The following is a 288,358-nucleotide window of genomic DNA, read 5'->3' as shown; positions in this document are numbered from 1 at the left end:
GAGTCTCCGCAAAGGATCATCTGGCCTGACTGATTCTGTTTACATAAATCAAAAAGTTCAGACATAAACCCCATCTGTTGAACATTAGGAGCATAATAAGAAACTATAGTAAGAGGATAGTCTCCAATATGTATATTAGCTATGATATAACGTCCCTCTGGGTCTGTGACCACTTTATCAATCACTAGGGCTAGATTAGCATGAAAACAAATAGCAAGGGGAAAATAACATGAAAAACTGCATATGACCAGTTTAAGGATATGTCAAAACCTATATAACATTTCTTAACCCCTACCCGGGATGGGCACAATATCTGTGCCTCCAACCTCCCAAGACCTACCCGAAAAGGGGTTACACCCACCATTAACCCAAAAAGTGGGAATAGGAGGGAGGGGAGAGCGATACACAACCAGGACTTTCAATAGCCAAAAGGTATAACACCTGAAAATTCTTAGGTCCCAAATAGAAAAAAAAAAAAAAAAAAGGAAAAAATGAGATAGTCCAAGTAAGTGACCTATAAAAATAGGTACATTTTAAAGCAGTCACATTCATCTCCCTAGGCCCCGCAAAGCCATAGTTCTATCAGGCTCTCGAACCCTGGGGCATGGAAAGTGAGGACCTCTGGGAGAAGGATTTTACTTTTTCCCACATCGGCAAAATTTTGCGAGCAGATTCGGATACTCTGGGAATTTCTTTCAGGGAAACATCCGCTAGCCCCAATTTAATAAATAAATCTCTACCCTCTTCTGGGGAGGTAACTGAATGTTGCTTGTTATTATGAGTGAACTGCAGGCGGAACGGAAACAGCCAACGATATGGTATTTTACGCTGCTGCAGAATTTTAGTAATAGGCCCCATATTCCTCCTTTTTTGCAAAGTAGTTGGGGACAAGTCGGCATAGAGCTGGAGAGGATAGGATTGGTAAGATAACTTGCTCTGAGCTCGGGCCGCCACCAAAACCGCCACCTGGGTTTGATGATAGTGAAAGCGGATAATAATATCTCGCGGAGGATCCTCTGGTCGACGAGGCCGGAGGGCCCGGTGGATTCTGTCCATCTCAAACCTAGCCACAGACAAATCAGGGACTAAAGTTTGCAATATATCCAGAGCGGCCGTTTTTATGTCCAGGATACTTTCTGGAAGGCCCCTGATCCGAATATTGTTTCGTCTAGATCTGTTATCAGAGTCCTCAATCTGGTCTTGGACCTCCTTTAATTGAGTTTGGAGTGTAATAATATCCTGTTCATGAGCGTCAAGGACTGTAATACAATCATCCATTTTAGATTCAGTTTCCGCAATCCTTTGGCCCAAATCCGCCACCTGTTTAGACAGATCAACCGAGATTTTATTTGCCATTAAGTCTAATTCCCCCTGCAATAGTATCTTAAATTTGCCCAGTAAAGCTTCCTCTGGAGAAAACTCCTGCTGGGTTTGCGTACTTTGTCCTGGGGGTTGGCTATCAAATATATCCGGTTGAGAGTCCAAGACGCTAGCTTCAGGAGAAGGCATACTACTTTTAGGTGTATTAAGCAGCTCTACTACCGAGCGCTGCTGTTGTGTAACTGTAGTCGGCGATGCAGCAGGATGACTTGCTCGCATCCCACGTGGCTTCCGACTCGCCATAGAGCTGGACAAGAACGCTCACAGCTACTAAAGGGAGAAAACCTCTCCTTTCTCTCCTACCTCTGGGGGCTACTTTCGCGAAGCCAAGGACCCAGACGCCACCGACTTCCACTCCTCGCCCAGGACCCGAGCACATCCGGGATCCGGAGCCGCCTCACGATCTCTGGCAGTGCGGCGTCCGACTGCCGCCCGTCGACCGCTGCTACCTCCGCGCCTCCCCGAACAATCTGTGACCGCCCGTCAATCCAAACGCCGGTAAATATCCAGGTGATCCGCTGCCGATATCTTAAAAGTCCCTGGTTGTGTGCGGAGCAGCCTCAAGGTGCGACCATCTTGGGTTGCACACGCATGCGCCTCCCTAAAAAAACATTAGTCATTTTTCATGTTTCTAACTGAAGTGTATGTTTACACCATTTACAACTGGCTATAAATTAGCTGATTTGTTACAATTTGCTGTTCCACGCTTACTGTTAAATGTCCGATCACCGTACATAGTCTCAGACTGCAGTGGTAACTGAGCTTTATTGTGAACACCTGCTTGTCCACCATCTTATTCTAGAACCAAGGTGATCCTCTATTTGCTGCTAAAATAGCAATTACCCATTTTCACGATGTTGGAACATTGTTGCATGGGCACAACGGAGGGGGACTGACTGGAAGCTCTGATTCAAGTCTGCTACTTGTAGATAGGGTTGTTTCAATCTTTGAGTTTAGGCTAGAGGGATTTATCATGCATTCTATCCAATCCCTGTGCAGCTGTACTGAGGAAGACAAGCAGTATGTGTAGGCAGCAGGATTGGAATAAGGAAGTAGTGCTTTAGTTTGTTATCATTAAAGCTCTTGACTTGTCATTTTCTAATGTTTTGTGTATGTGTGTTATTTACCTACTGCAGTATATCTAAGCCTGGATTTGTGTGTCTGAACCTGACCCAGGTCTCCTTGCGTGCTGCCTATAGAATTCTATATTGGTGTGCTTGCTACGGATTGTCAAAATATTTCTACCTGTTTTGTCAATTAAATCTGCTTCTGAGTGCCTGAGTATGAGTCCCTGTTTAAGTATAGCCCATGCACACTGCCTGTAGGACCTGCACGTTGTTTATTCTCCCCTGTGATCTGAGCTATCAGCATTAGAGCTGGCACTGTATCTATCCAGCGCAGGAATAGAGGCATTACGTTTTTTCCAATGGGGCTGTACTCACACAGGCGCGTGTAGGCACCGAACGCAGGTTGAGACGCAACATGCTGCATTTTTCCTGCGTTCGTCGCCTACATGCGCCTGTGTGAGTACAGCCCCATTGGAAAAAACTTAATGCGTCTATTCCTGCGCTCCCATGCGGATGAACGCAGAAAAATGGAACGCAGGGGAGCGCAGCTACAACCGCTCGTCAGTAAGAGCCCTTAGCCTGTAAACAACCCCACAGAGTGAGTTTCAACATGAAAAGTCATACTTGAGCCTGTTTATGCACCGATAGGCTGATCCTGTGCCTGTCAGCGCACACACATTCAAGGAGATACAGGCAGTGGATTGATCCAAAGTTTTAGTTGACCTTATCTGCCATCAAAGGATATTCTAAGGATGTCAGTATAACTAGGTAACAGCTGGAGAACCACAGGTAATATTCCTCACAAAATGATTGCATTAGTATAAAGAACTGACAGTTTCACTTCTTAGAATGTGCTTGCTAGAGTGCAAATACGCAGTATGATTTTGTATGCATAAGGTTTTTCCCATCAGCCTCCAGATTAGTTTGGGGGCAGGAACATTCTGTATTCGTTTTTCCTCATTATATGAAACACAGTTTGATCCTGAAAGCTCACAGCAGGGGAGGGTGCACCTGTATAGAGATGTACAGCCACTTTAGTAAGCAGCAACTGCAAGTCAGAGCAGCCATGATGGAAAAGGCGGTGGGGTTTCTGTGGTAACAGGATGATTAGAATACCTGGTGTGAACAATCTCAGCAGGAGCTGTCAGGGAATACTCTCATCTTAACAGGATCATGTTGAAATTTTCAGGCATGTGCAGATATTGGGAGTTGCTAATTAGATTAATAGAACCATTCAGCTCCATGCATTGGCATAGCCTCTTTTATTACCAACATGTGGATCCAACTATGTGGAATTGTATATGTTGCTTTCAGTGATCTTAAACTACCCTGCAAATTATATCTCCTGGTGCTAGGTGTTTTGATGCAAAACATGCATATTATAATTGCTTTTGTCAAAGGCCACTATTGTAACAAGATCTTTTTAGGAAATAAGGAAACTGCAAAAAGATGTGTAGAAATGTATTCCTTGTAACATGGAGTATATTCCTGTCACCCCCCCCCTACACACACACACACATTGTATATACCAAATGTTTTGTGGGTCAAATTATATTGATAAAATGATTATGATGTAGGAACTATCCATAAGCAAATGTATTAGGTGAGGGCACATGTCTGTGGGCTATTGCTTGGGAATTCTGCTGCAGTTCACGTTAGATATTAACAAGATAACTTCTGGCAAGTTTTTATATATGTTATATATATATATTATATATGCAAGGTTATCAGATTTATACATGTCCTGGTGTTATATTCATTGTGTTTATTATTAACATGTATTTATATAGCGCCAACATATTGCGTAGCACTGTAAACATCATTAGCTGTTTCTGTATGAGAAACAAGAGATAAGGGGTAAGAGGAAAACTTAGTAGAAGTTGTAATAGCGATGACATAATGCAGCAAACAATAGTATACTGGCAAGAGATGTCAGCACCAGTGAAAGAACAACAAAAGAGAGTACTACCTACAGCCATGGGAAACCAGGGACAGTAGCTGGGGGCTGTTGGCAACATTAAAGGAAATTAATGAGAGCAATGAACAAGATTGAAGGAAAACAGAAAACATATAGTAGGATAAATTGTTCAAACTCTTGGGCCAAAGCATTGAACTAACACACTTCTACTTTTTTTTTTATTAAGACCACAAGTGTTTTTCCTACTGTTTTCCAATACAATTAATCTGCATGTTTCTGTGATCTGACGATGTGTACTCAGGCTCTGCTGAATTCTGAGGTTCTTTATTAGGCACAACAGTAAGCACAAGCAGCAAAATGAAACTAGTGATCAAGGTTAATCAATGCTCCCGAGAACATTCGCTTTTAACTGAAGTAGCAGGCCAATTCAGCAGTCATATTCAACAAATAAGCAGTGCCCTGAGTCAGTTGCCAAATGTCTAATGCATTCATCATTTAAGGGATCCTGTCATCGGAAAACATGTTTTTTTCAAAACGCATCAGTTAATAGTTCTACTCCAGCAGAATTCTGCACTGAAATCAATTTCTCAAAAGAGCAAATAGATTTTTTTATATTCAATTTTGAAATCTGACATGGGGCTACACATTTTGTCAATTTCCCAGCTGCCCCTGGTCATGTGACTTGTGCCTGCACTTTAGGAGAGAAATGCTTTCTGGCAGGCTGCTGTTTTTCCTTCTCAATGTAACTGAATGTGTCTCAGTGGGACATGGGTTTTTACTATTGAGTGTTGTTCTTAGATCTACCAGGCAGCTGTTATCTTGTGTTAGGGAGCTGCTATCTGGTTACCTTCCCATTGTTCTTTTGTTTGGCTGCTGGGGGGGAAGGGAGGGGGGATGATATCACTCTAACTTGCAGTACAGCAGTTAAGAGTGATTGAAGTTTATCAGAGCACAAGTCACATGACTTGGGGCAGCTGAGAAATTGACAATATGTCAATATGCCCCATGTCACATTTTAAAATTGAATATGACAAAAAAAAAATCCGTTTGCTCTTTTGAGAAATGGATTTCAGTGCAGAATTCTGCTGGAGCAGCACTATTAACTGATTCATTTTGAATTTTTTTTTCCCCATGACAGTATCCCTTTAACAGGCTTTGCAGGGGGTCTCTCCCTCTCCTAGCAGTCTCCCCATTCTTTGTTTTGACAGCCACCCTTTTTATTATTATTACAAATCTGTATAGAGCAATTTAATCAATTCAACTAGCCTGCCATATATGTGCCATGTCAATACATTCTTTAGCATGCAGCATTAGTATTGAGTCCAAGAAGTAGAAATCAGTAGTAGCATCTATTATTGATGAAGCATCAACATATTTCAATATAGAAAAATCGCATTTAGACTTCTTCCTCATTGGATTGTTCTGTGTTTTTCATTTCAAAGACATGGCTATATCAATTTCAAAATTAGTATCTCACATTAACATGTGCCAATATAAATAAATGTGTATTTATGGAAGCATTATAAATAGCGGTTTATTATACATGCTTTTGTATGCATTTTTACAATTTGTTCTGCTCCTTATGTTAGTACAGAAACCCTTTCATGTGTTGCTAACTCTTGGGGGCAGATTTACTAAGCTCGAGTGAATAGTTCGAATCAAAAAATATTCGAATTTCGAAGTAATTTTTTGGGTACTTCTACCATCGAATTTGTCAAATTTGATCGATTCGAATGATTCGAACGATTCAAAGTAAAAATCGCTCGACCATTCGATAATCAAAGTACTGTCTCTTCATACTTCGCCAAATTAAAACTACCGAAGTCCAATGTTAGCCTATGGGGACCTTCCCCAGCACAGTTTTTTTTGGTCAAATAAAATTAGATTTCATCGTTTGATCAAGCGATTTTTATTTGATCTAAGCTTTTGCGCTAAAATCCTTCGAATTCGAATTCGAAGGATTTTACTTTGAGGGTCGAATTCGAGGGTTTTTTAACCCTTGAAATTCGACCCTTGATAAATCTGCCCCATAATATACAGGCATTGCCAAGACATATGTATGGCCCTTACCAAAACAAAAGAGTCCACTCAGAGTTAATTAGCATGATTTCATTATAATGCTGACATTGTAATACATGAAACATTGAGAAGGGAGACATTTCTCCAGTAAGTCTGTATAGATAGAAATGAAATAAAATATATGCAAGTAATGCTATCAAAATAAAAATATATTTATTACACAAATGTTTGCTGCATCTTATCTTTAGCAGTAATTATTATATTTGCACATACATTTAAGATTGTTAAAACTGTTTAACATATATTGAAAAGTTACTTTGCAACTTAGATTAAAAAAATGTATGTGTTTAGGTTGCTATACCCTTAAATGAACCAGTAATCTATTGTATTGCCTTTATAGGGTTAGCAAGGACTTTACCACTGTAAGGTTTAATTGATTGGTTTGCTAGCGGGTGGGCATTGAATTTGTTTTCCTTTCTCTGGGTCAACTTGCAGAGAATTTTAGAATAGCTGACCTTAATGGACTTCTACCTTTTTCATTATAATTTTCTATTCATTTGGGTATCTACTGTATTTCATACTCATGCAACAATTTAGCAAATTATTTGTTATATGGACATTCCATCAGCTTTAAAGGCACAGCTAAAGCATTTTGCTATATTCAGACTAAATATTAATATAAATTTGATGAGATCATGTTGGCCCTAGACAGCTGATCCAACTAAGTGCACCTGTCTTCCCTACAATGCTTTTGAGAATTGGATAGTTTAATCAAACAGGTAGGGGATCTGTTATCCTGAAACCCGTTACCCTCCGAATTAAGGCCGTCTCCTATATACTCCATTATAATAAAATAATCCAGATTTTTAAAAATTATTTCCTTTTTCTCTGCATTAATAAAACGGTACCTTGTACTTGATCCAAACCAATATATAATTAATCCTTATTAGAAGTAAACCAGTTTATTGGGTTTATTTAATGTTTACATGATTTTCAAGTAGACTTACTGTAAGGTATGAGGATCCAAATTATGGAAAGATCTGTTAACCATAAAACCCCAGGTCCAGAGCATTCTGGATAACAGGTCCTATACTGTATATGTATTATGAAATTACACCCAGTCTAGCTGTGGATGCTGTATCATTGGAGCAACTCACCAATCTTTATCCCATCTATATCTGTAGGTACTGGTGGGCCCTGGGCAAATAAGTGGGCACTATCTGCCCTATCCCTTGCATCAACGATTTGCGGAAGTACTTCCATTACTTGATTAAACTGGAATTAATATACACAAATGTATCTGTTCTACGCCTGTCTTAACGTGAATAAATGGAACGTTGCAAGTTTCTTTAAGAACTGTTTCAGAATCAGTTATTTAATGTTAGTTAGTTATAACTTATCTATTACTGAACCCACAACCTCCATGGAAGTATAAGTCAGGGGTGGAGCGAAGAGCCACAAAAGCAAAGTTAAAATAAATCATATTTCATTGGATATATCAATTTTGCATTGAGGGTGCACTTATTACTAGGAATGTGACACCTGCAGGCTCCGTGTGGAACAGGGGAGAAAAATATTTTTAAGAAGATTTATTTTCTATTTTTTAAAAAAAACTATGTTAGAACCTTTCCAGCTCATTAAGTTTAGGGGTCTGATAGTTCTGAGGGGTTGCTTCATCTACAGCAGGGGTGTCCAAACTTTTTCTACCAAGGGCCATATGCGGTAAAATACACAAACAGCCGGGCCACTCACTCGAGGTGAAGTACGTAGGTACACTGTGCAGGTCCTCTCCATTTTTAATTGGCCCGCGTAGCGCGGCAACATTTTGGACACGCCCATTTTGTGGCCACACCCCCTGATTACCATGTTCATTTTACAAATTGTAAATAAGTAACACACACATAGACACACATACAAACACACACTTATAGTAACACACACACACACATACCCATACAGTGACACACATACAGACAGATACACACACACAGTAACTCATAAACTCGATCTGTAACTGACACAGTAAGGTCTCCCCTCCCCGGCTGCAGCCTCCCTAAATCCACCCCTCCCCCGAGCCAAGCATGAAGCAGTTACTCACAGATCATCAGATGCACACACAGTTCCAGCACAAACAGCATGTAACAGGCAGACCACCACCTTGATGAACAGCACCGGGATCCAGCCCAGGTTTGGCAGCAGCGTAGAAGGGGAATGGAGCCATGCTTCCACTTGTTTACCGGCGCCCCCCACACTACTCTAAACTCTAGTCACGGGGAAGGCGAAGTTTAGGACTTTTAACAAGCTTCTCAGAGTCTCAGACACTGAAGCACTATAGGTTCCACCCCCAATGATGCCATGGTTAGAAACTTTTTTGAAAAACTTGTCGGCACTTTTAGAGGGGGAGGGATTTTTGCATGCTGCGGGCCAATTAAAAATGGATATCGGGCCGCATTTGGCTCGCAGGCCATAGTTTGATCTACAGGTTATTGTAGATTTCATAACCAATGGTGTCCCCCCCAGGCCCCAGCCCCAAATGTAACATTTTATGCACTGGGGCAACTCAATTAGATTGTAGTCTGTAGCAAGTACTTATAAGTACTGGGGTAATTATAATTAATATAGATTTTTTTTAACAGAGAACTAAAGGTAAAATCAGTGGTGGTAGAATATATAGACTCCCTTCAGTAATTTCTACCCCAGGTTTGACCTCCTCTTTTTCAGAAAATTGCCAGAAGATCTTGCAGCTGCCATTTCTATTCCCAGGCGTTCCCTTCCCTGTGCCTTTAGATGCTGGTTGTATGAGCAGTACATGGATTGTTTAAGAAGCTCTGTGCTGTGCTTGCATCTCCACAGGGTAGTGAAGGGAATGCCTGGGAAAACGAAAGAATATGGAGATGCGGTGCCAAGGTTTTCTTTTAAGAAGATGAGCGTGACTTGGGGTAGGAAGTAAAGGACTAGAAGCACTGGACTTTGCCTACAATTTGACACCCCCTCCCAGTGAGTTTACTCTTTTTCTTCTTTAAGCTCATGTCAAAATGAGCAACCCAACATTCTACAATGAGATCAGTAATAGTGGCTTCATTATTTTCTATACATGAAGTTTTCTGGTACACCTCCATAGAAATCTATAGAACCTAGCTTAACCCCTCACTGACAAGACAGAAATGAATGGGACTGCACCATTTCCAAGAGTCTATATACATTGTTCTTTATTTTATACAGTATGCTTCAAGGAGTGGTTTACCTTCAGAACATAGTCTAAATTTGAATAGCCCCAGTCAGAAGAAACATTTTTGTAATCTATCTTATTTTAAATGGATAATTTTGAAGCTAGAGACCAAGGGGTAAATATACTCGAGGGGGAAGTGGCTTACGCAAGCCTCACTTCGCTAGCGAAAGAGATAGACGATACTTTGCACTATGTCGCCAGGCGACAATTTGCTCTGGCGAATAGACGTTACTCTGCAAATTCAATGAAATGCAGATTTTACTAAACATTACCTCTTTTGCCAGACTTGCCTTCACCAGCACAGACCAGGCAAAGTGCACTGGAGTGCATAGATCTTCCTCAATCTTCTCTTACTTACATCATATTTTTTAGTGGAAAAAGCTTCTAAGTCCAAAAAACGCTGGTGTCTTGTCCTTTTTTCAGAGTGATAACCTACAAAAGTCCTTAAAATTGTTTTGGGTAACCGGGTTCCCCCATACATTTCCTAACATATGGAACTATAAACTATATAAACTATACACTGGGCTCATGTGTAGGTCATTATAACAACTCAATTTTCTTTATTAAGGTTCCCTGGACTTGTGTAGTGTAATGTATTTGCTGCAACATATACATCCATTTAACTTTAAATGTCCCGCTATATGCAAATGAACCCGAGGGCAAGACCTCTAGCGAATTTGCGGTAGGCAGAAAAGAACGCTAGCACATCTTCGCTTTTAATTGCTCGCATTGCCAAAGTAACGCTAGCAAAATGTCGCCAGTGTTCAGTGCCTTTGGTGACTAATCATTATAGCCTATGGGAAAACACGCTGAGGCAGTTCGGGGAGATTGTCGCTCAGAACACTAGGCGATTAGTTGCCAGGCGACAAAATCTCCCCGAATCTCCCCGTGTGAACTAACCCTTAAGGTGGCCATACACAGGCCGATAAAAGCTGCCGACAGACCGACAGTCGGCAGCTTATTGGCCCGTGTATGGGGGCCCCCGATCGAGATCTGGCCGAAAGTCGGCCAGATCTCGATCGGATGGGACTAAAAATCCCGTCGGGTCGCGGCCGCATCTGTTCGTTGATGCGGTCCCGCGATCCGACCGCCCGTTCGCGTTCGCTAGGATCCGATCGTTAGGCCCTAGGGCCCACGATCGGATCAGCCCGATAATGCCCACCTCAAGGTGGGCATATCGGAGGGAGATCCACTCGTTTGGCGACATTGCCAAACAAGCGGATCTCTCCATGTATGGCCACCTTTAGACTGCAATCTCCTCGCAGAGGATTATGCATGTAGCTGTCTGTTTACTGCAGGCAATGAAAGTGGATTGAAGGTGGGTTGTAGTAGAGTTGCACTTGGTGTTTGCCAGTGATATCTGGGTATGATGCTGTGTGTGTGACTAGGTAATGCAACCGTTAGTTTGATTTCTAGTCCCTCCAGCGCTGCAGCATAAGACAGAAGTCTGTTTTAGGGTCATGCTTCATTAAGCACTTGTCACACTCAGAGTAGCTTCACAAGCTGCCCTGGTGTTTTCAGGCCTCTGCAGGCAGCAGCGCTTCCTTATCCCTTTTGACGCAAATGCTTACGTTCGCAGTCTGGCTGTCTTTCCATGGGGGGAAACAGACTCCTCCTTCAGACTGCTCACAGCAAGATCCAAATGCTACACCAAAAAAGATTTAACCTCATACAGACCTCTTTTGCTGGTTCCTGAATAAAATGTCTCATTTATATTCCCAATGAGTTTCAGATATAGTACATTGATCATTATTTTGTTATACATTGCTATTTGTAGACCAACATTGTTTAAAATACTAACTATGTACACATTCATTAACCTTCTCAGTAAAGCTTTGCACTAGATATATTTAGGTGTTTCTGATAAATGCTTCTTCTGTATGTATTCTTTATAAATATTCTAAATATATTTAGTTAGCACAAAAGCTCTATTACAGGCAAATATAGTAAGGAATTAATCTTTTACACATATTATAAAAGTGCAGATAATGTTAGCCACTGCTAAAATATGAGTAAAATGGACCTATTTACAACAGATAATGGGCCTATTTACGGAACCTTTTAGCTTACTCTCACTTGGTATATATATTGATAATGGGTTGAGTGCAGCTAATGGTTTAATATATATTATATATATATGGTCTTGATAAAGGACTTAGGACCAGACCGAAATGTTGGCCGATTTTTTAATGTAAACCAATAAATATGGAATTTTAACTTTTTGTATACAAATCCTGGTGTGCATCTTTTTTCCTCCGCTATTTGTATAATTTGCCAGTAAAGATAGCACCCAGGTATTGATTCAGTTAGATATATTACGGTTTTAAGGACCTCTGGACTGTATATATATATACACACACACACACACACACACACTTTTTGCAAAATTTTCTAGAGTATGTAAATTAGGATTGTCATTCATCCAGGTCATGAAGGGAGAAAAGAAGAAACAGGACAAGTGAAAGGGAATGAGAGATTCATAGAAGATGGAACATAAATTTCGGTGTCCCTTTGCATTGTGTGTTTTTAAACACTGCAAAAGGAAATTATTTAGTCTTTTGTTATAAATTCCTATCTGTCACCAGTGGGTTAAATGAATTATCTTGTAAATGTTTATTCGGTTTGTCCTGATAAAAAGCATGAGCATTGCTAATCAGTTGCTCATAGATATTTTTAGAGTGTGTAACACATCATAACGGGAAACAGATTTAGTCCTATTTGAACATACAGTACAAGAAACAAAATTATTCTTATATCTTGGCGCATGGAATTCCTTCCTCCTGTGTCTTTGACATTTCATAATTTTATCTGTATACATTCATTTTTATTTATTGCAATGCTTTTTCTGCCTGTATTGTTAATATGTAGGGTTGTGTATTCGAGTAGCTTTATAATAAAGATACATGCGTACAATTTGAATAGCACGTACACATATCACTGTATTATAACCTTGTCTAAATAGAAAATTGAATTTTTCCTATGCATTGTAGTTTTAGTTGTCTTCTCAAAATCTACCTATTCGATTTATATAGGCTGTAGTGTGCAGAGACACAAGTGTTCAAGGAAATTGAATGACCTTACTTGGAAATAAAAAATGCATGGCTTCACCTGTTCATAGAAAGAGTTAATGAATTTGGCTTTCCAGTATCTGCTTGCGTTACACTCCAGAGGGTTACACAGGACTGCATTGACGTCAGTCCCTGCACAGTCACAAAGATGAGCCGCGCAGAGCTCCTGATACATTCAGATGGTAATTGAATTAGAGAGCAGCTACCTAATTACACAGAGCAGACACTTCATTGTCAGGAACTATTTCATTACAGATAAGGCCACTGCTGAGACTTTGGTATATCAGGGACCAGATGCTTCAGCTCCAGGCTATGACACACTCATCCCTTACTCACTCTGTAATTGGTCTCCCGAGATTAGGTCACTTGGGCTTCCCACACTCTATTAGTGGTATATCCACATTCATCCTTATATTTGAGGATTTACGTCATCAGTTTATTTGGAAAAGGAATTCAGCATTAATACATTTGTGTGTGGGGGGTACCGATATGTGTCGAATTTAGGAATATTGGTAATGAATATGGGTAGTGTGTGCTGGAAACAGTTTGATTAAAATGTAATACAATAATCACTTTCCCTAAAAATGCTTCCATCATATTATTATTATTGCTCAGTTATAAGGTGCTAAAGGGCCGTTGTGCTGTAGGAGATGCTGACAATGATTTGTAGAAATCAGAAACAGAAAATTGTCTATCTGTGTGAGTGGGAGAGCAACAAATGGGTTACACTAAATGTTCACAGCTAAGAAGTGAAAGTGCCTTTAGCCGCCAGCAGTTTTCATTTGGAACTCACCAGACAAATATACCAAGATGGCAGTACATGATACCTTCAGAGTTTTAGCTACTGCTCATCGTACATCCTACAGTAATATATACTGTTATCTATATTCCAGTTTGGTAAGATTCTTTAATAGGCCACTTAATATTACTTCATTTACTATTATATTATTTGCATAGGCGGAAGGTGGTTTGTTTGGAGAGGTTAACGTTGAAGTTAACCCAGAATTTCTTTTACCCCACCAGAGGTTTGGGCTAATAGAGCCCACACTCTGATTGGGTTAAGCAATAGGTTTTTTTCCAAAATATATTCAGTGGGAGACAGTGGGTACCAGCACATTATACACAGTGGGAGACCCTGAGTACTGGCACATTATACACAGTGGGAGACCCTGAGTACTGGCACATTATATGCAATGGGAAATGAAATGCTTAATTTACATATAAGAGCCTCTGGAAAAATAGTAGATATAACACCGTCCCAATTCCATGAAAACTACAAGGAAAAAAGTAAGAAAAACTAGTAGAAAGCAACAAGAAACGGAGCAAAAAAAAAAAAATGAAAAGGGACCTAAAAAACCTTTAATGCTTATTCAAGCTGGTGGAGAAACTGTTGTATATAGTAGAGTGAAATGAAACTTGCTGCAAACATGCTCAGTTGGATGTTTAAGCTCCTTCATATCAGTCTCCCTTCTGCCATCCCTTCGGTTGTTAAAGTTTTCTCAGCCCTGCCTACTCTTTGCCTGGTTGGTACATTTCACTGTCTGTAAAGTCAACATTGTACAATCAGAGTGCAACTCATCTCTTCAGCATTGGGTTTGGAGGCAGGACCTTAGCTTTCAATCGATTATTAAAGGGATCCTGTCATCGGAAAACATGTTTTTTTCAAAACGCGTCAGTTAATAGTGCTACTCCAGCAGAATTCTGCACTGAAATCCATTTCTCAAAAGAGCAAACAGATTTTTTTATATTCAATTTTGAAATCTGACATGGGGCTAATTTTGTCAATTTCCCAGCTGCCCCTGGTCATGTGACTTGTGCCTGCACTTTATGAGAGAAATGCTTTCTGTCAGGCTGCTGTTTTTCCTTCTCAATGTAACTGAATGTGTCTCAGTGGGACATGGGTTTTTACTATTGAGTGTTGTTTTTAGATCTACCAGGTTATCTGTTATCTGGTTACCTTCCCATTGTTCTTTTGTTTGGCTGCTGGGGGGGAAAAGGGAGGGGGTGATATCACTCCAACTTGCAGTACAGCAGTAAAGAGTGATTGAAGTTTATCAGAGCACAAGTCACATGACCAGGAGCAGCTGGGAAATTGACAATATGTCTAGCCCCATGTTGGATTTCAAAATAGAATATAACAAAATCTGTTTGCTCTGTTGAGAAATGGATTTCAGTGCAGAATTCTGCTGGATCAGCACTATTTACTGATTCATTTTGAAAACATTTTTTTTTCCCATGACGGTATCCCTTTAAAGGAACAGTCAGCAAGGGAGCAGGTCTTATTTTGTTTTATTTCTCCTTATTTTAGGGGTCAGATAGGCCTCCCCTAGCCTTAATGAAAATCCACCTATGATTATTTGGTTAAGTATTCATTCTAGGTCAAATATTCATTCTTTTTCTGACAGTGGTTGGTCAGTGTTCTTTTAGACCTAATTAAAGTATTGTTTAATAAAGCAGTTGCACTAGTAATATTTATTTTAGCAAAGTGGAAATAAGCACTCATACTGAGACAGAGGAAAACTCAATGTGAGTTTAAAAATTTGTGGTGACACTGCTCCCACAACTTCAATAGTTTTACCATATGACAGGCATGGCTGTTTTTTTGGATAAACTTTTGAGTTGCTGAGGCCTATGGGAAATAATATACATATTTCAGGACACTATGGGGCCAATTCACTAAGGGTCGAATATCGAGGGTTAATTAACCCTTGATATTCGACTAGGAATTAAAATCCTTCGACTTCGAATATCGAAGTCGAAGGATTTAGCGCAGATAGTTCGATAGAACGATCGAAGGATAATTCCTTCGATCGAACGATAAAATCCTTCGAATCGAACGATTCAAAGGATTTTAATCCAACGATCGAAGGAATATCCTTCGATCAAAAAAAGTTAGGCAAGTCTATGGGGACCTTCCCCATTGGCTAACATTGACTTCGGTAGCTTTTTAGATGGCGAACTAGGGGGTCGAAGTTTTTTTTAAAGAGACAGTACTTCGACAATCGAATGGACTAATAGTCGAACGATTTTTACTACGAATCCTTCGATTCGTAGTCGAAGGTCGAAGTAGCCCATTCGATGGTCGAAGTAGCCCAAAAAAAACTTCGAAATTCGAAGTTTTTTACCTTCGAATCCTTCACTCGAAGTTAGTGAATCGGCCCCGGGTACTTTAGATTAGTGTAATTATCTTTTATATTTCAATATTTTTTTCTTTCAAAGTCTTAAAGCAAGGGCAAGTATGAGGGCATATTGCTACACAAAGTATTCACATGTTCTGTAGAACTACTGTTTATTGCCCCTAATGTTCTTTTATTTGTATCTTTATTCATTGCAAATCCTGTGTCCTAATTTAAATGAAATTGTTTTAACTCCAAATGTATGTGGCCAATACATTAAAAAAAATCATCAATAGTTTTGCTGTGTCTTTCAGGTCATCAAAGCTCTTCTGTGCATTTTATATCCTGTTTATGTCCAGCTGTCACACCTCCTATAGCAACTACATCATTTTGAAAGCCCACAGGCCCAAACAGGTGAAGATAAGGGATGGAGTATAAACAACAACCATGTATTTTTAAAGAAGAGTGTGAACTGTAGTTCTACTTCAAACAGGAATTCTCCATTGTCATATATTCAGCTTCATTTGCTGCCAGAGTGACCTGGGGAAGAAGTCTCATCGGATACCTCATGGATACTCTACTATGGACCCATAATGTTCTCTGTTTATCTGCCTAAACAGATGTCATACCATGACCCAGCCCAGTCCCAGAGGTTGGCCACTGTAATCCACTGTCCAACTTCTCAGTTACCCTTGATCATTTCTTGCTATGGATCGTGAATAGAGGAAACATGTAATTTGTGACTACTGTATATTACCTACAATTTTAGTCTTACCAACAACATTTATAAGGGATACCTAACAAATGCTTTGTGCGGCACATATTTTCATATGTGCCATTGTTAGCAGCTCATCTATTTATGTATAATGAATGCATTAGTATTCTAAAAGTAACAACAATGCAGCTACGAAAATATTTACTTTTGAAGAATGTAGTGCAATGTTTTGGGACGACACTTATTTTTCTCTTTCTTGAATGCTAAGGAAGGAAAGGACATTCAGGGTATATCTTGAAACAAAACATGGTGCTAAGGTACCAGAAAACAGTGTTTTTTGCATGTGACATGCCTTCCAGCACACAAAACTGTGATATCTGGTTAGAGACTCTATCTGCTTCCCTTGTCCTCAGTTAGTACAGGTATAGAACCCCTTATCCAGAAACCCGTTATCCAGAAAGCTCTTTGGCCTTATTGGCAATAAGGCCATCTCTCTTGGGGGTAAATTTATCAAAGAGTGAAGTTCCGCCACTAGAGTGAAATTCCGCAGCTCTCCATTCATTTCTATGGGATTTTGAAAGGCGTATTTATCAATGAGTGAAAGTGAAATTTCACCCTTTGATAAATACGCCTTTAAAAACCCCATAGAAATGAATGGGAAGTGGCGGAATTTCCCTCTAGTGGCGGAACTTCGCTATTAACTTCACTCTTTGATAAGTTTACCCCATAGTGTCTATTTTCAGCGATTTGCTTTTTCTCTGAAATAATAAAACAGTACCTTGTACTTAATGGTAACTAATCTGCCCAAATCCATATTGGTGGGAAAACAATCCTACGGTATTGGGTTTATTTACTGTTTAAATAATTTTTACTAGATTTCAGATATGGAGATCCAAATTACAGAAAAGATCCCTTATCCGGAAAACACCAAGTCCCAAACATTTTGGATAATAAATCCCATACCTGTAATGAGCAAACACTGTTAACAAGAGAATCAGAATATGACTACCTGCAATTACAGTACATTACCATAATTATTGTGGGTACATCACTGATTGAAAAGCTTTATAATAATGAGACCTCAGGCTTAGCTCTAAAAGCTTTGCGATTCTCACATCCGCACCACTGCTCCAGTGAAGAAGTAGCCACTACATTGCTTTAACTGTATTGAAATTGCCTTTGACTGTTTCTCTTGTCAGCGCAAGTTATGGGGAATTATCTGTCTATGGCAAAGCAGTGACTGGGAAGCAGTGACTGGTGATGTTCTCCAGTATATGAATGGAAAGCTTCATAGTTTAACTGCAAATGAAGTTACCATTTCAGTTCTTTAGCTGTAAGACTATGAGGTACAGTTTTTGGTGCTTAACCCTGATCAGTTATGTTAAATGAAAGACAAGCCATAAAAAGATTATACACTAGTATATAAATCATCTGGGAAAGATATGTTATCTAAGCCCATCTGCTACTCTTTACATGTTTTCTGTTCACCCATTTCCTAATGTTGCTCCTGCTTCATCCTCATTTTCTAGACCAAAGAACAGTCTTTTATTGACATTCTTCTGAACCGAATAATTAGTATATATAATTAGTACAGTATATTCCTGTAAGTCATTTTTGGATATATTTAATCGATTGCAAAGTTTTTCATCTCTGGGATTCTTGTTGGCCCACTTGGCGATGGTTTAATACAATATTACTATGAGAAGACTTGTTTTATTTATACCTATTTAGACAACATGGTGGTGCTCAAACATCCTACAGTAATATCATCATCATCATTTATTTATATAGCGCTGTCAAGATACGCAGTGCTTTACTGCAGTTATAGCAAACAGGGAATAAATGGTGGATAACAAACAAGGATTACAGAATACAATAGGGTTTGAAGGACCTAGAGATTAGAGTTTACAAACTAAAAGGTTAGGGTACAATTGAGACATTAGGATTATATAAACATTTTGTCATTTTTGATACAGTCAGCAATGATTAATTAAGGTACATCAAATAAGCCTCTTTAAACAGGTGGGTCTTTAAGGAGCGCTTGAAAGTTTGGAAAGAAGGAGAAAGTCTGACAGCTTGTGGCAGAGAGTTCCAGAGAAAAGCAGAAGCCCGAGAGAAGTCTTGTAAACGAGAATGGGCAGAAGTGATCAGAGGAGAAGTGAGGTGAAGATCAGAAGCAGAGCGTAGGTTGCGTGAAGGAGAGTATTTGGAGATTAGAGATGAACTATAGGGAGGGGTTTCATTATTAAGGGCCTTGAATGTGAGTGAATTTGATTCTAGAAGAGATTGTAATATATATTGTTATCTATATTCCAGTTTGATAAGATTCTATAATAGGACACTTAATATTATTAAAACTATGTTGGTTAAGTATCCATTCTGGGGGTTTAGTTTTCCTTTAATATTTCTGACACCCATTTCATCAAACTGTACAAGTGTTTTTCTGACAGTACTGTGGTTGGTCAGTGTTCTTTAAGACCCTAATGAATGTATGGTTTAATTAAGCAGTTGAACTAGTAATATTTCTAACAAAGTGGAAATTAGCCATAACAGAAAGTGTTCCGTTTACATTCCAGTTGGATTTCTCCCACGGAGGTGTAATGGAGAAATTGGATGTTTGAAAATGTCATGATTTTATTTTATTATCATTTATGATTTAAAGGGATAGTTATGTATAAATGAAATACCAATACAACAAAATAGATGGGTGTAAATATTTTATCTGCTATATCTAGTAATATATAGGGGTATATTAATTGTAGAAATGGTACGGTAGATGTGGCTTCCATATGAGTGTTAATGTAGGCTGGCAAGCAAGTCCAGCCTTAGTTTCACAAATTTAAGAGACCCATGTCTGTATTTTGCCCAATGCCATTATTAAAATAAAAACATGGCTTTATATTATTATTATTATTATTATTAACATGATGTAGCGCCAACATATTGCGTAGCACTGTAAAGTAAATGTGATTATACAACTAAATCACATGAATTACATAAATAGAACATATGGAGTTACAAACATCACAATCAATACTGGTACAAAAAGGTGAGGAAGGCCCTGTGCAAAGGAGCTTACAATCTAAAGGGAAGGGAGTAATACACAAGGTGTGGGAGTGGGCAAGATCGAATTAAGTGGGTGAGAAATGTGGTACTGTATGTAGTGTTGCATTTGGTAGTTAAGCAGAGTGAGGGTAGTCTTCTCGAAAGAAGTGCGTTTTCAGAGATTTCTTGAAAGCAGAAAGATTGGGAGAATGTCGGACAGACCATGGGAGAGAGTTCCAGAGGAGGGGTGCAGCCCTTGCAAAGTCTTGAATGCGAGCATGTGAGGAGGTAATGAGAGAAGAGTTGAGTAGCAGGTCAGTAGAGGAGCGTAGTAAGCGGTTGGGTGAGTATATAGAGATGAGTTCAGAGATGTAGGGTGGGGCAGAGTTATGAAGTGCTTTGAAAGTCAGTGTCATTAATTTGAATTTGATTCTGAAAGGTAACGGAAGCCAGTGCAGGGATTGACAGAATGGCGGTTGAGGAGCGGTTGCTGAGGTGTATGAGCCTCGCAGCAGTGTTCATTATGGACTGGAGAGGTAGCAGTCTCTGGAGGGGAAGGCCAATTAAAAGAGAGTTACAGTAGTCTAGACGTGATATGATGAGAGAGTGAATAAGAATTTTGGCAGCATCTTGGGTGATAAATGGTCGTATTTTGGATATGTTCCTTAGGTGGAAGTGACATGATTTAATAAGTGACTGGATATGAGGAGTGAATGACAGGGCAGAATCTAGAATAACCCCAAGGCACCGGGCCAGAGGAGAGGGGGTGATAGTGGAATTGTTAACTATGATGGATACTTCCGGGATGTTACTGGTGTTAGTTAGAGGAAAGAGAACCATTTCAGTTTTAGAGAGGTTTAATTTAAGGTAGCGTTGTGACATCCAGGTAGAGATAGCGGACAGGCAGGAGGAGACGCGAGTTAGGAGTTCTGGCTTGAGATCAGGAGATGAGAGATAGATCTGAGTATCGTCAGCATAGAGGTGGTAGTGGAAACCATACGAGTTGATTAATTTGCCGAGGGAGAATAGTAAGGGTCACAGGACAGAGCCTTGAGGAACTCCAACAGAAAGAGGTAGGGGAGTAGGTGCTACTCCGTTGTAGGAGACACTGAAGGAACGATTGTACAGTTTGATATGCTATGATTTCATATCTCATACAGCAGAGCACATTACTTTCTTATTAATGTTGCTTTAAATTTCTTGCAGGATTCGATTTAGTAATTTTGGTTCACTGGACTTTGCATGCGATAGTATTAGTTGTCTTATAGAGACTGAGCAGCAATGAATGTAACTTCTTCCTGTGCAGCAGCAGATAAGTTCTGCTCCCTTCATTAGCAAGGCAGATAACATCGATGAAAGAAAGAAGGGATGTGCTATGAATCAGGTTCCTGACCCGCAGCTCCCATGGTATTTAAGTGACGCCAGCACATTTTTATAATGAGGTGACTCTGTAGTTAGTAGGCATGGTGCTCCAGCACAGCGTTCTCAATGACATTTAACCAAGGATAAACGTTGTCAGTTTAACTGGAAAATGGATGATTGCACATGCCAAATAAAAGTGGTTAGATATTGTTTTCAATAGTGCCCATTGTTTCCACCATGCAGCGTCAACTAGAGATCCAAAGTAATTTCCAATATGGGACTAATTAGCTAACTGGTCTTTTGTTCATACAGTTGTGTTCAGAATAATAGCAGTCTGACTAAATGGTCACTAACCAGATCAATCACTGGTTTTGGTAGAAATTACATATCTACATGGCAAATAATGTACTAGTAGGTGTAGTAGAGTAATAGGAAAAAAACAGACCCAACAGTCATGACATGTATGCTGCTAATTGAATCATTAATTGAGGCTTGTTCAAAATAATAGCAGTGTAGCGTTCAATTAGTGAAGTCATTCATTCTGTGAAATAACAGGTGTCAATTACGGCCCTTATTTAAGGAAGGAAGGCAGCAAATGTGCATTCCGGTTATAGTGCATTTCTCTCTGAAAATCGAAGTAAAATGAGTCGTTCCAGACATTGTTCAGAAGAACAACATATTTGGATTGGAGAAGGGAAAACATATAAAGTGCAGAAAATGGCTGCTCAGCTAAAATGAGCTCAATGACCAAAACCTGAAAGATGTGGAAGAAAATGTCCTTTGAATGGGTAGAAGAATCTCCAAACTGGCAAAGACTCAAAGACAATGATCAGCTCCAGGAAGATCAAAGAAGGTCTAAAGTTACCCGTACTGTTACAATGAGAAGATGCCCATATGACAAGAAGCCCCCGTAAAGTTTCATTGTTGAAAAAAAGATGTGCTGAAGAGGTTACAATTTGCTAAAGAACACATTGACTGGCCTAAAGAGAAATGTGCCACATTTTGTGGACTAATGAAAGCAAGATTGTTTTTTTGGGGTTACTGAGAAGAAGTGAAGCATGGTGGCACAAGCATCATGTTATGGGGATGTTTCTCATACTATGGTGTTGGGCCTATTTATACCAGGGATCATGGATCAGTTTCAATACATCAAAATACTTGAAAAGGTCATGTTGCCTTATGCTGAAGAGGAAATGCCCTTGATATTGGTGTTTCAACAAGACAACAACCCCAAACACACCAGTAAAAGAGAAACATCTTGGTTTCAGGCCAACAAGATTGACGTTATGGAGTGTCCAGCCCAATCCCCAGACCATAATCCAATAGATAACTTGTGGGGTAACAAAAATGTTGTTTCTGAGGCAAAACCAAGAAATGCAGAAGAATTGTGGAATGTAACAGGTGCCAGAAATTGGACGACTTTTTACTAAAAACAACATTTACAGATAACAAACAGAAATTTTTAGGAAAATCTGGAAAAAACATCAGTAAAATGCAGGTAAAGAAATATAATTAGTACTTACCACCACCAAACTCTAACCAAACTGACTAAAAAAAAGTCCTGTAGTATTTTTCTGGTTTAAAAAGAAGCCGGAAAGATTCCAAGTTCAAATACACATCCTTTGTATCTCTTCCTAATAGCATGAAACTATGTATTACTGTCAGCAGTGTAACTGAGCCAAGTCCCCACATGTGTATCCAATTCAGAGTGACTTGGAGAGGAAAGTTAACACAACTAACATTCACATCCATTAGCAGCTGCATATTGTGCTCATTTTGCACTTTTACTAAAGACCATTTGCATTGTGAGAGTTGAATTGGGTTCAATTTGACATTGAATGGAAGCTTAATTGTCTTAGCAGCCTGACCAGGGAAAATTTTCCACATCTGAAGAGTGTTTGCAAACAGGCTCCATGGCTTGTAGATTATAGGGCAGAGGTTACTGTGATCATTTAGTTGGATATATTCCTCAGTCATCTCTCTGCATACAAAACTCCCGTCAGTATCAAGTAAGCATGATTCTGAATAAGAAGTGTTGTGGTTTAAAGGCTATTTATACCAAAACATCAAGGCAACAAATTGTGTTATATGCCACTGGGTCTAAGGCTGTATTTTGTTCCGGTGCTGTCCTAGGCACCGGACTGCTTTGCAAATCAGTTTTGCATGAGCCTGCTAATAAAGCACTGTTATACTCTACTCATCCTCGGCTACCCAAAACATAACAGATTGACGACGAGATGGCTCTTCTACCTCTGCAGCAGCCTGCACCTTTTCTTCCAAACCCTGGTGAGCCTACCATACCTTTTACTGCTTGGATTCGTATGTTTGAAAATTACATTATTGCTGCTGATCAAGGGGAGATTTCTGCTGCTAGAAAGAATGCTTTACTTATTCACTGCCCGGGAGCAGAGGGACAGCGTATATTCTATACATTACCATTACCTGATGATACTTATGAAACTGCTCTTACTGCTATAAAGAACTTTTTCGTGCAAGAGTAAATGTGGTTGCTGAAAGATATAAATTCCGCCAACGTGGACAACTTAATGGCGAATCCACAGAACAATTTGTAGCAGCTTTAAGAGAGCTGGTTGTTACCTGTGACTTTGGGAATCTAACAGATGAAATGCTAAGAGACCAAATGGTGGAAAAAACAAACTCACCTTGCATTAGAGAGAGACTGCTCCTAGAGCAGGATTTAACCCTTGCAAAGGCTATTACAATTGCTAGCCAAATTGAAACAGCAGTGGCAGAGGCTAAAACTCTCAGTCAGGGAACTGCTGGGAATGTGAATTCAGCACTGTGGCCTAATAATAATGCACAGTCACAGGCAAAATACAGTATTAAGGAAAGGGATTCATCTACACTGCTAAACCATACAGCAAATACAAATAGAAAATACTGCTTTCGCTGTGGTTCAACACAACACACTGCAAATCATGTTACATGTCTTGCAAAAGCTAAATGGTGCTGCAAAAGCACAAAAATAGGACATTTTGCTAAGATCTGCCGTAGTTCTGCTAAAGATGTTCACAAAGTCACTACTACAAATGTCACAGTATTAAGTGTGGATAAAGCTGGTACATTTATTCCAGACAAGTTTATATGCAGTGTCAGTGTCAGTACTGCTTCTGCTGACAAGGAACACTTCATTAACCTAATGATTGATACAGGTTCAGTTGTTTCTATACTACTAAAGGATATTTTCTTGAAATACTTTGCAAAAAATCCGCTTGTTGCACCTGCCCTGAAACTGGTCAGTTACTTAAAGTATCCAATCCCTGTGCTTGGTTGCTTGCCAGTGACTGTACAATTTGAATCAAATACTGCAAAATGTGACTTTTATTGTGAAACGTCACCAAGCCAAATGCAAGGTGTATACTGACAGAAAATGTGGTGCCAGAGAAGTGCACTTTCAGCCTGGATCTTTAGTCAGAATTAAGAAACCAGGAATACTGAAACAAGGACAATCTAAATTTACTACACCACTTGAAGTGAGACGCCAGCGAGGACCATACACATATGAACTGTCTGATGGTTGCATATGGAATGCAAGTCATCTTGCTCCTGTTAGGAATGACTTTGGAGAAGCTCCATTTTATGAATGACATTTTCCTACTCCTGATGCCAACTGCAATGGGCCTGAAGAAAGGGAACCTTCATACTTATACTGTGTATACTTCCTGATAGCTTAAAAGTGAAAGTAAAAGTTACTGTTGTGTAATGGCTGCATGAGAGCCTGCTAATAAAGCACTGTTATACTCTGCTCATCCTCTGCTACCCAAAACATAACAACAGGTCCACTAGTGCTTATATGACTGGGACTTAGAGGAACAGTGCTATATTCACTCCCCACACTGGTCCATTACCTCTCACAATATCTGATGTGCCAAGAGTGATAATTAGCAGCAATGATATAGTTCTGGGAGATTTTCTGTGTATCCCAGATCCGTCACACATAACTCAGAGCTGTCTCTCAAGGACCCCACACAACACATACTGCCTCTTTCAGGTTATGTTCTACAGTTAGTTTTTGCTCTTCATGTTTGTGGAATTGTTTTCTTTATTTCATTGTAAAGCTAAAGTTAAAGCCTTCGGCTAAGAATAAGCTGCTCTCAATACATATCTATATATCTACCTTCAACAATGCATATTATCTAGCCCAATTATTTGTAATTCATTCATTAAAGTGCATACATTTTTCAAAAACATTGGCTATTGGTTACAGGTTTGAAACCAAGTATGACAAGTCACCATACTCACATCAAGGAAAACGCACATGGTGGTGCTAATTAATCTTGGTTACTTGCTTACTTACTTTCTGTTTACATTTCTTGGCAAAGCCCCCTCTCTTGGTACCATAATACCTTTATGTTCCAACAGCCTTTAGTAGACTTAAAGACCTTGCTGGGCTACCTATATCTGTGGAATCTTGAATATTGTGATTAGGGGCAAAGACCGCCATATCCTGTTAAGACCATTAACTGCAGGTAAGTTTATTGAATAAAAATAACATACAATCAGTTCATGTTACAGATGCTGTCAATATACAGACATAGCATCATAAGAATAAAGCTGTTTAGCTTGGATACAGTTGTTTTTATGCATCAGGAATAGTAAGCTATGAAGAAAAAGCTTATCATATGCATTATCTCCAAGATTCACATTTTGGCCAGCTCAAGGTCTCAAATAGCTGAGACCTCCTTATAGACTTCACCTTCCTAACATATGAACAACTATCTCTCAACTGATAAACCACATCTCTAGAGATACTTTCAGATTTGGCATGCATTTCACGCACAGTTCACTGCTTTGGCACAACATTTATGCTCCTTGACCTTGAAATACATCCTTCACACACATGACACTCCTAAATTAGTCTCCCAACATACCGAATCATGCTCTCTACAGGACCCAAGAACCTTTGAGACAACTAAAGCCCTATGGACTGGGAGAAACCAACTGAAAATTGCTATAATTACCTAATTTCAACCAACGACAGACTTATACAATACAAGATAATCTACCAACTGTACATTCCTCCAAGTAAGTTGCATGCTATAGGTAGGCAATCTTCCCAGCAACCCTCTACCACATGATGTGGTCCTGTCCCATTATAACCACATACTGGACCAAAGTTTTCAAGGTACTATTTGATAACATCAACTTCCCAGCAGTTGTTTCTCCATTTATACTGTATGTCTTCTGGGAGTCCTAGATGATATTATAATGTCTAAATACTCTAGAAATAGATTCCCCTCACTACTATTCTATACAAGGAATAATATAGCCCCCACCTTACAAGGTTCAGACTTGGAAACAACTGGTTAACAAACCCACCCCTTTAATTAAACTTACTTCTGAAACGAGAGGGACATGGTCCAAATTTGAGAAAATCTGGACCCCCCATGGCATAAAGCGGGCCTAGATTTATATCTCTTTCTAACCCTATCAACTGCTGCTATTTAGTATACCTTAATAGCAGTTATGTAACTATTGAATTACTATTCACTGCTAACGTTACACAATGCTACATTCCTGTAATTGGTCTTGGCTAAATGTATGTTTTGTTAATAAATCAATAAAAACGTTCTTTTTAAAATAAAAAAATCAAGTAGTAGCAATGATTGGATTGGAGATGAACTCCAGAACCTTGGACAAGTGGTTCAAACAGTTCCAAAGCTTATGTAGCAATGTTGTAGACTCTGTGGGTGACATTCTACCCTATACTTGCAATACATGGATGCTGATAATGGTGTATTCAGTGCTCCATTGGCTATCTGGGTTTAACTTTTTAGGTCTTACAGTTGATTAGAGGTTTACAGGGTTTATTACACATTTTGTATTTCTAAATGGCTTTATAGAAGTCAAAAACTAGGTCTTTATGTAAGTGGTTATAATTTTGGTTGTGCTTGATGGGCAGAATGGATGTGCAGAATTAATATTATTAAAGGTGAACTACTGAGCATTAATAGGTTATAGTGCCATCTTTCCTTAAATATATATAAAATACTGTATATATAAAAATATTTTGTTCATCCCTTGACGTGGTTTCAAGGCACACGTTACCTTCTTCTGATAATGGCACATGATAAGATTTTTAGCATTTTGATGTCTCATTGTTTTGTTGCTCTGTGGGGAGGGAATGCTAGGAATCTTTGCCCATTCACAATAAATGGGTGCTACCTGTAATAACTCACCCTGGTAGTCTAGTGGGGGAACGCCTGCCACCCCCTCGGACGCCCGCCGTGCCGAAAATCTTTTATGGCACCGGTTCTCTAGGGCGTGCACCTCTTCTTTAATTATAGGCGCTGGCGTGATGACGCCAGCGCACAATGGTGCAAAATTTAAATGTACTTAAAGGTACATTTTTCATTTCCATGTTGCCCGTTATAGGAGTTTGTTCCTAGTGCTATTTGAGCTTTGTGCTATTCTGTTTGAACCTGTTTGATTCCTGTTGTGACCGCTGCCTGGCTATTTGACGATCCTGACTTATGAATCCTGACCCTTGCCTGAATACCGACTACCCCTTCTGCTAAAATCCTTTCTGATTGATCTCCCGGTTTGACCCTTGCCTGCCTGACTACGCTTATTCTCTGCCTGCCTCGACCCAGCCTGATCTGACTACGATTTTGCCTTACGCCTTGTACCACGACTTACAGTTGTGCCCCTTCGCTACTTTAGAACCTTTCGCCTTGCACCTCTCGTTTTAAAACCTGGCGGCATCTCACTAGGTGAGGGCTCCTCACGAGGCCAAAGGCGGCTGCTACAGGCGGAAGCACAAGCCGGGACCAGGATGCTTGGCATTGGTTCTAAATTCAGGTAGCCAACCGTTACACTGCCATGATGCACCTAATTTGGCCAAGGGGCATTTTTTGCATATGCATGGTCACGTATTTCTCTGATATGTGATATGTACTAGCCACTGGACAGGTGAGATATTAGACCTCTTCATTTATACCCACTGCTGATTGTATTAAAGTTCCTGTTGTGTACCAGGCCTGTGCAGCATGTGTCCTTTTCCAGCAAAGATACTTCCAGCAGGATGTGAGTTACTTGTGAAGACTTTGCTTTGAAAAATTGTTTTTGTTTGACTTGTTTACAGTGAGGGTTACTTCCTGCTGTGTATTTCCAGTGTTTTCATTCTGAGTTAGAGGGCCTTATTCTGTTGGTATATGAACTGCATGAAACAGGCATTTTATCTCAGTTGGCGGCTATATGTCATCAGGATGGATGGAAAGGACAGTAGAGGCAGAGAAAACTCATTGATGTATATATAAAACAAAGTTGCAGTCCTGTAAGACTCATTGGCTCTGGTCGTTATTCTGCATGTTTTTCATAGGATGTTTTTCATGCCATTTATGCCACTGATTTAGGGTTTGGAAGTATTTATTGAGTTATCTGGATCTCTATGTTTTTGATCTGACATGAGAAAATTGTGAAATGGCTATTTGTATTCAGTCCTGATAAATACGGGGGAATGTGGGGAGAGCAGTGACATCTAGGAAGTGCTGAATGGAAAGTGACTGTAATTGTCTGCCCCGCCTCTATGCCTAAGGCAATGAGGAGGGGCAGACAATATTTGATTGACAGCTGAGATTTTTAAAGAGCTTACAACAGCTTTGAATGCTTTAATAAAAAATAGAAGTTGAATTTCATGTTTAATTTGAAAAGGACTTTTATTTTACAGCTTTTTGTGTCTGGGTGACAGGTACGCTTCAAAGGGGAAATTTGAATGAAAATGTAAAAATGAAAATGTGATAAAAACTTTGTCACTGAAATAAGAAACTTTAGAAATTTACTACTTACTTCCCTGCTTCTGACCATTTAAAAAAGCAGAGACCCATGGCACCTTCAAAACTGTAGTAATTCTGAAGGTGTTTTCCAATCTCTTTGGTAACAATAGTAGCCACATGAGCAAATATTCCTCATGAATGAATCTACAAAAACTGCTAAAACCTTAAGTGCCATGTTTACTAACATTGGAGATAATTATCTCTGGAGATATTGCCCATAACAACCAGATCAGATATTTCTCTTCATATACATTCATATAAACTGTATGTACAAACTTTTATTGTAATTTGTAATGTATGTGTGCAGTCTGATTGATACATGAAAGGTCCATGTATAGGAGGCCTCAAAGCAAGTGTTTAATTATATTTAATTGTTTTTGGTTATGTAATGAAAGCTTTTATATAAAAAGCTATCATATGAAAGAGGTTTTCATTTGAAACCTCAGTACAGAAGGACTGCTTTGCTCCTATTATAGTCAATACTATTCCTTCCTGGAAAACAAGTGATGGCATGGCATTGGTAGATGTTAGGAACAGAGACATGACTAATATTCAGGGTCAGAGACATGGCAGATATAAGGGCATTACACAAACTGAAAGAATGATTCATTTGAGTAGAACATTCCATTTTATGTTGTAACGTTATTACATTTAGTGGCCTACCCCTCCTTTCACCACTGCAGGGAACACCCGAGGACATTGCATGAATCTGCTGCAATCTTGCAGAATCTGGGTTATTTGTATCCATGGAAACATCTCCGTGCTGAAGCATGTTCTGTGTGACTGACAGCTGTACTCCCATCATCATATTCGAAGGTCATTCTTGTTATGCAACTGAGTTTTACGTAGTACACACATTCCACACAGGATTAATACGCTGTCACATTCTTCCGTACAACCCAAAAAAATAGGCTAGTAAGTCTATATCTGAAAGAAGAAAATGTATTACATGTAAATTGGTAGTTGGGGCACATTTACTGGCATGGCCAGCAATGGCACTAATAAAAAAATCTCTTTTGTCTAATACATCAACCCCAAATTTATATAACATCTACAAAGGTGATACTTTATTAAAACTTTGTGGTTAAAAATATAGAACAATGCTTAATGTCATATTTAACTAAAGTACATCAAACACAGCAAGTTCCTTTCAAGCAATCTCATTACTTTTATTCACAAGGATTTCAAGGCAATGGTAAGAGGATGATATGAATGCAAAGCTCTCACATGAAAAAAGCAACTGGGTGAAGTTCCTCCCTTCTGCAAATTCCGACACATCAACTTCCAGAGTGAATGGAAGGGAAAGATCTGGATGATGGAGAATAAGAGCAGAAGTAAAACATTCTTTGAGCTTTTCAAAGGTCATTTGTGCATGAAAGGACCAAAAGAACGTATGATTAGCACGTGGTAGTTCCGTTATAGGTAGGATTATTTGAGAAAAATTTATAATAAATTTTCGATAAAAATTCGAAAATCCAATGAAATGCTGAAAAGCCGCTTTGGATATTGGGATTGGCCACTCAAGGATTGTGGAAATCTTTCTTAAGTCCATTTGCATCCCTTGAGGAGAGACGAAGAATCCCAGAAATTCAACGGAACTTTGCTTGAATATACATTTCTCAATCTTAGCATAAAGATGCGAGCAAGAACTTTCTTCTCATGTAGTCTATGTTCTTCAAGGGAATTAGAGAAAATAAGTATGTCATCAAAGTATATTATAACAAATATGTCTAAAAAGTCCCAGAAAACATTGTTCACAAAGTGTTGCAACGTAGCAGGTGCGTTGCAAAGGCTGAAGGGCATGACTAAATAATCGAAGTGACCTGGGTGGATAATTTCCTAGAATTTTCAGGGTTGTTTATGCCTGTACAGAACCAGCGGTCCATCTTCTATGCAGGCGCGTTGGTGCCTTTTTCATCAGGCTGCATTCAAGAGTGACTTCTACTTTGGAGTTGGCAAAACGGGTGTTCTCACACGTCTGTTCTATGGCGCATGCCACAAATTGTCAGGTGTACTGCCTGCACTGCCAGTCAATGTAGAGGCACAAAGGGGACATTTGGTTATCATGGTCATCTGGAAGTGCCTCCAGTATGATTAGGCTTGGTGGTGCATCGGCTAAAGCGTCTGTTGTCCGCCCGTGGCGTCCCGAGATCAAATCCTGGGTGAATGATTTCCTGGACTTCTCACGGTTGTTTATGCCTGTACAGAACCCTCTCTTCTATGTAGGCTCATTGGTGCCTTTTTCTTCAGGCTGCATTCAAGAGTGACTGCTACTTTGGAGCCAGGAAAACCGGCATCTGTTCTATGTTGCATGCCACAAATTGCCTAGGGGCCTGCCGACACTGCCAGTCAATGTAGAGGCACAAAGGGGACATTCAGTTGTTACAGTCATCCGGAAGTGCTGCCTTAGGATTAGGCTTCGTGGCACATTGGATAAATCCCCTATTGTCTGCCTGTGGAGTCCCAAATCTTGAGGGAATGCTTTCCTGGACTTCTCACGGCATGTCAGTGCCTTTTTCTTCAGGTTACATTCAAGAGTGACTGCTACTTTGGAGTTGGCAAAACCGGCACCCCCACACATCTGTTCTATGGCGTATGCAGCAAATCACCTGGAGTTTGAGTTTCGTCGGAAGTCGCCTTTTCTTCGGTCTAAATTAATGAGTAACCGATATTTACGGTTCGGAAAAGCGTCAAAGCTGCCTTTGCCAATCAGCATCTCAAATGTTTTTTTTTCAAGCTATCTACAGAACCGTCTTCATTAAACAATTTACTGCGAGCTGATTCAAGGCATGCCCAAAAAAGGGCATCGGTAGCGCGTTTTCACAGGCAACCCCTATAAGAAAAATGCCAGCCAAATGGAGTTTTTTCGAGACAGCCCTCCGGCAAAGGAAGCTGCCAACTTCCATGTTGTTTTTCAGCAATGTGGCAAATCGCCTGTTTCTGCCCCTAGTTCCAGGCCTGTTTGGTATCTGCCTGTTGAACACAAAGGCATCGTTTATGTTTTCTCAGGATCCATTAATCAGTAACTGGTACTTAAGGTTTGGTAAAGCGCCAAATCTGCATTTTCCTCAGGCTACATTAAACAATAACCAACTGTCGCTTATCAGCTTCTGAGATACTTTTTTTCTTAAGGCTTGGTACAGAACACTGTCCTCATTAGGCAATTTGCCAAGATCAACTGCAGGCTGATGCTAGGCAAATCCCAAAAAGGGTTCTGCATGGGAAAAATGTAGAGGCAGAAGGGGTCATTCGGTTGTTAGGGTCATCCAGAACTGAACTCAAGCAAGATTTGACTCTGTGGCGAGGCGGCTAAAGCGACGGATGTCGGACTGTGACGTCCCGAGTTCAAATCCTGGATGGAAAAGTTCCAGGATTTTTCCGATGGCTAAAGTGCTGGCTGTCCACCCGTGGAGTTCAAATTCTGGGTGGATTATTTCCCAAACCTTTCCAGGTTGTTTATGCCTGAACAGAGCCATTATCTTCAGGCTGCATTCAAGAGTGACTGCTACTTTGGAGTCAGCAAAACTAGCATCCCCACATGTCTGTTCTGTTGCGCAGGAAGCATATTGCCTGGTTTCTTCCCCCAGAGGACCCAGGGTTTGAGCTCCAGTGGGATGCTTTTGGCAAAAGTTGCCTTTTTTCATCACATTAATGAGTGACCGATATTTTCGGTTCGGTAAAGCACCAAAAGCATGTATTTTTTCCATCCATCTACAGAAACCTGTCTACATTAAACAATTGACCAAGGTCAGCTCCGAGCTGATGCAAGGCACATCCCAAAAAGGGCAGCAGGGAGGGATTCTTACAAACAACCCCTGTAAGAAAAAGGGCATCCAAATAGAGTTTTGTCAAGACAGCCCTTCAGCAAAGGAAGCTGCCAACCGCTGTCTTGTTTTTTTTTTTTTTTAGCAAGGCCCCTCCTTCCTTCACAGGCAGGCTACCTTCCCCCCCACCTTAGCAATCCCATCGACTGACCTTGGGTCAGACAGCTTGTCCCCCTAGGTCAGTCAATGTAAAGGCACAAGGGGACATTCGGTTGTTACGGTCATCTGGAACTGAGCACCAGTTGTCTGACTGTGGCGTCCAGAGTTCAAATCCCAGGTGGAAGATTTACTGGAAATTTCCAGGTTGTTTATGACTGTACAGAGCCATTTTCTTCAGGCTGAATTCAAGAGTGACTGCTACTTTGGAGTCGGCAAAACCTGCTCCTTCACAAGTCTGTTCTGTTGCACATGAAGCGAATTGCATGGTTTCTTCCCCCATAGGACCCAGGGTTAAGCCCCCATGGGAACCTTTTTGCGGAAGTTGTCTTTTTTTCATCCCATTAATGAGTAACCAATATTTACGGTTCTGTAAAGCGCCAAAAGCTGCCTTCGCTAATCAGCTTCTCAAATGCTTTATTTTCCAGACATCTACTGAACCCTGTCTTCGTTAAACAATTGACAAAGGTTAGCTGTAAGCTGATGAAAGGCACCAGCAGGATTTGGATCTGTGTCGCAGTGGCTGAAGCGCCTGCTGTCCGCCCTTGGAGTCTTGAGTTCACATCCCAGGTAGTTGATTTTACGGACCTTTCCGAGTTGTTTATGCCTGTACAGAGCCACTTTCTTCAGGCTGCATTAAAGAGTGACTGCTACTTTGGAGTCAGCAAAATCATCAAACCTACGTCTGTTAGGTGGTGCATGCAGCAAATGTCCTGGTTTCTTCTCCCAGAGGGTCCAGGATGTGAGCCCTGTTGGGTACCTTTTGGCGGAAGTTACCTTTTTTCATCACATTAATGAGTAACCAATATGTACGGTTCTGTAAAGCGCCAAAAGCTTCCTTCGCTAATCAGATTCTCCAATGTTTTCTTTTCCAGCTATCTACAGAACCCTTTCTTTGATAAACAATTGACCAAGGTCAACTGCGAGCTGATGCAAGCCTCCGGCAGGATTCAGCTCTCTGGCACGGTGGCTAAAGTGCTGGCTGTCCCTTCATAGAGTCCTGAGTTCAAATCCCTGGTGGATGATTTCCCCGAACCTTTCCAGGTTGATTATGCCTGTACAGAGCCATTTTCTTTAGGCTGCATTCAAAAGTGACTGCTAAAAAAAACAGCCTTCCCATGCATCTGTTCTATGGCGCATGCTGAAAATCGTCTGGTAGACTGCCAGTCAATGTAGAGATGCAAAGGGGACATTCGGTTGTTATGGTCAGCCGGAAGTGCTGTTGGTAGGATTAGGCTCTGTTGCACGTCGGATAAATCGTTTGTTGTCCGCCTGTCTAGTCCCGAATCCTGGTTGGATGATTTCCTGGACTTCTCACGGTTGTTTATGCCTGTACAAAACCCTCTCTTCTATGCAGGTTCATCAGTGCCTTTTTCTTCAGGCTGCATTCAAGAGTGACTGCTACTTTGGATTGTGATCTCAGCCTGGCAATTATAGGCCAGTAAATTTGACATCCGTAGTGGGCAAATTATTTAAAGGCTTATTAAGGGATCACATTCAAAATGTTGTCCTAGTCCAGGGGTGTCCAAACTACGGCCCGCGGGCCAACTGCGGCCCGCAGTGCATTTTTAAATGGCCCGCAGCCAGGGCCAGATTACTGACAAGGCGCCCTGGGCCCGGACCAATGGATGGATGACACGCCATCCTCCACTCCCAGACTGCCACCAATCAGGGCCTGCCTAGCTCAAGGGGCCCGGGCGCCCGGCCCAGGATGGAGAAAAACATCACCTGCCTCCCGCATTTTCCGGTTTCCGGGCCCCTGCGGTGATGTCCGGCGCACTTCTGTGGTAAAGGTGAAGTGAGAAGGCTTGGCGGGGGGGGGATTGTAGGAAATGCTGCCGAACTGTGGCGATACTACGGGACTCCAGTCTCTCTCACTGAAAGGGTTAGAACCTCACTCTGTAGAGCATTGATCATTGCTGTAGCATCAGTGGAATGCTGAGATAAGATGAAGAGCTTGCAGTCCATGCTGGTGTACTGATTTCTGGGCCAATGTACTATTCTATTTAATTTTTCGCCCTCTCCCACCTTCGGAGGAATGCAGAATGCAATTAGACACAGATGCATTATTGAGTGCGCTGATAAACTGCGGCAGCTTGCATTATGTGGTGTCAAAATGCCATCTAAGGGCCGACAGAAACAAGAGAATTTTAATCAAGGGAAGCATCCCTAGAGATATTATTGTGAACAGAGACAGCGCAATCCAGTAAGAAGGCTCAGAACCAGCGCTGAAGCTGGCAGTGCTGTTAACCTTTTCATTCCTGGAGTTGCCTTAGGCACACAAAACTGTGGAAGCTGTAGTACTGTGTTTTAAGTGTGATTTTGGCTTTTTAGGCAATATTGAAATAACTGTATTGTGCCCCAGCCATGTTTGTATCACCTGGGACAGAGACACTTTTAGGGGTCACTTTAGGTTGCAGGAAAAGTCATTGGTAGTGGTGGTGGAATCAGCACAATCAGCACAGCTGTAACTCAGTCTGTACAGAGAGATCCCATTAAACTATGGCAGCATAGGTATTTCCTGTACTAAGCACAATTCAGCAGGAACAGTCCCCTAAGTTTGCTCATAGTCTGTACAGAGAGATCCAATAAATTGTAGTGGCTTCCCATTTCATTTTGCCAGGGATCCAGCATGTCAGGCTGAATGGTCGGCCCCCACACATTTTCACCTCACCAAATCTGGCCCTCGTTGTAAAAAGTTTGGACACCCCTGTCCTAGTCAATGGCATTATAAACAGCAATCCGCATGGCTTTATGAAGGATAGGTCATGTCAGACAAATTTGATTGGTTTTTATGATGAGGTGAGTAAGATGCTGTACAGCGGGGGAGAAGTTTTATTTGGATCTTGCAAAAATGTTTGATACAGCGCCAGTGATTGCTTTCTAACTAAGGTCTGTTAGGCTTATCAAAGTTGTTTGCACATGTTTAGGAGACTGGCTACAGGATCGGGTACAGAGGGTGGTTGTTATGGTACATTCTCTACTTGGAGTAAGGTTCTTAGTGGGGTCCCTCAGGGCTCTGTATTGGGTCCACTTTTATTTAACTTGTTCATTAATGACTTAGGGGAAGGTAATGTAAATAATGTATCAGTGTTTGCAGATGACACAAAACTATCCAGCCCAATAAATTCCATCCAGGATGTGGCATCCTTGCAACATGATCTTGACAAACTGGCAATCTGGGCAGCTAAGTGGCAAATGAGATTCAATGTTGATAAATGTAAAGTCATGCACCTGGGATGTAAAAATATCCAAGCCACTTATACCCTTAATGGTACTGCACTAGGCAAATCCATTATGGAAAAGGACCTTGGAGTCCTTGTAGATGATAAACTTGGCTGTAGCAACAATGCCAGTCAGCAGCTTCAAGAGCAAATAAGGTCTTGGGGCTCATTTATCAACACTGGGCAAATTTGCCCATGGGCAGTTACCAATATCAACCAATCAGTGATTAGCTTTTTAAAGCCAGCTGCAAGTAGGACAATGAATGCAGCAATTGGATTGGTTGCCATGGGTTACTGCCCATGGGCAAATTTGCCCAGTGTTGATAAATTACCTCCGTTGAGCCGTATTAAAAGGGGTATGGAGTCAGGAGAGGAGGGGGTCATTCTTCCACTGTACAGAGTAAGGCCCCATTTAGAATATGTCATAGTGTTTGGGTTTTCCCGTTGCCTTCCTCTGGATCAACTAGCACAGGTTATATATAGACTTGAAGGGTTGAACTTGATGGACATGCCCTTTTACTAACTTAAAATAGGTAGAAACGTTGACGCTGTGTCTGTACTGTTTATTTGTCTAAATTCTAAATAGGCCACTGGGTTTGTCTGTGTTCAGGTCAATGTTAAGTCAAGAAAATATTCCGGATAGAAGTGTTCATAATGACGGCTCTAATTCAGTCCCTTGGTCCAGCGTCGAACTGGGGTGTCTGGGGCCTCCCTTGCGACATGAAGCGGGGCGACAGCGCAGCACGTGTTTTGCAATTACGTTCACTGCCTTATTAGTAACAAAACGGGGAGATAACTACAAACGTCTTCATCCCGCGCTGTACTGAGAAAAAAACAATCCACTTCCTTCCTTTTCTATAGCTCAATAGCCTTGGATTGGTTGTAAAGTTGCCAAAGGGAAACGGGGCGTGTCGATGACCTAATCGATCCCGTCCGTATCGTCACATCCGCTTCAGGGCCGGTGCCATTCTTTCTACTTCAGTTCTAGGCAGGAAGTTGATTGTGTGCTGAGACAACAGGACGACGTTGTACCGGTGTGAAAATGGCAGGAGCTGACGGTGACGATTCGCTTTATCCCATTGCGGTGCTCATCGACGAGCTGAGGAATGAGGACGTGCAGGTGAGGCGAATGTAGCGCTGATGGACTTTGTGTGCAGCCCCCTAGCGCGTCAGTGGTGCAGGGCACACCCAGGGAGGGGGACTCTGCGCATAGCGTGCAGCGCTGATACTGCTTCTTTTACGTTCCTTTGGGTCAGCTCCTGTGTTTTGCTTTGAGTGCTGGGAATAATGGTGCGATGCCGCGGGCTCGTTCAGAATCTGCTGCCGGTCTTTTTGGTTCCCACAGTATAGTGAGCTGGGATTGTGCCAGTCATTGTGCTCTTCATACCCTTCTTCCTCTAATGCCTGCAGTGAAACCACTGACAATTACATACTGTACATGTGGGGTGCCTGACACTATATATTTGTTAGGGAAACACAGGGCCACCATTAGAAATCACGGGGCCCATACAAAAACATTTTCGGGGCCCACCTGGGCCCCGCCCACCCTGGTGCCAAGCCCCGCCCACTCCACATCAGAGTTAAAAGACCACACATCAGCGCTAAAAAAGTACCCCCCCACACACACAAGTTATAAATATTTATTGATGGTCAGGGCCCCCTTATAAGTTAAAAAAAAACTGGCGCCAGGCCCCCCCTAAAAGTTAAAAAAAAAAAAAAAAAAAGCATTGGTGCCAGTAACCTCCTTACAAGTAAAAAAAAAAAATTGGGGCCCAAAAAAAATATTTAAAAAAAAAAAAACATGGGTGCCAGGGCCCCCCTTACAAGTTCAAAAAAAATTGGGGCCCAAAAAATTAAAAAAAAATATAAAATATTGGTGCCAGTGGCCTATAGAATATTAAAATAATACATTGTTGGCCAGGGGATTAAAAAAAAAATAACCACACACACAAATCGGTGTTCAGTAGAATTGAACTCGTGGCTTCAGGACTTCAACTTCGCCTCCTTTCGAGACTTTGGTTCTTTTTGCCACCTCAGGACTTCAGCTGTATGGCACGTCCGCATTTTTGGCTGTTCGGAATAAAAAATGGCCGCAAATCTTCGGCGCTCGGAAGGGGGGCCCGGCTCTTTCACAAGTCTTTTCAAAGGGGGGCACTACCGGGCCCTCATTCATGCCCGGGCCACTTGTCCCCCCTGTCCCCCCCCTGATGACCCTGGGGATACATTGCCCACAACTCATTTTCAGATAGGTAAGAAGTGCAGGACCTTTTCTGGTCATCCTTGTCTGGATTCTTTCAAATACGATTTTGAGCCCCACTCTTACGGTTAGATTTGATTTTTTTCCCATAATATGTGTTCTTTAAGGCCTTAGAGTTAAATGTATTTATTTCCCTGAATTTACTTTTTTATTTGTAATTTGTATGTATTCAAACAAAACACACACATATATATTAATCAAAATTATTCTTATTATTGACACACTGCTAGATGTGATGCTCAGTGATTGTTTGCACCACCAAGTTGCATTGTGATGTTAAAACCTTCTGGGAAATTGTGTAGCCATTGGCCAATTTATCAGAGTCATTGCACTCTATAGGTGGACTTTACAATGCATCTAAAGGACAAAGAAACCTGAATTCACAGGTAGTACAGGTGCCAATATGTTAGACACTCAATTGTATATTCAATCACTAGGTTTTGCTTCCATGAACCCCTTTTAGGGAAAAAAAAGCACATGCCAAGGTAAGTTTCTCTTGCTGTGCCACCGTATGCCTTGCTTTTCCAGTCATGCTTAGTTAGAAATAAGCAGGACATACAAGGGTTTATTTATTCTGCCATTTGTGCCGCTTCTGACCAAGCACCTGTGTGTATTAGACCTAACAAGGGCTGCAGCTTAATTTGTTTATACAGAGCTCATTATTTCCCATTAAGCATATTACCATATCTACAGGGGGATTGGGAGAGCTTGTTCAGGTAAATACATTTTACATTTACTTTTTAATGACAACAAATTAGAAAAATATTGTGCTGATGTTTAGCGAAGGTATATGTAGTATTTTCATTATTTTTATTTCATTTGCATTACTTACAGTATGTCTTCTAGCCGGTAAGCTGCACACAAACCTATGGGTTTCAGGATATATGTGGCCTTACCATTGGGACCTTTTGTAATGTGTGCTCTTATAATAGTGGTGGGTTGATCCAGACAATTAAAACAACAACAAAAAAAAAACGTGTACTTTGGGGTGTTCAGTTCAGCATCACCCTATGCCACGCCATTTGAATAGTCATTTTTCAATTGGCACCTAGGCATTCAAACTGTCCCTGTCCTCATAATAGAGAATATAAATTAAGGATTGATTCTTACCTCCCAACTGTCCTGTTTTTAGAGGGACAGTCGCTCTTTTGCCAGCTCAACCTGCAGTCCCTCATTTGTACTGGAAAGTCCTGCTCTTCTCTGCACTGAAGAGCCAGAAAAAGAAACAAAGTTTCTAACTTAATTGGCTTTTGGCAAAGAGCACAGAACAGCCACAACAGAAGATTGGATACATTTGTAACAATTCAAATGTATCTAGATAAGCAAATACGTAATTGTAACAATATAAGATAACAGGTCCCTTGGGAAAAGTTAGACTCACAGCTAAAAGGTCAATTCACCTTCATTAGCAAAACTGTAATAACTGAAAAAAAACACAGAAATATGTTCAAACTTTTATAACCTGTGAAATTTTGTAAAATAAACACCTTAATTTTAGGGTCTGGCCACAAAATGGGCGTGGTCAAAACATTTCGCCATGCTACGTGCAGCAATTTCAAAATTCTTTTTATTTCCAAAATGTTGGGAGGTATGTTGATTACATGATCTGATTGGGTTTTTGCTCACTGTATTCTGCTGAGTGAAAGAGTGAGATTAATTTATTCTCTCTTCCTCTGAACAATCTTCCTGTAAGTGTCTGAGATCAACACAGAAGGGGGGGCTGGAATAATGGGACTCCTTTATCAACACTGGCAAATTTGCACCTGGGTAAAATTTTCTACCTGCATCTGATATAATAAATCTTTTCACTGATTGTTTGCTATGGATACTGCCTAGGTGCAGATTCTCTCTGTCTTTATAACTGAACCCCATGTTCTCTCTGTGTATCCGGGGGAGACTGCAGTTCCATCTCCCAATACAATTCAGGCAAAACTGTGTATTTGGCTCTATAGTGTGTATCAATGTACAATGGGGAATGAACATTTTTGAGCCCTTTAGAATTTCTTTATTTCTGCATAAATATGACCTAGAACTTGATTATTTTGATACAAGTCCTACAAATAGATAATGGACTGCTGGTCCATGGTCAGGCACATCATGTACAAATGAAGACAATGCCATTGTTACCCTCCCTAGGAATGGTTGACCAACAATGATCACACTAAGAGTTAAAGGAATTAAAGTCATCTCTCTTGCATGGTGAAGTCAGTGTGAAACATTGTAATAGCAGTATCATGGTCTGGGACTGTTTTGCTGCCTCTAATGCAGGGCAGCTTTGCCATTGTCGGTGGAACTGTCATTTCTGAATTGAACTACAAAATTCTTCAGGGACTTCTCAAGCTATCCATCTGTGAACTGAAGCTCAGGTGAAAGTGGTCTTTAAAGCAAGACCACAACCCTAAACATGTTGATCTGCCAAAAATTGTTAAAGCAGCCCACAAATTTGATAGGGGGAAATAATTTCGTGCAAACTTAGTCTTGTAGAAATGTTGTGTGGAGACCTAAAGCATAGGAAGCCCATCAAGATTCCTTAGTTCAAGATGTTGTATGAGGAGCAATTGGCTTAAATGTGTCGAAGCCAGGGTGCAGGACTGATCAACAGTTACCGGGAAATGTTTAGTTGTAGTTATTGCTGCCCAAGAGGGGCACACCAGTTACTGACAGCAGAGGTTCACATATCACAGGGGAAATAAGTATTGAACTGATCCGTGTTTCTCCTCAGTTAATATATTTCTAATGGGGCTATTGACATGAAATTTACAGCAGATGACGGTAACAACCCAAGTAATCCACACGTACAAAGACAAATGAGTCCATAATGGTGTTTACTGCGTTTGTTTAATGGGGTTTTCATTATCCACTCTTAGGAAGTGCACGATGAACAGTTCATGATTTAGGTCATGGTAAATTCAAAAGGTTTCACAAATTTTCAAGTGCTGTAGCACATCACTGTCCAATGAAGGTCTCTGCACGGTGTAACTTTACCTCTTGAGTAGAGTGCACAGTTTTCTTATTTGACAATCTGACTTCTTGAATACAAGCAATAAAACGGGTGTTGTGTGACAAAGCCTCTTGTCAATCTTATTTCAACTTCAATTGTCGACTTCTTCACTAATGTAGAATATCATATTCATGCTTTTGTTTTTTTACTTTTAAATTAGCTACGTCTCAACAGCATCAAGAAGCTGTCCACCATTGCTCTAGCATTGGGAGTTGAAAGAACCAGGACTGAGCTTTTGCCATTCCTTACAGGTAGGTATCATTTTTACTGCATGTAATAGCCATAGTACTGGAGTACTGGTTTGACTACCCCAAATGTCTGGTCCCACCCCATTGATATCAATGTTGTTATTCCATACCACTCCTGACTTCTTGTAACAGTATTATAAACACAGTTGATTTGGAGGTTATGGATACCATGGGGCTGTTAATCAAGGCAAACTACAGGCTGAGCCGCCAGAAGTATTTTCACAGACATTGATTATTATTGAAATGCAAAATAAATACAAATTAATCTTATAATGGCCTGTAAAAGGGGTGGTTCACCTTTACGTTAACTTTTATTATGCCCATTTCTAAGCACTTTTCAATTGGTCTTCATTATTTTTTTTATTTTTTTTAATTATTTGCCTTCTACTTCTTTGAAAACCAATTGCAAATTATGTCAGAATATCACTTTCTACATTGTAATAAAAGTTAAAGGAGAACAAGATGTCAGCCTTTTAGTATATTCCCTCATAGCAGATGTAATTAAACAGATAATTTAATTTTAATCATTTGTAATCCCATATCAAGAAAGGCATAAGTCTCTCTATAACCTTTTCAGTGTTGGCCATGGCAGCCACTATTGGCACCGTATGTTGCTTGGCAACCCAATTCCCCAAACTGTAAATGTAAAGTCTACGGCATTAGCAAATGACAACAATATATTCCATTTATGGTGGTTAAACGGTTCATGCTTCTAGCTCCGGTCACACAAACTGAGATCAGGGTTTCGGTTGTACTCAGAGTTTGAAGGGGCTGATATAAGACAAAAAGTTTTACTGAGGAGTATTGTTTAAAAATTACTTTTGCTTCATGAACCCTGTATTGTCTGGTATTAATGCATTCTTTTAATTCTAGACACCATTTATGATGAAGACGAGGTTCTTTTGGCACTTGCAGAACAACTGGGAAGCTTCACCAGTCTTGTGGGTGGTTCAGAGTTTGTTCACTGTCTTCTGGTACGTACTATGTGTTTCATGCTATTGATCTTTTAATGCTTATTGCTCGATGGTCATCCATGGGTTCTTTCTACATCTGGAAGTACAGGTATGGGACCTGTTATCCAGAATGACCTGGGGTTTTGATAGCAAATCTTGTAATCTGGATCTTCTTTCCTTAAAGGCGAAGGAAAGCTATGGAGGCATTTTATTGCCAATAGATTAGCTGCAATAATGTAAGCTAGAATGCTATATATATTCTGTAGAATGTTTTACCATACCTAAGTAAAAATCACTAGATACGCTGTTTGTTTAGGATAGCAACTGCAGTATTAGCTTGGTGTGACATCACTTCCTGCCTGAGTCTCTCCCTGCTCACTTAAAGCTCTGGGCTCAGATTACAGCAGAGAAGGGGGGCGGGAGAGGAACAAACTGAGCATGCTCTTGCCTTGGGCAATGAGGTTTAAGCTGAAGGCAGGAAGTCTGATACAGAAGCCCATGTGTACACAATAGAAGGAAAGAAATGCAGTGTTTCTTTTGACAGGGGACTCAGAGCAGCATTACTTTGAGGGTTTACTGGTATATTTAAGTGGACCTTTCTAATAAGGCTTACTTAGTTTTAACCTTTCCTTCTCCTTTAAGTCTACTAGAAAATCCTGTAAACATTAAATAAACCTAACCTTGAAAACTAATTTAGGCCCCTTTCACACATTGCATTTTTCTGCTTGTATTTTTTCAGATATTCAGATTTGATCAGATTCTTCCATGTGTGGAGAGTAAATTGCTTAAAGCGACACTTGACACAATCCTATAAAAATCATAGGAACGTGTCAGTATCAAGTAAATGCTGCATCCCTCGGTCTCCCCTGCAAACCTGCATTCATCCGACCCTCTGACACTTCTAAAAGAGTCGATTCAGTCACCCTGTGCTGTGGGCGGCGCGATCCTCCCATAGGTTGATTACGAATGAAAACAGGACTTCAGCGTATGGAAGGATCGCTCCGCCCCCCAGCCCAGCGTCACTAAAGCAACCCAGAAAATCTGTTGGTAGTGTCAGCGGGTCGGCAGTACACAGGTTCGCGGGGCTGGGGGCGAGCTTTGCAGGGAACGATTAAGGGTGCAGCATTTACTTTATACTGACGCGTTCCTATGGTTTTTATAGGAACGTGTCCGTATCGCTTTAAATGCATCCTGCTTGTTCCGGGGAACAATGGTGCAAATTTAGCGAGTACATAGATGAGCCAGTTGCTGTACACATGGGGCACAACCTGACCCAAACTGCTAGGATTTCCTCCCACACTCTATAAAATGCTCAGGCCAGTTATTTGAATGTGATGGGGAATTATCCATTGTGACTTGTGTGAATGATGAGCAAGCTTTGTTAAAGTGCTGCATAAATGTTTTGAATAATAAACAATTATGTTGGTTCAAGCAGCTATCATGCCTGAAAAGATTTTACCATGACATTTTTTTATTGTTGAGTCTCTCGAATGTTATTTAAAGGGCCAGCTTACCGGAAATTAAAGTTGTTTAGATGCTTTACAAAATTTTTTTTGAGTCCTTTATCTATCTGTCACAAAAGCCAAGTACATATATCATGGACACTGAAATGTCACCAAATTGATGTGTTTCATGCATTTTGTCGAACTATAACAAACAAGGGAAAGTTGTGCTCACCACTAGTTTTTAAAATCATTAGGCGGGGGTGCAATGAGGGTGTGACCACAAAATACATATAGACAAATACAAGATTCCTCTGCACTCAACCCATTATCAATATATTTAAGACAGAGACATTTTGTGCATACTGCTACTGAAAAATGCCTTACCCTTTAAACAAAACAGGGATTGTTTGTCCATATATTGCAATATATTTAAGCTGGCCAACTACGTCAGTCATCCCATATCTGGCCAGTCCTATGCTCAATTTTCATTTGATTCATTCCCTTTTATAAAATGTAAAATAAACCATAGAATTCTTAATGAATCAAATGAAAATTGAGCATAGGACTGGCCAGATATGGGATAACTTTGACGTAGTTGGCCAGCTTAAATATATTGCAATATATGGACAAACAATCCCTGTTTTGTTTAAAGGGTAAGGCATTTTTTAGTAGCAGTATGCACAAAATGTCTCTGTCTTAAATATATTGATAATGGGTTGAGTGCAGAGGAATCTTGTATTTGCCTCATGCATTTTGTCGACCTTGTTTGGTTGCAAACTGCCCAAGATTTTTTTTCCCTGCTAGTTCCCATATTGTTGAATGACATTTGCCTGAAATTGTCAGCTCTGGCACTTGTTACTGCAGCATGAGTGTTCTCTAGAGTGCATATACCCACAGTGATACATACATTTTTATAAGTAAATAAAATTTCTGCATTTTTCAATAAGGAGTATAAGAACACCACTTTTGTACCTTATTGTTATTTCTAAAAGGCTGTAACTGCATCTTATAGGCAACATCTACTTGAACATAGGAATCCAAACTTTGAGTAGGATATGGATTCACCTAAACCGTTAAAATCACAGGACTTTACACCATATGGTTTTTAAAAAAGTGAATTTAGTACAACTTTACTTTACAAGACATCTAAATAATGTGGTGTGTTTAAACAATACTGATATATAGTTTTCATGTGTCAAAAGAAATATTTAAATTACTACAATCTTGTACCATTTTAGAATTATTGGAGGGGCTCCTTTGACTCCTTTCAAGCCTGTACACTGTGTGGTTGTTACTGTAGGGGTGCTTTGTGTGTGCAACGCACTTATTGAAGCTTGAACCTGTAATCACTGCTGCAGTCATTTCACAGTAGATGGGTTAAAAATAAATGCTTATAATGTTTAGGATTAGATCCTAGGCTAGTGCCACCAGGACAAGTCTTTTAGTCGCTGTGGCTCACATGGGGTTGTGATTTTCCTTAATGGACATGTAAAACCTAAATTTTCCTACCATGTATATAAGTTGGGCATATCTTCCCCACCCAAACCACATCATTTGTACTGCATATACCCCCTCCATTTTCCAGCGCCATCACATTTTCCTAAAACAAATAGCAGCTTTCATCCGGTGGCCATTTTCCCTCTGGCACATCATTCGTAACATTGACATTTGCAAACAGGACATGCAATGCAGAATGCAGTTTTACACAGGCACAACATACATTTGATACAAAGTTCTTCTGGGGTTGAGCACTGTAATGGTTAAGTTGAGCTCAGGAGAGGTGGTTAGGAGAGAAAAAAAATCGTATCCTACAGCTACAGTTTCTATAGGAACCAGCAATGCTCTGTCTTCATTGGCTGTTAGACTGGAGGGTGTGTTTAGTAATCTGAGCTGAGAAGAACGGAGCATGTGCATTAACCAACAGCAAAAGTACATTCCTCAGTGAGGGGGCAGAGTGGGTTAGAGGAGGAGAAGAAATCATAAGTGATTAAGTGGATTATTTGTCCTTTCTCATTCTCTGTGCAAATGTGTTCTTTGCTCATCTACAGATCAACTTTCATGTAGGTTTATGAATTGATAACACATTGGGGTATAGCAGGATAAGTTCCATCTGCTTTTACTGTATGTGAAATTATCCTGCTATATCCCAATGTGTTATCAATTCATAAACCTACATGAAAGTTGATCTGTAGATGAGCTTTGTCAAAGTTGCATCTGGCTCCCCTCTTCCCTGCCAATCTACTTTGTGCGTCAGCAAGTAAAGCTGCCAAAATCTTAGCTCTCTTCTGAGCCTGTTTTGACTTCTGGAACAACCGCCTCGTAAGTGATGCTGGTACTGAAACAGTAGGCGCAATCTGGGGTGGGGGGGGGGGGCTGCTCTCTTGGCTCCTTTCCCAATCATGTGAGCTCAGTTTGTCAGCCATTAAATATTTCTCTCCACGTCACCAGCCCAGTTAAAGCTAATTTATGTAGGTTGGTAGCAGATGTTGCTGCATAAACTTGAATAAAACAGGCATCCCCGGCAGTGTTGTGAATATTGGTTCTATTGGATTTAAGCTAAACAGTAACCATTGGCGTTTAATGCACTTCCTAGGAAAATGGCTCAAAACTGAGAAATCATGTTTTATTTAAGGTGAATAATTATTCTGCCACCCCCCCCCCCTGCCTACCACAGCAGAAACAATATAGTAGTTCCCATATATGCAAGTAAACTGCAAAAACATAGTGACTCTCCTCTTTTTAAAAGGTTAGCTCACCTTTAACTTTTAGTAGGTTCTAGAATTTTTACTAACTTTCCAGTTGATCTACCTTGTCTGCCTCTTATGGCTTACAGAAGGGGAAGGCTGACCTTAGCAGCCTGTGAAACTATTTCTCTCTGAGGATACAATTTTACTGTTATTACTTATTTTTCTATTCAGACCCTCTCCTATTCATATTCCATTCTTTCATTCAGACCACTACCTGGTTGAATGAGCCGTCAGTTGCATGCCAGCAATCGGCTGCTGGAATTCTAAACTGGAGAGCTGCTGAACGAAAAAATGTAAAGTGCACAAAAAACATTGAAAAAAGACCATTTGCAAATTGCCTACTTAATAGTAAAATTTAATTCCTTTTGTGTCTCTTTCTTAGGGGTCCGTTTACTAAAGTGCGTTAAAAATATTCGCACAATATATAGACAGAATTTTCGCCAAATATGTTATCGCCAGTTTACTAACCTGCGGGAAATATAAATTTGCGAATTTTCTTGCGCAAGAATAATTGTTCGGCAGTTATTGCATTCGCTGAAAATAACGCTACGTACACATTAACGCATGGTTTACTAAACAGCGAAATGTGCTAAAGACAAAATTAACGCCAGAATATTCACAAACTTTTACCGCCACCTGTGTAGTGGCGTAAAAGTGTTTATTTTGCCAGAAAATTCTCAAGGGGCAGGAAATATCCCATAAAACTGTTTTTTTTTACCCATCATTCTTTGCTGACAGGAGAGAGATCTGTAGCTATTGCTGACAGGATGTTTTGGCTTCTGCTTCTATCTGTTGCAACAGCAGCAGTTTCAGCTCAGAGGTGTATTATTGGCAGCGGGCATCACAGTCCAAGGATTCGTCAGCCTCTACGCTTTTTTGGTTTCATTGTGATTGGCTAAATTAAACTGTGCATTTCTATGATGCAAAGAGATTGACTGGTATCATTTCTTGTTCCTATGATTCTATTGGCAGAAGGGTTTATATGATGCAGACATGTTTGATTGGTGTTACTCTGGTGATGTTGTTGGATGGTATAATCATCAGTCAATAAAGTTTGAGTTTTGAAGCTGCATTTCTGGCCATAAATGTCACAGTAAAAATTGCCATAATAACCGCCATAAAACAAGACTATTTTATAGCATAAATATTCGCAAAAACGTAATTTTTCGCCAGAAAATTCGCAACTCACTAAAATTACCGCTAACGTTAGCTGATTCCTTAACGTAGTTACCGCAAGTGATCGCAATGACTTCTGAGCGCATCGCTGTTTAGTAAACTTAGTCGCTGCGAATATTCTGGCGTAAGAATATTATCAGCGATAACATGCGGAAACGTAATGTCAGATTTACCGCACTTTAGTAAACGGACCCCTTAGAGCAGGGATCCCCAACCTTTTAAACCCGTGAGCAGCATCAAGAAGTTAAAGGAGTTGAGGAGCAACACTAGTATGAAAAATGTTCTTGGGGTGCCAAATAAGTGCTGTGATTGGTCATTTGGTAGCCCCATGTGGATTGTAAACCTACATTGAGGTTCTGTTTGGCAGTGCACCTGGTTTTTATACAACCAAAACTTGCCTCCAAGCCTGGAATTCAAAAATAAGCTCCTGCTTTGAGGCCACTGGGAGCAACATCCAAGGGGTTGGAGAGCAACATGTTGCTCACGAGCTACTGGTTGGGGATCACTGCCTTAGAGTGTCACTTCCACTGATACAACAGATTCATAGCAGAAATCCGTTAACATAATCATTATAAATGCCTTTCTGGATTTTTTATTTTTTTTTGTTCTTGCTTCTTACTTGCCTTTGTATTAAAGGAGACATTTTGTGTAAAAAAAAAAAAAAAAAAAAAAAAAAAAAAAGAATAAAAAAAATAAGAATGTACCAGTGCATTATACTCATTTAGATATAGAAGAATTGTGCTTTAAAAAGTAGAGTTTCATGCTGATTTATTGAATATTGCTTCAAATACCCTAATAATCCCTCCCTTCTCTTCCACTTCCTGCTCCCTGAATTCACAGGCTCTGCAGGGAAGCAGAGGACAGAAACCAATCAGCAGCTAGCAGGACCTGATAGAGATCTGAAGCCTGTCTGTGCTTGTGTAGCTGCAGGGCTGTGATCTGGCAGGGACCGTTAGGACACACCCACCCCTCATTTGAAACAGGGGCAGGGACCAGAGAACGTTTATAGGGAGCTCCAATAAAGAAAATATAAATTTTTAGCACCATGTAAAAGCAACACCATATATTACTTAGAATTGCCTACAAAAAAAGTTGTTTTTTTTTTCATTTATCTTAAATGTCTCATTTAAAATAACAGTAACACCAAAAAATTTATGTTTTTAAAATAATAAAAATATAATGTCATGTTGCCTTGTACTTGTACAACTGGTGTGTTTGCTTCAGAAACACTACTATAATTTATATAAACAAGCTGCTGTGTAGCCATTGGGGCAGCCATTCAAAACTGAAAAAGGAAAAAGCACCAATATACACAGCAGATAAAGTCTAGGATTATTCAGAACTTTGTTCTCTACTGTGTATCCTGTGCTTGAATGGCTGCCTCCATTGCTATGCAGCAGCTTGTTTATATAAACTATAGTTGTTTTTCTAAAGTAAACACATCAGTTTTACCAGTGCAGTTTTATTCCTTTAAAACCTTTCAATTGTTGATGTTACTGTTCCTTTAAGAACATCCAGCACATTTGTACGTGTATATGATTTGATTAAGGGAATCTTTCATGAGTGCTTTGGTTGAGAGACGAGCGTCTCCTATCCCTTATTTTATTTCAATTCTTTTTCTGCACAGCCCCCTTTGGAAAGCCTGGCAACTGTTGAAGAGACAGTCGTTCGTGACAAGGCAGTGGACTCCTTGAGGAAGATCTCTAATGAACATTCTCCTGTTGATCTTGAAGCTCACTTTGTACCACTGGTTAAACGTCTGGCCAGTGGGGACTGGTTCACTTCTCGTACATCTGCTTGTGGCCTTTTCAGTGTCTGCTATCCCAGGGTGTCCAGTACAGTCAAAGCAGAAATAAGGCAGTAAGTATCCTGAGTGGATGTTGCTTTTGCAGTGCAGTTCTGAGCGGCAAACTGAAGTATAACCCATGTTGCTTTTGCTTACAACCTCCCCCTGTTTTCCTGTAGACATTTTCGCAATCTGTGTTCAGATGACACTCCTATGGTGCGCCGTGCAGCTGCATCCAAACTGGGAGAGTTTGCCAAAGTCCTTGAGCTTGAGTATGTAAAGAATGACCTCATTCCTCTATTTACCAATCTGGCTTCAGATGAACAGGTAAGAAAGAAGCTTGTTGCATGTAGGTGCCTTAAAGGTGAACTAGAAATGTTCTGCATTATGTTTTGTGCTGCTGTACCAACCCAAGGCAACCACAGCCCTTTAGCATTAAAGATCTGTCTCCAAAGATGCCCCAGTAGCCCCCCATCTTCTTTTCTGCTGATTCACTGCACATGCTCTGTGCTGCTGTCACTTACTGAGCTTAGGGACCCACTCACAATATACAGTACACATAGAATATAAATGTCATAATATAAGGCTGATTAGTAACTAATACAGATAATTACTACATGGCAGCACAGAAACCAGTGCAACTAGCATCAAAATGTAATAATCAGCCCTGTAGCATCGGCTTATATTACAGACCAACCTCATTTTCTGCTTGATAATTTCTGACAAACCCCTAAGCTTAGCTTCTCAACAGCTGCTCCGAGCCCACTGCGCATGTGAGTGTCACAGACTTTCCAGGCTGGTGCAATAAGTTCAGTATATAAAATAAGGCATTTTTAGCCACGTTAATTTTTAGGGCTTAGTTCTCCTTTAAAATAATTGGTTTTAGAATAATGATCTTTTAAAAGATGGAGGTTCATTTTTTAGCTGTACATTATTTGCAGTGTGATTTTTGGTATGGATCAAATGTTGAAATTGCAATTGCCATAGAAATCAAATATAGCTTATCGCTGGCCGCCCACACACTTCACAGATTACTGCACTGGTGGTGAAGTCCTCCTTCCATGACCAGCACAGTCAATTTAGCTATTTAAATACTTCCACACACTATTATAACCAGGGAAGCTTACCCCATTTATTATGACCACTTGTGATGCACAGTTGGTCACAATAAATGGGGTAAGCTCCCCAACTGCATATCATTTTTTTTTTGTGTGTCTACATTAAAAGTAATTAAAGGTGAACTAATAAGAAACTTTCTAAATACAATCAATTAAATATTCTGCATGGTTTCTGAAATAATCAAGTTTATGTTCACTATCCCTCTCTCAGCATCTATTTCTCTCTTCATGCAGCAGTTGGGTGTCAGATGAATGATCCAATATATCTTACTGGGGGCTCCTTTCCTAGCAGATGTATTAGAGCTCATTCAAATAACTGATTTCAGTACAAACAAAATATAACAAAAATAACTGCCTTTTGCCCAAATTCTGCATGTAGAAAGACAGGTTAATAATGATCTCTAATACATCTTTTAGGCAAAAGGAGCCCCTCTATAAGATATATTGGATTTAAAGGTCAATGAATATCTGACACCCAACTCCTGAAGAGAAAGAGATGCTGAGAGAGGAATATGATGCTGAAGATGAACTTAATTATTTCAGAAACAGTACAGAATTTTTAATTGATTGTATTTATAAAGATTCTTGTTTCAGAATTTAAATTTTTGCGAGTTTCCCTTTGAATTGAAAACTTTCGGATGACCACACAGGCAGATGTCTTAAGCCAGTTGCCTATAACATCTCGGTGATAATCTAAATACTCTTTATGTACCTGCATTATAGATCAGGAGAAACACAAGTAGTCTTGGTCATACTTTTACTACTGCAGTATTTGGCAACCGTAAATACTAACTGCTAAAACCATGTTTTGTTTTGAGAGCAATATTTAAGTACATTCTCCGTTTTGTATTGCACAGGACTCTGTGCGTCTCTTGGCAGTAGAAGCATGTGTAAATATTGCTGAGTTACTGCCTGAAGAAGATCTGGAAGCCCATGTGTTGCCAACTTTACGTCAAGCCACAGAAGACAAATCATGGCGTGTCCGCTACATGGTTGCAGACAAGTTTTCAGAGGCAAGGCTGTTTAAATCTTCCTAATTTATGGGTTTTAGTGTTGGCTATTTATTGTACAGGAAAGGTACTGGTGGTATGTTTATTTTCCTCTGTTTGATTTGGCTATCATAGGTTGTCGTGGCACATTTGCTCAGACCTCTTCTTTGCTCAGCACAAGGTCATAGAACTATAGAAGACAATATAAAGTCATAAAAACTCTGCCATAGTTCAGGCAACAAGGACAGCAAATAAGTGTCCACCCCATATGCCCCCCCTCCCAATGAAAGGTTTATTGGTGATTAACTTCAGATATTTAAAGGGGAAGGTAACCTAGTCGGCGCAAACCCCCCACCCCCCCTCCCGTTTGTTGCCCACCCTCCCTCCTCCCCCCTGGCCTACCTGTCCCGCTGGGCAAATGCCCCTAACTTGTTACTTACCCTTCTGCGCAGGTCCAGCCCAGGGAGTTCACAGACGACATCTTCTTCCACGCGATCGTCTTCCTGCTTTGAACGGCGCATGCGCAGTAGGATCATTTCGCTGGTACGATCTACTGCGCGTGACTTTTGGCGCGTGCGCAGTAGATCCGTACCGGCGAAATGATCCTACTGCGCATGCGCCAAAACGCCGTTCAAAGCAGGAAGAAGATCGCGTGGAAGAAGATGTCGTCGGTGAACTCCCTGGACTGGACCTGCGCAGAAGGGTAAGTAACAAGTTAGGGGCATTTGCCCAGAGGGACGGGTAGGCCAGGGGGGAGGAGGGAGGGGGGGCAACACACGGGAGGGGGGAGGGGTTTTGCGCCGACTAGGTTTCCTTCCCCTTTAAAGGGATACCATCATTTTTTTAAATGCATCAGTTAATTTCTCAAAAGAGCAAACAGATTTTTTTACATTTCATTTTGGAATCTAAAAGGGGGCTAGACATATTGTCAGTTTCCCAGCTGCCCCCAGTCATGTGACTTGTGTTCTGATAAACTTCAGTCACTCTTTACTGTTGCAAGTTGGAGTGATATCACCCCCTCCCTTTACCCCCCAGCAGCCTAACAGAACAATGGGAAGGTAACCAGATAGCAGCTCCCCAACACAAGATAACGGCTGCCAGGTAGATCTAAGAACAGCACTCAATAGTAAAAATCCAGGTCCCACTGTGACACATTCAATTACATTGAGTAGGAGAAACAATAGCTTATCTGAAAGCAGTTCCATCCTAATGTGCTGGCTCTTTATGAAAGCACATGACCAGCCAAAATGACCTGAGATGGCTGTCCACACACCAATATTACAACTAAAAAATACACTTGCTGGCTCAGGAAAGCAATTTTATATGGTAGAGTGAATTATATGCAGTGTATACAGTGTAATTTAGAAATAAAAATCATGACAGAATCCCTTTAAGTGAGTGCACATGTAACTTGCCAGTATACCCTGTTCTCTTTTCAGCTCCAGAAAGCTGTGGGTCCAGAGATTACTAAAAATGACCTTGTCCCAGCCTTTCAGAACTTACTTAAAGATTGTGAAGCTGAAGTGCGGGCTGCTGCTGCTCATAAAGTTAAAGGTGAAAGAATATGGATTTACTGCAATGAAATGTTTTTCTTCTGCTTTTTAATTTGACTTTTATATGCATTTTTTATTTTTTATTTTTTTTAAGCAAAATCTGTTATAAATAAAATTATGTGCACCTAAATGTCATTTAGAAGCATTGGATCTTAGGAGGATCAAACTAATTGTAATTGCTGTTTATGTGTTTTGGCTCATCCACTAAAGATAACTAGTTGAAGCATGGCTATGAAATAGCCAAAATTGGAGTTCTACTGTAATCGGTTCTGAATGTCACTGGATAAAACTAAAGTGCTTAATGCTCTTGAACCAAAGTTGAGTTAACCATGGCTGCTCGTTTGATCAGATACAAATTAGCATTGCACTCTCTTTATTAATAAAGATCTGTTCTGTTTTAGAATTCTGTGAAAACTTGCCAGATGATGGAAGAGAGACCATTATAATGAGTCATATTTTACCTTATGTTAAGGTAAGTTTCTTCAAAGCAGTGTATCCTAAATGAAGGTGACTAATTTTTTGCTGCATTTTAGAGGGATTCTATCATTGTTAGACCAGTTTTAGCTCTGCTTATCCACATCATGGTCATTTTTTATAAACTTCTCTGGTTTGGCATTTGAAGCCTTGCATTACACTAAGCTTGCAGAGTATGCTTACAGTGGATCAGTTCTCTCGGTGAAAATCTGCTACCTCCTATAGGATCGTACCCATAGTAATGCTCAGACAGTTCGTACACATAATGGCTATAGATTTATCTCTGACTTTCCTGAGGTAAATTTGACAAGACAAGAAGGTGCCTAATATTGGAGATAAATATCTGAAGATCCGCAATCAGCAATTAGATTTAAACAGACACCTATAAGTTAGAAAACAAAAGCAAATATCTGATTGGTTGCTATGGGCAACATCTCGAGAAATCTCTCCAGATATTTATATCCAATGTTGGCAAACCTCTGTCTGTCTCAGTGTCCTGTTGGGAGCTTTATTCTGACACTCTCTTATTTTAGCTCAGTGCCTCCCATCATAATCCATACAAATTATATGTTTAATAACACTTCGCTCTGTTTTACTAGCATCTTTGTAATGTTTTGTAGGAATTGGTTTCTGACACAAACCAGCATGTGAAATCGGCCTTGGCCTCTGTAATCATGGGATTATCCACAATTTTAGGCAAAGATAATACAATTGAACACCTCCTGCCTCTCTTCCTGGCCCAATTAAAAGATGAGGTAATGTCTCCATTTTTCTGATGTTGATTACCTGATTTGTTAATACTGTTAATTAGCACTTTATTCTGGTGTTGTTTCCCCCAGGATTGTTTCAGTTTTTACATGCCAAAAATATTATTTTATTCTATACTGTTTCTAAATGTTTGTGTGTTGATAATGTGTAGATCACTCTGTAAGATATCTGATTGACTCTTAAGAACTGCAGGCCTGTCTACTAGTCTTAAGGATAAGGGATACTCCAGGTTTGGGATCCGACCCATTTCAATTCCCTTATTATGGCAACTCCTCATAGTATGATTAAGGGGCAGATTTACAAAATTCGAGTGAAGAATTCGAATGTAAAAAACTTCGAATTTCGAAGTATTTTTTGGGTACTTCGACCATCGAATTGGTTAAATTCGTTCGAATTCGAACGATTCGAAGAAAAAAACGTTTGACTATTCGACCATTCGATAATCGAAGTACTGTCTCTTTAAAAAATACTTCGACCACCTACTTCGGTAGATAAAACCTACCGAAGTCAATGTTAGCCTATGGGGAATGTCCCCATAGGCTTGCCTGTGATTTTTTGATCGAAGGATTTTCCTTCGATCGTTGGATTAAAATCATTCGATTCGAAGGATTTAATCGTTCGATCGAACGAAAAATCCTTCGATCGATCGATCGCAGGATTTGCGCAAAATCGTTCGACTTCGATATTCGAAGTCGAACGATTTTAGTTCCCAGTCGAATATCGAGGGTTAATTAACCCTCGATATTCGACTATTGATGAATCGGCCCCTAAGTTTACATTTGCTCTCGTAAGGCTTTCCACATATTTCACCACAAATCAAAACATTTGTTTAATTTGTTTTTCTGTACCAATACGAGTAATGCCCCTGCACAAAAAATTGGCCTACATGATTTATTTATTTTTGGTATGGGGAAAAAAAACCTGGCAATTTCTTTTACTTCATTCACAGCTAAATTTAGATTGATGCATTTTTTATTATAAGACCATTTTGTAGCACCAGCCATTTGTAACTCTCTTTCACAACAGACTTGTTTCAGAGACTCGGATTTCCAAAAAAGTAGGTGGGGATTCAGGCAAACTGTTTGACCCAGAAGGCATACATTTTATTGAAAAATCTGTATAAACTTTCCTGATTTTGTGTTTTTTGTGTCTTAAGATCAATTGCTTGATTGTAACTCCTCTTCATTTATTTATGTTGTATATTATTCAAATAAAAGTCCACAATACTAGACAGTTGCTTCGTGTCGATGGAGAACAAAAAGTTCATTCTTTCAGTGTACATTTTTAAAGTGCTCCTTTTATTTCCATCTTTCTTTTTGTAGTGTCCAGAAGTGCGCCTGAATATTATATCTAATTTGGACTGTGTGAATGAAGTGATCGGCATCCGCCAGCTTTCTCAGTCCCTGCTTCCTGCTATAGTGGAGTTGGCTGAGGATACAAAGTGGAGAGTGCGGCTGGCAATCATTGAGTATATGCCACTACTTGCTGGTCAGCTGGTAAGTGTTCATCTATTGGTTTCACAGATTGGTAGAAAAGGCACAATTTTGATGAACCTTACAATGATCTACAAGTGTTGCATTTTAACAAACTGGAACATTTGTAAACCATTTTTTCAAATCGGTTTCATTATTTTTTTCATGTTCATTATAGTTGGACTTATCTAAAAAGTTGCATAGATTGTATCTATCATTGAAAAAAATCCTTTCAATCATTGGACAATGTATGTCTGTGTTTGTGTGCATGTTGGGGACCAGTTTCAACCCCCCACCTTTTGGGCTTGCAAGGAGCAAGTTCAGGTCAATGCAGTGCTTTTCCAGTGGGAGGGTGATAAGCCCAACTTTGTCCTTGGCCCAACCCCATCTGCGACATCAGCCCCCTCTCATTCCTCCTCCTTCTGACAGCTGTGGCTTATTTATATACTTATGTTCTATAAGTAAAGACAGGGTCGGGTTGTTTTCAGGTTTGAAGCAGGCTAGAATAGGTCAGGGTTGACTTTTTGTTGACTTGCAGATAGGCAAAAGTCCCTGTTTTTGCACTGAAATGCCTCCACCCCTCCCCCAAAAATAAGGCTTTCATACTAGAATTTTTTTTTACATGTATTTATAGTGAAATCTTGTATTACAATTACTAAACATATCTGAATGGAGATGAGTTAATATGCTGCATGAGCAAGGGTTACCTCTGCTGTATTTTATTTTACTACTTGTATTGAAATGGGTAAGCACTTTGAGAATATGGCCAATGACCTGCTTCATACTAAAAATTGATGTTTAGGGATGAGCAAAATAGTTTGCAGAGAAAAGAAAACACCTATAGATTTTAATGGATAGTTGAAAAAAAATGTTGCTCTGTTTGAAAAATTTTGCACGGGTTGAATGTGTCTGAGGACTTTTTTTTTTTGCCATTTCTTAAATTTTGCAGAAACAGGTCAGATTTGCCCATCACTATTGATTAATTTGATTAATTTTGACATTAAGGGGATTTCTATCTACAGGTTTTTCTTTTGTTTTTTTGTAATTCTAAGCAATTTTTACAATTGGTGAAACAGAAGCCACAGACCTTAAAGAAGAACAAAACCCTACAAATGAATATGGCTAAAAATGGCGTATTTTAGATACTGAACTTATTGGACCAGCCTAAAGTTTCAGCTTGTCAATAGCAGCAATGATCCAGGACTTCAAACTTGTCACAGGGGGTCACCATCTTGGAAAGTGTCTGTGACACTCACATGCTCAGTGGGCTCTGAGCAGCTGTTGAGAAGCTAAGCTTAGGGCTCGTCACAAATTATCAAGCTGCCATGTAGTAATTATCTGTATTAATTATTAATCAGCCTTATATTGTGACATTTCTATTCTATGTGTACTGTATATTGTGAGTCAGTCCCTAAGCTCAGTAAGTGACAGCAGCACAGAGCATGTGCAGTGAATCCGCAGAAAAGAAGATGGGGAGCTACTGGGGCATCTTTGGAGACACAGATCTTTACTGCTAAAGGTCTGTGGTTGCCTTGAGCTGGTACAGAAGCCCAAAACACAATGTACAACATTTCTAGCTACTTCCTTAGTTAAGCTTTAGTTTTCCTTTAAGGAGAATTAACTACTTTTGCAACTGAAAGAAACATGCCTTTCTTTTAGTTGCGGTTAAGTATCCAAATAACTAAAGCAGTTTTTTTGTGTATATTGGAAAGAAGCAGTACGTTTTGGGTGATCCCCTTTAATCATCTTGTGCATTGCTTTAATGCACATAGGATAGTCTGGGAATTACCTGTATCTAGTGGATGAATGGATGACAAGCCTAACACCATAGTAAGTACATAGTTGGGAAAAAAATGAAACCCTTCCAAAGCTAGCTCGTTTGCTGGCAAGCCGTTTTGTGACAAAACATCTTATTTTGCTTTTAAGCTAAGGGAAAGTTAATGGATTTTACAAGTGCTCTTTGCCTTTTTTTCTTTTATTTCACAGGGTGTGGAGTTTTTTGATGAAAAGCTGAATTCCTTGTGTATGGCTTGGTTGGTTGATCATGGTAAGACTACTGGCATCCTCTTGTGGTTTATGTCTGGGTTGATTTATCACCTTTCAATGGTTAGGTTAGTCTCTTAAAAAATACTTCTAATGTGTTGTAACTACCAATAATTAAAAGGAATTTCTTTGGGATTTTGTATCAATACAATGAATGGTAGAAATAAAAAAAATCTCAAGTTTTCAAAATTATTAACTGATCGTATTGAAACACACACACACACACATCCCAAAAACACTCTAACAAATGGTCTTGGAATAGTGAAAATCCCAATTTAATTTTTATTCCAAGTTGTAGCACAACAGAATATTTAAAAATACCTGCACAAAACAGTAGACGGTGTGGCAGATTTAGTAACATTTTGTGATTTTGATTTTTATCAACTGCAAATTAGGCTGCTAAACTTGAATATTTTAAAAAAATTGAGTGCTTAAAACTGGAATGTAAAAACGTGGCATCTGAAAGCTCATGAATTCATGTAGAAGTCAATGTGACTTGTATTGGCAAAATACTAAGTTGTTAGTTTGCTACCTTTTTAAGTTCTTTTTTCCAGGATTTATCAGTACAAAGGACTGCTGTTCAGTTTCCCATGTACAAAAACATTGTGCAAGCTCTTGCTTTTGTGCAGTCTCTCCATCAATGGTTGCCGTGCCAATGCAAAGGGGCTTGATTAGTATATAAATGAGTTGTTTAGAGCAGTGCTTTGCTGCAGAACAGTTAACACCTGTGTGACCATGACATTCAGAGCAGTACGCCTGTTTAGTTTTATGGCAAGTATTACAAAGTGTTTCCAAAGCAGTTTTCAATCTGGAGTCTCAGAATTTAAAGGGGTGATTCACCTTCAAGTTAACTTTTAGTATTTTATATAATTGCTAAGCAACAATCATTATTTATTTTTAATTATTTGCCTTTTTTTCTGACTCTTCCCAGATTTCAAATGGGATCACTGACCACATCAAAAAACAACTGCTCTGTAAAACTACAAGTTTTATTGTTTATTGCTACTTTTTATTACTCCTCTTTTTATTCAGGGGCTCTCCTTTTCATATTGCAGTCTTTTATTCAAATCAGTGTATGGTTAATAGGGTCATTTGGACCCTAGCAACCAGATGACTAAAATTGGCAACTGGAGAGCTGCTGAATTAAAAGCTAACTCAAAGCCCGCAAATAATGAAAAATTAAAACCAATTGCAAATTGTCTCAAAATATTAGTCTCTGCAACATACTAAGGGGCAGATGTATGAAGGGTCGAATATCGAGGGTTAATTAACCCTCGATATTCGACTAGGAACTAAAATCGTTCGACTTCGAATATCGAAGTCGAACGATTTAGCACAAATCCTGCGATCAAAGGATTATTCGAACGATTAAATCCTTCGAATCGAACGATTCGAAGGATTTTAATACAACGATCGAAGGAATATCCTTCGATCAAAAAATCTCAGGCAAGCCTATGGGGACCTTCCCCATAGGCTAACATTGACTTCAGTAGCTTTTAGCTGCCGAAGTTGGGGGTCGAAGTTTTTCTTAAAGAGACAGTACTTTGACTATCGAATGGTTGAATAGTTGAACGATTTTTAGTTCGAATCGTTCGATTCGTAGTCGAATTCGAAGGTCGAAGTAGCCCAAAAAACACTTCGAAATTCGAAGTTTTTTTAATTCGAATCCTTCACTCGAGCTTTGTAAATGTGCCCCTAAATGTTAAGTCAAAGGTGAACACCCCCTTTAAAGGAACAGTTACATCAAAAGATGAAAGTGTTTTAAAGGAATAAAAATATAATGCAGTGTTTCCCTGAACTGGTAAAACTGATTCAGAAACACTACTATTGTTTATATAAATAAACTGCAGTGTAGCAATGAGGGCTGCTATTCAAAGGAGAAAAAGGCTGAGGTTACACAGCAGATAAGCTCTGTAGAACTTAATGGTGTTATTTGTTATCCACTATTTAACCTCTACCATATAGCCTTTTTTTACATTTCCGCCATTGCTGCACAGCAGCTTTGTTTTTACGCATTCATCCTCACCTATGTTTAGTTGAAGCCAGAGCTTCATTTTGAGTCGCATCAGTAGATAGCTACAATCTCCACTTCTAGCTTGGCTTTTTTGTCAGCCACCTTTTACATTTTTAATTTTGTTATTCACTACTTAGTCTATGCGATCAGAGAAGCTGCAACCAATAATCTTATGAAGTTGGTAGAAAAGTTTGGAGCTGAATGGGCCCAGAACACCATCGTTCCCAAGGTTCTTGCCATGGCAAATGATCCAAACTACCTGCATCGAATGACCACACTGTTCTGTGTCAATGTAAGTATGTGGTTAATCAATTCAGTTCTGAGCTTTTCTTAAATGTTTTGAGATGTTAATTGTGTAAGAAGCTACCCAGACTTTCAGCATAACCGGTGTACGACCTAGGGTTTAAAGGGGATTTAATGCGAAAATGAAAATGTAATATGAGCTTCATCTCACTGCAATAATACTTTCTAAATACAATCAATTAACAATTCTGTACCGTTTAAGAAATAATCAAGTTGCCCTGCAGTATCTCACAACCTGTCACTCTTCATGCTGTGGTCCGGGTCAGATTTTGATTGACCGGTAAGTCTAATATGTCTTTTAGGGGGGCTCCCTTTCTTAGCAGAATGACTCAAATAACCAAATCCAGCACAAACAAAAGTTAATAAAATAACAGACTCGGGAAAACACTTTGCAAGCAGAGAAACAGGATTTCCATCAGAGCTGGGTTAAGGGTGCAACGCCACCAAAGGATGTATCAGACCTAACTGTCAGTCAAAAACTGACACCACCTACTGCATGAAGACAATAAAGAGAGACAGGTTGCTCAGGGGGGTGAGTGAAGAATAACTTAATGATACAGAATTTTTCATTGATTGTATTTAGAAAGTTTCTTATTTCAGCAAGATGAAGCTTATATTAAATGTTCATTTTCGCAATAGATCCCCTTTAAAGTAGCTCAAGAATTGCCTGCTGCCGTTTACTGACAGCAGTCGTAAGCAATTTTAACTATTTTGGTGAAAATCTCTTATTCTAATGTTATTATTGTTGTATTTTATGTATTTGGTTCTTATTATCATGTCTTGTGTTACTAGGCCCTGTCTGAGGCCTGTGGAAAGGAAATAACCACCAAACTGATGCTCCCAATTGTGCTCAAAATGGCAGCTGACCAGGTAGCAAATGTACGATTCAATGTGGCTAGATCCCTACAGCGAATAGGTCCAGTACTGGATGACACGTAAGTATTGGCACAAGTTTCTGTAAAGATGGCATGCAGTAACAATATCTGTATTCTGTGGACATTCTTTAACTTCTGTATGAGATTCCCAATTCAAAGTTACATTGATGTCCCTGTGGTTCTGACTTACACTCATTTTCACAGTGCAGGAGTTCACTTGGATAATTCAGGGAATTGAAGTTGTTTTACAGGTGCCCCATCTCAAACCATACAAGTCAGAAATCACACACACATCTTGTGTAAATTTAATGTGATTTGCAACCATTCTGTAGGGGCGCTAGATAGGAAAAATAGGGATGACTGCAATTTATATCTAAGAATTTCTTGTGTTTTAGAACATTGCAATCTGATGTCAAACCCATTCTGCTGAAGTTGGGACAGGATGAAGACATGGATGTGAAATACTTTGCGCAGGAAGCAATGACTGGTAAAAATAAAAAAACGTTTTTGCAGAAAGTTCTGAATAACAAGAATGCTGTCTCTCATAAACTCCATGATAATTAAATAATTCACATGTTAAAGGGGAACTCCACAAAAACATAACTTTTTGAAAAATAAACACAATTTCAAGCAACTTTGCAATCAAATCAATTAAAACATATGCAGATTTTTAATGATTTTTAATGGTTTCTGAAAAGTTCCCTAAGCCTATCCCACTTCTCTCCTGCTGATCTCTCTGACTACTTTGCTGAGCTGGCTGACTACTGTTACTTTGTATCAACAGCCATCTGTCCTCAGCCTGCATCCTCCAAATGTCACAATTCCTGGCACATGTGATTTCAATAAGGAACAGAACATCCCAGTGCAATGCATTGTGGGTTATGTAGTTCCTGCATGCTGTCTGTAAGCTGTGGAGAAGTTGTTACAATTTGTAACATCAGTGTTTAGTCCCTCCTTCCCTGCCAGGATTTCAGCATAGAAAATGGCATTTATTCATACTTTTTTTAAGAAAACGATAATGGTGATTCATATATTGGGGGTTTCTGTGTTTTATGGGCCTCTTTATCAAATTTTGGTTTGAAAAAAAATAATTGTATTTTTCTCATTTTTATTGAAGGCAAAATAATTCTATTGGCTTTGTTTAATGATCCAACTTACAGAAAACCCCAGGTCCTTTACCTGCAGTCGTTTGGGTGGACCAGGGAGCATTAACTGTAATGACCTTGGTAATACAAGTAATGTTGCTTATCAGTTAGTCGTGGTGGTCCAATGCTGCACGCACCTTAGCCATTACTGTTCCCTTATTAAAAGGAGACATTTAATCTGTAATGGTTTGCTGTGGGTGGTTGCTGTTGACGGCAAGGAAAAGTAGCCCTTGGTTGTTAGCGCCTGGAACAATTCAGGGTAAGGGCCAGTTGCTGTCATTGTGGTAATCAAATCTCTGAACACAATTATATAACTACAACCCTAACAGTTTTGTGCTTATGAGAATGTAGTTGTTCTCCTTAGCAGTTGACCATTCTGTATGTTTGGCTCATTCTGCAGTTTTACACCAGGGAAAGCCTCTAGCTAACACATGGTCCCTCACTTTCTTGCTTCTGCTGCTGTTTGCAAGGCACTGAGTATAGTAATTAAGTGAAAACAGATCTATTAAATGCCCACCACACTATAGTAGATTTACAAATCACAGATACACTTCCCCTTTAATACTTTTTGGTGAATGCAATGGTGTTTATAAAGTGGGGGTTGCCTGCCGTTTTGCTCTGTTTGCCATTCTAGTAAATGTGAGTTTTATGACCGATCCCTCTCTTGCTTTGCAGTTCTTGCTTTGGCATAAGGAAGATGTAGGAAACCCGGCCCGGCTCTCTGTTCTGTATGAATCTGGAAACAACCTTTAGAGACCTCATGGATACAAATGGCAACTACTGTTGGAAGACCACATTCCCACACATGTGCCTCTTCTGGAACAAAAAAAAAACTTTTTTAAGAATTATTTATGCATTTTCTGTTACCGTTTATTTGCTTATTGATGGTCTTATTTTTACTGGTGGCTCAGTGTATCATCTAAGTGTTCTGGTGATGGGCACAAAACCTGCTAACTTGAACATGAGACGGCAGCAGGCTCCACCTGCTATATTCATAAAAGTTTAAATCCTAACTGTTGAAAAGTGAAGCTAAAATTGTATTGAGTCAAGTAGAGTAGGGTTAGGCCTGATATGTGAGCTCACACGGAATAGCAACTCTCTACTGAATTTCCAGCCCATTTCTTGGCCAGCTTACAGGTAACTGTGCAATATCCCAACTTCAGTTATTCCTTATAGTATGCACGTTTGTCTGGTATAGGAAAGACTAAAAGAATGCAGAGATGCTCCTAAACAGTTCATCTGGCAAATATTCAAAGACTTGCATCTAGTGACCCTTGTTTTGATTTCATTTCTATTTTGGCTTCTAACAAAATGTGAGCCCACTGGAAAGGTCAGTGTTCTTTTTTTTAACCGTAAAAGTTACAGGACGCTGCAACGTGAATGAAATGGCTACTAATCTTTTGTTTTTTTTATTATTTTAATGAAGTGCTTATATGGCAAAATTGGGTGGGATATAGAGCAGACGAGCACGATTTTCAGGTCCGAATTCAGTTTACTGCCCCTTTAGTGGTCAGAGGCATTCCCTCATAGTGTATATTGCTGTTCTGCTTTGCACTCTTATCAGCTGTAGAAATTGTCATGTATGTGCCCAGTAATAAGGAAATAAAGATTAAACTTGTGCATGGGTCTCTTTGTTTTATTACATGTCTTTTTGTAAATGTTACCAGAATGGGAGGGAAAAAATAACTTGCTTTAGGGGGAAAAAAAATGTTGTTTTTTTTTAATTGCTTTAGTGCAAAGGTTAATTAAAGAGCAGCTGCTTGTATTAGTACAAGATGATTTGTTAGGTTAACTTAGCCTTAGTATTTTTTGGGGCAGGGACATGTGAATGGTGTTTAATTTAGGGATGCACCGAATCCAGGATTCGGCCAGGATTCGGCCTTTTTCAGCAGGATTCGGCCGAACCGAATCCGAACCCTAATTTGCATATGCAAATTAGGGGCGGGAGGGAACTCACGTGACTTTTTGTCAGAAAACGAGGAAGTAAAAAATGTTTTCCCCTTCCCACCCCTAATTTGCATATGCAAATTAGGGTTCGGATTCGGTTCGGTATCCAAAATAGTGGATTCGGTGCATCCCTAGTTTAATTTCTGTAAAGCCCTTCAGAATATGTTGGTTGTATATTATATGGAATGCTGCAATGTCATTGGTCAGTTAGATGAGCCCACGACCAACATTACCCCAAAAGTCAGTTTTGCTATCAAACTTTACCGTCTTATTAAGCTAAGCAGTCGGCACACTTGGAAATCTCTAGATAATTTCTTAACCACACAATAAATGGATCTAATTCTAATGAAGCTTTGGGGTTAACAGTCTCTGCTAATACTTTAATTTCCTACAACCGTCGAACCTCTGGCCTGGTATAGGAAGTTCAGTAAATTACAGCATTTCTAGCCATATTATTTTTGGTTCTCCATGAACACACAGGAGTATGAAAGACGGATGTTTTGCAGGTTTTCAGATAGCTTTTAGACTGACAAACTTTGGTGGTAGTGTAAGTAATAAAAAAAAAAACCCTAAATACACTGGGATACACACATTACATGTACATAATGGATTTCTGGGGAACAAGTGTTAGGTGACTTATTGAGAAGTGTTCTGCTCCTGTTATATGTGATTACGATGATGGATAGGTAAGCTTTGAATATCTTTTATAATATTTTTCTTAAGCCTTACTTTTTCAGCCATTTTTTATATTGAGGTTCAGCAGAATAAGAGCAGAAGCTGGTTCACGTTTGTCTGTCTCTGAATATGTATTTCCAGTTGTTTCTTATCTCCTTAGTAATACTACCATTATTTCTGTCTATTAGTATACGTCCCACTTGCCAATCCAGTTGTATACCCATCTGGTTGCATGTCTATCCACTAGCACAGGTATGAGATCCGTTATCCAGAAAACCATTATCAAGAAAGCTCCGAATTAAGGAAAGGCCATCTCTAGACTCCATTATAAGCAAATCATTCTCATTTTTTTAAAATGATTTCCTTTTTCTCTTAAATAATAAAAAAAAAGAATAAATAATAAAACAGTACCTTGTACTTGATCCTAACTAAGAGATAATTAATCATTATTAGAAGCAAAACCAGCTTATTGAGTATATTTAATGTTTAAAATGATAACATTGGGTGTAATTAATGTTTAAATGCTTTTTTTTTAACAACTTAAGGTATGAAGATCCAAATTACAGAAAGATCCCTTATCTGTAAGACTCCAGGTCCCAGTCATTCTATCCAGTAGAGCAGGGCTGTCCACCTGGAGGCCCCCCACACGCTGTGTCTGTTTACCATGTGTAAAATTGAAAAGGTATCACTATAGAGATTAATTTGCCCCTGCATTGTTTTAACCTCAGATTCAGACTGCATTGTTTACACTTCTAACACCTCTATTGTAGCATCCTTAAAGCCCAGTACTGTTCTCACTTTGCACATTGTTCACCTGTCCACACCTTGTACAACATGCTGATGGGGCACCAGCACTGTGTCACTGTATGTAGCACATTTTAGAGTGGCCCTAATTAGTTTCCCTGTTTCCTGCTCTGTTCTGCCTTCCCTATGCTCCCTGTGTGTACTATAATCTGCATTCCCTATGCTCCCTGTGTGTGCCATACTCTGCATTCCCTATGCTCCCTGTGTGTGCCATACTCTGCATTCCCTATGCTCCCTGTGTGTGTCATACTCTGCCTGTGGAACATAAGCCTGGTGTTTGTTCTGATGGGTTGTTGGCATTAGAAAATTAATGTTAGGGGCCCCTAAGTTTAATCATGTGCTGGGGGGTGCTGTGTTATCCATAGTGGAGGAGGAGGCATATGGATTTATGGGTATGTCTTAATATGACAACTTTTTTCACATATGAGTGATATCCCTGCAGTGAGCACCCTGCATTTGGCTTTTTGGTGTGCTACCACCATTAATGTTGACATGGTCTTGTGGTAACCTGGGTGTGGTTTGAAGTGGGTGTGGTTTAAAAACAGGGCGTGGTCAACACTGGCTTCCATTATTGGCCCAGAAAAATTCCAGCCCTCAGTAGCACAGAAGTTGGACATCACTGCAGTAGAATGTCTCTCTAATTATATCCAGCAGAAAGTCTGCCCAGTAATGCATGCTTCTCTTCAATTATTCATTCATTTGTATATATTTCTGCCAATATTCATCCAGCCGACTGTTGTATTGTTCTCTGCAGCAAAACGATTACAAAGGCATGGGACAGGTTCAAATAGAGGCCCAAATACACATAATAAATGTCATGTTTACATTTCTATTGGTTTTTTTACTACCTAAAACATTATGTTTGTGCTGTAAATCTCAATTAAATTAGTGCTGACAGCTATTTTCCTGTTTCTTAATACAATGCCATTGCTGTAAACTGTGCATGATAAATAGATTCAGCTTTGATATTTCCTTGCAGGTCCACCCAGAATTAATACTTGCTTTCCATAGAACAGCTGCTGACCTATGTTCCACAGTATCAAGGAGAAAGCCTGTAATATTTTCTGCAAATACTTTTGGGAGGTTTGTGCGATGCTCACCTTTCCCCTCTCAGCGGTGCGCACGGAAGAGCCAGGGAGGTTACACTGCTAAGAGCAACATTTAGTGGAAAGAAGGAGCCGCCTGATGAATAATATAAGCCTCCTTCTGTGTGCTAAATAGACAGCACAAAAATGTACATTTTCGTTTGAAACCTATTTGTTTATTAATTAAAAAAGAAATCCGTCAGATGCTTTTTTTTCAAAAACAGTGTTTCCAGAGCAACGAAAGACGTCACCCTTGTTATTGCAGGAAAGAGCATCTGTGAGGACATTTAGCTGAGAGTGGAAATTGACAGGCAGGAAAATACAAATAAATTGATTTTTTTTCCTGAAAAAATGTCTCAAGTCTTTTTTTTAATCTCTTCCATATAAATATATACAGTTTATTTTAAGCTTGAATGAAACAGTGCTTTTACGTCAGTTGAAATGGTGCTAATAAGTTTTCCACGACCCACACCCGACCCGGACCCGACCTCCCTCAATCCGCGTCCACCCGTGCCCGACTTCCCCCTTCCTTTTATAAAGCTGCGCCGACCCACCCGCAGGACGTAAATAGGGATGTAGCGAACTGCCGATTTGGTGTTCGCAAACGGCGTTCGCGAACACCGGCAAAAAATGCGAACGTTCGCGAACAGTTTGCGAACTTCGAACACCCGCTAAAATCGCTCGATTCGAACGATCGAAGGATTTTAATCATTCGATCGAACGATTTTCATTCGAATCGAACGATCGAAGCATTCGATCGAATGCTTTTCATTCGATCGAACGAATGGAAATCGTTCGATTTTTAGCGGTCGAAGGAATTCGAATGGTCGAACGATTTGTATTCGAATCGAATGCGAACTCAAAATGCGAACGTCGCGCGACGTTCGCGAACATTCGGCGGACGCGAACGGTCGAAGTTCGCCGGCGAACAGTTCGCTACATCCCTAGACGTAAATGAAAGGGGTGGCGGAGCAGGCGCACGTCTATAAAACCAGAAGCCGGCAGTGTAAGGTCGCCTGCGACCCGCAAATGTGCTAATGTGTGACTTAAGGTGGCCATAGACACACAGATAATATTGTATGAAACTAATTTTTGTACGATATTCAGTGCGTATATGGACTTGGATATCGGTCAGCTTGTTGATCGGGCTGGCTGGAAATTTTTGATTGGGCGCCTTTGGAGGCACCCGAACATCAGCCATTTTTAGTGCTGGATTGTCAAGGTAAAGGCAGAATTCTATTGTTTCTATCTATATATCTTACGATTCAGCTCTACACGTATATTAAAACGAAAGATATTTCTTGGAAGGATCTTTTTCAGGAAAGATCATAATTGTAAAGTCTATGGCCATAGATTTTCAAGCACAAAATACATAAATATTTCAGTGGAGAACATAGTGGGGAAGTGCTTGACCTGTGACTCAGGGATCCCTGGGTTCAGTTCCTATGTCAGACTTTTAAGGCATTGTCATTTCTCACAAACTAAATGCATACCCAGTGAATTCTAAAAGCCAGGGGCTCTGTATGGTTTCATTTTGGGATCCAGCATATGTAGATTTATTTTTCCTTCCCCTTATCTTCAGGTGTAAAGATAATATTTTCTTTCTCCCAGTCACTAACTGGAGTTAAAACTCTGCAGACATAAAGAAAAAAAAAATATTGATCCTCTCTGACTTTTATATTTCACTTTAAAAACCCTGGAACTTGGCATCTTATTGTCTTCTTGTCTTTTATGATTTAGACACTACAATATGGATTCTGTTCAGTTCCAACTGATCTGCAATTTTTAAAGTCAAAGGAACTTTTCTGTTCCTCCCTGTTCTTCTACTTGTCTACTGTCCGTCTAGCGACTCGCTTTATCTAACCCCATTCTAAAGTTGGTTATAATCACCCAACTTTCTCCTAAAAATGACCCAAGAAATATCTAGTAAAAACGTATCTTTGTAATGTGTCCTTAAAGGAAAACTATACCCCCAAAATGAACACTTAAGCAACAGATTATATCATATTAAGTGGCATATTAAAAAATCTTACCAAACTGGAATATATATTTAAGTAAATATTGCCTGTTTACACCTCTTGCCTTGAACCACCATTTCGTGACTCTATCTGTGCTGCCTCAGAGATCACCTGACCAGAAATACTACAACTCTAACTCTAACTGTAACAGTAAGCGTAGGAAGCAAAAGATACAACTCTGTCTGTTAATTGGCTCATGTGACCTAAGAAGTATAGTTTGTTCGTGTGCACAGTGACTTGTACAATCCCAGGGGGCGGCCCTTATTTTTTAAAATGGCAATTTTCTATTTATGATTACCCAATGGCACATACTACCAGAAAAGTATATTATTATGAAAATGTTTTATTTACATGAAGCAGGGTCTTACATATGAGCTGTTTTATGCAATATCTTTTTATAGAGACCTACATTGTTTGGGGGTATAGTTTTCCTTTAAAGGGGTTGTTTAAAATTAAATTAAGCTTTTTTATAATGTAGAGAGTGCTATTCAGAGACAATTTGCAATTGGTTTTCATGTTTTATTACTTGTGGGGTTTGAGTTATTTATCGTTTTATTTAGCAATTTCAGCATTCTGGTTGCCAGGGACTAAATAACTCTAGTAACCATGCACTGATTTGAACAAGAGACTGGAATATGAACAGAAGAGGGCCTGAAAGAGTCAGAAGAAGAAGACAAATAATTCAAAATTATAGAAAAAAATGAAGGCCAATTGACAGATTGCTTAAATTAGCCATTTTATGACATACTAAAAGTTAACTTAAATGTGAACCACCCCTTTAACTTATGGGTCTCCACACTATTTAGGGAAGGTTCCTATGATCTTACAGGAATATTTTATTCTACACAAAACATAAAAGGCAGATTATGTTTAATTGTTCCTCTGTCTCCTATTCATAGGTCACTTTCTGTGCTCAGCCCACTGTTATTCTTCCCTTGTTTAGTAGCCATATATATGTACAGATATTATTGACAGATGTCGTTTCATACCATAGCCTGTTCATGTGTTGAGCAAAGGATTAGGACAGATATTGTACCATGAATATTCCAGAATTCTATCATCCAGAAAGTTCCATATTACGGGAAGCACATCTCCTATAGACTCCATTTTTAATAAATTATTGACATTTTTGAAAGACTACCCCCTTTAATCTGTAATAATATAATAGAGCCTTGTATTTGATCCCAACTAAGATATACTTAATCCTTATTTGAGGCTAAACTAAATATATTATATGAATTATATTTTAATAGGCTTAAGGTATGGAGATCCATTTGACAGAAAGACCCCTTTATCTGGAAAACCCCAAGTCCTGAGCATTCTAGATAACAGGTCCCATACCTGTACAACCATTTCTGTATTTGTATTTGTAGCAGTTACATGATCTTTCCGGAGGACTACATCATAACCAAATATTTGACTGCTTTCTTGACTGCATGAATGGCAAACAGTTTTTTTGTACAATCAGAGCTCCAATATAGTAGACATTATGTTAAGGACAGGTGGAACTATAAACTGAACATAGATCTCAGACATAGATCATTTACTGTCCGCTAGCAATTTCCTGAATAAATCAATGCCATGTCAAATTAAACCTAGCTGATCCTTTTCCCACTTCAACCCCACCAAATAAAAATGTTGACAAAAAGATTTCTTTATAATTATTTCCCTGAGTAATGTTATATTACTATTTATACATACTTCATCATCAGCCCATGACTGGCCCTGAAATGAACTGCTATGCTGCGGCCCCTCTGTGCTTTAGAATGTGCTCATTTTCTCATATTTCTATTTCACTGTACTTAATGTGTGTAAATGCAAAATGATACCTTCTGCTGGCCAATTTCACCTGGTGTCAGCTGTCTGGTGAGCTTATGGATGATGAATACCATCATAAATGAGTTACTGGTGAGTGATGCACCTGCCTGTATATTGAAAGCCTATTATAACAGGTCATGGAAAGGTTTAAGGTGGAGCAATTTTATATTAAAATTATTACGCCATTATTCAGGCAATAAAACTAAGTGGATGTTAAAAATGGCAAAATATGCTTTCAGAACAAAAGAGTAATCAGAGGAACAAAAGATTCAACAGAATTAACACAAAGAGGCACATTTATCATTGGTTGAATTTTGAATTTATGTGAGTTTTTTTTAAACTCCCTTAAATTCAAATGAATTCGAAATTCGACTTGGGGAGATTTTTTTTAAAAAAAATCGGATTTGTAAAAACAAATTAAATTTTCTGAAATTCTCCTTAAAAAACTTGAATGTCAGGAAGGCTACAAACAACTCCAAATTGACCCCTCAACCTCTTCCATTGATTTAAACAGTAATTAGTCAGCTTTTAGGTGGCGAATAGTTGAATTTGAATTCTTAAAGGGCCAGAGTATGATAAATCTCAAAAATCTAATTTTTTTAAAAACTCAAATCAAATTTTGACCATAAAAAAAAAATCAAAAATTTTAATTTTCAATGTGACCCTTAATAAATCTGCCCCATGATGAATTATTATGTATAGTGCTTTTTAACTCAAAATGTGAATAAATAAACAAGCACATGCACCACTAGCCCCTACAAATTAAATATACAATAATATAATACAAATCCATAAATCAGATTCTTGTAATTCTTTTAAACTTTTGAAATCAAATGAATCACAGCTTATAGTCATTTCTACTAACTGGAAGCGGAAGCGATGAACACACAGTTAGTAGAAATTAGTATAAACGTTATGGTTTGTTTATATGGAAGTCAACTTCTATAATGCCATACAGATTCTCCTTGCTGTATGTGATCAGAAAGCAATAATCACTGGCTGCACTTCTGCATTTATAAATTTGAAAGCAGATACAGTATGTACTTGCTGTGGCAGATCCAGAAAGCCCTTCTTTGACTATACTTTTTATCACACAAGGCAGAAAGATTGTTTGGCATTTTGCACAGTATGTGGTTGAAATGACTTTGGCATTTGCTAAAATTTTAAATGTGCCTTCTGGTGGCTTTTGTAGTTTTCAGACTCTAAATGGTGATGAGGTGCTTTTCACGAGGTCAACTGAGCAGCGTTTTTAAAGAAGTTAATGGAAATTATATCGGAAAAATCATCTGAGAGGCCAGGTTGTCTGAGGTATTAGTAAAACCTGCAAGGGCTTTGCCCGAAACATGTTGTGTAACTCTGCTTCCCAATAAAGATTACTGCAGTCAATTTGCTGCCTTGGGTTTGTTCCACAACTAACTGCTTTATTGACACTATGACAGGCATGTTGGTGTTCCACTACAAACAAGATTCTTATGCAATGTTGGCTTTGTCTTTGTACACAGTAATTAAACATGAGGATAAATTAAATCTTCTCCAGTGCAGGATCAAAGAACACGGAGCCATATTAGCTGGGATTCCCATTGGAGGGTAACTTTACATGTTAATGCAGCCGCTGGCTGTGGAAGACTGGGGGAAAGTTTTATTAAGCAATATTGGATAATGGACTGCAGTTCCCAGCATGCTTTATCCATTGACAATATCTTAAAGTATGGAATTTGTAAAGTGCAACTGAGCAGTGTAGCACAGCAGTGCAGGGCTGGAACTATGGGTAGCCATGTGCCTAGTGTGCAAAGCTGGGGGGACGGCCTTCTCTGCCTCATTCCCCTAGTCCGGTCCCCTCTCACCTCTCTGTCCGTTGGATGGGTACTTTTTGCGCATGCGCACACTTCCTTTTCGTGCACCACGCGTGCATGCTTTCTGATAAACATGCATCCTTTTTGACATGCATGCGACTGACCAGGGCACTGCAGCAGTGTATAGATAAACCTTTTCATTATATTGGCAAATCATTTCCTTTACTTGGGTTTAAGAATAATATTCCAACTTTGCTAAGAGATGTATTGGATCTGGATAAAGAAAAGCTTCTTCTTGGGAAGAGTTACCGAATAAATGTAACCTTTCTGATAAGGAGAGAGTTTTATATTTTCAAATTAAAGAACATTTGAGGGTTTATTTTAATGCTAGCTCATTAGCTCTTGTGAGTCATGACTTGACTTATTAATTGATCAATAAGCTTATAAAACTCCCCTTTTGTGATAAAGTTAATTTTATATCTAGTAATTTTCAAAATTTTCTTCAAAAAATGAATGATCCTGTACAGCTTTCTGCTAGTTGCTGGTCAAAGTTCTTGGATTATTCTATTACATCAGTCCAACTTCTTAAGTCTCTGAAGAGTTATAATATTAAATTGGGAGCTGAGAACTGGAGACGGCAACATTTAAAGTTAATCCATAAGGGTTATGGTTCCTATTATAAAAGCATTGATAACCTTAACAATAGCTCTTACTGTCCAAAATGTGAAGCTGAGAATGTGTTTCACTACTTTTGGTCTTGCCCTTTCTTTTCTCCAGTATCGGAGAAATTGGAAAGGTTCATTTCTTTTAGCTTAGAGGAAAATTAAATTATACCCAACCTTTGCTTTATTAGATTTAATAGAGGGTGATATTTTTTTTGACAACCCAACCTTGAAATTAGAGAAGGAGGTATTGAATTTATTACACCTTTTCATGAGTGCCATGAGGAAAATTATATCTCTTTATTGGATACAGAAAGAAATCCCCACCTTAAAGGAAGTTCTTTTTTCTCTAAGTCAGTCATACTTACAAGAAGCTTTTAGATAAAACTTTGAGAAAGAAAAGTCAGTCTATTTTTTTATTGTATATGGTCCCGATATCTGGATTTATTTGATAAACCCAATAAGGAATTGCTGACTAAATTGGGATTCATAAGGTCTATCTAAATAAGGGAATGTATGTCAAAATATTTAATGGAAATTATCTAATTGTTTCCCATTTAATGCTCTAAGTACTCTAATGTTTTTATTTCTTGCATGTATGTATTGTTTCTTTTCTCTAATGTAAATTGTTTATTTTGTTCAGATTTATTTTTATGATTTTTGTTAGATCTTTATGGATCTAGATGTGTTCATGAAGATCATCATTGTTTATCGTATCTTTGTGCTTCTTCATTCAATATTTTGGAATTTTGTCTATGTACTGTTCCATTGCTGACTTGTTTATGAAAAAACAATAAACATGTTGTAAAAACAGACAAATCATTTCAATACAAATGATAGGGGTCTCGTATAATAATGAAAGGTTCGCTGAAGAGCATGCTCTCCAGGAAACCTTTCATTATTATATGATAAACTTTTGTAGAAGGGGATGATGCATTACAGAGGACATCTATTGTTGGACATTGATAGGGGTATTGTCCAAAATCTGTGTTCCTGCTGTATACTGATTTTGCCCAAAAAAAATCCTCTGTTGCAGGTACAAACATACACTAGTCTAAATTCACTTTCAGATACTATACCAGAGTGAAAATCTAGATAACAGAGATTACTAAATGTCAAGGTGGCAGGGATTGAACTGCTATTTCTTGATAGCTCCCTTTAGCATAAGTAATTCAGCATTTCAGCTATGACGTGTCTCCTGATCACAACACGGAAGGTAAGAATTATTACCTGCCAGTAGAGCTGCAGAACAGAGCTTTTATCCCAGCAGGGCAGTGCACAGGAGCACTAGGAAATCTCAAGGTTAATGGCTTTAGTTCTCAACTCCACACAGACACAATGGAAGGATATGAGCCTATGAAAGCCTATGAAAGAGGAGGGAGGAAAGGTGAAGCCTGTGATGAATGTGCTCACACAGCATTTTGAAAAGACTATAGGCTGCAGTACTGAGCAATGCTATTCCATAATACTCTCTCCATATATTGCCTGGTTCCAAATTAACTACTTAGTGACATACAGCAAGTCTGTTGAAGCATTATCCTCACCTTTTTAATCCTGTAAATAAACATACATTTCTCTTTTATCTGGCTGGATTTACACAGCATCTGGGGAAATAAAGTAAATATTTTGGGTTTACAACCACCAAAAAACAAGGTTAAAAAACATAATGTGCTCCTGATGAAAAAATTTTTTTTAAAGGAGAAGGAAAGTCGGTATTTACTCAGGGTGCCAAAAGTTAGGCTCTCCCAAGTGATTGTACTTACTTACCTGACACCCCAGGACGCTGCTCCTATCAGCAGACAACTGCACCGGTCAGGGGTTCTTCCAGCAAGCTCCACGGCGCGGTCGGCTTCCTTCTTCTTTCTTTGCGCTGTTGCACATGCACAGTAGTGCAAAAAGCCAAACGTTATAAATAAATAGGGATGCACCGAATCCACTATTTTGGATTCGGCCGAACCCCCGAATCCTTTGTGAAAGATTCGGCCGAATACCGAACCGAATCCGAACCCTAATTTGCATATGCAAATTAGGGGTGGGAAGGGGATTTTTTTTTACATCCTTGTTTTGGGACAAAAAGTCACGTGATTTCCCTCCCCACCACTAATTTGCATATGTAAATTCGGATTCGGGTCGGTTCGGCCGAATCCGAATCCTGCTGAAAAAGGCCGAATCCTGGCCGAATCCCGAACCGAATCCTGGATTCGGTGCATCCCTATAAATAAATAAAGATGTTGGCAATTTCGTTCTACTGGGCATGTGTCTGCCCCAGGAAATCTGAATAAAGTAGAAGCGGTGCTTGCTGGAAGAACCCCTGGACCAGTGCAGTTTTCTGCTGATAGGAGCACCGGCCTGGGGTTTTAGGTAAGTATATACAATCACCTGAGCGTGCATAACTTTTGGTAAATATGCCTTGCCTTCTCCTAACAAGAGAATACAAATAACTGTAACCTTTACATTTTTGCCTCACTCATTCCAGTGTTGTGCCCAGTAAAATTCACTGACCAAGATTTAAAACAAATTAGGCAGGCTTACTCTGGCCCAAATGAATGGGAACAACAGCATAGTGAACTGCATTCATAAGGCAATCATATGATCTGCAAGGGTGCAGATAGTACTGTAAAAGCGTAGAGCAAAGTATAAACACGTTGCTGTTGTTAAAGGGCATCATAATGGCCTTCCCTTCTAAGAACGTGCAGAGAATACAAGAGACTGAAAAGTTTACTTGGTTCACAGAGACCTAAAAGATTGCTTTGTATAGTATCTGAAAAGGCCAGCCCTGCATTTAAAGTAAACATCTGATATCAGATATTTTTGGACTGAAATATGACAATAGTTCAAAACCTCAATGTGAAGAAATAAGAAATAGGAAGCAATAAAATGTTTTCATAGTGTTGGAAGAAGCACCTAGATGAATGCCAGGGAATGTCAGGACTACCATGTTCAGGTCCAGGAAGAGAAAGTAATGGTGAGAGACACTAACAGTATTACTCTTTCTGTTTATTTGTACAGCAATGGCATTGAATGATGCTTACCTAATCTTATGCCAAATAAACTATCCAGGTGGGAATATGTTGTTAACAGAACAGTAGCAATTACAGCTTTTATTTTAAGGTGTGTTTAATTAGTTGCAAAAATATTTGTTAGAACTAAATAAAGGTATTAAGGTTGCCATAGACATAACAATTACAATCTTTCCTGGAAGAGATCTTTCCAAAAATGATTGTTTGGTTCCATACATGCGTGTAGAATGTGTTCAAAGGCACCCAATCAGAATTTTCCACCTGTGCCGTTCAACAAGCCGGCATATCCAAGCCTTCGGCTGATATCAGTCAGCTTATTTCATAATATACACGTACCGAATATTGTACGAAAATGTGTTTCGTACGATAATATCGGCGCATGTACGGCCACCTTTAAGAGGAGAACAAGCAGCTATTATATAAGGTTCATTGGGTAAAGGCTAGACATTGCAGGACAAGTTTTTTGGTTATGCCCAGGTGATATTAAAGGAATAATATTAAATAGAGCATATATAATTTTGCTGCTTCCACTCAAAAGTCATAAAGACATGATTTTATTTACTCAAAGTCTTATCTTACTAGTAAACCAGGAGAAGCCCATTGTGCATCCTCATGAAATGAGCATAGTGAGAACTTTAAGGTAGAGAATCTGGTAGTGAAAGGATGAATGCCAAAACATACTGCATTGTGGGAAAAAAACATGGGAACTTGCATCCAAAAAGTGCACTTTGTAAAATGCACGGTATTTTAGTTGTTCCTAGGAATGTAAACAAATGTTAATCACTGAATATTGATACCCTCTAGATTCATATTAAGACCTTGGCAACTGTCTTTAGCAATATCTACTTTTCTGTACCCTGGGAGCTTCAGAGTGTTCTTTTTTATTAGGCACTGACATTCTGGCTGAAATCAACTGCTGAATGCTATATTGTAATCTTGTAATCTTGCTTTATAAACTGGAACATTAGAAAAATTATCTTTTTTCCTGGATTAGTTCCGTAGGAAGGAGCACAGTTTGACCTTCAAAGTATGTTCTTAAAAAGCAGAACACCAGTAGTGTATTCAGTGTAATAATTATAGATATGTGGCTGCTAATTTCACTACTCATTTCTACTTGCCTGCGCCTTAAAAATACTTGAGTCACATGAAGAAGACAACCTTCTAATTAGCTACCAAAATCCAGGTAGAATGATTATTAGGGCTCTTACACATGAGCGTTCTGACCTGCGCTCACTCAGGCGCGTGTAGACGCCGAACGCAGGAAAAATGCAGCATGTTGCGTCTGAACCTGCGTTCGGCGCCTACACGCGCCTGAGTGAGTACAGCCCCATTTCAAATAATGACTTACATCTATTCCTGCGCTCCCCTGCGGCTGAACGCCAAAAAACGGAACGCAGGGGAGCGCAGGTCAGAATGCTCATGTGTAAGAGCCCTTATGCAGAGCATAACAGACAGCAGAGAATCTGTTTGGGGCAGGTAAACATAGCATAGTGTTCATCATATATGACGTGTTGCACTTGTAATGAGTCTCAGACCCAAAGAGTATCTAGGGCTTTAAACATTAGCCACTGCATGCAAATGTTGGCAAGCTTTTGCAACCCTTAGCCAGAACAAAATGAAGGCACTATATAAAATTCAGGCATTCAAGTGGTGAAAGTGTAAGGTAGGTCCAATACATGCTACAATTAATGGAACAGATTAATAAAGTTAAATGCATTGTTAGATTCAAATTAGGGAAAATTAAAAAAAAAAACAATTAGTGGTGCAGCAGAAGGCACACTTTACTAGACATGTCTTGGCATAGCAAAGGCCTTGTATTAACAATTATATACTTTTTATTAGGGATGCCCCGAATCCAAGATTCGGTTTGGGATTCGGCCAGGATTCGGCCTTCTTCAGCAGGATTCAGCCGAATCTTTCTGCCCAGCCGAACCAAATCCAAATTTGCATATGCAAATTAGGGATGGGAAGGGAAATCTCGTGACTTTTTGTCACAAAACACGGAAGTAAAAAGTGTTTTCCCCTTCCCACCCCTAATTTAAATATGCAAATCAATATTCGGATTCGGTTCTGTATTCGGCCGAATCTTTAGATTTCAGGGGGTTCGGCTGAATCCAAAATAGTGTATTCGGGGCATCCCTAAATTTTATACTGTAATATAACAAGGTCACAAAAGCAAAACAAAAAAGATCCTGCATTATGGGGTTTTTGTATTTTGTTCGTTGTTTTAAATTATAATTTTAAAAATATTTATAGAAAAAACGAAATTATTACAAACTCATAAAAGACGTGAAAGAGAACAAGTGTATTGCTAGGCAGTTCAATAGAGAAGCATTGTGTCTAGGTTAAAGGAAAACTATACCCCTAAATGAATACTTAAGCAACAGATGGTTTAAATCATTATGCAGATAATAAATAGAAAGAGACCAGGAATGCAGTGCTGTGCTGCAACCAATTGTTTATTCCACACTACACGTTTAGAGCAGACACTTTATAAAGGACAAATCTGCTCAAAACATGTAGTGTGGAATAAAAAAGTGGTTGCAGCACAGCACTGCGTTCCTGGTCTGTTTCCATCTATTTTCTGCATATTGAGTCTTTGTAGTACTTTGGATGAGGTACATGAACAGGCAATAAGGATTGAGAAACATTTTGGGGTTCATATACTCCAGTTGTTGGAGATGTGTTCTTCTAGATACTTTACATCATAAGTGGTATATTAAAGAATCTTAAAAAACTGGAATATATATTGCCCTTTTACTTTTCTCTTGAGTCACCATTTTATGATATTCTCTGTGCTGCCTCATCACCTGACCAGAAATACGGCAGCTCTAAATGTAACCGGAAGAAGTGAGGAAGCAAAAGACAATACTTTGTCCATTAACTGGCTCATGTGACCTAACACAGAGTTGGACTGGGCCAGTGGGGCACTGGGGAAAAAAAACCCAGTCGGCTCCCCCTTATGTGGGCCCCGTCTTCCTATTTGCAGCACTGCAGCTCTACCTACCTCCCTGGCTCTGGTCAAAGCCCCGACTTCCCTCTTTGGCCCTGGTCGTTGACGAGTGAAGGAATAGGTAAGAGTAGGGGGAGAGGGGGTTGTGACTGGTATGGGGGGCGGGAGGGGGGTTGCTGCTGGGGGGGGGGTTGCCAGAGGGTGCTTTGCGGCTGGGGGCGCTGTTTGTTTGTTTTAGTTTGTGTATACCATGAATTGTAGGATCCCAGGGAACGGCCTGTATCTCTTAAAAATGGCAATTTTCTATTTGGGATTACCCAATGGCACATACTAATTAAAAAGTATATTAATATGAAAATGGTTTATTTATATGAAAAAGAGTTTTGCATGAGTTGTTTTGTGTGATATACTTTTATTGAGACCTACACTGTTCAGGGGCATAGTTTTCCTTTAACTATTTAAGTAAGGAGCATTCCTGTGTCAAAGATGAATTTTAAAGCAAAGTTTTTATGTTGTAAACATTTTGGCCTGATCTACCTTTGTGTTACTGGTGCCATGCTAGAGTGGGCAAACACAAACATTGCAGTAGAGATTATACAATTTTTACAGCATTAATGTACTCAGCCCTTGCTGTGGTTCTCCTCTCCTGCCATGGATGCTGTCCTGTTGTTACAGAAGGGAGTTTGACAGTTGTTGCATCTGTCTCTGTGCTGGTAGCAACTCATTTTCTCACAAGGGTTGTGCTTTTCCACTGCTTGCTTATGTGCTCTGGGCACCAGACCTGCCTTTAACCAGCCTGACTTCTATCCAGCTGGAAAAAGCAATAGCAATACGGTCCAGTACTGCTGGACGCGTGGCGCGCAATTCCAATATTTATATTCCAATATTTATAGGCGCATTGACACAGACTTTATGACGTCAGCGTGCAATGGCGCGAAATTCAAACCTATTTAAAGGGACTTTGTCTAATTTCTGGGTGCTATTCTTGCATAACCCTGTTATCTGATTCCTGTTTTGACTCCTGCCTGATTGACTATTCTGACTTCTGTGATCCTGACCCCTGCCTGGTAATCTGACTATTCTACTCTCTGTGCTCTCTGTGACCCGACCCGTGCCTATTTGGGCAACTCTTGATTGATCTCCTGGCTTTGACCCTTGCCTGTCTGACTCGAGAATTCTGCCCCCACCCACCCGTCCTATTTGACAACAATTTAGTCTAATCCTTGAACTGTGACTTTCTGCCCGAAGACTTTGCTTTACAATCGTGCCCAATTGCTCGTCCAGAACCCTCGCTTGGCTCCTCTCTTAATAAGACCTGGCAGAATCCAATTAGCCAAGGGCTCCTCCCGAGGTGAAAGGCGGCTGTTAAAGGCGGAAACAAGAGCCGAGAACAGGGAGCTTAGCATTGGTTCTGGATTTTGGGTGCCGATTCGTGAAAGGTATGAAGGATTCACTGATGTCTAATGATTTTAACCTGATCTATTGGATCAAACCATCATTGCATCATTTAGAAAACTAAAGAGTTCACTTTGGGCTTGAAAAAATATGCATACTGTATATGTTGAGTGAGTCACAAATAACAGATAATATATATTCCATTAGACCTATAGCACCTGGAGAGCTTTAACTCTTTTTAACAGACTGAAAGCATCCAAACATTCCTATCCTTCTTTTCTCTATTTCCCATAAAGATATATGGTATATGGAAAATGTGCTGCCCAAGACAAATCATTGTACAGTAACATTAAATTCTTAAGTAGCGGATTTCCCGTCTCTACAGGATTGCTCATATTAGTGTTGAAGGTTTGTGAACTCTCAAAAGTATTTAGCAATATATTTAGAACAATGAGCAGTATAATTATACTTCTTACTGGAATTACTGAAATAAAAATGGCACTAATTTCAAAACAGTTCTTAATAAAATTGCTATGCGTATTTTTGATGTAATACTGTGTAAATGTCGATGAATATTAATGTAGGGGTCCATAGGGTTATGTTCGCCTATGGTTTGACAATCCCTCATAGTCAGAAATCCCCTGCTGTGGCCAGTTAAGTGCTGTACATAAATTGGATATGGTAGGGGGAGTGACTCCCTTGTCCCAAGTGAAGTGAGAACTGCCAGATTTCAGATTTGGCCAGAAGGTGTGATTGTCACCCAATTTCTTTATAAAGCTGAGCTGCCATGTGTTAAGTCTTTTTTCCTTTCCACCCCAGGAGGGGTTGGATGCAGCTGGAGCAGAGAGAAGCCACAAGGGTGCGAGGCCTTTGGTGGGCTTGGGGATACCGAAACCCCATTAATTGAGTGGGAGCTCGACCCAAGAGTTGTCTGGAGCTTGGAGGTAATGGAGAGAATGTGAAAGGAGCTGCCTTATGATGGATCCCTGAGAAAGATGAGTGTTGGAGATCGGTCTGAAGATTTAAGATTTCTGTGAGATGCTGTGGATGCCTGTACCAGCTCTGTGTGAGTCCTTGGTGAGTGTTTTGCCTGATGGAAGGTATTGGAAGGCTCCAGCATGTGTCCCCTGTGTGAGAACAGGTTTTGTTCAATAGCCTGCTACAAGGGAACTACTGCCTTGTCCAAAGGGAGAGGTACTTTGGGGCAGGAAGCCTACCTGAGGTAAAGGGTTCTTGGGAAGGCACAATGATTGTGTTTGTCCACCAGGAGTGTAGTGTGTGACTGTGTCCTGGGTAGAGACTGTGCCAGGAATTGGAAAGACAACACGGGTACCTCAGGTCAGGGTTGATATTGTTAATACAGTTTGCATTTCTCTACTTTTCTTTATTTGTATACAAAGTTATATTTGTTTGCCGCACTGGTGTGTTTTATTATTTGGTATGTTTTATCATCTGGGGCCACTGTTAGCGCATCGCTGGATCCCACTAGGTGGAGGCACTTTGCATTAAAAATTATCTTTCACATAGCAAAGGGATTTATTGGAAAAATATATTTTTTTAAGAGAGTGTATAAGCAAATGGTTACATTACATTGCAAAATCCAAATTTTATTTCCTAATTTGCAAATATGTGCTCCATTTGTTTATCATAATGATGTGCATCATAGTATGGTCTTTTGTTTCAGAGTAACAAAAGGTGAATGCCCATCATTGTCCCAGTCAGCTGTGTCCCAAGCAAACTGTAGAACAAAGGATCAGTGTGATTTGAGCCTCTAATAAGCATCACACAATACTATATAAACCAAAGCAAACCCTTTCACTGTAATTGTCCTTTATAACTCTATACAAGTTGCACTAAAGTTTATATGTCCCAACGGTGTGTTTGTTTTAGAACTCTAACACATAAGTCTACCACAAAGCAAGATAACGCTTTCCAAACCTCAGGTCAATAGGAAACCCAAAGCCCTGACTGCATAGCAGAGAGCATACATTGTTACAAAAAAATAATTATTTTATATTTTGTTGGTAGATATACTTTTTTTCATATTTGCCAGCAGGTGGAGGGTTGTGGCTTTTCTGTATATGGGGGAAGCTTACTCTTATTTGTATTTAAATTGAATTCCCCAGAAAGTGGCTACAATTCTTTTCAGCTGTCAGAGTTCTTTTGGTATTAAATATGACATCTCTTGAGTTTGTAATGAAGCTGTGTTAAAAATAAACTCCTCTTGATGATTTGGCTCAAGAGCCTAAATGGTTTAAAAAAGACATTATAAAAATGATTGATGAGTTAACAGCAGGATCTGTTGGGTGGGAAAGAGGAGATGCCAGAAGATTTTATTTATGTAGAACAGGCAGTTAAGGCCAAAAAAATGAATGAGGTCATTAAATTTAGATTTTTAAAATTCAAAGAGTGTTAGGGGACTAATTTACAGAGCTGTGAAAATGTTTATGAGAGGTTAAGGCTAGATCTCTGTACAGCAGGGAAGTATAATTGTTCAGGTGCAAGAACTGTGCAGATATTAAGATGGAAAACTCTTTTGGTTTTTACACACAGTAGATTGTTGGAGAAATGAAGGTTAAGACAATCTTAATTGACATAAAAAGCATCAATCACATCAAGTTCTTCTAAATCATCACTTAGCCACCATGTAATACAAGGCTTGTCAATCTGATACGTAATACGCAAATGTACATAGGTCTTCAATCTTGGACACACAACCAGAAGGAGCAGTCACAGGGGGTCATTTATAAACGCTGGGCAAATTTACACCTTTGCAGAAGCCTATGGCAACCAATCAGATGATTGCTTTGAGAGCTCATCCTGCAGCTGTCTTAAAACAGCTAATCACTGATTGGTTTCTACGGGGTACTGCCCAGGTGCAAATTTGCTCAGTGTTTACAAATGACCCCCGCAGAGTGTTCCATGGTTTGTTTGGTGCCAGGCTGCTCGTGTTTGCAATTTCCTGTTCTAACACATTGACCAGCATTGGGTAAAGGGGATATCTACCCTGCTGGATCTTCCATTTGGTATTCAGTTCTCTACAGTATTGTATGTACTGTATGTGGCTGAAGAGCATCCGACCTGGTGTAAGTGTGCTCCTTAATAAATGCCAATCATATCAAAACCTTACTAAACAGAACGTAAAAGTCCAAGATATTTAGATATTTAGAGCTGTATCTCCTAAGGTTTTTTTTTTAATGAATGGGGAAGGCTATAAAAGTTTAACTCAGATGGAGAGAAAATCCATAAATCAGTGGCTAGAGTTCTAGCAGAATGCAGTGGAAATGTATGAGTTTGAAGTGTACCATGCTTTATTTCCTTTTTGCATTTTGTGGGTTTTTGTCCTTCCTTTAGGGGAGAGAATTCCTTAAAGGATAAGTAAACTTTTAAAATAAGTGAATGTAAAATTGATGAGGGTGCTATTCTAAGCACTTTTACAATGTACATGCATTCATTATTTTGTTTTTAATTTCAAGATATTAAAATAAATATGTACTGTTAATATTAATTAATTTTGTTACAACAGCGTCACCTTCTGGTCGATTTCAGACCAGTCTGGCCAGCAAGTAGTCAAGGAAGTTGTCAGGAGAAAGAAAGAGGCTGCTCTGGTGTTCTTCTGCTTAAGAAAACAACCTTTCTCAAATCTTTCTTCTGACAACTTATTTGACTAGATGGTGGTCAGACTTGTCAGAAACTGACCAGAATGTGGTGCTGTTGTAACAAAATTTTTTCATAGTAATGTAATTGGCAATAGTTCTTAGAATAGCACTCTCTTCAATTTTACATTCACTGATTTTAACGGTTTACTTATCCTTTAAAGAACTAAAACTCAACAAAGAATTAGTTTACACCTGGGGGTCGTTTAAGAAAAATGGGGAGAAAAGTGCTAGAGCACTAAGGGTGATAGCAGATGTGACTACTTGGGGAGATTAGTTGCCCAGCTAAAAATCCCTCTTCTTCGGGCGACTAATCTCCTCTAAATGCCTTCCCTTTGACTAGAATGTAAATCACTGGCGGGATGGCACTCAGAATGCTTAGTTTTTCTCATGAGGAAACTTCGGCCGAATTTGGAAAGCCAAAGAGATTTGAGTGCCACCCCACTGGCAATTTACATTCTAGCCAGCGGGAAGGCATTAAGGGGAGATTAGTTGCCCGAAGAAGAGGTGATTTGTAGCTGGGCAACTAATCTCCCCCAGTAGTCACGTCTTCCACCACCCTTACAGACCTTGAAATTGAAATTTTGGATTGTGACAAAATCTTGATTATGTGTCAGAATTGTGGACCTGATACACCTGCACTGGCTACACAATTTGATGTTGAGATGGAAGGGGGTTCATGGAGGGCAGGGGATATATGATTAACAGTGAGATTTCTAAATACATTTATAACAAGTTTGGATATATTAATTAAAAAAGACTTTGGGTTTTATGATTAATTTTATGATTTATGATTAATTTTATGATTAATTGTCTGGGTGACAGGTCCCCTTAAATGAATTAGACTTTCTGCCTTTCTGGATTTTTTGTTGTTATTGCTTGTTACTTGCCTTTCTATTAAAGGAACAGTAACATCAATAAATAAAAGTATATTTAATTAATTAAAATATAATGCACTGGTGTGTTTTCTTCAGCAACTCTACTATAGTTTATATAAACAAGCTGCTGGTTAGCTGTGGGGGCAGCCACTCAAAGCTGAAAAACGAGAAAAGGCAAAGGATATACAGCTGATAACAGATAAGCTCTGTAGTATACAATGGGATTCTACATAGCTTATCTATTATTTGTCTTGGGCTTGAATGGCTTCCCCCATGGCTATACAGAAGCTTGTTTATATAAACTATAATAATCTTTCTGAAGCAAACACCCCAGTTTTACCAGTACAGGGCTACACTACATTATTTATTTATTACTTAAAAACACTTATTTTGTGATGTTACTGTTCCTTTAAGGTGCTCGTCGCTTCATCTTGAATCATGTCATTTAAACCATTTACTAGTAGCTGGAGTAAGTGAGGCCCTCCAAACAGAGCAAGAGAAACACTTGTGAGCCTCTTTTACTTTTGTTTGTTCATTTAGGGTAAGTTTCTTATTGAATTATTGCTAATCACCACAAAACAAGCTGATGTAACCAATTTATGGTTTCCTTTTTCTTATAGTTTCCCTGGAGCTAACATCACATCCAGAGTGGCATCATTTAAAGGTTCGCTTTACTGGCATAACTATTGAGAAATCAGACCTCACTCGGGGAGGGGGGGCTTGGAGAATGGGTCTGCTTCTTCTATAGTTAAAGGGATACTGTCATGGGAAATTTTTTTTCCCCAAAACGCATCAGTTAATAGCGCAGAATTCTGCACTGAAATCTGTTTCTCAAAAGAGCAAACAGATTTTTTTTATATATCATTTTGAAATCTGACATGGGGCTAGACATTTTGTCAGTTCCCCAGCTGCCCCAAGTCATGTGACTATCAGTTAATAGTGCAGAATTCTACACTGAAATCCGTTTTTCAAAAGAGCAAACAGATTTTTTTACATTTAATTTTGAGTTCCCCTGCTGCCCCAAGTCATGTGACTTGTGCTCTGATAAACTTAAGTTACTCTTTACCGCTGTACTCATCAAAGGTGAGAGTTTCAAATCCCGTGCACTCACCCACTTGTGTCCACGGGTCCTAATCCACACCAGTGCTACAACATATTAGGCGTCTCCGGATCCAGACGAATTGTACATCAAGTCAGCAAATAGGATATGGAGCACACGGTGGTTTCGGAGAAATCAAACCTTCTTTATTGAAAAAATAGTTGTAAAAACATCAACTTCATTACATATGTGGATATGACCTCCCCCACACTTGACGCGTTTCGTGGCGTCTCGCCACTTCCTCAGAAGCATTCTGAAGCATTCTGAGGAAGTGGCGAGACGACACGAAACGCGTCAAGTGTGGGGGAGGTCATATCCACATATGTAATGAAGTTGATGTTTTTACAACTATTTTTTTCAATAAAGAAGGTTTGATTTCTCCGAAAACCACTGTGTGCTCCATATCCTATTTGCTGACTTGATTTACCGCTGTACTGCAAGTTGGAGTGATATCATCCCCCTCCCTTTCCCCCAGCAGCCTAACAACAGACCAATGGGAAGGTAACAAGATAGCAGCTCCCTAACACAAGATAACAGCTACCTGGTAGATCTAAAAACAACACTCAGTAGTAAAAATCCAGGTCCCACTGTGACACATTCAGTTACATTGAGTAGGAGAAACAACAGCCTGCCAGAAAGCAGTTCCATCCTAAAGTGCTGTCTCTTTCTGAAAGCACATGACCAGGCAAAATGACCTGAGATGGCTGCCTACACACTAATATTACAACTTGCTGGTTTAGGAATGAAATTTTATATTGTAGAGTGAATTATTTGCAGTGTAAACAGTGTAATTTAGAAATAAAAAATACATCATTAAAATCATGACCGAATCCCTTGAAGAACATCCACCATCCCCAGCTGCTCACTTACTGACACTGCTGAGGGCAACCAATGCGACTGGCCAGACAGGTAGAGTGAGTGTCGGACCGGAGCTGCAGTGCATGGGCCCCCTCCAAAGTTTTTTGCAGGGGGGCCTGTCGCGACTTAGTTACTCCACTGGTTCCCTTGCATCATTGTATGCACCTGTAAATTTCATCACAGCAAGTTGAGAAGGTGCATTGCTGTTGACTGCAAGTTGGTAGGAGTATGTATCAGTCAGTACCATTCTGAATGACATCAATGAGCACTAAATCATACATGCATTTTAGCATTTTGCGCTTGTGCTTAGGATAGTAAATGAAAACTTAAATAGTAGCTATAACACATACTGTATCTATGGAACATCCAGTACAGCTTGCTGTATATAAAGATCTGTGCATTTATCCTTTAGGAAATGCAAAACGTTTAAAAACACAAATATTCTCCAGAGGAAATTAACTGACTCACACATATTGAGAGAGAATCATTTCCCAGTGATATGACTTTCAAAGCAATAGCTAGATTACAAGTATTGAGTGCTTGCATGTCACAGGGTTTGTATTTCCCAATTACTGTGGGAGCAATACAATGCGGATGCCCTGGCAGGGAACAGGGGGAAAGGTTAAGGTAAGGGGCAGTTGCTATTGTCATTACTTAAATGTTATCTTCTAGGAGATTTGCTGACATGCCGAGTCCTCCTTAGATACTCATTTTAAATGGCTTATAATAAGCATCATTCTTTATTACAATAGAGAGCGAACATTCCTGGTACCAGCCACTAGCTTTGTTGGCTCAGTAATTAGACTGAATCATTCATAGATCTCTCTGACAACAATGAATGCAGCATCCGTGACGCATGAGCCCTCCACCTTGGAGATAAAGGTGTCCTTTTGGCTATGCATTAATGATGCCCTTTCCTACAGAAGCATTCTTAGGGGATGCAGAATTTAAAGATACGTTTCATGCTCAATTTAAAGGTAGAGCATTCATTGTTCATACAGTATATTCAGCAGCACTCAGCTCAAAGTGTTTTTACATCTTGATCGTTTGCCTTTGTAATACAGGTATGGGACCTGTTATCCAGAATGCTTGGGACCTGGGGATTTCCAGATAATGGATCTTTCCATAATTTGGATCTTCATACCTTAAGTCTACTAAAAAATCTTATAAATATTACATCAACCCAATAGTCTGGTTTTGATTCCAATAAGGATTAATTATATCTTAGTTTGGATCAAGTACATGGTACTGTTTTATTATTACAGAGAAAAAGGAAAGCATTTTTTTAAAATCTGAATTTGGATAAAATGGACTCTATGGGAGACGGCTATTTCGTAATTTGGAGCTTTTTGGATAACGAGTTTCTGGATAACAGATCCCATACCTACATAATAACAGACACACCATTTGTCAAAGGTCTAGTAATCCATAGCAACCAATCGACTTATTTTTATTTGATACAGTTTTTGTTTTTGATACAGATCGGTCAATGCCATCTGATCATTTATTAGAAATGTAGGAAACGGTTACTGCATTAAAATGCACTCCACCTAATTCTTATTAAAAAATATATATAGTTTTTGTTATTTTTTTGTATTGACTAGTTAACAAGTGTATTTGAAAACCATGTTCCAGTGCCACGTGATCCTCGCCTTTCTGGTTCTTCTGAGCTATTGTGGGAGAGGGGTTAAGGGGACACTAAAATCTACTGTACTGCACTGTTCAACCAAAATTTACACCCCAGGAGAGCTTGGAAAAAGTTTTAAAAAGCAATATTGCTTTAAGACTGCAGTCCTGATGTTGCTGACTACAAAGCTAAGAATACTTTAACATACATCAAGGAGGCATGTTGGGAGCTGTAGCCCAATATCAAGGTTGTAGTCTTAAAGCAATACAGGTATGGGACCAGATAATGGATATTTATGTAATTTGGATCTTTATATCTTCTTACAAAATCATGTAAACATGAAATAAACCAAATAGGCTGATTTTGCTTCCAATAAGGATTAATTATATCGTAGTTGGGATCAAGTACAAGGTACTGCTTTATTAATCCAGAGAAAAAGAAAATTATTTTGAAAAATTGGGATTACTTGGATAAAATTGAGTCTATATGAGATGTCCTTTCCATAATTCTGAGCATTCTGGATAACGGGTTATCCATACCTGTATTGCTTAAAGGAACAGTAACACAGTAAGTGTAAAGTGTTTAAAGTAATGAAAATATGATGTCCTTATATTTACACATTTGTGGTGCACTGAAACAGCAAGCTAAGCACAAGCCTATCTGGATCGCTCCCTCTCTTATACTTCTATCTCTCCAAAAAATGCTACGGAAAAGTGCTCTTTCAGGGATGTACAAAGGGCTAATGAATGTTCTGGTGCACAAAAAAACATAAAAAGTAGGGATGTATGAGAGAAGAGCCTGTTTTATGTAACTGATGACCAATGGCCTTGCAAGTTCCAGCGTATGTCTCCCTTGGATATAAGTACAGGCTGTTACAGTTAAAGATAATACACAGCGCATATTACACCAGACCATATGCTAAATATTGGGGTTAAAGCAGTGGTGTCTGCCGTATATAGACCCTTAGCACAAAAGAATTATTCTAAGCCAGATGGCTGATAACTTTGAACTGAAAAAATATTTCCCCCTGTCAGGATCGCCGCCCGGAGCAGTTCCAGGAGCTCCGGGCGGCGCGTCCTCCCCTGCCGGTGTCGCTCCCAAGATGGCGGCGCCCATGGCCGCCACGTGGGTCGCGGCGCTGGCGCGATGACATCGGCGCAAGGACGCCAATGACGTCACAATGGCGCCAAACTCAAAAGTAAAAACGCTACCAAGACGCCAGAATGGTGCCCAAGTATAGGAAACTTTCCCTGAGTTATCCTGGGTTCCCTGTGAGCTACTTTTGCTATAATCCTGTTCCTGATTGTTATCCTGACCCTTGCCTGGACTTTGCTGTTATCCGCCTGCCTGTGAACTGTTGCCTGGATTCTGACTACTCCTTTGATTAACCCTTTGGACACCGCGACCTTGCTCCCTCAAGAGGGCTTCCTCCTCGATCCTGACTACCTCCCTGGAGGGAGCTCCCGGCTCCCTGACACCCCCCCACCATCACCGACTGGTACCAAGCTGTCACATCTACAGTATATGTAATAAAGAGAAAATTGTTCTAACTAAAAAGGGTCACCTTTAGAAATGCTGGGAATGCTGGCAGCAATGGTTGGACACTCAACCTTCACTTGACTTATCCTACCAAAGATTCAGAACTAAATTGAAGCAATGTTGTTTCATTAATTTGCACTAAGTCCAGGTACAGTCCACTGTGAATCCTTAAATGTTAACACTGTGATTGAAATATAGTAAACATTGTTTATTGCATGCTAATGTACTGACAATGTGAACTATACAGTATGTAACTTTTTTCTAATGTACTGTTCTCAATAAAACCCGTCTTGAGCACACAAAAAAGAAAATATATTGTCAAACTGGCCCTGCACTTGGAAAACTGATGTGTTTCAGAAACTCTACTATAGTTGATATAAACAAGCTGTTGTGTAGCCATGGGGGCAGCCATTTAAAGCCAAAAAAGGAGAAAAGGCACAGGATACACAACAGATAACAGATAAGCTCTGTAGTATATAATGGGATTCTTCAGAATTTATATGTTATCTACTGTGTATCATGTGCTTGAATGGCTGCCTCTATGGATACACAGCAGCTTGTTTATATAAACTATAGCTCTGTTTCTGAAGCACAAACACCAGTTTTACTAGTGCAGGGAACCAGTACTTTATATTTTCATTCCTTTAAAACACTTCCATTTGTTGTTGTTACTATTTCTAACTCCTGTATCCCCATGATTACTGATTACTGTGTAATATAATGAACCCAAAATGACACATTAATCTCTTTATATAAAATAACAGAGACAAAGTGCTTGTAAACAGCAGTTTCATTGGTGGAAATTAAAAGATTTTGGTCATTAGACTTATTGGTGAATTGATTTCCATATGTAACTAAGTTTTTGTCAATTTATATAAAACTAAAAGGGCCCAGTGGGACATTGTCACAGTATGGCTTAGTGTCCCTTTAAGGGAGATAGCTGAAGAGACACTGTGTTACCCGCAGGAAATTGCCTCTCCCATGGGTTACAAAGCACTGAAAATATCCTTCCATTCAAATGAACTGAAATCAGCCTATGAAAAGAAATTGCAGTGAACCAGCACAATTATGTGAAAATGCAGGAGAAGGCATTTCCCCATGATTACTTGATTTAAAATCACTTCAATACAAGGGTATTTTCTAATGTGATGATGAAAAACCTGGCACCTGGTGCAGAGCAGTGCATGGACATGGATATCTAAGAGCAGTGTGTTAAAATTTGCGCTTGTACCACATTTATGCAAGACTCTCTGGTACAATCAAAGGGAAAATAACATTTGAAACAAGTCAGTGAGTTTTACAATATACGTATTCATATACTGCTTGAACTGCTCTAATGTATCTCATTCAAGGAATTTACAGTATCAGTTTATATAACTTCAATATCAGGTACAGCAGCCAATGGCAGTACTGATTAATGCCTCTAAAGATGTATCCAGTACCCTGTTACCTTTCTTACCATGAATGTCCCTAGTGTCAGAGGGATGCACATGCTAATTGTGCTCTGGAATGCTGTAGCTACGTTTATGGATCGTCATGAACATGACCTGAAAATTAAAATACTGCTGTTGACTAAATGTAACTATTAATTATCATAATATGTACTAGAATGATCTGTTAGATAAAACAACTGTCAACACACAGCACATACAGTACAAGATTAAAGCAAAAATGTAAAATTCTAAATATTTTCTAATGTGTTGTAAGGCTTACTCAGTACATCGGTGTCTACAAATATTCAGTGTCCATCTGAACCAATTACTACCCAGTAGTAGTTACTAAATTGCAATGCACATATAACATATTGATTAGCAAGGTGGTTTTGTTGCATAACCTATAACTGCATACAAAACAATGAACTCTTCAGTATTAAACTGAACTGACAGATGTTTAGTTACCTATTGTAGTAGAACAAAATGGTTGAGTGGTTCAAAACGCTAAGTGGTGCTGGAAGTTACATGATAAGTACATATTAGACACAACCAGAAGGAGATGGGTTAAAGGGAGGTGAATAATAATAAAGAAAAAGGGGTTACAGAATATGGTGAAATGAAGAGAGAATTGTAATTAGAAAGAATGAAGAGGAAGACTATTATCTAAAAAGTGTTGTGGGGCAGAGGCAATATGAGAGAAGAAATCAGAAGAAAAAGAGGAAGAAGATAATTGGAAGGTGGAGGAGACAAACCAAGAGCAAGAAGGTAAAGTAGAATGGCAAAATATTGTGATGGGGATTGGGCACATGTAGACAGGACATTAAGGAAGGTTGAACAATAAACAAATATATATAAGTTTCCATTTAAAAAAAAAAACTCTGCTGTTTAAAAATTGGGGGGAATGTTCACCTTGTCTCTTGACAAAAGCAGGAAAAACGGCTCTGGAGCTTAGAGGTAGGTGATGTGAAAAGTAATGGTAGTATCATGTCCCTCTTTCTAGCCTGCTTGGAAAGGTCAGTGAGGGGGTGAAATAAAAGCTCCTGGCTAGCCAGTCTCATGATAAATGGTTGCTAAGGAAAGGACAATGATAGCTGAGCCAGAAGAACTTCACAATAACTAGCTTGAAAATTCAATAGACAAATCATATAGTGATGATCATGATGATGGAGAGCTCAACCCACTGTAAAGCTCACACTTGTGGCCACATTGGGTGCTTATCCAGAAGACCCTTCCCTTGCAGTGTGGTTAGTATGTTAATAAAGAAAATCCAGTAGCACACCAATAAAGATGATTTATTTAGGCCATATACATAATCATAAAGGACATATGTACAGTATGTGGGCCCTTTATCAAGCTGACAAACTGGGTCCTGAAATGTTGCCCTTCGTGCATATGTATATGGCCTATTTTTGAACAGCTTAATGTATTGGTGTGCTACTGTTTTTTCATAGGTAAATAATAAACTTGCATACTAATAACAGAATTAGAGAAATACACATCTAAGATGAATAGAAATGAAAGTAGACTTTACATTCAATTAAGAATGTAAATTATTATTTTATTATTATATATGGCAGCAAATTAACTTGCAGTCTCTTTCCAGCAATTATTGCAAAGGTTTGGAAACTGAAAGTGGTACTACATATCAGCCATATGCTTTCTCAGCCAAATATTAGCCATGTGGAGTGCTTCATAATTATTTCTTAAAGAAGTAGTAACACCAAAAATTAAGGGGCAGATTTATCAAAGTGAATTTTCGAATTAAAAAACTTTGAATTTCAAAGTAATTTTTGGGTACTTCGACCATCGAATAGGCCAAATTCGACTTTAATTCGAATTGAAAATACTTTGAATATTCGACCATTTGAAAATCCAAGTACTGTCTCTTTAAAAAACTTTGACCTCGACACTTCGCCACCTTAAACCAGCCGAATTGCTATGTTAGCCTATGGGGACCTCCTAGAACCTATAGCCAGTATTTGGCTGAGGATTTTTTTTGTAAAATCGTATGCTCGTACGATTAAATTGTACGATCGCACGATTCGAAGTACAATCGTACGATCTTAAAAATCCTTCGACTTAGAATGTCGGACTACCCTATTCGATGGTCGAATTTCGAAGTTTTTTCCACTTCAAATTCGATCCTTGATAAATCTGCCCTTAAGAGTTTAATAGACTTTTAAATAGCATACCCTGCAATAGTAATGTTACTAGTATATATAACCCTGCACTAGTAAAAATATGTGTTCAAATTAGAAACACTACTACTGTTTATACCAGGAATATCCAAAGTGCAGCCTGGGGATCAATTGCGGCCCATTTTCAAATTTACACTGGCCCTCAGCCTCCATCATGAAATTAATAGTAATGAGGCCCCCAGCACAGTGCAATCAGGAATCCCAAAGCAGAAATATTTGGGCACATTAGTGAAATGATCTGCCACTTGGTTTATACTGCTGCCTGTGTGCTGAAGGTGTTAGCAATAGACATGTACGGGCACTTAAAGATGCGCTGTTTTCGTGTACTTCTTTAGGGCTGAACATGTCAATAGACGCACTGACGTGCCAGTAAACTAAAGAAGTATGGCGTCACTACGTTCCAGTGCGTGTCTACTGCTAACACCTTCAGCACACAGGCAGCAGTATAGACCAAGTGGCAGATCATCTCACTAATGTGCCCAAATATTACTGCTACGATTCCGTTCAAAGAATGTCAGGCTGAATGGTCGGCCCCCACACATTTTCACCTCACCAAATCTGGCCCTCGTTGCAAAAAGTTTGGGCACCCCTGCTTTATACTTTTTATATAAATAAGCTGTGTAGTCATAGGAGCAGCCATTCTAGTTGAATAAGACAATATGGCAAATGGCTACATAGCAGATAACAATTAAGTCCTGTTAATGCAATGGGTTTAGCTCTAAAGCTCACCATAGATGTTAAGATTTTTGTCTCCTTAATGACCTATCCAACAGATCCGTGAAATTATTATAAGGTTAGTGGGCCCCAAATGATCGTGCATCTAACAATTGATTGGGCAAGTTAGAAAATTTTTATCGGTCCAATTGTCCAATTGTTTGCAGGCCAAGCAGGCAGCTACTCAGTTTTCCTATCTTAAATAGACTATATCGCTTGAAATGGTCTTTTTAGTTGATGGACAAATGGACAAATCGTACATTTAAACAATCATTTCAAGATCAGCTTGGTCTTATGATAACGAAAAGATCTTTTAAAAATCTTGACATCTATGGCCACCTTTACACAGGAAGAAATTACTCTTGATACAGGAATATAACCTCTTTTATATAAAATAGGACATTTAATGACAAGAAATAGTGGGTAATGTAAAAGCATCTGTAAATACTTTTTATAGCAAAATTCTAAATATCATGCAAAGACAATATTATGATAGATGTAAAGAAAATTTCTGGTGTCAGTATCTCTTTAAGATGCTAATAGCCCTTTAAAGAGAATGTGAATCCTTAAAAACACTCCTACTGACAGCCCTATAAAATAGGTGGTCCAAACTTAATTACAGATGCAAAATGAATCTTAATATAATTGTTCTACCAACACTGGATTGTTATCTAAAATACTGCATTACTTTACAGCTTTAGCCTGTCACTATCACACTGTAACACAACATCATCAGCGCCGGATTCGCTGGGCGGGCGCCCCTAGGCCGTGCGCTCCGCGCGGTCCTAGCGCCCGCCCGCACTACCACACGCTGGCGCAAAATAGCGCCGGAGCACTGGAAAGCACAGGCTCCCCACAGAGTGGCTGGGCGGCATGCCGCCCCCAAAAATGTGCCGCCCTAGGCCCGGGCCTATGTGGCCTCGCCACAAATCCGGGCCTGATCATCAAATGGGAGATAAGCTGCAGTTTAGCTGACCTGTGATTTGAAAAAACTTTAAATGCTTCCAGTTCCAGGAATGTCAGGGTGCCTGAGTTAGACAGATCATAAAATGTTTTCAGTTCTTTAACATTCATTGGACTGCTGGCCATGGAGAGTTAAAGAACTTTTCTATTGAACAATATTATTGTAAGACCACAGAACTGATGCTTATGGACTAATGCTTGATCATGTGGAGAACCCTCTTATAATATAATTTGTACTTTCCTCTGGCAGAGAGGTATATCTACACGTACAAAATATATTTTATATTCCAAGCTGCTGCCCAACAGCTTACTGACAGCTGGAGAGTAGATGTTGTAGTTAAAGGCCGCAGGCTCTACATTCCCCATTTATGTATTTCCCTCACTTCTCTACCTTCCTCTAGGCACGAAAATAGGGAGATAGAGTTCATCACATAGCTGGTACCTACTCACCAGAGAAAATAATGTAATAGTAAAATAAATATAAATGTAAAATATAAATGTAAAAAAAAAAGAATCATACTTGACTAATGAAAAAAATCCCTTTATAGAGGCAGATATTCATCCACTTCTTAATTAAGGGTTTTATTTCTCAGGTTTGCTGCCAGGCAGTTAAATCTGATGTAATATTATTAATAAGCTACAAGAACAGGTACTTTTATTATCAAAGCTTGAAGTGTCTGTGGCCTTGTGTTGTTAAAGATTCAGATCCTCCCACACAAACTCCTAACACATCACCACTTCTGCCAAAGTGCCAATCTTATTGTGAAAGCACCTGTATGTGAAAGAAGCTATTTTCAGCTACAATGTGTAGGGGAATACCCCAGGTATGGGAAAAGCACTGCAGTTCCTTACACACTGCTGATGGTGGAATTCTTATAAGATTGTTTCCGTTTCAGATGAAGGTCATACTGATTCATAAGGAAGTGACCACATAAACTGAGCAAAATTATGAATATCTATATTTATTTTTAACAACAGGAAAATATAATGTAGGGAGTATGATGGTGTTAACCTTCCCCTAATGTGTAAGTGTAACCTATGCTTGGTAGGATGTTTTCCCATTCACCCATAAAATTGTGAGAAATCACTAGTTTATTAAAGGGAAAGTGATCCCATGGTTAAGCCTCTTTTGATTCATCTATGTATAGGGGTGGATGTTCTGGAGGACATAAGGTAAGTGATTATAAGCAGAAGCAAGCAAGTAAGGACAGACACCTTGGAGGAAGTCAGAAAAAAGGTATCCTGGGAATAAGGGCATCTAGACAATTGTGTAGCACACTCCAGGGGCAGGGCACTCTGCCAGTGAGGCGAGTTGAGGCACTTGCCTCAGACGACAGCTCCCCCCTGGTTGCCAGGGGCGGCAAAAATGCCACTCCTGGTAACTAAGAGCCGAATTTCCGGTTTAAAAACCCAGAAATTCGGCTCTTCTAGTGCAACGAGCGCAATTGCGATCTCTGCACTAGCGACGTGGACCCCCTGCCGACCCCCATCTGGCACTGAAGGTGAGTGCCGTGGGGGTGGCAAAAATGAAGGCCGCCACGGGCAGCAAATTGGGTAGGATCGCACCTGTCCAGGGGGGTGTCATAGACAATACGATCTAGTAAGAGCTCTTTTGGTAGTAAGAGATTCCCCCCTGACTCAGTTTAGTAGTGTCTAGGGAAAGTGAGTAAAATGCCTTGTGGCACACTGAGGGGATCATGGTACATTGGGGGCAGACACAGATATTCTTTGTGAAAGTTTATATGAAAGAGAATTATAGATCAACTTGGAGATTTCTTCCTTGATTTATGTTCAAGGGCCCAGCTACAAAGAACTCATGTAGCAGTGCTCTTCCAGCATGGGCAGATTTTCATTAAGGCTATGGAAGGCTAAGCCTTCCCATATCTGGCTGATAATAAAGAGAAGAAAAAAAAACAGAAAAAAAGAACTTTACTTCCTTTTCCCCCCCTCAAGATGTAAGTCCCGGCACAGCCTCAAGAGGATTGGCTAGGCTGGTGGAAGAAATATGATGCTTCCTACAGCCTAGCCAATCCCCTAGTGGCAGGACCGGAATGTGCACTTTGAGGGGAAAAAAGCTAAAGTTTACTCTGGGTCTGCTGCTGTGATTAACTGTTCCTGGGTTATGTGTGTCAGGGCCAGCTACCTTTTTCTTTCTTTATTCTTTGCTTTAATTCCCTTCTGCCCCTTTCCCCACCAGCCTGGAAACAGAAAAAAAAATAGTAGAACATACATATCAAGTTAGGGGAACATGAAGTCAGAGCACAGGAGGGGGGGACCAAAATGCAATGTTACTAGTAAACACAAAGGAACCTGTAAAGTGATAGAAGAGAAGATGGATTGGGTAAATGAGAAGAAACAAGAGAAAGGGGGGTAAAAAATAGAATGTATAGGTGATGGTGGAAAGCAGTATATAAAGAGAGAGACAAATTAAAAATGAGGAATACAGTAGGGGCACCTGCAGATGAGAAACTAGTAAGAGAGCTAAAGGGTAAATGGGACAGTAGAAAAAACACACTCATTTCTCTTTTTTCTATGACATGCCGTGTGTTTACAGGACATAAGCAGAGAGGTAACATCAAAGAATACTGGCAAGGAGTGAGTCTTCTGTAGGTTGACAATCCACACAGGGGCTACCAAATGGACAATCACAACACTTATTTGGCACTCCAAGAACATTTTTCATGCTAGTATTGCTCCCCAACTCCTTTATACATCTCAATGTTGCTTACAGGTTTAAGAGGTTGGGGACCCCTGGCCTATGTCTACCAGAGAGAACAGCTGGAAAGCACTAACTTATAGTGGTACAATTCTTTGGCATGATGGGAAAAGAGATCACTGGTCACCTGTAATGCAGAAAAGTTTGCAGGTGACCGGTGATTTCAAGTGTGTTGCAGGTCTCCTGTGGGCCCCCTACAGAGGAAGCAGACCACCCTATAGTAAATCATGTTCTCATGTACTATGTGTAAAAAAACACAATTAGCACCAATATTTAGATATTTGTACATAGTGCTAGTATAGTATACAAGCCCTATGAGATGATACAGGTGAATTAATTCTCAGCTCAAATCCCTGCTTTAAAATGGTCAGATCTAATGTCTGACCTTAGGATTACCCTTTAGCCAAAAGCTTCTCGAAGTCTCTAATTCTGATTAGTCAGTATAGCAGGTCAGACAGCAATAGCCACGGCTGACTCACAATGTATAGACATAAAGAATGTTAACACATAACCCAGAAAGATCTGGAGACAAAAGGAATACAAGCGAGAAAGGAAAGCCAACTTTATTCCATATTATAAGAATTCCTAAAGTAAGAGTAGAGACGTGTAGTTTCCTAATCACAGAGAATGCAATGTGATTCTAGGGTAAATAAGTCCCAGCAACCAGATAGTAGTTGAAATTCCAGGCCTGAGGTTTGCAGACCAATAATGGTATGTCAAAAATCATAAAAAATTAAGACTATTTGCAAAATGTCTTGTACCCTCTGTCTGCATCATTAACACTAATAATGTTAATATTAACTTTTATTGAATAGTATTGTATTGCTCTGTTGTTGCCATTTTGATACACGTCAGGGCAGGTACAGATTTGTCTTACCCTGAACATTGCTGTGTGCTGGGTGGTCATTACACCATACTACAGAAGGGTACAATAATAATGGTGCTTAGTGCAACATGTTATCAGCAGACACCCATTTCATCTAGTACAATAATATAACAATAAAAAGGCACTTTCATATAAAAAAAGGTTTCTCAATTGCCAAAAAAATAATACATTAACCAGAGTGCACCACAATGGCAATGTAAGGAAGTGGAGCTGACTATGAAAGTTAGGCGCCTTTCAAACCCAGGGAACAAATTATCTTCTGTATTCAACTTGCGTTGCCATGACACCATCTTTAGACTGATAAACATAAACATATGAAATTATTCGCATAGGTAATGGAGGCCATTTGAAGATATAATAAAAAGATGGAGATATCATTTGCATAGCATGCGGAATGGGCAAGATGAGGTACTAAAATAGCAAAATATCTGTAACCAGTAGGACAAGTGTTGTGCCTCAGTAACTATAATAATATGAATTTAAATCTTGCACAAAAGGAAGCATGAGTACCATTAAGAGCTAAGTATTAAAGATACAAGAGGAAGGAGGTCCCTGCCCCATAGAGTTTATAATCTAACTGGAAGGGTAATTTACAGACACAAATAGGAGGATAATAAATGCATTAGATTACAGTGGGTGACACTGCCAAATACTGTAAGTACCAGTTCCCAGTTTAGGTGTTGTGCAAGCAGTGGCATAACTATAGGGAAAGCAAAGGTTGGCTTCCTCTATTAATTGAAAATTTCCCCATCCCCAGTCTCCACTCAAATAAATATCCAAGTGCAGCTGCGTGACCTGGTGTAGGGCAGGAATTGGGAGTGTCAAGGAACTGCTTGTTTGTGTGCTGGGCCCCTCAATAGATTTTTTGCTGGGGGCCCAGTGCTCGCTTGGTATACCACTATGTGCGAGTGCTGCAAGGTTGGTCTTTGCTTTTAGTTCTAAAGAGACTGAGGGCGGGTTCTTTCTAGAGGAATTCTGCTATATATCATTTGATACAGCATGATAGGCTTGTTTGTAACTATGCACCCAAGGGGCTAGTCAGATGAAAAAGATCACACACAAAACTGTGCTCAAACCAGGAGAATCAAAGGGGAAATGGGGAATACTTACCCATATTAAGAAAGTGAATATTTTAAAGCAGCATGTTTTAACACCAGCAGGGGGCTAGAAGCTAAAGACAAAGAAATACCTTATCTTCTGTTTAAAAATCACATACCTAAATACCAAATCCTGTGTGTGAATCTTTTCAGTACCCATGAAACATCATGGTGATGTTCTTTACAGAGTGACTTAAAAAAGCTGAATCAGGTCCAGCTTTAATTACACTTGTATGCTTAGAGAAAAGAGAAGTAATTTCCAAATGCCCAGGACACAAGTACAAGAGTCCAAAAATCCACAAAATCTCACACGTTGTTCATTCACTGGGCATTGATGGGCATGTAAAGGCAAAAAAATAAAACCCTATTTTTACTTTCCTTGATGAAAAAGAAACCTATCTCCAATATACTTTAATTAAAAAATGTGTACCATTTTTATAAGAAATCTGACTGTATGCAGTGAAGTTCTCCCTTCATTTACTGCTGTGGATAGGAATTGTCAGATGGTCCCTAACTGCTGAGCAGGGAAACAATCATACTTATGAACAGCAGGGGGAGCCCCCGCCTTACTTCCCAGCCATGCAGAACTCAAGCAGCTTTGTTTATGACGATCCCTAAGCAGTCCAGACCACACTGAGCATGTGCACAGTCTTAGTCTTGCAAAGATGTTTAACAAAGTTACAAGATGGTGACCCCCTGTAGCCAACTTTGAAAGCATAAATTATTTGTTTGATTAGGCTTGTGGTGCAGTAAGTTCATGTTTAGTATACAAAATACAGCATTTCTAGCCTTATTCTATTTTAGACTTTACATGCCCTTTAAGAACTGACCAAATTCCTCCTTCTTAAGCTTTTGCACTCTAAGAGCTGAAATCCAAGGGCGTCTTTCGTTGGATGAGGTCAGAACGACATTACGCAGGAGACAAGATGGATGTCTAGTTGCAGGTGTCCAAATAGAATGGGAGTGAACAAAAATTCACAGATAACAACTACATTCCATTTGACACGACACAGCTGTGAACGCAGAAAGCTGCATCTTTATCTGACAGTCTGATCACGTGGAGTTTTTACCAGCAACTTTGCGTTCACTACATTCGCCTTGTCTCCTGTGGCGTATTGTTTTGACCGCGTATCATTTTGACCTCATCTGATGAAAGACGCCCGTGGATTTCAGCCATATTAGATACAGGGTGATAAAAAAAAATAATGATAAATAGCGATATTCCTGTGTAAGAGCTGTAAGCAGGGCCGTATTCATTTTAAGGCACCCAAGGGTCTATGGCTAGGGCGGCAGTGTTTTGTTTGGCGGGTAGTCCTCAGCTGCCTATACATTTAAAAGCATTTTTCAAAATAAAAGTTTCCAGCCACCGTGGAAACTTACTACTGAAATCTAGAGGTGCAGCTGGGGGGTGAAGGGTACAGGGCCCAGTGTTGGATGGCTGGAAGTGCCATCACAGCCACATGCATTTTGCCATCATTCTGCACATTGGAGGTGGGGGGCTGTACCGTCTATTGCCTAGGGTGGGACTGGACCTAAATACATTCCCATCTATAAAAGCAAATCCTGCATCTAGTTAGCATTGCTGGCGTTTGTGCCTCATTCCCGATTCCATCTCTCACTGTTTAGTTGCAGCCACAGTGACACATTCACTCCTTTGTGTGAGATTAAAGACCCCGCTTACATATTATTTCTTTCATGTTTTCTAAAATATCTTTCAAAGGGACAGTAAACCCTACTATACTGCACAGCTCAACCACACTTTACTCATTTGATGCTGGACTACAAATCCAAGCATACTATCAATATTAAAGTAACAGTAACACCAAAAATGTAAGTATATAACAAATATAAAAGTGTTATAAAGTAATTAATATGTATTGTACTGTTTCTCTAGACTCATCAGAAAAAAGAGAAAATGCACAGGTTACATAGTAGATAACAGAAAAGATCTATAGTATCCCATTGTATTCTACTGTGCTTATCTGTTATCTATGTAAACTTGTGCCTTTATATTCAGCTGCCCCCATGGCTACACAGCAGCTTGTTTATTTAATAGTATAGTAATCTTTCTGAAGCAAACACACAGTTACCAGTACAGGGCAACAGTACATTATAATTTAATTACTTTAAAACACTTTAATTTTCTGGTGTTACTGTTCCTTTAAAGCAGCGATCCCCAACCAGTGGCTCACAAGCAACATGTTGCTCACCAACCTCTTGGATGTTTCTCTATGTTTCGAATTTCAGGCTTGGAGGCAAGTTTTTTGCAAAAAAAAAAATAAAAAAATAGGTGAACTGCCATATAGAGCCTCCTGTAGGCTGCCAGTCCACATAGGAGCTACCAAATAGCTAATCACAGTGCTTATTTTGCATCCCCAGGAAGTGTTCCTCCCCAACTCTTTTTGTAATTGAATGTGGGTAAAAAAAAGGTTGGGGACCCCTGCTTTAAGGCATGCTGATAGTGTAGTCCAACAAAACCAGTGTTGTATTCTTAAAGCAATATTGCATAATAAAAGTTGTCCCCAGCTTTCCACAGCCAGCGATTGCGTTAAAATGCAAAATAATCCTTCAGTGAGAATCCTACTTAATCTGTGTAAATTTGGCTCCATGTCTCTTCTTTCTGTAAATGGGTTTGGAAGTTTTAAAGGAACAGTAACACCAAAAAATGAAAGTGTCTTAACCTAATGAAAATACAATATACTGTTGCCCAGCACTGGTAAAACTGGTGTGTTTGCTTCTGAATCTCAAATATAGTTTTTATAAACAAGCTGCTGTGTAGCTATGGGGGCAGCCATTCAAAGCTCAAAAAGGAGAAAATACACAGGCTACGCAGTGAATAACAGATAAGCTCTATAAAATATAATGGCATTCTTCAGAACTTATCTTAGTTCCCCCAATTTTCTTTGTTTTCATCTCAACAATGGCTTCCTCAGTATCAAATATATTCACACTCTCTTGTCCCTTTGACTTTGTCACACAGATTGTCTCTTTCCTTTACGGCTTCTGGGGCAAAAGATTCAAACGTGATTCCTGTAAGCAGAAAATATACACCACATTTACAGATTTCCTGTCTTCCATGAGTGTCCAAATCAATGCAAATTGCATTCCATTCTCAACTCTAAGCAGCATCACACAGCATCAATATCACCTAATGAAGAGTTTTCTCTGCAGGTATTGCTTTTCTAATCTGTTTGAAGTTCACAACAGAGGAAGCTGGAGAATAACAAAAAAAAGCACACTACAGAAAGGGTAAGTAAAATCCCATTACCTTCTAAATCAGTGTTGTTTTGTTACTACAACTGGAAACTGTAGAATAGCAACTACTGCACATTTAAACGTTTTGACTATTCCTCAGCAGGTCGAGTACCCAAGGAATATCTACAAAGTGTTCAGGTTTCGGCAGAAACTCCCTGATACCCTGGACACCTGGCTGAGGTGTGGGACTGGTCCCTCTCACCCTCCCCTGTGCTTTGGGCAGATTATCTTACATTGACCTTTTGAGTGATGGAGTGATGGAATTTCTGGTCTACATTGATGGCACTTGAGGTTTTGCAGGTCTCGGTTGGAAGATAAATTAACTTGTTGCTGTCCGGGTCAGGTAGTGGTTCTGGATAAGGGATGTATTGGGTGCAGGTGTAGTTTGGGTTACAGGACGGGGAGTCCTGTTTGGGCTCAGGTCTGTCCAACTGAATATGTAGAAGAGACAGGGCCGACCGGCACTCAGAAGGATCCACAACTTTTTGGTTGAACAAAGTTAAAAAAATGTATATTTGCATCTCCATCCGCCCTACGCGTTCCGTACCCACTCTTAGTCATGGGCTCAGAGAGTGCCTAAATGCCCTGAGTGGGTACAAAATGCGTAGGGCGTATGAGTGGGTGCAAAACGCGTAGGGCGTATGGAGATGCAAATATACATTTTTTAAACTTTGTACAAATAAAAATATGTTTTAAACGATTTTCTCTGGTCCTGTGGATCCATCCGAGTGCCGGTCGGCCCTGTCTCTTCTACATATCCTTTGCTGTACTGCTCCCTAAAGCTGGGGGTCTGGGGCTGGAGAACCTGGACCACATTTACTATTTGTTGAGTCATTCACAATTTATCATGGAGCTCCGTGTATTTCAAACCATTGTTCTATCCAACTGGAGCCATGCAGAACTCTACTCCAATGGAATTCTTGCCTGCTATGTTTACACTTTTTGTTTCTGGTTTCATACTAATTTTTTCTCTGAACAACTAAACAGCACAATATTGTTTACAGGCCAATACAGGCTATTTAAAATTGCACAGTAACCCCAATATGTTAAAAAATATAGAGATGATGGGTGGGGAATTTTACTGGATAATTCTCTTTCATCTGAAATGAAGCTGGAGACACCTAAGTTGTAGAGCTAAGATAATGGTATTGCCCATGACTCCCTTCCTAGCACCAGGAACTCTCAGATGAGAAAGATAAGTTGTGTTTGAACCTGAAAATGTAAGGGTCGTGTGAGTAGTCCATGAAATCTCAATTAGGTGCAGGGCTGGAATTAGGAGTAGGCAGAAGAGGCACTTTTGCACATGTTCATGAATGCATGTGTGGGGGGGGGGCAGTTGGTCAGTCGGGTTCCCGAGGGTGCCTGACCGGCATGGTCCAGTCCTGATTAGGTGCCGGGAGCAAAATGAAGCTTGTTGTTGCACCTTATCCTTCTTTGCCTTCTTGGTGTTATTAAATTACATATACCAAGGTGATGCTATGAGTAAGGAGCAAGTAGCTTAAACATTTAGAAATTCAGGTTTTATTGTGATGTTGGAAGGAAGCAATATCTTATAGCAATGATCTACAACCAGTGGCTCAACAATCCCTTTGATGTCGCTCACAGTTGCCTCAAAGCAGATACAGATTTTTGCATTCTAGAATTGGAGGCAAGTTTTAACTGCATAAAAAATAGATGTACTGACAAGTAGATCCTCCTATATGCTGTGAACAACAGGGAGATTGTTCCTTCGCTCTGCCGATGCTAGAATAAGTTTGCCAGTGCCTCAATCCTCCATAAAGGGTTACCGCAATCCCATATTAGTCCATAAAATAGTAGGTAGAGGAGAGCACTCATAAAAAACACCTCCTACATGCTGCCATACATGGATTACCAAATAGCCAATCACAGCCCTTATGTGGCACCTCCAGGGACTTCCTTCATGTTTGTGTTGCTCCCCAACTTTTTGTTACATTTGAATGTGGCTCACAGGTTAGAAAAGGCAGGGGACCCCTGGTTTTTAGGGTTCCCAAATACAATGATATGTTTATCTTTACAACGTCTCAATGCAGTGCAAAATTTAGAAGCCAAAATTTTGCAAAGGAATCTCAATACAGATATGGGATCTGCTATCCAGACTGCTCGGAACCTGGGGTTTTCCGGATAAAGGATTTTCCGTAATTTGGATCGTTATACTTTGTCTACTTGAAAATCATGTAATCATTAAATAAATCCAATAGGCTGGTTTTGCTTCCAATAAGGATTAATGATATCTTAGTTTGGATCAAGTACAAGGTGCTGTTTTATTATTACAGAGAAAAAGGAAATTATTTTTTAAAATGTCAATTATTTTATTATAATGGAGTCTATAGGAGACAGCCTTTCCGTAATTTGAAGCTTTCTGGCTAGCGGGTTTCTACTACTATCCCTGATCCAACTGAGCAACCTGCAAGAAAGCTTGCTTATGGGTGATTTAAAAATTGCAAAAGAAACGTGAGTGAAATATATTAAATACTTATTAAACCTATATTACACTATAGAAGCCTTGTTTTCCATGTGGGAGCATATGGAGTAACGGAGGAAGAGGGGGAGCCGAGAGATGATTATTATATGCAACTCTGAAACTACTATCTTGTAAGTAGGCATTTTGGCTAAACTTTGGTGGAAGCATCTGGATTAATCACGTATGCATGCCTAAAGAATTTAATGGTCATTTAAAGGGAAAGCGCATGGGATATCCTTTTGTGGTCTGAAAAAGTGAAATAACCTGCCAAGGGAAAATAGTATACTAAAGCATCGTTATCATACTCCACCACATGGTATCTATTTAGATTACTTTGAAAATACTACACTATATTTTGCTTTTTGCTTTTGTTGTTTGTTTTCTCCATTGCCAGAGGCGTTCATCCGTTTTTTTGCCAAATCCCATACCTGTATTAGCATCAGACAGGCGTGCACTGCTCTAGTGGATTGGAACATAATCATGGGTGGCTTCTTCACAGAGCTGGGCAATCCAGTGGGCAGTTTTATGGAAGTTTTGTAAGGTTATAAGCTGTTAGCGATGGAATGAACTATGTAAATGAAATAAGATGACAATAAAAGTTTATTTTCAAAGTATCTGTGCTAGTGGCAAAGGGATATTGTAGACTGTTACCAAATCACACATTTTCACCAATTTTCACCCACTGACTTCTACAGAAATTGCCTGAATTGTAACTATGCAAACCCTTGTCAGGCAACTGTTGCTTGGAAATGTTCTACATCCTCAGCTACTTCTTCATCCTCACCTACTAAAAACTGAGAGTGCCCCCAAAGCTCCCCTTGTTCCATTGACCTTAACAGATGACACTTTATAAAAAGATTATTGTATGTTCTGTAATGCAGATTTATAGATTTCTATCTCTTAACCATATTTAGGTGACTACAAGAGTTGAGGGTATTAGTGACATGGCTGACGTCAATGAAGGAATTGTATCCACTGCCCAGGCTTGTAATAAAAATAAACCAGACTCTGAATTATTAATAAGATACTCAGTAGGAGCGGGATGTCTGGAACATTCAAGAGCATCAAATAATTATTACGTCAAGTTTTAAAACAATTCCTTCTAAAAACCACCCAACGGGATATTGTGAAAATTCCTTTACTGATCATTTTACAGCCAAATTAGAAACAACTTAAAGCATCAATGACATATAAGGGCTGTCTGGAAATGAGTATAAGCAGTACTCCTCAATGCTGTTTTTACACACAGGGGGTTGTAATTTCAAACATACAACAGCTGTGCCATGGGCTGGAATACACATATAAAAGAGACCCCCCACCACCTCTTGATATCTTATTGGTAAGAGAGTGAGCTTGCCAAGATTAAGGGCAATGATTTGTCTCCCATGGATAATCTGCAAAAATACGACAAAAATGTCCATTGAATAACACTGAACAACAGTCAGATTGCTGCGAGCACCAAGTTTTATTGAGGCAATTGTAATGCTGTTCAGTGGGATATTTGTCATCTAAATCAGATTTATCCATGTGCGACAAATCTTACCATGTCCCATTGCCCTAAACCTCTTGTAAATGGCTACAGTAATACAGGTATGGGATCTGTTATCCAGAAACCCGTTATCCAGAAAGCTCTGAATTATGGAAAGACATCTCCCATAGACTCCATTTTATTCAAATAATCCAATTTTTTAAAAATTATTTCCTTTATTTGCTGTAATAATAAAACAGTACCTTGTACTTGATCCAAACTCAGATGTAATTAATCCTTATTGGAAGGAAAACCAGCCTTTTGGGTTTATTTTACGTTTTCATGATTTTTTAGTAGACTTAAGGTATGAAGATCCAAATTACAGAAAGATTCGTTATCCAGAAAACCCCAGATCCCGAGCATTCTGGATTACAGGTCCCATACCTGTATTAGTATTGCAGATTTATGCAGCACTTTAATGTCAAGGTCATAAGATAGAGGCAAAAGCAGTCCAGAATAAAATAGGATATAAACTGACTCTTTTGCACCCCCTAGCCCTTGAAAGTATGTACTGCAAACTTAATTACAGATGCAAGAGGATTTTCCAATCGGAATCACACTGTACCTGCTAGCACTATTTCAGTCAGATCTTTCTAATCTAACATGTTGATATTACAATTTTTTTTTTTTGCTTGTCAGTATTTCAGTATTTTCTTGTATTATAATTTCAGAAGAGCAGTTGTTGTGTTGTTACATTTAGAGCTAGAAAGTGTATTTAATTAATTGACAGTTGTATGAAACCAACCCTACTGATCACAGAAATTCTTGCTTCATCTGTCCACTTAGTAAACTAATATATTGTTTATTGTACTGTTCTCTTCAAAATCCTTAGAAGTTAGGCTCTGTTCAGGACCGCTCCTGCCATGAGGCAAGATGAGAACCTTGCCTCAGGCAGCAGAGAGTGGCCAGTTACAATTGGCGACAAAAAGCTGCCTCTTGTAACGTTAAGAGCCGAATTTCCGGGTTTTAAACCGGAGATTCGGCTCCGCTAGTGCAAAGAGCGCAATTGTGCTCAATGCACTAGCGATGCTGCGCCCTTTTGACCTTCTCTGACGTTGATTTTTAAGCACGGAGCAGCAGAGGGAGGGCTGCATCTAGGCTGCTGCCTCAGGATCGGTGCTGGCTCTGTTGATCACCATCTTGTGCCACCTACATAGTTGTGCTAGGGGCACCTCTCCCTTCCTTATTTCTGCTGGAAATACAAATATGCATTTGCATTTACTATAGAAAGATAAGAAGTCAAATATTCCAGTAAGAAAATGGTGGACCCAATGGCATTTGAAGAACCGATGGTAGATTCCAATGGGCACATCATTTGTCACCAGAGGCATCCTGATGGCTATCTTGGAGAAAGGGAGTAAAAGAGGATACTAAGACCATATGGGATTGGTAAAGGCTAGAATTACAGAAATTAAGGTCTATTTGTGGTGATCCCTTCCATATCTCACTGGAGGAATTGCAGAATTTTAGAGACAGAGAAGAATGTTGAAGACAGACTTTTTTTTCTCAACAAGATAAGAAGAGCACCTCTAGTAAGGAATATCTTATAAGATGAGACTCTATATAGTGCCACCCAGTCTCCATGCTGCAAGATTTAGAGGACTGGGGTGTGGGTGGACATACAGGTCTTGATCAGAGTGCTTTGATTGTGATAACTTCCAACAATGGGCGACTATTGAACTCTTTGGCAAGTCGTGCAGGCAGTCTGTAGCAATGCTAATCACCTCTGCCTGGTACTACTTCAGTTTCTAAATCACTTTCTACTTCACAGGAAGAGAGAGAATTAACACCTGCATTGAGTTCTCAAATACAATCTATTGCTGCTTTCTGAACCACTTCATGCATCAAAGGAAAAGGGGAAAGATGCAACATAAAAGTTGCCAAAGGGACAGGGGATAGACTGCCACTGTGCCTGGGACTTATTTCTTGAGAATAACAACAAACTTTGTATTGTTGAAAGTAATTGTCAAGTATGCCGTGGACATGTTCCAGAGCTGAATCACTCGTGTGCACCTGTTTTGGGGGACACTGACATCCCCAAACTGCAGGCTTCCAGTCTGTGTTCCCCTATGCTGCAAAAATCTTCACTACTTTTATTCCTTGACTATTGTATGAACCATACGATCCTATTATAGGATAGAGTATAGAATCCCAATGAACCTGACTTTGGTGGAGGTAAGTGGCCATTGCGGGGTTAATGGGGGACTGAACTGGCTATAACTCTTTCTATGCTACATTGGGTTAGCCCGTTAAATGAGGCATCCAATTTGCCAGTTCCCGAGAGAAAACAGACAATGCACCCGCAACTACTTGATTATGTCACTGGAATTAGATAAGGCATTTCATATTTGTTCAGTGGTGGGAAAAAATGTACAGTACGTACATCTTTTAACCATCTCTGTTTTTGTCAGGTATGGGACCTGTTATCCAGAATGTTTGGGACCAGGGATCTTTCCAGAATCATACCTTAATACCTTAAGTCTACTAGAAAATCATGTAAATATTAAATAAACCCAATGGGCTGGTTTTGATTGCAATAAAGATTAATTATATCTTAGTTTGGGTCAAGTACAAGATACTGTTTTATTATTACAGAGAAAAGCTAAATCATTTTTAAAAATTTTACTTAATTGATTATAATGGAGTCTATGGGAGACAGCCTTTTTCGTAATTCAGAGCCCTGTGGATAATAGGTTTCCGGATAACGGATCCCATACCTGATTTAATTAATATTTCATTATATTAAATATTAGAAATATGAGGTAGGATGAAGCTATGTGCCTGATTTCCATGTCTAACAGCAATGAAACATTGACCACTACATTATTTACATTGCTATTTGGACACACAACCTGCTTGTTCACTGGCCCCATGTTCCAATCCCCTGCCCAAATCAAGGGTCTCTCCCACCTTGTCTGGACTGTCAAGAGGAAAATTAAGGACGAGGAAGGGAAAAGGTATGGGACAGATGCACATACATTTGCAATGAAATAAAAAGTGAAACTGCAGTGGAATCCAACCTTGAAGAGATGGGTTTAAACCTTATTCTGGAAAAAACTCACAATGCTGGAATTGCTGAGTGGGCGCATTTATAATGGGAAAGTGACATAACCCCGAGTGAGCCGGGAACAGCTCTAGTTAAAGGCTTTGAAGATCCATCTTGAACAGTGTTTCATGTATTTAAATAACTCAACTTTTATCTTCTCTCTGCCAAGTGACTGTATAACATTCATGCTTTTTAAATAACTTCATGAGGGTGCAATAGGAATATAGAGAAACACAACCCTACTCACAAACAGTTGTTTCCTCCTACTCATGCCTCAGCGTGAGGGTGACTTTTGGCTCCATCTCTCTGGCTCCATTGTGGGCTGTAAGTTTTCTGTCTTTTCAGCCAAGATACTCATCAAAAGATGGTTTAAAATAATAAGCTGAAATTATTTCTACAGGTTGCAAAGAGGTAATAATGTGACAATTAACTTTTGCTCTGTGATAGAAAAAAAAAATTAAAAGGGTAAAGTCACCTGAAAATGTACTTTTAGTATTCTACAGTTTATATGAATCTTAATAACTCTGCAGCTGGTCTTCTGGTTGGGGTTTCTAATACTGGTGACCATGGCAACTAAATGGCTGCTCTGTATTAAAGTATAATTTCAACAACATAACAAGCATATTATAAGATGCAGCTTAGAAAACTTAAGGGGGTATATTTACCAAAGAGCGGAACTAGAGCTTGCCACAGTGAAATACTGCCTCTCTCTATTTATTTTAAAAAGTGCTTTCATCAGTGGGTGCGCTCTGATTTTCACCCATTGATAAATTCTCTCAAAAGTCTCATGCATAGGAATTTCACCCTGGCAGACTGCGACCAGCTCTAGTTTCACTCTTTGATAATAAATATGCTCCTTTGGATGAACTCTTCAAGGGGTTGTTCACCTTCAAATACTTTTTTCAGTTCCGTTGGTTTCAAACAGTTCACCCGAAACTTTTTCCAATTACTTTCTATTTTCTATTAATTGATTAATAGACTTGCTTTATTAATTTACTATTAATAAAATGTATTAACTGTTATCTTATGTTGGGGAGCGGAAATCTGGTTACCTTCCCATTGCTGTTGTTGGCTTCTGGGGGGGGGGAGGTTGGGGGTGGTATCACTCCAACTTGCAGTTCAGCAGTAAAGAGTGACTTCAGAGCACAATACACATGACTGAAGGCACCTTGGAAACTAACAACATGTCTAGCCCCATGTCAGATCTTAAACTTAAATATAAAAAAACTGATTTTAGTGCAGAATTCTTCTGGGGCAACACTATTAACTGATGCTTTTTGAAAAAAAGAAACATATTTTCCTGTGACAGAATCCCTTTCAAGTGTCTAACCATTTCCACTGAACATCCCCTGTAATTATGGGCTGCTTGGTTTGCCTTTATAATAATCTGCCACAGGCCTTTATTCTCTTTACAGGTTTATTGGTTGTGAAAGTCCATTAGTGCTTGAAGGTAAGGATCTACATTTTATAAGTTTAAAGCATTTAATATAGAACTCCACTCAATAAAAATGTCTGCAATAGGGATGAGCTAAATGTTTTGCCTTGTTTTGCAGAGAAAAAAATGCCCATAGAGTATAATGGATAGTAAAATGTTTCTCGTGTTGCTCATTTATTTTAGGTGATTTTAAGAATCAGTTCCATGACAACATTTCGGCACCTAGGAAACAATAGCATTTGAAACAGTTGCTATTTTTTTTAGGCGAATGTGGGTAAATTCTTTGATAAATAAAAGAGTTAACATTTTAAGTATTTTGAAAAGCTTCTGAAACTTTCTAGAACGTCAGGCAAAGGTCAATAAATGTGATAACAATTTGAACTGCTTGTAAAATGGCAGGAACATGTTTAGAATTGCAATGTGGCTGCTACACAGTTTATGTACTTAATTAAAGGGCTTGTGGAAAATCTATTGTCCGTAAACTGTGCAGGTATTTAAGTACATTACTAAGGTGTGATTGACTAAGTACTTCTTGCACTGACTGCCCTTGCAAAGTCAAATTAGGGTGGGTAGAACTTGCACCACCAGCCTCTAGCTCGCCAGAACATTTGCATGCACAGAAATGAAGGGTGAAATGCTAATCACAACAGAAACAGCCTCAAAATATGTTTCATTGTAACGTAAAATAAATCCAAATTGCCAGCAATTAAAAGGATACTATCAAAGTTTGTAGCTAAAGACTGAAGGTATATTTAACAAGGCATATTCAACATATACTATCCAATAAGGCTCATGGCAGCTTCAGTGGGGTAACAAGCGCACGATGGAGCCCCCTGCCTGCCTGTTGCTTTTACTGTCACTCATCGTTCAAATTTGCAATCACACCTCCGTCCTCTACAAATCACTTCTCAGCCGTCAGTCATACGAACTCCGCCCTCAGCCTTCTGTCCTCAGCCTTCCGCCCTTAGCCCTCCATCCTCCGCCCTCAGCCTTCCGCCCTCAGTCCTCTTCCTTCCAGGGAAGGAACATAAGTATGTAAGTTGTAAGTTTTTTGCTGAGAGGTTTGTTTTTGTAAGTAATTATTAGTGAAGTTCTTAAACCTGACTTTTTTGCCAACCTGACTGTCCCATCCCTGTCAGTTAAAGTTTCTAATGCTACACAAATATGGCAGCCCCCTCATACAGGAACATGGGGCATCAGACAGGTAATATAAAAGCATTGTGCAAATAGTTTTTGGCAAAGTTATAAGTAGCTGTCAAAGGCAATATTATGATATAAAAAAAAAATATATATATATACTGTATATATATATATATATATATATATATATATATATATATATATATATATATATATATATATATATATATATATATATTTATACACAAACGACAGTAACTTTAACAGGAACATGACACCCACAGGGTTTTCTACAATCAAAAGGTAGCAAGATTTATTAATCTTGAAGAATCCTGAATGCTGCATCCTGGCTAAAGGAGTTCAAAGGCTAGTTCACCTTTAAATTAACATTTAATATGAAATTCAGAAACAACTGGTTTCATTTGTTATTATTTGTGTGTGTGTGTTTTTTTTAAAATTATCCAGCAGCTCTTCAGTTGTGACATTCATCGACTATCTGGTTGCGAAGGTCCAAATTACAAATTACCCTAGCAGCCATGCTTCTTGAATTAAAATTCTTGAAAAGCTGCTAAGAATTGGCCATTCTACAGCATTAAAAGTTAACTTAAAAGGTGGCTTCGCTCTACATAAATGCTGAAATCTGATTGGGCAGTTTGTCTGCTATAGACCATCAAGTACACTATCTCAGGGAACTGACTGGTGAGGGCATGGTGCATGAGCAGATGTAGTGAAGAGGAGACACAGATCCTGCAGTTTCAATAGTTTGAGCTGTTGGCTCCTGTGCCAACAGGCATGTCGACAGTATAGTATACATCTGTTCAGCGTGCTGGCTGATCACTCAGGAAATGGAGTATATAGGCCATTATATGGCCACCTTTAAAGGAGAACTAAAGCTTAATTGAAGAAGAAGGGCAGAAATGTTGTACATTATATTTTGGGCTTTTATATCAGCCAACGGCAACCACAGCCATTCAGCAGGGAAGATCTGTATCTCCAAAGATGCCCCAGTAGCTCCCCATCTTCTTTTCTGCTGATTCACTGCACATGCTTTATGCTGCTGTCACTTACTGAGCTTAGGGACCCACTCACAATATATAGTACACATAGAATAGAAAAGTTGTAATATGTGGCTGATTAGTAAATAATATTGATTATATAAGATTTTTGGTACATGAAATCGTAGAAACCAAATAATCAGCATCAGAATTTAATAATCAGCTATGTAGTATCAACTTATATGACAGACAAACTTCATTTTCTGCTTGATGATTGGTGACGACCCCTAAATTAGCGTCTCAACAGCCAATCACACAATGAGCATGTGAGTGACAAAAGCCAAAATGGGACACTCCTGTGACAAATTTGAAAGCCTGGATTATTACTACTATAGAGATTCTGAACCTTTAGGCGAGTTCAATAAATTCAGCATATAAAGCATGGCATTTTTTAGTCATTAATTTCCTTTAAATCAATCCTACAGCTGTCCAAATATGGCATCACAAATGCAAAAAAAAGTCCAGAGTGAGATTTACCTCTGCTAGTTCTATGTGAATCATCTCAAACTTAACCCGATATTTTGAGATTACAGTGCAATTTTTGCTTGCAAATATGACACAGTAAGTAAACATCAAAATGGCACATATAATGCTGTTCAAAGCTTAAGAAAAAGCGTTCAGCTATATGAAACCAAGAAGAGTGTGTAAATCAGGTTTGACAGAGCAGAGCTTATTGGAGAACTCTCTAGCATTTGTTCGTGGACCTAGAAAAAGTTTTATGTGCGGTGTTACTTTTAAGAATCTATCGCTATGTTTGCTGGACTTCAGTGCCAATCTTGCTGTAACACATGCAATATATACGCTAGCATAAGGGGATTTGTATTCAAGTAACTTTTAGCTGGTGTAATTGCTGGCAGGGCCATATTTAATAATTGTGCGGCCCTAGACCACTCGGCTACTTGCACCTCCCTGCCCCCGGCTGCTCGGCATCATCCTCCAACCACCTCAGCATGTCACCCATTCACTGTTGCCACTACCTGCTTTGATCCCCTCCGATCTTCTTCTTTGCAGTCATCTTCACTGGGGACTGGGCAAGTGGGAGATTAAAATGTCTGTTAAAATCTCCCTCCCAGCCCCTAATACAGCTGTGGCTGAAAGGAACAGGAGAAATCCCGGGCTTTCACTGTGCTATCATTGTGCTATCCCTAGGCGAACCGGTTCATCTTGGCACGGCAGAAACCATCTGATTACACCATCCAGATACACTGCGCAGGGGTCTTACAAAGAACGACACAGTAGGCACGTGTGTTGCAAAGCAAGTTCCGATTTATTAGGGTTACAGCAGTTGCTTATATAGCCAATATGACGTGTAACAAAGGTATGCCTTAGCCTAAGGGAAAACAAAAAAGTATTATTCTGTGTGTCCCCAGAAAGAAACTTTGTAGAAGTTGTAAGAGTGGGGTGTGTTGGTATGCGTGATAAGAAGAGATAAGAAACATATTCGCCCAAGGGCATTGGGGGCTGCTCAGGCCAGCTGGGGAGTATGTGCCATATATGCATGTTTTGCACAAAGAAGTTTGAGCAAGGACAGAAGTTTCAAGGATAGAAGTTAACCCTTTCAGTGGCCAGCAGACAGCATACCGCATCCAGCCTTCACTCTCCCAAAGCCTGGGCCTTTGTGGCCTGCCCACAGATCTGTGACTGGTTGTTGGAACACACAACCTCTGCTGCATAAATACACTCTCAGAGCAGAGAAGGTCCAAAATGAGAGCTTTTATTCTGATTATGTGGCAGAGAACTAACACACAGTTCATTATCAGCAAATGAACCAGCACATATTCTTACAGCACAGGAGACCTTCAGTTATTCTTCAGACTTGCATGATGGTATTAAGTCATGTCAGGTCTTCATATACTTATACTTGGCTTTTTATACTTTTTAGTTCCCATTAAGTTAGATTTTTTTTTTTAGTCCATCCCGCTCCCCAGTGGCAGCTTTCTAAACCCTAAATGGTTTGATCAACATGCCGCAAGATGTTGTGCGGAGATCATCAGTGTTTTTGTACCCATTGACCAGGCCCTGGCATGCTATATACCCTTGCCCCATTATACCATCAACTTTCTCAAGTCCAAAGCAAACCCTGCCCCTTGGCTGTGGTTCCCTCTCATACATAGAGAAAAATAAATTTCCCTTGTTTGTTATAGTTTATACAGGAGCAGTGACCAGCTCCATGTTGTAGCTCCCACCCTTCCCAACTATAGTCAGGTGATCCCACTGGTGTCTAATAAAAGGGCAGCCAAGTATGGAGGTTTACTTTGAAAGCAGCTAGTAAGTTGCAGGTGAAACGTATTCGTCCCTTTTATAAAATGTATAATGAAACCATAGAATTCTTAATGAATCAGATGAAAATTGAGCATAGGACTGGCCAGATATGGGATGACTTTGACGTAGTTGGCCAGCTTAAATATATTGCAATATATGGACAAACAATCCCTGTGTTGTTTAAAGGGTAAGGCATTTTTCAGTAGCAGTATGCACAAAATGTCTCTCTCTTAAATATATTGATAATGGGTTGAGTGCAGAGGACTCTTATATTTGTCTATATGTATTTTGTGGTCACAGCCTCATTGCACCCCCGCCTAATGGTTTTAAAAAAATTAGTGGTGAGCACAACTTTCCCTTGTCCATCTCATACATGACATACTTGTATGTATACTACATGCATCACCGCATTGTGACTGTTTCCAAGTTACTAATACAGTCCCTCACATGCATAGAATAAAACACAGAAGTCATACTGAAACACCTTTATTAAATGCAAACCACATTATCCACTTCTGCTTCAATTACTTAGCCAAACTGTAATTGACAACACCCCTTGTGCACTGAGCGTAAAACAATCAGCTGACTAATATGGATGTTTTTTAAACATCAAATAAAAATAACCTTTCCATATATTCGTCTAAATACTCTCATTAGCTCCATCTCAGCAGCAGGTAGTTACATGTCATTTATTGCATTAAATAACAATAACATAAATTGGCTTTCCTATACAATGAACCTGTAAGATGATTTATTTTAAGGGGCAGAGACCCCCCCCCCAATAAGCATGATTACCTTTATTGCAAAACCGTTTTCCTTAAAAACACACAAACATTTTTTTTTAAAACAAAAATTCAAGTTGCCTCCCCACCCTCACAGAATGGTCTGTTCCACACATGGCTCACCTGAGAATGCTCTGGAGAAATTAGAAGGGGAAGGTAGGGGAGTAGAAGTAATATTCTTTGTTTTTCACTTTCTGGCCACAGGTTTCTGTTCTATTGAAGTCTACAGATATCACTGCTAAGTAAGCAGTATTGCAGCTCCCACACCTAAGTATACAACATACTGTATTAAAAGGTATACTTTGAGCATAAAAGGAGCAACACCTTTATCTTTAATATATTAATCCTCTTTGAATAGCAAGCTCATAAAAACGGCCTTGATCATTCCCAGATAATATCTGTAAGTATGTACAGCTAATATCTGACATCAGATTAAAGTTTTGCCATTAATGAGATCTTTTGTGTGGGTATCCTGTAAACCCCATAAGTAATAAAACGCACTAAATTTGGCCAGGAGCAGTAACCCATAGTAGCCAATAAGATATTGGCTTTTTAACAGGTGACCAGTAAGTGATACCTGCTGATTGGTTACTGCACCTGGGCAAAGTTAGTGCCTTTTATTACATAACCCCATAAGAGTAGTGAATGTTTCCTGTTTCGCTTTGTCGAAAAATTTACGAATTACCCGCAAAATAGTGAAAAAATTTGCGTGAAAATCATAAAATTGGAAAGTTTCACAAAAAAAATCATATAATTTGGACATTTTCACGAAAAAATCATGAAAATCTGAAATAATTTGGACATTTTCACGAAAAATCATGAAAATCGGAAATTGACGCCCGCGTTAAAGTCAATGGGCGTCCGAATAGTCTTGACGTGAGCGGATTTTGACGCAAGTGACTTTTCAGATGCACATCCAAAAAATTTTGATGCTGGCGAAATTTCGCTGGAGATTCAAGTATTTATTCGCTGGCGGTGAAACGCGGAAATTCACCGCAAATTCGTGCCAGGTGAATTTATTTGCCCATCACAACATAAGAGCATTGAGTAATGCAAACAATTGGGAGCTTGTCAGTTCTTGTGTCCTGCTAGATGTTAGCATGCACTCAAAACTTGTTTTTGTTTTACAAGGAGTGAGTTAAGAGAATTGAAGGTGCATCTGATTTATAAATGCCCCTTGAAAATGAAGATTTCTTTACAGGGTTAAATTATACCTTTAAAGCTGCCTCCTAATTTTCACTTGGCATAGGATATGAGAAAACTTGAGAAGTTGTTTCTGCTACAGCCATGACTGTTTTTGACTGCCCACTTCATATGTATGGCCCTGGTCTGCTAGGCAACATCCCCGGTTAGCGCTATAAAAAGGATTATAACACCACAGGAGGGCTATGAAACCTTTGCCATCATAGATAAGTCAACTCACATTGGTAACAACTAACAAATATAGGAAGTAAAATAAATACATATCTTGACCTCCTAATTTTATTGCAAAAGAGAAAAATACTGTATGTGTATTCATCCCCCTATATCCCAAACATTCTATATAGCACTGTATACAAGGCCAGTGTTGCTTTTTATGGTCCCATCGGTCCTAGATCAGACTGCAGTGCACCTGTGGGAATTCAGCACCAATGAAAACCATGAATCATTTTGAGCAATACAGTTTTTCTGACCTGAGATATGGAGTTCTGGTTAAATAGATTTGTGTTGGGCTTGTAATAACTGAATCCAAATAAATATATTAACATTCATTTTCTAAAAAAGTTTATTTTGATTTAGGGTGCTTTGTTTTTCCCCGTTTAGAGCTACAAAACTTCGTAAAATTGCACCAGAAAATTGAAACAAACACTATTGCAATGCAAACGATGAGCTAGATATTGTACATGTATTGGACCCATTATCCAGAATGCTCAGGGCCTGGGGTTTTCAAGATAACCGATCTTTCCATAATTTGGATCTTCATACCTTAAGGGTCAGGCCACACAGGGCGTTTCGGGGAGATTTGGTCGCCTGGCGACCAATCACCTGGTTTTTGCGGCGACCAATCTCTTCAAACGCCTTCCCTGACTCTGCACTGGCTAAAATTAAAAAACGCCGGCGCAAATCACACGCGGCGGTTCGTTTTCCAAGGAACTCCGGGCGACTTTGGAAAACGAATCACCGCGTGTGATTAGCGTTTTTTCTTTTTAGACGGCGCAGAGTCAGGGAAGGCGTTTGGGGAGATTGGTTGCCGCAAAAACGGGGCGATTGGTCGCCAGGCGACCAAATCTCCCCAAAACTCCCTGTGTGGACTTACCCTTAGTCTAATAGAAAATCATTCATTCATCATCAATCATAAAACAACCCAATAGACTGGTTGGGATCAAGTACAAGGTACGGTTTTATTATTACAGAGTAGAATGAAATAATTTTTAAAAATTTGGATTATAAAATGCAGATAAAATGGAGTCTATGGGAGATGACCTTTCGGTAACTCGGAGCTTTCTGGATAACAGTTTCCAGATAACAGATCTCCATATCAGTACTTGATTTAATTGATATTTCTTTTTTTTTAACCTGTTGTGATACATTTGCTTTTTACATTTTAATAAAATGGAAAAAAAAAAGAGTTAAAAGGATACCAATTTGTTGGTGCTTAATACTATACTAGAACGATATTTACTATTGCATTTGTACTGTGCACAGCTCAATGCAGAGTTCCACTGGCCTTAGGTTGAAGGCACACAGGGAGTCTGATCTACTTCATCGGAGCTACACGTAGGAAGGGGTTTGCTTTACTCTGTCCTTGCACAAAATGCTGCTATTGAATATACATTTCTGTCTGATGTGGACAAAGCAGTTCATTTCCTGAAACTCTCATTCTGTAATGAAGATAGTTTCTAACATTTGATCATCACCATTTATAAATGTCACTTTGAAAGGGATGATATCATTATTCATTACTAATGCGGAAGCCCTATCTTAGCCTTAAATGAAGGCGGTCGGACTCCTTATACGTCAGTCATTAGGGTTGGAGCTAAAGAAATTGTCCCCCAATACAGCCCTAGTAATGAATGACACAAATGTGTCCCTAGGTATAGTAAGCTATACCATCCAATCAATAGCAAACAGGTGACCAGCAAATGCTGCCTATGGGTTATTGCACTTGGGCAAATTTAATTACATATGGGGAATAATATATTTTTTAACATAGCACAACAGAGTCAAGAATGAAGGCTAGTATACATCTAGGGGCACATTTACTAAGGGTCGAAGTGAATTTTCGGATTTAAAAACTTCGAATTGCGAAGTAATTTTTGTGTACTTCGACCATCGAATAGGCCAAATTCGTCTTTGATTCGAATTAAAAATACTTCGAATATTCGACCATTCGAAAATCTAAGTACTGTCTCTTTAAAAAACGTCAACTTCGACACTTCGCCACCTTAAACCTGCCGAATTGCTATGTTAGCCTATGGGGACCTCCTAGAACCTATAGCCAAAATTTGGCTAAGTTTTAAAAAGTCGAAGTATTTTTTTTTTGAAAATCGTTCGATCGATCAATTAAATCGTTCGAATCGATCGATTCAAACGATTTCTACGATTGATCGAACGATTTCAATTCAACCGAAAACGGCCAAAAAAATTCGATGGTCGAATTTCAACGTTTTTTAACTTCGAAATTTGACCCTTGATAAATCTGCCCCCTAATGTGTTTTTCAGCTAATTTGAATTAACCTGAATTTTTACCAAACTCAAACATTTGCTTATTTATTAAAAAGTTTAAATCTGAAAAACTTGATCAAATAAAACTTGGGGGGGGGGGAACTTACATGCATTGGATGCCTATAGTACATATGATTTTCAATGGGTCTACAAACTGGCAAAAACATTTAAAAAATGAGAATAGAAAAAAAAAAGCTTACATTTTGCAGCCGACAACCCCCATTGACTTCTAGATGAACGTGCAAGCTGTTAGACGCTGAATCGAGTTTTCCTAAGGTTTTTTCACTTAAATAAATATCAAACATTTGAATTTTGGAAACTCAAATTTGAAATCAGCAGTCTTTGAGCAGAAACATTTGAATCCGGATAAAAAATATAATCCAAATGACAATAATCAGCCTCTTACTCTAACAAGGTGGGTGTCATAATGGGAATGGAATGAAAAAGGACAGCTTTTATTGACATCTATATATTTCAAGTGTTAAAACAGTAAAATGCTGGAGTATCTGTCATTTTAGAAGAATGATGCAATAGTCTCCATCATTATGGCCTTACAACAAAAGTTGCATGGTTGAAAATTCACTGTAAAAGGGTGTTAATGTAAAAGCAAATGGTTCATTTTTATTACTTGTAATGAAAGATTATACACCATATGTAACGAACACTTACTTTAACAATGTTAGTTTATTTATAGATTCCCATATGACTGTTGCAGAATTGCTTCCTATATCTTGCCAAAACACAGGTCTAGGGATATCCATATTGTGTGCGAATTAGTGATAACCATCAAAGGAAGTGACTACTCAGAAAAAACTCTGAGACGGAGAAGCAAAAGTCGAGTTGAGTAGGATGAGAGTTTATCAAGTACCATTGTGGAACAAAAATCTCTGGTTAAAGGAGAAGGAAAGTCATTGTGCACTTGGGGTGCCAAACGTTAGGCACTCCCAAGTGATTGTATGTACTTACCTGAAACCCCAAGCCGATGCTCATATCTGCAGAAAACTGCACACGCCCAGGGTTATACCAGTGAGCACCAGGGATCGCTTCTCTTCCATCTTCTTCTTTCTTCAAGTTTCCTGCGGCAAACACATGTGCAGTAGAACGAAATAGCCAAACTAAAAAGTCGGCTATTTCATTCAACTGCGCATGCGTTTGCCCCGGGAAACTTGAAGAAAGAAGAAGACGGAAGAGAAGCGATCCCTGGTGCTCACTGGTAAAACTCCGGGCTGGTGCAGTTTTCTGCTGATAGGAGCACCGGCCTGAGGTTTCAGATAAGTCAACAGAATCACTTGGGGGCTGTCTAAAATTTGGAACCCCCAAGTGCACAAAGACTTTCCTTCTCCTTTAAATAAACAATGAGGGTTGGTAGTTTCTATGAGTGAAAATTAAAAAGACCACAAGCCCCCCCCCCCCACCACTTTCAGGAGGATTGTGCTTACTATGGGGAAATACTCTTCTGGTATCTTTCTATACAGTATAAGAAAAATGGCAGTCGTCCCTTCTTCAAAGTGCCAATTAGGTTCCCTGCTTTCAAGAACTTCATGCTATGCTAGGCCTCAAGCCCTTCTGGGATCTTGTATGGATTTGTAGCACAAAAAGTGGTCCAAGGAATATGATAAGGAGCCTTATCCTATATAGACAATGCAAAAACTGCAAGCTGAGCCTTGATACAAATGAAATGGGGCAAAAGAAAAATATATATTCAGCTCTTCAAATTTCTATTGTACAAATCGTAAGTACAAAGAAAAATAAAGGTATAGATAGTGGCCAATATAGGGTTCACATGTAGGATCTGAAGTCATATTAGATCAATGGTGTGTACTGAAATTTTTCCTGGGTCAGAATGAAGAGATGCCTGCTTAGTCCTTCTTTAATAACGCAACAACAAAAGGAATTAACACTACTAGCTTCTTTTCTGTTATAATGCTTCGTACATAATGGGAGGTGCTATTACATTATGGCTATTTTCAATCTTGAATTGACAGAAAGTGCAGCGTATACTGTGAACGAGGACATACCATCGTATCTAAGTTACAAACTCAGCTAAGGTAACCTCCTTTGATTAGAATACTATACACATGATTTGCATTTATGTACAATTATTCCCTCACTGTAGCTGTGTGTGAACATCAATTTCCATGGTAAATATATCAACAGTTCATGACATTAAATAGAATTAAATATTGCTATAATACTTTTTGAAACATTTTCTCTACACATGAGCGATCAAGACACAGAATTCATTAAACAATTTAGCATTCCACACAGTGGAACAAACATACGTACACACAGACTCTGAACGGACTTTGGATGTAGCATTGATATAAATGGGGCATGGTCATTTTTCCACCGGAGGGGAAAAAAAAAAGTAGAATCTAGTATGAAAAAGAACCCAAGAAAGGCACAGAACTACCACACTTCACACATTATTTTTGTAGCTCATTTTGTGATTTCCTGATTCTAAAATCTAGATAGTTACCAAATGTACAAAGCTTCTTCAACAAACAGCAACATACAATATTACTGTGACTTCAAAACATAGTCTGAATTATTATTTCTTCATTGTATTCTTAAAAAGTGACACGCCTTGTCTTGTCTCCTAAGGCTGCCGTGTGTCTCTAAAAGTGAGCTTGAAGCACTACAATGAGGAACATTGTATGTCTTGCCTTGGTTCTCAAGTTCAAACACTCCGGTTATTATCATAGGTTTTTCCAAGAGCTCAAGCTAATTTCAAAAACAGTACTGTAATGTTATTTTGTGCATTCACATTCAAGTCTCTTCCTTTTCCCAAGGCTTCTAACGTCCTGTTTCTCCAAGCAACATTAGTGTAGAAGTCGGGTAGCTGGTTTGGGTTCCCAGCTTCTCCGTGTTGTACTGCAAGGTGCTTGCTGCCAAAGTCAGTCACTTAGAATGCAGTCATGTTCTAAGCAATGTTGGTGGAGTTTTTATTTCCTTTTTACAATAAGGATTACATTAAAAAGAACAATTCCTTCCCACAAAATGAATATTGCTTAATAAAAGATGAACTCCGCAATTTAGATCTGAGGTCATTTTATAAAGTCCAGTGTCTTATTGTGCTGTAGGAGGTCAGTATGATATACTCCTGTAATTTCTCCTCTACAGGACCTCAGGTTTCTAGGACACTAAATCTGGAATCTCAGCAAACCAGCTTTTTTAACGCTGGAATGAGGCCAAGGGCAGGAGGATAAGTAATGATTTTTTTTTCTTATTTGGGTGGGACAACAAGAATAAAAAGCTTTTAAAAATTCGCACTTTCTTCCTTAATTTTTTCAGCCTTGCCCTGAAGCATGACCACAGACACAGTATTCCATACAATGTCTAATTTACTAAAACATATCCACTATGTGAATCAACAGTCTCCATCATTTCGCAGTCACACGGCTCGCCGAGGGCCAGTGTTTCATAAGACGACTGTGGGCCAGGTCCTGCTAGATTACTCTGGTTTTCAGGCAAAGTCATAACACCTTGTTGAGTTGAGTTCATAGAATACTGACACTGGTTTGTGTATTCTGGCTCGTGGGATGGCACTCCTGATAATTCACAGGTCTGATAAGCATACTGCAAAGAAGGTTGTTGCACAGACATCTGTGCCGTTACCTGTGGCTGGCTAGGTTGCACCAGGTTCTGCATCTGCTGGGAATGTAACTTGTGATACTGACTTAAGAATGGGTCATATTGCATTTCATCAGAAGCTGGTTCCATAACAGGGCTAAGTGGCTGAGACAAACCAAATTGTGTCTGTTGCACTGGGTCCTGGTGTGACAAGGGTAGCTGCGGTGTCTGCATGGGATAAGAGGTTTCAGCTATCTGCATCTGGTTGAAATAAGCCTGCAGCTGCGGTTGCTTTTGAAGGAAAAGACGTTTCTGGAGCAATCTATTGGATTAACAAAAAAGTGAATTAACCTCACAATAATTGCAACATTACCCTATTGTTTGTAGGGTAGGCACTCAAAGAGCAAATCCTCCAGGCAGTTGTAGTTAAAAAGTATTTATTGAAGTACAAGTATGGATTACAGCCTTATGCCTTTCGTGTTCTCACAACACTAAAGGGCAGATTTACCGAGGGTCGAATTTTGAAATTGGAAAAACTTCAAAATTCGAATTCAAAAAGAATAGGTCTGTTTTCGAGCGAAATCGAATTGTACGAATCAAAGTAATAGCTCATTCAAATCTAATTTGAATCCCAAATTAGAATAGATTTTTTCCCAAATTTGATCCCAAATTAGATTTGATTTTTTCAAAGTCCACCAATTGACTCCAAATAGGTTCTAGGAGGTCCCCCATAGGCTAAAACTGCAATTAGGCAGGTTTTAGATGGTGAATGGTCGAAGTTGAATTTTTAAAGAGACAGTCAGTACATAAAAATAAATTTTGAAATTCTAATTGAATTTGGACTATTCCCTAGTCAGAGTACATAAAAATTAGCTCGAAATTCGAATTTTTTTATTTCAAATTTTCACTTCGACCTTTGATAAATCTGCTACTGGTGAGTTACACAAACAAGATATTTAAAACATACTTATAATTACAACATTGGTGTTAATCAGACAAGTGATAATGAAGAGTATGTCAAATGGAAATAAAATGTCACCTTATTACCTAGAAACTGACCCTAAATTGTTTGCACATGTTTAAAAGAAAAACTGAGGGGCAGGTGCACCCCAGGGCAGTTTGTATTGCCTCACACAGCAAAGATGACACCTATGGGTAAAGGTGGCCATACAAGGGCCAATAAAGGCTGCCTAACAGTTACAAAACCCCATTGTATGAGGACAGCATTGATATGTTGTGGTCTTCTCCTAAGGAGTCTCCACAAGCCTGCAGTATGAGCCTGTCCAATTCTGCCAGATCAGGTTAGATGAATGAGTTTCAAGACTTTTTGGGTGTATGGGTGGTTACTTGCTGTTTTATATGTTGCTAGACTTGGCTACAATGTGTTAGAACAAGTCTTAGCAATCTAAGATAAAGGACATCTATTGGTATGTTTGTCAGCTCTTCATATTTAGGCCAGGCATTTAGCATGCAGAGCATGCTGGGAAGGCCGTAGGTTAGACATCCCTGATCTAGAAACATCGTCATCATAATGAAACAGATATTGGGTTTCTGCACCACATTCTCACCTATGTTCCTGTAACTGCTGCTCCAGGCTCCTTGGTGTTTCTTTACAATACAACTGGCAGCTGTTCTGGCCTTGGGCCAGCAAATTTGCTTGCTGTAACAAAACCAAGACTGACCTTAGAACTGCAAAGCAACTCTTATAATCATGCTCGTACATTTATGCAGATCAAAACACAGATGTATATAAAGATTATTTGAAGCACACAGGGAAATTATTATATGCTCAAAAAGCACTGTGTTTGGGGGAAAAAATAGAACAAAAAGCAAAACAACAAAGAGAAGGAAACTGTTTTTCAATGTCCTTATCAGGAAACAAATCAACTCAACTATTCATTTAATTTTTGGATGTTCACTTCCTGGCAGGCATCCTGGTGTGCTGCAAATTCAGTGGGGAACAGAGAAGTCTGAGATTCCCGTCACAGACCCTTTCCCACTTCCCCCGAGTTACTGGGTGCATAATATTATTAAAAAGATTTTATTTACACTTGGAAACAATACATAATGTTTGTTACAGGGTCGGTTCGGCTTTAACCCTTTAAGTGCCAGCAGAATTTCACATTTTGGTTACGCGAAATGCCAGCCGTTTTTAAGCATTTTGTGCTCTCTCACTTTAGGGGCATTTTCTGAGGGGAAACCTATAGTTTACCTAGGAAAACTATACATTGTTTTTTTCGGTAGAAACTGAGCTTTCTAAATCTGCCTGAGTTTTCATGTATTTCCACCTGTGAAAAAAAATTTATAGTGCTAAATAACAAAAAAAAATGAAAAATTACCATTTTTCATCGTATATCAATTTATACCAGAAAAATACTTCATTTTACAGATGAAAATCCAACGTATTTGGAAAGCCTTATGTCTCTCGAACGTGCCAATACCAGATATGTATAGTTTTAGGGAGATTTAGGATTTCTGTACAGCAAAAACTCCCGGCAGTATATTACTGAATTTTGAAAGCACTAAGGCAGAAAACGGCATGCTTTAGATTCCAAGGCAAAAAATCCTGAAACCATAGGTTTACCCCAGAAAACCATACATTTTTGAAAAGCACACATTCTGCCGATTACAAAATGGGTAACTATGTCTCTCTACTCCCAACTACCAAACAGAAAAGCTTGTCTGAACATAGCGGTTTTTCAAAATAAAATTCAAAATTTTGAAAAATCATTTCAAAGGTTTTATTTTGCTGCTCCGCATATCCCAAACTATATTACGTACCAAGAAAAAGCACCTGAAATATGATTGCCAGGGGTCCACTGAACAGTTTGATACCCATTATGCATAGGTTTACCAAAGTATCTGGCATTTAGAGACACAAATATGAAGTTAGCGCATCCAAATTGTTCAGGACTTTACTTCAGCTACTGAGAAATCAAAACATTGACTGCATTTTTTGTGGGGTAAAAACACAGAAATATATGTTTACCCCCAAACCCATATATTTTTGGAAAGAACACATTGTACAGAATTTAAAATGGGTACCCATGCCTTTCTGCTCCAAACTACTGAGTCACAAGGCTTTCCCAAAATTGTCGGTTTTGGTGAAATATCTGAAAATTGCCTCAAAGCTTCAACTTCCCAGCACCATAACACCCATGTATCATTACGTACTAAGAAAAAGCACCCTAAATATGATTGCCAGAGTTCCTCTGAACATTTTGGTGGCCATTGTTCATAAGTTTACCAAAGTATCTGGCATTTAGAGGCCCCAAAATGAAGTTAGCGCATACAAACAGTCCCGTGAGTAACTTCAGCTAATGAAAAATCAACACATTGACTGCATTTTTGTGGGGTAAAAACACAGAAATATATGTTTACCCCCCAAAACCCATATATTTTTGGAAAGTACACATTCTACCGAATCTAAAATGGGTACCCATGCCTTTCTGCTCCAAACTACTGAGTCGCAAGGCCTTCCCACAATTGTCGGTTTTGGTGAAATATCTGAAAATTGCCTCAAAGCTTCAACTTCTCAGCACCATATCACCCATGTATCGTTACGCACCAAGAAAAAACACCCTAAATATGATTGCCAGGGTTCCTCCAAACAGTTTGGTAGCCATTGTTCATAGGTTTACCAAAGTATCTGGCAGTTAGAGGCCTCAAAATGAAGTTAGCGCATACAAATAATCCTGTGGGTAACTTCATCTAATGAGAAATCAACACATTGACTGCATTTTTGTGGGGTAAAAACACAGAAATATATGTTTACCCCCCAAACCCATATATTTTTGGAAAGAACACATTCTACAGAATCTAAAATGGGTACCCATGCCTTTCTGCTCCAAACTACTGAGTCGCAAGGCTTTCCCAAAATTGTCGGTTTTGGTGAAATATCTGAAAATTGCCTCAAAGCTTCAACTTCCCAGCACCATATCACCCATGTATCATTACGTACTAAGAAAAGCACCCTAAATATGATTGCCAGGGTTCCTCTGAACATTTTGGTGGCCATTGTTCATAAGTTTACCAAAGTATCTGGCATTTAGAGGCCCCAAAATGAAGTTAGCGCATACAAACAGTCCCGTGGGTAACTTCAGCTAATGAAAAATCAACACATTGACTGCATTTTTGTGGGGTAAAAACACAGAAATATATGTTTACCCCCCAAAACCCATATATTTTTGGAAAGTACACATTCTACCGAATCTAAAATGGGTACCCATGCCTTTCTGCTCCAAACTACTGAGTCGCAAGGCTTTCCCACAATTGTCGGTTTTGGTGAAATATCTGAAAATTGCCTCAAAGCTTCAACTTCTCAGCACCATATCACCCATGTATCGTTACGCACCAAGAAAAAACTCCCTAAATATGATTGCCAGGGTTCCTCCAAACAGTTTGGTGGCCATTGTTCATAGGTTTACCAAAGTATCTGGCAGTTAGAGGCCTCAAAATGAAGTTAGCGCATACAAATAGTCCTGTGGATAACTTCATCTAATGAAAAATCAACACATTGACTGCATTTTTGTGGGGTAAAAACACAGAAATATATGTTTACCCCCAAACCCATATATTTTTGGAAAGTACACATTCTACAGAATCTAAAATGGATACCCATGCCTTTCTGCTCCAAACTACTGAGTCGCAAGGCTTTCCCACAATTGTCGGTTTTGGTGAAATATCTGAAAATTGCCTCAAAGCTTCAACTTCTCAGCACCATATCACCCATGTATCGTTACGCACCAAAAAAAAACACCCTAAATATGATTGCCAGGGGTCCTCCAAACAGTTTGGTGCCCACTGTGCATAGGTTTACCAAAGTATATGGCAGTTAGAGGCCCCAAAATGAAGTTAGTGCATACAAAAAGTCCAGTGGGTAACTTCAGCTAATGAAAAATCAACACATTGACTGCATTTTTGTGGGGTAAAAACACAGAAATATATGCTTACCCCCCAAAACCCATATATTTTTGGAAAGTACACATTCTACCGGATCTAAAATGGGTACCCATGCCTTTCTGCTCCAAACTACTGAGTCGCAAGGCTTTCCCACAATTGTCGGTTTTGGTGAAATATCTGAAAATTGCCTCAAAGCTTCAACTTCTCAGCCCCATATCACCCATGTATCGTTACGCACCAAGAAAAAGCACCCTAAATATGATTGCCAGGGTTCCTCCAAACAGTTTGGTGGCCATTGTTCATAGGTTTACCAAAGTATCTGGCATTTAGAGGCCTCAAAATGAAGTTAGCGCATACAAATAGTCCTGTGGGTAACTTCATCTAATGAAAAATCAACACATTGACTGCATTTTTGTGGGGTAAAAACACAGAAATATATGTTTACCCCCCAAACCCATATATTTTTGGAAAGTACACATTATACAGAATCTAAAATGGGTACCCATGCCTTTCTGCCCCAAACTACTGAGTCGCAAGGCTTTGCCAAATTTGGCGGTTTTGGTAAAATATTCTGAAAATTGCCTCAAAGCTTCAACTTTCCAGCATCGTATCGTCCATGTATCATTACCAGCATAAAGCATCATAAATATAAACATAGGGGTCTACTAAACAGTTTGATGCCCAATGTGCATAGATATACCAAACTATGTGGGGCACAGAGACCCCCAAATGACAATATGTATAGACATTTTCACGGCTGACGCGCTGGCTGCTGCAATATAACCACCCGGTGTGTGTATTATGCGACATTAGACCACCTAACAGTACAGAGACCCCAGAAAACCATATATTTTCAGAAAGTACACATTCTGACGAATCCAATATGGGTAAATAAGCGTTTCTACTGCAAACTGCCAAACTGCAAAGCAATGCTGAACATAACGGTTTTTATCAAATTTCTGAAAATCGTCACAAAGCTTGAATTTTACCCCATTATATGCCCCACATTTCGTAACTTATCAGCCTAAAACATCCTGAATATGAACGCCAGGGGTCTACTAAACACTTTGATGCCCAATATGCATAGATATACCAAACTATGTGGCGCACAGAGACCCCCAAATGACAATAGTGTATACATTTTCACGGCTGACGCGCGCTGGCTGCTGCAATATAAGCACCCGGTGTGTGTAATATGCGACATTAGACCCCCCTAACAGTACAGAGACCCCAGAAAACCATATATTTTCGGAAAGTACACATTCTGACGAATCCAATATGGGTAAATATGTGTTCCTACTGCAAACTGTCAAACTGCAAAGCAATGCTGAACGTAACGGTTTTTATCAAATTTCTGAAAATCCTCACAAAGCTTGAATTTTACCCCATTATATGCCCCACATTTCGTAACTTATCAGCATAAAACATCCTGAATATGAACGCCAGGGGTCTACTAAACACTTTGATGCCCAATATGCATAGATATACCAAACTATGTGGCGCACAGAGACCCCCAAATGACAATAGTGTATACATTTTCACGGCTGACGCGCGCTGGCTGCTGCAATATAAGCACCCGGTGTGTGTAATATGCGACATTAGACCCCCCTAACAGTACAGAGACCCCAGAAAACCATATATTTTCGGAAAGTACACATTCTGACGAATCCAATATGGGTAAATATGTGTTCCTACTGCAAACTGTCAAACTGCAAAGCAATGCTGAACGTAACGGTTTTTATCAAATTTCTGAAAATCGTCACAAAGCTTGAATTTTACCCCATTATATGCCCCACATTTCGTAACTTATCAGCATAAAACATCCTGAATATGAACGCCAGGGGTCTACTAAACACTTTGATGCCCAATATGCATAGATATACCAAACTATGTGGCGCACAGAGACCCCCAAATGACAATAGTGTATACATTTTCACGGCTGATGCGCGCTGGCTGCTGCAATACAAGCACCTGGTGTGTGTAATATGCGACATTAGACCCCCCTAACAGTACAGAGACCCCAGAAAACCATATATTTTCAGAAAGTACACATTTTGACGAATCCAATATAGGTAAATATGTGTTCCTACTGCAAACTGTCAAACTGCAAAGCAATGCTGAACGTAATGGTTTTTATCAAATTTCTGAACATCGTCACAAAGCTTGAATTTTACCCCATTATATGCCCCACATTTCGTAACTTATCAGCATAAAACATCCTGAATATGAACGCCAGGGGTCTACTAAACACTTTGATGCCCAATATGCATAGATATACCAAACTATGTGGCGCACAGAGACCCCCAAATGACAATAGTGTATACATTTTCACGGCTGATGCGCGCTGGCTGCTGCAATACAAGCACCTGGTGTGTGTAATATGCGACATTAGACCCCCCTAACAGTACAGAGACCCCAGAAAACCATATATTTTCAGAAAGTACACATTTTGACGAATCCAATATAGGTAAATATGTGTTCCTACTGCAAACTGTCAAACTGCAAAGCAATGCTGAACGTAATGGTTTTTATCAAATTTCTGAACATCGTCACAAAGCTTGAATTTTACCCCATTATATGCCCCACATTTCGTAACTTATCAGCATAAAACATCCTAAATATGAGCGCATGGGGTCTACTGAACACTTTGATGCCCAATATGCATAGATATACCAAACTATGTGGCGCACAGAGACCCCCAAATGACAATATGTATAGACATTTTCACGGCTGACGCGCTGGCTGCTGCAATATAACCACCCGGTGTGTGTATTATGCGACATTAGACCACCTAACAGCACAGAGACCCCAGAAAACCATATATTTTCAGAAAGTACACATTTTGACGAATCCAATATGGGTAAATAAGTGTTTCTACTGCAAACTGCCAAACTGCAAAGCAATGCTGAACATAACGGTTTTTATCAAATTTCTGAAAATCGTCACAAAGCTTGAATTTTACCCCATTATATGCCCCACATTTCGTAGCTTATCAGCATAAAACATCCTAAATATGAGCGCCAGGGGTCTACTGAACACTTTGATGCCCAATATGCATAGATATACCAAAGTATGTGGCGCACAGAGACCCCCAAATGACAATATGTATAGACATTTTCACAGCTGACGCGCTGGCTGCTGCAATATAAGCACCTGGTGTGTGTAATATGCGACATTAGACCCCCCTAACAGTACAGAGACCCCAGAAAACCATATATTTTCAGAAAGTACACATTCTGACGAATCCAAAATGGGTAAATAAGTGTTTCTACTGCAAACTGCCAAACTGCAAAGCAATGCTGAACATAACGGTTTTTATCAAATTTCTGAAAATCGTCACAAAGCTTGAATTTTACCCCATTATGTGCCCCACATTTCGTAACGTTTCAGCATAAAACATCCTAAATATGAACGACAGGGGTCTACTGAACACTTTGATGCCCAATATGCATAGATATACCAAACTATGTGGCGCACAGAGACCCACAAATGGATATATAGTAGATAAAATTTACATAGGCAAAACAAAATAACACAGAACAGTGTGAAATGCAAATAAATCACCAAAAACTAATAAAACCACAAAAATCAATGCTTTTTTTTTTCACACTAGTGTAATCGGCCACCAGAATTACCGTTTGAATATTTTAGCTGGGCCAAATCGATTATACGGACAGAAACAAGTGAATAACACAAATGCAGAGCTGAAAATGCAATAAAATGGCTAAAAATTCAATAAAATGGCTAAAAATGCACCAAAATACCCAAAATTGCAATATAACCACCAAAATAACATACAAAAGCTATTGCACAGTACGGTTAGCGAATACGCTATTTGGAACGGCAATAAAACATTTTTTTTAGCCCAAAAAGAGACGATGCGATAAGAAAAAAAAAAAAAAGCCACAAAGCCATATATGTACATATGCGTGTGCACAACGGGTAAATTGCATGTTATTTGCGCGTGTGCGCGTGTGCAAGTGTACATGGGTGCTGTGAGTGTGTGTGACCCCCCCAATCCCCAAAAATCTATGTGTGAGTGTGTGTAAGTGTGAATGTAAGTGTATATTACTGTAATAAGTGTGTGTTGGTGTGTTTGTGTGTTTTTGTGTGTGTAAATGTTACACTTACCTGGGGTAGATGCCTCAGATCGATGAGAGAGGGCTCCACGCAGCAGATCTGCAGCTCCAACGGTCATCAGCCATGTGGGGGCGGAGCTGGGCGGAAGTGCAGCGCAGGCAGCAGCAGGACGCATAGGAAACGCGTCCCTGCTGCTGCTTTGGGGCCCCTGGGCGATCGCGCCCCAGGGGTCACACGATCCCCTGCTCTGCTCGTTGTCTAGGGGCAGGGGATCGTGAAGGAGCGGAGCGAGCGGCTCTAACAGCCGCTCCTCCGCTCGCAAACCCGGAAGTGCTGCAGAACGTAGAATCTACGATCTGTGGCACTTTGGTCCTTTGATCCACAGAACGTAGATTCTACGTTCTGTGGCACTTAAAGGGTTAAAATATCTTCTAGTTTGTTATAGAAAAGCCAACTCTAAGCAACTTTTCAATTGGCTTTCATTAGTTGTTTTTTTTATAGTTTTTGAATTATTTGCCTTCTTCTGACTCAAATTCAGATTTCAAATGGGGTCAATGACTCCATCTAAAAAACAAATGCCCTGTAAGACTACAAATTTATTGTAACTGATTTTTATATTTTCATATTTTTAAATCAGTGCATGGTTGCTAGGCTTATGTGGACCCTAGCAACCAGAATTCTGAAATCATAAACAGGAGAGCTACTGAATAAAAAGTTAACACAAAAGCTATAAATAAAAAATGAAAACCAATTGCTAATTGTCTCAGAATATCATTTTCTACATCATACTAAAAGCTAATTTAAAGGTAAACAACCCATTTAATCATTGTTTAAAACATTATTTGTACTGTTATTATCATTTTTTCTAGTTACATGAGGGAATATGTCTTTTGTTATAGGAATCTTGCTGTTTGCATAGCAGCAAATAATTATAATTATTAAGTAAATTAATTAAATTAACAAATAGTACTTTAAATTCCAGCAAAAATGTTATGTTTTGTGATCACGTTTGCTTCTACCTGTGCAAATAGAGCAAAGAGTATTTTTTTCCCATAGCCTTGCATGCTTTCTTAAAGGACTGTTAATCTGTTGGATTGATTCTGCTATACGGGTTTAAGAGTCAGAATCAGCAGTGCAGAGAATTGAAAGGGATAAATAATGTTTTCATAGCATTTACATTTACAAATAGATCACTGAACATTTTTAATTAATGTGTGTTGCTTAGAATTACACAGTTACCCTTTTCAATTAGTTCAGTGGGGATTTTTGTGTATTGGGTACTATTTCTAAGAATAATGTTTTGATTTATTTTACAATAGCCATAAAGTAGCAAACCATTAAACCATTTTATCTTAAGAATAGGAAATAAACAGAGCATGATGTTTCATTTTCAGGCACATTATCAATACTGAGTAAACACTGAAGAATTACTTACTAAACAACATACCTGCAGCCTGTGCTGTAAATACTGTGTCTCCAAACTCTGGCGTCTAGAGAGTAATTGGTGGTGCATGCCATTGGGAAACGTGGATACATTTGGGAGTTGCGCAGACATATCCAGCTGCAAAGAGTAAATGCAAATTAGAAATGGGCCCGGCCTTCTTAAGTTCCATCGGGGGCTACATTTTGTCACTGGGGCAACAAAAAAATTATAAAAAACAAAAGCCTAACAAGTAGTGAATATGAAACTTTCTCCATACCGGGTGGTTTGGAACGCTAGTGACATTTTGCTCCTCATCAGGTCCCATCTGTTCATAAAACATCTGAATTTTGTTGAGCTCTAAGATGCCCTTTGTCCTGGCCAGGTTCTGCAGATGTTGACGGAAAGCCACAATACCTATATAATACACAAAAGCCACAAATATCCTGTAAATTATATCCTTATAAACGGTGACTAGTGATGTCATCAGTTATAAACAGTGAGTAATGATGTTATTTTTGTCACGACTCACTGAAACTTGTGTATTATAATAAATAAAGTACCCCTTGTTGGAAAATATGAAGATATTAGAAGTAACCTCGGAGTTCTATGACCTTTATAAAAGCACATCCTCTTGTGCTTTTATTTGGTTATGGACCTCCTCTGTGACTTATAATATCCTTATATTTTTCAATAGGGGGTACTTTATTCACTATATAATTAATAATACATTTAGCTTCAACAGTAAATCACAGAATTTTCTTTATGAGTATTAAATAAATGAGATCAAAGTTCAAGTTAGTTGGAATGTGTATATGTTTGCAATCATACAGTCTTTCCTGGTTGGCCAATTTTTCACAGCTACAAGGCACTGCCACATTATACTATAGTTTAATTGGCTTGTGTAATCCAGATTCTGAAATGTGCACACATACAGAATGTGAAGTGTAATATCAACGAGAGAGAAGGAAAAAAAAGGGCCTTGTTTCAGCAGGTCAGCCCTGCAGTTAGGCAATTAACTTTGGTTGTGCCTGACAACATGTAGGTCCTACAGGACACTAGCTGAAGAATCTGGTATGGTTCTCTCACTCTATATATTTATTCATAAAACATATACAAATATTTACAAATGTCTTATTAAAATTGGGTAAAATCCAGAAAGAAATGAATTACCTTGTGTAAGAGAGGTATCTGATGCCCGTCTGCCTTCTCTAAAACTGACGGGAGACCTGTTATGAGCCTCCCGTTTTTGGGAGGGAAGTGTGGGCATAGCTAAATTGGTTGGTCGCAGTCCTATGAACGGTGGTGTCAATCTGGTGGCCGGTTGATTTGCCATAACCACTTCTTTCATGGTCCCATCATCTTGGAAATTGAGATCACTCTGAACAGAACCCATGTCGTATTCAGAATCTACACTTCCCAGAGATGGGTTGTTCCCAATGGTGAAAAGTTTGCCTGCAATAAAGATCAAATTAAGAGGTGAAGTTTACAGAATTATTTTTTCCTGGTCATATATTTTATACTTTTTCTGTGAACAAATGGAGTTCATGAACAATATATTTATATATTCCCAGCAGGGAGGGTATTTAAATGGTTGTATGATCTCATTGTATTTTCCTTGATACGACCCCAGGTGAGACCGAAACATTGGATTGTGATGCGTTTCACCATGAATAATAAATTCTGAAATTATTCATGCAAAGAGAGAGTGCTGATTCATCAATATTGTACATATTACATTTGATCTTGCATCTCGTACTAATCTAGTTCTTCCAGCAAGCACCACGGAGTGATCCTCTTCCTGTTTCCTTGTTCTTCAAATTTCCCAGGGCAGACACATGCGCAGTAGAATTAAAGTCAGCTTTTTTGTTAACATTCGGCTTTTCTCTCTAATGCACATACGCAATCAGTATGAATAATTTTCAAGTAAACAAATACATTAATAAACAAAGGGCACCATGGATCCTGAATCAAGGGCTAAGGTAGTAAGTGGTAGTTAGTGTTCTTCTAAAAATAAGAAGGAACAGGCAATCATTTTCCATTACAATTACATTTTGCATGAAAAATGGGGTGTGGTTGGCATATGTGAGTTTTTATGCAATGTTTTTTATGTAAGTTTTTATGTTGTTTTAATGCAATGTCTGATTCCAGTATGTTATAGAGATCTACCATGTACCTTCCATATCTTGTCCCCCACTGGGTAGCCTAGCCATCTGATTGGTTACTTCCGATAGAGTATGTCGCCTCTGTCCACTGCGCCTGCCCTGACAAGCTGCAAACGCTTGTGCCGAGTCCTCCTCAGTATCATCCTCTGTCTCAATGCCTTCATCAATAGATGTCTCCATCATGTTGCAGGGCAATGACTGACATCCTTTCCTTATAGTAATTGGAGGCAATGGGTCCAAAAGGCAGCCATTAACCTGAAATATAGTACATAAGAACCGTATTCTATTATGAGATCTAAGAACTTTATCAATGGTGACACTCATGACAAAAAAAATCCAAATGCAGAAACAAAATACATTTCTTATAATGTAAACCTGTGGATTTGAATGTTATTTTTAAAGAAGAACACTTTCCAATTATAGCAAAGCGATGACATTGAAAACTGTTGTGCATCCAGTTTGTGATCTCGTATAGACGGATAGGTAATCCTGGTCATGCAGCACATGGTGAGCACATTGCCTTTGGATGGCACTCTGGCAAAAAGTTGTTTTAAGGAGACACTGTGAGCTTCAAGGAGACACTGAGCACTACAGCTCAGGACCCAAAAGTTTAGTTTTGAGAATAGGAGAAAGTTATACTGTATACCATACAGATCACAAACATACTGATAAAGGGTTCCAGAACTATGATGATAATAATAATAATAATAATAATAACAATAACAATAATAATAACAACAATAATAATGTAAAAACACAACAAGATGCTTGGGATTTTATTTTTAAAGCCCATCTGTATATGGTGGTTTTGATATAGCTGTGCATTCCAACAGTCAAAGAGATAAGACAGTACAAAAACAGTTGTTATAGATAGTTTTTATGTGGGCTGAAGGAATAAAAAGCTATCATGTATCCGTGGAAAGGTTCATTACTTTTTATTAGAAGGATCCTGTAAATGCTAAAACAGTATCCTAATAATGCGAGGCTGACCTTCAAATCCAAACATTTCTTAGCTAATTTATGTCTCTGTGCTGACATGTGAGATTGGGAAGTGATAATAATGCAAGCCAGTAGCTGCAGGAGGAAAGGGTCATGTACAGCAAGGAGTACTCTAAAGCTTTCATTAGTTCCATTTACAGGCGTCTGATGACATCATATAGCATGGGATGGTCAAGGTCAAATAGCTTTGCCAACAACACAACAGCTAAAAATCAAATGATTTTAGTGTGCGAACATGCAAAGACTACAGTGTGTTAGGGACAGGTCTACTGCTTGTGGCAGTGAAGAGAGTTAACTGAACACTGTGCCAGAGTCTTGGGAATGTAATCATTTCTCCCCAGGATGTGACTAAGAAATCATTCCAAACCAAAATTGCATCTGTGAACAGCTGATCCTATGAACTTCAAAACCATAGGAGGCCCCCGTTTGCATAATAATTATTTTCCGGACTTGGCAATGCCACTGCACGTCACACTTTCATTGGTTTGTGAGTCCACATTGTGGTGCAACACTGTCCCAGTTGTCAGAGGAGGAATGTGCATGCTATGTGCACAGGAATGAGATAATTAGCTTGCAAGGGTCCCATATGAAAACAGAATGCTCGGTGACTTGCAAGCTATGCACATCATTAGTCCCTTTGTAACCAGAGCCTTAGAGATTAGTCCTGTCTGCTTCAGGGAAGGGCAAAGTAGGACTCTCAAGATTCCAGCCTATATGGTCCTTATAACTTATCTGTATTGCACAGCTCTCTTGAAAATGTTCTTGTTCTGTCTGTAAGATTTGTAATAAATGCTCAACAGCATATTACAACTTATAAGTCTGTAGGGTGTGAGAGCACTGGAAGGTTTGAACATGGCAGTTTGCCTGTGAGCAGTCCATGAAAAAATCCAACAGGAGGAATAGCTACACAATCATAAATCATACATAAATCTGTGCTTCACAAGTAACGGTGTGCTTCAGTGTCATAAAGTTTAAGGGTAGTGGCACACTGGGCGATTTGGGGTGATTGCGGTGACCAATCTCCCCGAACACCTTACCTCTTGCGCCGGCTATAATGAAAAGTCGCATGGCACACGCGGCCCTTCGTATTCCGAAGTTTCCTTGTGAGGTAACTTCGGGCGACTTCAGAATACAAAGTCGCCCGAAACTTCCTGTTTTCAGCTTAAATCTCCAGGGCTAAGACTTGAGCATGCTCAGTTTGCTCCTCTCTCCCCCTCCCTCCTTCCCTCTCTGCTGTAATCTGAGCCCAAAGCTATGAGTGAGCAGGGAGAGACTCAGGCAGGAAGTAATGTCACACCAAACTAATATGGCAGCTGCTTGGGAGTAACAAGATGGCTGGACATGGTGGAGGCTGCACTGGGTCGGGTGCTAATGCTCCATATATTAAAATGGTAAACACTGGCCCTGAGGGCTGAGATATTTGCTTGTCTTGTAAAATGCAGAGTATCTTTTAGATCGCACATTTAAGAAAAGAAACAGTAAATCTGGAGTAAAAGAATGACAGAAAAGAATAAACGAAAAGAATAACAGTGGGCAGTGCTACAGTGATTCTGTTGTTTCTAAGTATATGGCTACACAGAGATAACATATGACTATGAGAAGTGAACAAGGCTGTTCTCTTTATATCAGACTACTGTACTTATTTACAACAGAGTTAACCTGTACAATAACCTGCCTTTTCTAAATCCCTACTGAAAACGGTTAAGCCAAACCTTGGAATGAAAAGGCGTGTTTTACTTTGTTTTCTTCTGGAGTTTGTGTGACTTTCCCTGTGCCTGCAGAAGCTGCAGAATTTCCGAGTGGTTCCCCGTGGTTAAGCTAAAAATACAGGATATTACACATTGTTTTTATAGTTCTCACAGCAGCTCGGCTGAGATTTTCTGCAGCTGAACTATCACGACTCTGAAGTAATTGTTCTTCACTGAAATGTTAATGTACCTATTCTAACCTCCCCCTCACTGGTGTCACAGAGGTTGCCCTTAACAAAGGTGCTTTTCCAAAGGGACCACACTTCCTGGCATGAAAAGCAGATGAAGAGTAAGTTTTAAGAGCTTTGCCTGAATGTCCTGGTTGACCTTGAACTAGCCATGGGTCATGTTTGCAATGCTGCAGAATATGCAGAGGATGCATTCTATAGTCATTCTTTTCTATAGTCATTCTATACTGCATTCTAAAAACACTGATTCTAAAAAAAATATATTTTTTTGTCTTGAGATTTATAACTACTGTACAAAATAATTTCCCCCCCCCAAAGTTTTACACAGCATTGTAATAAACAATCTCCCAGTGCAAGGACCCCCTGTGCAATAATAAACAAGAGTGCTGTTTCAAGGACTAAATGCTGACGCGCTATAAAGAAAAACATTGTTAAAAACAAGCATATGATTTTAAAAAATAGACGCCACTCACGGTTATAAAGATTCCAATAAACTCTGTGGATGTTGTAAAAAAATTCTTCCTAGAGGAAGGCATTGCCTCAGAATAGCAAAGTTCTACACTGAGAGCAGTCATATGTGACGTGACCAGGTTGGCAACTTGTAAGTACAGGTATGGGATCTGGTATCCGGAAACCCATTCTCCAGAAAGCTCAGAATTACGGAAAAGCCATCACCCATAGACTTCATTTTATCAAAATAATCCAAATTTTTCAAAAGGATTTCCTTTTTTTCTGAAATAAAACCAGCCCATTGGGTATATTAAATATTTACATGATTTTCTAGTAGAGTTAAGGTATGAAGATCCAAATTACTGAAAGATCTGTTATCTAGAAAATCCCAGGTACCGAGCATTCTGGATAACAGGTCCCATACCCGTATATGCAAATTTTTGGGTAAGGATAGATCCATGTATCACCTACAGAGACCATTTTAAAGGATAAAAAAAGACATCAGTTTATCACCCATCACCTACAATGTAACATCTGGTTGGTTGAAAACGCACCCATTTGCCCATGTATGACAATCAGCCGATAAGGAGCCATATGTTGACTGATCAACCCACAAACTGATCAATCTTACATGTGGCAAGTTGTAAATTCCAAAGAGAACCCTCTTTAACTTACGTATTATTAACTATGTCAACTGTTCACTTGAAGTGTCTATTACTCTGTACAGTGCTGCTTAAAATGTCATCACTTTATAAATAACTTTATGCACAAAGATAAAATACAACATACTGTACATTATGTTTTTACAATATATTTAGCTATAGTTTTCCCTTAAAAGTCATAAGCTTATGGTTTAGAAACAAACAAAAATGTATATATAATATATCTATCTATCTATCTATCTATCTATCTATCTATCTATCTATCTATCTATGAATGAAAATATAAATTCTTACCGGGGGTGTGTTTACACCTTCTTCCTCTAGGAATGTGGATTCAGTCTGGCTGCTGATTGGAGGATAGGAGAATGTTTCTGCAGTAGAGGCTTCTGGGAGAACTGGAGCCCTCAGCAACATTATGTTCTGAGGCAGCAGAGTCACAGGAGGGACAACAGTGCTGGCCTATATTTATATCAAGAAAAATATAAATGAACTTCTGTAGCAAGGAAAACTTTGGTTGAGGCACAGTGCTTCACAAAAAAAATTCTCTCAATTTTTGAATGACAAATTTGACACCGAAATGCTTGCTTCCGGTGATATTTTTATTTTAAACCAAGTCTAAAATGTATGCATTTTTGTTGTTGTTATGAATTATTCCTTCCGCACACATGTATGTCTCATTCAGCACTTGTCACGCTTGGTATTTTACAGCTGTATGATTACTAGGGCTTACTTACCCTAGCAAACAGGTCAAATTGAAAATAAATAGCAGGGGAACTGAATAAAAGTATAAGCAATAAAAAATGTGAGTAATGTTAAAGCCTCACAGTGAATCTGATCTTTTTTGGTTGCTAGGATTGGTGACCCTGACAAACAAAAAGCATTTTCAGTTGAAGGCAGAAAATAGGCAGAATAGGAAATATAATTTGAAAATCATAAAAAGTTAAGATCAGTTGAATAGTGGTTTATAATAGCTCTAGCTATAACATACCGTACATGTCACGGATTTCAGTTGGACTGATCTCAGGGCTGTGTTATATGCCTTGCGTTCATTATCTTCTTGTGAAATATGAACCTTTACCTTAGATTGACATTTTTTGTTAGCTGACTGAAATGGGTTCTCTGCAACATTTCCTACCACATGTCCAGTCCCTGCTGATGAAAAGCTATTGGACAGTATCAGGATATCCCCAATAAACTTCACTGCTGGTATGGGGATCTACTGTATTTTATTGTGTTGAACTACACTTGCCTGTATGGGAGGTGGCAAACTTACTCAAAAAGAAGCATACTGCAGCCTGTCAGGAGGAGCATTCTGGACAATTTTGCAAACAACTATGTGTGGTGCAAATCTAACACTGCCAGCATTTCAGAATAAACAAATCTGAAGCATGGTGACAGCATGTCATTCTGCGAGCACCAATGACTTAGACTCAGATCATTCTACAATAAGAATGGCTATCCCAGTCTGTTGAGTAGAGGGAAATATTTATATTTTTTTGTGCTGAGTGTTTTGTCATTGTGATTATGTTGCACTACAACTACCAGAATTCCTAAACCATATAAATGGTCTGTGAGCTGTGGCCAGACTAAGTAGTATTCCCCTTGTCAGTGGATTGCTGGGAGCTGAAATTCCTGTACAGATGGAGAAGCAGGTTGAACATGCGTATGTTCTGTGCATAAAGATGTATAGTGTTATCTATGGTGCTGCACACTGATATCCACATTCACTAGGTGCTGCAACTGCAGGATTCCTCCTGTCCTGTTCTGTGCCTGCTCGGTAAGCAAGTAAGTAGCCTCAGAGCCCTTTTCGCTGACAGCCCCAATACTAATGGATGAATTATCCTGTGCATTTTGTTACTGTCCATCTATATGGTTCTTACACAGAGAGGCCGACATGTCCAATAATGTGTATGAATGCCTAGAAGAGGGTTTTCCTAAGCTCCTACCTGAGCCTACCCTTCCTTATATTCGCAGGAAAATCCTTTGCCTCGACGACATGAATCACAGCAAGAGAACCATCAAACTAACTAGCACTGGTACACCCCTATAACTAAAGACATTACAGCCACAACAGTTTACATCCCTATAAGTACCCCTGCAGCATTATTGTAGTATTATATTAATAAGGTTGTGTTTTGCTGCCAATGAGACCTGATGAGAATAACATGGCAAACTGTACAACTGTGCCCACAAAAACAAGGACTACTATAGGCAAGACACATCAAAAAAAGACTTTGACATTCACAAGGCTGCACTAAAATATTAGATGAATAATACTGCATGTCATGAACAGATCAGAAGACTGACTGCACATAAATCCACTGATAACTTGCTGACCAAAATATTTATTGTAAGTAGGAGATTAAGACAAACACTACCCTGTCACTAAACTCCTACAGCGACCACCAATCTCTGTGGCTACATATCCGCCTTTGACTTTCAGTCTGCTTTCAATGTTATATTACAGTAATTATTGTTACTGACAGCACATTCACTTCTGTTGGCATAGCTAATTGGCCATGGAGCTCAGCAGATTAGCAAGGAATGCAAAGAAAAAAAAAGAATTAATTATTCACAAGCCACTGCTTTCTTGTCCAAGGATATTGAAAATAAGTTAATAAGAGTTAAAAAAAACTAGCAGCAAAAGGACAGAACATTTTTACTTTTACTCATAGTAACAGAAATTAACTCCGCATTGTGGACTACAGGCATTTTGCCCCTATAAATAAATAGCTCCCCCCCACCCCACCACAAGAATTCACTCACGGCATCACTCAATCATAAGCTGGGAAAGTAGTAGTTACAACTTAAGCACATTTTCCTCATACTAGTATTTATGATTTCTGTGATTTAAACAATGGCGATTGATTCCAAAATGTTGCCCTTATTATGCTGAGCTTGCTGACAACTATGAACATTTTTTTGGAAGAAAACCCAAGTTCTTCCATGGAACATATATCAATTTAAGAGCACATAATACAATTTTGGACATTCTGCACAGCATGTTCTCTCCTTGCAAAAACAGTCACATGCCCAAAGGCACCTTCTACTGCCACAAGTATCTATTTAAGAACCAAATTGCTAGTCTTGTATTGCTCCAAAACACAATAGTGTAGACTCCTGTAGAGGCATACCCTTAAGGTAGCAGCTGAGCGCCACTAACAATGGGGCAATAGCCTGACCAGAACAATAAACTATATCATACAACTATATGGTTTAGCAACTTTGACATATTTATAGTAAAACTTCCAGTTGGGACATTAATAACGTCACAGAAGATAGGGGTGAGCAAAAGGAATATACATAAAGCTCAGGAAGGTCTGGCCAAACGGGCAGATTTGGGGAGATTAGTCGCCAGGCGACAAATCTCTTCTTCTTCGCGGCGACTAATCTCCCCGATCTGCCTTCCCCTGCCTATAATGTAAATCGCCTGGGGGCAGGCACACAGAGCGCTTCGTTTTCCAAAGTTGCCCGAAGTGTCCTCGTGAGGCAATTACGGACGACTTCGGAAAACTAAGAGCTTGGTGTGCCTGCCCCCAGGCGATTTTCATTTTAGCCACCGGAAGGCAGATTGGGGAGATTAGTCGCCGCAAAGAAGAGGAGATTTGTCGCCTGGCGACTAATCTCCCCATGTGACCCTTAAAAGCTAGAGGATAAGATAGTAGAATTGATAGAAACGAGGGGAAATACTGAATTATATCAGTTAATCTGTTTGTATGTTTTGAGTAGGGAATGTCAGTACCCAGTGGAAGGCCATAAAAGCATAGAACATTTTCCCCCACATGTAATAAAAGGCACTAAGTTTGCCCAGGAGCAGTAACCAGTAGCAACCAATAAGATGTTTGCTTTTAAACATGTTACCAGGAAATTCTACCTGCTGATTGGTTGCTATAGGTTACTGCCCCTGGGCAAACTTAGTGCCTTTAATTACATAACCCCTATAAACACATATGGTAGTTACCTTTGCTAGTGCCCTTGCTCCCCTTCCCATTATATCATTGCTGCCATTTTAATTATCACTGATTTCCACAAGATTCACAAAAGATTTTTATGACCTCCTTATTTTACATCATGTTAAATTGATTAAAAAAGGTAAACACTTAGGGGATAATAACGGAGGTGTAGCTGTACACAGAAACGTGTCTAGCATCTAGATTCTTAACTCATTTACAAATTGAAATTACTTTGCTTTTGCAATCATTGTTCATGTGACATTTACAGCATGGTGCCGCCCAACATTATTTTTATACGATATATCCTATGTGACACCCATCAGATGACAGCACAACCTGACTGCACACACCTGCACGCCTCTAATAAAGTCTCTAGGAATTCAACCTAAACATGTCTAGCAGTGATTTATGGAGGATATCTTGCTAGGGCATCTGGTTCAAAATGAAACATCTCCCATTTTATTTGGAGATGCATTAACTAGTCACGGGATTCCTGTTGAATTGAAAATAGCTGCACAATGATGTTCCAGATAAAACTAGGTTTTGGGTGCTCTGCAGACAGTAAAATTCCTAAAATGATTCCCATTTCTGCCAAGGGGAATCCTCAGTATGGGCACTTTTCAGACAATGAGAATCCACCTGTGATGATATTTCATGTAAATGATTTAAGGGGGGAACAATAGTTGATTGGAAGGGATTTTGGTTGTTATTAAGCAGCATTTTTACTGGGAAAATTTAAGGAAGACAAAGGTCACAAACCAATGCATAAGCCGTGGTACCAAAGCAACTGTGTGGACCACACCATATGGTGTAACAGTACAGCTCCATTTTAAACCAGCCCAGAGATTTTCTAACTTCACAACAAAAATAACATAATATTTTCGTTATACTATGCTCTTTGATTTTTCCCATGCGGATGTCTGTCTTTTGTGTAAGAATACACATATGCACTCGGTTTTACAGTAAATAGCAGTTCCAGTACTGCCCCATGGAAAACAAAGTAAACAGTGGACCGTGCCTTTTTAGAAGAGGCTGCTACAAATTACACGCAAACATTCACTTGGTGGTATATGGCATCAGCCTATATTTACAAACATTTACATACAAGACACATGCATTAATGCATGGTTAAACACAAACAGTGCTGCATGTATCCTGCCTAGAGGCAGATACACAGAACTAAGATTACCTACAGGAAATATAGCAAACTAACAATGAAGTACACAAGCCTACACACGTTCAGTGATTTACGTATGAACTTCTAATATTACATATTGTTGGTATTGTAAGCCTGAAACAAGAGGCGTAAGCAAACCAACAATTATCTTACTCTGAGTGAGTCTAATGATACTCGGCCCTCCAGCTGGCTCCATTGCTCAATCGCTGTTCCCAGAATTTAAAGGGATACTGTTTTGAAAACACACAGACCTGCGTCAAATGCTGGCTAGGCAGTTTGCCAGGGGTTGCATTTGTAACCCTATGGCACTGCCCTCCCCTTAGGAGCAGCAATTAACCATATAAAATAAAGGTGACTTCCACCTCAGCCTGTATTTCCAGTTTGCTGGATCTCTGATGTTAATACTTCTATAGACCAGGCCTCTGAGCTGTAGCTGCATGCTGGACCAGGCAATTGTAGTTAGGAAACAATGCTGCGGATGGTACCTTTTCACACAGGTAGAAAGTACAGATGCTGTGGGCAACTGCAACTCTTTGTAAAGGACCCACAAGGCAAAGTAACAAATACTGCTTGAATTAGACAATGTTTTTTTTAAAGGAATGGCCATTTTGTGTGTGTGTGTGTATATATATATATATATATATATATATATATATATATATATATATATATATATATATATATATATATATATATATATATATATATATATATATATATATACAGTATATATATATATATACACACACATACATACACATTGATATATATATATATATATATATATATATATATATATATATATATATATAATGTCCACACTCTCGAGTCTTGGAAAGTGAAAAAGAACCGACATTTCGGCTAGCACTCTTTATCAAAGTATATATAAATATATATATTTAAATACTCATGATTCAGTCAACGTTGTACAAAAATATATATCTCGTTACAGAGTCAGTCAATATGTTCTAAATTTCATTCGATTTTTTTTAGGAAAAAAAATCATAAATGAAAGAAAGGAAACAAATAATGTTAGATAGGATTATGCATTGACTGCCTGGAGGTTCAGCACACTGGTGTGTGAGGTATAATGTTAAAAAAGGCAGCTAGGAACGTCACCCTCGGTGGCCAGTGGAGTCTTTTGAAATATGTCAGCCAGGAGAAAGGGTTACCTTGGTGACTGTCTGCTCAGCGACGGTGCTGGGTCGACGTTGCCGTGCGTCAATCCTGGACTCCACAGGGAAGCTGCTGCGGTGAGATTTTAGCCTTTCCACTAACAGGTAATAGATAGCAGCAAAGTGGTTGTAGCTACGGTTCTGCAGGGACTACAAAAATACAAAAACCTTTGTTATAAATGAGAGAAAACACACACACACAGCAGATTTAGATGCATGGAGCCCCTATCTATATTACTGTATTCCTGTTAGGGATGCACCGAATCCACTTTTTTGGATTCGGCGAACCCCCGAACCCTTTATGAAAGATTCGGCCTAATACCGAACCCGAACCCTAATTTACATATGCAAATTAGAGGTGAGAAGGGGGAAACATTTTTTACTTCCTTGTTTTGTGATAAAAAGTCACGTGATTTCACTCACCGCCCCTAAGTTACATATGCAAATTAGGATTCGGATTCGGTTCGGCCAGGCAGAAGGATTCGGCTGATCCGAATCCTGCTGAAAAAGGCCGAATCCTGGCCGAATCCCAAACCGAATCATGAATTCGGTGCAACCCTAATTCCTGTATAGATACAGATAGATACATAGATACATACACGTGTATCTGCAGCTCCTTCCATACAGTGACATGTCAGCAGGAGTACAAATGTTATGGTCACCTCATGCAGCAGCTTTCTAGAGAGCTGAACTGAACGGGAACAATAATGCAAAAACACTGAGAAAGGCAAAGATATTCTATGGGAGTTTGTTCGCCAGAGGTGCAAGTGAACCAAGCTAGGCTTTGTTAATTAAAACAAATCCTTTATTGGATAGCAGCACCTTGTATTTTCGATTTTATTAAATGACTATTACTTGCTAAAGGTTATTGATCGTATACGACAATGTGAACGTCAACAACACAAGCCCCATACAACATTCTGATTGGCCTCTCAGGTCTTATTCGGAAACCCGTTATCCAGAAAGCTCCAAATTTAGAAGGGCCATCTCCCATACACTCCATTTTATCCAAATAATCCAAATTTTTAAAATGATTTCCTTTTTCTCTGTACTTGATCCCAAATAAGATATAATTAATCCTTATTGGAAGCAAAACCAGCCTATTGGATTTATTTAATGTTGACATGATTTTCTAGTAGACTTAAGGTATTTGATCCAAATTACAGAAATATCCGCTGTCCGGAAAACCCCAGGTCCTGAGCATTCTGCATAACAGTTCCCACAACCATACAGACTTCTGCACCAAAGGGCACAGGCCTTTAAAGGGTTAGGAGCAAAAACAACTGCTGGAATATCAGGCAATGTGCTTTTCCCCCAAAATTAAAGCAGAACATATTCCTATAGGACACGAGTACATAGTCAAGATGGCAGTTGAAACTACAGCTCATTATGCAAGGTCTTATCTTGATTATAATAAACATCAAATAAAAATGAGTGTTCTGCCAGTCTTTATCCATTCAGCCCTGCATGCATGTATCATTCTCGGGTTAATGGATCCTGCTTTTTATCTCACCTCGATAGTTTTCTGCTGGTCGATTCCCAGGCTGTGCATGAGTCGCAAAACCTGTTCATTGTATTCACCAATCGAAGCCTCTTTGTCCGGGGTTTGTGAGTAGAGAACTGGCCTGTGAACAGGGACTTCAGCCATCATCCATTTATGCTCTTTTATTTGTGCAATAGACAGACGTTTTGAAGGCTCCAGTACAAGCATCCTTCGTATTAAGTGTTCACATTCTGAAGGCAAGGAAAATGATTGGAACTTAAAATGTTTTGAAGAAAATATTAACACAAGGACACAAAATGCAAACCATGGACAAAGGACAAATATTTTAAACCTTTATATACAAGGGTAAAGGTTTTGCACACCTTTACTCAGGCAGTGCCCATAAGGGTTAAGCCAACTAAGGGATGGTCCGGTTTTGCAAATGGGATGGAACACCTTTTCCCTATTTATGCCAAATTGTTTCCCTGGTAGTTCAGCAGCTGGTCAAGTTTCCCTAGTCTTTAAAAATATAAATCATCATGTGCCAAGTCTCTCTTTGGTCCCAACTTGATGGAGGGGGTGGTTGGTACCAGAAGAGCCTGAGGTGAAGGTAGGCCTCAGTAGGAGAAGGTGAAGGACAATCTGTTATAGCTTGCTGTAGGAGTGAGAGGCATGATCAGGGTAGTAGTAGAACAACTAGAGGCTCCACAGGGAAGACCAGAAGGGTTAGAACCCTGTGTTGTCAACTGCCAATATAGGGACTGAAGTAATGCACCACTGTGAACATCTGATAACACTGGTTCACCTATAACTATTAAGCAAACTAACTATAAGCAAAAAGCCATATTTTTACTCTGCTGTGTATGCACTGGCCCAGGGCAAGAGGAGAGAAGAAGCAGAATAAGGTAGTGACATGGTGCGTGTACAGAAGTACCCAGGGCCGATGCATTTTTAAGCAAACTTAAGCAGCAGCTTGGGTATCATGTATACTACTGGAACCACTGTAAGAGTATTCTTCAGTGAGAATTCTGCACCAGTCCTTCTGTTGTTATCTAACATAGGAAGATTCATTTTGCATGCTGATATTACACATCAAAAAAGAAATAGACATAGTGCTTCTTAGGTGTTAAGCAACATAAAAATAACGTTGGAAGAACAGAAGGCATTAGAACAGAGAATAGGTAGGCTTCTCACTGACTGAAGGATGCATCAACTGGGCTGCTAACTTTGGAGATCTGGGAAAAAGCACTCTTTTTGAATACTGTTGCTTTAAGAATCCATCCCCTGTTGTTGCTGGGTTACAGCTCCCAGCAATGAGAATAGGTTGAAGTATGCAGGGAGTTGAAGTCCAGCAACACTTGGTTAATTATCATTAAGCAGACATATTTACATCTCCTGTGCTGAAGACAAAAATGTTCTCTATTGCCCCTCCACTATTTCCTTTGTGAAGTTTCTCTTTTCCACACACATGTATTAATAGCTTCATATAAAACCAGATTTTTCTCTCATCTTTGTGGCTTTCACATTTTTTTTTTTAAATTGTATTTGTCAACAAGAACGTACATTGCATCTAGATATACTTTTCCGAGGAATAAGCTATAAACTGTAACATTCAAATTATTTAACTTTTTTAATTTTCTGCTTAGAAACTTTGTGTTAAACCTTCCTAACCAACCAGCTAAGGATAGAGAGGGTTTATAAATAGATAGACAAATGGGACTACAAAAACGCTTGAAATCATGAACTAAGTGGCTCAAGAATATAAATCTTATCAACATTATGAGGAATTCACTTAATTGGGAAGCATGGTTAAGGAAGATCGTGAAATATCTAGGGACCTCTTACTTAACTGTTTTCTTTACGTCACAGGTTTTAGCTTGGGGCCTTGGTTACCACTACAAAGACTCTGTAGAAAGATCATAACTTTGCTTCCACCATTAATCCCCTGACTCCTGCTCTTGGCGAAAAGGCTTGTTTTTAATATCAGACAGCAAAAAATGAGAAAATATGGGCAGGTCAGTCATGCCTCAGACGCCAGGGCTGCAACTTCTGGTCACGATATAAAAGTATCAGAACAAATGATTATACTTCAGATGATGCTGCTTAAGGAGATTTCTAGATCACGGTTTATCCAACTGGAGCTGTAACTTATACTGGAGACATTCTCAGTTTTTCCAGTGTTATGTGCCCTTGTGTTTAAGAGCTTATCTGATAATAGGAACAAGCCTTAACTATGCCCCAAGCTGATTTACCTAACAGAGTCACAAAAGAATTAGAAGATTTTGAACCTTAACACCACCAAATGCTTTTTAACGGATTTTATATAACCATATAAATAGACAAAATTGCTTATCCTCTCAAGCCTTATAATGTAACTAATGCCCCTAACAGAGATCATGCTTAAAAATATATTTATGCACAGGGCTCCTGTACCAGCATAGAAGTACAGTAGCCCACTGGTATCGTAGATTCAGGCCTCCACAAGGCCTCTGACATCTGGATAAAATCTGCCCCACATGTTGCAAAAAGGCAGATCACTTTTTCCTTCATCTATGATGAACATGTGCACCATGTGTGCCCCACTTCCGAAGTGCTCTACTGTCCACTATAATTAACTGAAGCCAGGCCAGTCATAAGAGGTTGAGGGGCCAGGGGAAAACTCTCCAGTGTCCGTTCTAATGCTTATAGGAGAGTTAATAAGGTGACAATTCAGCACACATAATGGAGCCCTTCTTTCCTTCTCAAGCACAGGGCAACTGGATCTATTCTCCACCCCCAAAGGATGGCTGAAGCTCCACCATGAGATAGGAGGAGCTCCAGGGCAGAAAGGGTTTTGTGACTTAATGGCCAATTTCATATTCTGTCTTCCTGGAATTTTTGGTGCCCAAAATTACTTTGATGTGGTTCTATTTATTATATTCTAATGATGCCAGTGCTTATTATCATGGTGAGAATTTGTTGGTACACATTTATCCACAATTTTAATGAAAGAAAATGAGACTAGGAAACAGGAGTAAATTGTACCATAACAATTCAGCTTTGAGTTACTGATGTTATTTCAATTCTGAATGTTTCATTGTTCAATTCAAGATGACCTGCACATCTCATAACAGTGTCGGACTCACCCACCGGCATACCAGGAAAACTCCCGGTGGGCCCAGGTGTTAGTGGGACCTCATTCTGCTAAACATTTAGCCTATTTCATGGCTATTCTCTATTTCTATGAGAACAAAGAGGCTAAATAGATGGAATAATTGCTTATAGTATAAAGAAAACAAACTAGGCGAATAGAGGTTGATTGAGGAGATGAAGAATATTAGTACTGAGAGTGGGCTCCTGGTCTAAGGTTTTATGGTGGGCCCTTGGTCTAAGGTTTTTGGGTGGGCCCCTGGTGTCCCAGTCCGACACTGTCTCAATGATCTGGGGGTGTAGTTTTGGTACTTCCAGACCCCACTGTGGCCAAATTTGTATATCTATATTATTTGTTTAAAATCATGAAAACAATTTTGCTTTACCACTATCAAAATAAATTCACAGTGTATTCCCCAACACCAAAGATAATCGATTCTCTTGTCCCAACAATCACCCACATCTAACTGCTGAGTGTGTGAACACCTCATCTAGCTTCTAATTATACTGGGCCGAACAAGTATTACTAATGCACAGTCTTCTTGGGAAACATGTTTTCTCAGCCTCAATGAGAACACTGCTTGCTATATTAATAGGTCTAGCAAGTTAATACGCCTTTTGGAGAAGATGGTAAATATACTGTATATATAAATAATTTGTTAAATAAGTAAGATACACAAGAGCATAAACATCTTCAAGCATATCCCTATAAATTATTCTTGCTAATTTTAGCTTTTTTAATACTTGGCAACTATATATTTCTAACTAGAGCCCAAAACAACCATAAATAAAAACAAAAAAACAGAAAAGTTCCACGGTCCTTTAATGACACCAGTACTACCTTTTCTATAGCTACAAAGCTCTGCAAAAAATTGCCTTGTTGAGGTATAATGAGAGCCCCCATCACACATAGCCCAATATTTAGAAAAGTGTAGCAGAAAGTCATAGAGCAGTACAGTATAGCAAAGCAGCAGAGCTCACGGGCACCAGCTTCCGATCCTCTTCTTCCATTCAGCTATTTACAGAGTGTTACGGTGCATTTACCAAACAGCTCCAACTGTGTTGGCGGTCCTTTCGCCAGCGTATCTGAAGATACAGAAGATGGTGCACATGAGCTCCGCTGTGCTACTCTGCATGGAGAGGTCTGTGCGAAGTTCTGCTAAACTTTTTTAAATATTGGACTATGCGGGGAGGAAGCAGGGAGGAGGGGCGAATGGGGGCTATTAGATAGGGACTCTCTTTAGGAGGAGGATTTAGTGCTCCTTTAAATATTTGCTGGAAATAACTAAGCTGGGCTTAATGAACAAGTATAAGAAACATATATTTTACTGAACCCTATGGAATGCACTGACCATATTACATATTCATAAACATATGTCCTTAACCTCACTGTGCGAATTCAGACAAACATAAATTTACTTAAAACAATTCACTTATGATTTAGGTTAAGCTGACATATTTTCACAAATGGTCTATTACTATTGTTGGAAAGAAAGATGATCAGTTTTAGACATCAAGACATGCATAAGAATGACAATGAATGGTTTACTCGTTACGCTGCTAAAGAATTCTAATAAGTGGCAGTTTAAGTTATGAAGTTCACCTGAACAATCCTGTACACAAACCATTTTTCTTCAGTGTACAGAATACATATATCAGGGGGACACTTGCATTCAACAAAATTGCAGTTTAGCTCAATACGAACTAAGGAGCAATTAGCTGTCAACCTAATGGCACTGTTAACAAATGTGACAATTCATGTGGTTACTTACAGTATGTCCACAAATCTCTTTTCAAGCCTCTAATAAGAGGTAAAACCTTAAGAGTCTGTATAGTTCTTCGAAGGAAAGAATAAATGAATGCTCAGCTTTGCAGAATAATAATGTAACCCTATGTTCACAATCCAAGTTTTCTATCACCATCACCAAACCAACTGTTGCCTTTTAACGTCACAAACATTTTTAATTAAATAGAACTGGGCTATTACCTAAACGTTTTAGAACATTGTATTTGATTGTCTTATCTTAAATCCCGACTGCAATGTTTTATTAAAAGGCAGAAGCAGACAGAGAACAGGAATTTGGCCAAATGGAAACTGAGTTTAATATGCACAAAAGTCTCTGTAAAGCAGATGTTTGAAAGTCAAGGTTGCAGATAAAGTCACAGGCAAGTGGTAAGGCAGAATATGAACTTTTCAGAACTTTAGCTAGTTATACTTTTCCTAGGGGCTGAGCAGATTAACACTGGGAGACTAATATGGCCTTGGTGTATTAGTGCCTACGTAGCTGGAGATTTTCTGCATTCACACAATGCCACTTTGTAGCAGAGTGATATTCCCAGCACTAATCTCAGTTCTCAGTATCGGGATTGTTTATAAATAAATGCTCATTAAACATTTAGGCAGTTGGTAAGTGAGCAAAAGAGTAGCTGAAGAAGATGGGAGTGAAATTAAACACTTCAGAAAAGCCCAGAGCCATAGTCTGTGGTTCAGGGAAACTTCAGCTGCAATTAATTACCATGGGAAAAAAAAATCAAACTAAATAGCACAAATAGTTATGGGTTCAAGACCCAGTTTCAGCAGCAAAGTCCATGATTGTAACTGTATTGTGTTTGTTTTTTAGGGATGCACCGAATCCAGGATTCGGCCTTTTTCAGCAGGATTCGGATTCGGCCAAATCCTTCTGCCCGGCCGAACCGAATCCTAATTTGCATATGCAAATTAGGGGCAGGGAGGGAAATTGTGTGACTTTTTGTCAGAAAACAAGGAAGTAAAAAATGTTTTCCCCTTCCCACCCCTAATTTGCATATGCAAATTAGGGTTCGGATTCGGTTCGGTATTCGGCTGAATCCTTCGTGAAGGATTCGGGGGTTCGGCCGAATCCAAAAAAGTGGATTCGGTGCATCCCTAGTTTGTTTACATTAATATAATTACCTGTCCTGCATAGACAGCTATTAATTCTGCATTACTGTGTCTAGAATTCGCAATCTTGACTACCAAAATGCATTTGAAAAACTGAAAGGAGAAATTAAAGCGATGGAAAAATGTGCAAGAAAGAAAAGGAGAGGGAAAGACATGCTGTATCAGTATAGCATGGGCAGCATAGCAAAAAAGGCTGGCAGGGTGGATGTATAAAAACAGTCTTTGTGGTTGAAGAGGCATAGGAGACAACACAATATCAGAGAGAGGTAACACTTCTTCCTATTGATTAATTGTATTAAAGGGTTGGATCACTTTTAAGTTAACTTTTAGTGTGTTCTAGAATGGTCATTTGGTCCTCATTATTTATTTATTTGTTATACTTTTTGAATTATTGTCCTTCTTCTTCTGACTCCTTCCAGCTTTCAAATAGGGGTCACTGACCCCATCTGAAAAACAAATGCTCTATAAGTCTAAAATAATATTGTTAATGCTACTTGTTATTACTCATTTTTTATATTCAGGGACTTTCCTTTCCATCAGTGCATGGTTGCTAGGATAATTTGGACCCTAGCAACCAGACTGCTGAAATTGCTAAGTAACTCAAAATCCAAAAATTGAAAAATGAACATCAATTACCATTGTCTCAGAATATAACTCTCTGCATCACACTTGGTTAACTCAAATGTAAACATACCATTTAACAACCATTTAACAACCCATTTAACAAAAAACAAAACAAATAAAGTAGGAGGTTACTCAGAAATCAGCATGTTTATATGAACTGTAGTAGTGTTTCTGAAGCAATGAGATCAGTTTTAATAGTGCAAGGCAACAGTGATGTTTTCATTACCATACTTCAAAACAGCCTATTTTTTGCTGTTACTGTTCCTTTAAGAACAATAGTGTCTAACATGTGCTTAGATCTATTGCACCAAGCAATTTCTTAATCAGTTGAACAAGAAAAACTCAAGTGTGTCTTTACAACGCACATTCTCTTGGATAAGAAATGGAAAAGAAACTTTCTTTTAAAATCACAATAACTCATAATAATAACTGGCATGTAAAAACTGCAAACACTCACTAAAAAAAGAAAATATAGCTTGACTAGCCATCAATTCGTATATGATGTAGAAAAAAGAAGCAACCTCTGGAACTGAACTTTGCTGGAAGGTTCTACAATAGATAAAGAGTTGGAGAATACCTAGGATCTAAGGAAATCATACTCTACCTTCAGACATAAAATAAGGAATCCGGAATCTCCCTTCTAGAACTCTCTGTCTCAGGATAGGCAGCGTAAGTCCATCAAAAGGTAACGCACCACACACCAAGACATACAGCACAACCCCCATGCTCTGCAAAAAAAAATATGTTCCATAATGTATAATGTGCATTTAAGGAGAAAGAACTGGTTATTTCAGTGAAGGACTGTCAATATTAGGCTTTCTGCAGTTTCTGCAGGAATTATTTTACATCTCAAGCCTGCTAGCTAAAAATACTAGAACATAAAAATATTTAACCTAATATAAAACTGGACACTCTTGTCCAGCAGTATAGAGAAATTTAACTTTCTGTGTCCATCTTCTCTTGCCTCAATTAACAACTGGCTGCACCATACATACTGTATGAGCGTTACCTTGCTTGGCATGACAATTCATAAATGTTAAAAGTACTCAGGGTACAATTATTTTCTCTCTCAAATTTAGACAAAGGGTTGGAGGAAGAAACAGACCATTCTACAGTTTCATTGTTTAGTAGAATTACTATAAAAAACAGTTTATTTCTGTATCTTTTCAAATGACCGTATAGACACCATAAAACTAGGTGAGCACAGCGCCCCCCCCATACTAAGATAAAGAGAAGACTTAAAGGAACAGTGCCCTGCACTGGCAAAACTGTTTTTCTTTGCTTCTGCTTCAGAAACACAACTCTAGTTTAAATAAACAAGCTACTGTGTAGCCATGGGGGCAGCCATTCAGGCACAGGAGTCACAGAAGATAACAGAAACATTCTGAAGAATCCCATTATATACTACAGAGCATATCTGTTATCTGCTGTGTATCCTGTGCCTTTTATCCTTTTCAGCTTTGAATAGCTGCCCCCATGACTCCAGAGCAGCTTGTTTATATAAACCATAATAGAGGTTCTGAAGCAAATACACCAGTTTAATCAGTGCAGCACAATAGTAAATTATATATTAATTACTTTAAAATACACTCATTTTTGGGTGTTACTATTCCTGCAGATTCTCTGCAGGCAGATAATTGCACGTGGATTTTGGTGCAAAGTTCAAAACATTGCATTTTGGTGCTAAAATCAGCCACGTCTGCCTGTACCCGTGTGGATTAGTGATGTGTGGGTCCCAACTTCCGGGTTCCTTTTATAGACCCGCCCTGCCGAGGACGTCACAAAAGGGGCGGGGGCAAGAGGCACAAGTCTATAAGAGCTCAACCCGGAAGTGGGAAGCCGGCATTTGGAAGGTTGCAGGCAGGGAGAGCAGTCAGAAGAGCTCAACACGCGACCCGGAAAGGAGTGTGCGAAGTCTGCCGGAACCTGCCCGACCCACGATTAAACCCGCGGGTATCGGGCCGGCCCGCACGTCACTAATGTGGATACAATGCTTCTGGGTGGAGGCAGAGCAGGAGAAGAAGAGCAGAGGGTTATCAGCCTGTGGAGTAACCCAGGCCAAGATCAGACATCGTCTGGCCCTAGCTTTACAGTTAACATCTAAACTAAGAACAAACTACTGTAAAAAAAAGTCAACAAAGAAACAAAGTGGTCTTCGAATGTGACTGTATACATCATACTAAAAAGGTTAACTGCCACTTAACCACACATGGGGTTATGAAGTATTAAGCAAAGGGGCCTATTTATCATGCTGTGTAAAACATTGGAGGAAAGTTTTAGTTTTTAAATGATTTGCCTTCTTCTTCTGACTCTTTTCAGCTTTCAAATGGGGATGATGGTATTCCTGCCCTCTTCCCACTCATATTCCAGTCTTCCAGTTATCCAAATCAATGCATAGTTGGTAATTAGGACCCTAGCAACCAGACTGCAGAAATTGCAAACTAGAGAGCTGCTGAATAAAAAGCTAAAAAATGTAAAAAAAAAAATGTAATGAAAAACCAATTGCCAAATGTCTCAGAATATCAAGCTAAAAGTTAATTAAATGGTAAACAACCCCTTTTAAAATAACTTATAGTATGATGTTGCGATTGATATTCTGAGACAATTTGGTAATTGGTTTTCACCTTTATCTTCTGTCTTTTTACAATCATATAACTTTTTGTTTAGCTTCTCTCCAGTTTGGGATATTAGCAGTGATCTCATTGCTAGGGTCCAAATGATTCTAGCAATCAGGAAGCGATTTGAATGAGAAACTGGAATAAGAATAGACGAGGGCCGAAAATGTAAGAAAAGTAATACAAAGCAGGCAAATAATTCAAAAACTATAAGAAATAAAAAATGAGGAACAACTGAAAAGTTGATAAGAACAAGTTTAACATATAAAAGTTCAATTTAACTTCCCCTCAAATGTCTTTTATTAAGGAGAAAAGAGATGTGACAAAAAAGAATAATAATTTCTGTGAAAAAAAAAATACTATAATAAAAATACCCATATATCCAGCTGTGGTCCCTCGTATTGCTGACCCTCAAAGACTTCTGGGGCTGCGTAAGGTGGACTTCCGCACCACGTGGCCAGAGGTTCTCCAGTCTTGTAAAAGTTGCCAAACCCAAAATCTATTAGGAAAAAATATACATATATTGTATTAGAATATATGTAATAAGTGGACATACATACAATATTTATAAGAAAAAAAAAATGTTATGCTTGTTAGACTCAATGTCCTCTCGACAAGCCATGATAATGGTGAAAGGGCTGTTGAGGTTCATCCCCATGATGCGTATATTTCTCAGGTGCTATAGAAGCAGAACATGAAAAAATGGTATGCAGGGAGGCAAATACATTTCTAGATGCTTACCAAGAGATGCGCTTTGAAAGATTTTGTTGGCAGAACAAACAGAGCTTGCTTTTGTTTTTTGCGGAAAGCAAAGTATATTTTACTGCTTATCATTTACATAGTGCTCTCTACTGTAATTATTTAATTTGTTATTGCTTGCCACTTTTACATTCACTGGATTAAGTGGATTTTCCTCCCCATGATTTATTTTATAATTTGGAGAAAGAGCTATTAATGGTTTGGTGAAATGGGGCTGGTTTTATATATATATATATATATATATATATATATATATATATATATATATATATATATATATATATATATATATATATATATATATATATATATATATATATATATATATATATATATATATATTTAAATTAGTTCATTTTCCAACTAATCGTCAGAATATACATGCATGTAGTATAATTTAGGTTAATGGTGGGCATTACATACATACACAGTTGTTTGCACTGGGATTCTAAAGTTACTATCCATTCATTGCAATGGTACAGTTTTACTAAACAGACTATTAACTGCAATGAGATACACCACACACTATATAGGATCCTTTTATAATACAAATAATTAAGTGCAAGGAGATACTACTCTAACACATCCCTATCAATACCACACATCACTTATTAATACCATTTATCTCTGATATCTGCAGTACTGAAGAGGTGTGTTGCCATTCTAGTCACAGCAATGAAAAGTGTGTGCATTTATTTAAACCTGTCTTGTTCATATAAAATAAACTTGTGTGTATTTTATTCTCTATATACAATGTATTCTCTGTAACACAGTCATTCTATGTTTTAACAAAACAAAACTTTCATCGTTTGTATTTACCGTATATACTCGAGTATAAGCCGACCCGAGTATAAGCCGAGGTACCTAATTTTACCTACGAAAACTGGGAAAACTTATTGAATCTAGTATAAGCCTAGACACAACTACAGCCCCGTCTCCCAGCAGCGCACATTCTGCCAAAGCGACCCCCCCAGCGATCAACCGGACTTCTTTGCAAAGTTGATGGTGACAGAGAATTGCCAAACGGATTACTGTGTGCATTGTCCCACTGTCCCACTACCATGTGCAGAGGGCGCTGTTTGATATTGCCATCACTGTTAATCCTTCATATAACCAACAGAGGGCACTGTGTGATATTGCAGTCACTGTTATTCTTTCATATAACCAACAGAGGGCACTGTGTGATATTGCAGTCACTGTTATTCTTCCATATAACCAACAGATGGTGCTGTGTGATATTGCAGTCACTGTTAATCTTTCATATAACCAACAGAGGGCGCTGTGTGATATGCAGTCACTGTTATTCTTTAATATAACCAACAGAGGGTGCTGTGTGATATTGCCATCACTGTTAATTCTTCATATAACCAAAAGAGGGCGCTGTGTGATATTGCAGTCACTGTTATTCTTTAATAGAACCAACAGAGGGTGCTGTGTGATATTGCCATCACTGTTTTTCTTTCATATAACCAACAGATGGCGCTGTGTGATATTGCAGTCACTGTTATTCTTTCATATAACTAACAGAGGACACACTGTTATTCTTTGATAAAACCAACAGATGGCGCTGTGTGATATTGCAGTCACTGTTTATCTTTCATATAACCAACAGAGGGCGCACTGTTATTCTTTCGTATAACCAACAGAGGGTGCTGTGTGATATTGCAGTCACTGTTAATCCTTCATATAACCAACAGATGGCGCTGTGTGATATTGCAGTCACTGTTGTTCTTTCATATAACCAACAGAGGGCGCACTGTTATTCTTTCATATAACTAACAGAGGGCATTGTGGGATATCGCAGTCTCTCCCCAAGTGTACTGTTGGTATAGGAATGATTAAAAGTGACTGCAATCTTAGCTACTCGGGTCGGGTACCACTGACCCGAGTATAAGCAGAGATAGACTTTTTCAGCACATTTTGGATGCTGAAAAACTCGGCTTATACTCGGGTATATACGGTACTTTATTTTCCAGTACACACACTGTACAACATATTGGCATCTTCTGCAAGTAGAAAATGATCCATTACAACTTTAGCAATCATGATTACTCTGTTGCAGTAAATTATCTGCATATGTACATCCATGTATTTTACACATACAAAACATATCTTGTCCTCCAAAGCAATAAAGGGTCAGTATAATAGATGGACCTATGCACCTAGCATGAGGAAGTACATTGTATTGTGTGCGTTGTTAAAGGGAAACCATTGCGATTTCAAAACAAAAAACAGCAACAACAAAAAACCCCCACAAAACTGTACAGGATGTTTTATAATTCTTTCTCACAAATTAATTATTTTAATTATAGTTTTTAGTACAAGTTAATTGTGTTTAGGGATACACCAAACCCTGCTAATCCTCTTCTCTGGATTTGGCCAAATACCAAACAGAATGCTCCATGCACCTGGAAATGCTTTCAGCCAGGCTCTTGCATTAGGGCAAATCCTGCTAAAAAGGCTTGGATCCACAACAAAACATTGGATTTGGTACATCCATAATTATGACACCTTGTCAACCTAATTTATCCCCTACTGCAAGCTACTCAGCCGTGCGTTTTGTCAATAGTGCATTGGAAATTGCTGGCTCATGCTGGAATTTACCATTTGAAGAAGGTCAAATTTGTCAGAAAAAAGTCAGAAGAGTCAATAATTAAAAAAAAAACTATAAAAAAAGAATACAAAATGAAGACCGAATTTAAAGGAGAATTTAAATACCTGCACAGAATTCAGAGCAACCACTGAACCAATAAGGATTCTTTAAAAGTATTCGGTTTTAATTGTATTTTGCTGCTTTTTAATCAGCATTACAAAGCAGTGTGGAAGGGCAGAAGACATGCTGATAATTGTTCTGCTAATAGTGAATAACAGTGCATGGAGACTGTGTGTGACTAGGGCAAGCCTACTGAAGGCAGCTGTGTTGTTGTGGACTGATCTGGGCTGCTGACTGAAATGTGTGAGTCTAGGACACATTTCAGTCAGTCTAGGATAGTCTGGATTGCTCAGAGCCATGTGAATGCCATGTGGCCTAGAAGCAAGCATATGTCCGTGTAGTTAATATCCACCCAGTTTAGTATTGCTTCTGTATGCCAACCTCAATCTAAAGAGGATAAAAATACTGAATTAATAAAGGCAGAATGGTGCAGTCCATTTAAATCAGTCCATCCAACATGTACAAGTGCAGAACAGTAACTGATCAACCCTCTCAGCTATTAGAGGCTGGTGGCCAGCTTTCCTTGGTCAATAGTACAACCACTGAGAAGAGGCCAGACACAGAACTAAATCTGCTCAGCATTGAGTCCAGGTTGAGATTGATTTTTCACACAAACTGTTCAACTGTCTGGGTGTGCAAATTGATTTTTGATGTCTGAAAGAAAAGCTCTCTGGCTTTACATGAAATGGGATCAGTTACCTGGAAACCCTTAATCCACAAACCTACAAAATATGGAAAGGATGTTTCCCATAGGCTCCATTTTATCCAAATAATCCAATTTCCCCCCCTTTTTCTCTGGAATACTAAAACAAAACATTGTACTTGATCCCACCTAAGATGTAATTAATCCATGTTGGAAGCAAAACCAGCCTATTATTTAATGTTGTTTTTTTCCCTTCTATTAACTTATTTTGTACTTTACATATTATAATTAATACTCTGTTTTCTGTAATTAAGAAAAGCCATGTAGTGTTCTGGTCTGGAAGGTCTTGTATGTTTTCTTTGAGTGACACATCGGGTAGCACCGCCTACTTGCTTCCCATTGGTCATTTTTATTTTAAATACCGTGTATGTATTGTTCAATGTTCAGCCTATGAGTAAGTGTCCTTGGTAGACACAAAACGCGTCAGGCCTGGCTCTTAATTATGGAAAATAAAATGTAAGCTCTTTTAACCCTTTTTCAATCTGACGCTGGCTTTACTACTTTGTGGGTCCAGGCTTGTGCCAGCCTCTTTTGAAGTTTTCTAATGTTTAAAGACGCCTTATCCGGGAAAGCCCGAGGTCCAGAGCATTCTGGATAACAGGTCCCATACCTGAATATGCATGAAAACACCTACTGCACAGAAGATTTTTTATATTTTAAATTGCTTCTGTTGGTGTATTTGTATGAATAAACAGGGAACGAAGCCTAGCAACTAAAATTCTGGGCACCAGCCTGGGTGGCAGGTCCCACTCAAGTAGACAGTAAAAAAAGTTTGAAAATTACTGCATTATATTTTGGCCCTGCAGTACAATTTGTGATGTATCTGTGCATTAATGTACAGAGAACAGGAGCACGAGATCATCTGGAGCTGCGCACAATAACAATGAAACAAGAGAACGGAGAAAATGTTTCTGCTGGAGTTCAGTTTAAAAAACAAAACAAAACAAAAAAAACACCCACAGATATATATATTATTTTATAATAACAGAGAAGGTGGAAAAAAATAAAAAAAGTAAAAAAAAAGAATTGCTTCTTATAAACAGGCTCTATAAATTGCATTACCATGTGTCACAGTTTTCTGGATAACAGGTTTCCCAATCATAGATCCAAGACCCATATCTGCTTTTTGACTATACGTCTTAAATTTTTTTTTATTCTTCTGAGCTTTTTTCTTATGTTACTAATTTTGGTTTTTCTTGTGCTGCATTTCTGTGGGATATTGAAGGTTACTAGACAAGGCAAACTCTACCAATGTTAAGTCGAAGCAACCATTCAGTGGTTTGATTTTATTTTTCCAACTCCATTAGATCAGTAAAAGTATTTAGCCAGATTAACCTTCACGGTTTTCCTCAATGGTCCTATAGTATTAGAGAACACGGATATCCAGGTGCATTTTCCTTATGCATGTGAAAATATTGCATTATATGAATAATATACTGCTCATGCAAATTTTGTATATGCCACTTAGTATACAGCGGTTCCATGATTGCATGCCACCCTCAGGGGTCCCCAGCAAGGTTTGAAGGCCAGTTAGGGTTAGAGTTGGGGAGAATGCCTATTCGAGGTTCTAAATAATTCTGAAATTAGGAATGAAATAAGGTTTCATATATGTGGAATTCTGTTATAAGCTACCAAGAACTCTCATCAGATCTTGAATCTCAATGGAAAGCCTGAACTAAATATTTCTGAAAACTACTGCCCTGAGCCCTGCCTATATTTACTAAAACGAAAAAGTGATCATTTGTTACATACGATCCAAAGCATCTTCCACTGCACCTACATATGTTTGCTTTACACTGTGTGCTGTGTGATTTCCAGGGGCTGAATTATCATCCAACTGACTGCTTCCTCCATTACGTAGATTACATAACAAGAATCAGTAATAGCTGGGGTTAGGGAGCGGCTATGCAGAAAACAGAGTTCCAGTGATTCGGATAGAATGCTGTTGCCAGTCTTAATATAATGAAAAATAAGAGAAAAGGACACCAAATAAAGGAACGTGCTACAAATTACATTTTGGGATAGAGATTTGCGTCACTTTTTTATTAAACGGGTTATCTTACATTCTGTTCATGACAGTTTTTATGCTCTTTTTACCATTTAAAAAATATGAACCAGCCAGCTCCATTATAAGCAAATTATCTATTTTTTTTAAAAAAGGATTCCCCTTTTCTCTGTAATAATAAAACAGTACCTTGTACTTGGTCCAAAATAAGATATAATTAATCCTTATTGGAAGCAAAACCAGCCTATTGGGTTTATTTAATGTTTACATGATTTTCTAGTAGACCCTAAGGCAGGGGTCCCCAACCTCTCTCATCTTTGAGCAACATTCAGATGTAAAAAGAGTTGGGGAGCAACACAAGCATGTTGGGGTGAAAAATAAGGGCTGTGATTGGCTATTGATGGCCCCTATGTGGACTGGTAGGCTACGGGAGGCTCTGTTTAGCAGTACATCTGGTTTTGATACAACCAAAACTTGCCTCCAAGCCAGGAATTTAAAAATAAGCACTGCTTTGAGGCCACTGGGAGCAACATCCAAGGGGTTGGGGAGCAACATGTTGCTCACAAGCTACTGGTTGGGGATCACTGCCCTAAGGTATAAAGATCCAAATAAGGGAAAGATACGTAATTCAGGAAAACCCCAGGTCCTAAGAATTCTGGATAACAGGTCCCATACCTGTATTACTATGGAAGAAAACACAGAAGGACATAAAGAAAAAGAAACTGTACTGAACATTTTACTACCCGTATACCTTTGTGAAAATCATATTTCATGGTTGAAAAATGTAATCATCTAAAGGGCAGTGTATTATGAAAAATCAAATGAAATAGCATATCTCTGACAATAACACTAAATGAAATTTAAGGGCTTCTATGCTTTACCACGGGATTTTCAGGTTTTCTCAATGACCACTAGGTGATTTATAGCCTCGTATTTATCTTCAAAGTACAGGTATGGGACCCGTTATCCTGAATTCTTGGGACCCAGATAAGGGGATCTTTCTGTAATTTGGATCTCCATGCCTTAAGTCTATAAAAAAAACACTTTGGTTACAACACATCAAGTTGTAAGTGTGCATCCTTTTTTGTCCCGTAGTTGAGTGCTTTCTGGATAACAGGTTTCCAGATAACAGTGTTACTAAGACATGCCTCCCAACTGCCCCGTTTTCATGGGACAGTCCAGATTTTGACAGCTCAACCCGCAGTAAAAATTGTTACTGAAATTTCCAGACTTTCTCTTTGATCTCCTGCACTGAACGGCCAGAAAAAGATACACATTTTTTAACTTAATTGGCTTTTGGCAGAGCCCAAAATAGTGGCAGGTGCACTTGGATACATTTGTAACAATTAAAGATAAGCAAAGAAGCAATAGTAACAATTTAAGATAACCAGATCTCTTGGGAAAACTGTGGCTTGTAGCTTAAAGGGTAATTCATCTTTATTAGCAAAACTATAACATAAAAATCACAAAAATGTGTTCAAACTTTCATAACTTGCCAAATTTTGTAAAATGAACAGGGTGATTTGCTGATTTGTCCCTCTTTTTATTTCCAAAATATTGGGCCATATGCTAAGAGACTCACTGGGATCTCTTATACCTTTTTAACTTTCTGTCTGGTGGGCTATGCAATACCTAGTGCAATAAAAATGCATTTAACCTCAAACTGTTTCGCACTATCATGTGTAGTGAAATGTATTTGTCCTCTATGACTTTAGCAATAAAATCACTTTTGGAATTACAAATTAAAAACAAGTAAGCATTAAAACAAAATATATAATTAAGGCAGAGATACGCGGTCAGATTTGGGGAGATTAGTCGCCCAGTGGGATGGTGTGAGGCAACTTCGGACACTTCGGAAAATGAATCCCTCCGAGTCCCATCCCGCCGCTGATTTACATTCTAGCCAGTGGCAAGGCAGGGGAAGGCAGTTCAGGGAGATTAGCCGCCCGAAGAAGAGGAGATTTGTCGGCGGACGACTAAGGGCAGAGACATACGATCAGATTCGGGAGATTAAACTGTAGCCTCTTTTTATCTGACTTAAACAAGACAGTTTATACATTTTGCACTGAAGGCAAATAGCTCTCAATTTACTGTTCAAATAAGGGGTCTGTCAAGCAGAACGCAGCAATGAGTTTGCCTGGCAGGGTTTATGGAGCTGTTTACATTATTCAGCTGACCTGGCAGCAGTCACAAGATAAACCACAGGACATGTGCTTAACAGGCTCACATGAATGCAACTCGTACAGTCATTACATCAGATGCAGGTCAAGTCAGGAACTGCGTCTACGGACTTATGGAAACTTTACACTCATGTCAGCAGGGACTGACATGAATGATGAACAACCTATGCAAAAATACGCAGGCCTACATAAAGCATAATAACATTATTGGGGGAAAATATATAATAGATATAGCCCTAGTGCGCATAGAACAGAAGTTCTTATTAATAAGTGCACATATTTAATAGTCCTTAACATGCAATTCATAAAAAGCAGATATGTGCAATGTCTAACAATGCGACTGAACCGATAATGTTAATCATCGGAAGCTTAATTACTGGCATTCTGCACACTCTGTGATTGGGATAATGTTGCAGTAAAGGATGATTGGGCAGGGAGGCGCTGCTGATAAAAGAAGGTAGGAGAGAGATTGGGACAACTAATTGTCAGAGCTGACCCATTTCATGCCCTGAATGTTAATGAGCCGTGCTTGACGTCAATGCTGAGCTAGCTGTCCATCAGCAAGGGGAGCCGGCTATCAGGGGGAGCTGCAAAAAGAAAACACTCACTTTCACCTTGATTCACTTACAGCTGAATGGATGCAGTGATGGAAAAAGCAACACAAAGCATTGTCTGTGATGTTGGATTTGCAATGCTCTGGAGGCATCTATGGCACCAAAGGGATTAAGTGTTCTAAAATAACTTCTAGGCTTCTGATACGATTTATTTTTTCTGAGAAAAAAAAAAAAGTTTTTCTAAAATATTAACTTTAATTGGTCTATATTTTATGCTTCAATGGAAACTATTTGCCATGGAGGGGTGGCACTAAATGCGAAAACATACACTTTCAAGGCATTAGGGCAACAGCCCACCAAGAGATTAATCGCCAACGATAAATATCTGTATCTGCGGGCAACGAATCTCCTGTAAAAGCTTTCCCACCAGCAATCATGTGAATCGCTGGTGGTAAAACCCATGTGTTGCTTCAGTCTGCCAGAATAAGTTGAAGTTTCTTTCGAGGCAAATTCAAGCCTGTGATGTCAGTGGAAAGTGGCCATTGAAGAACGGGCATCACCTTAAAGAAGAAGCGATAACTGTCGTGCTGACTGCTTGTCTTCAAAAGAGATTCAAATATAGTCACAACAAAAGCTCCAAAATATTGACACCATTATAAGCCAATAATTCAAAATATTAAAAATAATTTCCTTTTTCTCTTCAATAATAAAACAGTATAGTGTACTACTTGATCCCAACTGAGATAAAATGGATCCTAACTGGAGACAAAAAAATTCCTACTGGATATAAGTAATATTTAAATGATTTTTTTTTTAGTAGACAAGGTATTGGCATCCAAATTAATGAAAGACCGCTTATATGGAATACCTTAGGTTCCATGCATTCTGGATAACATATCCCATACCTGTATATATAAAATCATGGCTTCAGAATAATTGGCAGTCGTTATTTTATTGCTACTATCAGGCATTCCAAGAAGTTAATTCTGCTTTATAAAAAAATGTAAACACTGGTTTTTAAAGGAGAAGGAAAGCTACAGAGGCATTTTATTGCCAATAGATTAGCTGCAATAGTACAAGCTAGAATGCTATATTTATTCTGTAGAATGTTTTACCATACCTGAGTAAAAAGCTCTAGAAACTCTCTGTTTAGGATAGGAGCTGCAGTATTAACATGGTGTGACATCACTTCCTGCCTGAGTCTCTCCCTGCTCTGGGCTCAGATTACAGCAGAGAAGGGAGGGGGGGGGAGAGGAGCAAACTGAGCATGCTCTTGCCCAGGGCAATGAGGTTTAAGCTGAAGGCAGGAAGTCTGATACAGAAGCCCATGTGTACACAATAGAAGGAAAGAAATGCAGTGTTTCTTTTGACAGGGGACTCAGAGCAACACTACTTTGGGGTTTTACTGGTGTATTTAGATGGACCTTTCTGATTAGGCTTACTTAGTTTTAACCTTTCCTTCTCCTTTAAATTCAGGTAAATTGTGCAGTAAGATCGTTCCATTGCTAATCAAAAGTAAATATAGGAAATATATGTGCGTGCCTGCGTGCAAGCTTGATTCATGCCATATTTTTACTAAAGTTCATTTGCACCATCTTGTGAACAGCACAGACGTCTAAAAACTGAATGCCTTTGCAATGATCTTGCAAACACATGATACTCAATGTAACGAGAATTTGATTACAATTTATCACTAAGCATATTGGAAGACTCTTAATGACCTTAACAAATCAAAGGACAATTCTTATTTTCTATCTGGCACAGTTACTGGCATTGGTTAAATACAATCAGCTCATGCTTTATTTATTATGTTTTGAGTTGCAAGGATGGTAGGGCTTATTTATTAATGGTGCAGAGCATCCACGAGGTCACACATTATGTTAATGCCTGAAATAGTGCTCAAAAATGAACCTGCACATCAACAAAGTTCTGCACTTTTTCCAAAGATGTACCTGGTCTGGGTCTTTTATACTAAACTGAACCTGGCACACTTTAATGCCTGACAGCCTATCACCCACTTAATAAGCTGGCCATCAGCTGCATTCTAGGAAAAGATGTCATATTTGTGAACTATATGCACAGGTATTAACTATGCTGTTTTGGTTGCTTTAATTAATTAATTAATTAATTAATTAAATTCATTTTTATGCTGTAGCTTTTATTTCAAAATTACATTGTTGACACTGCAAATAAATCACTTCATTCCTAACCAAACAAATGTATTTTTTTTAGTTGTAATATTGCTGTGTAGGCAGCCATCTCAGGTCATTTTGCCTGGTCATGTGCTTTCAGAAAGAGCCAGTGCTGCACTATGGCACTACTTTCTGACAGGCTTTTGTTTCTCCTACTCAATGTAACTGAAGGAGTCGCAGTGGGACATGGATTTTTACTATTGAGTGCTGTTCTTAGATCTGCCAGGGAGCTGATACCTGGTTACTGTATCTTCCCATGCTCTGCTAATGGGCTGCTGAGGATGAGGGAAGCGAGGGTTGATATCATGCCAACTTGCAGTGCAGCAGTAAAGAGTGACTGAAGTTTATCAGAGCACAAGTCACATGACTGGGGGCACTTGGAAACTGTCAATATATCTAGCCCCATGTCAGATTTCAAAATTAAACATAAAAAAAATGTGTTTGCTCTTTTAAAAATGGATTTCAGTGTGCTGGAGCAGCACTATTAACGTTTTCCCATGACAGTATCCCTTTCAATATCCCACAATGTATCTTTGTGGTAATTCATTCACTCATTAGTGCCCAACTTTAGTCCCCCCACATTCCCTAACAAAATTGTAATCTCTGAAACGTGGGTATCTGTAATCTAGAGCCCTCCCATATTACTTCCTCCGGCTCCTTGAGTTTGCAAAAGACAGATAGACAAAAGGCAGCTATGACACGTACAAGTGCCAGAATGATATACAACACTTTGTATCAGGGGTATACAACATTTTGTATACCCCTAAAAAATAGTTTCCTATATATTCTTTGAACTATGGCTGAATTGGTTTATACATAGAGTTTTGCTGTATCTGTAAATTTGCTATGCGCTAAGGGGGGCCTGGAAAATGTTACACCTCCAAGAGAGGCTTGAACTGAAAGAGTCAGAACAACTGCTGTATAAAATGACTAAATAAAGAACCATTATTATGATCCAAAATTGTTCTCTAGGTTTATTACTTAAGCAATAGTTTTCTTGTTGTTTGTAATTTGACTATTCTCTTCTCCTAAACGTAATTGCATTACTAACTCTAACAACCGATTGTGTGTTAATGTTTTGTAAATTATATGTACTTGTGTCATAAAATGTTCCAAAACATTTCAATAAAACTATACAAGTCTGTGTGAGAGGTTGCAATTTACCAGCAATTTTAATGTTCATGTGGTTGTCCAGCAGCAGATTTTCAGCTTTTAAATCTCTGTGCACTATATTTCGGCTGTGGCAGTACTCGACCGCGGAGAGGATCTGCCAGAATTTCCGCCTAGCCTCAGGCTCGTTGAGACGCCCATGATTCGCCAAGTAATCTGTGGAGAAGAGACAGATTTATTTGTATTGGTGTGAAAACCATGCAGTGTCATACATGCAAGATGTAGATGCAGACGTAACCCTCAAATAGAAAAACAAAAAAACGATGTTTCTAAGAAAACAAAATCTTAATATATTATTTAGTCACAACAGACAAATACCATGACTAAAGCTCAAAAAAAAGCTCTGGAACGATATTAGAATTCAAACGTAATACCTAAGGAAATGTAGGTAGTATCTAGAAAAACCCATGATGATTGGCTTCATTAAGCAACTACTTGTGGTGGAAAAAAAAAATATATACTTTGTATGTTGTTAACATAAAGTAAAATCACAATTGGACTTTATTTGCTTATTTCAGTTTATTGCCTCAGCTGCTGAGCACACAAGGTTGGTTTAGAAGAAGTCAGTCTCTCTCTCTCTCTCTCTCTCTCAGCAGGTAGCTGTATAATCTACAGCTTTTAGCAAGTACAATTGTTTTGTTTTTTTTTTAAGAAAAAACAGTTAGATTCAGTGTTATAGGATACCCTTCCCCCAAGTAGGTTGGCAGAGTTGCTGAAAGATAAACGGCTGTATTTTACATATATTTTTTTAAGATAGCAAATTCAATCAAGTGCACAACCTGAGGAACAAATACTACTTGAAATATATGTGTAGGTGGTCTTAAATCAAATAATGGTTTCTAAGACCAATAATCAGCAAACCTTATGATACATGTCATAACATTATGGCAGGAAACAATTGCAAATATCAAAAAGGACATGGAAAAGAGACAATATAAAGAGGAAAAATAACAAAATGCATGTTTTAGTGGGACTGGGACAAAGTGCTGCTTTCAACAGCATATTTAATTACAATACTTTTTAAACAGAGAAAGACCTATTGGAGAATAGTGCCCTTCAAACCTCCTCTGAACTATTCCTAATGACCTGGGTGAATGATACAGGCAACTACGTCAGTTTAGAAATAATCTGTGCTTAATGCCCGAGTATGACTTGGTGTCATTGTTAGCCCATAGCAGTACTGTCCAGAATTTTCCATGAAGAGGCCAATTATTTAACACTGCACATGTTGTGCAGCTAGGATTATATAAAAAAACATGGTGTTATTTGAAGAAGGTGACTGACCACATGGGTAGGATGGTTCCACTGAACTGTATGAAATCCCTGTGGTTGTAGATGGACAGCCATTCCCTGCAGCACATATGCCTACCCTAGAAGCTATGGCTGCTTATTTAAAGCTTTAGCGTCTGTATAACCATGGTGCTAAATTATGTTTGTTTTTGTAAGTGCCAGTGTCCATATCAACATATCTACCACAGAAAAGATTTATGTACCTCTGTGCGTCTATAACAATTGTCCATACACTTAGTTTGTGTGCAAGTACTCCATATAATTGGTTTTTGGTTAGAGGTATCAATGGTGAATATGTGGATTAGGAGTCTTTTTTGGGCAGGGTGGGGATGGGGGATTGTATCTGGTAAATTAATATTGTATACAAACCTACAGTCCCTTTACTGTATTTTAAGGGGATGCAGATCACTTTTTCAAACACACTAGGTTTACTACGTTCGCTTACTTAAAAGTCCACTAAATAATTTTCCATGTAAGTTTTTAAGAATTATTTAAAAACAGCCTTTAAGGGAAAGTACCCACAGACCCCTTTTCAGGCACAAAGTTAAATGGTCAGCTTAGACTGTACAATGATGGATTCATCGTACAGATTCTGTTCACTAGAAAAATACCATAGTCCTAATAGATAAGCTCCTTTGCATCAGTAGAGGCAGACATGTAGAGTTTCTGGCCAAGGACATATAGGGAGAATCTTGGGTCTTGTGTTGTGAGCCTGGGTCTTTGAAAAAATAAACAATATAGCAGGGCACTCCTTAAAACACCATGTCTTAAGATGGAATCCAAGTTCCTAACGGACTCTGCTAGCAATCAGTGAATTTCTGTAACACTTATAGGGTAAATCTGTATTAATTACCAGACCTTTACATCTGTTGCTGTTGATCTGTTGAGCTGTGAGTGTTTGTACTAATCAGTGTATCTGTCCTGTATGCCTGACATGTCCTTATACTCTGCTTTTATTTTATTTTCCATAAACGCACCAAGCTGCAGACGCCCATGTTTCCTCCCCTAAATTAGGATATGTTTATAAAAGATGATGTGGCAATTTTCTGTCAGCGAGGCAGTGTCTTGCACTATAACGTTGTTGTATCTTCTGGACATTTCTTTAGCCACAACAAGGTGTATTTTAAAAGCCACAAGTTCCCACAGGTCCCCAGACCTTACATTATATTGGGATATCCTAAACTGATCTGTTGCTAGAACTCTTTTGCATTGCAAAGCAAAGTTCTCCTTGTCTCCCTTCCACCAAAAGGTTTAGAACAGTGACCTTTTAGCTAGGATGGCTCTCACGTTACACTTCAACTGGGAGGTGATAAATGATGCTTTGTTAGCAGCCCTATGAACAGAATATTTACAAAGTGCTGCGGATGACGCAGGCAGGCTCTTGGCATCTGTTTGTGATACTTATTCTTCGTCCAGCAGGGGAATTTAGCAATAGGAGGAGGTGGGACTGTGAACCTTTTAAGTCATAGAAGAGATTAAATTCTGAAGCTGAAAAATAAAAACTATATATAGTAAAAACAGGTTAGAAATATATACGTTCTATAAATGAACACTTGTGTAAATGTATGTACACACACATTATAAATACACGTTACATATACAAATAATGTATGTGTGTACTTTTTCTACTTATACAAATATATAGTATGTGTTGGCATGATAGGTCCCACCTAAAAAACTGCATGGAAAATTGCCCTCGAAGCACTTACTCTGCTTGGGAACCTGCATGACACATTGGGTTAATAAACAAGTAGGATTGCTGACAAGCAAAATTAGCATATGCTATGTCATTTGGGACTTTTTCCAGAGGGTAGAAATTACATGTGAATTCTGTGATGCAAAGTTTTGAATGTATAATTTAGTATTGGAAACGTATACTGAACTGCATTCACTACAACATTTTCCAAATGCTATGGTTGGAGTTTTCCCATTAGTGAACACTAGTGTCTGGCTACACCTCAAGCATTGTTCGAGGTTCCTTACTAAACCATTAAAGCCATGCCAATTTCTGCCTTCTTGTGGGCAATTATAAACCTTGAGAACGTAGGTTGCGACGGTCGAGGTTTAGACGAGACTGAAAGATGTGTCATTAATATTTCTTCACAGAACACAGAACTCTAGGAAAAAGTGGGAAAAATCCTATACCATATAGGACTCTTAATTCACTTTGACTGACTCCATATAGATATGAAGTGAATAAAGTGAATAAAGTACCCCCTATTGTAAAATATAAAGATATTACAAGTCACTGAGGAGTTACATGACCATATAAAGGCACCAGAAACCCGAGTGCTTTTATAGAGGTCATGGAACTCCAAGGTTACGTCTAAATATGCTACTTTATCATAATACAGTTTTAGTGAGTCATATGACAGAAATTACATCACTACTCACCGTTTATAACTGATGACATCACTAGTCACCGTTTATAAGGATATCATTTACAGGATATACATGGCTTTTGAGTATCATAAACATATACATACATAGTTAAATATATCAAATGTGCCATCATGGCATTCTTTAAGGACACCTAACAAACTAGTTGCAGGAAAAATATTTATACAACCAAAACAAGCGGTTGCACATTCAAAAACAAAGTATTCCTAATGAAAGAAAATGCAGTTTTACTTCAAAAGTAAATTTTCACTACAGTATACCTGAAAATGAATTATATATTTTTAATGATTAAAAATTTTAATGAGAATTTTTTTTCCCCACAATATCACCATTTTACTAAAAAGAAAATATGACTAACAGATAATTAACTTTGCACTGGCGAACATGCTTTACATTGCCAAACAGTCACCTCCTTTCTCACAAGGTGAGAATTTTCTCCGAGAATTTCAGCCAGCAAAAATTTTAGCACATTTCGCAAATAATAGCACATATTTTTTAAGTAAATATGCAATGCCATTGTGAAAATAAGCCAGACAATTGATCCTTGGCGGATTTAGATGGAAAAAAATGAGCTTTCATTCAATTTGATACAAATGTATCACAAATCTTGCTTTGTCTTGAGCTTATTTGCACTATAGTACAGGAATTGGGGTGTATTTTCTGGGGTACTCCATATAAAGCTACTAAATTCATTTAGGGTGATGACACACAAGGTGTTTTCTTTGGCAGCATATTTCCACATGACATTTCTAGGAGAAATGTGCAGTATAGAAATGCCTGTGTCAATACAGTCAGGTTCTTCCGGATGAAATCAATGGGTATCGCCAGATTTGCTTCTCTGAAAGTGCAGTTAGAGGAAAACACCCTGCGTGTGCTATAGCCTTTTTACATGAAAAAACGTAAAAAAAAAAAAAATTATATACAAGCAATTTCTTTTTTTTAATTACAGAGATTAAACATTTCTAACAAAATAACTACAGTGAAACCTCAATTTTACATCCCATAATTTTAAGTTCTCTCTTTTACATTGTTATTTTTTGATCCCACCTATACTGTATATTATGCATAATACATTTCCCTGATTTTTACACCATTTTTTTTTTTGATCCCCTGAAAAACGTAAAACTGAGGTTTGACTGGATTTGTTTAAAGGGGTGGTTCACCTTTAAGTTAACTTTTAGTATGTTATAGAATGGCTAACTCTATGCAAAAATGTAAATATTTGCCTTCTTCTGATTTTTTTTCCTGCTTTCAAATGGGGTTCACTGACCCCATCAAAAAACAAATGCTCTATAAGGCTACAAAAGTATTGTTATAGCTACTTTTTATTTATTTTTTTAGTACTCATCTTTCTATTGATCCTACAATTCAATCAATCCTTATTGGAGATAAAACAATCCTATTGGTTTTGTTTAATATTTATATGATTATATATATAATTTCAAATATTAAAATATCTTTTTTTAAATAACAAAACCATAAACTGACCTATCATTTGTGTGGTGGAATGCAGATATGTAATGCTAGACCCACGTTTTAGTGTGAAAGGAAAACAAAAGACAGGAATGTTACCGAAAACCCAGGCGTATAAAACGGTAACGGACCTAATCTTTCTGTGACACTTATTCATAAACATTCCTCACTCAGTCTCTTATGTCACATCAATTAACATTTTACAATGGCATTCATCTCTATACTTTAAGAAACTGCATCCATCCTTTTGTGGATGCAGCTGAAATATTTAAATGCTGGATATACTAAAATGTATTCATCCAGATTTATTTCAAGTTAAACACAAAATACTGTTTTTCAGAGGATGTGACACAGTTCCATCTGAAACTCTGAAGGTTGTTTGCAGCAGATTTATTTCTGTTTGGTACCATTCTTCCCAGAAAACAAAAGGTAATAGATTGAACAGTTCTAGTCCACCACTCAAAAAGGTGGGTGCCGCTCTCTGCTCCTTTGCACACGCACCCTCATTTGTACATGGAGTGGGGCGCAACGTGGCCGGCTGGGTTGCCTGGGGCGCCTAGTCGGCATTGCCTGGAACTGGAGGCTGTCTTCATAGACAGGCATGTGCATGGATGGAAACAACCACTCCTCAAGAATGTCACGAGTGCAGCAGTTTTTTGGGTCTTTGTAATGCCAGTACTACATTTTGGCAGTGACTTGGCAAACTACATAACCAGGACAATATAAGGATAAAGGTTTAAGCCCATGGTTAAAACTAACACACACGGCAATCTTTCCCTGCAAGAGATTATGGTTGATTATATATACATCTCATGTCACAACATAATCTTTAGAATCTTTATCTTGTGGCGCAGACTGCAAGCTGCAGCACTAGGTGGGTCCCCAAGGTTAATACACCCTCTTCTAATTGGTAGCCATCGGTAGCCATGGTAACCACATCACTGCATTTTGACTCATCTATTGTATGTCCAGTAATTTGCAGCTTATTCCATTTTCCTGGAAAGTTTCCAAAGCCCGGAGCCGTTCCCAGTGTACTGGAAAACATCTTGTTGCATAATCACATCAGCCTCCATATTATATAAAAAGACAAAGAGGGGGAAAAGGAGGATACTGATCAGTAGAGAAGAACAGCAGGATTAGGAGTGGCAAACAGGATTTAACCAGCAAGGTATTTGACATAGGAGAACAACAAAACTTGCAAATTGTTTGCCGTTATCAATGTTATGCAGCTCAACCATTTGCTTACGTGGGCAGAAATATTTGATTGGATTAGAGGGAAAATTGACCTTAAATGTATGAAATTATGTTGACATTCTCAATGTTTGCCACTGCCCTTCATTTTGTATTCTGCTTCTATCCAGTCTGGAATTAAAGCTTAGGCAGAGGGCCTGAAGAAAAAATAAAGCTAAATTTGTAGCATTACAAATAATATGCATTCACATTTTGACTAATTAATAAAAATATAATCTCTAAGCAATGTATTGATATATATTAATACTTATATGTCTAACAGTTTTAAAGTTCTACACTATAAAAATAACTTTTATGTTGAAAGCAGTATGTCTGAATTTATTTCAAGAGACAGAACTACCGTAATAGTGCAAAAAGAAAAGACAGATAATGAGTATGCGAATTCCAGCACATAAAAAAATTAGATGACCTTCCATTTGAAAATGTCTCTGCGTGTTTGCACTTTAAAGTTAAGGGGGGGGGGGGGGCTCTATTCTGTTATTTCCAATTATTTTTGGAAGTGGTGGGAAAGGCAAGGAACAGCTTAGCACATAGTCAAACCAAAAGAAAATGTGGTTAGTGTGGCATACTGCCCCTTTAATTGCTCATCACTGTATGGGACACTATTGTCCTACCCTGAACTTTAAGAAGCCAAGCACCATTATGTCTAGAAGATGATTTTGATTAACATCTGTTGAAGAAACTGGAAAGCATAGCCTGGTCATATTCTGCTGCAGAACAAAAATATTTATATAGCAACATAAACTGGTCAGGGCTAGATATATTTGTATGTGTTACTGATTGTATAATAAATCAACCCCCTCACCCAATTATTAGAAAATGAAAACATAAATAGCACTTTTTACATATTAATAGTAGTCTCCACTTTAAATCTTCATAAAAAACAACCAAATAAAAAGCAAAAGGCAATACTGTTGAGATGACAGTTTCCTGCTGGCTACTGCAGCCTGTTGACCCTCAAACCGCAGTCAAGATAACTCCGCATAAAACCCATTATATGCAGTCAGAACAGGCAGTTATAAGGAAAATGCTTTAAACCCATTAGAAAAAAACTGATTTTTTTTAATGAGGCTGAGGACAATGTAAATATCTGTGCATTACAGTGCTATCTTTCTATCAGCTCTCAGCCAAGGAAACAATTCCCACGTTTTTTAATCTAAAATTCCTTCCAGAAACTCCTTTCCAGCATCTCTCTTTTTCTATCAACACTAAGAGCTGAACTCTGAGCTGAGAATTCCATTGCAAAGAAGAAGAAAAAAAATCTCCCCTCTAACTGTTCTTCCTCTAAATACACGAGGAAGCACCGAGGGACTAAAACGAGACTTTCAATTTGTTACAGGAAGTGCCGAGTAAAACCAAGCCCTTAGAATGATCAGTGAAGTAACCTCTAGCTGTTATGGTGATAAAACCACATTATGCTTAGTGATATGCAGATCAAATAGACCAGAGCCCTATGAGTATATTGTAATATCTGCACGTCCAGTCTCCAGTTGCTTTTACATAACATTATATTCTTCAGCATGTTGTTTTTGTTTTTTTTCCGATGCCATACAAGAGCAATTTAATCAAGCATTTGTAATTTCCTGCAGTTTTGCTAGGACAGGTCACTTGCCTTATCAAGAAACGGTATTGTTTATTTTTATTATTTCTTTATTAATAATATCAATTATAATAGCAACAACAAAAATAACAAGAATACTCCTGCTTAAAGAACACATCTGCTAGTGTTTAACTGGTTAAACCCAAATTTTGGTCTATAGTCTGTCTGTTACTGTAATGGAATCAGCCTGAGATTTTGGCCACAAAAAATGCAGTTATTGTTACTTCATTCTGTTGAAAAGAATCACATTGTGATGTATTTCAATGGACAACATCAATTCCTCAAGCCACTGTTTGAGGCCAGGGGCAAACTACTGTATGTTGTCTCCAATGGCATGTCTAACTGGCATGTCTAACATGCAATATACTCTGTTTTGCACGAAAAACAAAAGTATGCATTTTCACACCAAAAATTGTGTGTGTGGACAGGATGATGCCATGTTTGTCAGCTCATTTGTACATATGGGGTGGAAGTAAAAAGTTGGTTCAGCTGGTGTATTTACACCAATGTAGTAAGCTCACTCTGTGCCCCTCGCCTAAAAATCTAAATGGGAAGTACACAAAGTTTTGTGGGTAATAATGAGTTTAAAGTCAACAGCTGAAAATGTGCCGGTAGAATCTAACATAGCAAAACTTGTATACACCGGCTAATAAAATGCTCAAGAATTTAGCATTTGTCCCTTTGCTCATGGAAAAAGAGCATTCACAAAATATTGAGTTTAAGCAATCAAGCTCACAAGCAGCCAACTGCTTAACGGTCATATAGGCCTACTGTATATCCTAATCCCAAAGTGGGCTCTTCTGTCACAAGTTTCGAGCGTACAGTAGACAATTACAAATAGACATTTCCTCCTTAAGGGCCCATGCTCCAAAATGTAGACAAAACTGGCAGAATTCAAGCAAGTGGATACTACTACTGGGAAGATAGTTACATCAAGTTCAACTGTGGGCAGTGTGACAGACAAATGTTATGTGTCACATTTTGTTTTACATTGCAATATATTCAAGAGGAATTGAATCCATTTGATATCAGTTTTCATTGCTGTCCTACAGACAGCCCTACCAAAACTCAAGTCAACATGATTAATGGCTTCATTTTTAAGTACATTTGTATTAGCCTTATGCACTTGTAAAACGACTATTTGAAGCATGCATTGAAGACATATGATGTAAATTAGACTTGCAAATGAGTGAGTCATGAAGATTACCCAGACATATCCTCCTCACACAATTACAGATTCCCTGTTAAAGTGACAGAAGACAATATAGTGTCTCCATACTGTGCCACTATGTGTCCAGTAAGGTGAACTTCACATTTAATTTTCTTTATGTTAAAGTTGGGAGGGTCCAAAATAGAAATATGTAATTAAGTGTAAAATCCTTTTTTTGTAAAGACATCTCACTAAATAATAAGCTAAAACTATAGATATATTGTAATTCAAATGCCCTTTATAGAGATTATACATAATTCCCTGCCTCAGTGGAGTTACATTTCAGGATCCAATCACATACACAATGGCCAATTCATTTACCTGCATGTTTTTGAAGTGTGGGAGGAAACCCACACAGACTCAGGAGAACATCCAAGTTCAAACAACTAGTTATTTGGTCTGCCAGTTTTGTTTGGAAGTTGATGCTTGCAAGAGTTGGCTGGATCAAGCGGACAACCAACCATCTTTGTCATCATCATCATCGCATAATCTCAGGGATGTGCCAGGCAAGCCATGTGCACATTCAGAAAAAACAAAATTCAGTAAAACAGACAGAAGTTATACTAGCACTGCCATTTCCATCATCTCTTCTTGGATCTAATGTGACTAAATTTCTCTGCATTAGTGCATTCATTCTTCACTCAGCTTGTACTGGTTAAGGGCTTTCACCAGGAATGACATCAGCCCAGCTGTGTTGTCTGATGCCAAGAACACAGAGTTACTGGAATCGCTCTCTTGCTTGTTCTGTTAATTGTGGTTGGGATATTGGGATGGCTTATGCGTGATTCCCTTTTTTCCTCTGAACAAAGAAGTTTAAGTTCAACCCTAATTACTGCAGTGAAATAACATATAATAACATATAATAACATATAATCTGATTGTTGCATTATCACAGAGATTATGCACTTTATCCAATACTGTAGGGAGTCAATAAGAATTTTGGAGGTAGTAAAACCACCAATAATTGTGGATTACAATACTTACAAAAGTTTTTTGGGAGGTTGAAAGCATATAATTTATATACAAGGAAGTTTGGCCTGCAGTCTCTTCACTATCCAAAATCAGAAGCGATCCCACGGCGATTCTTATCTTAAGCTCCCCATAGACGCAACGATTCTTCTTGCCGAACGATCGATTTTAGGGAAGTCCGACCAATCCTTCGAAATTATCGTGCGGTTAGTGGGATTCGAACGATCGTACATCTTACGATTTTTCGGCCATCTGTCAGGAAATTGATCGGCCAAGTCAAAAAATCTTTGTCGGTCCCAGTGCAATCTATCTGTGTTTGCAGGGCCAAGCAGGCAGCTCCCCTTTGTTTTCCTGACAAATTGGTCTTTTTAGTTGATGGTCAATTTGTACGATCATTGCGATCGTTCCGAGAAAATCGTGGTCTCACGATGAGGATCGGATCTTTTAAAAACCTCAACATCTATGGCCAGCTTTAGCCGGTGGGAAGGCAGTACGGGGAGATTAGTCGCCCGCAGAAGAGGAGATTTGTCGCTGGGCGACTAATCTCCCCGTCTGCCACTAGCCTTAAAGGCACAACAATCCTTTTAAACTAGCTGATTCTTATGTAAATCTAAAATGAACGAGTGTCTGTGAGTCTACATAAACGAACATCATTTACACATACTCAAATGGGTTTTCTGTACTGCTTCTTCTCATCAAGGGAAATTGAACTTTATGTGCAGTCATGCAACCAGCTGCCAGTGATAAATGTGACAGTTTACTTGTGCGTATAACCTCTTCTTAGTCACATGTAACCAGCAGTGTGTTTTCTAGTAAAATGTGCTCCCACTTCAGAAGTATTCCTGTAACATATGATATATTGTAACATTCTGTTCCATCAATTACCAGTATGCATACCTCCCAACATTTTGAAAGTAAAAAGAGGGACAATGTTTGTTTTTTTCGCACATAGAACAGCCCCTTTCTATGGCCACACCCCCTAATTACCATTTTTTTTTACAAAATTTGGCAGGTTATGAAAGTTTAAGAATATTTCTCCATATCTAAACTGTTTTTTTGTGTCTCAAAATTGTTACAAAAGTATCTTATTTGCACCTGTTGGTTGTACTGTGATCTCTGCTAAAAGCCAATTAAGTGAGAAATTGTGTTTCTTTTTCTGGCTGTTCCCTGCAGAGAAAATAGGGACATTCCAGTACAAATGAGGGACTGCAGGTTGAGCTGACAAAAGAGGGACTGTCCCTCTGAAAAAGGGACAGTTGGGAGGTATGCAGAATGTTACCCAGAATTGGACCAAAATGATTGCCTACCAAGAAAGGTGTTTATTTCTATACAAAAAGCACTGAGATGAGGCCATATCAGGGGCCATCCACGTTATCTGATTAGATTAGGCTAATATTCACACTTCAATCATGACCCAACAAAAAGTAAATAAACAAAATAAAAGCATCCCTGACCGTTCAATGTGTGCTCTGCCGTGAAGGATTCTGGACAGTGATATGTAAAAGCAGGGGTCATTGAATTTGATATTTCAACACATATGCCCTAAGAAATGCAGCTCCTCGTGAGGCAACTTCGGAAAACGAACCGCCACGTGAGGGAAGGCGTTTGGGGAGATTGATCGCCACAAAGACGAGTCGATTAGTTGCCAGGTGACCAAATCTCCCTAAAACTCCCAGTGTGACTTTACCCTAAAAAGGCAAGGTGGAAAGCTGTCAGAATAGAAAACATTCCTTACAGACAGCCACCGCATATTCCAGAGGAGAGGCTCAGCACTCCCATTCTGTTGCTAGCTGTGAAAATAACACTGCTAAAAGCTCACACTGCTCCTAGGAGAGATTATTTTAAGCAGGCTGCCTCCTAGCACATCAGGTTATTTTTTAACACTCTAGGGTATTAGCCCTGCCAATGTATATGCGTCACTTCAAATAGGGAACAGTTAATTTCCAAGAACAATTCATGTTGATTGGGTACGTTGTTTCTGATAAAGCGCTACTCAACAAAAGGCCTGCCAGCTTAAATTCCCATTGCATGCATAGTGGAACGTAATGCTCTACCTGTTACACAGTCATCAACTTCAATTCAGACTTTACTCAATGTAAAGCTTCTCTTGTAAACCGAAACACACAATTCCTGCTGCAAGAACACTGCATTGCAAGAGCAAAGCTTCAATAAATTGCATATTGGATATATAACTTCCACATTTGTTTTATGTAAGCTATTCTGAAATGTTATATCACACTATTTCTATGTGATATTATCCATAGCAGTGTTATCAATGTATGCTTTCCAGTTATAAACAATCAGTTATTAAAAACAGGAGAAGGAACGTGCCTGCTAAAATAACACACACAATGTACACACATCGAACATCTAGAGGCACATTTAAAGGTGGAATTTCAAATTCATGCGAGTATTTTTAAAACTCTATTAAATTCGAAAATACTCTAAATTCTGCTGGTAGTTTATTTATATATATATAAAAAAAAAAATTCAATATCTAAAACTCGGATGAATTTTACCAATTGAAAACTCGAATCGAATTAGACTAAACTCGATTTGAGTTTGAATGTCAGGAAAGCTACTAACATGTTCAAATTGGTCCCTGGGCGTCTCTCATTAACTTATACACAAACTCGGCAGGTTTTAGGTGGCGCATAGTCAAATTTGAGTAAATATCGAAATTCGAAATTTTAATTAAAACTTGGATAATTCACAATTCGAATTTGAGGGGTTTGACCATAAAAAGTTTTGAAATTTCATATTTTCAATTCGACCCTTGATAAATCTGCCCCTTAGTGAGGTATGCTTGCCAACTTGCTGGTAGTGCCTATTTTAGTGTACAAATTCCAGTGTAATATACTAACTGCCACAAATCTTTGCATTTGTTGCAAAATTCAGTAGGTACGGTTATGCAAGAATCTTGGGCAAGAATGTAGTACTGTGGGTAAAAATGTAATCTTTTTTTGTAAATTGCAATGAGACTTCTCACATTGTCTGAAAATACATTGTACCTATACTGGTCATTTTTTGGAGAGTCAGAGCTACTATAAATGCATGTAAGTGTATGTAATAATTTGTAATAATGGTGCATTATAGTCCATGGCAACCAAACAGCAACTAGTCTAATGTAATAATGAACATGTTTGTTAAAGTTATTGTACCAAGGTAACATACCGTACCACCTTTTTGGTGTTTGATGACTACTTTAGAATTACTGGGTTCTTGAGAATTAATGGTCAGGCCACACTGGGCGTTTTGGGGAGATTTGGTCGCCTGGCGACTAATCGCCTCGTTTTTGCAGCGACCAATCTCCCCAAACGCCTTCCCTGACTCTGCACCGGCTTAAAATGAAAAAACGCCGGCGCTAATCACACGCGGCAATTTGTTTTCCAAAGTCACGCAAACTTTCCTGAAGCAACTTCGGAAAACTAACCACCGCGTGTAATTAGCGCCGGCGTTTTTTCATTTTAAGCCGGCGCAGAGTCAGGGAAGACGTTTGGGGAGATTGGTCGCCGCAAAGACGAGGTGATTAGTCGCCAGGTGACCAAATCTCCCCAAAACGCCCTGTGTGGACTTAACCTAATGGTGCATAGTTGCCAGTACTTGAGAACAATTAGGAGTTTCACATGCTAATCACATGGTATGACAAAGTTTGGGAAAAGTGTCAATGGACTGCAGTGCGGATTCTCCTCAGGGTGATTGGTCTTAAACTTTGCAAATAGGGAAGGCCGGCGTCAAAAATTTTTTGTAGCGCGGTGAATTTTTTTTGTCGCGTGTCTTTTTGTTTGGACGCACAACGCCATACAAGTCTATGGGCGGCATTTTTGCGGCGAAACAAGGCGAAGAAATTTGCCCATCCCTATTTGCAAACACAGAGAAAAGAAAAATATTTTCTAAAATTATGCTAAACAGTTACTGTTTAACTTCATGTTTTTACTGTACCTGCAAACAGACTTGGAAAATAATGTCAGATTTCAGAAATGTATTATTGTGCAAAAATACTGTCCCATGGGTGCTTAGTTGACGTTAAAAATACAAACCATATTAGAATATATCTTCTTACTGGAGATGAGGTTAAACACAGAAATGAAGTCATGATATGGTTAAGGACAGGCTGATTGGCTGTTTCTCCTCTTCTTGCAAGTGCAAATTCTATGGCCAAATTTGTTATTTACACTAGAATTAGGGAGTCATCCAAAATGGAACACACTTCTCAGATGGAAATCTGTAATTTCCAGAAAGCAATCACCAGCATATACTCCAGTGTTCCTTCAAGGAAACTAATCATTGTGCCAAAACTCCCTCATTCGTCCGTCCAAAAGGAAGTTGGAGAAAGACTGTTTATAGCGTATTACTGGCTTTAAACACCAAGTAAAATCAATATTTTTAAACCTTGGAAAATACCACTGCAGCAAGAGGGGAATGGATCATGTCACATCATACCTTTCCCAGAAAGTGAATATGAAAAGGGAAAACAAATTGTGTGTACTTATGCAGCACCTCTATTTGTTCCTTATACACCAGCAAAGATATACTTTGCATCACTTATGCTCACCAAATCTAAGCACTGCTGTACTATGCCAACAATACCTTACCTTAGCTTGACTCTCAATCGTAGCATTATTTAAAAACTAGAAAACAAAGCTATTGTCATGTTGAAACTCCACCATTGTAATAACATGGAAGTGCATGCTGAAATTAAAGCAAATCTACAGATCTATGTGCATGGGAAGTTATTCAGGATTTGTTTGTTTGGCCACAGATCAAATTAGGTGTATATGGGATACTATTTGAAACAAAACCCTAACAGCAAAAAAAATTAAAGTAATGAAAATATAATGTACTGTTTCCCTGCACTGGTAAAACAGGTGTGTTTCCTTCAGAAACTCTACTATAGTTTATTACAGAGCTGCCGTGTTCCATGGGGGAAGCTATTCAAGGATAGACAGAGCGTATCTGTTATCTGCTATGTAACCTGTGCCTTTTCTCCTTTTTCAGCTTAAATGGCTGCCCCCATGGCTACAAAGTAGCCTATTTATATAAACTATAATAGTGTTTCTAAAGCAAATGCATAACTTTTACCAACATAGGGCAACGGTCTACGATATTTTAATTACTTTAAAATGTTTTTATTTTTTGGTGTTACTGTTCCTGTACAGCCTTTTTAAATAGAGAGAATACATTTCCCTTTTTCAGTCAGCAGGAGCAGACTACTGCCTAGGGCGGCAAATGATACATTCTGTTCAGTCACTGCTGATGGGTAACGTGAGTTGGAGGAATTCATGCTGACAAAGTGAAGACACTATTGAAACACTAAACAGTATTATACACATGGGCCCTTAAAACGGCAAAAAAGTCAAGCTGCAGTAAAAATTCAGCCAAGATTATTAGTCTGCATTTATTCTTTTTAACAACCCATTTCAATACCAGAAGGAATGAAGAAATACATTTAAAACAGGTAGGTGTTACGGACAAATGATCTGTCCAGCAGAGAGCGGGTCAGTCAACAAACTTATCTTGAAGTGGTGACGTCAACTATAATTTCAGCGGAAGGAGTTGCCAAGAATCTCCCCTGCTGGTTCAGGCGATATTTATTTGCTATGCAGTAAGGAAAAAATGAGATTACACCACAAGAAATCGTGGATCTTTCTCCACTAACAGCTAATTAGACACCATTATTTAGGAGAAACCCTGGTATTCTAACAGAAATTATCCTTAACACTGCCATTTCTTTGAACAACAAATAAATATCAAAAATACAAATCTGAAGTATATACTGCACATTTGCATGGACTGCTTGTCTTATTATTGAGAAATTATAAGCAATACTAGCACCATATGTTTATAGCGGTTAGGGATGATACCAATATCAGTAAATAAAGTACAGTATGCATTATGGCAGGTTCAATAATTATGCAGAACTATGAATATGCAGTGGTATTTTACAAGTTTTAAAAAATAATGTTTTAACCTGGTATCTAAAGAATTAGACAAATTGTTCCCAGATAGCTCTCAATTAAGGATACCCCCAAAACACTGCCTGTCATATACACCGAGGCATTCAAGGGTTAGTGTCAGAAGGCACAGGGAGTATTTGGCATTTTCACTCTCGCCTTGGTGGTAGCGTAAATTGGCCATTGTAGTAAATGTTTGAGTATGATAGGGGATTATAAAATGCACTGTGGCAAGGATGGATGTGAATGATACATCTCTGAACAGCACAGTGTAAAATGTACCAGCACTATATAGAATAAAATGGCAATATATGCAAGTGCTATGTGTTAGTGCAAAGTGGCATCTCAGATTTTTACTGTGCAGCAGTTATCTCTTAAATAAGTATAACTGATGCACGTAAGCCAACTCCAAGGTCTTCCCATTGGAAGCAGTCTGCTTCAAGTCTCTATTTTGTCACTGTTACTTTGCCCTAAACAGTAGCAGGGATTATTGCATTCAAATACCCCATATGCCATAGTCAAAGGCCCTTTGCCAAACATCGTTTAAATATTTAGGTCAGCATAAAGTACTGTTATTGAAGTAAAATTTCCTACAACTTGTTTGTATTAAAAACATTGTGATACTTTCTCTTTTGGCTTATCAGAGAGATAATTAAAATAAGGGAAGGAAAGACAGGGGGCTTTATCTGAGCAAACATAGTAAATATGAACTGACGTCAGTCTGCCAGACAGAAGGGAGAAATCACAGATTAAATTCCTGAAAGGTCAAAGCTCATAAGCTTTAAAAACCAACAAAGAAATATTTAACACGTGACAGATTTTGGTAAAAGAAAAGAACAATGACCAAGATGTAAGTTATTAATCAATATACTGTTATTAGCGAGAACTTCAGCTAAGTCACATATGGTCGGACCCTCGTAAAGCTGGCCATAGCTTAGGATTTTTAAAAGATCTTTTCGTTATCATAAGTGCAAGCTTATCTTGAAACGATTGTTTAAATGTACGATTTGCATCAACTAGAAAGACCATTTCAAGCGATGTTTAGTTAAAGCCATGAAAACTGAGAGGAGCTGCCTGCTTGGTGCAAAGAATTGGACAATAGATAGATTTCACTATGACTGATGAAAATTTTCTAACCAGGCTGATCAATTTTCTTACCGATGTTGGACGAAAAATCGTTAGATGCACGATCGTTCGATTCCCACTAACCACATGGTAATTTGACGGATTGGTTGGATTGCACTAAAATCGGATATTTTTATATTGGATTTCATTAAAAAAAAACAAAAAAAAACTAGTGCATTTGGAGGTGTAATCCAAAGTGCAAAATCTGTTACAGGTCTAGTGACCCACAGTAGTCAGTCACCTGTTGAGTGGTGCCTAGGTGCTGGTACAATTGATATCGTAATATTAAATAACAAAAACAGTCCGCACTCATAGGTCTTGTAAAAAGAAAAAAAAAGTGTTTATTTAACTTTTTGGCTCCTGTACACGAACCGTCCTTTCACTTTACAAGAGCTATGAGTGCGGACTGTTTTTGTTGTTTAATATATATATATATATATATATATATATATATATATATATATATATATATATATATATATATATATATATATATATATATATATATATATATATATATATATATATATATATATATATATATATATATATATATATATATATATATATATATATATATATATATTTAAAAAAGACCAGCAACACCAGGATTTTTGTGTATCAAAACAAAGTGTATTCAATTATTGCATGAATAGCCATGGCTATTCATGCAATAATTGAATACACTTTGTTTTGATACACAAAAATCCTGGTGTTGCTGGTCTTTTTGAAGTATTTGGATTTTTTACCGTGCACCCAGGGAACACGACGTCAGCAGGGTGCTGCCCTAGTGAATATATATATATATATATATATATATATATATATATATATATTTTTTTTTTTTTTTACAAATGCATTTATTTATTTTAGAAGATGTTTTGAAGGATCTTGATTTTTAATGTCTCTTATGATCTGTGGGGGTATAATTAAGGGTGCAAAATCTGTTACTGGTCTAGTGACCCACAGTAATCAGTCAGACGTCAGTCACCTGTTTAAAAGCAATAACTTGATTTATATATAAATACACACAAAGTATTTTTGCAGGATCATGATTTAAATAAATAAAACCTCTTATCAAGATCTGTATGTCTTATCGCTTTAAATAAAAGTATAAAACAAAGCAGTAAAAAAATAAAAAATAAAAAAACTGGTAAAAAAATAATCAGAAGCAATAAGAAGCAGTTATCACTTATGGTTAAACACAGATGAGATTCCCTTCTTTCCTAGTGTGGGGGGGGGGGGCTACAGGAAACAAATGTTAAAACAATTAAAAGGAATGAATTAGTCAGGTAGAAAGCAACGTCACTAGAGCTTCCTGGATATCTTTAATCATGTGCATCCAGGCTGGAAAACAAACAGAAAGGTTTTTCTGAAGGATCCTGAACATGGAAAAGGTCAGGGTTCTTTTTCTTTGGCTCATGTTTTGAAGGATTGCTTGGGAAATCACACAAAATGAACAAACACTTCCAGATGTTCTTTTGTATAAGTTGCTAATTAATTATCCAGTCAGAAGTCACATTGGCCTGGTATGACAGTACAAAATGCACTGATGATTAATGTTCTACCCTTTGTCATACTCTACCAGGCCTGAAGACAGTACATTGAGTGGTCAGGAATAATGTGCCTTTGTGTTTGGGCCCCTGCTCCTGAACATCACACACCTCGCATGGCTGCAAAGAGATCCAATACAATTTACTGGGAAATATCATTCTACTATAAATCACTTGGAGATGGTCATATGTGAATTGATTGATCATCCCATGTAACACTACAGAAATATACTGTAGTTAGAGGCTGACTGCTCGTGTCGGAATTAAAATCAGTCAATAGGAGCTTGCGTCAGGGTCAGTGGTGTAACTAGTTGTTACTGGGCCCCATAGCAAATTCAATTTAGGGCCCCAAAATATTTATAAGTTGGCCTATTTTACCAAGATATATTAAAATTGCTAATTAATTAGGGTCTCACTGGGCCCCCTACACTCCTGGGGCCCCCTGCAACCGCAGGGTCTGCTTCCTCTATAGTTACGTCCCTGGTCAGGGTGTTATAGCAATCTGCACATTTATAAAAATACTTTAGGAATCCATCATATTAGAAATAGACAGTACGTTATCACTTTGCTAATAATCGTGCAGGTGGTTCCCCCATTACAGGTGTAAAGAACCACCATCAAGGAACTACTGAATTGTAAGTTACCATGGATACTTGCAATAGTATTCTAATCTGAGGCACCCTGTAAATCCCACAAGTAGTTAAGTTTCAAGATTTTGGGTGCCTTGAAATACAACCAATCACCCTGCAGGATGTTCAGTTGTATTTTAGAAGCAACATGTGTGACTTGACCAATCAGGTCACTAGCTTTCCATGCTGATGGCTGGTGACCTGACACCTGCTCTGACAAATTTTAGTTTTAGCTGACCAGGTTTGGTGTGAAGTAACCAGAGACTAACCAACCAAACTAATGAATTCTTTGGGGGCAATGCAAAACATGCAGTTGAGGTGGAAATGTAATAAAGAATATGTAACATGTGGATGATTTTGGAATTTCCCAGACACTGGGGTATAAACGGGGTACTTGCTATAGCCTGGTGAAGCTACAGAAAACAAAGGATAAGGGGATAGGGGTAGAATGAGTGGAATAACAGAAAACAGAAAAGTCATGGGGAGTGCAAACTAGTTTTTTCACACACTTTTTAAAGGCACAAATATATGACTTCCTCACATCTGGTCTTGTGTTGGACTGTACCATGATGCCTGCACGATAACAAGGATTTCAAACATCCTACATTCCAAGTGGAAAAATGCAATCAGCCACATGAAGGAGTAATGAAGCATGAAGAGATTTAAGGCAGATCTAGCACTGGGATCAGAGCCATACAGAGGAAATAGATTGCTTCTGCTGGGACAAGAAGCTATTAATCTGTTAAACAATTTCACATCATCAGAATTTGCGTGATCTGTTAATTTCTTCGGGGCTTAAAACTGGAAAACTCTCTCATGGCCTTTAATGGTCTTGACTGGGTTTGTTTCTGCAGCATGCCTATGTTTCAAAAGCAGCTCAGTTCAATACAAGATCACTTACTCATACCATTAATGGTCATGCCAGTTTTTCTCTTTGTGCACATTTGTTAGTTTTCCTCTAAGAGCCATGTGACAACAGGTGTTTTCTCTGCCAGTTGCTTCCCTGGCCAATTCACAGAGCTCCTGTCAGTTACCTGAGCTTAGGGACTGACAATATACAGTAAATATACTATAAAATTAGTAATCAATTCATATTCACATTACATGGCAGCATAGAAACCAGTTCATTCTGCATATGACTAAATAAGCAGCTCTGTTATCATTTTTGCTAAGCCGTAAGCCTAGCTCCTTAAAGGAGAAACAAACCCTTAATGAAAAAAAACCCTACCCTCTACCCTACATAGACCCTCCCCCCCAGCAAATGCCCCTAACTCTTTACTTACCCCTCTGTGCAGATTTTGTCCAGCGGTGTTCATGGCAGCCATCTTCAGTTATCTTCGGAATGAGACTGACGCTTCAGCAATTTTTGTGAGTTTCGGCACATGCGCAGTTGTCGCAAAACCGAAAACTGCTCCAACTGCGCATTTGCCGCTTCGCCGGTCTCATTCCGAAGATTACCAAAGAGGAGATGGCTGCCGTGAACTCCGCTAGACAGAATCTGCACGGAGGAGTAAAGAGTTAGGGGCATTTGCCCGGGGGGGGGGGGGGGTGTAGGGTTTTTCTTATTAAGGGTTTGTTTCTCCTTTAACAGCCCTGCAGGGAGCAATGAGTAAGTGTAGTGTCATCCACATTTAAAAGTCATTACAAGATCAAAGATGAGGAGCTCTGGACAACTTTGAAACCATGTAGCTTTAGGGTCATACACCGTATTTCTGGCTTTAGTAGTGCTTTAAAACTGGCAGCCATAAAAAGACAGGTGCTGCATGGATGACAGCATGTTTTCATGCAGGAATAAATTTTATTGTAATCTGACTTCTAATAAGCCACGTAGGCATATTCTATAGAGGGATGATTTACAAACAGAGGACACACTGATAACTGATGTAGACCAAATAAAACTAATTATCATGTGGATAAAAAGAGGCACATGTCCTGCAATGCTTCACAGAAACTGTAAACTGCTTTGTCCGGGTCCGGTCACCTTAAAGGAGACATATAGGATAAATGTATAACCATAATTTTGTAGGCAATGAGTAATATACTGTATGGTGCTGCTTTTACATGCTGCTAAAATTAATATCTTTAAAAATAGCCCCTTTATTAGAGCTCCCTGTAGATGTTCACTGGTTCCTGTCCGTTTCAAATGAGGTGTGGGCGTGTCTTAATGGTCCCTGGCAGAAGCACAGTAGGAGGTGGACAGCCAATAACAGCCCTGCAGTCACAGAAGCACAGACAGGCTTCAGTTCCCTATCCGGTCCTGCTAGGTTCTGATTGGTTTCTGTCTTACAGTGCAGTGTGCCGAGTGCCCCCGGCTCCCCTGCTCAGCCTGGGAATTCAGGGAGCAGGAAGTGGAAGAGAAGGGAGGGATTATTAGGGTATTTGCAGAAATATTCAATAAATCCAGCCAGAAACACTACTTTTTTAAGCTTGTATACTCCTATATCTAAAGGAAAATAATGCACAAAATGTCTCCTTTAAACAGTAACGTATACAGACATATCAATTTCTGTGCAGATCAACCAAGTCTAAACTGTAAATTGTGAACTTCTACCAATCTATACGCCACATTGACTATAGAATAACAGATGTGTCAGCAAGTGGCCTTCAACAGACATACAGTATTGCTGGCAAGAGAGCAGGCAACCACTGATACAAGCGTGCAGTCATAGTTACAGCTACAATATATTAATAAGACATCCTAAAGATGCATAGCTCAATAACCAATGTTCCCATATTATACTTTTTAAAAACTTTTTTAGGGTATGCAGAGGACAGTTTTAGGTTACAAAATTTGCTTACCAAAAATCTCTCCATTTTTGGCATATTCCGTCACAAGATACAGCATGTTTTTGGTTTCCATAACCTGGAAAGCAAAATTACAATTAAAAAAAATAATTCAAATTATTATATAAAAACAGAACAAGTGATTCCCAGAGGTTTTAAGATATTTGTTAATGTTATTACAATTGAAAACCATATTTGTTTATCCTTTTAACATAGTTATTCTCATATTCTTTTAAGCTAATGGCAAAGATACACCAGTGTAGATAAGCCATTTAGCTTCCGTCCACTACCCCAACATGCGAGCACTGACAGGAATAGGATCAACTTGGCAGTGAACCCCACAGAGCCAATTTCACAGCAAAAATACATTCTTTAGTATTTTTGTCCTAAAATCGCCTTAGCATCTACTCCCTGGTGATTCCATGCCTGTCAATGCATATAAACAGAGTGGGCAGAAGGCACCCGAATATATCTTTCTCCACTTGCATCTAAACCAGTGAAGAAAAAATGTCCCCTGTGTCATTTGCCTAAATTAGCTGCTTACATTTTTTTAAGCTACTTTGACATAATGAGAAAGTTGCACCTACTTATTATGCTCATGCGTGTGTCCCAAAATGGCTGCTGAACCGTGAGTTCCCTAGCTAGCGCTGGCGGGGGGCAATTAAAAAAAAACAAAACAAAAAAACTATTGTTACCCCAAACCAGAGTGTAGGTTCTATTAGCCTGCACCTTTGATTGAGGATTATCTATTTTGGCAACAGGTGCCCTTTAAGGACTTGTGATTCCGTTGCAGCAAAGCTTAGCATAATAAGTCATTTTCATAGTGCTGAGTTAATGGGCAATACAATTATAGCATGCTCATATTTGATGGGCTTGCTCAAAAAACAACATGCTAATTAGAAGGCTAAAGCTATGCATGAAAACATAATACAGTAAGTTTCCTGGTAACGGTTGCTGGTGTCTATTTTACATACTTCTGCACTTGCTGGAACATGTAATGCTTGCTTAAACTTTATGGCTGATCTCATTCATATGATATGACTTGCTAACTCATTCTTTCACCGAGTATTAACCATCTTGTCCTGAGCTAACCTCTGTATATAGTGCATTGCCAAAGATGAGTGTGATATAAATTATGTAAAGTAAGCTTTAAACCACAAGCAGATATTCTGTAACCTTATTTCTGCTACACAGTCACAGATCTTTTTCTAAACAAATAAAAAAGAAATCATCAGAAGTAAACTAAACATGATTGGAACAGACAGTCCGTCCAGCTATATTTGACTGTAACAAACAGGCTTAGGCACCCTGAGTCCATAAAACCTAGCATCTGAATGATAGGGTGATACTAAACATTCCTCATACATGTGCTAAAGCATTGAAGCAAATTATTATTGTAACACAAAAGCATTTTTATCATGAGTACAGACTAACTCCCAATCTTGTTTCTTTGCAAAACAGAATGAGTTTCGCAGAGAGAAGTTATGTATTTTCATGAAATATGCGTTAAAATGTGGTTTCGTTAAAGGAACAGTAACAGCACACAACGAAAGTGAAAGGAAATGAAAAGGAATGACACTATAATGTATTATTGTCTTGCATTGGTAAAACTGGTGTGTCTGCTTCAGAAACCCTACTAAAGGTTATAAAAACAAGCCGCTGTGCAGCCAAAGGGACAGTCATTCAAGCACAGGATACTCCGTAGATAACAGGTCAAGTCCTAAAGAATACCATTGTATACTACAGAGTGTATCTGTTATCTGCTGTGTATCCTGTGCCTTTTCTCCTTTTTCAGATTTGAATGGCTGCCCCTCATGGCTACACAGCAGCTTGTTTATATAAACTATAGCAGATTTTCGGAAGCAAACACACCAGTTTTACTAGTGCAGGGCAACTGTGAATTAAATTTTCATTACTTTAAAATACTTTAATTTTTGGGTGTTACTGTTCCTTTAAGACACAGACAGATAGGGTAGGGTTTGGCCAGATCCCAGTACAGACTGGTTTTGCGGTTGATGGAGCCCATCAGTGAAGCACAGGGTTACTAGTCAATGTATGTGAAGTAGTCAGAGTTTGTGCTTTCTAAATTATTATTTTGTATGAACTCTGCAACTCAGTTGCCTCACAGACCTTTTTTCAATAAAAATATATATGAAATATTTAAGAAATATTGTAATTACAAATCAATTCAATTAGGCAATAAACAATAACCTTTTAAATTAAATTTCTTCCCATACAGTGATAACAAAATGCACCAAACAAACATAATCCATGAGCAGATCTGAGCAGCTCATTGTCTCAATATACATTAAAATCCAGCATTAGTTTATTGCTTTAGCACAAAATATAAATCTCATACACAGACCTGTAGTTCCACTGCATGGCCAAGAGTATATGGACACCTGCCTGTTAATCTAAAACCAAAACAGCCTTCAAGCTTTACTCTTCTGGGAAAGCTTTTGGTGAGTTTTGCTTCCTTTCATACATACTGTAAGAGTTTGGACAATAATTTTGGGGATCTATGTTTAGATGCACTTCTCCATGTCTATGTTTTTCTCTGAAATGGCAATACCTGGTAAAGCTTGATAATGTGGGGATGATCCAGCATCTTCATTATCTGCACCTCTCTATAGATCTTCTCCAAATTCACAGAGTCCAGCTGAGACTTGTCAATGATCTTTATTGCAACCTATTTAAAACATAAAACATATATTAGTGATCAAGAAGTTGACAGTGATAGTGCTTAATACCAAAATACATTAAGAAAAGCAAGTGCATTTACGCTTTACAATCCACTCCATGTGTCTGCTGACAGGCTGAGGTGGCCATAGACATTGAGATTTTTAAAAGATCTTTTCGTTATCCTGGAATGATCATTTAAATATATGATTTTTCCATCTAAAAAGATATTGTTTAGATGAAGCTAGGAAAACTGTGGGTAGCTGCCTGCTTGGCCCTGCAAACAATTGGACAATGGATATATTTCACTGTGAACGATGAAAATTTTCTAATCTAACCGATCAATTTTCGGACCAATGTAAGACGAAAAATCAAGGTCTTCTTTGGAAAGATCTCAGGAATGTTATAATCCCAAATGTATCCAAACATGGCAACTTTATGTGTGATATAACTGCTAGAGAACCTCCAATGCAGATAAACAAAAGGTCTTTTAAGAGAAGTGCTGTTAAGAGTTTCTTTAGGAGATTAATTACATTTATTAGAATGAATTTTATAAACACAGTTACTACCAGCATCTGTATGCTCATTATACAAGGTTTGTAGAACCTCTGCTTGAGCCTGTCTCCTGTGTCACACCGTGAATAACATCTCAGAGATTTCTCCAAATTGTATTCAACTCCTCGGAGGCACAGTATCAGCCGGATAGGGAGCTCAAGGATTTGCCCAAGTGTCTGCCTGATTGCTTTCGCACTCCTTATAGGACAACTAGGGAGTGTGCAAATTATCTCTAGTGATTTGCATGCTTTTACTCTTTCTAGCAGGAACAAAACAGAGACACAGATATTAAACCATATTTAAGGTGTTGAATACATGTTTTATACTTTGTTTTGTACAGATCATTACCAAGTACAGCTATCCTTATTAGAGATCCTCACACAGAGAACACATTATTCTCAACTGTAGAACACTGTTAATCATTTCACCAGAAGAAAAAAGTGTTCAAGGAAAATAGAAAAAACCTTACATAAACATGCATACATACATACATAGAGATATATTATATGCACACATATGCTTGAGATCCACACGGGCTGATTTAAATATTTGGAAAGTATTTATTGCAGGTAGCTCCAATCACAGCCTAATGACCTCATATGGAGCAGCCAGTGACAGATGATACAAGGTGATGGCCACCCACACAGCGCTGAATCAAATGCCACCAGGAGCCACTTGAGCTATGTATAGTGTACAGATATAGATTTCCTGTTAAATGTAAATTTGAGCACATCTCTAAACTAATATTTCCAGTCCATATAGGTCTGCAATGCTGCTTTTATATTATCTAAAGCCAGTATAATTACCAGTTTATTGAAAAAATATATTTATGACTGGATGATGGAAATTTACTAAAAAAAATTAACTAAATGCTCATAATTCCCCATCACACGCAAACAAACATATGCTTTAATCTTCTAATTTTCACTAGATGGATAAAAACAAATTAGTTGCTATTGGCAATTTGGCAAGTATATTAGTACAGGGTGTCCGCAAGTTATATACACCTGACTTACATACAACTCACACAATTACAGTAACATACCGTGGTTTGCTTGACTTTTATTAGCATCAACTTTAATAAAATTTAGCAAGTATATTAGTACAGGGAGTCAGCGAGTTACACACACCTGACTTACATACGATTCACAATTACAGTAACATACTGTGGTTTGCTTGACTAACCACCTGCCCCAATCTCCTCTGGTGTGTGTGTTGTCTACTGCAAAGCACAGAAAGGTAAAAATAAATACTATGTTAAGACAGACATCTGTCTAAGTTGCATTTAATAAGTAAATGTATATGTTTCAACTTACATACAAATCCCAACTTAAGAACAAATTTGCAGACCCTATCTCAAATGTAACCCGGGGACTGATTGTGTATGAACAAGAATGCGCAGATAGCGGTCCTCCAGATGTTGATCTAAAACTTTGCGCATCCTGGGAATTCAAACACATATGAAACAGACACAGTGTGATTTCCATTGGCTACCACTACTGTTGGGTTGGTTTAGCACTTGGACCTAGGGAACCACTCATAGAAAAATGGTTTCCCCCAACAGAGGTGTAGGCAAATAGAGACCATACTTCACACTGAAGCATATAATGACCAAGCTCAATCGAGTTCTTAAAGAGTCCCAACATGGCTGCCTGCAGTGGAAGGCTGAAAGCCGTGTCCCAGTGCAGGTGGCATAGAGTTTACAAGGAGCATTTTCATTCCCAAATAGAATAGTTTCATCCAACCAGAGTGTGGACTCTATTAACCAGCACCATGAGGGTGCAATTATGCTAAAAATCAAGCACTAGCTTTGCACTCACTGAATTAAATAACCAACAAGCCAGGATATGATAGGATATGCATTTTTTATCTTGTGCTTGATTCAAGGTTCTGTACTTATCTTTAATTCATAAGCAGGAAATCCAGGCAAATGTATGGCTAGAGGAAGGCTGTGTTCCATTTGAAACAATGTAGCAAAACTAGCTCTCTTCCAGTCAGGAATCTCTTTCTTACAATGCTTTGCACATTCCTTACTGGGTCGGTTATTTAGCTGGCTTTACTACACTGATTTAACAGTCAGAACTAGCAGTGCAGAGAATAACAGGGGTCAGAAAGACACAGCTTTTAAAAGAAATGACATTTCCAAATAATTCTAAAACCAAAGGAAACTGTATTTTATATTGGAAAGTTGATCCCAATAATAATTTCTTCCTTTACATAATATATTAGGCTTGGCTTTACAACCACTTTAAAGGGTATGTAAAGTTAAAACATAAAGGCCCGGTCTCTGTTCCTTCACTGAAAAAAGCTGATCCTTGATAACATGAAACAAAGGCTTTTATTTATTTATTTTTTTATTTTCCATTCCCATTAATAAGAAATGTACATCGTATTATATCTGCACGAGCAACTTCACTACTACACACAGGTGGCTCACTTTAATACCTTACAAGGCACTTCTAAAATACAAGGACAACATCTAAAGCAAGCGACATTACAAAGGTATGCCACTGATAAGTAAAGACATTGCTCAGTGCCATATATAGGGATTTATTTGGAAGGTTATTTGCTGCTTTTGTGGGGTTTATTGCCAATTGCTCTATATGGAATAGGCAATATCATGGACATATTGTCACACATATTAGAAATTTCTGAGGATGTTTTCAGAGTTTTGCAATAGCAAGAGAGAAATTCCCTAAATTGTAAAGGATGTTTTAAAACTATCTTACAGTTGGTTTATAAATGTAATAATTCATTTGGGATATCCGACCACAACCAATCCTCAATCAAAAAATTATGAAAATGTATTCAGCATCTACTAAATATAGTATGTGAATAACAAATGCCCTTCCTTTAATATAAAACATATATGAGCATAAGTAGTGTTAGTTTCCTCAAAGCAGAGAACATGTGCCAATTAGCAGCATGCAGTTGACTAAATATGCCTCACAGAAATGAAGCTTGCTTCCTCTGGGACATAAAACTCCTGGCACACTGCTCAGAGCTAGGACGTGGCCCAACAGTTTGGATCCCAGTCTGGAGCCGAGCCGGCCTTGCCATCACATTCCAGCTCTCTCTGTGATTCGGCTTCCAAAAAGATATAAAACATGCAGCCAAAAGCAGGAGAAAAGGCCTTGTGCTTACATAATGAGGGTTAATAAATAATAATAAAACAAACAACTGGGTTTTGTTTGGACTGGCTTGGAGTTCTACTTGTGTTTTGTTTCAGGCTCACGTGATAACTTTCCTACTGGCTCAGCACCCAATGCATTACACATTCATGGTGAAGTGCTAGCAAACGCAACATATAATGCAATCTAGTATGCAAAAATTGCAACAATAACAAGGTATGGGATCCATTATCCAGAAACCCATTATCCAGAAAGCTCTGAATTATAGAATGGTTGTCTCCCACTGACATCATTTTATCCAAATAATCCAAATTTTTAAAAAATGATATCCTTTTTCTCTGTAATAATCAAACAGTACCTTGTACTTTATCCAAACTAAGTTATAATTAATCCTTATTTGGGGCAAAACCAGCCTATTGGATTTATTTAATGTTTAAATTATTTTCTAGTACACCCCAGGACCTGAGCATTCTGGATAACAGATCTCACACCTGTATTTAAAGGGGTGGTTCACCTTAAAACAACTAGTTGGTTTCAGATAGATCACCAGAAATAACGTCTTTTTCCAATGACTTTCTTTTTTCTATGTGTCACCATTTTCGAATATTGAAGTGTAAAGTGTCATTTTTCACCTTCTGAAGCAGCTCTGGGAGGGGGTCGCCGACCCTGTAAACTGTTTTAAACGGATACATTTAGTGCATACATTTCTTATCTTTGTCCCTGTTGAGCAGAATCTCTGGGTTTCATTACAGGCAGCTGTTAGAATTGATACAATAGTTGCTAATACTCCAGAGATGCTGCTGAGAAATGTATCAACTCAATGTTGCAAAATTGGAACAGTTTAGAGTCTGCACCTGAGTTACTGAGCTGCCAGACTCAAACACCAGAGACACGAACATTCAACTTTAAACTTAGATTTTGGGGAAAACAGTAAAAAATAAATAATGGAAAGTAATTGAAAAAAAAAAAAAGTATTTATTTCTGGGGAATAATCTAAAAACAACTGAACTGAAAAAAAGTGTTTGGAAGGTGAACAACCCCTTTAAAAAAAAAAAAAAAAAAGGAAAGGAAACATATAGGTTCCCCCCCCCCCAATCTGTTTATCAGGCTTGGCCCAACATTCCAAAAACGTTTCCAATATACTGAATGGCTTAATTATTTTTTCTAAAGAACCAAAAATTACGTTTTCGTCCCAAATGGTAAATGAAAATATGCAAAGTATACTTATAGGGATGTACCGACCGAATTATGTTTGTGGCTTAAAAGGAACAGTAACACCAAAAAATTAAAGTGATTTAAAGTAATAAAAATATCATGTACTGTTGCCCTGCACTGGTGAGTTTGCTTCAGAAACACCATTAAGTTCTACAGAGCTTATCTGCTATCTGCTGTTCAACCTGAGACTTTTCTCCTCTGAATCGCTGCCCCCATGGCTACACAGCAGTTTATTTATATAAACAATAGTAGTGCTTCTAAAGCAAACACACCAGTTTTACCAGTACAGGGCAACACTGTATTATAGTTATATTAATTTAAAACACTTTCATTTTTGTATGTTGCTTTAACTTGGTATGCCATTTTTTTCCTGCATGAGACATATTTCATTGTCTGAATTAGTTGATCATTTTTTGGGCTCAAAGAATAACTCTCCTCTTGGTTGGTATATGCTCCTTATTCATATTAGTGTTAGCTTTGGGTCTATGTAATAACTGATCATCTTGCAGTTCCGTAGCAAAGCAACACTCATATTAGAGAAATTCTGCTGAATGTATGAACTGTAAATATAGTAGCAGTGTATTCAATGAAATGTTGCAAAGATTAAAAAAAAACAAACAGTGAACAAAAGAAATAAACTAGAAAGCAAACTAGCAGCCTTCTATGGATATTGTAAAATATCTACTTGTATTGATATGTAATTTGGTCAAAGGTACAGAGTGCATGGGCACAAAGATGCAATATTAAAAAAACTTTTGGTCTGTGTGCAGGGCACCCAAGTGCAGTGAATTGAGGGTCTCTACTAAAATCTCATTCACAAGATACTTCACAGTGGCTTAATTACAATGGGATCTGGGAGCCTACATTTTACTTTGATTTCAAATTTGTTTAGTACATCTTTCAAACTGCACAACAGAATTTACAACTGAACGGAGGAAATTAAATTAGAAGCCGTTTTACTGAACACAGTAGCTGAAAAATGCAATTACAGCCTACCTCCAGCACTAATTAAGGATCGTATTGTGGGTTTTAAGCAGCCTTATTGGGATGTTAATTAGGGTTACTAATGACAAATTAATGAGCTGTGTTAGCAATATTATAATACAGTATATATTACGAGAAACACTAATGTAGCATCCAAGAGACAGCTGACGACATACACAAGCAAAATATGGGTGCCTGGTTACATAGTTACTTTGGATTGAAATAAGGCTGTGTTCCATAATTTCTTCTTTTAAAAAATGTTTAACTGGAATATAGCATAATAAACTTAATAATAAACGTGGATTAAACCATACAAAATAGTTTTTAAAAATGTTCTATATGTATTTACCCTGTAAACACAAAAAGGGTTTCTAATTGGACAGATGGATAAATCAATGGGCCTATGTTAGGTCATATTTTCTGTCCAATTTAGACATACACATGCATGCGGACTGAATTAAAGGAGCAGCCTGTTATTTTTTTTTAAACTTGTCACATACAAGGGGTAATGTACAATCTTGAAAGAGAAGTAAAAACCAAGCTACAAATATAGTTGGAAATGCCAAATATTAGACACAGTATTAAAGATACTGCACCAACCGAAAGCTTCAGAATCTCTCAAACAGTAATGATTCATGGGGTCACAGGGGGGGGGGTCACCATCTTGGATTTTGTTAAGGGTGTGGGTGACAATCAAGTATAGGGGCTGTTGCAAATCAGAGTATTAAGTTCTTCTGTCATAGAAACTGTTATTATTATTCTTCTGATGCTAATTGTGCTGCTTTCGGAGCTGATATACTCTATGTGGTAGAGTGGTGGACTTTTCCTTTAGTGGAAGAAAATATCCTCTATATTAGAAGTGCTACTAGATCATTATGCACTTGAACTAGCCTCTGGAGCCACGTCTGGCAGTAGGGTTGCCACCTGGCCGGTATTTGGTAAGAATGATGGTTGATTCCAATGATATCAATAGGGAAATGAAGATAACTATATAGGAAAGCCAGTATTTTTTTTCCAGAAATGGTGACAACCCTATCTGGCAGGCTATGAACTCCAGGGAGTATATTTATCAAAAAGTGAAGTTAGAGATCGTCTCAGTCATTTAGAGCAGTGCTGTCCAACTTCTGTAGTACCGAGGAATTTTTCTGGCGTACATGGTGGAGGGCCGACAATGGAAGCCAGTGTTGACCACTCCCTGTTTTTAAAACACACCCACTTTAAACCACACCCATGTTACCACAAAACCATGTCCACATTAATGGTGGTAGCACACCAAAAAAACAAATGGTTGGTGCTCACTGCAGGGATATCACTCATCACTCATATGTGAAAAAGTTATGTCATATAAAGACCTACCCTTACATCCATATGCCTCCAACCCCCCCCCCCAATGGAGATGCACATGATGCAGACAAACCCCCAGAACAAATACCAGGCTTATGTTCCACAGGTAGAGCAGGACACACACAGACAGTGTATGGCACACACAGGGAGCATAGGGCAGGCAGAGTATGGCACACACATTAACCCAATAGGATTGTTTTTCCCCCAGTATGGATTTATACATCTTAATTACCACCAATACAAGTCACTAATTTACTATTACGGAGAAAATGGAAAATTTTAATTATTGCTTATAATGGAGCCTATCGATGATAGCCATTATGTAATTCAGAGCTCCCTGGATAACAGCTTTCTGGATAAGGGATCTCATTCCTGTACATCTATAGACATAGGTAATTTAAATATCCCACTAACATACTGACCCACAAAATTAATGCTGCAACAGGCCAGGCAACAAAGGCTCAGACACTCAAAGAAATCCACAACCTACTTCCAGCAGACTTGATCCACTATTATCCTTGTCAGGGATTTGTATGTGTGGCTGGTCAGAGGGTACAGAAACCTTAGCAGATTAATATACTTCTTAGCCTCATTAATGTTCCACACATCACTCAGCAACAAGGTTAATCCATTGTCCCTTTAAAAGGCTTATCAGGCAAGTACTAGGTCTCTATGCAAAAATGGAGTAGATTAATGACGTATGTTACTTTCCACATCGGACAGGTAGTACCTGTATGATTAAAACCTAGAAAAGTAAATAAATGACAATCAGGTAATAGTAAAAAAAATTGCTGAAAAATGATAGGTGGACATACTGTACGTATATGTTAAGATTAGGTTTGTATGTAACATGTCATTCATGATAGACAAACAGAAATCATTAATGACCTTTTAGTTTAGAAAAAACACTTGCTTTGCTTTTTTAAAAAAATTTAACTATTTTATTACTTTTTAAGGCAAAAAGCACTGCTAGGCCTACAGAGTTTACAATCTAGATGATGGTGTATTAAAAATAACAAAGTTTGCACCACAGCAACCAATCAGCAGGCTGAAGGATCTATTTAAAAGCATGCATCTGCCGTTGCTAGACCACCACAGGATTACACAGTCATTTTAAAACTAAACAAGATGCATAAAAGAACCTTAGGTTGGGGTTATTGGAACTGCCTCTATAAAGTAAAATGACTATAAGAAGTACAAAGCTAAGTGCATGTTTAAAGCCAGCATGCTCCAGACACTGAAAGCTAACAAGGAGTTCTTGACCAAGACAAATCGAGACCGCTCATAGGGTTGCCACCTTTTTTTGGTGTCCCATCAGGGGGTATATTACTTCTTAGGCCTATGGTACACAATAGAGTCTATTGACTAAATGTTGATAGGAAATTAACATAAATAGATTATATTAATGCAGAGAATAAAGCAGAGATACATACAGAGATTCAATCATTTGGAGAGGTTGCCAAATGACCGGATCTCCCCCCCAATATGCCCACCTTGAGATGGGCGATATCTAGCTGATCTGATTGTGGGCCCTGGAGCCCAATGAACAGATCATAACAAGGAGAATATTGGCAGCTGGATCAAGGACGATATCAAAGAACCATGAGGTCCTCCATCCAACAAGATTTTCAAACCTGTCTGACTTGGCTACATATCGATTGGGGAAGCCCATCGGAGGGCCCCATACACTGCCCCATAAGATTCTGTTTGCAGCTTATAATCAGCCATGTTTGGCCACCTTTAGGCTTTTGAGAGTCACAAGAGCATACTACTGTATCTTACATTTGAGCAACCCTCAGTGAATATAACCCTTTATACAGGCATGAGAGCAGTAATCCAGAATGCTCGGGACCTGGGGTTTTTCCAGATTGTGAATCTTCATACCTTAAAGGGATACTGTCATGGGAAAAAATCTTTTTTCAAAATTAATCCGTTAATAGTGCTGCTCCAGCAGAATTCTGCACTGAAATCCATTTTTCAAAAGAGCAAACTGATTTTTTTATATTCAATTTTGAAATCTGACATGGGGCTAGACATATTGTCAATTTCCCAGCTGCCCCAAGTCATGTGACTTGTGCTCTGATAAACTTCAATCACTCTTTACTGCAAGTTGGAGTGATATCAGCCCCCTCCCTTTTTCCCTCCAGCAGCCAAACAAAAGAACAATGAGAAGGTAACTAGATAGCAGCTCCCTAACACAAGATAACAGCTGCCTGGTAGATCTAAGAACAACACTCAATAGTAAAAACCCATGTCCCACTGAGACACATTCAGTTACATTGAGAAGGAAAAACAGCAGCCTGCCAAAAAGCATTTCTCTCCTAAAGTGTAGGCACAAGTCACATGACCAGGGGCAGCTGGGAAATTGACAAAATGTCTAGCCCCATGTCAGATTTCAAAATTGAATATAAAAAAATCTGTTTGCTCTTTTGCGAAATGGATTTCAGTGTAGAATTCTGCCGGAGCAGCACTATTAACTGAATCATTTTGAAAAAATTTTTTTTCCCATGACAGTATCCCTTTAAGTCTACTACAAAATCATGTAAAGATTAATTAAATGCTTCCAATAAGGATTAAATATTTGGACCAAGTACAAGGTACTATCATTTGTATTACAGAGCAAAAGGAAACCTTTGGATAAAATGGAGTCTACGGGAGATAACCATTCTATAATTCTTAGCTTTCTGGATAACAGGAAACTCTGTTTCTAAAACTACCCTATACGAATTTCCTTGTTTGTGTCAGCCAAGATTCTGTGTAACAAAGTTATGGGATCTGGAGTTAAATGTAATGAAAAGGTTACTAATTTTCAAGGACTTTCCTAAATTGGTAACGTGTTAAGCATTCATCACTGCTGCTGAACTCTAATACACATAGGAACTGAATTCAATTGATCAAAACTAATTGCTTCTATTGCTACAAACTGACAAATTTGACAAAGTCAAAAGGCTTTGATAAAAAGACCATATTTTAAACCGGTTTCCTGACTGTCAAGAAAGTGTTAAAAAATGCAATAACATTTCACACTGCTGGGAATCCTGGGAATTGAGCAGGAGAATTTTTTGCATAAACCAGCTGCATAGTTTTTATTATTTAGAAAATCTGAAGCTTTAGAATATTCCCCATCAGCCGTTTGTAATCGTTTGACGTTGAAAAGCTATAAAATATGAGAAATAAGCTCATTTCATTTTCAGATGATCGGAGGAAGAAAGATGTCTGTGCACAAGCAGCTCATGTAAAGATGGGCATCTGGGTTCCTATAAATGCTTTTTCATATACATGTTTGAAAACAAGATTTTATAAGCTACTTTAGCAGAAATTAGCATGACCAATTAGGTCTTTTCAGTGCAGTTGCCACAGCAACACAGTGCAGGCCTCAGGTAACCATGGAGTTAATATTTGAGCCAGGGATCTGGCTACACAATAACATAGGCTTTATTTAATTGCTGGTGAATGAAGATAAAACAAGGGTGAGTAAATAAACGTGGAGTTTGGAATACGTATAAAAAAAAAAAGAGAAATATTTGCACTACGGTAAGTAAATATGGCTTTTATTCTACCACAGGCCTTCCTGCCAAGTTTAACAAGACTCAGCCCTCTGACTTGCGGTATGGCTCAGCTTCTATTGTCAAAACCCACTCCTGATTGGCTGGAGACTATTGGCTATGCTAAGCATTGCACACATCTATGGGTGAACCGGCTTTTTGATGTGCTTATGACAACATTCAATTTCATTTAATGATTTCTCATTGCGCTCTTTTATTTTCCTTAAATCCACTGTTCCTTCTCCAAGAGAAAAAATAAAATAAAATCACGTTAGTTGGCTGGATACAAAGACGAAATATCTAGCCAACTAAACGAGTTTGCAACAAGTTTGTGGACACTGAAACAGGTTAAAAAATATTCATTTAAAGGGGCGACGGAGGCCAAACTCACAGGGAGGGAGGTGACCCACTTGCGAACATGGGACCCCGGGCTGGTGTTTCTTTTCTTTTAAAAAGAAAATATCCTCCAGCCTTGGGTACTTTTCATCAAAAGACTATAATGCCATCTTCTATTACCCAGTGATCTCTTGTACACAGTGGCGTAACACTGGGCTCAGGCTCCCCCCACAGCAAAACAATCTTCGAATGGGCCACTAAATGACTAGTGGGGAAACATACGCATTGCTTATTTTCCCAAAGTTTCCTTGGCCAAAGTTTTCATTGGGGGCAACTAATCTCTACGGGGGTTATTTACTAAACTCCAAATGCAGAAAATCGGAAAACTTGTGTTTTTTCAGTATAAAATCTGAATTTTAATAAAAAAAAGAATTTTTTGAAATATTATTATACTCCAAAAATGGAAAAAGTCCTAATCCGAAAATCCGGCATTTCAGATTTGCCAAGGTTGCATATAAGTTAATGGGATAAGTCCCAAAGATTTTATCTGAGCTGGGTTTCGCACAATAATCCAACATTTTCGGAGTTTTTGGGTGGAAATTCTAAAAAATTCTTAAAATTCAGATTTTTTCCAACAAACGAAATTTTCGGGAAAGTGTATTGATAAATACGGAGAAAAAACAGATTTGGTCTGAGTTTTTTTCATATAATATCGAGATAAATTCGGACTTTGATAAATGGGCCTCCCCGTGTGACATTGCCCTTAAACATCACTGTAATCGGCTGAACAAATCACAACTGCTCTAATTGTTTTATTGTGCCTATAAGAAACGCTTGTTCAACAAAAGTTGCGCGTGATACAAGTGAAAAATTATTCAACTACAGTTTGGAAACTGCCATATTTAATATAATCTGAGAAGAAAAAAAAAAGCATTTTCCATATAGGTGGTTCATCTCATATAAATTATGTGCAAGTGTAAAAATCTAGTACAGTGTAACAAAATCAAATGTCTACAATAATAAAAAACAGTTTTCATTACAAAATACAGAGTAGTGAGACTCATTTATAAATATCCAGCAACAGAACAGAACCCAGGTTTTAGGCAGCTAACATTAGTTGCCAGTTGGCATGAATTAATAATACATAATACAACTGTACCTTGTACTTGATGGTAACAAAGCTGCAAGAAAACATATTAGTGTCAAATTTTATTTTAGTAGACTAAAGGCAATGATCCCCAACCAGTAGCTTGCGAGCAACATGGATGAGCAACCCCTTGGTTGTTGTTCTCAGTGTCCTCAAAGCAGGTGCTTATTTTAGTTTTATTTGCATAAAAACTAAGTATAGTGCCAAGTAGACCGCCAGTCCACATAAGGGTTACCAAATAACTAATTGCAGCCCTTATTCGGCACCCAAGGGACTTTTTCTTGCTTGTGTTGCTCCCCAACTCTTTTTATATTTGAATGTGGCTCACAGGTAAAAAAGGTTGGGGACCCCTGACTTAAGGTATTATGATTTAATTTATGGGAAAACACTTATCTGGAAAACCTCAGGTCCCAAGCAAAGGTGGCCTGCCATTGACGAGGAGTTAAATGCATGGCACTTGCACTACACTACACTGGACTTGTGGTTAATGCCTACCACATTTAGTGCTAATGGACTACCTACCCTGATTAAGCATAGACTACTGGACACACTCAGCAGCCACCTACAAGCAAGAATGTCAGAAGCTGCCTGGCGGTATAAAATTTGGTGATCTGCATCCTAGATAAATTGCTAATGGCACATATATATACCAGCAGAGAAAATTACCCATGTCCCATCAGCCTTAAGGTTAAAATGTGAGGCATTTCTCAGAATAAGAAGTAAAATGTAATACATGCCCATGTAAATCAGCCATGCCTTGAACTTGATGGTAAGTTTGTTTACTCTTCCCAAGCCATAGGAAGATGCCCATGAATAGCAGGCCAGTTTTCAGAGCTACATCATGGCAAGTTCAGTATTGGTCCTGTAGGCAGGGCCAGTGTGTGTACAGCCCAGCCAACCACGAAAGTCAGGCCAGGGACCATCAATCCATTGCAATCTAGTTGTAATGGGACAGATTAATAATTCCTTGCCTAAACAGTAAAAGAGCACGTGGATTGAAAATTTAGTTCTTAAATGCTTGGGAATTAACCTCATTGCCGATTTCAGAGGTGTGAGGAGACACCAAGGGGTATATTTATCAAAGAGTGAAGTTAAAGATCACCTCTAGAATGAAATTCTGCCACTCTCCATTGATTTCTATGGGATTTTTAAAAGTGTTTATCAATCGGTGAAAGTGAAAGTTCATCCTTTGATTAATACGCCTTTCAACATCCCATAGAAATGAATGGAGAGTGGAGGTATTCCACTCTAAAAGACTGTGCTGATCTTCACTCTTTGATAAATATAACCCCAAGACTGTGAAATATTACAAAAAAAAAAAAACACAAGAGTAATGTACAAGTTTCATTTTAAAATGTCCATATATCTTTTAAGGAAAAGACAAGAATAAAGACACAAACAGCAGTTCCCCTTTAAGCTTTTTGAGAATCCTGCAAGTTCCACAGAGATGTTATGACACCATGAGCTTTTCCAGCATTACTCTTCCTTCTCTTGCCTAGAGCATATTACAGGGAAACCGTAACTGGAGGGCTAGATCATTAAAAAGCACATGGGCAACTAAAGATTTTACCAGGACAGCTGATTTTCAGGAATTTTCCCTATACACTGGATTGTAGGGAATTATAAAATGCAGCTATGTTTGCAAATGTATATACTAAAATGGATCTCCAAATCAGCTAAATATGTATAGCATAAACTGCTGTGGCTTGTCAATGTCTTGCGATTATTAGCGAGGGGTATCAAGGACTGTCTGTATAGGAAAGCATAGCCAGATAGTTTATCAAGAATGAAAAATACTAAGTAAACAAGTGGAAATGCTACTTTTTTTTTTCTTTAGTACATTGATTTTTTTTCTGTATGAAGCAGTCACACTCCTATTGCATATTCTAATGCCAGTCAAGAAGAGCCGTCAGCTGAAGGAATGTGTTATTTACGTAATCTGACATTTACTGTACATATTTCCACACCTCGCTATTATTTTCTTTTCATTCAAGAGCTTGTTGATTTGTTTTTAAAATGAAACTGCTTATTGAATGCATTATATCACCAGGAAACCACAGTTCACTTAAGGTAAAGGCTTTTTAGAAGATCAGATAACTACACGATTAGGTCACTGGCTGTTGCAAAAGGAATGTCTCCTGTGGCTAGCCGAACCCCACAATGTAAATTATTTCCGTTGGCTTAGTTAGAATAGTTGAAAAGGCTCACTCACTCTTGGTGTGGTTAGTAAATGCTTTGTAGGGTTAATGCAAGTATAATAGATACCTTATGGGGCAAAGGTGCAAACTTTGCTACTGGTCTAGTAACCCATAGCAACCAGCCAGCAGGCTGATTGAAAACAAAACATGATTGGTTGCATTGGGTTCCTAGATTAGAACAAGCAAAATCTTTTATTATATCACCTTGTATTAACCTTCCCCTCTGCAGCAGGAACTGATGTAAATGATGAGCATTCTTACAAGTAGTGTTGATAGGGCTGATCAGAAACCCACAGTATATATGAATTTACGCACAGTCCTTTCACCGGTGACCTCAGCACACTGGTAGATTCAGCATTATTCAGTTAGCAATTTCAGCAATCTGGTTCCTAGGATCCAAATTACCCTAGCAACCATGCATTGATTTGAATAAGAGACTGGAATATGTATAGGAAAAGGGACTGAATAAAAAGAGGATTATTCAAAATTGGGAATAACAAATTTGTAGCCTTACAGGACATTTGTTTTTTAGACGATGGGGTCAGTGACCCCCATTTGAAAGCTTGAAAGAGTCTGAAGAATAAAAGCAACCACCCCTTTAATTCCTGTTTCTTGGCTTTCATTTATATACTTGTGCCTGCCCTGTATCCTCCAGTGACGCAAGCCTTGTAGGGTCAGTGGTGACGGCATGGTGGGTTAGATCGGTAATAGGTTGTGTCCAGAAAGTCAGAGTTGCATGCAGGCTTATTATTTGTCAACCAACTCATTATTACGGTACTATTAAAGCACTGGCTTTTCTGTAGCTGCTATACAAACAAAGAGTTAATATTACAACCAACAGACAACAATCTTTTGCAAGTGGGACATAATATCCAGAGCTGCCTAAAAATGTTAGAGGGTTACCAATAGCAGAGTGATAAGCAAACCATTAATAAGCAGCTGTTTTCTGTCGCTGCAGTGCATGGAATAATATTTTCCATGGCACGAAGCAATAACTTCTGTAATATAGCACCCACGTTAATAAATGTATAATCACTTCTCACAAAGGAAACCCCTTTAGCACGTTTCTCATCTAAACCTGAACTGAAACGAACTGTATGCATGCCTCCTAATAGGAGCCTACCGAGACCCTTTGCTTATAAGGTGTATACACACACGAGCACAGGTTATTCTGCCCGTTGACTGTATTTTTATGTAAATAGAATTGACCATATAATTCCAGAAACAGATCAATAAACCACTGCCCTACAGAAAACAAACTTAAGATAATATTATAAATGGTGGAATGAGCAGGAAATCTATAAGTGGGATTCACTTTTAATAATCTGTGAACTGGGTAACAAAATATTCTTTTTTCAGATAAAGAGTAGAGCAGTGGTCCCGAACCAGTAGCTCGCGAGCAACATGTTGCTCTCCAACCCCTTAGATGTTGCTCCCAGTGGCCTCAAAGCAGGAGCTTATTTTTGAATTCCAGGCTTGGAGGCAAGTTTTGGTTGTATAAAAACCAGGTGTACAGCCAAACAGAGCCTCCTGTAGGCTACCAGTTCACATAGGGGGTACCAAACAGCCAATCACAGCCATTATTTGACATCCCCATGGACTTTCTCATGCTTGAGTTGCTCTCCAACTCTTTTTACATTTAAATGTGGCTCACGACCCCTGGAGTAGAACAAAGTATACTACACAACAAACTAGGAAAAGTAAATAACCCCTTTCCCCCCCACTTAGCCAACTCTGGCAAAGTTTTAAATATCATTTAGCAGTCACAATCCCTCACTTTGCTTCTAAGCTATTTTACTAATGTAATGAACACGTGCTTTCTGGATATAGAAGAATAGCAAACATTCTTAGCTCTTTATTGGAGAAGGAAAGGTCTTTTTACTTGGGGGTGCCAAAGGTTAGGCACCCCCAAGTAATTGCATGTACTTACCTAAAACCCTGGGCCAGTGCACCTATTATTAACAGAAAACCGCACTGGCCTGGGATTCTTCCAGCCAGGGCCGGGCCAGCCTGGGCAGGCTACCCAGGCAACCGGACCTGCCGCGTCGCCCCATACACTGAGCGCACGCAGGCATGCTGACAAAAGCGTCACAGCGCACGCCACTCTCATCCACTTAGGTGCGCGCATGCGCACACACATCGCATGCCACGCTCCTGTCACATAGGAGCGTGCGCATACGCACAAAGAGCCGGACGGGGGTAGGCAGCAGTTAAAGGTACGTGCTGGGTGCCCCCTAAGCTTTGCGCCCTAGGCACGTGCCTACTCTGCCTACCCCTAGTTCCGGCCCTGCTTCCAGCGAGCACCACGGAGCGATAGTCTTCTGGCTTCTTCTTTCTTGCGGCTGTGCATGCGCAGTAGAGCAAAAAGCCAAACTTTTAGGAAAAAGCCGGCTATTTCGTTCTACTGCACATGCGTCTGGTCCGGGAAATTTGAAGAAAGAAGAAGCCGGAAGACGATCACTCCATGGTTCTCGCAGGAAGAATCCCAGGCCACTGCCTAATAGGTGCATGGGCTGGTGTTTCAGGTAAGTACATGTGATCACTTGCGGCTGACCCCCAAGTAAAAATACCTTTCCTTCTCCTTTAAGGCTAAGAAAAAAAATGATGGTACTTAATAGAGAGAACCCAGCGCCTCTCTGGGAGCAGCCTACCACCTTCTTGTTATCTTTGGTCTTCTTGCAACATGCATATGGCAAATTACTAAGGACAGATTCCGTTACTGAGCTCATACATTCCCAGGGGGGAAGCGGAGTGTGTTGTGCTTTTAACACTAAATCCTCAGACACCTGGATTATTACACACTGGGTTCACACAGGGAGTACTGGGAGGTTCCATAATTGTTTAACCCTTGAAGCACTGGCACATCAAGAGCCCCTGTCGTGTGCAGCAGATCACCTCTTCCACGGTGGCAAAGTGTCCAAAAATAGCCATTCATTCAAAAGAATGGGAATCGCTTTAATGTAAAACACTTAGGGGCAGATTTATCAAAGTGTGAATTCAGATTTTAATAAATTAAAACTCACCCACATTCTATTCATTCCTATGGGATTTTTAGAAGGATATTTATCAATCGGTGAAAACTAGAACTCACCATTTGATAAATACACTTCCAAAAATCCCATAGCAATGAATTGAACGTGCGCGAGTTTTTATTTATTAAAATCTAAACTCGCATTTTGATAAATCTGCCTGTTTAGAGTTTTTTTCAACTTCTAATAAACTCACAATTTAAAAAAAATCCAAAAGTAAAAAACTCAATTGAATACAATTGTGGGAAAAACGCGAATACCTAAATATAGGCTTTATGTATTTTTTTTTTTATAGACTTAAAAAACTCAAATTTGTGACAATTGCAATTTTGATTAAAAGGCCTCCACAAAAACGCTCGCAGGTGAAAGTTCTACATACGACAGCCCTGCCAAGAGGTGTTTTGGTGTTCAGGAAGGTAAGTGAATGGCAAGATTAAGAAATAAAATGTGCAAACTGGATGGAGACAGATTGACCATTGATGGTTTTGGTCCCACAATAATATTTTGCAGATGCACCATTTGCAGCAATATTAGTTTTTAATGTTTTGGAGTAAGCACACATGAGCTTTGGACACTGTGTGTGATTTTGGCCCATTTTTCCAGGCAAATCTGCTCAGTGTTAATCTGGTTATTCTGGATGACAATTTGGTGCTGCTTTGACTAGTCTTTGGGATTACTGACCTTCTGACCAATTTCTTTTATAAAGCTTCCATTGGTTGACATAACCTGGAGCGCTGCTCTTTGACCATTATGGCTTATTAAAGTATCCCTAAGAGTCTAGAATGTGCAGAGCAGTACTAACAGAGAAATCAATGCGACAGTCAAGCAGCACTACAGTATTTGTCAGAAATGGTATTTACTAACAAGAGAGAACTGATGTCAGTCAAGATTGATCCTTTCAATGACAAAGGATCTAAAGTCTTCTTATTTCTCTGCAACAGACAGCAGAACGAATTCGAAGTTTTACAGCTGCTGATTAAAAGACAGCTAATATATCAATATCAAAAATGAACACTACTATCACTTTTTACATCGTTTTAAGATAAACCGTCTTTATACTGGCCCTCACACTGAGATTCTACAAGCTCTGAAAAAGTTGCAAACCTATATCTCACACCATTCGTCTATCAGATAAACGGATTTTGATTGTAGTTCTGCAACTTCAGAAGTACTGACCGAACAGGCTACTTGCCAAATTGAGGTAACAGTGGGTAGATAAATATACCTTATTATGTTTTGTCACCCAAACACATTCTTTATAATTTATTTTGCTGCATTGTGCTCAAAGCATTTTATACCACAGCCTGAGAAGCAAATACATGAATGAAATCTCTGGTTTCCAAACTCTCCTGCAGTAGCAGCAGCAGCAGCAGCAGCAGCAGCAGCAGCAGCAGCAGCAGCAGCAGCAGCAGCAGCAGGGGGTTAATTGGAATGGTTTAGTAAGACAATGTCTTTCAGGCTTATTTCATTCCAGTGAGGTATGAGCTGTATGTTAGATATGACAAAGGCAGGAGAATGCTGCGTGACTCTGGCATGGAAAAACAGACTAAGTGCATGTGCTGCATTCACACAAGGAAAAAAGCAAATGTGTGTTGGCTAAAAATAACCTTATATAATGTTGGATCAAACGGGTAGATAGACAACATAGATACACTAACACAATGTGAATACTTTACTAAAAACGAGTACAGATGCACAATATAAAGACCTACATACAAAATGCATACATTAAGGGGCATATTTATGAAGCCTCAAATTTTTTTTCTGGTTTTTAGGGGAAAAACAAATATTTTTAGACTACATTTTTTTTGAGATTTATTATGCTCCATAGCTGCTAAAAATCGAAAAATACTACAGCTAAAACATTTCAAAATCATGTAGAAGTCCCTTTAACAATTTGTTGATGTTTCTTGCCTTTGTGATCTTCGAGGGTTTCAGGCTGGTTTTTGTTCGATAATCCAAAAAGTCTTTTTTTCGGTCGTCAAATGGAAAAAGTCGACTGAATGGCGATTTTTGTCGCAACTTTTGACGTGCTTTTTTTGTTTGGATTTATTGGTAAATTAAGAGAATTCAGGGTTTGGAAGTTGTCGCATTTTTTTTTTAATATATATAGTGAGAATAAGTCGAGTTTTAGTAAATAACTCCCTAAATGTGACTTTTTAAAAATAAAATCAATTTTACGTTTTCCCACTTTATTTTTAAAAAATATGAAATGGTATGGGTAAAATACGTTGGGGGCCCCTGAACTAGAGCTTACATAAAAAGGACTGCGCTAGAACCAAAGTTGGGGTTTAAAGGAGGGCAGCACATCAACCTTATGCCTTGATAAACAGAAGCCTGTTTATATGGACTTCTATTTGCCCTTTAAGATTGCAGCACTTGGTATGTCATTTCATACATGTACTGTAAATATACATTTTCTTTAGGAAAAATATGCTAGGCAGTACCACTTGGTTCCATTTTCCCTCCAATCTTATTCACAAAAGAGCATTGTTCCCTTATCACTAAGATTAAAATGTAACATAAGTCAATAAGAGGTTTCCGTACTTACAAGAGGTACCAGTCTTCCATATGGATGGGGCAGCTGGAGCAATCAACAAAGCTCATATCTATGTTCTGATAACGATAATGATTTAATGCTCTAGTTATTTGTTAGCTGTGGTGCATTCTTGTGCAGAACACATATATCTGACGCAGATCAAGGTTACAGTGTGAGCTGACATGCACGTAACCGCGAAGAAAAGCCATTTTTCTGCACAGAAACGCAACATCCAGGAAAGCAAATTAAAAAGGGTGTATTATATTTAATCGTTTGCTGTGCCCTGGCCCTCAATTACCCAAACCTTTACTTGTCATGTAAATGTATTATGGAGAGTAGCAAACTAAAATGCCCAGTGCTCTACAGTTCACCAATTGGAATTTCTAAAAATAAGAACAATGACTAATGCACTTGTAATTATATGTTATTTGAAGTTGTACAAATAAATTATGTACTTTTTATGTTTGGAGAATGCGAATCCAATTGTTAATAATTTGGTATATTTGTACATTTCATCCAGTTCTCTCAGCAGCACTTGTTCAATGCCTCTTTTCTAACCGCTCAAGACTTGGCTGAAGGTCTTTTTTGCAGTGGAGTAAGTGATTGTAGATAGCTCAACAAATTTTGACTCCTAACTAGTCACTAAAACCCAGTTCTACAAGTAGGCTCCAGTACTTTTGATTACTCCAGAGAGCCCCCTCATAACATAGGGCAGGACTACATGGCCGATTCCCCCGCAATGCGCAAAATCGCAGGCGTCACGTCGGATGCGACGGAAACAAGGTAAGTAATGGCAGTGTCGGATCGTGTTGCATAAACAATGTCGGATGCAGACGCAGCGTGCAGTGTCTGCATCCGACAGTCGTGTCGCATCAATGCTGCGACACGATACGACAAATGAATTACTTACCTTATTTCCGTCGCATCCGACATGACGCCTGCGATTTTGCGCAGCGCGCCGGAATCGGCCATGTAGTCCTGCCCATATATTAGGGACTATTAATAAAATCAATAGACCGGATGTGATAAAGAACACACTTTATGGGTCTGTAGGCATATTCAAACCTTGTTAAAGGAACAATAACACCAAAAAATGAGTTTTCAAGAAAGCTGCCGTGTAGCAATAGGGGGAGCAATTCCAACTGAAAAAGGAGAAAACGGGTTATATAGGAGATAAGCTCTGCAGAATGCAATAGGTTTAGTTCTTACATATTGAGAGCTTATCTGCTATGTAACCTGTGCTTTTTGTTACCTTTTCAGATTAAATGGTGGCCCCATGGCTACAAAAACATTATAAATTATTTACTTTAAAACAATTTTATTTTTTGATGTTACTATGACTTTAAACTGTATTGCTGGTCCAATAGTTTTTTTTTTTCAAATCATGTTGTCCAAGTTACAAAGAAGACAAAACTGAAATAATTGGGTCATCAGGCACTGAACTTTATAAAGATGACAGAGGTCTGAGTCTGAAGTCAACATAAACTATAAAGCTCTTGGAATATGGAATGCATTTATTAATTGGTGTAATGTGAGGCATAAAGTAAGATGATCCAGTGATCAGAATTTGCCTTGGGAGAAAGGAGAACTTAGTTACCCTTGTAGGTTTTAGAGTCTGAAAAGCAGTAAATAGTACAGTACAGTAGGTATAATTAGTAAATCCAGTTGAAATGGCAGAGGGAACAGCATTGGTACAGCTATGTCATAACAGGGAGAGGGGCAAATAAGTGAGAAAGGCAAGATAAAGAAAGGGATGAAATGCATGAAAGAATAAAAAGAGAACTGTCCCTGCTCAGAGCTGTTCCAGACTTTCCAAAGACTGGCAATCAAAACACACACAGTCCAGGAGCAGATGCAGCTAAATCAGCACAGTCCCAAGCACTAGCTATTCCCTGAGAGGTTAGAACTTCTGCACAAACACACACCAGTGCTTACTGGAGGAAGCCGGCAGAGAGGAAAAAGGCAGCAGTCAAAACAGGTTCCTGTAAGAAGTACATGTAACTCACACAGCAGCTCACTGTAGCCCAGTAGCTTTTCTCTTGGGTATTTATTCAATAGAGAAAAAGAAGAAGAAAAAAAACAGCCACATTCTAAGTACTATGATGACGCAAGTGCTCAGATGCCAAGGCTTCTGTAATGTACAAGCACCAAGTCTCTTGACTCTCTTCTTTTTAAGTTACCTCTTCAAAGTGTACCCGGCAACACAAATAAAAATAAAAAAATAAAAAACAGGAAAAAAAGTCAGCTAAAAAAAAAAAAGCTTTAAAACTTGTACACGCTCTAGAAAATTTTAAAGCAACTCCCCAATCTACATTGGTTGATGGTTTTGAACATGTTATTAAATTTGCTTCCTGAAACAGGAAAAGCCTGCTGATTTGCAGTACAGGAGGAGAAATTGCCTAGCCTATTGGGTTTATTTGTTTACAGGATTTAAGGTATGAAGATCCATATTACAGAAAGATCTATTATCGGGGAAAGCACCAGGTCCCGAGCATTCTATATAATAGGTCCCATACCTGTAATTATTTCAATTGCAAAAATATCTTTGGAATCAGTGACAGTTTTAAACTAATCTATGCCGGAAAATACTTATAATAAAATGTCATTATTTTTGTAATGTATTCATTATGCAAAAAACAGGTTTTGGGTGGAGATCCTTGTATACAAACTGCATAGGACACAAATAGACTGGTTGCCCAGGGGGTTCCTACTACAGCCATTAGCCCAAGTTTAGATGCAACATCCGCATAGAAATTTACAGCACCCACTCACAAATATTTTGGAACCATTGTCACATGTGAAAGTTGAAAAACAGCCTCCAACCCTGCTGATTGCTATTTCTAGAGGATTATAGGTTGCCCTTCTCTGACTTGCAGCATTACGTTACATTTACCGGCTAGGAGACGGACTCTGGGGACTGGCAACTTATCAGAAGCCAGCAGGCTGCTCTTATCACCAAAAGAGTTCATTTAAGATATCTCTCTCTCTCTCTCTCTCTCTCTCTCTCTCTCTCTCTCTCTCTCTCTCTCTCTCTCTCTCTCTCTCTCTCTCTCTCTCTCTCTCTCTCTCTCTCTCTCTCTCTCTCTCTCTCTCTCTCCACACACACACACACACAACTGTGTTTAAAATTTACAGTTCCACGCATCTCTCTCTCTCTCTCTCTCTCTCTCTCTCTCTCTCTCTCTCTCCACACACACACACAACTGTGTTTAAAATTTACAGTTCCACGCATGTCTACTTATCCTTTATCTGTTTCTGTGTGTGAGCAGGCTAAAGCAACTTTAAGTAATACTGGCCTCAAAGTGCAGGAGATTTTAAGAAAAACAAAAGCACCTGCGTATTAGAGTTTAGATTTAAAAGGGATTTAAGGGGAACTCAGTGACAGTAGGAAGGAAGTGAAATGGGCTGTCATTATGATTTGTTTCAACTTTAACCTTTATGTAAAATTTATGCTGGATATTTTAGTATCTCCAGAACATACTACAGCTGCATTTTTCCTCTACATCTGAGAAAGGGGGCCAGTGCTAAAATATGAACAGCTGATTTAGTACAGGTATGGGATCCTTTATCCGGGAACCCATTATCCAGAAAGCTCTGAATTAGAGCCCATAGAGTCCATTTTATCCAAATAATACAAATTTGTAAAAATTATTTCCTTTTGCTCTGTAATAATAAAACAGTACATTGTACGTGATCCAAACTAAGATTCAAGCAATCCTTATTGGAATCAAAACCAGCCTATTGGGTTTATTTAATGTATACATGATTTAAGATCTGAAGATCCAAATTACGGAAAGATCCCTTATCTGGAAAACCCCAGGTCCTGAGCATTCTGGACAGGTCCCATACCTGTACCTGACGTAAGTACCGCCAGATTTGCGAAAGTAGCTACATAGCTGATTCTCAATAACAAATATGGTGATGTGCTATAAAATGTAAATTTCTCCCGCACCTTTTATACAGCTTTATACATATGCATAGTAATGTTTGAAAAGGGCACCATAGCACTGGTCAAGAGAAAAGTTGTTTTAAAATAAACCTGTAGCTTTAATTACTTCTCATAGACATTAAACAGAATTTTTACAACTATAATTTGCATTATACAAAGGAAAGTTGCATTTATTAGGGTATTAAACCCCATCCTCAAGGCAGGCATATGCATCAAGCAGTAAAATACCCTGGTCAAGGATTTTTTCAATTTTTTTTTGTATGTGCTGTTACAAATTTTAGCATTTGTAAGCACTTTCATATGTCTAATTATCCATGTGAATAGAAGCAGCATAATGCTGGTGTAGGCAAAAAAATTCTTCATAGATTTCTAAAAGCACAGCTACTAGTGGTCCCAGACAAAATGCATTGTTGCGTCAGAGTCTCCTGAGAATGCCACTGCCAACCAAGTATTATGGCAGCTAGCACTTGGGAATATCCTTTGCACAAAGTGAATTATTCCGAAATATGTTTTTGTTGAATTAAACTATATTACAATAAATATGTAGGTATTTCTCATCAATGTAACATAAAGCACTTCACATGCAAGACATGCAGTGTAACGCCTACAGAAAACAGAAGTTAAACGCTAATTTTTGTTATTAAGACAGTGCTATGTATATGGCACAAGGCAAGTAAATACTTTCTGTTTTCAGAACTCCTTATGCTGCATGTCTTGCACGTGAAGGGCTTTTATGGCTCCTTTTAGCCTGTCCCAAACTAACCAGGTTAGGTTCTCTGCTCATCTATGTAACAAAGACCATATTTACTTTCCCCCAGCACATAGCCATTTTTACCAGAATACTTCATCCAAAAACTAAAAATAGTGCTGCTCCAGCAGAATTCTGCATTGAATCCATTTCTCAAAAAAGCAAACAGATTTTTTAATATTTAATTTTGAAATCTGATCCTTCAGAAGCTCTACCTTCTTTTTTTCTATACTTTTTTCTTTTTCTTCTCTTATCTAGCACTTAAATGTTAAAAAATGCAATAAAAAAATCTATGTATGACTGTATTTAGTGCCATAGGTCACAATACTGGTATGGGACCAGTTATTCGGAAACATATTATCCAGAAAGCTCTGAATTATGGGAAGGTTGTCTCCTATAGGCCCCATTTTATCTAAATAATTCCATTTTCTCTTTAATAATAGAACAGTACTTGTACTTGATCCAAACGAAGATATACTGAATCTTTATTGGAAGCAAAACCAACCTTTTTGATTTATTTAATATTTAAAAGATTTTCTAGTAGACTTAAGGTATGAAGATCCAGATAACTGAAAGATCCGTTATCTAGAAAGCCCCAGGTCCAAAGCATTCTGGAAAACAGGTCCTCTACCTGTACTCAGGCCTGGAACCCTCCATTTTCTTGTCGCTCTGCCTCCCTTCCGTTGCTGTCCCCTCCCTCCCTGTCCGTCTCATCACATATACGCACGCTGGGGGCAGGGCTTGCTGCACAGGGGGTGGGGCTTGCAGGCCGGGTTGCCTAGGGCGCCCTGCTGGCCTGGCCAGGTCCTGCCTGCACTGCCTTTTAAAATCCAAATTTCAGCTGGATAGGGAATCTGAGTTGTACTGAAATGTTGTGCATTTTGTGTTGCAAAAGGTATGGTAAAGTACAAGCTTCAATACTGCAATAATAAAAAATGGCAAAATTGAACAGGGTTGTATGACCTGAATTCAGGGTCAAACATACTTGCACAATATGCATAGTTTAGCAACAAAATGTACTTGTCTCAGAACCCAAAGTGCTTCATCATACATCAATCAACAGGAAGCCAAGACTACATTAAAGGCAGCTGTCAATATCGCTTGCTACTTCAAGTCACAAACGGAAGGAGAGGATAAAGGATATCTCAACTAAACAGATATTGTGGGGCAGCAGCACTGGTTCTTGAGATAGTCACCTGTATATTACAGAAAAATGCAGATGTATGGTGGCACAGTTGTCATTTAAGATTAAAATATGTCTCAAAAAGGTTTAATACTTAACCCCTTCAAAGCCAGAGGGCCCAATACAGCACTTATATTTCTCTCACACATAAAAAAAACCACCACCGCATTAAAGTCACAAATAGTGTTACCTCCACAATAAGGAAGAATTTTAAAAAAATGATAACGTAAAATTTGTAACATCATGCTTAAACTGATATTTAAAGGATAAATATAAACTTTTTTTGTACTTTGACAAAAGCACCAATAAAGTGAACAGAGAAATAGACAGGTATTCCTAATGAAAGATTCTAACTCTAAGGAACCTCTAGGTTATTTGCAACTGAAAGCAGTACTTGTCTTTCCCTTTCTGCACTTCTGGTTTTGCCTTTTGAAACAAGGTAACAGAAGTCGACCTTGCATGGGTTGCTGGTTTCTGCTACCTAGTTTCAAAAATCCTAATTTAATAGAGAATAAAAAAAAGACCAGATAGATACTGGTATCAGGAGCAAATATATATATATATATATATATATATATATATATATATATATATATATATATATATATATTTACAAATAACTGTATAACATACATACAATATATATATCTCAATTCGTAACAATATAAGATATAATACCCAAGCAATTAATTCCTTTTTCGTGAGTGCCGGTATGAATATATATATATATATATATATTAGATAGAATAAATATTGAAATATTGGAAAATTGCTTAGAATTACTTTGGATTATATCTGGCAAACTTTAATTGGATTAGATCCCCTAGGGACACAGGTTTACAAGTAGTATGGAGTATATAATAAACTTGTGTACAACAAATGAAAAGGAAAATGTTACAGTGAATACTCCGTCTCTTTTAGTTCTTGTCTGCTTTGTTTCACTGACTGTAAGAGCATCTCATTGCCACAGGATACCGAGGTCCAAGGAGAGGACGCAAGGGTGATATTTAATCTACCTTAGTGTTAATGATACAGAGAGACTACAGGACTCTGAAAACTATAAATGGCCATCAGATGACATGGATTCCTTAGTTGCATCACTTTCATCAGCTGAACTACACAGGTGACAAAAACAGAAATTGACAGTAAACACCTTTTAGATAAGAGTGCCAATAAATAAATTTGAAAAAAAAAAGTTCCAAATTGCCAACACAATGCATGCTGTTTTCATAAGCCTAAAAACGGCTTACTGGTCATATTAACGAGCCAGGAATTCATTCTCTAACAGAGATGCTTCTGGTGCAGTAACCTATTGCGTTGGTCAAATCTTGTAATACATCGTAGTAAATGGACACACACTTATTTATAGGGAAAAAATTTGATGTGCTTTATTCACAAATGCATTTCCAATGTTTCGGTCCTATCTGGGACCTTTTTCGGTCCTCTCTGGGGCCTTGAAAAAGGTCCCAGAGAGGACCGAAACGTTGGAAATGCATTTGTGAATAAAGCACATCAGTTTTTTAGCAGAGTAGGTTTTGCCAGTCACCTGTAACTCTGGGTATGAATGTAAAAAGCAACTCGGGGGCCTTATTTATCAAAATTCAGAATTTTTCGGACTATTTAAATAAAAACAGTCTGAACAAACTAGAATCCACGATTGGACCTTATTTATTATTAAAAAAAACCCACAATGTAATTGAATCGGGGACAAACACAAAAAAATTTAGTTTTTACCCGAAAAGCCCGAATTTTTCAGATTTTTTTGCCTGAAAAATCTGAAATTTACGGGCTAATTCCAGTGCAGACCACAGAAGCGTCCAAATAGGATAGGGACCTCTCCCATTGACTTATATACAACCTTTAGTGGGTCTAAGATGCCGGATTCAATCCTCCGAGTTTAATAAATCTCGAAAAATGTGAGGTTTTTTTTCCACTAAAAATTCTGATTTTATAGTAAAAAAAAAAAAAAACTTGAGATTTCTGCATTCAGAACTTAATAAATAACACCTTAGTGTGGGGGAAGAGTATTCAACCACTTAAGCTAACCAGCAGTTTGCTGAACTTAAACTCCTAGCATACCCTGGCACTTTAGCTTTGACATTACTGCCTTTGGCCCAATTGGCCGAGCATTGTAATTATGGAGATATCGCACACAAAAAAAAAAAAAAAAAAAAAAAAAAAAAACTGTAGCCACAAATTGCCAAAGGATGTTAGATTTTTCAAAGAAACAGCATAAGCAATTTGTTTTATTTGTTTTTTTAAAGAGGCTAAAAACTTGCTGGCGATTAAGTATTTCTGTTAGTTAAGATTTTTTGGTCTCCATGGTGACACAAAGCAAATCGTTTATACGGATTTTGACGATGCTGGCTAAATATGAAATTAGATAATTATGTCTATATTTTGGCAACTAAGAATAAAAAACATTACTTTTTCTTAGAGTTGCCAGGATTTTGTTATTTTTACTATTACGTATTCCGTTACGGGGTAGTAAAGAGTCATAAATGACACACGGTATTCATGGGAAAAGCAATGCCATACTTAGGTAAGCACCAGCAGACCTCACCAGGCTAAAGCAGTGGAACATTAGGATCCCCAACAATGGCACGTATGAAGTAAGAAAACAATTCCATACTTTGGTAACAGGAACTAGCTGTTACTAGGTAAAGCAGTGACAGACTTAGGTAACCAGTACTGGAAAAAAATTCCATAATCCAGCACCCAGCAATAGGTTTTACCAGGCTAAAGCAACAGCACAGTAATGGCACTGGCAAGGTAATGCAATGGCATGCCTGCATGTCTAACATGAACCAACACTATTGTAAAGCAGTATCACAGCTGGGTACATAGCAAGCATTGAAAAGAAATGTCATAATTTGGTACCCACTGCCCAGCAATTAATTACCAGGTGTAAACAATGCCATAACTGGATGTCCAGCATTACCTAAAGTAAGGCAAATTGATAAGTGGATACCCAGCATTTGCTATGGTAAGGCAATTTGATAAGTAGGTGCCCAGCATTTTCTATAGTAAGGCAAATTGATAAGTATGTGCCCAGCATTTTCTATAGTAAGGCAAATTAATAAGTAGGTGCCCAGCATTTGCCATAGTAAGGCAATATGATAAGTAGGTGCCCAGCTTTTGCAATAGTAAAGCGCCCCTGCCCAGCATTTGCTATGGTAAGACAATTTGATAAGTAGGTGCCCAGCATTTGCTATGGTAAGGCAATTTGATAAGTAGGTGCCCAGCATTTTCTATAGTAAGGCAAATTGATAAGTAGGTGCCCAGCATTTTCTATAGTAAGGCAAATTGATAAGTAGGTGCCCAGCATTTTCTATAGTAAGGCAATATGATAAGTAGGTGCCCAGCTTTTGCAATAGTAAAGCGCCCCTGCCCAGCATTTGCTATGGTAAGACAATTTGATAAGTAGGTGCCCAGCATTTGCTATGGTAAGGCAATTTGATAAATAGGTGCCCAGCATTTGCTATGGTAAGGCAATTTGAGAAGTGGGTGCCCAGCAAGTCATCAGTGAGTTAGCAGGGCAAAGCAGTGTCACAGGGTAAAGAAATGGGCAGAAAATGCCCTTGTTGGCATAATGAAATGACAAAAGCTGAAATGTGGAAGATGCGGCTCCCCAGCTGTTGTTACACTAAATCAGGCTGCAGGGAGTTGCAGTGCAGGGAGTTGCAGTGTAATAACAACAGGAGGGTGCAGCGTCCCTCACACGATGTATCCACCAGTACTTGCCTCGGTTTTGGTGATCCGGTGCCTGGCCAGCTTCACTACAGCGAAATTGCCTTTGCCTAAAGTGCGTTCTATGTCATAAAATCCGACCCGGACAGGACCCCTCTGTACAGGCTGCTGACAGTCCGCCATGACCATGCTGGGAGCCGGGCCAGGAAGCTCCAATGGGAAACAGACATCAACCGGCACGATCAGTGCTCACACCCCCAACAAGTCGCAGCGACAGGAGGAATCGCAGGCACATGCAAAAGTCACCGGGGGCTCATCTCCTCAACCATTCCTCGTGGACAAGTGCAACCCAGCTAAAGGCCAACAACATTCAGCTGCTAGATCGCATGCAATCGCCGGACTTCTTTGCAAAGTTGACGGTGACAGACAATTCCCAAATGGAGCGCGTTACCGAGTGCATTGTGCCACTGCCGTGTGCTCCAGCGCGATTCCACTACATCCAGGCAAACGTCTGACACCAAAACGCAAAGCAATCGGGCCGACTTTGCACAGGTCCTATAAAGTCAGATCTTCAAGTCGCCGCGGCGTAAGTGTTCACAAAGTGCCGAGCGTTGTGCAGCAGCCCCCATTCCCTCGCACAATTGTAATAGCGGCGCTAGCAGCAGACACTGGGACTACAGGCAGCTGTGCGGCAGGAAACCAATGAACCTCTCTGTGCACAAGCCATTATGTTCTCACAGTTACCGTCCATTGACGTCAGAGCAGCAGGAGGCCTCCTGGGCGGGCCCTTTATTCCTTCTCTCTTTTTTCACAGCTCGCTTGCCAATTGGGTTGCCCTTGACAACCAGAGCCAGCTCTGACGTCAGCAGCTCTGTGCACAAGCTGTCAGTGAAGGCTAGCACAGGGAGAGTGTACATCCGCGTGTGTGTCTGAGGCAGCCTGTTAGCACGCGGCACTGCTAGGTTATAAAAGAGTAACCCCGGCTTCCTGCTGCTGCTGCTGCACGGGGGATCAGGGAGAGAGCCACGAGGAGTATGCTCACATTGGGAAGCAGAAGGGGCTGCACAAGGCCTTTATTTATGCGTGCGCATGTTCCTTATTCTGATCAACCAATATAATAATTAGTTCCGCTAAATAGTGCTCAATAACTTTGTTTTTACAGTATGTCGTTTCCTGGGCTCGGTTCTCCTGGAGGAACAGCGCCACCCCTGGTAGTAGCGGCACATGACGTGTGACATTCCCCCGTCTGTGCCCAGTGGTGTGTGTGTGTGTGTGTGTGTGTGTAATACTGATGACGTCACTCTCACTAGGCTGATGGAGAGTCTGCAGGGTTTCTGGGAATGGGATATCAGTTTAGAGGAGTAACTAAATGCAGCTACTGTACTAGTGGGACTCTAAAATAATTTTTCTGTGGAGCCCAGTCAATTCTAAATACAATGTGCATCAAGTCTACCACTGCTGCCCATGCCTGAATAAGATAATAAGCAATTTGTATAGCCTGGTGTCTCATGTACTGATGAACAGTAGAACCCCCATTTCAGGGGGTTCCAGAAAAAAATCCAGGAAAATTTAAAATCAGGGAAAATATTATGCACAATATATAGGTGGGACCACAAAACAACAATGTAAAATGAGGGAAAACTTAAAAATCAGGGGATGTAAAATTAAGGTTTCACTGTATATTTTCTATTTATGTAGAACTACTTGTATACACAGCACTGTAAGATATATAATAATTTGCTGTTGCACGCAGCCTGGAATGAGATGCATCTCATTGTTTTCAGACAAGTAGTGCTCAGGGCCGGATTTGTGGAAAGACCCCAAAGGCCTGGGCCTAGGGCGGCAGGATTTTAGGGGGCGGAATGCAACCCAACCACACCCACATTGGTTCAAAAACACTGGGGATGCACTGGAGATACAATAACTTTTTAAATTTCCTGTGCACCAACATACCTCCCAACTGTCCCATTTTTCGAGGGACAGTCCCGATTTTGACAGCAGTCCCGGTTTAGTCACTGAAATTTCCAGACTTGCTCTTTGCTCTCTTGCACTGAACAGCCAGAAAAGGAGCCAAAGTTTCTAACTTAATTGCCTTTTTTTTCAGAATAGATACTTATATACTTTTGTAACAGTTTACGATAAGCAGGTCTCTTGGGAGAACTTAAGCTCCTCATAGACGCGACGATTCTTCTTGCCGAACGACCGATTTTAGGGAAGCCCGACCAATCCTTCGAAATTATCGTTAGTGGGATTCGAACGATCGTACATCTTACGATTTTTCGGCCAACATCTGTCAGGAAATTGATCGGCCAGGTCATAAAATCTTTGTCGGTCCCAGTGCAATCTATCTATGTTTGCAGGGCCAAGCAGGCAGCTCCCCTTTGTTTTCCTGGCAAATTGGTCTTTTTAGTTGATGGTAAATTCGTACGATCGTTCTGAGAAGATCGTGGTCTCACGATCAGGATCTGATCTTTTAAAAATCTCAACATCTATGGCCAGCTTTAGACTCACAGCTTAAAGGGCAATTCACTTTCATTAGCAAAACTGTAATAGCACATAAAAACAGACTTGTTTGAACACATAGAATTGTTTTCAAACTTTCATAACCTGCCATATTTTGTAAAATGGGCATGGTAATTAGACGGTGTGGCCACAAAAATGGGCATGGTCAAAAAATGCTGACGGCGCTCTGCGTGGCAAATCTTTTTGTCCCTCTTTCTATTTCCAAAATGTTGGGAGGTGATCACCAATCCCCATTGCTTTGGTCCCGATGATGAAAATTTGCACAAATAAAGGGGAGGGGACAGGGGCGACGAACAGCAGTGGGTCTTGGGTCTATGGAAATCCGGTGGTGGTAGTGCTGTCGAATTCCATAGGAAAGAATAAGATCTATATTCAAATAAAGGACAATTATATAGTGAATAAAGTACCCCCTATTGTAAAATATAAGGATATTATAAGTTACCGAGGAGTTTCATGACCATATAAAAACACGAGGCCGAAGGCCGAGTGTTTTTATACAGGTCATGGAACTCCGAGGTAACTTATAATATCCTCATATTTTCCAGCAGGGGGTACTTTATTTATTATAATACACAAGTTTCAGTGAGTCATGTGACAGAAATGACATCAGAACTCACCATTTATAACTGATGACATCAGAACTCACCGTTTATAAGGATATAATTTACAAGATATTCATGGCTTTTGTGTATTATAAGAGAGATACCAACCCAGATCTGAAATTCTCCAGGATTATTTTAGCTGTGCCTGTCACCCCTGGCACTGCCTTCCTGTTTGTTTATGTCCCTGAGGAGTTCAACTTGATGAAATGCACTACTGTATCAAAATAGTTAAAAATAGACTCTAGGTATACAGAGGCCTAAAGAGCCCCCCACCAGCCCACTATATAGTAACTTTCTATGGTATCTGACAGCAGCCCTCTGGCATTTGCTGTATACTTCTTTGTGGCCACAAGGTCTAATGAGCTGTTTGTACTACAGATGGTTGTAAGTGCAATTCTTTTATTGCAATACGTTTGTTTGTTGACATTTACATTATGGGATTGCGCCCCTGTTTTATTTATTTATAGAACTCTGAGTTTGACCAACTTACTGAAGAGGCAGCACCTGAGAAAATGGAACAGTTGTTGTAAAATCCTTGAAGAGATTTAATAAACAGGGGCACTGCAATGTACTGTACTGCATGTGATCTGCACAGTCCAAATGTTAATGCTTGGTATATGAAAGTAAATGTGTTTTTTTAAATAGGGGAGCTGCTATTTATATAATAGAAATATCTAGATACATAATGGTTTGCAGTAAAAAAGAACAGTTATGTAATTGAACATTAATAGAAACAAAACAATAAAATAAACCTTAAAACATATAAATATAAACCAATGGCAAGTGATGTTTTTATTGTGCTAACTGCTGGGTGAATACATGGCAGGGCACTGGTGCAAGATGGCCTCCTTTAGCAAAAAAAAAAAATAATAATTGGACTTCCATTAGCAATGCATTTTCTTGTTGGAGTGTAGAGGTTTTGATAGAATTGGACGGGAAATGTGGATCTTTTGTCAATAGTGGAGGGGCTGCTGTACATTTCCATATATTTTTTATTCTACCTATAGGCATCTGTTTAGTCTGTACTTGAAATGGCAGAGTGTACTGAATTCAATCCAGGGCACAGTGTCTGGAAAAAATGTTTTCCCCTACTCACCCCTAATTTGCATACGCAAATTAGGATTCGGGGTTGGTTCGGTATTCGGCCGAATCTTTTGCAAAGGATTCGGGGATTCGTCTGAATCCAAAATAGTGGATTTGGTGCATCCCTAGGTTTGTGTGATTAGTGGATTTCAGCAAAGAACCACAAGTCTCTGCATTTTGAGCCAAATTCCATGAAGTCTTTTTGCACAGGAGCCAATACTACCATACAGGGTCGGACTGGGGGCCCGGGGCCCACCTGGACTAAGGTCCAGGGCCCCCTCCGACCCCCCTGCCTCCCTACTGTGACGCGCTGAGCATGCTTGCGTGAAGGCACTGCTCGGCGCGTCTGCGTGTAGGCGCCGCTCCTCACTGAAAGGTGCCGCACGCATGATCGGGACGGGGGACTGGCCCGACGGGGGCCCATTAGGGGTCGGGGCCCACCGGGTTTTTTCCCGGTATCCCGCCGGGCCAGTCCGACACTGCTACCATACCTCCCAACTGTCCCATTTACTGCAGGACAGTCCCAATTTTGAGAGCTTAGCCCACAGTCCTGGATTTTTATTAAAATCTCCTGAATTTCTCCTACACTGATGCCAGAAAAAGATACAAAGTTTCTGAAGCTTTATTAAATGAGGATTTTTTGACAGAGATCCCAGAATACTCATCACCTGCCCTTAGATAAATTTGTAATCATTTAAGATAAGCAAAGATACAATTGTAACTATTTAAGATAAGCAAGTCTGTTGGGAGAACAGCTTAAAGGGAAATTTCACCTTCATTAGCAAAACTAGATTCCCTAAAACTCCCAGAAATGTATTCAAACTTTTATAACCTCCCAAATTTTGTAAAATGGACATGGTAATTATGGTGTGTGATCATAAAATATGCGGGGTCAAAAAATTTTCACCTCACTACATGCAGGCCCAGATCAGTGTTGAGCCCACAAAGGCCCAAGTCTATGTGCGCTCTTTGGAGGGGGGGGCATGCAAAGGCTGAAGGGCGGGCACTAGGACTATGCAGCCAGTAGTCTAAAACTCCTGAAAATACCTGCTGCTTATTTGCCTTCTTCTACCTCATTCTCACTTTCAAATAGGGGTCACTGATCCAGGACTGTTGCTCTGTGAGACTACAGTTTTGTAATTGTCACCCTTTATTACTTATGGTGCAAGCTGTGAAATATGCTGGTGTTTTATAAATGCGTATTAATAATTTATCTTTTTAGTCTCATATTCATCTCTCAGTTTTTCTATTCAAGTTACTGCCTGATTGCTAGGGTAAATTTGACGCTAGCAACCAAATAGTCTAACCTGGAGCGCTGCTAAACAGAAACTTAAATAATTAAAAAACAAAAAAATTGCTAATTGTACCCAAATATTAGTGTCTACATCATAGTACAATTAAATTAAAAGGTGAACTTCCCCATTAAATATTATTCAAAATGTATTCTTGATTCAGGAAGTTGTCCTATGAACAAGTAAAACACCTTTTGTTGGTACAAGTATTGAATTCAATATCCGGAGCCCGTCTCCCATAGACTCCAATTTTTCCAAATAATCCAAATTTTTAAAAATGATTCCCTTTCCTCTGTAGTCATAAAACAGTACAATGTACTTGATCCAAACTAGATCTAGAACTATCAAAAACAGCCTATTTGGTTTATTTAAGATTTACCTGATTGTCTAGTAGATAAAGGTATGAAGATCTATATTACGGAAAGATCCGTTATCCAGAAAACCCCAGGTCCTGAGCATTCTGGAAACAGGTCCCATACTTGTACTGAGGAAGGTTTCAAATCACAGATTTCTTTTTTTTTTTTACTGATTTCTAAGACAACGGCACACTGGGATTTTCCTAGTGCATTGCTATCTGTGTGACCTCTAGCTTGGCAGACAAAGTTCTTTCTGTCTTGTTTCCAAATGATAATTGCCTGACCTATGAGTGCACATACAGGGACCAGACAATCACCATTAATGAAAGTGATAATTCCCAGTATTAAACCACCTGCTTACAGATATTTGCGCATGCAGCAAAAAGTTCCATGGCCCTTCCTGTCATTTTTTAAAATAATGTTCAAGTCCCACGAGTGCCCCATATTTGTTTATTCATTTTCACACCTGGATAGTAGAACCAAGACATACATTTTTACTGTTGGAATGCAGTGTTATCTACACAACTGAAGATCTTTCTCTTGCTTGCTTTCTATATCTTGCTTTCTATATATATTTATGCTTGTGAGAAGTAGAAATGCAGATATCAATAATCCTTGCTGTAAGATAAGTAGTGCCTGTACCCAGTAAGCTATATTTATATTACACCCACATAACCCTGGTACTACAAATACATTAACTAATCATGCACTTCTGATATACTCAAAGCATTCACGCAGTCTAGCTGTGTACTATAAAGTCTGGAATGTGTAAAGCCTTTACCTTTCACACATTGGAATGTATTTGCCAAAATATTGCCAGTAATAAATGTTCAAAAATAATCCTATGGCAGATCCCAAATTTGCAAGGGAAATTACCAATATATCTGGTTAGCAAGGGATAGGATTACATTTCACTTCTAGTGAAACGCCTAATATAATGATGACTATACCTTGAAAGATCCACTTGCTTGGCAAAGTTGCCAAACAAGCTGTTCTTTTACCGAATATGCCCACCTTTTTGCCAATTGATTTGATTACAACAAGGGGATTAATGAACTGATGCAGTACTCATCCCAGTGCAGCCCGTTAGAGGGCCCCATACACAGGCAGATAAACTGCCAACTTGGTGTGAAGGGGCCAAATCGCCAGTTTAAATCTGCCATTTTACGGCCACTCTATTAGAGTTTTCTGTAAACTTACCAGACAGCCATTCTTCTTGAAGTCTTACCTTGACTTCAAGAAGAATGGCTTGTGCACGATTCTCTTATCCCTCTTATCTGGCTATATAGAAAATACTTTTTTTGTGCAGCAACAGCATGGAAAATTTTAGCAACAAGGTTTGGTTTGAAGAAAACCAAATATGTGCAGTAAATATCCATAAAATAGGTTGTCTTTGAAATGTTGGCATATTAGGCTTGGTTCCTCACTTTTCTGGTGTTTAAGTAAGTTGAACAAATAAATAAATGTGCATAGACTTTAGATTCCATTAGCTAACAATAATTTTCATGAAAATATGTGCTGTTGCCCTGCACTGGTAAAACTGATCTTTGCTTCAGAAACACTACTATAGTTCATATAAACAAGCTGCTGTGAAGCAATGGCGGAAATTGAAAAAAGGCTATATGGCACAGGTTAAATAGTGGATAACAGATAACACCATTATGTTCTACAGAACCTTTTCTCCTTTGAATGGCTGCCCCCATTTGTAAGCCAGAAGAAAAAGACAAGTAATAAAAAAAACTGTATAGAAAAATGATGAAGACCATTTGGAATTGGCCATTCTATAACATACTAAAGGTTAATTCAAATGTGAACCATCCCTTTAATACGGTTCTAAACATGAGTTGAAAACGTTTTCTGATTCAAATTGTTTTTAATCTCTTAGCCTAGGTGGGGCTGCAGATACACTGTAGACAGTGCATGAAGGCATGTTTTTAGAGCTTCTTGTGCCTGGTGGTCAGGGGTGTTTCAGACATCAAAGCTGCCATGAGGGGGCATTCACAATGCCGTGCTGCATCAATATCGATGCAGCTCTCTGCATTAGAAAAGCTGAATTTCCAGTTTAATCAGTGGAAATTCAGCTCTTAAAGTCACTGTGGTATTTATGCAAAGGGCCTGTAGGTGTCACTGTGCACAAGAGTTATACTGTGTACATAGTACTTTCTATACTGCTAAAGTAATAGAGTTGAAGTTAATGTTGAAGTGTAATGGCTGCATGAACCTGCTAATAAAGCACTGTTATACTCTACTCATCCTCGGCTAGACAGCAAATCTTACTGGGAAATCTTGGAAAGTATTTACAACAGAGTTCCTACATAACTACAGAGCAACGCGCCATGCAACAACACAATCATCTCCAGCTGAATTATTACATGGCAGACAGATGCGCACTAAGTTACATGTTGCAGACATTAAACTTCCACAAAATACTTTGCCTACAAAATCATCTACGGCTGACATCGTCAAACGTCAACAAGCCAAATGCAAGGCTTATACGGACAGAAAATGTGGTGCAAGAGAAGTGTACTTTCAGCCTGGATCTTTAGTCAGAATTAAGAAACCAGGAATACTAAAACAAGGACAATATAAATTTACTACACCACTTATAGTGAGACGCCAGCGAGAACCATACACATATGAACTGTCTGATGGAAGCATATGGAATGCAAGTCGTCTTGCTCCTATTAGGAATGACTTTGGAGAAGCTCCATTTGATGAAGGACATTTCCTACTCCTGATGCCAACTGCAATAGACCTGAAGAAAGTGAACCTATAAGGCAGAGAATCAGAAAACTACTACTTGCATGGACCAAGGACTATGTGATGTGAATAATGCATAATATTGCTTTAAGATGCATACTGTTTAATTGTTGCTGTTTATTACATTTGCCCAAATGCTTTCCTACTATAGGGGGAATGTGTGGTGTTTATACAAAGGGCCTGTAGGTGTCACTGTGCACAAGAGTTATACTGTGTACATAGTACTTTCTATACTGCTTAAAAGTAATAGAGTTGAAGTTACCGTTGAAGTGTAATGGCTGCATGAACCTGCTAATAAAGCACTGTTATACTTTACTCATCCTCAGCTACCGAAACATAACAGCTACCAGGAGCTGCTATTTTGCCCCATGAAGCATCCCGGTCTGCTGAAAAATCCCTGTGGAGCAGTTGATCAGGGCCCGCACTGCATTATTGTATAGACGGGGTGCAGGAGACAGCAAGTAGGCAGCAGGTTGATGATATCATGAGGAGACTGAAGAGAAAAGGCACCTATTCAAACCTGGACTCGACTGACAGATCAGGTAGGATGGTGTTCCCTACGCTGCAAATTCCCCCTTCCTCCCAGGCAATCAGACAGAATGCTGGTAAGGTTACAAGTACTTTTAATTACTTTTTCTGACTAATTCTGTTTATTTTCATTGTCTCTTCACTTCTCCCCCCCACTATTCCCTTATCAATGCTCTTGCAAAGTTTTAGCTGGTTCACCTAGTTTCTCACACTGTGCTCCATTAACCATTTCCTTACCTTTTAATTAGCAAATATTGCCTCTATGCCATTTTACTATGAGCTTTGAGGTATTGTACATGGAATTGCCTCTGTGCCATCCTAATATGAATTCTGGGGTATTGTACATGGAAATTTCCTTTGTGCCATCCTGCAGTGAGTTCTAGGGGTATTATTCATGGAATTGCCACTATGTTCATTAATATATTCACCACGGGTGTATTTGTAAAATGGGTGTGTCCCCGGGTTTCTATCTAAAAATCTGGTCGCCTTAATCTGAATACAGTGGGTCGAATATATTCCCATAGTCTCCTCCAGCATAATATGGGATTAGTTGTTATGTCACTCTCAGAATGGGCTGTTTAACTCATGTCAACAAGAGCATGTCATCTTCAAAATTGAAAGGAACTGTACAAACCCTTGCCTTGAGGTAAACCACTTAATCTCCCCTTTTCACAGGCTCCTACCATATGATCAATTGGAAATAAGTCATTTGTCACGCCAGTGTGTGCCATAGGCAAAATATTTCCCATGCTGTTTTTCTGGTGGTAAGTGGTAACAGATAATTAAGGACAATTTGACCCCACAGTTCTGTAACCGTCATGTGTGCCAAGAGCTTGTAAACTAAAAGGTAAAAATAAGCTTGGCCTAAAGGCAAATTCAACATCTTATATTGAACAAAAATTATAATTAACTCATTATCTTTGGGTGTTGTTTATACAAGCTCACAATCCTCATAGGAGGTCTGACTGCTCATAAAGCTAATCTCGTAGGAGTTATAAGACCATTTTAGCTATTACAGCCATTCCTATCACTAACCAGGTGATCACAGGTCATCTAGTTCTAATCCATTGAAGTAGCACTAATCACTAATGAAAACCTTGGAACTTCTACCTTTTTCCTCAATGATACCTCAAAGAGCTACATCAAAATTTGGCTATTGTTAATACTGGAAAATGTATGAATTCTTGTAAATTACCTCACTCTGTTAGTATGCAATTATTGTCAATACTGTATACCTTTCCTAGCTGCACGCCTTACTGCTGAAACATAAAAAACATACCCAAAAATACCCAAAATAAATAAAAACCTCTTCTCCAACAAGATGGAAACTGGAAAACATGTATAATAAGAAGTTTTTGCTACACTTTTGCTGTGTGCAGTACAGAGCAGGGGTAAAGGGTAAGGGGGTATGATCTCACTGCAGGTTTTCTTCCTGTATTTGCTTGTGTCACGTCACATCTGCACAAATGCTAAGCCCTGCATTCAGCATCCTTCCTGTAAAGACAAACTTCTTCCCATATTCCTCAGGGGGGATGCTGATGCCACCAACTGCAAAATACAAGTTTTGTTATAGCACTTATTCTCGATAAAAACATCTTACATTTGTGTACTTTCCTAGAGTCCTTTGAAAGGCTTTATTTATGAAAAAGGCTGTTATTATTATCCTTTATTTATATAGCTTCTACATTGTCTACAGCACTTCACAGAGACTTCTTTACTTTCGAGCCCTCATTCAAATGATACTTACAGTCTAAGGTGTATTGTGTTAAAGAACAGATATGATACTGCTGTGTAGCAGGTTCAGCAGAGCTGTACAGTAAAAGGATGTGTACTGTACATTAATATACATATGTCATACAAAGACTGACCAATACAGTAGGTAGGGAGGGTCATGCTCTTTAGGGGTTACTTTAAAGCCCACAGACTCTTTCCAAAAAGGCTCATAAACAAATACAAATGCACTGCAAATATGGATGCAATTCACCATGCTTAAAGGGACACTGTCATGGTAAAAAATGTTTTTGTATCAGTTAATAGCAGGACCGGGCCATGCTTGCCGGGCGCCCCAGGCAACCCAGCCAGCAGTGACGCCCCCTCTGCCGCACATATAGGAATCGTGCGCATGAGCACTGACCGCATGCATAGGAAGTGCATGCGCACTGACCGCACGCATAGGGAGCACATGCGCATTGACCGCACACATAGGAAGCGCATGCATAGGAAGCGCTCTCATGCGCACAATCAGTGCATGGACTGAGGGGCACCCACTAAGCCGGACTAGGGGTAGGTAGCAGTGAAAGGTACGTGCCTGGCGCCCCTCAAGCTTTGCACCCTAGGCACGTGCCTACTCTGCCTGCCCCTAGTTCCGGCCCTGGTTAATAGTGCTGCTCCAGCAGACTTCTGCACTGAAATCAGTTTCTCAAAAGAGCACACAGATTTTTATTATATTTAATTTTGAAATCTGACATAAGGGCTAGATATATTGTCAGTTTACCAGCTGCCCCCAGTCATGTGACTTGTGCTCTGATAAACGTCAGTCACTTTTTAATGCTGTACTGTAAGTTGGAGCGATATCACCCCTCCCTCCCCCACCCCAGCAGCCTGACGGCAGAACAATGGGAAAGTAACCAGATAACAGCTCCCTGGTAGATCTAAGAACAGCACTCAATAGTAAAAATCCAGGTCCCACTGTGACACATTCCGTTACATTCAGTTACATAGTAAGAAAAACAGCCTGCCAGAAAGCAGTTCCACCCTAAAAGCACATGACCAGGCAAAATGACCTGAGATGGCTGCCTACACACCAATATTACAACAACAAAAAATACACTTTCTGGTTTAGGAATTCAATTTTATATTGTAAAGTGAACTATTTGCAGTGTAAATAGTGTAATTTAGAAATAAAAACAACATAATAAAAATCATGACAGAATCCCTTCAAGGATTGTTTCCCACAATTCCAGCATAATTATCTGGACACATGGCCCCTTTTCATTTGTGCTTTGGAAAACACAAAGTTAGAGAAGTCATGAGCTAAATTCTTTTTTTAATGGCATGCATTGTTGGTTTTTGGCCTGAAGAGAAGACTAAATGCAGGCGCAACTAAAACATTAGGAGGTTCCGTGGAAGGCAGGACTCAAAGTTCACCATGTTTTTGCACTTTTCACTCTGCCTTCCATGCTTGATGAAGCTGCAAATCTCTGGCCACTAGCACTGCACTTACCAAATGCTCTAGTCCTGTCATAGGGACAGAGCTACCTTTTACCCATCAACACTATGCTCTGCACCTTTATTGTAAATGACCCCTGTTATCTTATACCACAAGTCAGATTGGATGTTTAGCTTTCCTAAAATGAACTCTTTTACTTACCAAAATAGGCATCCCAATTTAATTAGAGATACCAATGGTGCCGTAGCAGCATGTGCCTTTTTTACATTTCTGTTGCATTTGGGCAAGATCATTTTGCTTATGCAGTATGTACTGTACCACTGAAGAAACATTTGATCACAGAGAAGGTGGGGGAAAAAGCTTGTTTCTTATGCTAGGGCTCAATTCTATTGGCATCACAGTGAGTAGGAGAACTGTGCCCTAGCATTGCTCAAGTGGCTAACTTCTTAGATTTCACATGTATTGAAGATCATAGCTTGTTTCTTCTTAGTGTTGATAGACCACATTGAATAGGAAGAGGGAAAGGGGGCACACAAATAGGTAAAACCCATATTTCAATATAAATATTAAGATAAAATTTGACTTGCCAAACCTTTCTCTATTACATCCTAATGTAGGGTGCAATTCCCGATTGTGTCTCCTCCCTCTAAAGATGCCAGTCCACACCAATGTGTTTTGACTAACTCCTTTTTCAAAAGCATATTATCCTAATATTCATTTTCTCTGAGGTTTATAAATACTAAGCAGAAACAAGTTTTGATCTACCACATGGTGGAGATATGGTTGAAGTTTGTTAAATGTCTTTGAGTAGATTGAGTGAACTTTACAGATACTGTAAACTATTATATACATTTATATTAGATATTATATTGCACAAAAGGTTTTGTTCTCTGTAAGTGCATCAGTCGCACAGACACTGTTTTTCTATATGTATGATTAAGTGCAAATACACTTTGGATATGTGAGTGGGTTTGCACTATTTGTAGTGGGTTTGTTTAATTTGTAGTGTATAGATTTAATTTTCATGTCAGTCTTTGTTGGTGGGCATTTAACATAAATATATATTTGCAGTAAGTTGTTGAAAGTTAAATGTGAACAGGTGGGTGTCACAATACCAGTACTTTATTTAAAGTACTACACTATAAATCGTTTTTCCCTCTCTTCCGGTATCTTTCTAACATATTTGTAACATTTACACCTCTAAATTTGTATTAGTATCACTGATGTGTCTCAAAAATTGTACAAGTAACTCTTCTTTACCTCTCTAGAAACAGGAACAGGTTCACACCCTGTAATCTGGGTCAGATAAAACCCTCCTTCCACCAAGACATAAATGAATTGGTGTAACTGATTGCAAACCATTTTCCCATGGTGATTCCACAATTGTAATAGTAATAATGATCCTCTTAGCAAAAAAAAAAAATCTAGAGTTAACTTTATTTAAATGATGACTTCTTTCTGATCTTCTACCATATTGATATATTACCTTAACAAATGGCTCATTGCCTCCAATGTACAGTATGTATGATGTATGGATGTACAGTATATAATGATTTTACATCTAACGTGGCAAATAGCATATATTTCACCCACTTCATACCCTCTATTATTTGTAATATGTACTTTTTTTGTACTTTTGAATAGCAAACATACTACTGTTAATATATGTTTGTATTTCTCTTATCCCTGAGACTATTGGTCTCCGAGGGGTTCAGTAGAGGCTTGCATATTGAACAAACAATAAAAGACTAGTATCCTGTGGTAGTCTGTTTTAATATGCTTGCCATTCTTCTTTACTTAATATTTCTATTATATTTCTTAGCTTCCACTAATACCTTTTAAATTTTTTAAAAAATGTGTGTCGGGTCTCCTTTTACTTTTCTATATGAATATTATCATTCAATAACACAGGCACACTTATCATTCAGTGGCTTCAGCAGTCAAAAATACACGTGACATCACTTCTGGAAGCACATACAACACCATGACATGATCACGCAGGGCCTCTTCTTCTCTGTTCTACAAAACTCCTCTCCTCTACTGCTCTGTGATAGCAGATAGACAGACAAGGGACAGGCATACATATTCTAATAAGGGGGAGTGAGTTAAGAAATAAGATTTGCTATCCATTGATATCTAGCTCAAATCAACTAGTGGTAATATACTGAACAGGTTGACAAACGAAACAATGGGACACCCAAATGTTTTACCCTAGCAGATGTTTCGTCCCTTATTAAATGCAACCTAGTCTTTCTTATGGACCTGTACTGACACAGGCACATCTAAGTACCAAATCCAGGTGAAAAGCAACATTATGTGTCAGTACAGCACAATAGAAAAGAACAGGCTGCCGTTCGTCCCCTGTGGTGAAATGAATGAAAACTAAGCATAGGGGAGTGTAGGACAAAACACTCATGTGTAAGAGCCCAAATTTAGGATTTTAGCACTTCTTCTAATGACACGTGAATCAAGAATCAAGGTATAGCTTTAAGCTAGGTATATATACAAGACAGACAGGATTCATGTTGGATGATCTTTTGCCATCATTTGGTCAAACTGAACATTAAAAAAACCCAAACAACTAATTAAGAGTTTCTGTGATATGAAACAAAAATGTAACATGGAACAACATTTCAGCATAGGACTTATTCATTAAAATTATAAAATTGCCCAATGTCTGAATACTCTACCAAGGTGCTATATATGACCAAATGGACAAATTTTTAAATTGTAAGGTCTTTAAAGGGGAACTCCGGCTTCCAAACCGAAATTTGATAAAGAGGCCCACATACCACAGAAACCCCTAATATACTCATCATAGTTACCAGTTTCTATGCATTTATACATACATACAGCTTTATACAAGACACCACTGACCTTTTAAACAAATTGGCCAATATAGGTCCACTTCCAGAGGGCACCATCCTAGCTACCATGGATGTGGAGTCTCTGTATACCAACATCCCACATGAAGACGGTATTGCAGCCTGCCAGCACTTCCTAGAAATAAATCATATGCCCACAGTACCAACTCTACAACTGATTAGATTTACAGCTGTATACTGACACACAACTACTTCTCTTTAGGGGATGCCATATACCTCCAACTGATGGGAAGTGCTATGGGAAGCAAAATGGCACCTCAGTAAGCCAATCTGTTTATGGCCCAGTTAGAGGAAAACTACCTGGCTTCCTGCAACACCAGGCCCTTAACCTATTTACGGTATATAGATGACATACTTATCATATGAACAGCATCAGAAAAAGAACTATTGGCATGCCACCAAAGATTTAACCAATTCCATCCCACCATGAACCTTACCCTTAACCACTCTTACTCACACATCAACTTCTTGGATACAACCATCTACATCAAAAATTGAACCATACAAACATCCCTATACCAAAAACCAACAGGCCGCCCTGCTGGTGGGACAGTTTTCCTCCTCATCACATAAAAAAATTAATTGTGTTTAGCCAGGCTCTGAAATACAACCGGATTTGCGCAAACCTTGATGACAGAAATAAACATCTCCATTCCTTACGGAAAACTTTGGTTAATCAGGGATACCATCCGCAGGTTATTGATGATAAAATCCACAGAGCAACTCAAATACCCAGAGACTTACACTTGGATTACAAAGAAAAGACAGAAAACAACAGGTTACCTATTGTAGTTACCTACAACCCACAACTGAAAATTGTTAGAAAAATAGCCAGAGACCTGCAACCCATACTCCATACAGACTAAAACAAATATTCTCTGAACTACCTCTCTTGTCTTATAGACAAGCACCTAATCTGAGGAAAATGATTGTCAGAAGTGCTCTTCCTAAAACAACTAAAGCAGGTACATTTCCCTGCAACAGCAACAGATGTGAAACCTGCAAATACATCCTGTGCAAAGATCAAGTTGCAATTCCGAATACACAAAAAGTCTACACCATTCTGGACCACTATTTGTGTGCTTCATCCAATGTGGTATACATGATTACATGTACTAGGTGCTCTACAGGAGGCATATACATGAAACAGGACAAAAACTGCGCACAAGGAGGAACCATCACAGACATAAAATCAACACCAAATTAGGGAGTGAGAAGGGGAAAACATTTTTACTTCCTTTTTTTGTGACAAAAAATCACTTGATTTCCCTCCCCGCCCTTAATTTGCATATGCAATTTAGGATTCGGTTCGGCCTGGCCAAATCCTGAACCGAATCCTGGATTCAGTGCATCCCTAGCAAAGAGAACAGTATGCCATTACAAAACATTTTACTTTGAGACAACATTTATTTAGCATAGAGGCATAGAGGCATGCATGGGAAGAGAGAGAGAAAAATATCACATGTGAATGAATGTAATTCAAGGAAATACATATATTTTATTGAAACATCACATGGTTTCAAGAGAGTAGGTTTGCATCGTTCTAGTTCTGAGTCATAAAACTTGGAGTTTGCAATGTATTTATTTACCCATTTTAACATCAGGTCTTTTAATTGCAATACTAACAGTACTGAAATCAGTTGCACAAGCTTTCTAATACAGAAGTGTATAGTACATATGGGAAGAATATTTAAATTGCAGGTATATGGATGGATCTGAGCTGGGATATATACAGTATTTTTGGTTTGAGCCAATGGTTATACAGTGTGAAAAAAGGGTTAGAAGTGCACCAATGCTGTTATTGTTAGCCCCTTGTACATGGATGCTTCCTGACCCCAGAGCTTTTCTGTAGTAAGACCCCTTTTTATTGATGCTTACTTGACAAAATACTAGCTGCCTACAAGCATGGCTGAGTTGTGTCAAACTAGGTTTCCTAGGGCCCCCCAGGGAAACTGACCTCAAGCTCTGACTCTCATAACAACTGGATGTAGACTGTGCTGAATATAATAGCTATATATAAGAAAGGGCTGATGGGAACTGTTATTCGCTTGGGGCCTACTAGAAAATCCTCTGGTATTCTGGCAGACAAGTCTGACCCTGTGTTCCAATGTCACTTTATAATAAACTGCCTAAAATGGTTGTGTTCTCCAGAGTTAGCAACCCTGCATGACCCTGCTGATAATCACCCATTGCACCCATTGGATAAGGTAGCATTGCCAGTCATGTTTTTCAAGGTGCCTTACAGCTGAGCATGTGAGATGCGCTTTCCACAAGAGCACATTTAATGTAAATGTATCCTGAAATCATGTGAATAACCACAATTTGACACAGTCAGCAACCAATTAACTCAGTGTGGGATCTCCAAGGTGACTGATTACACCTTAGCTAATTAAGGAGTCCTATTATTAGAGGGGGGTAGACTCATCCAAGCTAATTCATTTTTTCCAGACATTTTCTGATGTTTCTTGTACACTTGGAAGTGTCAGGGTACAGTTTGTAAACTATGAGGAAAGAAAACAAACAACAGTTTTAGCTTTGAAACATTAATAGCTTTAAAACATTATGTAGGCTTGATCAACTATATTAGGAGAAAACACTGCAGTGGCAATGAGGGATGAGAGAAATGCTGACTAAACACAACAGAGACACAAAAGCCTCCACCAGCACGGATGCTAATCTCAACAGACCAAAGGGCAGATTTACTAAAAAAGACAATCCACAGGGACATCGCGAACAGGCATAGAGGACAATTTGCTAGCGAAAGAGCTCAGAGCTAATCATAGGCGGAGGGTGATTTTTCTTGGGGTAGACTATGTTTAATGTTACATAAACAGTTTCTTCACCAGCAATTTTCCACTGGCGGAGAAACATCTGATTCAGTCCCATATTATAAGCAAAAGTTGCAATTCACCTATCTGATCACACAGGGTGGATTTTTGTCTAAAATGCACTAAAATCTGAAATCTGTCTCATACATGGGCTGACATAAGAGCTACTAACTGATGGGCCCACAGGCTGCATGGTAAAGTACTAAGTCATTTTTCACTTGACATGGACAAAGCCCAGACTATTTTGAAAAATAAGCACTTTCTTGTTATCAAAATTATAGAAACAGCTTCGTTCATCCACATTACTGGAAACCAGGGCTAATGATTGGGTTATTTAACATTAAACCATGTTTATTGATTTCACTAGGCAGTGTGGCGGAGCCTTCCAAGTGGAAAATTCACCCTTTAGTAGATTTCACCCTTAGTGTCCATAGACAAGAGCTAATCAGAATGATAACTCTCACATTCAAGTACCCTCTTGCATCACTAGGAATAGTACTATCCACTAGTTGAAAATTCATTTAGGCTATGGGCACACAGGCTGTTGGCTCTGGCTGTTGTTGGCCTGCATATTTTTGCAGGCTGAGAAAAGCAGATCTGCTCCATTGATTTGAATGTGATCAGCCTGTGTGTGGCCACACACATGCTGAGGTCAGCTCAAATACTGATCTTAGCTTTAGCTCCACTGTGTGTGATCACACACAGGCTGACTGGATTCAAATCAATGGAGCAGGGGCACTGAGCAGATCTGATTCTCTCAGCTTGCAAAAAAATATACAGGCTGACAACAGCCAGAGCCAACAGCCTGTGTCCCTATAGCTTAAGAGGCCTAGTCATGATGATAATGCACTAGGTTGCTGACTTTTCTAAGTGCTTATGGTAACCCATACCTGGAAAGTTGGCTGTAGCACCTCAAAATTCTCAGTGTTAATTAAACAAAAATATCATTACGAGAATTTATTGTCTGGGCTTTGAGCGTGGTATACCATGACGTACTTTTTCCATTTTAGTAGGTGGTTCCAGAGCTATCTATCGATATAAATGAAACGGCTCCATGGGATCTCTATGAGACAAATTACTGATTAAATATGATTTTCTAAGAGCAATCAATTTCAACCTTCATGTATACAGGGAATCAGAAAACAGAAATCTCTCTGATTATTATTACTTTCCTCTATAGACAGCTGTACAAAATAATGCCCCCTGCTGCATCATGGAAGTTTGTGCTCTTTGTATAAATCCTTGTGAAAAAGATGGCAAGTGAAGCAGTTTAGGCATTATACAGTTCTTTTATTCTTGGAGTACATTGACATCTAGTGGTTTATGTATAAATTACAGCAGTGTGTTGAAACTGTACTTGGCTATAAACAAATTCTCTCTTGGTACCTTATGCTATGTGGGAGATAAAGTGCTAGAAAATGGAAGCTTTAAAGTGGATGTTCATTAGTATAATGTAGAGAGTGATATCCTGAGACAATTAGCAATTGGTTTTAATTTTTTATTATTTGTGGTTTTTGAGTTATTTAGCTTTTTATTCAGTTCAGCTATCTGGTTGCTAGGGTCCAAATAACCTTAGCAATGATGCAATGATTTGAATATGAGACTGGAATATGAATAGGAGAGCACTGAATAGAAAGATGAGTAAAAAAAAGTTGCTTTTAACTGGTTATTCTATAACATACTAAAAGTTAACTTAAAGGTGAACCACCTGTTTAAGGCGATTATCAGCAATTTAATCAAAATCTAATCAGTTTTGGGAAAGCATTATGACTCACTAGTTTGGAATAGAAAGACACCCCACAAATAATGCAGTTGAATTTCCAGTAACAATTAGCATGAACTAACTTCATTTTTGGGTCTCTAAGCACCAGATACTTTGGTAATCCTATGCACAATAGGCATCAAACTGTTCAGTGAACCTCTGGCATTCATATTTAGGATGTTTTTCTTGGTACCTTATGCTTTGTGGGAGATATGAACTTGCAAACAAAGTTTTGAGGTGATTTTCATACATTTTTATAAAAAGTTCAGAAAAGATGTGATGCTTAGTAATAACGAGTAGAAAGACATGGTTGCATGTTTTGGATTAGGCAGAATGTGTATGTAGGGACCTATAGGATATCCTATCCCTATAGAGTTAATCCCCTACCTTTTTGTATGTAGTTCTTTTTTCCTTTGTTATTGGGCCTAGCCCTTCTAACTGGTAAAGTGTAACAACCACACCTATTGGACAAAGAGTGTAATGACACTCCCCTGCCACACTGCTATATAGTGCTGTGTAGGGAGTGGCCTCTTCCTCTTTGGCTCCTGGTGTCTGTGCTGCTAGGTGTTTCCCATTGAGCCTGGGATCACCAAGGCCCCAGTAAGCCATTTACCCCAAAGGGACCTGTACCTTTGGTGCTGAAGTCGGGAACCAGGAAATCCCGTGAATGAGGATTAGCTATCATTAGGGCAGATCTGTAATAGTCTCTCTAGGAGAGAGAGATAGCCAGATTAAGGTAGCATGAGCAGTTCTGTGCTCCAACAAGGAGAATAGCAGGGAGTAGCCTCCCAAAGGCTCTTAAGGTGCCTTTAGTGTAAGGAACTCAGTGATAGGGAATTCAGTTTAGCAGAGCACTGCCTGACCCCTACTTGATCGATCCTGTTTCACTTTGGTCGCTGGTCTTTGGGAGTGAGATATTCTTCCTACTGTTTAACTTGAGGAGCGACATCTGTACATGCTGCATCCTCATCAATGCTATCCTTTCTCCTCTGTGATGTGCTAAATCCTACTACAACTCCTGCGTGAGTAAACCTGTGGTCAATTGCCTTTGCATATCCTTTTGGGTTCAATAAACCATTTCACTTGTTTTCACTATCTAAGAACCTCCTGGCGTCCATTATTCTATCTTTTACACTAATTAGCCTGTGGGTTGTAGTTTTACACCATCTTAAAGGGGAAGCTTCCATTTAGCGAAGGCTCCGCCCTGAGTGTAGTTTCACAGTGTAACCCATGCTCATACACTAGCTGGACACCCTTAACCCCTAATTGGCGGGATAGGCCAAGAAAGCGTTACATGTACTTTTCAAAAATATATTGTTTCGTGGGGTAAACCAACTGTTCCAGGAGTTTAGGCTTTGAAATCCAAAGTACACCATATTCTACTGTAGTGCTTTGAAAATGTGGTAATTTACTGCTGGGAGTTTTTGATCTATAGAAGTCAGAAATCTCCATAAAAGTATACATATCTGGTATTGGCACGTTGGAGAGACATAAGGCTTTCCAAATCAGTTGAATTTTTGTGCATTAAACAAAATATTTTTCTGGTATGAATCACTACTTCACTAAAAGTATTTTTTTTGTATTTAGAGCTCCAAATCTTGCTCCAAAAGTGGAAACACATAAAAACTCCAGCAGATTTAGAAAGCTTTGGTTAGAAAAAAACTATGCACAACTTTCCTAGGTAGACTAAAAATCCTACATTGCCCTTGTGATGTCAGGCGTCAGTCTCCACAAATAACTCATCTTACCTATTTCACCTGTAGGTATATATATATATATATATATATATATATATATATATATATATATATATATATATATATATATATATATATATATATATATATATATATATATATATATATATACATATATATGAGAGAAAGACAAATATATCTGCACTCACTTTTATAATAAATTGCCTGTGTGCACAATGAATATATGCAGGGTATTCCCTGAACTTACTGTCCTCACTGTGAAGAACCACCTTCGTTGCTTCCAATGAAGGTTCTGTTCCTATAAAGTGTAATCATGTCCCCTCTCAAGCTTCTTTTTCCAGAGAAAACAACCCCAACCTTGACAGTCTACCCTCATCATTTAAGTCTTCCATCCCTCTAACCAGTTTAGTTGCACATCTCTGCACTCTCTCCAGCTCATTTATATCCCTCTTAATGAGGCCTCACCAGGGACCCATAAAAAGGCATAATTATGTTTTCATCCCTTGAGTTAATGCCCTTTTTTATGCAAGACAGAACTTTATTTGCTTTAGTAGCCACAAAATGACACTGCCCAGAATTAGACAACTTGTTATCTACAAAAACCCCAAGAGGGGATGGTTCACCCTTAAATTTAACTTTCATAGTATGTAGAGAATGATATTATGAAACACTTTTCAAGTGGTTTACATTTGTTATTATTTGTTTTAGAATAATTTAGGTTTGCATTCTGCAGCAGCTCTACAGTTTGCAATATCTGGTTGCCAGGGTCCAAATTACCCTAGCAGCCATGCATTACTTTGAATAAGAGACTGTATTATGAATAGGACAGATGAGCAATAAAAATAGCAATAATAATAAATGTTTATTTCTTTTTTAGAAATGAAGGCCAATTGAAAAATTGCTTGGAAGTAGCCATTCCACTATATATGAAAAGTTAAATGTGAAAAAACCCTTTAAATGGGGTTGTTCACCTTTGAGATAACTTTTAGTAGAGAGTGATATTCTTAGAGAATTTTTTATTGTATTTGATTTTTATTCAGCAGCTCTTTAATTTGCATCTTAAGCAATCGGGTAACTAGGGTCCAAATTACCCTAGCAACCATGCAGTGATTTGTATAAGAGACTGGAATATGAAAAGGAGAGGGTCTGAATAGAAGAATCGGTAATAAAAAGTAACAATAGCAATATGTATGTAGCCTTACAGAGCATTTGTTTTTTTAAGAAGGGAGTCCGCAACACCCATTTGAAAGCTGCAAAGAGTAAGAAGAAAAAGGCAAATAACGATAAAACTACCTTATAGGTGAACCACCCCTTTAACAACAGCTGGAATGTTTGATCTGCAGATGGTACATCTCTAGCCCTTCCATTCCTCTAGAAGTGTATTTGTACAACAAACATGTCTAAAATTTGTTATGTTAACATTTTAAAGTGCAATGCACAATAACAGAGGCCTCAGTCCTGGAATGTAAGTGCTCAGTGGTCAATATTGTACCAAATGACAATGGCCCTGCATGTGGGTGCAAATAAAGTCACTACTACATATAGTTATATGTCAGAAGTAGGTTTGCTTTAACTCGCATTAATTAGTAAATGTGGATTCTGAGCTCCAGATTCCCTCATAGTGATTGTTTATAAACATTGTTATTAATAAATGTGATTTATGGGACTATGCCATGGCAAACTCCTTCATCTTACCTGATGCTTATATGGTACCTGCAAAAGTGCTATTCTGTATTCTAACACAAACCATTGGGAGACTAACTTGACCTGTAGTTTCCGTTAACACACTGGGGTAACCTTTTCTATATAGACAGAGAGTTTTTATTAATGTTTTGTGAATGCTATGTCTCCAGTCTTCCAAAAGAATCTGAGTGTTACTGCGTTTGTGCCATGTAATTCATTTCCCTTACTGTATGAGTGGATATGCTGTCACCCCCACTGATATCCCCATTGGAATTGAAAAATATGGTCACACATTAGCACTAAGTACTTACCTGAGTGTATGCGGGTGGAGGGTTGAACATGATGCTGCCATGAGTTGTTTCCCAATGTTGCATGTTATATTACCTAAGGTGTTAAAATGTATGTTTCATAGAGGTTATCCTGTATATATTATTCCAAACGTTTTCTGTTGCATGTTCCCTAATTCCTCTCTAGATCCCCCTGAAGTATGAACACCATTTTAAAGGATACTAATATGGGGCAGGACAAGAAAGGTAAAGGCATAAAATAATGTAATCAGAGAATACCGAGGACATAACCAGTTGTTGGAAGCAGGCAGGGGTGATCCTGGCCCCTCCACAGCCTGAGGCAGCTTTCTGTTGCTGCCGCCCCCCTCCCTCGAACACTCGCCTTTTTGTGCTGGAGGGGGTCCAGGGGGTCCACGAGGGAAGCAGAGAGGGCCAGGACACAAGCGCAGAGAGTATAATTGCATTCTCTAAACTAGAAGAGACGAATTTCCAGTTTGAAAAACGGAAATTCGGCTCTTAAAGTATCAGTAGAGGTTTTTTTGCCACCCCTTGTACCCCTGGTACCTAGTTGAGAGTTTCTCAACTGACCTCATTGGCTCAGCGCCCTTTCAAGGGGTGTAACTATGGAGGAAGGAGACCCTGCGGCCCCCAGGATGTATAGGCGCCCCATAACACCCTAAATAATGAACAATTTCATAATATATTGGTAAATAAAGGACAACCTCTGGTTATGTTGAGTGCCCTAAAATTAATTTGTTATGGGGCCCAGTAGCATCTAGTCACACCACTGGTTCGAAGAGTTGTTCGAAGTCGCCCAGATTAAATTAAAGTTTAAAAACTGCTTTAGTTAATTCCACTAATCGAAATGTAGACTAAAATGTCCCTTTAAAATAACTTAACTGAATATGAATCCATGGAACTTCTGAATGTATATATATATATATATATATATATATATATATATATATATATATATATATATATGTGTACAGTGTATACGTTACTGTACGTTACTATAAATATAAAAATGTATAATGATGGGTGAGAAATCCTTGGTAAATTGTATCTATGGACATTAGTAGATTTAATTAATTAATTATCAGTTATTTCAACCAATGTATAAGAATTGTACAAAATACTGCATTTTGAATTAAGCCAATATACCATAATCATGGGCATCAAATTCTAACTTGTGTTCTCCATTTTAACACAAACGTTTGGAATCCTAGAAAGAGTAACTGTAAATATTGCATTCCAGAATGACTAGCATTTATTCCATTCAGAAATAGAATGATCAAATTTAAGACAATATATTTTTGATGAAAAAATAGTAAAATAGTTATCATGTCCATTGAACATCTGCTCATTTATGGTATAGTTTTTTTTTTAAACATTTTAATATCCATAGATTTCATTTTCAACCCAGCCAGATTCTGTGCTTCTGCCGAATCTTTCACTAGACAGTTCATATAGTTCATTGGTGACAAATCCGCTTTCTGTGCTGGCTAGTGTCACAAAGCCGCTCTCTGAGTGGTTCCTGTCCAAATTATCATATTCCCCAGAGAGGTTGTCTAGTGGGGAGTTTTCCCCTGATGCCACTCGGAATGAAGTATTGCGGATATCCGGCCTGGTCCCGTTCAAGTCTGCCTCATTTTGCCTTTTTATAACGCTGTAAACCTCTAGGTTTGGACTGTTCCTACGATTTGGAGACGTCCAGAAGCTTGGTTCTTTAATGGCCATTTCACTGTTTCTCTCTTTCCTGAAATAACATTAGAGAAAATGAAAGTATATTCAAGGAAATCAAGTCTAACATTACAGTCTATCCAGCCACCATGAAAAAGTCCAGATAATTGGTCTGAGCATTGGACATTTCAGAATTGTGTTTAAGTAAAAATGGATAATACACCCCACCTCTTTAAATCACTCACTAAAAGCCACTGTAAAGCAGAGGAACTTCAAGTGCCACATCCCAGCATTTCCCAATTTAACTGTGTAAAATAAAATACATTTATATTTATTTCTGGAAGTTCAGAAAGTATGCACCTTTTCTACATAAGCCCAGCTTAAAGGAGAAGGAAACCCAGTCGGCGCAAAAACCCTCCCCCCCTCCCGTGTGTTGCCCACCCTCCCTCCTCCCCCTGGCCTACCCGTCCCGCTGGGCAAATGCCCCTAACTTGTTACTTACCCTTCTGCGCAGGTCCAGTCCACAGAGTTCACAGGCACCATCTTCTTCCACGCGATCTTCTTCCTGCTTTGACCGGCGTTTTGGCGCATATACGGATCTACTGCGCATACGCCAAAAGTCACAAAGTTTTCCGATTTCCCTTCATGACTTTTGGCGCATGCACCGTAGATCGTACCGGCGAAATGCTCCTACTGCGCATGCGCCGGTCAAAGCAGGAAGAAGATCGCTTGGAAGAAGATGGCGTCGGTGAACTCCGTAGACTGGACCTGCGCAGAAGGGTAAGTTACAAGTTAGGGGCATTTGCCCAGTGGGACAGGTAGGCCAGGGGGGAGGAGGGAGGGTGGGCAACACACGGGAGGGGGGGGTTTGCGCCGACTAGGTTTCCTTCTCCTTCAATTCTATACAAAGTCGGGAGTCCATATTATTATCAAACCAAGCCCACGGGACTCGCCCCAGTTCAAAAGGGCCATCAACTATAGAAAAATTTATATCAAAAAAATGATATAAGTCCCAAAGCTTTCTTCAAGTAAAAAATATTAATTTATTGAAGTACATTTTAAAAGAATTATAGCTGGTACATACTACCCCCCATATCCCACCTTACGCGTTTCGCACCCTCCGGCGCTTAGTCATAGGTGTGTCTGTGTTCCTTCTCCTTCAAGCCAATGTCAAAAAGTCATGTGTTGTCCAAGCACAAACAAGCACAAACTCATCATCCTGTTTAATAACCATATGCAGATTGCCACATCTTTTCCTACCAGTTTGCCCAGGGTCTGATTGGGTGGGCCGGGAGAAAACAGGTGGGCCCGGCACAGACCCGCTTCCCATGGGTGTTTTAGATTGTGCTCCCTGCACCCAACCGCTGCTCCCCCTGCCCCATTCATGAAGATCAGAAAACAGAAGCTACAGCTGGTTAGGATAGGGGGGAGGAGCAGTGTTGTGGCTGGGTTGGGGGGTTGTAGGGGTGGTGGAGGGGGGCCTGGTGGGTTGTGTGTGATCCCCCCCAGTACAAAGGTGAATTTGCCTATATGGGTCCTGGGTGGAAAGCTGATTGAAGTATGCATGCATGTGAAATGTTAATATTATTTTTGGAATAAAGCTTTGCCTATGCACAGACTCAAAGACTGTGTGTAACCATATAATAGAATTATTTGCTTTTGGTTACAAAGTCATAAAGCCATAGGCACAGACAATAATATCTTTGGACTTTTTGCAGCCTCAGGGTATATTAAATCTTGAAAAAGGTTTTTTTCCCACTAAAAATTCTTATTTTATAGTAAAAATTAGAATTTTTCAAGTTTTTAGTATTCGGACCCCGTTAATGAAATAGGTAATGAAATCACCACAGTCATATTATATGATTGGAGTAATGACCATGCACTTTATATTAAATGAAAGGCTGTGAGTACTGACATTAATGTACTGACATTATATTTAGTCGGAGGAATTGGTAAAGGCAGTGCTTATGCCCCAAGTACAACAGTGCACTGATATAGTAGCATGATAATTAAGGTTCAAAAAAAGACACATCTATCATTTTTATACCTTTTCTATAAATTAAACTTGCCTAACTGCCTTCCTAACCAACAGATCCAAAGCATCCAGTGAAACGTAGTGGATAATTTCATAACAGGCATATTCTATATAGCGAGAGGCAGTAGGCACTGACACCCTCCAGCATAGCGAGTAATGGTACACCAGGCACATTATCTAATGGATGCAAAAAACATTAGGGATAGATGAATCCAGGGTAAATGAGTTGCCAGTTTAATTTAAAATGCCCCCCTGAACACTGGGTAACATAAAAGCTGTACAAATTTTATTTATCATGCCACGAGAAAGCAATGTAGGATAAATGCAATGCTAATACCGTCTGTATGAACTAATAACCTCAGTAAAATCATAGGTTAATTGCAGTGCATTGCAGTGTATTTATAGCTTCTAATATGTATTCAAACCAATGTTTAATCCACACGGGGTGTGTTTTAGTAAAAAAAACAGCAGGGTTTGCCATGGCATGAGAAGGGTTAATGTTGGTATGGTGGGAGACGTTGTCTAAATAATGGACGTGTTTACAGAGAGAAAGCAGAAGAAATAGTGGTTTTATGAACAAGATTATCAAAGGATTTGCCTTCTTCAGGTCTGAAACTAGCATTATGTATGGCACTAACAGTGGAATGGGGGTGGAGGGCTGATTACCTCTGTGTCAGCAGCAGAAATGTAATAAAACTAACAGAAATTTTAGATCTCTGTGATTCTCCTCTCCATGCTGCTGCTTTTGCCCTCAAAGTCTAAGAGGCAAATTCACTAACCAGTGAAAATTCGCCATTGATGGCTTTGCGCACATCATAACACTTCGCCATGCATAAATTCGCCTGCACAACACTAATTCATGACGATCCGAAGATGCGCACAGGGTACCGAACGCTGGCGAAATTACACCAGCGAAATTACGCAGTTCGAAGTTTCCCCCCCAAGTCCCGGTGCATGAATTGGATTGTTGGATTGAGGTTCCAAGCTAACTTTCAAGCCAATCAAATGGCTCAGAATTATTCCCGGGACTTAAACTCTCAGTGCAAACCAATCAGCATGGAAGCTTCTTGAATGAAGGAAGATGCCTGCTTGCACTGACAGAAAATACACGGGGTTCTTCAAACTCCTCCCTTCCCGCTTCTCATCACACAGATGCCAAAGGTCAGGGAAAAGGGTTTTTTCCTCCGTTTTTTTTTTACTTTACTTTACACTTTTAAGTGTCAGACATGTTTGGGGAGGCTTAGCCTTCCCTAGCCTGATAGAAAATCCGCTTATGCATAAAGCCTTCATATTCAGCCTTTAGTTCTCTTGCTGTAGCAGGACTTCAGTTCTCGGTATTTTATGATTAATTGGTTTAATTGGTTTTGCCAACTATTATGCCTGTCCATGGCTTTATAACCATGAAAGATCAGTAGAGGTAATCTGTAAACTTATCTTAAAAAATTCATCCTTTGATAGAAATTGCTGGGATTCTCGTGTGTTGGAGGTGCAGTTCGGTCTTGGACAATTTGAATGTAAAGTAGCACTGGGAAACCCAAGCATACCCCATAGCTGATAAATAAGAAGAAACCTGTGTTGAAATATATGTATAAGATTAGGAGTTGAGTGAAAATCTCAACTTCAGCAAAGATGTGATGCCGGAAACCATTTAAATTGATTCAATGACCACAAGAGAAATAAAACACAGATAAATAGGATAATGTGTTTTACAGGATATTCAGAGCTCCTGTGTATTATAAATAATTGATAAAATAATAAGAAACTTGCCTCTTTTCTGCAATACAGCAACAAAGCACTCCAATGAAAATCACCAGTAATGTCAGTAGTGGGATTGCGGCGATAAGGATGTAATGCACAACATTCTCTGAAATGCCATAAAAGAGTAAACAATGAATAATGTTATCGCATACCACAAGATATTGTGTATAGTATTGCACTATACGTTTTACAAGTTCTTTTGACAACATTCTTCACTTTCAAATGACTCACTAAAATCTGTATCATTTTGATCTTATTTGCCTGACAAGCCCCTACTATGATTGCCCATAATGCTGCTATTGTTCTTTTAATCTAATTAAAAAAGTATTACTTTATTACAAAGATATAAGGTGTCCAAACAGCCTTATGCATTCTGTGCACAGATGCACTTATTCCTATGCTCTATGATTAAAATCTAAGGGCATCAGTGCAAGAATGCTTAGCTGTTTGTGCACCTTGTGTCATCGATTATAAGTGTCTGCTATAATTCTTTGGTAATTCCATGGCTCCAACTGTGAGTTGTGTTAAAAAGCAAAGCAGTCTTGTGTCTAAAGGATCACATGCAAAAGTCATTTTTACACAGAGCAGCAGATCTTTATCAATTAACAATTCCCTCCAACTGGGCACACTCCTAATCTGCATGTCAGTCCTTATGTCTTGATGTCATCATTGATGAATTAACATTTCTCAAGATAGTGTAATAATCAGTTTTTATGTCTCATCTTTTCCAGGGGTTGATCCTGATGTGCAACATGCCCAGTCAAACCCAGGGGTGAGGGTCCCACAAACTGTCTTGTATAGGGTTTCCATCTTTCCACCCTGACGAACTCCGGGGGAGGCGTGGCAGTGGGTGGGGCTGTGTCATAGTGGGCGGGGCCACATCATGGAAGGGGTGGGATTGTGATGTCGGGTGCAGGGCTATGATGCGGCGATCGGAGATTGGCTGATTGCCGCATTAATCTCAGGAAATCCTGCCTGGTTTTCCTAATTTGGAAAAACGGACAGTCAGTTTTGACCCAAACAGCCCTTCAAAAAACCTTGCTATCCGGGTCAAAACCCGGACAGGTGGCAACCCTAGTCCTGCACAGCTTCTGGGCTGAACTTCAGTAGCAGCTGGGTGAACTGGGTTACACAGGCTCTGGTTCATGCAGTGTTTTGTTAATTTCCCAGAACAGCTCCAGTTGCTCCAGGTGAGCAGCTGGAGCTGGGAGAGAGAGAGTGTAATTTTTTTTTTAACTATAAAGTGTTTTAAACTGTCCTTGTACATGCCACTCTTTATCATTTTAAATAAGAATATATATAAGAAATAAGAGTCAAGAGCGATACACTAAAACTTTATGATAAACTATATAAATGTAATCCATTTGTGAGCATATACAGTATATTGCTAAAATTGTTGTAGAAGCTACAGTACATGCGGGTTCCCAATTATACTTTATTAGTTTGTGCTCACCACGATAATCACTGGTTGGACTGGGCCACAAGGAAAAAATGTGGTGGGTCCTGCCGACCCAGACCCGATCCCCGCCTGCCCTCCTCCCAGACGCTCTCTCTTGGTACTCCCTTCCCTGATTGTAGCAAAAGTAAGGTTATGGACGCTGTGTGTGGGTGAGCAGTGGGTAGCGGGTCCCTAGAGAGGGTCCATAGAGTAGCGACCCCAGTGGGCCTCGACGCTGCTTATTAATTGATATGAGTTTGGTGATATTGTTAATAGGAAAAAAAGCCAAACACACTCCAGCTACAAACTGTCAAAGTCATGTAGAAGTCAATGGCAGATATCCCGTTTACAATTGGAAGATCTTCCTTGCCTTCACGATCTTCCAGGGTTTCCGTCATTTTGGAGCTGTTTTTTGTGCAACAATCTGAAAAACGTGTGTTTTTTTAAACAAACGAGTTGCACGATTCGAATATATATAAGAAACAAGAGTCAAGATGCACTATTTCGTAGCGCCTTTTCCCACACTTGCATTTGGGTGGGAATTTGGTCAAATTTTTTATAATAATAATGAGAAAAAAACGGGTTTTATTAAATACCCCCCTTATTGTGTGCTTTAGTAATTTGTTTTTTAATTTTCAAATAAATATAAAGTTAGAGTTATATCTAGCCTGTCTCACACAAAATACATTTATAACGTATTTGATAGGTATAGGTACAGTACCATCAATTTTCTGGGCTGTTCCATTTATTTTTTTAACTGACTCCTCTGGATCTTCAGGGTTCATTGTGTCTGTTTCAGAGTTGAGAAAACAGAAAAGCAATAATAAAAAGTCATGCCTTTCAGTAATAGGGGAAACCCAGTGAAAGAATTGTAAAGTCTAGTCCCCATATGTTATAAAAGGCACTAAATAAGCCCAGGAGCGGTAACCCATAGCAAACAAATCAACAGATTATAGATTATAAAACAGTGGTTTAAACCATTCTCTACAGAATAATGTTGAATAGCTCCACTGTGGTCAAATGTTCTGGATATTGCAATTTTCTAATAAAGACAATAAAGAGGGTTGTGCCAAAGCAAGCGGAATTGTTGTTTTAATGCATATGTATATGCATACACACAGTATTATTGAAATATATTTAGTGTGTGTATGGTGGGAGACAAGACTACCAATATAGGCAAGAACTTTGGATATTGGTTGTCTAGTGGATTGGACAGGATGGAACATTTTTATTGGGTGCCTTTATAGGCCAAACAAAACTTCAGCCACAAGACAACAAGACCTTAAAAACATCGGCTTAATCGTCAGATAGAGGTAGAATTCTTTTGTTTCTGACTTAATATCAGTACAGAAAACAAACATAATTGTAATCTGTGTACTATATCACCAAAAAATGTACAGTGTTTTAAAGGCATTACACTATAATGTACTGTTGCCCTGCACAGGTAAAATTGGTGTGTTTGCTTCAGAAAGACAACTATAGTTTATATAAACAAGCTGCTGTGTAGCCATGGGGGCAGCCATTCAAGCACAGGATACACGGTAGATAACATAAGCTCTAAAGAATCCCATTGTACACTACAGAGTGTATCTGTTATCTACTGTGTATCCTGTGCTTGAATGGCTGCCCCCATGGCTACACAGCAATATGTTTATATACTGTATTATAGTAGAGTTTCTAAAACAAACACACCATTTGTACCAATGCAGGGCAATCAGATATTATGTGTTCATTACTTTAAAGCACTTTCATGTTTTGGTGTTACTGTTCCGTTAAGCCTGAGGCTTATTCAGTTCGTCACCAGACTCAGTTTATTTATTACATCCCCCTTCACTCACATAATTTGCAGCCACAACATTTCCACACTTAATTACATATCTGACAGCAATTTCCATACTTACCTATTTTGGGAGTTTTGGTAGAAGAACGATTTGTTGTTTTTTCTAGAATAAAAAAAAAATACCTACTTGAAGAGTCATTTATTGGCTCATTTGAAACTATGTATTTCATGTTGCTGTAAAGTAAAACAATACAAATGTTTAAATGCTACCAATCTAGTAGGAATGAAAGGACACTGTTGTTCATAACTGAACCATCTGACAGTTGTAATGAATATAAATGTAATAAAGCACTAACCTAATGAATATTTGCATATGAAGTTGTTGCGCATGTTGCACCGATCATCATTCCACTGGAACCTGTAGAGTCCACCGACACCAGGGAGAGCGGAAGGCTGGTGGTACATCACTACACATGCCTCGCTGCCACAAGAGGGCTCATCTGCATACCAGTTCCTAAGAGAATAGTAGGTGATATCAGTGGTCATTTCAAAAGAAGAACATCATCCATGTGAAATGTGCCAAAAGTTAATACCTGTTATAAAGGTATTGGCTGGCATGTAGTGTTTTGGTACAAAATATGGTGCAGATCCTTCTACAAATCATCCCCCAAACACCTATGTCTTCAGTAACCACAACATTCCTACTCTAATCCCCTCTATATACCATTATCCCCTAAAAGAGATGGTACGTTTTACATTTTCTTACTTCTTGGGCAACAGGTCTAAACGGCTCAGTTACTAATTTAGATGTTACTTTATACCATTGTAGTAATCTGTATCAGATCAGCATGTTGCTGCTAGAGTACATTACTTGAATGGTATGGCAATTAATTACTGTACAGTCACAATTTATCCCCCTTTTTCCTTTGTACCTGACTCATACAACACAAAGGATATAACAATACAAAAGTGAACATCCGAAAATGAAGTAACAAAAAATTATACACAATGTGATAAAACTACAGTTCCCAGAATTCTCCTTTGTTTCCGACTCAGTTTATCCCGTTTTCTCCTCGGGTGGCAATCACAATATAACAGTCTGTATGAGTCAGCGCTAAAAGCTAGGAGAAATAAGAATGCAGCATAAAGAGAATCTAAGTGTAGCGGGTTTTGGTAGTTGTAGTTCCACACTCTCCCAAAATTCTACTTTAAGGTGCTTGATTACTTGTTACTTCCACAACGTGTCTTACTTATAAGTTGGGTACTTAAAAACGTTACTGCCCTTGCGAGGCGAGTGACGTCATCTCCAGGCGCCTAGGGGAGCTACAGCGTGTGGAAGCAATGTGGGTTGGAGCTGACACCAGGCTAATAACACGCATAGTAATTTTCCCCAAGTGGAGATTCGATACGCATTAAAAAAGCAGACTACCCTGGTTATATTTGAATGCCTAAAAGTCTTAAAACGTTTGTAAGTACCCAACATATAAGTAAGACACGTGGTGGAAGTAACAAGTAATCAAGCACCTTAAAGTAGAATTTTGGGAGAGTGTGGAACTACAACTACCAACAACCCGCTACACTTAGATTCTCTTTATGCTGCATTCTTATTTCTCCTAGCTTTTAGCGCTGACTCATACAGACTGTTATATTGTAACAAAAAATTATGTCAAATAGAATGATACAAAATAAAATAATGCTAATATTAAAGCATCACAAACTTTAGAAAATTCTGCAGTGGGATTGGGTGATTTGCTATTAGTGCTTCTATTGTCATGCAAAAAGTAAGACTGCAAAATAATTCGGGGAAGTCTTCCCTAATACCATAATGGGCTTCTCCTCTCTGCGTCCACATATATTGGTTTTATGGAGAGACTAATGAATATGAGGTATGCTAATGCATATGCTTTCAGACTGCAGGGAATCATTAGACAACTCTCAATATTGACATTTGACTACATTAAATCTGTAACTTAAGAACTAAGTTAATATATGGATTTATGGGGTGAAAGAAAACAAGGTAATTATAATGATAATCAATGTGAATGCTCAGTTATTGTCTGAAAATGTGCTTTTCCATTTTTCTTGGTAATAATCAACCCTAACATCATACTGGATGCAATTACCATTGCCTCATATTGGAAATGCATTCAATATCTCCCTGGCATTTGTAGTCATGTGCATCATAAGGTTTCAGCTCAGTACAAGGGACATGGCACTATGTAGATAGATCTGTGGCAGATCATTAGGCCCCTAGGCAACACCTTTTCATGACTGTAAGTGATGGAGAACAATAGAAGACATGCCTAGTACCCACATTGCTTTGACGACTTTTACTCCTAATATGCTTTACACGATAAGGAATAGGATGGAGCACACAATCACTATTTATCACAAAAAAATTTTTTTTGCACCATAGTCTGTGGATTGTGTGCTCCATCCTATCCCTTATTGTGTAAAGTATTATATTTGGTCCTACTGGTGTGATCTAATAAGGAAAGTGAGCAGTAACACAGGTGGAGATCGTTAGAACAAAATTCCGTCGACTCCTAATATGCTTGTATCATGCTACTTACTTTGGCCAACTAACCATGTATCCAGGAATGTTTTTACAGGCTTGTCCATAAGAACATTGAACTTCCAGTGTATTATATGATTTTTTTCCCCATTCTTTATTTATGTTTTTTCAAAAAAGAAAAAAAGCAGGGGTAAAGAAAAATAAGAAAAGGGAAGGTGAGGGAGTCACAAGCAAACCAACAATTACCAATAATTTACATTTCTTATTAAGGAAAAAGTCATACAATGATTGCGAAACCAAGTTCTGTTGTGCCTGATACAATTTATGTGGTTCAACAAGGGGAGAAGAGATCAAAGATGGATATAAGGGTTCAAGTAAAAAGAGAGGGCTTACATATTGCCCATGACTTTAATGAAGTCTAACCAAGGAGACCACGTTTTCCAATATTCAGGGCAATTATTTTCCAAAATAAAGGTCAGTTCTTCAAGACTTCAACTTTGGCAAACCATCTGAAAAAAGTAGGTGGATGCGTCGATTTCCATTTTATTGGTATCAGGTATTTTGATGTTTGCAAGAGACGTAAAGTTAATGCATTTGTAATCATATTGTTTGAGTCTTGATTAATGTTTAAAATGATTAATGCTTGGTTGTCTTTTCATAAATCACTCTTGGTAATTCTATTAATTGTATTTAATATCTCTTCCCAATAACAGTTAAGACAAGGGCAGGTTAGCCAAATATGGGTATATGTCCCCTCTTCTTTGTTGCACCTCCAAAATTTATTTGAAGAGTTGTTAATTCTCTAGCCCATGCTGAACAAAAAGATGGCCTGTCCGGGGGGGAATTATTAATTAGTATTTTGTATATTTTGAATAAGAGTTTGACTCTATTCATATTAGTATCCAAGAATTGTTCCCACTGAGTTAAACGTCTATCCCAATTTTTACTTTTGATTGTTTGTATATAAGAGTGAAGTTGGTTATAGTTCCAACTATCTCTGGGATGAAAGCCCCAGTGATACTGAATTTCTGTTAGGGAAAGCAATTTATTATCTTTGATAAAATCATTAACTCTAGTGCCTCTATCATCCCAAATATCCCATCTAGTAAATGCTCCTTTCTCCTGCGCGTGAGGGAATTCAAGGTTATTCATTAATGTTTGGAGGAGGGGGGACTCATTAGGTTATAGTCACCCTTACTATTATGCCATTTAAAGTGGCTCTTATCAGTGGGTGTTCTACAGCATCTTTAAGATAGTTTTGACCTTCTACCCACAGTAGGTTCTCAATTGGTAGGGGTGAGGAGTTCTGTTCTAATACAATCCAAACCTTTTTCCCTTTTTCAGAGACCCGATTATATATCCTGGACAGGTGGGTGGATAGGGTTGCCATCTGGCCGGTAAAAAATTATGCTTGATGCTAATGTTATTAACAGGAAAAAACAGAAAGAATATAGGAAGGCCTGTATTTTTTTCCAGAAAAGGTGGCAACCCTATGGGTGGATAGTATAAATAAATATCAGGCAGACTTAGTCCTCCTTTTACTTTGGGAAGGACCTTGAGGTTGTACTTAATTTAAATCTTGGATTTTTCCCATTCCACATGAATTGCGATATCATAGATTTAAAGAAAGATCTGGGTATAAAAATAGGGAGAACCTGGGAAAGATACGAGTTTTGGTAAAAAAGACAAAAGAGTATTATATGATATTAAATATAGTGCCATCTTGTGGACAAAATCTAAAATGTCTAATCCAAATGTATGCAATCTTTAGTCCATGAGGTCTTTTATATTGTTGCAAGGGACTCCTTGTGCTCAAGTGAAAATATGACATAGGGCATAGAGCACAGCAATAACATGTACTAGGGAATTAACACCTAACCTAAGCAATGATTCCTTGTGCCTCATTGTGCTTGGAATATATCCACGTTAGTCACACATGCTGCCCCTCCAATATACAGCACTGGTAGGTACAGGTAATGCAGCACACTGAAAATGTTTAAACTCTTTGTGCTCCTATCTGGGAGTGCGCAGACTTGTGCCTAAGGGCTCAAGGTGTAAATTGGAGGCAGAAAGGTGCATTGTGGATAAAAAAAGCACATTTTGTCATCTGTTTTTTTCCACCTTGCTGTTTTTAATTGAGCTCTGATTGGATAACATATTAGAATTCTCTGGTTCACAATCTATTAACGATTCAGGGGTATAGTACCCAGGTTGAACTGGTACAAATAATAACTGATGAAATCACTAACTATGGGGCTGCTTTAGTGTAGTATAGAGAGAATATTTGCTCAGGGCACTGGGAAGCAGAAGGGGTGCTGGGAAGAAGCACAAAATAAAGCACACAGGGCATATTACAGTCTGTAACAATTGCTAAATACTTACTGTACATCCTGCACCCCTCAGTCGTACCATATCATTTACAGATTTATTATATTAGTGTATTAAAATATCACCGGGTTCCAACACTTGCGGATAACTGTTTAGCCATAAGATGGCACTATACAGATACTTTTATTAGACTTACACTTTCCTAAAAGGTTGTTAAACTGAAATGCTAACTTTTTGTGGACGTTGTTAGTCCAATTGTTATATACAGCAATATATAACAATAATAATGTATACAAAATTTTAAACAAAATGTTTTTGTTTACTCTTTATAGAGAGAACAGGTTGGATAGTTTATGCTTGATAGCAACAAGCTGGATAGTTATGAAAAGAGAGTGGAATAATGACACTCTAGGACATTTCTTTAATTAGTATGATCAACTGTATTTGAATATATCCTTTGTCTTTATGTGGTAATTTATTTTATATTTACAAACATAGGTTTAACTTTGCTTATAACCTGCACAAAGGGAAACCTTTGTCAGCAAGAAATATATGACATTAGGGCTATTATCATATGTACTGAGACACCCGTGACATTCTGAAATGGACACAGCTAGATATGATCAAGCTATAATATATTGACTTTTGACATTTTAAATTGAAATCTGAATAGGTGTCATGCATTGCTTCTGATTTCCAGACCAGTTCAAAGATCTTTTTTGCACTTTCACAGCTGCTTTAGAACTAGTAAACTTTCATTTGGTTCATACATTAAAGAGAACTTAGCACATGTGCAGACTTATGAGTGCCAGTTACTGTGCCAATAAAGTCAGTTTCCTCATCAACATACTGTCCATCTCCCATACACTTAGGGGCTAATTCATTAAAATCGTTTGACTATTCGACCATTCGATAGTCAAAGTACTGTCTCTTTAAGAAAAAACTTCGACCCCCTAGTTCGCCACCTAAAAGCTACCAAACCCAATGTTAGCCCATGGGGAAGGTCCCCATAGGCTTGGCTACGTTTTTTTGGTCGATCGTTGGATTGAAATCCTTCGAATCGTTCGATTCAAAGGATTTAATTGAACGATTATTCCTTCGATTGTACGATCGCAGTATTTGCGCAAAATCCTTCGACTTTGATATTCGAAGTCGAAGGATTTTCAATCCCAGTCGAATATCGAGGGTTAATTAACCCTCGATATTCGACCCTTGATGAATTTGCCCCTTAAGGTGGCCATACACAGGCAGATTAAAGCTGCTGATATCGGTCCTTTAGACCAATTTGGCTGTTTGCCTGTGTGGAGGAGTCCAACGGGTCTCCCTGATCGATATCTGGCCAAATATAAGCCTGATATCGATAGGTTAGGTATGATTTTCCCTGTGATCGAGGACCGCATCAGATAGTTGATGCGTTCCTACGACCCGTTGGCGCCCACTTCCTTCATATAATTCAGAGTCTAACTCTATCAAAGTTATGGCACTGAAACTCTTAAGAAAATAGTGCTGACACAGCTTTATAATAGTCATTTTTGTATTTTGAATGAATATTACTGTGCCTCTCTTGAAAAATATGGGGATTATCTGTTTTCTCTCACTATACCTTTAGAAGTGGACATACCTGGAGTCCTGGGTTATAGTTAGTATAGGTATAGCACACCCTTGAGTGTACTTTTGCTGTGTATTAAGGCGGTTTGTGACTAGGCTAAAACTGCTTGTAGTGTGCCCCGAACCCTTAGTGTACCCGTGCAACTCCTGGTACCTGGTGTAGATCAATGCAGCAGGATAATCAGCCAGACAAGTTTCTTTGCAGTAACCTAAACTTGTTTATTAACAGAGAACTGTTGCAATCGAGTAGTTCACCGGTACTTAGATGTTCATAGGCATAATAGGATAGCTTCAAACAGCAATATTCCCTACAGGGGGTACAAGGTACAGCAGGTGAGCTAATATTCAATATATATCAAAGTTACAGCAACAAGAGACTTGGAAGATAGTTACCACTCTCACTGGCCACTATCCCTCCAGATGAACTCTAAGGCTTGGGTTTCTCAGCCTGGGGTCTTGTATCTTGGCACCAGACTTGGTCCTCACCTCACCCACTGTATTCAGCCTGGGGTCTTGGGTCTTGGCACCCTATCTGGTCCTCAACTCACCCACTGTAGTCCCCGCTCTAGTGGTTCACATACCACAGGGTCCTAACCCCACTATTTCTCCTCATTGGAGCCACATCTGCTCACTGGCTACCCTGTGCTGACTGTCACTCCTAGAGTGACTATTACCATATTTACTATCTCTAACTCACACTTAATTAACTTCACGGTAGACCTGGACCTGTAGTACCTCTCAGTGAGGCAAAGTCCCAGGACAGACCCAGACCACATGGTGCTAAACCCCTTTATATTATCACATAATGCCACCTAGTGGACAAACTCTGTGAACTAATGTGGACCAAGCCAAGGACCCTTAGGTGTCCAAATACTAAAGGGGAACTGCCTGAGTAATTTAACCCAAATCTCAGGGTCCCTACATAGGTATGGGATCTGTTATCCTTAAACTCATTATCCAGAAAGCTCTGAGTTATGGAAAGGCTATCTCCCATAGACTCCATTTTATCCAAATAATGAAAATTTTAAGAACTATTAGATTTTTCTCCATAATAATAAAACAGTACCTTGCACATGATCCAAACTAAGATGTAATTCTTCCTTATTGGAAGAAAAACCATCCAATTGGGTTTATTTATGTTTGCGTGATTTCCTAGTAGACTTAAGGTATGAAGATCCAAATTACAGAAAGATCCAGAAAACCCTAGCATTCTGGAAAACAGGCCCCATACTTGTACATTAGCTCTCTGATCAGCTATGCACATCACACACAAGTTATTACCAAATTGGTAATAATAATCTTGGGGAAATCACACAGGCTATGGCAGTTGGCAGACAATTTTGGGGATGACAGAGAGAATAAAACCTGCCTAAATGAATAGGAGGTGGAATAATGTACCTTTTTTAATGGTTTGGGATTGGTCGCCTGGTTCAATTGAAAGCAAACCTTAAAGCTACAGTGTACAACAACAGTCTTGACAACTCAGTGTTCCTATTTTGTTGCAAAGGTTTGGGGAAGTTTCTCTTTAGTTCAGTCCAATAATACCCCATGCACAAAGCCCATACAGCAGGCATGTCCAAAGTGCAGCCCGGGGGCCAATTGCGGCCGTTATAAAATTTACACTGGCCCTCAGCCTCCGTCATGAAATTAATAATAATGAGGCCTTCCCTATTTAATGCCATACAACAAGGGAAGGGCTTGCCAGATAGCCTAAAGTTAGCTACTATTACCTTAATTCCCAAAGCGGGAAAAGCCCCAGAGAAGTGTGAATCATACAGGCCAATTTCACTCTTAAATTCAGATGTGAAGATACTGGCGAAAATTTTGGCCAATAGGTTAAAACGAGTGGTAGAACATTTAATACACCCGGACCAGACCGGCTTTATGCCTACTAGGGCCACAGATATAAATATCAGGAGACTTTACAATAATATCTGGACCACTCATGATGTTACAGGAGAAAGAGTGGTGGTGTCCCTTGACTCTGAAAAGGCGTTCGACACCGTGGAATGGCCCTATCTCTGGGCACTCCTAGATCGATATGGGTTAGGTAATCCCTTTATTAATTGGGTCAAAGCCATATATGACGCCCCGAAAGCACGCATACTGGTAAATGCTGAGCTTTCACAAGAGTTCCCATTGGCGCGGGGCACCAGGCAGGGATGCCCGCTATCCCCGTTACTATTCGCCCTTGCCATTGAACCTCTAGCGGTGTTAATTCGCAATAATCAGAGCATTGCAGGGCTTAAGAAACAAAGACTTGAGGAAAAAATTTCATTGTACGCTGATGACATGTTGATTTATCTGGCCAACCCAAGGGAAGCACTCACAGAACTTCTGAAGGAAGTCAAGAACTTTGGGAATTACTCTGGCCTTAGGGTCAACTGGGCGAAATCAGTGGTTTTCCCTATAGATGACAGGGTAATAGGCCAGAACTGCACTCTGCACAGCTGCAATGGGTGTCCTCCTTCACTTACCTGGGCATGGTAATCCATAAAGATCCTAGTAAATACATTGAATTAAACTTAGCCCCAATAGTCAGGTCATTGAGGACAAAAACCCAACAATGGCTCAATCTTCCGCTGTCATTGCCGGGACACATTAATATTCTAAAGATGATTTTTCTTCCCAAATTTCTTTATGCGTTCCATAATTCACCCACTCTGCCTACCAAGCAATGGTTCAAAGAAGTGGACACGTGTATTAGAAACTTTGTCTGGGCAGGGGAACGCCCCCGAATTGCCATGCGAATGCTTCAAGCCTCAACCAACCAGGGGGGATTAGCCCTTCCCAATCTGACATTATATTTCTATGCCAGTCAATTGGTGTACGCTTGGTGGTGGCTTAATCCGGACCCAAATAATCAGGCCACTGTTTTGGAGGCAGCTGTGGTCTCTTCCTTTGAAGCCTTAGCTAACCAACTACACAGGGGTTTGCCATCAATTTACCCCCTTACGCCCCCTATGAAGACAGTGACACAGGTGTTCAATAGAACTGTGAAAGTAGCGTACAAAAAATCAAATAGTTGGTCCAAATGGACTCCCTTGTGGGGAAACGGTACTCTCACGCACTTTTGGGCTATCCCGGATGTAAGCGTATGGGCAACTGTAGGGGTGAAATACTTGAATGATATCGTGAGGCAGGGAGAACTTAAGCAGTTCGATCAGCTGAAGCAGGAACTAGGGCTGAGCAACCAAATGCTGTTTCGATACCTTCAACTAAGGCATGCATACGTTGCCCAGTTTTCGGGGGAGGCCCTCATAGTTCAGGAGCTTTCTCTAGAACGGTACCTGCGTCGACCGCATCTTTCCAGGCCTCTTAGTTGGTTCCACGCCATACTATTAAGGGGTGATCATGATCCAATAGAGCATATTAGACGTAAATGGGCTCAGGATCTCCCCCACTTGGAGGAGGGATCCTGGAAGGACATATTGGAGCAGGTGCCCGATGTTCACATTTCAACTAGGGACAGATATATACATATAAAGTTTTTAAATAGAGTCTACCTAACACCCCATAGACTGGCACAGATCTATCAGGGATATCCTGATGTTTGTGTGAAATGCAACTTCGACCAGGGTAATTATATGCATGTATTTTGGGAGTGTCCTAAAATCCAGAGGTTCTGGGCAGCCGTTCTTCAATTCATGGGATCCTCGTTGGGTCTGCCCCAAATTCGAACTCCTGAATATTGCCTTTTGGGACACCTGGAGGACCTCAGTCTATCAGTTGGGGACAGACTTTGCCTGCAGCAACTACTTCACTTTGCAAGGAAAGCAATTCTTTTGACATGGAAGGCCCCTGAATCCCCAACTCTGGGTTTTTGGATTAAGTTGATTGATGAGATGCTTCCGAAACAAAAACTTACCTATATGGCACGCGGCTGCCCAGCCAAGTTTGGGAAAATTTGGGGCCGATGGCTGATTGATCCACAGACAAACAGCAGATCTGTAGATATTTTGGACTGAATGTACTATTAGAACCTGATGTATCGCAGGATGTCAGTAACCCATCCCCATCTTCTTTTTCCACCTCTTCTCTTTCTTTCTAATTCTTCTATCTCTACTATTTTTGTTATAATGAAAATCAATAAAGAAAACCTTAAAAAAAAATAAAATAATAATGAGGCCCCCCAGCACAGTGTGATCAGGAATCCCATAGCAGTAATATTAAGGCACATGAAATGATCTGCCACTTGGTCTGTACTGCTGCCTGTGTGCTGAAGGTGTTAGCAATAGACACATACTGGCATGTAAAGATGCGCTGTTTTCGCATACTTCTTTAGGGCTGAAGGTGTCAATAGACGTACTGACGTGCCAGTACAGTAAACTAAAGAAGTATGGCGTCACTACGTTCCAGTATGTGTCTATTGCTAACACCTTCAGCACACAGGCAGCAGTATAGACCAAGTGGCAGATCATTTCACTAATGTGCCCAAATATTACTGCAACGGCTACTCGATTCCTGTAATTTAATGTTAATGGTTCAAAGAATGTCGGGCTGAATGGTCGGCCCCCACACATTTTCACCTCACCAAATCTGGCCCTCATTGCAAAAAGTTTGGGAACCCCTGCCATACAGTATTGGTTTGTTGAGTTGGGAGTGAAATAATCTGAATGGTCTGCACAGAGTGTGGTCTTCAACCCAAATGAGCACCTTTTTGTTTAAACTGAATACTGACTATAAACCAGGCCTGACTGCCCAACATCTCTGCCCAACTTTATTATCTTGTGGCAAAATGAAATCCAGTTATGTCATCAATGATTATCTATTAGAAAACCATCTCAGAGGAGCACGGGATGTTGTGGTGGTAAAGAGGACAACAACATCAGATTAATATCTTTCTAAAATTAAATGTTTGTCAAGGAGATGTCTGAACACTTTAGGCTTTATAATCTATCTAAGAGATCTGCACATAACCAAACATACCGAATATTATAAGAAAGAAACCCTCCATCTGGAGATGTTTATATATTCCTTTTAAAAACATACTGAGCATTTCAGTTAATATTTAAATCTAGAGCAGCAGGTAAATTGCCAATTATGTGGTCCTTTCCATGGGACACTTGTGTGTTGTATGGCCTAGCTCTTGTTGTGCTCATGTGTAGAGCCTTCATCTCTGTGATAGAAGCCAAGCAATTTTGGATACTGAAAGCTACTTACAATTCTAAATTATGATAATCTTAATAAACTCAAACTGAATTGATTGAATGTGAGATTTCACTACCAGACTGCTTGGACAGTCATTTATTTTGCAGCTCTGGTCCAGAATGACAAATTATAATTACTCATTGTGTGCTAGTTCAGCTTAATTGTGTTTGTATATGATTTTAGGTATACTGCTGAAAAAGCACAATACATATTGTACGGCTCATCATGCAAAAAGCCACACCTGGTAATTTTAAGAGCCGAATTACTGGTTTATTAAGCAGGAAATTCGGCTTTTCTAGCTCAGAGAGTTCAATTTTGATCTCTGCTCTAGTGATGCAGCCCCCTTCGGACCCCTGTCGGCGATCGCAAGGTAAGCGTGACGGGCGGTAGGGACGGCATTTCGGACGCCGCCTCAGACGGTATAACAGCCTGAAACGGCCCTGGATAGGTTTGAGTAGGAATAATATAGACTTTTAAAGCCAGTGTTCTGCACATCATTGTACAGAATGTCAAACTTTAAAATAATACACAAATAGTAATAGCCTTGAGTTAACTAGGTATGAGACAGTAGTGTGCCTGGAAAAAGGAGCAACAGTGATACATTATAAACCTTGATAAAAAAGAGCAGGATGTCAAGCAAAAAAGCAGTGGCATAACTAGCATACCATAACTGTAGTGTTGCACAGAGCAGAAGGGGACCTGCAAAAAAAAGGTGATGGGAAGTTGTCACAGGTCACCCTCAATTTTGTTGGGGGGTGCAGGGAATGAAAAATATTTTGCAAAAAACATCTCTATGATGTTCTGTGATGTTATAGGCTACTCAGCAAGTGCAAATACACTATTTAGCAGTGTGTCATTGGGCGGTGAGTCAGATCATTGCTTAGCTGCTGCCAGTGTTAGTAAATAAAACACTTCTGTTGTGGGTAGAAACTGCTAGTGACTCACTGACTGCATATGGCAGTTTTCCAAATGTGGCAGTGATGATTTGTCTGTGTTTGAAATTCCCTGGTATAAAGTATAAAGTTCCATTATGAAAGTAGCCAGAGGCTGAATACTGGCATCCTGCACACTGTATCATACATGAAATTATCCATACAATGTACTCACCAAAATGTGGGCTTAATGCCATCTACCCAATTATACAAACTATTGCAATCACTGGAGTTTTGGGTTTCATCTTCTGTTCTCACGAGACCCAACCAGAAGTCCCCTTCAGGCACTCGCATACTTTGGATGAGACTCTCTATGAAACTCTGTTCTGATTCAGAGAGGATGGTCATAAGGTGACCTCCATCTTGTTTGCACTGTTCCTGGGCTTCTGCAAAATTCACCCTCCGGGATGTATCATGGAAATAGATAACTTTGTAGCATGGCTTCTCTCTTCCATTTTTACAGACAATTTGTCCTAAAGAAAGGGCAGCCAAAATATGATTTTTATACTACATCAACCTGTTGGCTGAAACATTTTTGCAGGAAATAACATTTTTACTGATCTACTGATAACTTTAATGAAACCAACAGACATTTACAGGATAACTAAAATTTCATCCATGAAATATTAAATGCCATAGATAAGTACCAGTACTAGTAAGAAAATTGTAAGTGTCTGTTTCAATACTGAGTACCAAAAAGTAGTGAGACAGGCACATGGCTGTGCGACATTAAACCAGAAGGGTAGAGTTTCATGGCTTCACTCAAAGTTATGGGCTCCAGATAAAGTTATTGTATTGGTTGTATCAGAAGGTTAGCCGTTACACTTAATTACTAAAGCACTTGAGATAAACAGAAGAGGGACAGAAGAGGATATAACAGAAAGAAAGACAAATGTAGAAAAGGGAATGCCCAAAAGGAGGAAGTGTTTAGTAAATAGAGCATCAAGGGAGGGAAGGCAGAACAGAAGAGGGAAGTACAATGTGGACAAACAAATTTGAAAACAAAATAATTTTAGTGACGATGTATTTAGCTCAGAATTATCGGCATTAAATGTTACTTTATATTAATTTTGTAACCAATAAATGTGCTCTGTACTGGCAAGCCTTAGAAAGGGATGTACTGTTGTTTTTGATTATTGCTCCACTGAGCTCATCCCATATGTCTATATCAGGGGTCCCCAACCTTTTTTACTCGTGAGCCACATTTAAATGTAAAAAAAGAGTTGGAGAGCAACACAAGCATGAAAAAGTCCACGGGTATGTCAAATAAGGGCTGTGATAGGCTGTTTTGTAGCCCCTATATGGACTGGCAGCCTACAGGAGGCTCTGTTTGGCAGTACACCTGGTTTTTATACAACCAAAACTTGCCTCTAAGCCTGGAATTCAAAAATAAGCAGCTGCTTTGATGCCACTGGGAGCAACATCCAAGGGGTTGGTGAGCAACATGTTGCTCGTGAGCTACTGTTGGGGATCACTGGTCTACATGTATTATGATCACATATGAGGTGTGGTATTCATGCAGTCTACCAGCTAGGTGTTCAATCAGTGTAATGATATGGGACGAATTCCTATATAATTTCAATGTATTGAAGCCATTACAATGTAATTCTTCTACCACACACCTGCAGTTCACCAATCCTGCAATTGGTGGTGCGTTCCTTCCGTTGACCCGGCCGGGTCCCTTAGCAACAAATGTGTAGAAAACGGATCCGCACACACGCTGGTTAATGCAGTCGGGGAGTATCCCCTTTTATTCAGCCACCAAACATTCAACGTTTCGGGGGGGGGAACACCCACCCTTCATCAGGATGAAGGGTGGGTGTCCCCCCCGAAACGGTGAATGTTTCTGCATTAACCCGCCTGCATTAACCAGCGTGTGTGCAGATCCGTTTTCTATACATTTTCTTTGAAAGCCAACACTGGTTAATTTTTATCAAGCATATGTCAAACTGACAGGGAATCTAAAATAGAATGCAAAAGGAAGCACACACAGAGTAATATTTTCTTAATTAATGAAGATTAGTAGTAAAGCTGATAGAGCCACACAGTGTTTAAAAAGGTGCCTGGAGAGCTACAGTATATAGCAGAAGATCCACCACTGTAATATACTTTAAGATTCCTCCTTGCATAGATACATATAATAATGTCAGTCCTTCATCTTATGACTTCCCTCCAATCATCCACCAAGTAATATAATGAAAATATAAAGCAAAATATACTATAATATTGTTTAAATACATGTTTAAATCACTATAAAACAGATCAAAATCTGAACTTCTCTGGGACCAGAAAGGCTTCTTCAGTTGAGTCTGTAATCAGTAAATAAATCACACCGCTCCAAAATCCGAAGCGTTTCGCAGTCTCCCTTGACCGCTTCCTCAGGATGGGCGTGACTACAGACTCAACTGGAGAAGCCTTCCTGGTCCCCGAGAAGTTTGGACTTTTACTTTGCTTTGGGTACTACATGCTTTACGATCTGGCCATCCTTGTGAGTAGAAAATCTGTTGTTTTACAGTCATTTTAACTTTTATTAAAGTAATAATACACTATATTTTGCTTTATATTTTCATTATATTACTTGGTGGATGACTGGAGGACTGACATTATTATATGCATCTAAACTCCAAGAAATCTTGTGAGTATATACCCCAAAGGGGAATCTTGAAGAGCAACACAGTGGTGAATCTTCTGCCTTATACTGTAGCTCTCCAAGCTATTTTATACACTTTGTGGCTCTATAGACGTTACTATTAATTTTCATTAAGTAAGATAATACTAGGAAGCAGCCCCACTTCGTTCCAATATTGGAGTGGTATTGGTATAAGACAATTATATCTCTTTTATATGTAACACTTTAAACAGGACAAAAATACATACCTGCCCGAGGGATCGCATCCACTAAGGAAGCAATGGAACAGGGAAATACAAAATACATTCATTAAATCATTGTCTGTCACTTTATACTTTGGCAAAGCAATAGCAGCTAAGGATCTCACAAAGAAACCAACATGTTGGACATAAATCAAGGCACAATTAAGCAAATAGACACCACTGAAAGGCATATTGGATATAGAATCCAACGCATTGAAGTATTATCATTATCTGCATTAGGAGAGTGCACATACAGACTGTATCATATGTATAATTTATATTAATGTATATTTCTAATTGTTGTCCTGATTTTAACTCAGACATAAAATTGTCAGTTCAGTATTGGTCTGCCTTTTTATAGTGCAGCGTTACTGTGAGAAGCAACATATAAGTAACCAACTGTAACTAAGCTATATACTATTTAAATTGGCATCTTTATGGTGCTGCTGATTCACTGCTCTACAGTTGTAAGTACATTTCCTTTATATGATAATGAATTGGATCTATTTTATTATTTATTTTACTGTAATAAGCTGGAAGAAGCTGCTTGAATCAAATGAGTGTGCAACAAAAAGGGTTCACAAAATGAGCTGCAATGCCCCAGTACTCTAATAGAGCCCTCACAATCCCAAATTTTATGTGCTTTGGGTTGCAGAATAAAACTAATACTGGGGCAGTGAAGCAAATTTGAAAACGTCACTGTGAAGAAATATGGCTTTATACACCTGAAATGCAGAAAATGCCTCCAGTGTCTCTAATCTCAGAATTCAACAGGCTCACAAAAGTGTTTAAGCGTCAGTGGATTCAGGAAGGGACTGGGCCAGTGGGACACTGGGTAAAAACTTGGTGGGTCCTGGCCCTCATGGGTCCCACACAGGGCCAGATTTACATAGTGGGCACCCCTAGGCCCACTACCATTCATCGCCCCTGTCCCCTCCAGGGGGACAGGAGCATTGGGGATTGGTGCATGGGAAATTAAAAAAAATATTGTATCTATAGCGCATCCCCAGTGTTTTTGAACCAATGTGGGTGTGGTTGGGCAGCATGCCGCCCCCCTAAAATCTTGCCCCGCTAGGCCCGGGCCTAGGTGGCCTTTCCACAAATCTGGGCCTGGTCCCACCAACCCACACCAATTTGCTGCCTGGGCTGCCCCCTGATTTTACCCCTCTGGCTCCATTCATGGACGCAACTAGGGAACAGGTATGCATAGGGGCCCCGTGGGGGTGGTGGCTGGGGCAGGGACCCAGAGGGGGGGGATGGAGGCTCCTGTGTTGGAAGCCCTGGTGGGGCTTAGACCATCCAGTCTGATGCTGAGTGGATATATAGATTTTACACTAGTAGTTGGGACTGTATCTTATTCCCATATTGGGCCACACTCAAATCTATGAGAAAACAGTGGTTTAACATATGAAAACGTATGGGTGAGATTCAATCTGAGGTAAAACAAATTTAGTTGCAGTTTTTCCTATAGATTTCATAACTATTTTCTTGCAATAAACTGTGAGACAGGTTTTTCTCATTGAATTGGATCTGGCTTTATGGGAAAATCTGGAATTGAATTAAGAGACAAGCTTTGCTCATAAAATTTAATCTGGCAAGGGGGATTTTTGTTGGCATGCATGTGAGGAGTGGGTTAGCACTCGATTCTGTGGTGGTGGTGGGGCAGCAGGGAGCCAGGGTGTACATACTGCACCTGGACCCACCTGTTGCTACTTACTCCATTTCCAGATAGATCTCATTCTAATTTACAGCAAAGTCTATCTCAATCAAATAATGACTTTGTAGAGACTGACAGCTCTTAAACATACCCCCCCTCCAGTGACAATATTACTGAATCTTCTCTGAATATATTTATAGTGTATTAACTACCCCTTATTGTAAAATATAAGGTTATTATAAGTCTCTGAGGAGCTCCATGACCATATAAAAGCATGAAGCCGAAGGCCAAGTGCTTTTATACAGGTTGTGGAACTATGAAGCTACTTCTAATATGCTCATATTTTCCAACAAGGGGTACTTTATTTATTATAATACACAAGTTTTGGTGAGTCATGTGACAAATATGACCTCACTAAGCTCCTTTTATAACTGATGACAGCACTAAGAGCCGTTTATAAGGATATCATTTACAGGATATAAAGGCTTTTATGTATTATATATATATATATATATATATAAGCATTTTTACACTGATGTAACAACAATAGCACAATCAGTTTACTACTAATCAGACCCTAAGGGGCTGATTTATTATCAACTTTTATGGAGTAGTAAAAATATTTTTGCCACACTAGAATCATCCTAATACTTTCTCCCCATGTAATATATATCATGGAGTAAGGATGACAGGTGATAGTGCTGCATCTGGGCACTGCTGAACACTATCACCCCACCAAACAGAAATTTGTTGACAAGGCAGGCAAACAGACACATTTACAGCTTTGATAAATATGTCAATTACAAATTTTCCTGACTGTGAGGAAGATTTTCCTGACAGTCACCAAATAGATTGATCTGCTAGAAAGCCTTCAGTTCAATATATAATAAATCTGCTCCAGCTGCTGACCAAGTCGTGGAAGTGTTACATCGTAATATGTAATCCTCTTTAATTCCCTAGTCTTTTTTCTTATTTTTTAAATAAAAACTCAAAAAATTGTAGGTCAATATTGAAATATTAAATCTACAGCCAATTAAATTTAAATGGTAAAGACCTGAATTTCTGAGTCAGGGTCTATTGTAAATGGTGTTCTTGCAAGGACTGAAGAATGCCATGCTTTTTTGGCCATTGTCAAAGATCAAATTTTGTAGAGGTCACTTACATCTACAACTGCCAAAAATTCTGGAACACAGTTATATTGAAATAAATGTATAAATGAGAATTGCTGCACTCTGCATCTGGATTATAATAGCAAGTGTTGGTGGCACAAAACCTCCCTAAGTACAGTTAGTACAGGAATCTATTGTACCCTGTACCCACTATATCTCTCTAAATTGGCCGTCTTAAAAAAAAATTAGGGGCAGGAGAGGGATGACGACATGCCTCCCTGTGCCAACCCCTCACAAATACAGTTTATATGAATACCGGCAGCACTATGGAATAGACACGGGTGTTTTAGATTTTGGTGTACAAGACCATCCACTATTCTGCAAAGAGCAGGTGGTTAACGCCCATTTTTTTCACTTTGCACCTTGCTCTGTAAATGAGGTCTTGTTCGACTGAATGAAGTGTTTAAAAAACATAATAGATTTTTTTCGAGTTACATTTTATATATAGATAGGAAGTGCACATTGCTTAAAGGAAAACTATACCCCAAAATGAATACTTATGCAACAGATAGTTTATATCAAATTTAGTTTCATATTAAAAAAATCTTACCAAACTAATATTACCCTTTTACATCTCTTTGATATATTGCCTTGAACCAACATATTGTGATGATCTCTGTGCTGTGTCAGAAATCACTAGGGATGTAGCGAACGTCGGAAAAAAAGTTCGCAAACATATTCGCGAACTTGCGCAAAAATGCGAGCGGTTCGCGAACGGTTCGCGAACCCCATAGACTTCAATGGGAAGGCGAACTTTAACATCTAGAAAAGACATTTCTGGCCAGAAAAATGATTTTAAAGTTGTTTAAAGGGTGCAACGACCTGGACAGTGGCATGCCAGAGGGGGATCAAGGGCAAAAATGTATCTGAAAAATCTGCCTGTGTGTGCTTGGAAGAGATAGTGTAGGGGGAGAGCTGTTAGTGATTTCAGGGACAGATGATAGTAAGCTTGCTGGCTAGTAATCTGCTTGATACTGCTCTGTATTGGAGGGACAGAAGTCTGCAGGGATTTGAGGGACATTTTAGCTTAGGTAGCTTTGCTGGCTAGTAATCTACTGTTCTCTTTAAACAACTGCCATACGTTGACCTTGTAGGCATTGTTTGCCCAGTTTTTTTGGACGCAGCCACTGAAGCACAGTTGCCAGAAAAAATATGCCATATAAATGCTGAAAATAGTAATTTTTCGCCATACGTTGACCTTGTAGACATTGTTTGCCCAGTTTTTTTGGACGCAGCCACTGAAGCACAGTTGCCCAGAAAAATTATGCCATATAAATGCTGAAAATATAAATTTTTTGGTTGCAGCCACTGAAGCACAGAGGCCAGAAAAATTATGCATATAAATGCAGAAAATATGCATTTTTTTGGTCGCAGCCACTGAAGCACAGTTGCCAGAATAATTATGCCATATAAATGCTGAAATATAAATTTTTTTGGTTGCAGCCACTGAAGCACAGAGGCCAGAAAAATTATGCCATATAAATGCAGAAAATATGCATTTTTTTGGTCGCAGCCACTGAAGCACAGTTGCCAGAAAAAATATGCCATATAAATGCTGAAAATAGTCATTTTTTGCCATATACGTTGAGTCAACGTATGGCAAAAAATTACTATTTTCAGCATTTATATGGCATATTTTTTCTGGCCTCTGTGCTTCAGTGGCTGCGGCCAAAAAAACTGGGCAAACAATGCCTACAAGGTCAACGTCGTTGACCTTGTAGGCATTGTTTGCCCAGTTTTTTTGGCCGCAGCCACTGAAGCACAGAGGCCAGAAAAAATATGCCATATAAATGCTGAAATAGTAATTTTTTTGGTCGCAGCCACTGAAGCACAGTTGCCAGAAAATTATGCCATATAAATGCTGAAAATATAAATTTTTTTGGTTGCAGCCACTGAAGCACAGAGGCCAGAAAAATTATGCCATATAAATGCTGAAAATATAAATTTTTTTGGTTGCAGCCACTGAAGCACAGAGGCCAGAAAAATTATGCCATATAAATGCAGAAAATATGCATTTTTTTGGTCGCAGCCACTGAAGCACAGTTGCCAGAAAAATTATGCCATATAAATGCAGAAAATATGCATTTTTTTGGACGCAGCCACTGAAGCACAGTTGCCAGAAAAAATATGCCATATAAATGCTGAAAATAGTCATTTTTTGCCATACGTTGACCTTGTAGACATTGTTTGCCCAGTTTTTTTGGTTGCAGCCACTGAAGCACAGAGGCCAGAAAAAATTAAACCAGTAGGGTTTGCACCCTAGTTTGTAACGGTGGCGGAGGGAGGAGGAGGACGCTAAAGGACAGCTGTGTGTGGAGTCATGAGGCTTGAAGAGAAGGACAGCTGCATAGAAGTCAGAACAAGTCTTCCGGCGTGCAGTAACCCTCCGAGATCCACCCCTCATTCATTTTAATAAAGGTCAGGTAATCGACACTTTTGTGACCTAGGCGAGTTCTCTTCTCAGTTACAATCCCTCCTGCTGCACTGAAGGTCCTTTCTGAGAGCACACTTGAGGCTGGGCAAGACAAGAGGTTCATGGCAAATTGTGACAGCTCTGGCCACAGATCAAGCCTGCGCACCCAGTAGTCCAGGGGTTCATCGCTCCTCAGAGTGTCGATATCTGCAGTTAATGCCAGGTAGTCCGCTACCTGCCGGTCGAGGCGTTCTTTGAGGGTGGATCCAGAAGGGTTGTGGCGCTGCCTTGGACAGAAAAACATTTGCATGTCTGACGTTACAGACTGGCCAAAGGGCTTTGTCCTTGCAGGTGTGCTCGTGGCAGGATTACTGGCACCTCTGCCCCTGGAATGTTGATGAGTTCCTGAAGTGACATCACCCTTAAAAGCATTGTACAACATGTTTTGCAGGCTGGTTTGTAAATGCCGCATCTTTTCGGACTTGTGGTATGTTGGTAACATTTCTGACACTTTATGCTTGTACCGAGGGTCTAGTAGCGTTGCGACCCAGTACAGGTCCTTCTCCTTAAGCCTCTTGATACGGGGGTCCTTCAACAGGCATGACAGCATGAAAGACCCCATTCTCACAAGGTTGGATGCAGAGCTATCCATCTCCGCTTCCTCATTATCAAGGACTGCATCATCCACGGTCTCCTCCCCCCAGCCACGTACAAGACCAGGGGTCCCCAAAAGGTCACCACTAGCCCCCTGGGAAGCCTGCTCCTGTTGGTCCTCCTCCTCCTCCTCCACAAAGCCACCTTCCTCCTCTGACTCCACTTCTGGCACCTCTCCCTGCGTTGCAGCAGGTGCCTGGGTTCGTTCTGGTGATTCCGACCAGAAATCGTGCGCTTCCAGCTCCTCGTCACGCTGGTCTACAGCCTCATCTGTCACTCGTCGCACGGCACGCTCCAGGAAGAAAGCGAAGGGTATTAGGTCGCTGATGGTGCCTTCGGTGCGACTGACCATATTTGTCACCTCTTCAAAAGGTCGCATGAGCCTGCAGGCATCGCGCATAAGCACCCAGTAACGGGGGAAAAAAATCCCCAGCTGTGCAGATCCAGTCCTACCACCCAGTTCAAAAAGGTACTCGTTGACGGCCCTTTGTTGTTGCAGCAGACGTTCCAACATAAGGAGCGTTGAATTCCAGCGAGTCTGGCTGTCAGAAATCAAACGCCTGACTGGCATGTTGTAGCGCTGCTGAATGTCAGCAAGGCGTGCCATGGCTGTGTAGGAACGTCTGAAATGGGCCGACACCTTTCTGGACTGGGTGAGAACGTCCTGGAATCCTGGGTACTTGGAGACAAAACGTTGGACTATTAAATTTAACACATGTGCCATGCAGGGCACATGTGTTAAATTGCCTAGTCTCAACGCTGCCAACAGATTGCTTCCATTGTCACACACCACTTTTCCGATCTGCAGTTGGTGTGGGGTCAGCCACCGATCGGCCTGTGACTGCAGAGATGACAGGAGTACAGATCCGGTATGGTTTTTGCTTTCCAGGCACGTCATCCCCAAGACAGCGTGACAACGGCGTACCTGGCACGTCGAATAGCCTAGGGGGAGCTGGGGGTGCACAGGTGTGGAGGAGGAGAAGGAGGACCCAGCAGCAGAGTAAGAAGAAGAAGAAGACGAGGTAGAGAGCGATGGAGGAGTAGAGGGTGGTGGCAGAACCGCGTGCAATCCGTGGCGGTGACACCAACTCCACTGTTGTTGTTGAGCTACCCATTCCCTGCTTCCCAGCCATTACCAAGTTCACCCAGTGGGCAGTGTAGGTGACATACCTGCCCTGACCATGCTTGGAGGACCATGCGTCAGTAGTCATATGGACCTTTGGCCCAACACTAAGTGACAGAGATGCGGTAACTTGGCTCTGCACATGTTGGTACAGGTGTGGTATTCCCTTTTTAGAAAAAAAATTGCGGCTGGGTACCTTCCACTGCGGTGTCCCAATTGCTACAAATTTGCGGAAGGCCTCAGAGTCCACCAGCTGGTATGGTAAAAGCTGGCGGGCTAAGAGTGCAGACAAGCCAGCTGTCAGACGCCGGGCAAGGGGGTGACAGTCAGACATTGGCTTCTTACGCTCAAACATGGCCTTCACAGAAACTTGGCTGGTGGCAGATGACTGGGAATGGGAACAGGTGGTCAAGGTGGAAGGCGGAGTGGAGGGTGGTTCAGACGGGTCAAGGAGAGCAGAGGTAGAGCAGTAAGATGCTGGACCAGAAGGAGTGTGGCTTTTAGTTTGCCTGTTGCCTTTGAGGTGTTGCTCCCAAAGTGCTTTGTGCTTGCCGCTCATAGTGCCTTCGCATAGAAGTTGTACCTATGTGGCTGTTGGGCTTACCAAGGCTCAGTTTCTGACTGCACTCATTGCAAATTACAATGCTTTTGTCAGAGGCACACACATTAAAAAAATCCCACACTGCTGACTTTTTGGAAGTGTGCGATCTGGCGGTAACAGTAGAAGTTGGCGGAGTTGGCGGTATTGGCGGCAATGGCGGGTGCGTTGGCCGGCTGAACACAGGTGCCGATACATGTTGTTGCCCTGCTGATCCCTGCGGGCTGTCCTCCCTGCTTCTTCTAAGTCTTATTCTCCTACTGCCTCTCTGACTCTCCGTCTCTCCATCTGAACTACCCTCCTCTTGCTCTCTTCTACTAGGCACCCACAAAACATCAATCTCCTCATCATCATTCTCCTCAGATGCATCAATTTCTTCTGACACATCACAGAAGGAAGCAGCAGCGGGGACCTCCTCCTCATCACTCATTATGTCCATCTCTATCGTGTTCTCTGCCAGAATTAAATCTGGTGTAAGGTCCTCATCTCCTTCATCTTCTTCTGGCAATAATGGTTGCGCATTACTCAGTTCAAGAAACTCATTGGAAAATAACTCCTCTGACCCCAGTGAAGAAGGGGCACCGGTGGTGGAGGAAGTGTTACGTGGGGTGGCCATAGCAGTGGAGGATGAGGAGGATGTTGTGGTAAAGTTAGAAACGGTAGAGGATGGGGTGTGCTGTGTAAGCCAGTCAACTACCTCTTCAGCATTTTGGGAGTTCAGGGTCATTGGCTTTTTAAAACTGGGAAATTTGCTAGGGCCACAGGATTGCATAGCAGCACGGCCCCTAGCACGGCCTCTGCGTGGCGGCCTGCCTTTGCCTGGCATTATTTTTAAAAAACAACAACAACAACAAAAACTCAGTTGGTTTTTCTGGAAACGATAATACACACAGCTAGATGGCGGGTTGAAGAAAACACTGTGCAAATAATGCCTACAAAGTCAACGTATACACTACTACAGCGGTGGATACGGATTACGTAAAATATATGAATGCTGCTTGAAAAAAAGTAACTCAAGTGGTTTTTCTAGAGACGATAATATTATCAATATTTAGACAAAATGTGAACAAGCTCACACAGCTCGATGGCGGGTTGAAGAAAACAGTGTGCAAATAATGCCTACAAGGTCAACGTATACACTACTACAGCGGTGGATACGGATTACGTAAAATATATGAATGCTGCTTGAAAAAAAGTAACTCAAGTGGTTTTTCTAGAGACGATAATATTATCAATATTTAGACAAAATGTGAACAAGCTCACACAGCTCGATGGCGGGTTGAAGAAAACAGTGTGCAAATAATGCCTACAAGGTCAACGTATACACTACTACAGCGGTGGATACGGATTACGTAAAATATATGAATGCTGCTTGAAAAAAAGTAACTCAAGTGGTTTTTCTAGAGACGATAATATTATCAATATTTAGACAAAATGTGAACAAGCTCACACAGCTCGATGGCGGGTTGAAGAAAACAGTGTGCAAATAATGCCTACAAGGTCAACGTATACACTACTACAGCGGTGGATACGGATTACGTAAAATATATGAATGCTGCTTGAAAAAAAGTAACTCAAGTGGTTTTTCTAGAGACGATAATATTATCAATATTTAGACAAAATGTGAACAAGCTCACACAGCTCGATGGCGGGTTGAAGAAAACACTGTGCAAATAATGCCTACAAGGCCAACGTATACACTACTACAGCGGTGGATACGGATTACGTAAAATATATGAATGCTGCTTGAAAAAAGTGACTCCGGTGTTTTTTCTGGAGACGGTAATATTATGGATATTTAGACAGAATGGGAACAAGGTCACACAGCTCGATGGCGGGTTGAAGAAAACAGTGTGCAAATAATGCCTACAAGGCCAACGTATACACTACTACAGCGGTGGATACGGATTACGTAAAATATATGAATGCTGCTTGAAAAAAGTGACTCCGGTGTTTTTTCTGGAGACGGTAATATTATGGATATTTAGACAGAATGGGAACAAGGTCACACAGCTCGATGGCGGGTTGAAGAAAACAGTGTGCAAATAATGCCTACAAGGCCAACGTATACACTACTACAGCGGTGGATACGGATTACGTAAAATATATGAATGCTGCTTGAAAAAAGTGACTCCGGTGTTTTTTCTGGAGACGGTAATATTATGGATATTTAGACAGAATGGGAACAAGGTCACACAGCTCGATGGCGGGTTGAAGAAAACAGTGTGCAAATAATGCCTACAAGGCCAACGTATACACTACTACAGCGGTGGATACGGATTACGTAAAATATATTATGGCTGCTTGAAAAAAGTGACTCCGGTGTTTTTTCTGGAGACGGTAATATTATGGATATTTAGACAGAATGTGAACAAGGTCACACAGCTCGATGGCGGGTTGAAGAAAACAGTGTGCAAATAATGCCTACAGGGCAAATAATGCCTAAAAGGTCAACTTATACACTACTACAGCGGTAGTAAAATAAAAAAAAGTAAAATAAAAAAAAAAGAATATTAAAAAAAAAAAATTAAAGTTGGTGCTGCTGAACTACTAGGAGCAGCAGATTAGCACACCAGTCCCACTCCCCAACACTGCTAGACTAATAGCACTGGGCTCTTATAGTAGTAGTAGTAGTAGTAGTAGTAAAACAACAAAAAAATAAATAAAAGCAGTCCTTACAAGGACTACTGTTATTGCAGCAGTCAGCAGATGAGATCAGAAGCAGGACAGCTGCCCACTGCAGCTACATACAGAGCACTGCAGTAGAAGGTAGATTACTAGCCAGCAAGCTACCTAAGCTTAAATGTCCCTCAAACCCCTGCAGACTTCTGTCCCTCCAATAACAGAGCAGTATCAAACGATTACTAGCCAGCAAACTTTCAACTGTCCCTGAAATCACTAACAGGCAGCAGCTCTCTCCCTACACTATCTCTTCAGCACACACAGGCAGAGTGAAAAAACGCTGCAGGGCTTCGGTTTTTATAGGGAAGGGGAGTGGTCCAGGGGAGAGCTTCCTGATTGGCTGCCATGTACCTGCTGGTCTGGGGTGAGAGGGCAAAAAAAAGCGCCAACAATGGCGAACCCAAAATGGCGAACGTCGCGCGACGTTCGCGAACTTCCGGCGAGCGCGAACACCCGATGTTCGCGCGAACAAGTTCGCCGGCGAACAGTTCGCGACATCTCTAGAAATCACCTGACCAGAAATACTGCAACTCTAAGGGGCAGATTTATTGAAGTAAATTCAAAGTTGTAGTATCCTATTTGATGGTCGAAGTATCCAAAAAAATATGAACATTTTGTACTTTGAAAATTCACTCGAACCTTAGTAAATCTGCCCCTTACTGTAACAGAAAGAAGTGTGGAAGCAAAAGGCAGAACTCTGTCTGTTAATTGGCTCATTTGACCTAACATGTATGGCTTGTGAATTGTAGGATCCCAGGGGGCGGCCCTTATTTTTAAAAATGGCAATTTTCTACTTATGGTTACCCAATGGCACATACTTCTAAAAAATATATTATTATGAAAATGGTTTATTTACATAAAACAGGGCTTTATATATGAGTCATTTTATACAATATATTTTTATAAAGACCTGCATTGTTCAAGGGGAATAATTTTCCTTTAAGTTTTAAAAGAAAATACAGGAGAATACAACACACACTCAGTAACATAAGGCCTAAAAAATATTTATATTATATAAAGCTTGACTTCAGAGTCTGTTTGGTCAAGGACAGAGTGGGATAAAATTGGATTTAGTACCTGGTGTATGCATGAGTCCCCACCAGTAGTGCTGTTATGGTATCCAATGTGTCATATAATGTGAATATATTGTATTACTTTCCTTTATTTGGGTTAAAGGGACAGTATACACATAAAAGTTAGCACAATACATTTTGTTGAATTGCTGCATAAATGTGTTGAAATTCATTCTGCCCATTCTTAAAAAAAACAAAAACAAATATATTTTTGCCATTCTTTAATGGTTGGGCTTTTTTCACCAAAAAAACTCCCCATTACCTTTAGGGTAAGGGCACACTGGGCGATTCGGGGAGATTGGTCGCCGCAAAGTCGCAGCGATTAGTCGCCAGGCGACTAAATCTCCCTGAATCGGCCAGTGTGCCCTTACCCTAATAGACAGGGCAATTTATCATTATTTTTATTTAAACAAACAAACCCCTCCTTTCTCTAAGAAGCAGCTTTTGAGCAGCTCATTATTAGGGGCTTCTCAGAGGATACTGAATTAGATTTATCAGATCCTCCATTGCTCTGCAGGACAAGAGGTACAAGAAGTGCTAAAGTGATACTGGCTTCATATGCTTGTTTATTGCCAGATATAAGAAAAACCATACATATTTCTTAACTAAAACAATACTTAAACAAATGTTAAGTGCTAACCCTCTTTTCTGAGTTTGTGTTGAAAATGGTTGTATACTGTCACTTTCATTTGTTGTAATAGTGGCAGAGGCACAATACAAAGCAGGTTTCTTAGATATTCTGACAGTGGATCTGCTCTGGTATCAGAAGAATGAAGTATATTTTGTTGGTTGCATACGCTGCATAAACCTGGAAGGTGGCTTGTTTTGTGAAAAACATATACTATGAATAAAACACAGGCAAATACCTGCTGAAAATTAACCTGGGTGTTGTTGGGTTTTGATAATGGTGTTATCACTACTGCCATTTGAATGAAATCCCATACACACACTGGATACAAGTAAAAACAGATTAAAAAAAAAACATTCCCCCATTCAACAAAGGTCAAAGTTTAGAATTCATGTGATTTTTTTTGAAAAATTCGAATATACTCACAATTCGACTGGGAGGTTATTTAAGAAAAAAATTGAATGTCTAATATTCGATCTAGTGGTTCTGTACCCGAAAATTCGAATTGTATTCGATTCGTACAAATCGAGTTTTTCTCCCGAAAAAAACTTGAATGTCATGAAGACTATTAACATCTCCAAATGGCTCAATAGACCACTGCTGTTGACTTGTGCATAAGCACGGCAGGTTTTAGGGGGTGAATATTCAAATTAGGACTGTTTCCGTGGTTTAGGTGTGATAAATCTCACATTCAAATTTACATCTGAATAGGGGGATTAAAATTAGAATGTGTTATTTTTTTCAAATTAAAATGTACTATTCAACCCTTGATAAATCTGCCCCATACAGTATAGACCAATCCAAGTACGCTGATACTGGCACATAGATAGACTTAAACAGCAAAGGCTGATTTATTGGTACATACACACATCGAGCCACAAGCACCAACATACTTACAATAGAATTATCCAGGTATACTGATATTCAGCTATTATTTCATGCATATTATAATTATCTTATTTAATAGGTTGTTCCTCCCTGCACACATTGTGAGTATGCTGCCAACACATGCTCCTCAGTGCCAAGTTACACGTGGGTTCCCACTTTCTACTACAAAACTCATGTGGGGTAATTCAATTATATTCAGAATAAATCATTGAAAGAGTGTGCAGAGATTAAGAACAGCCGGTCAAGTAAAAAGGCACTGACTGAATGAGACATATTCAAGGAAGAACCAATTTTGTTCAACAAAATCATATTTTGAACCACGCAGGCCAGTTTCTGCTGATGCTGCAAAATCAGAACTGCCAACAATCTTCCAAAGTATCTGTCATATTGTGCCTTTGTCCACCTTATTTCGGATTACACACTGCTGCATATTATGTCGATATACAGATCATAGTAATGTGGCACTTACCACTTTCAAGACTGGTCCCTTTGCAGCAATTAAGAAAGACGACCAGAATTGTGGAAAAAGCAGCGACAAGATCCATGATGTTGCTCTCTGCTTAATGATAGATACACGTCGGAGCCAGTTATAGTCCAAATGTGCAGAGCAGGAGAAGCATCATCCAGCAATGCCTTCGCTAAAGGAGTAATGTGGTAGCCAATATTGGGAGTGCAGAGAACAGTAGCACAGCTCTCTGCTGAATACAGACAGCTCTGAAGCCTTCAGGCTGTGCTGATCAATACACATCTATAAGAGGTATTCTGGAGGCGAAGGATCTGCCTGAGCCAAACCAATAGCAGCAGCTGTTCTCTTAATGCTTCATTAAAGTAAGGACTTGCAGAGAGTCCCAAAGCAGTGCACTGTCAGTTTAATTACTTGAAAGCAGGGACTTCTTAAAAACCTTCCTGATAAATTGTCGGGGCTGTTAGGGAAGCATCCAGGAGTAGCTGACATGTAATTTAAACCCACATCTATCAAGCTTACTTTATCGTTAGTGATTGGTGCTGGATGTTTAAAGAAGAATCTGTTTAAGCCTCCTGTAGCAATACTGCAGGGATACTTTGCTCACAGAAAAAAAACAATTCATAGGTTATCTTGGTAGTACTGGCTTGCTGTTGAAACCCACTAACCTATAGTTGCTATAATACTACAAATATAAGGTAGGAATTACACGTAAAGACACCACAGCATCCAGTGGAAGCTGCTGTGTTGGTGAAAACAAAAACTGTGCCACTTACACAACCAGCTAATAGCTCATCCTGGAACTCAAGCATAATATATACATTCTATAATACCTGCCTGTTAAATGGCACTATAACCCACAAATGGCTATTGAGGCATGTTGCTTTGGTTGACGGATAAGTATATATAAAGGGAAACGTTTTTCACATAAATAATTTTATGAGTATGCATATGTAACATAGTAAGTTAGTTTGAAAAAAGACACATGTCCATCAAGTTCAACCTTTTAACTCTATTTAAACCTGCCTAACTGCTAGTCGATCCAGAGGAAGGCAAAAAAACCCATTTTTTTCCCTCCAATTTGCCTCAGAGGGGGAAAAAAATTCCTTCCTGACTCCGAAATGTCATTCAAACTAGTCCCTGGATCAACTTGTACTATGATCTATCTACTATGCGCTATATACAGTATATATTTATATTTAGGCTGTCATAAATGTTCTGAAGACATAGGGGCACATTTACTATTGGTCGAATATCGAGGGTTAATTAACCCTCGATATTTGACCCTCGAAGTAAAATCCTTCAATATCGAAGTTGAAGGATTTACCGCATTTAGTACGATCGAAGGAAAACGATAAAATCGATTCGAAGGATTTTAATCCATCGATCGAACGATTTTCCTTCGAACAAAAAAAGCTTAGAAAGCTTATGGGGACCTTCCCCATAGGCTAACATTGGTGCTTGGTGGGTTTCAGGTGGTGAAGTAGGTAGTCAAAGTTTTTTAAAGAGGCAGTACTTCGACTATCGAATGGTCGGATAGTCTAACAATTTTCAGTTCGAATCGTTCGATTCGAAGTCGTAGTCGAAGGTGCCAATTCGATGGTCGAAGTACCCCCAAAAAAAACTTCGAAATTCGAAGTTTTTGTACCTCACTCGAGCTTAGTAAATGTGCCCCTAAAAGTCCCAAAGCATTAGCAGGTGTCTGAGGCTGTAAAAACTTATCTTATAAACAAAGACATCACTGTTAAACTTCTAACTTATATTCAGTCAGCTGAAAGCAACAATGGTTCTTGCTGCCCTAAAGAAAAAATGAATCCACTGAAATGATTATCTATTTTTCCTCTTTGGCCTGTATTTTGGCTTGTAGCTGTGTCAGCAGCAGGTCTGCATATAAATCAAATGTACAGACAGGTTCTGTGAGACTCAGTCAGTGAATTGAGTTTTATCAGCCACCAAGACTTGCCACAAGATTCCCCATTGCATTTGTTTGCTTTGTAGAATCCAGCAGCTCTTCGTTGTCTTCCATTCCCTGAACTCCACAACAAGGTACATTCAAAAGTTTCCTTTTCCTTTACTGAAGCGTCAGTGAGTGACATGATTTCTCTTGAACTCTAGCAAGCAGATCCCGCTGTTTATTAATGGAAGGGAGGAGGGCCATGGATAGCATTCAAGTCGTCTTTGTAAGCCGTTTACTATTCCCTAGAGCAGGAGAAAAATATGTTTTACAGAATAAATCAACTTTAACGTGTGAGATTTATTCTCCTATTCACATTCCAGTCTCTTATTCAAATCAATGCATGGCTACTAAGGAAATTTGGACCCTAGCAACCAGACTACTATACATTGCAAACTGGAGAGCTGCTGAATAAAAAGCTAAATAACTAAAAAAACCACAAATAATGAACAATGAAAACCAATTGCAAATTGTCTGAGAATATCACTCTCTACATCATACTAAAAGTTACTCAAAGCCCTTTAATCCTGAAACAACAATTTATTCTGTTCTTACTGAAAGCCGAATAAATGTTGCACTATTGACATCCAATGTAAAGCATCCAATGTGGTGCAAATTAGCT

General features: G+C 39.1%; 3 protein-coding genes and 1 long non-coding RNA gene across 4 annotated transcripts; 1 reads left to right on the top strand and 3 right to left on the bottom strand.

Annotated features, from left to right (window-relative positions):
• The first annotated feature begins 36,900 nt into the window (after positions 1-36,900).
• On the top strand, positions 36,901-63,906 carry ppp2r1b.S (protein phosphatase 2 regulatory subunit A, beta S homeolog). The gene is given in 15 exon segments (NM_001086939.1): positions 36,901-37,039; positions 41,338-41,428; positions 42,299-42,399; positions 49,374-49,606; positions 49,712-49,859; positions 51,508-51,663; positions 53,079-53,193; positions 53,594-53,664; positions 54,287-54,421; positions 55,757-55,930; positions 57,893-57,953; positions 60,101-60,255; positions 61,059-61,201; positions 61,537-61,628; positions 62,962-63,906. Coding segments are annotated over 15 exon segments (1,770 nt in total). The 5' UTR covers positions 36,901-36,961; the 3' UTR covers positions 62,979-63,906.
• Positions 63,907-73,620: 9,714 nt separating this feature from the next.
• On the bottom strand, positions 73,621-116,239 carry LOC121396472. The gene is made up of 3 exons (XR_005963057.1): positions 115,039-116,239; positions 74,633-74,692; positions 73,621-74,452 (listed from the first exon to the last, which is right to left on the bottom strand). It is a non-coding gene; the product is annotated as an uncharacterized LOC121396472 (long non-coding RNA).
• A 7,021-nt stretch (positions 116,240-123,260) lies between these two features.
• On the bottom strand, positions 123,261-225,629 carry sik2.S (salt inducible kinase 2 S homeolog). Its single transcript, XM_018227743.2, has 15 exons — positions 224,914-225,629; positions 195,160-195,276; positions 192,603-192,666; positions 170,344-170,505; positions 158,448-158,572; positions 156,063-156,186; positions 148,816-149,036; positions 147,300-147,452; positions 141,292-141,456; positions 136,962-137,205; positions 135,959-136,240; positions 135,066-135,202; positions 134,813-134,926; positions 125,952-126,043; positions 123,261-124,705 (listed from the first exon to the last, which is right to left on the bottom strand). The coding sequence occupies exons 1-15, from the start codon at positions 225,046-225,048 to the stop codon at positions 124,150-124,152; spliced, it is 2,691 nt and encodes an 896-aa protein (XP_018083232.1). The 5' UTR covers positions 225,049-225,629; the 3' UTR covers positions 123,261-124,149.
• A 23,819-nt stretch (positions 225,630-249,448) lies between these two features.
• LOC108697233 (layilin) lies at positions 249,449-286,026 on the bottom strand. The gene is made up of 8 exons (XM_041571389.1): positions 285,789-286,026; positions 272,441-272,461; positions 269,739-270,036; positions 257,386-257,543; positions 257,151-257,192; positions 255,971-256,039; positions 253,821-253,917; positions 249,449-250,094 (listed from the first exon to the last, which is right to left on the bottom strand). Exons 1-8 carry the CDS (start codon positions 285,862-285,864, stop codon positions 249,731-249,733), a joined length of 1,125 nt encoding a protein of 374 aa, XP_041427323.1. The 5' UTR covers positions 285,865-286,026; the 3' UTR covers positions 249,449-249,730.
• Between the last annotated feature and the right edge of the window lie 2,332 nt (positions 286,027-288,358).

This window comes from Xenopus laevis, chromosome 7S, assembly GCF_017654675.1.
Source record: "Xenopus laevis strain J_2021 chromosome 7S, Xenopus_laevis_v10.1, whole genome shotgun sequence".
NCBI lineage: Eukaryota > Metazoa > Chordata > Amphibia > Anura > Pipidae > Xenopus > Xenopus laevis.
Note: the sequence above shows the minus strand (reverse complement) of the source record. Positions and strands in the feature narration are given on the sequence as shown.

Excerpts from the sequence above, each read along its gene's own strand:
- sik2.S (XM_018227743.2), bottom strand. The coding sequence starts at position 225,048 with ATGGTCATGGCGGACTGTCAGCAGCCTGTACAGAGGGGTCCTGTCCGG. Across the intron at positions 192,667-195,159 it reads ACATTATCAAGCTTTACCAG|GTTATGGAAACCAAAAACAT; the intron begins GTATTGCCATTT and ends TTTGCTTTCCAG. Across the intron at positions 137,206-141,291 it reads AAGGTGTAAACACACCCCCG|GTTAATGGCTGCCTTTTGGA; the intron begins GTAAGAATTTAT and ends ACTATATTTCAG.
- LOC108697233 (XM_041571389.1), bottom strand. The coding sequence starts at position 285,864 with ATGGATCTTGTCGCTGCTTTTTCCACAATTCTGGTCGTCTTTCTTAAT. Across the intron at positions 270,037-272,440 it reads GGATGCGATCCCTCGGGCAG|GACAAATTGTCTGTAAAAAT; the intron begins GTATGTATTTTT and ends CCCTTTCTTTAG. Across the intron at positions 257,544-269,738 it reads GGCATTAAGCCCACATTTTG|GAACTGGTATGCAGATGAGC; the intron begins GTGAGTACATTG and ends CTATTCTCTTAG.